This window comes from Somniosus microcephalus, chromosome 1 (assembly GCF_052327205.1).
Source record: "Somniosus microcephalus isolate GS21.2 chromosome 1, FLI_Smic_1.0, whole genome shotgun sequence".
NCBI classification, from domain to species: Eukaryota; Metazoa; Chordata; class Chondrichthyes; order Squaliformes; family Somniosidae; genus Somniosus; species Somniosus microcephalus.
In genome coordinates, this window is record NC_140987.1 from 151,701,608 (window position 1) to 151,989,965 (window position 288,358).

The 288,358-nt window shown below is 45.5% G+C and overlaps 2 protein-coding genes across 4 annotated transcripts in view; both read right to left on the bottom strand.

The window, feature by feature from the left end:
* LOC147124414 (uncharacterized) overlaps positions 1-12,878 on the bottom strand; it is a 347,949-nt gene extending 335,071 nt beyond the window's left edge. The window contains exons 1-3 of the mRNA XM_085969950.1: positions 12,720-12,878; positions 8,750-8,947; positions 4,197-4,277 (exon numbers count right to left, since the gene is read on the bottom strand). Coding sequence (XP_085826076.1) covers positions 4,197-4,277; positions 8,750-8,899 — 231 coding nt within the window. The 5' untranslated portion in view covers positions 8,900-8,947; positions 12,720-12,878. The remainder of the gene's footprint in view (positions 1-4,196; positions 4,278-8,749; positions 8,948-12,719) is intronic.
* A 17,076-nt stretch (positions 12,879-29,954) lies between these two features.
* sncaip (synuclein, alpha interacting protein) lies at positions 29,955-240,340 on the bottom strand. 3 transcript variants are annotated; one of them, XM_085986770.1, is made up of 12 exons: positions 239,452-240,340; positions 180,465-180,568; positions 136,930-137,002; positions 109,223-110,097; positions 85,625-85,804; positions 81,693-81,806; positions 75,864-75,989; positions 68,804-68,973; positions 67,222-67,311; positions 47,860-48,919; positions 41,449-41,507; positions 29,955-40,158 (listed from the first exon to the last, which is right to left on the bottom strand). In XM_085986770.1, exons 2-12 carry the CDS (start codon positions 180,519-180,521, stop codon positions 40,062-40,064), a joined length of 2,901 nt encoding a protein of 966 aa, XP_085842896.1. In that variant the 5' UTR covers positions 180,522-180,568; positions 239,452-240,340; the 3' UTR covers positions 29,955-40,061. The 3 variants fall into 3 exon arrangements, with proteins under 3 accessions (XP_085842896.1, XP_085842914.1, XP_085842906.1); XM_085986788.1 differs by having other exon boundaries at positions 40,052-40,158; positions 48,771-48,919; positions 239,452-240,333; XM_085986780.1 differs by lacking the exon at positions 41,449-41,507 and having other exon boundaries at positions 40,052-40,158; positions 239,452-240,339.
* Between the last annotated feature and the right edge of the window lie 48,018 nt (positions 240,341-288,358).

Here is a 288,358-nt window from a genome sequence, read left to right on the forward strand (position 1 = left end):
CCCACGCGGGGAGTACGTGGGATGAGAGCATGTAGGATGCTTTGAAGGTCTGGATCGAAGGTCTCGATCAGTCTGTTGAGTTGGCGGGTGTGTTCTTTGGTCGGATCTGAGGGTAACTGTCTGTAGTGTTCCTGGTTGTCCAGTTGTCGGTATACTTCTTTGCAATAGTCCGTTCTGTTCTGTATGACGATGGCGCCTCCTTTGTCTGCTGGTTTGATGACGATGTTGCGGTTGGTCTTGAGAGCGTGGGTGGCGTTGCGTTGTGCTCGGGTGACATTCTGGACTGTCTTGTGAGTGCGGCTGATGAATCTGGCATTGATGCATCTCCTGACAGCTTGAGCATACATGTCAAGCTTAGGGCAGCGACCCTCCGGAGGGGTCCAATTTGACTCTTTCTTCTTCGGTTGCTGCACTGCGGATCCCTCTGTCTGCTGTTCCGGATCATTGATTGTCTCATTGGGTTCGCTGCTGACATCTTGGGATTTGTGGAAGAATTCCCGGAGCCTCATTCTCCTGATGAATTCCTCTGTGTCTGCCGCGAGACCAATGGGGTCCATTTTGGTGGTGGGGCAGAAATTGAGCCCTCGGCTGAGAACTTCAATTTTGCCTGGTTGAAGGGTGTGGTCGGACAGGTTGACGATGGATTTCCCTGTGGTTTCAACCGTGGTACCGGGGGAGGCTTGGTTGCTGCTGCTGGTGATGCCGAGTTTCTCAAGCTTCCTGTTCTTGGTGTGCATGTAGGTAGCGTAGTTCCATTGCCTTGTTTGTTTGGCAGTGTCTCGTAGCTGGTCTGCTGTGTCCTGAGCACAGGCTAAGAACATGGACTCCATCTCGGTTTCGACGTCTGCTGTAGAGCTGGTGTACGAGATGGTTGAGGAGTGTGCGAGAGGTACGACAGCAGAGTCTCTCAGCGTAGTCTGTGTTGTAGGTCGACTTGAGTGGGTTCGTGACCTGTAGTCCTTTCGGGATCTTGTCTGCTTTCTTGCATCTCTGTAGAAACTTGATGTCTGTGTCGATATGCGTGATCTTCTTGGAGATCCTCTATACTTTGAGCCGGCAGTTTGTGGTGTCGATAGTAGCCATGGTGTGGAGATGCCAGAGTTGGACTGGGGTGGACAAATGTAAGAAGTCACGCAACACCAGGTTATAGTCCAACAGCTTTATTTGAAATCACAAGCTTTCGGAGCGCTGCTCCTTCGTCAGGTGAAGTGGAGAAATGCATAAAGACACAGCTTATATAGTCAGAGAATAATGTCAGATGTTTACAGGTAATGTTTCCAACTGCCATTTAGCCCACCTCGGCAGAGAGATAATCACAGCAATCAAAGGTGTGAATGGTGTCCAAACAGGTCAGTCAGGAAAATATTACATCAAAGAACAATGAGGTGGGGTCACAAGGGGTCAAATATTGCAGATGCTGGGGTCTGTATGAAAAACAAAAAAAGACAAAAAACATTTTTTTTTGCTGGAAATCACAGCAGGTCCGGCCGCATCTGTGTAGAGAGAACAAGCCAATGTCGACTTGAGTCTGGATGACCCTGCGTCAGGTGGGGTTACATGTAGCATGACATGAACCCAAGATCTCGGTTGAGGCCGTCCTCATGGATGCGGAACTTGGCTATCAGTTTCTGCTCGACAATTTTGCGTTGTCGTGTGTCTCGAAGGCAGCCTTGGAGAATGCTTACCCGAAGATAGGAGGCTGAATGTCCTTGACTGCTGAAGTGTTCCCCGACTGGAAGGGAACACTCCTGCTTGGTGATTGTTGCGCGGTGTCCGTTCATCCGTTGTCGCAGTGTCTGCATGGTCTCACCGATGTACCATGCTCTGGGGCTGTTTGAAAGCGAGTAGTGGAGGCATGGGGATAGCCTAAGCATCGTGAGGTTGTCCATGGGCCAACAACAGCCAATCTCCAGACGCCATCCTACAACTCATCCGCTTCATCCTTGACCACAATGTCTTCACCTTCGGCAACCAGTTCTTTACCCAAACACACGGAACAGCCATGGGGACCAAATTCACACCCCAATACGCAAACATCTTCATGCACAAGTTCGAGCAAGACTTCTTCGCTGCACAGGATCTCCAACCAATGCTATACGCCAGATACATCGACGACATTTTCTTCCTATGGACCCACGGCGAAGAATCACTGAAAAGACTACACGATAACATCAACAAGTTCCATCCCACCATCAGACTCACCATGGACTACTCCTCAGAATCGGTTTCATTCTTGGACACATGAATCTCCATCAAAGACGGACACCTCAGCACTTTACTTTACCGCAAGCCCACGGACAACCTCACGATGCTTCACTTCTCCAGCTTCCACCCTAACCACGTTAAAGAAGCCATCCCCTATGGACAAGCCCTGCAAATACACAGGATCTGCTCAGATGAGGAGGAACGCGATGGACACCTACAGACACTGAAAGACGCCCTTGTAAGAACGGGATATGACGCTCGACTCGTCAATCGACAGTTCCGACGGGCCACAGCGAAAAATCGCACCGACCTCCTCAGAAGACAAACACGGGACACAGCCAACAGAGTACCCTTCGTCGTCCAGTACTTCCCCAGAGCGGAGAAACTACGCCATGTTCTTCGCAGCCTTCAACATGTCATCGATGACGACGAACACCTCGCTAAGGCCATCCCCACGCCTCCACTACTCGCTTTCAAACAGCCGCCTAACCTCAAACAGACCAGCGTTCGTAGCAAATTACCCAGCTTTCAGGAGAACAGTGACCACGACACCACACAACCCTGCCACAGCAACCTCTGCAAGACATGCCAGATCATCAACACAGATACCATCACACGTGAGGACACCACCCACCAGATACATGGTACATACTCATGTGACTCGGCCAACATTGTCTACCTCATACATTGCAGGAAAGGATGCCTTGGAGCATGGTACATCGGCGAGACCATGCAGACACTGCGACAACGGATGAACGGGCACCGCGCAACAATCACCAGGCAGGAGTGTTCCCTCCCAATCGGGAAACACTTCAGCAGTCAAGGACATTCAGCCTCCGATCATTGGGTAAGCATTCTCCAAGGCGGCCTTCGAGACACATGACAACGCAAAATCGTCGAGCAGAAACTGATAGCCAAGTTCCGCACCCATGAGGACGGCCTCAACCGAGATCTTGGGTTCATGTCACGCTACATGTAACCCCACCTGACACAGAGTCATTCAGACTCGAGTCGACATTGGCTTGTTCTCTCTACACAGATGCGGCCGGACCTGCTGTGATTTCCAGCAAAAAAATGTTTTTTGTCTTTTTTTTTGTTTTTCATACAGACCCCAACATCTGCAATATTTGACCCCTTGTGACCCCACCTCATTGTTCTTTGATGTAATGTTTTCCTGACTGACCTGTTTGGACACCATTCACACCTTTGATTGCTGTGATTATCTCTCTGCCGAGGTGGGCTAAATGGCAGTTGGAAACATTACCTGTAAACATCTGACATTATTCTCTGACTATATAAGCTGTGTCTTTATGCATTTCTCCACTTCACCTGACGAAAGAGCAGCGCTCCGAAAGCTTGTGATTTCAAATAAAGCTGTTGGACTATAACCTGGTGTTGCCTGACTTCTTACATTTGTCCACCCCAGTCCAACTCCGGCATCTCCACACCAAAAGATTTGGTAGCAGAGAGAGAAGGTGGCGGTAATGTTGGAGCTGATTAGCCAGATCTTGAGGTGGACAGCTCTATTATACATCACATCCTCTCTAGTCTGCCGCCCATGGAAGTGTTGAGTTGAATCTATTTACTAGGGAAAACATTAGAGCTGGGAGACTGTCTGAGACCTGGTGAGGGGCAGGTGTTGAAAATGGAAGCACGAGAGTTGTGGAGAGGATCGATGGAAGCATGAATGTTGGTGTCGGTAGGTGGCCAAAGAAGAGAAAGTTGGATATACACAGAATTACAGAAATTACAAAATGGCAACAAGCCATTTGGCTCAACTGGTCCATATTGGTATTTATCCTAATCCCATGTGGGCGCCCTGTTCCTATATCCCTTTATTCCCCTTTCCTTCAACCACCTATTCAAAAATGTTGGCATGGTCTCTGCTTCAATCACTAATTCACTGAAGATAATCTAAAAAGGGGAGAATAGCACAGTTCATTTGATGTAAAAATAATACATGAAGATGTGCTTTCTAAATTTAAACTCACCAGATCATCCATGAACTCCATATTTGCCCTACAAAGTACAGCTTGTACTGGTTTGCTGTCTCTTTCATAATCACCCATGACCTACCAGTAAGAAGTAAAGGATTTTAGTTAATCATCAATACATTGCAAGACAATGACTAACTAATTTATTCATTGACTGTTTCTCAGGGTGCTTTTATAGGGCCACATTGACTGTTTCTCAGGGTGCTTTTATAGGGCCACATTGACTGTTTCTCAGGGTGCTTTTATAGGGCCACATTTGCAAGAATGCAAAGTGATTTCAGGTGCCCATCAAAAGTGACAGTATAACATAGGAAGCAGGTTCTAATCGGACCCAAATGCACTAAAGCTGGAATATCATCTCGGAGGAAGTTTCACAACAGTTTGAAATGCACCAGATGAAGTATAACTACAGCCCAATGAGAAGTCACATTTTAAATGGGCCCATTATTAACTTAATCAAGGGGCTGGACAACCCCAATCTCAACAGTGAAAATTAGCAGAACTCTGCACATGCATCCTAGCACACATGCACAGATCAACTTTGTGGCTGACTTCAGTGAGACCTACAATTGGCAATAATAACTCCAGACTGCTGATTAAGCTTTGCACGCCACAGACACTGGTATAACTGCAGCCTTACTACAATGTAACATATTTACAGAAACAAAATTAAATTACCAAGGATAGTTTTTTTTTAATTACACTCCTCAGGACCTATATTGGCTGCATTTGACGAACATGATTTGTCCGCTATATACAATAGCCGGTATAACAATGCAGTGTTAATAAAATTCTAAACCATTGCATGAATAGTATTGATGGTCGAAGACAGTAAAGACTAATACTGTAATTAACCTAAACATTTGGCAAAAAGTCTTTTAAACCATAGGTGGGCAGAAAATAAGTAAAATAACATTAACTGATCAGTGGCTTCTTCCACATAAAAATCCAGGAGCAGCGTTCAATGCCATTCGCAACTCCTCAGATAATGAAGCAGTCCATGCCCACATGCAGCAAGACCTGGACGACATTCAGGCTTGGGCTGATAAGTGACAGGTAACATTCGCGCCACACAAGTGCCGGGCAATGACTATCTCCAACAAGCATGAGTCTAACCACTGCCCTTGATATTTACCGGCACTACCATCACCAAATCCCTCACCATCAACATCCTGGGGGTCACCATTAGCCAGAAATTTAACTGGACCAGCCACATAAATACTGGGGCTACAAGAGCAGGTCAGAGGCTAGGTATTCTACGGCAAGTGTCTCACCTCCTGACTCCCCAAAGCCTTTCCACCATCTACAAGACACAAGTCAGGAGTGTGATGAAATACTCTCCACTTGACTGGATGAGTGCAGCTCCAACAACACTCAAGTACCATTCAGGACAAAGCAGCCCACTTGATTGGCACCCCATACACCACCTTAAACTTTCACTCCCTCCACCACTGGCGCACCATGGCTGCAGTGTGTACCATCTACAAGATGAACTGCAGCAACTTGCCAAGGCTTCTTCGGCAGCACTTCCCAAACCCGTGACCTCTACCACCTAGAAGGACAAGGGCAGCAGGCGCATGGGAACACCCATCACCTGCAAGTACCCCTCCAAGTCACACACCATCCTGACTTGGAAGTATATCGCCATTCCTTCATCGTCGCTGGGTCAAAATCTTGGAACACCCTCCCTAACAGCACTATGGGAGTACTTTCACCACACCATAGATGGGCAGAAAATAAGTAAAATAACATTACCTGATCAGTAGTTTCTTCCAGGCACAAAATCTAGGTGCAGTGTTCAGTGCCATTCCTCAGATAATGAAGCATACCATGCCCGCATGCAACAAGACCTGGACGGCATTCAGGCTTGGGCTGATAAGTGGCAAGTAACATTCGCACCACACAAGTGCCAGGACTGCAGCGGTTCAAGAAGGTGGCTCACCACCACCTTCTCAAGGGCAATTAGGGATGGGCAATAAATGCTGGCCTTGCCAGCGACACCCACATCCAATGAACAAATTTTAAAAAACAACAACTTGTATTTATATGGCGACTTTAACGTAGTAAAACATCCCAAGTCGCTTCACAGGCGTGTTATCAAACAGAATTTGACACAAAGCCACATAAGGAGATATTAGAGCTGATCAAAAGCTTCGTCAAAGAGGTAAGTTTTAAGGACCGTATTAATGGAGGAAAGAGAGGTAGAGAGGTGGAAAGGTTTAGGGAGGGAATTCCAGATCTTAGGGCCTTGTAAGCTGAAAGCAAGGCAACCAATGCAATTAAAATCAGGGATGCTCAAGAGGCCATTATTGGAGGAGCACAGATATCTGAGGGTTGTAGGGCTGGAGGAGGTTTCAGAGATGGGGAGGGGTGATGGCATGGAGGGATTTGAAAGAATTGAAAGAGCCAATGTAGGTCAACGAGCACAGGGGTGATGGGTAATGTTCCCTCTAATTTTTCTTTGGGCCATGCGGTCCCTTTAATGGGTTGCACGGCTCATTCAAAATTCAGCACATGCGCGGATTTTTCCATTTAAAAGCCGATGAGCTGGCTGCGCAAGACCTACAGAGCGTTGTGTAGCCATGCAGCTTAAAAGGAACATTGGTGGTGGGTGAACGGGACTTGGCGCGAGTTAGGACATGGGCAGCAGAGTTTTGGATGACCTCAAGTTTACGGAGGGTAGAATGTGGAAGGCCGGCCAGGAGTGCATTGGAATAGTCAAGTCTAGTCTAGAAGTAACAAAGGTATGGATTAGGGTTTCAGCAGAAGATGAGCTGAGGAAGGGGCAGAGTCGGGTGATATTAAAGAGGTGGAAATAGGTGGTCTTAATGATGGCGCTCATATGTGGTTGGAAGCTCATCTCGGTGTCAAATATGGCACCAAGGTGGCCAATAGTCTGGTTCAGCCTCAGACAGATGCCAGGGAGAGGGATGGAGTCAGTGACTCGGGAACACAGCTTGTGGCTTTGGTCTTTCCAATATTTAGGAAATTTCTGCTCATCCAGAACTGGATATTGGACAAGCAGTCTGACAATTTAGAGACAGTGGAGGGGTTGAGAGAGGTGGTGGTGATGTGGAGCTGGGTGTCATCAGCATAAATGTGGAAACTGATGCTGCATTTTTGGACGATGTCGCCGAAGGGCAGCATGTAGGTGCGAAATAGAAGGGGGCCAAGGATAAATCCTTGGGGGACACCAGAGGTAATGGTGCAGGAACAGGAAGAGAAGCCATTGCAGGTGATTCTCCGGTTACGACTGGATAGATGAGAATGAAACCAGGCGAGTGCAGTCCCACCCAGCTGGACGATGGTGGAAAGGCATTGGAAGAGGATAGTGTGGTCAACCGTGTCAAAGGCTGCAGACAGGTCGCGAAGGACAAGGAAAGTTAGTTTACTTTTGTCACAGTCACATAGGATGTCATTTGTGACTTTGATAAGAGCCGTTTGAGTACTGTGGCAGGGTCGGAAACCTGATTGAAGTTATTCAAACATGGAGTTGCGGGAAAGATGGGCATGGATTTGGGAGGCAACAGCATGTTCAAGGATTTGAGAGGAAAGGGAGGTTGGAGATGGGGGCGAACGTTTGCAAGGACGGAGGGTAAGGGTGAATTCTTTGAGGAGAGGGCGGTTTTTAAAAAATTCATTCGCGGGATGTGCCCCCATGATGTTGCCAGCGTGAGACACAGGCCATTTTAACTCCCCCCATTAATATTTGAAGGGTGGGCTGTGCTCTCAACCGCCGCAGAATCAGGCAGCTCATCCATATAACCCACGCAAGTTTTGGCACACTCCTGGACCATATTTTAAGTGGAGCTGCACCTTTTAAAGCAAGGTTGCATCCCCTGCTTGCATTTTCCAGTGAACAACTGCAGAAATGAATCGAAGGACATCCCAAAGCCACTATTCAGTAGGCCTGGACAGATGTGGCTGAGAGGGTCAGTGCAACTGCATCACTCCAGGACCAATGTAGAAAGAAGTTTAATGATCTCATAAGAGTAGCAAGTATGACTGCACCTCTTCATCTTTCTCCAGCATCTCACAACACTCCTCTCACCCCCTCCTCCACCACTTTCAACTATTACCTCCCCACCATCGCATCCTTCAACATACAATCACAAAGCCACACTAAAACTCCTGCTCATTCCAAACACACTCAGATCTTCCTTTCCTTAACAGCACACTGTAACACCAGTCGGAAGCTGACCTTGTGTCTGCAGATAATGTCATCAAGGGGCTGCATGTAGATGAGGAAGAGGAAAGGGCCAAGGATAGATCCTTGGGGGATTGCAAAGGTAACGGTGTGGTGGTGGGAACAGAAGCCATTCTTGGAGATGCTTCGGCTACGATTGGATAAGTAATTGTGGAACTGAAGCAGGGAAGCTCTACTGAGCCAGGCATTGGAGGAGGGTGATATGGTCGATGACTATGCAGTACATTTACAGAAAAAAAGGAAAATGTCTTCTTTGTATACTATTATCATTGTGCCAAAGAATATGACTGCTAAATAAATAGAACACTGGAGAATTTATTAGTAAGGAGTATCCAATACTTACAAGGCTAACTCTCCTCTTTATCCTCTCTAGTTCCTCCTTCAGTTCTTCCACACTCCTGCACCTCTGAACGTGTGCAGCTTTCCATAACACAGCTAATGCTGGCCCATCTGTTCTATGTAAGAGTTCAGCCTCTTTCATGTATTCCTCCATTGAGACCAGTGATATGGTGGAGGAAGTAGTATGCTTTGAGCAACTTACCTGTTAATAAAAATATTAAGTAAATTACCATTATTCAACAAACAAGCAAATACACATGTATTTTAATTGTGTTCATTTCACCAAAAGAGTGAACCCAATACATACACAAAATCACATCAAATATATCTCAATTTTAGAGGGTTCTCCTAGTGGCCAGGTTTAAGTATCTGACTTTGTTTTATTTTTTATAGAAGGCTGGTTAGTTTCTGACTTATAAGTCAGTATATATTGAATCTGACAGATAATTATATTTCCTTGATCTGCAAGCCATTTATGCACTTCATTTCTACTCATATGAATCTAAAAGCAGACTCAAAAAATTCACAATATAAAGTCACGAGATCTAGAATCCCAACTAACAAAAAGTGGAGGTCTAGCAATGAAATAATTCTTTATATATTCCAGATGAAATAATTCTTTATATATTCCAGCCCAATAACCAAACAAATCCGTTTAATCCAATGTATGTTGGGCTGTCACAATATGAAGAAGTGCATTAGAGCCACTGTTCATACCTACATACTGTGTGATTAAGTGTCAGCCTTGGCTCAATGGCAGCACTCTTGCCTCTGAGTCAAAAGGTCATGGGTACAAGCCCCACTCCAGAGACTTGAGCATATATTCTAGGAATGTACTTCAGCGCAGTACCAAGGGAGTGCTGCACTGTTGGTGGTGAAATTCTTCAAACATGACATTAAACCGAAGCAGGGGAGCTAGTTTTCTCTCATATTCTATATTTTCCCTTTTTATCAATTTTTTGATCATCCTTTGCTGGTTTCTGAAACTTTCCTAATCCTCAGGCTTACTACTGTTCTTCACAACATTATAAGCTTCTTCTTTCAATCTAATGCTATCCTTAACTTCTTTAGTTAGCCACGGATGGATCACTTTTCCCGTGAAGTTTTTGTTTCTCAATGAAATGTATTTTTGTTGAGAATTATGAAATATTTATTTGAATGCTAGCGGTGGGAAGGCAGGTAATGGCATCTGCCATTGGTTAGAATTGCCCTGGCACGTTTAGGATTTAAAAATTTTTGCATGCCAATTTGCTGAAAGTGCGAGCTGATAACGGAGCAGCAAGGGAACCTGGGACCTGAGTGAACAGGCAAAGCAACTGTTTATCTCCTTAACCAATCAGATTGGAGAATTGTCAAATTAATGGCTCAAGTACTGAGAAGGAAGTATAAGTTAGAGTGGGTGAATTCAACATTAAATCAGATACAGAAAGATTAATAAAGAGATGGAAAGAAAGATTGGATTAAGAGAGAGGGTGTAAAAAGAGACAGAAAGGAAAAGTAAAAAATGAAATTAATTAAAAATTTTACTTTAAAAAAAGTGTCCAACAACAATTAAAACCTGAAGGAATGAGACTCCACACTTTTAATAGTTAATTTTCAGTGGCACAGAGGTTGATTATCAGTAATTAACGCTTATCCTGCCGTTAAAAGGGTACTTAGACTGAAATGGACAAGATTTATCATTCTGTGACGAGTTTAGTTCGTATCTACCATGCAAATACAGCAACTTCACGCTGTTCAATGCATTTCAGTAGTGAGGCAGACAGCGAGATTACATTTTCGCAAAGCAACAGCAACTTTTTGAATTCCACATTTAACCACACATCTGCCTCTCATCTGAAGTTGTTGTAGAATTTGTACATAAATAACGGCTGGCGCTGTCAGCCTCACCATTATTTGACAGCTTTTATGGGCCAATATCATCAGACCCATCACTGCAGCTAACCTACAGACAGGGTGAGGAGACGCAGGGCCCACTGGATTAGGCAGTCAATATAACATTATTTGAATAGAAAACAAATAAAAACTATATTCTTAGGAAGACACATTTACTTTGGTTTGTTTTGCTGCTTATTAAATTAAAAACAGCAGACCCAAACATTTTTGGATAAAATAACAATTACCAGATAGCAATGTAATTTAGGAAATTCATGCTTAATTGTGAACAATGGAAAAATGAAACATAATTTATATAAGCACCTTATCACATTTTTTTAGGAATCTATTGAAAAACTTTGCAGACAATGAACTACAGTGTTTGTTATGTAGACAAACACAATAGCCATTTTGCACATGGCTAATCCCACAAAGAGCAACTCAAAGAATGATCAGTTAATCTGATTTTGCTGGTAATGGTTGAGCTAAGAAATTTTGGCCAGGATAGCAAAAGAACTCTGCTTTCTTCTAGGTATATTTAGCTTCTATGTTTCAGACAAGGTGAGCCCTAGCTCTTTATGTCCCAGGCAGAATCTTTTTACTTGGCCATATATCTCAGTAATTCACAGAGTGCCCAAGGAACAAACAGTTTTGTTTTTAGTTTATTTCAGCTACTGGTTTTATCACCTAATCCTCTTGGTATTGCAGGTAGAACAGATATTTGAGAAGAGGAATTCAAATCATCTTCAGACAGATCTAGTAAATCTATACAGCACTTTGAAACATAACCTTTTCTAGGCAACAGATGTAGCATGAAAAGACTATTGTGTTCATACTGTGTTTGGTGAGTTACATTGTAGCATGTGGAGGAATGGCACATGGCACTCTCGGTGATTTCATGCCACATTGGCACTCTCGGTGATTTCATGCCACATTGGCCATACAGCTAAGGGTAGAAGTGTAGTAGGGAGGTGAAAAGGGAGAGTAGAAGGGCTTAATATAAAGTCATTTTATATTATCTGCCAACCTTTTCATTTAACAGCTTTATCTGAAGATGATTTGAAATCTTCTTCTCAAATACATGTTCCACCTGCAATATGATGGTGATAGTTATTTATGTTAAATTAAGAAGATATGTCATGTAATAAGCACAGCATAACAATTAAGAGGACCACCATCTTTATGAAAAAGTGCTTGTAATGAAAAATACCAAACACACAACATTATGATATAAAGCACATCCAAATTATAATCATGGCACTTGTATATGATATTATGGCAAATGGTACACTGCTCCCTTCCTCCCTACCCTAAGAAAAGCTTGCTGTACACATTTTCATTAAGACTGCAGCTTCGATGCTAGCTCATGCATTTTATTCTAGATTAGAAAGTGTACTTTGGTTTGTATCCTTTGTTTTTATCCTCGCTCAGTCTAAGAGGGATGTTATTTACACGCAGTAAGTGCCAGCGTCTAGCTGTGGTTATACATGCACAAATAATACTATTCATATCGTATGAAAAACATTAACATGTAAAACATTTATAGTCATCGATATTATCATACTGTGGTTTATATGTTGCTTAAAATTGTTCAACATTTTAAAAAAACTATCAAGCTACAAATGGGTTACATTCATCGAGAGAATAAATGCTTTCTGAATCATTAAGACTTTCATGACCACCAGACGTCTCAAAGCGCTTTACAGTCAATTAAGTACTTTTGAAGTGGAGTTGCTGTTGTAATGTGGGAAACGCAGCAGCCAATTTGTGCACAGCAAGGTCCCACAAACAGCAGTGTGATAATGGCCAGATCATCTGTTTTTGTTATGTTGGTTGAGGGATAAATATTGGCCAGAACACCAGGGATAACTCCCCTGCTCTTCTTCGAATAGTGCCATGGGATCATTTACATCCACCTCCAACAGTGCAACACTCCCTCAGCACTGCACTGGAGTGTCAGCCTGGCTTTATGTGCTCCTGCTTGAACCCAGAACCTTCAGAGGCGAGTGTGCTACCAACTGAGCCAGGCTGACACAAAGCAAATTAATCTGCACTTCGCGAACAAACAAAACTCTGTACATTTTAAAAGTTTATTTTACTTTATGTAAGGTGCAGCAACAATTCTGCTCTTCAATCAAGTTAATAAACAATTCTCCGAATAATGGGTCGAGATTGAACCAATCGTTTACCGAGGACACCAGTATTTACTGTTAGTTGCAACCGATGTGAAATATTCCCCAAGGTTCACAGCCCGACTCACCCACCCCCACAGCCCGACTCACCCACCCTCACAGCCCGGCTCTCCCACCCCCACAGCCCGACTCACCCACCCCCACAGCCCGACTCACCCACCCTCACAGCCCGGCTCTCCCACCCCCACAGCCCGACTCACCCACCCTCACAGCCCGACTCACCCACCCTCACAGCCCGACTCTCCCACCCCCACAGCCCGACTCACCCACCCTCACAGCCCGGCTCTCCCACCCCCACAGCCCGACTCACCCAACCTCACAGCCCGACTCACCCACCCTCACAGCCCGACTCTCTCACCCTCACAGCCCGGCTCTCCCACCCTCACAGCCCGACTCACCCACCCTCACAGCCCGACTCTCCCACCCCCACAGCCCGACTCACCCACCCTCACAGCCCGACTCTCTCACCCTCACAGCCCGACTCTCTCACCCTCACAGCCCGACTCTCCCACCCCCACAGCCCGACTCTCCCACCCCCACAGCCCGACTCACCCACCCTCACAGCCCGACTCACCCACCCTCACAGCCCGACTCTCCCACCCTCACAGCCCGACTCCCTCACCCTCACAGCCCGACTCTCCCACCCCCACAGCCCGACTCTCCCACCCTCACAGCCCGACTCTCCCACCCTCACAGCCCGACTCTCCCACCCTCACAGCCCGACTCTCCCACCCTCACAGCCCGACTCTCCCACCCCCACAGCCCGGCTCACCCACCCTCACAGCCCGACTCACCCACCCTCACAGCCCGACTCTCCCACCCCCACAGCCCGACTCACCCACCCTCACAGCCCGACTCTCCCACCCTCACAGCCCGACTCACCCACCCCCACAGCCCGACTCTCCCACCCTCACAGCCCGACTCTCCCACCCTCACAGCCCGACTCTCCCACCCTCACAGCCCGACTCTCCCACCCTCACAGCCCGACTCACCCACCCTCACAGCCCGACTCTCCCACCCTCACAGCCCGACTCTCCCACCCTCACAGCCCGACTCTCCCACCCCCACAGCCCGGCTCTCCCACCCTCACAGCCCGACTCACCCACCCTCACAGCCCGGCTCACCCACCCTCACAGCCCGACTCTCCCACCCTCACAGCCCGACTCTCCCACCCTCACAGCCCGACTCTCCCACCCTCACAGCCCGACTCTCCCACCCTCACAGCCCGACTCACCCACCCTCACAGCCCGACTCTCCCACCCTCACAGCCCGACTCACCCACCCCCACAGCCCGACTCACCCACCCTCACAGCCCGACTCTCCCACCCCCACAGCCCGACTCTCCCACCCCCACAGCCCGACTCTCCCACCCCCACAGCCCGACTCACCCACCCTCACAGCCCGACTCACCCACCCCCACAGCCCGACTCACCCACCCTCACAGCCCGACTCTCCCACCCTCACAGCCCGACTCTCCCACCCTCACAGCCCGACTCACCCACCCCCACAGCCCGGCTCACCCACCCTCACAGCCCGACTCACCCACCCTCACAGCCCGACTCTCCCACCCTCACAGCCCGACTCTCCCACCCTCACAGCCCGACTCACCCACCCTCACAGCCCGACTCTCCCACCCCCACAGCCCGACTCTCTCACCCTCACAGCCCGACTCACCCACCCCCACAGCCCGACTCTCCCACCCTCACAGCCCGACTCTCCCACCCCCACAGCCCGACTCACCCACCCTCACAGCCCGACTCTCCCACCCGCACAGCCCGACTCTCCCACCCCCACAGCCCGACTCACCCACCCTCACAGCCCGACTCTCCCACCCCCACAGCCCGACTCTCCCACCCTCACAGCCCGACTCACCCACCCTCACAGCCCGACTCACCCACCCTCACAGCCCGACTCTCCCACCCCCACAGCCCGACTCTCCCACCCTCACAGCCCGACTCTCTCACCCTCACAGCCCGACTCACCCACCCTCACAGCCCGACTCTCCCACCCCCACAGCCCGGCTCACCCACCCTCACAGCCCGACTCTCCCACCCCCACAGCCCGACTCACCCACCCTCACAGCCCGACTCTCCCACCCTCACAGCCCGACTCACCCACCCTCACAGCCCGACTCACCCACCCTCACAGCCCGACTCTCCCACCCCCACAGCCCGGCTCACCCACCCTCACAGCCCGACTCTCCCACCCTCACAGCCCGACTCACCCACCCTCACAGCCCGACTCTCCCACCCTCACAGCCCGACTCACCCACCCTCACAGCCCGACTCTCCCACCCTCACAGCCCGACTCTCCCACCCTCACAGCCCGACTCACCCACCCTCACAGCCCGACTCTCCCACCCTCACAGCCCGACTCTCCCACCCTCACAGCCCGACTCACCCACCCTCACAGCCCGACTCACCCACCCTCACAGCCCGACTCTCCCACCCTCACAGCCCGACTCACCCACCCTCACAGCCCGACTCTCCCACCCCCACAGCCCGGCTCACCCACCCTCACAGCCCGACTCTCCCACCCTCACAGCCCGACTCTCCCACCCCCACAGCCCGGCTCACCCACCCTCACAGCCCGACTCTCCCACCCCCACAGCCCGACTCACCCACCCTCACAGCCCGACTCACCCACCCTCACAGCCCGACTCTCCCACCCTCACAGCCCGACTCTCCCACCCTCACAGCCCGACTCACCCACCCTCACAGCCCGACTCTCCCACCCTCACAGCCCGACTCCCTCACCCTCACAGCCCGACTCTCCCACCCTCACAGCCCGACTCACCCACCCTCACAGCCCGACTCTCCCACCCTCACAGCCCGACTCTCCCACCCTGACTCTCCCACCCTCACAGCCCGACTCATCCACCCTCACAGCCCGACTCACCCACCCTCACAGCCCGACTCTCCCACCCTCACAGCCCGACTCTCCCACCCTGACTCTCCCACCCTCACAGCCCGACTCACCCACCCTCACAGCCCGACTCATCCACCCTCACAGCCCGACTCATCCACCCTCACAGCCCGACTCATCCACCCTCACAGCCCGACTCTCCCACCCTCACAGCCCGACTCATCCACCCTCACAGCCCGACTCTCCCACCCTCACAGCCCGACTCACCCACCCTCACAGCCCGACTCTCCCACCCTCACAGCCCGGCTCACCCACCCTCACAGCCCGACTCTCCCACCCCCACAGCCCGGCTCACCCACCCTCACAGCCCGACTCACCCACCCTCACAGCCCGACTCTCCCACCCTCACAGCCCGACTCACCCACCCTCACAGCCTGACTCTCCCACCCTCACAGCCCGGCTCACCCACCCTCACAGCCCGACTCTCCCACCCCCACAGCCCGGCTCACCCACCCTCACAGCCCGACTCTCTCACCCTCACAGCCCGACTCTCCCACCCCCACAGCCCGGCTCACCCACCCTCACAGCCCGACTCTCTCACCCTCACAGCCCGACTCACCCACCCCCACAGCCCGACTCTCCCACCCTCACAGCCCGACTCCCTCACCCTCACAGCCCGACTCTCCCACCCTCACAGCCCGACTCACCCACCCTCACAGCCCGACTCTCCCACCCTCACAGCCCGACTCTCCCACCCTGACTCTCCCACCCTCACAGCCCGACTCATCCACCCTCACAGCCCGACTCACCCACCCTCACAGCCTGACTCTCCCACCCTCACAGCCCGGCTCACCCACCCTCACAGCCCGACTCTCCCACCCTCACAGCCCGACTCTCCCACCCCCACAGCCCGACTCTCCCACCCTCACAGCCCGACTCACCCACCCTCACAGCCCGACTCTCCCACCCTCACAGCCCGACTCTCCCACCCTCACAGCCCGGCTCACCCACCCTCACAGCCCGACTCTCCCACCCTCACAGCCCGACTCACCCACCCTCACAGCCCGACTCACCCACCCTCACAGCCCGACTCACCCACCCTCACAGCCCGGCTCACCCACCCTCACAGCCCGACTCTCCCACCCTCACAGCCCGACTCTCCCACCCTCACAGCCCGGCTCACCCACCCTCACAGCCCGGCTCACCCACCCCCACAGCCCGGCTCATCCACCCTCACAGCCCGACTCTCCCACCTCACAGCCCGACTCTCCCACCCTCACAGCCCGACTCACCAGTCCGCTCAGCCCGGCTCCAGTGAGTTGCTGGCCGCCCCGTGCCCCGCGTTGCTCGGTTACCAGATGCCGAATGCCGCGATTGCTCGGCCGAGTTCTCCCCTCCTCGCTGCTGTGGTTTCAATCACTGTGCGAGGAAAAATGTAGCTAACTTAAATCAGTGCGTGTATTTTCATCACTGTTTCTGGTAGGGCATTCCAAGTTTTAACATCTTTCTGCGTATTAAAACAAATCCCTAACCTTCGTTCTTTTGGTTTTGCCTTAAGTTTATGCCCTTTAGTTCCCAACACAACTACAAAATAGCATCTTTAACTTAGTAAAACGTCCCAAGGCGCTTCACAGGAGTGATTATCAAACAAAATTTGACACCGAGCACATAAGGGCAGATGACCGAAAGCTTGGTCAAATGGGTAGGTTTTAAGGAACGTCTTTACGGAGGAAAGAGGTAGAGAGGCGGAGGTGTTTAGGCAGGGAATTCCAGAGCTTAGGGCCTTGGCAGCGGCAGGCATAACCACCAATGGTGGGGCAATTAAAATCAGGGATGCTCAAGAAGAAATAATTGGAGGAGCACAGATATCTCAGAAGGTTGTCGGGCTAGAGGAGATTACAGAGATAGGGAGGGGCGAGGTCATGGGGGGATTTGAAAACAAGGATGAGAATTTTAAAGTCGAGGCGTTGCTTAACCGATAGCCAATGTAGGTCAGCGAGCACTGGGGAAATGGGTGCACGGGACTTGGTGCGAATTAGGACATGGGCAGCAGAGTTTTGGAAGACCGCAAGTTTACAGAGGGTAGAAAGTGGGAGGCCAGCCAGGAGTGCATTGGAATAGTCAAGTCTAGAGGTAACAAAGGCAAGGATGAGGGTTTCAGCAGCAGATGAGCTGAGGCAGGGGCAGAGTCAGGCGATGTTACGAATTTATGTTGAACGGATGTTCTCGATCATTTCAACAAAAAATGTCCATGAGCTCCTTGCATTTATTGTTGGAGGAGGAGGCGGAGAGGGTGGTTTGAGAAGATGGTTAATGGTGAAGAGAAGCCTGGTGTTATCTTTGCTTTCCTGGATGATCTTAGAATAGTGGGCAGTTTTAGCGATGTGTTAGGGGTGGTGTGTGTGTGGGTCAGCTTTGCCTCTGACTCCCTGAGCAGTTCGAATCGCTCCCACTCCCTTGGTTCTAGACCTGGACTTATTTGGGGGTTGTAATGAAATTGCAAGAAACTGAATTTGATACAAGAACTTTGGTTTTTATTTGAGACAAGAAAATATACACAACACAATAATCTTATCACTCTAAAAGGGGGAACACTTCGGAAAATGCGAGGGAGAATAACAATAGACAAAATACTTCACCCCTCCCAATCCCACTACACTAACTAGGTTGGATTCCAGAGGACCAGGGAAATGCTCACCAAATGCAGGAATAGTTTGTAGAGGGAAAAACTTGCAGATCTTCGGTTTCTTCTGAGTTGGTTTCTTGTTGGTCGCGGTGGCCCAGTATTACCTAGTTGTTATGCCAATACTCGAACTGTTTGTTTTACAGTGCCCCAGCCCAACTCCTTTGTTGCAGCCTTCCACAGGCCTGGACATGCCTTTTTAAAATAGCCAAAATCCTGGGGTTTTGACTTTAAGCCCCTTTTGGCCCAATATTCTTTTAAACAGTTCTAAATCTCTTCTCTTCTTAGTTTGGGGGAATCTGTAGAATTTTGTGAACTTTACACCCCCCCACCCCCCGTGATACTTTAAACACTATAGTATCATACTGTGTGAGCAAAATTTCTGATCCCCACAGCCAACCTTCCCCTGTATTATCTAAACTAAACCTCAAAAACAAAACACTCTCCCGTTCCCTTTAGGTGTAGTGTTAATTCGATTACATTCACATCCAAGCACGGAGGGGGTCCAACAGCCCTGCACCACTTGGCAAAATTACATACACATAGGAAAAATAATGACACACACACTCATCAAACTTTAATTTTAATAACGGTCAAGGTTGGTTTTATACCTGGTCATAGACTTTATTTTTATGTTTGTCCCTTGCTCCTTCATGTTGAGAGCGGAGAATCCTGTCCCTTCCCTTGCGCTTTGTGCACAAGAAGTAGAAAACTATACCGAGCTGGCAAACCACTAAAATGTGTGAAGCCATTCAAATCCAAGAAGGGACCTCTATATTTTCAAAAATATCCCACCAGGGTGGAACTACGATATCCAAGATCTTGGCCCCTATCTCGACTGTCTTCTGCTCTAATGTATAGACATGTTTCTGTGAGATGACCACTGCTTTTAATAGGGCGGTAAGATGTTCAGTTAGAGGGGGAATTTCATAGCCAAAATGTGTTACGTAATCTTGCAGGTTGGTAATGTTTTCCCTGACAGTGAGGTTAACAGTTGAGGGTTCAGGGATGGGTACAATCTGTTCCTGGGCCACTTGAACTTCTGCCTTGGGTTTAAAACAGAAACTTCTGTCACTCACTGGACACCAGATGTACTGTCCATGCCGGTAGTGGGGCGCACTTGTGGTGACACAATATATCCCACCCCCTATGAATGCTACCTGTGGGGAAACATGGCCTTGTGCCATTACCTCCATGATACAGTTCACAGGTTGTGCGCCAGCAGCTTTATACCCGCACTGTGGTCTCGAATAGGCATTCAAGTGCTGGGAACACAGTATTATGTGTGCTCCCCAGCTCCGGCACCTGGAGAGGTCTGTAACTGTCATAGCGTGCTCCCACTTTATGACATAAAGTGGGACCTCTGCGAAATGAACGTGTGCACCCCCTTGAATGATCCCAATGTTCTCCACCCTGTATACCGGTGCGGGTCGGGCTGTCCCACCCATGACCAGCATCCTCACTACTATCCCCATGATAGTGTGATTGGAACGTCCACAATCCACTGGGACAGGGTAGGCTTCAGAGGCTAGGCGGAGCTGACACGGGCTCAGCGAATTACTAAATGGGTGGAGGGCTGTGAAGTGCTTGTTGCTAATCCAGGAGGGGACTAAACCTTGTTTTAAATCCTCCAGGTTGCTGCGGCCCTCGCCCAGCAACCATGCCCCGTATAGCACGCACACCTCATTCTGTGCAGCTTGATCCGAAGCGTTCCTGTCCTTCCGTATGAGTGCATTTACTGCTTTAGTGTGTCTTTCCAGCTCAGCAATTATCTCTTTTAAATGGACCATCATAGCCTGGTTCTCATGTCGCTCTGAGCCTACCACTGTGTTCTCCTCTGTTAGGATTTTTCTTAACTGGGTCTTTAAACCATTTATCTGAGTTTGTAACTCTATATCATCTAGGCTGTTTATTACTGAGGATCCTGTACTATAAGCAGTGAAAATGTCATTCCAGGTTCCCCTTCTTTGTCTCCCCGTGCCCATATTATGCTCAGGGTGTAAACTGTACAGTTTCGCTTTGTCTACACTGGCAAAGTCGAATTGATAAAATTTCTTAAACATTTCCTTCAGCAGGGCATGGTACAACTGTTCTGTCTCCTTAGGGCACCACTCAGGTAAGTGTACCTTGGTCAGGTTCAGGATCACTGAGGCCACTGCATAGTGTACCCACTGGTACAGCAGCTTATCGGTTGGCACTAGGACTAACCCATTCCCTGGTCCCTTGGTGGTGGTAGGACACCTCTGTACTATAGTCCGTGATGTTGTGGTCATGGGCAGGGGCTTTCGGGGGCGGGTTACGAGTTTGGTGGCGTTGACTGGAATCGGGGAGTGGGACCGTGCACGCATGCAGGCTAGAATCCCACCCCAACCCCTTCCCGGCATCTTGCCATTGTCTGTGGAAGATGATAGATATGCCTGTGGGGCAGACTTTCTCTGACCTCCACATGCAAACATAAATCCCCTGATCCGGTTCCCACCACTTGTCCCAACACACACTCACTCCCCCTCGGGTCCTTGTGATCATACGGTGGGTGTTGTTCCCCAATCGTTCCCAGTCGACTGTACGGTCCCCTATATCCTTGCTCAGCTTTCTGAGCCACCACCACCTATCCAAGGGAATCCGTCCCTTACATGTCAAACACACACATTTCCCCTTGGTGACACTGACCCTTGTAGCAACGATCTGCACCCTGGGGCACGGGATGGAGGCCTCCCCGTAAGTGAACCGGGTCTGGCTGGAGTACTGAGTCGAGTTAGACCCCAGCCACCCTGGCCACCTTCCCTTGTGGAAGTAAATGGCGAGCTCCTCCACACCCCGTTCGCCACCCCCTGCGGTAACGATCGGTGCTCTCTCTCCTGAGCACCCAAAGATGTGGGAGTTCTCCACATCTCCTCGGTGACCGATGCTCACCCCTACCAGGGTGAGCAGGAGCAGAACCTTTCTCATGCTGATTTCCTTTCTGTAGGGACACACAAACAAATAGCCATGTCCCGAGAAGGTTCTCTGGCCTGACACAGTTACCAACATTTTCAAAACCTTAAACTTATTACAACTAAAATTAGACTACTAAAAATTCCAAAACTACCAAACTGTAAAAAAACCACTCTTAAACTAAAAGCTATATACATCTGCCGCCCGTCTCTGGATGGCCAGGTTAATTCCTGTTAGGCCTCTGCCTTTTATGGAATCTGGGCAGCTTGTACGCCTGGGCGTAAGGTGACCTGTGCCACCGGACCCAGAGAGTCCTCCTTAAAACTGTGAGTTTCCCTGAATCCCAGTTAATCGGGGGAGTGTGCCCTCCTGTGCTGTAGCACACTGCCCCCTTCGGTGTGGCTGCTGAGTCCCTATCCTGTCCTGTGGGTTCCCCGCAGCCTGATGCCGCAGGCTGGGGACCCTTCTCTCTCTCTCTGCCCAATGCTACCTCTCCTGTGAGTCCCTCACCTTTTGAGGCGGCAGGCTGGGGATCCGTGTCCTTAGACTGGTCCCTGACCTTGGTTTTTCCCTTTCTGTTAGGGGCTCTCCTGGGGCTGGACCGTTAAAATTGATACTCGGGTGGCCATGGTGGTTTAGGCTGTGGTATGCGAGGAGACCTTCTTAAGGCTCCGGCTACTGGGGGTGTACCTGAGTCCCACTTAATTGGTGGGAGAGTCTCTCCAGTCACACACCTCACTGCCCCCACCTTTGCGGTCTGTGAGTCTGCCACAGCTGCAGGCTGATGATATCTATCTTTAAAATGGTTCACCCTTGCTGGCCGTTCCCCTTTCTTGGTTTTAAATAGTTTACACTGGTTAATGTGGCTAGCAGCCTGCCAGTGAACCTGTTTTAAAGTCTTGTCCGCTGCCCCGAACGGGCCATCTATGGACTCCCCACTCTTTCTCCTCACCGGGACGGCCTTAAGGACGGAATCCTGGGCTTGGACCTGCTTTAAGTCCGGGGCCAAAGCTACCCCCTGTGTGCCTCCCTTGTCCCGGATTGCGGCTACCGGACCTGCTCTACAGGGATCCCAGAACTCTCCTTCCCTGGCCCCCTGTTTGGCCACCTCATTGGTCTTTTGGTTACCCTCCCATGTGGTATGGAGGGATCCTAAATCTATGGCCAAAGGTTTGGACATTTCCCCAGCCTGCTCGTTCCCTGTGAATCCCATTAGGCTAAATGGGACCTTGTTAGACCTGGGTGAATTGGTCGGGTCTTCCGAATGGACCACCGTGCTGGAAGCTCCAGTGTCCACCAAATATCTCCCCTGCACCGTCTCCACCCCCATCTTAACACAGGGCCTGCCCCCCTCATCATATTCCAGGGGACACAAGACGACAGGCTGCGCTGGTTCTAGTCATAGGTCTGGGTTGTATGGGGCAGATGGGGTTAAAGCACCCGTGGCTGTGGCTACCCTCCCTGGGCCAGCCAACAAAACTTGAAGTGCAGCTACTAATGAATCAACTGTGTGGGGAGATGTCGGTGTTTCTGCCTTTGGGGCAGGAGCTGGGGAGTTTTTCCCCCCACTATCCTTCCAAGGATTTCTACAGTCCCTTCTCCAATGCCCACTTTTCCCACACCCGAAGCAGTTACGCCTCGTATCGGAAGGGTTACCCCCTTCCTGGTGCCATTCCTTCTTACTTTGGCTTGGTTTTAACTCGTGAACCTTTTCTTTCATTTGTGGTTCTTCTACCCCTCTACCGTTGTGGTAAGCCAGGGTCAGTTGTCTGACCACTGTCTCCTCAGTGACTTGGGGGCCCTTTGGGTCAAACCACAGCTCGGCCTCGGCTCTAATCCGTGGCAAGCTGTTTGCCACCAGACTTCGGAGCCAGTGGGCCAGCTTGTCCAGGTTCAAATTAGTCCGGTCGAGATCCCCATTACAGGCACTCCTGTACACAGGCCACAGCCTGTCTGCGAAAGCCTGTGGGGTCTCCCCTGCTAACTGTGTAGTCTTCTCCACCCGGGAGAAAGGGCTACCATCGTTCATCCCCATCGCCTCCAGAACTTGCTCCCGAATGGCAGCGTACCCGCCCTGTCCCTTCTTGCTCTCAGCAGAGAGGGACTGTTACAGCTTGCCATCCAGGGAGAACAGAAGCATCTTGGCCATTTCTGAGTCGTCGCACTCATTAATGGCTGCTGCTTGTTTCACTTCCATGAAGTGGACTGAGGGGGTCTCCCTTGTGGGTGAGTTTGTTCAGGTGGCTTACCATAGCCCTAAGCTGTTGGGTCCCGTGGGGAATCACGAATTGGCTTTCAAGGGGCCCCTGGCCCCCACCACCGCCGGGCAGGCCAAACTTTTGCTGCCGAGCCGGGCACATCGGCCCCCGCTCCGACCTTTCCTGCATTGGCTTGCCCCCTGCTGCCTGCTGCCAAACCGAGTCAAAACCCGGTGCCACAGATGGTGGTGGTGTGCACTCCTCCCTGCCCTCCCTACAGATTGCCCTCCCTCCCTCCTGCTGCCCAACTGGGTTGTTCCCCGGTGCCACAGGTGACTTCTGAACAGTTTCTCCTTCTACTTCCAGGTCCACCCGGGCTCACTAGGCATACCATGCCTTTTGCCCTGGACAGAGCAAGTTTTAAACTGTCGATCTGCTTTTGACAGGGGCCGTGATCTCCCGCTTCAAAATCCCTAGTGCTTGCTGAACTTTTCCTCCTGTCTCTGAACTTTTCCTCCTGTTCTTTTAACTGTCTGGTTAGGCGAGCGTTCTCTTCTTTTAACATTAACTCATTGCTTTTAGCCTCAGTGACTTGACACCGAAAGTATTCCTGTTTGTTCCTATGTCTCTCTACTATCTGTAGTCTTGCCTGATTTTGGGTGTTTAGTTCCTGCAATAATCCTTCCCCTGCTTTAGCTCTTGCTTGAGACAGTTTGGCTGCCTCCTGCAGCTCTTCTGTTAACGCTTTAATGTGTTGGTCTAAAAGCTGGATCTGTCGTAGGGCGCAGACCAACCAGATGGCCTTATCCAGCGACTTCTTATGATCCTTGCTCTCAGTCCATTTGGCTGCAGCGTCCATGGGACGCTCAGCGCGCAACAGACTGGTCACCCATTTCTTTATTATATTTACTTTCTTGAACACGTAAGAGGAAATCCCCTCTTCCAACTTAGTTCTGTCCTCAAAAACAGTGTCTACTGCATCACATCCCTTTTGCCAAGCTCGTGCCACGGTCGCCATTCTGTTAGGGGGTGATGTGTGTGTGATCAGCTTTGCCTCTGACTCCTGAGCGGTTCGAATCGCTCCCACTCCCTTGGTTCTAGACCTGGACTTATTTGGGGGTTGTAATGAAATTGCAGCAAACAACTGAATTTGATACAAGAACTTTGGTTTTTATTTGAGACAAGAAAATATACACAACACAATAATCTTATCACTCTAAAAGGGGGAACACTTCAGAATATACAAGGGAGAATAACAATAGACAAAATACTTCACCCCTCCCAATCCCACACTAACTAGGTTGGATTCCAGAGGACCAGGGAAATGCTCACCAAACGCAGGAATAGTTTGTAGAGTGGGAAAAACTTGCAGATCTTTGGTTTCTTCTGAGTTGGTTTCTTGTTGGTCGCGGTGGCCCAGTAGTACCTAGTTGTTGGTAATATTGTTGGTTGTTTGTTTCTTGGGGTCCTTGGTTGCTGCGATTCCTTCCGTTCTCCTTCTGTTGTTCTTTCGTCGATTGATTGTCCCGAGGCTGATGTCTTTCAAATGAGCTGTGCCTCTGTCTGTATGAACTGTACCTTCAAGTTCACACATCGTCCAAATTACCTTCACTGACTGTCCGTATGACTCTCTGACTGTTTCTGTGTAAAAGCAGGCCTCAATTATACTGTTTTGAGGCCTTGCTTATCTGCCCGCCAAATCTTCTCAGGCTCATTGTTAATTTTGGTGGGCTCGTTAACTTTAATCATTTAAAATTCTTTAATGGGTTCCTGGCTGGTCCCATCTACATTTAATTGATTTTTAAACTAGTTTCGGGATTGCTTCGAAATCGGTTTAAGTGTGTGAAGTAGTTTTGGATGTTTCTCTGAGTGGTTAACTGTTGTTCGATTGTCTTCGACTGCTGGGGTCAGGGTCCCTTTTGTTGATCAGTGGCATGTACTGTATTATTCAGATTCTTGATGGCTCTGTAACTGTCCTTCCGGCCTATTGTCATTATGTATGAATGACTGAGACGGTCCAGAACATTCCCAGATAATCTGGCTTATGCCAATACGCAAACTGTTTGTTTTACAGTGCCCCATCCCAACTCCTTTGTTGCAGCCTTCCACAGGCCTGGACATGCCTTTTTAAAATAGCCAAAATCCTGGGGTTTTGACTTTAAGCCCTTTTGGCCCAATATTCTTTTAAACAGTCCAAAATCTCTTCTCTTCTTGGTTAGGGGGAATCTGTAGAATTTTGTGAACTTTACAGATGGAAAGCAGGACCCGATAATGCTTTATATGATCCAGCCATACCTGGTGATGGAAGGTTAGACCAGTTGTCTGCCAAAGATGTTCAAGTCTGTGTCTCTTGGACTTAAGGGAGTGGAGATGCGGGGTATACCGGGGGAATAACTAGGGTCAGATGTAATGGCTTTAGTGGGGCAAAGGCATCAAAGGTAGTGGAGAGGGTGTGATTTAGCAAATCAGTAGTTGCAGAAAAGTCATGAAGAATTGGAGATCATAGGTTAGATAGCTGGCTGCATTTATTTGCACCATAAGTGGGTTGGGACCAGATTTCTGATCTGGTCCCCTTGGAGAATAAGACACACCCAACAGTTTGTCTGGAATGTGTAATTTAATCCTGCCCGCTGGACAGTAATTCAAAGGGCAGGATTTTCATTGAGCCGTGGAGGCAGGATTGGAGCCGTGTGGGGGGGGGGGGGGGGTTAAAATCCCGAAATCAGGGGGCACAAACCCATCTTGCCCCCAACCCGCCTCCATGCCAGTTTCAAAGGAGGCGGGTACCCGACCCGCACTGGAACCTGCCTCCATGAGGCGGGAAGGAGATTAGTGCCAATTAACTGCCTGTTAACAGGTAGTTAACAGGCAGTTTTTAGCCTAATCCCTATTTTCATTCTTGAAGTGTGGGATTCCCGACAGCTCCAAACCACAGCAAGTTAGCGAGGCAGGCCGTCGGGCTGAAGGGCTTGGAGGGGTCGAGATGTCCAGTGTTCAGGTGAGTGATGGGTGCATGAGTGCAGAGATAAATGTGTTTGGTGTGTTTAAAGTAGTTTTACTTACCTTTACAGCCTTCCTTCCTTCAGGTCTCGGGAGTCCCTCATCTCACCGGCACAGAAAGCAGAATGGCCTCAATCTGTCAAAAATTGCAGCATTCAGCTTTCTGTTCCAGAGAGATCTCTAAATCATCCTGAGAGGAAGGAATTAACTTGGAGTACAAATTGTCAATGTTTGACAGCTTCAAACAGCTGTGAAACGCTGATATTTCATCAGTCAAAAGGTCTTGACAGATGAAATATCAATCTGTGACGTCACCTGTTGTCGGGTGGCCCTTAATTGGCCTGCTGAGCCCGCTGGGCGGGCTTAACAAGGTCAATCAAGTCAAAATCGTGTGGGTTGGCTACAACTCGATGGAGGCAGGACAACAACCCCAGAAGTTGTAGTCCCGCCTCCTCAATGAAAATCTAGCCCAACGTCTCTGCAATATGTAATTTGATTCATTCATTGCTCCAGTGCAGCCATGACAGTGGCATCTACCTGTTAACATGGAAGGTCACCAAGAAACTTAATTCTCACACTGCCATGTACAGCCCCGTCAACCTCCTCCCAATCATCAGTTGAGTGATATAACATAAAATGCTGCAATTGCTCAGCAAGTCAGGCAGCATCTGTGGAGACAGAAGCAAAGTTAATGCTTCAGCTCGATGACCTTTCATCAGAATGTGAAACGTTAACCGTTTCTTCCTGTAAATGCTGCCTAATTTGCTGAGTGAAATCCACATCAGTGATATTTTAGTGAGGCGCATTTCATTCAATGAGAACAGGTGAGGGTGATGTAATTGCAAGTGACATCAGTAGCAGAACTGTAGATTTTTAGCAGCACTGAGAATGACACAATCGAGTGGCCGAGCTCATGCGCAGGATGACATTATGGGTCAACCGAAAACCAGGAGAACCCAAACTGTCGCTAATCGCTCCATCAAACGAAACGCTGTGGATGAGAGTTGCGGTGAATGATGGGGCATTGTGTTGGGGTCACAGATTGTTAACACGTTTATTGGTTATGAAGTGCATACTGAGAGTGTTAAGACTACTGAATTTCATCCAGTCCAACGATATCGCTTGCCGCACATGCACCCGGCTTTCCGAGAAATCAACTCACTGCCATTCCTGGTCAAGAGCGTGATCCAGGTCGGCGGGGAGTGGAGGAGAGGGAGAACGTGGTGCGGGTGTAAACGGGATAAGGTGGGGTTGGAAGAATGTGATCCACATCTAACAGGGGGGGGGGGGAGAACGTGATCTGTCTTCCCATCTGGATCACGTACTCACTCTCACCCCCCCCCCTTTAGACCGAGATCACATTCTTCCCCATCCCCATTGTTGTCTGTGTTCTTCACCCTCTCCCCAAGTTCCTGACCTTCTCTTCTCCCTCCCCAAGTTCCTGATATTCTACCCCACTCCGCGGAGTTCCTGACCTTCTCTCCCCGCCCCGAGTTCCTGACCGCCTCTCCCTGCCCCCTGCCGAGTTCTCGACCTTCTCACCCCGTGCCCAAGTTCCTGACCTTTACTTCCCTCCAAGCTCCTGACCTTCTCCCCACCACCCACCCTTGACCTCTTTCTTCCAACCTTCCCCTCCAGAGCCCCTGACCTTCTTCCAACTCCTCCAGAGTTCCTGACCTTCTCTTCCCCACCCACCCCAAGCTCCATACCTTTTCTTCCTTCCCCCCAACCCGTTTTCTTTCCCTTCTCTCCCCCCACCCCTGAACTTCTCTCCTCTTCCCCCTCCAATCCCGTGACCTTCTCCATTGGGAAGAAATGTGGTGGAGGCCACAGCCCTATGTGGCTAGGCACATGTGCGGTTGGGTACCTCTGGTGCGCATGCGCAGTCACAATGTCGGGTGCACATGCACGGCTCCGGTGGAGGTGGGACGGCGTTTAGGCTCTGCGCACACATGTGCAGAACGACTCAAATTTGCGTGTAAAAATAATCACTCTATAGCTATTTGGGAATTAGAAAGAGCAATGGTAAGGGACTTCAGGGAGTTTTTTCCCCCCAGGGCTGGCCACAGAAAGAAGTGGGGTTGGGTTGGGGAATATGGGTAGAGAGTGATATCGGAAATACATTGTCAGAGATTGCCTCATCAGTGATTGTTATGGTAGGGGTAGTGAGGCCATGTGAGATGACAAGATTGAGGGGGTGGCTGTGTATATGGGTAGCAGAGTTTATATGGAGGGAGAGATTAAAAGGAGGAAAGGAGGACAGTGAAGTCAGAGGAGAGAGAACAGTAAGAGTTGAGGAGGAGGTTGAAATCACCGAGGATAAGAAGTTGCTCAGTGTAGAGGCAGAAGGAGGAAAGCACAGAAGATGCGAGAGAAAATTGGTGTGGTATTTGGGTGGGCGATACAGAACAAGGACCTTAAAAGAGTGGAACAAGGTGAGATGCTCAAAGGAAGAGAAATTGCCAGAGGAGTAGGGAGGCAGACCAAGGTGTGATTTAGAGATAAGGGTTACACCACCACCACCACTGTAGTTTGGGCATGGTAAATGGTGGCAAGCATAGCCAGGTGGAGAAGCTTCATTAAGTTCATTTCTACTTACCTACCATGCCAAACCTCCACCAAGGCTCTCTCTGCCCTAGCTCTGAACTTGAATCTCACTCCAGCTTCTTTCCCATCTCTCCCCAGACCTTCTCTGAGCTCATTTTGTCCAAGAGACTGATTTCCTGCTCCCTTGACCCCATTACCACTGAACTGCTGACCTCCCAACTTTATTCTGATGCCACGATAGCTAACACTGTAAATGGTTCCTTCTACTCAGCTACTGGTCTCCTCCATTTCAATGCCACCATCACCCCTCCCCTCAGTCCTTGAATATGTTGTCACATCCCAAATCAGTGTCCATTTTTCCTGCAATTCCCAGTTGAAACCTCTCTAATCAGGTTTCCATCCCCGCCACAGCTTTGATACAGCTGTATCCAAAATCACAAACTATATTCTCTGTGACTGTGACCATCATGCATTATCCCTCCTCATCCTCCACAACTTCTCAGCAGCCACTGACATGGTCGACCACAGTATCCTCCTCCAGCACCTTGCCTCCATTGTCCAGCTTGGTGACACTGACCTTGCTTGGTTTCACTCTTACATATCCAATATTAAAGAAAAGTATAGGAACTTCTTTTTAATGAAGGGAACGATTCTGTATTTTTAATAGCTTTGAGTCTGTGGCCAAGATTATCTATCGGTGTCATTTTTAACACTATTGTTAACACCAGCATTAAAATAACATTGATCAAAAAAAAACAGGCTTGTGTGTATACAAACATAAATAAGTGGAAAGCTTTTCAGAGCTTCTGTTTCTGCTGTAAAATTCTAACTTGTTTTAAGAAAATGTGCTAAAGTTCATAATTTTGGTACCATCAGTAGACTGATGAGATAAACAAGGCACAAATACACATTAGGAATAATAATAAAACAAATTCTGAACTGTTTCAAACAGTCATTTTTATTGAAGTGTACAATACAAACATTTGAATGCATAAGCTCTATTCTGTAGTTATTGTGGCTTCAAGTATATTTACATAACAAGATTATCTACTTCAGCAATTTTATAGATAAAATATCAAAGATATAAAAGATCATTTAATTAAAAAAACTTGACAATACTGATATGTATTATAGTTTTATGCATTATAGTTTTAGTTCATTTAAGAGAAAAACATTCAGGTTATATCCAGTGGGATTGGGGGCAAGGTATTGACTTGGATAGAGAACTGGTTGGCGGACAGAAAGCAAAGAGTTGGAATAAACAGGTCGTTTTCCGAGTGGCAGGCAGTGACTAGTGGGGTACCGCAAGGATCAGTCCTAGGACCCCAGCTGTTCACAATATATATTAATGATCTGGACGAGGGAATTGGTTGTAATATCTCCAAATTTGCAGACGACACAAAGCTGGGTGGGAGGGTATGCTGTGAGGAGGATGTTGTGGAACTCCAGTACGATTTGGACAGGTTGGGTGACTGGGCAGAAACATGGCAAATGCACTATAATGTGGATAAATGTGAGGTTATCCACTTTGGTGGCAAAAACAGGAAGGCAGATTATTATTTGAATGGCAATAGATTGGGAGAAGGGGAAGTGCAAAGAGACCTGGGTGTTCTTGTGCACCAGTCGCTGAAGGTAAGCATGCAGGTGCAGCAGGCGGTTAAGAAGGCAAATGGTATGTTGGCCTTCGTAGCAAGAGGGTTTGAGTACAGGAACAAGGATGTCTTGCTACAGTTGTACAGGGCCTTGGTGAGACCGCACCTTGAATATTGTGTGCAGTTTTGGTCGCCTTACCTGAGGAAGGACGTTCTTGCCATGGAAGGAGTGCAGCGAAGATTCACCAGGCTGATACCTGGGATGGCAGGAATGACGTATGAGGAGAGATTGCGTTGATTGGGCTTATACTCACTGGAGTTTAGAAGATTGAGAGGGAATCTCATCGAAACCTATAAAATTCTGTCAGACCTGGACAGACTAGATGCAGGAAGGATGTTCCTGATGGCCGGGGAGTCCAGAACCAGGGGTCATAGTCTAAGGATAAGGGGTAAGCCATTTAGGACTGAAATGAGGAGGAATTTCTTCACCCAGAGAGTGGTGAACCTGTGGAATTCTCTGCCATAGAGGGCAGTGGAGCCCAGTTCATTAAATATATTCAAGAAAGAGTTGGATATATTTCTTAAGGCTAAAGGGATCAAGGGATATGGGGAGAAGGCAGGGACAGGGTACTGAATTTGGATGATCAGCCATGATCTCATTGAATGGTGGAGCAGGCTCGAAGGGCCGAATGGCCTACTCCTGCTCCTATCTTCTATGTTTCTATTAGTTAGGGAAACAATTTTTTTTACATCATTATGGCCATTTTCTTTATATTGGTCTGATTGTAGATTAAGGAACAAGGTGATATACCCTGTGTGATACATTAAAAGTTACTTCTGCTGCAGTAGCCAGGATTTTATGATTCAGTAGTAGAGAAAATTTTAAAAATCAACTGTTTGTTGGTTACTAGTTAATGAATAATTTATAAAATAAACTACTACTAGGAAGTGTTTCATAAAAAAGGTATAAAAATTCATCTAAGACAAAAATTGTGAACATATGTTCTTATAACAAATCCTAAGTACAGCTGTACAACCAAGTACTAAAACACAGATTGCAAATTCCAGGAGTTAACTGAACTCCATCCAACCCAAATATCCATCAACAGTATAATTAAACAATCGCAGATAATGTGAGCCTAAATTAACCTTTAGTTTTCCAATGCATATGCAAGTAAATAATACAATATGTAGAGTGAATACTGTGATTTCCCCCACCCAAAAAATTGCATCAGTTACAGTGAAATTGTTATAATTTTGTATAGATAGTAAGAAATAGTCTGTGATTTAAAGCAAGGATGGTGGTTCAATATGAAGGGAGAAAAAAGTGTTGTAGTTCAGATTTACAACACTTACTTGCATCTATGTTCGAATCCAGCCCACACTAATGGGATGAAAGTCTCGTGTCATTGCTGTTCCTATATATAATGGATTTGGGCAGCCTCATTCTACATCCTACTATTTGATGATGATGGAAAGTGCAATGTTAAAACGGTTTAACAATCACAAAACCTCAACAGATCTGGCAACTTTGGTTGGTGTCTTGTTGGATGTATATATGGAATATTTAATTGTTTATGAAGGGCAGCATTGTTCAAGAAAATACTAGTCGTCATACAATTAGTTTTCTGTCAAAATGCTGCCTCCATAGATTATTAATGCTACAATTGTCCTCCTTGCTAAGTAGTGTATTACTTTTGTAGTCATCTACATCTGGTACAAAGGCTGCGTATCTCATTATTTATTGATGGATCAGCAGTACAATGGTATGAAATTATGGCTTTCCTCCCCACAAGAAGTGTGAAATTCACAAGTGCAGTATTAAGTACAGAGTTTCTTTTTATATTGTGGATGTAATCTCCAAAAGTCTTTCTTCTGGATATGCCTTGCTATTAAAAGTTGAGTAAATGACGCTTCTGAGTGGCGCTCACTGTCGCACCACTATCATCGATGTGGCATATGATAATGGCCCGGAATTTGCCGTCAGCAGCGAAGCGACGGCGCTTGCCGCTGACCTCAAAGAAAGCTGCCCACAAAGATCTAGCGATCTCTGTGGCATCGATTTCAGCTCTCCCGACCTTTGTTTGAATCTGGTGCCAAATCAAGTGAATCTCCAGCGTCCAGCAACAGTGATGTCATCAAGCTGGCTGAGCAGCCAATCATATTGTAGAATTCTCAGACAGCAAACTAGGAAGTAAAATGCACAGACTCTAATTTACTTTTTTAATAATTTTTAGAGCAAAATAAAGTTTTGGACATACAGGATTAAGGTAGAAACTGAAATATCACAAAAAAAATTAAATTGAAAACAATGCAATTTTTAATCATATTCATGGAATAAAATTACATTCCACAAATATAAAATTAGTTTCAGGGCCAGAATGGTTATTCAGCAGTCAATACGCCGTTAAAAACCCAGTTACACCACTTTCAACACGGCTTAACTTTTTTGTGGGGGGGTGGGTGGGGCTGTTTAACAATGATATTCTAGCGTAAGAGAGGAAGTTTTGGTCCTTGTATGTTATGCAATTTCAATTGCTTACATGCTCTGGGGAGTTCCACAGCGCAACTTGTGGCGGAGCAGTGAATGACTGACTGCAACTTCAGGATTTCTGCGTTTATCTGGGCATGCACTAAATCCAGAAGTTGCTGTCAGTTTCAGAGGGGTAATGACAGCAAACATTGACAGTTTCACTATCATTACCACTGCAAAATCCAGGCCATCAACTTTCCCAGCAAATTTTGTCTTTGGATCTACGTGGACAATGGTCTTACTTATGGTGATCATCACCAATAATGCCGTTGCAACAAATTCTTGACCAATATGTAATATGTTACATGTAAATGCATGTATGGTGTATAAACATATTCAATTCACGTATGGTCTATTTTAGCAGTTCAGTTGAGGTATAGGCTTGTCAATGTTATTTGTATGGTTAAGTTTGTTTCATCTTTTATTAAGGTGCTTTCCCATTCACAAAACATTTACTACAGTAAATCACTTCATTAAATCCACCTCCCCAAAACTCAGCAAAAGAAATTCCTCTTCCCATGTGATTCCCTACAGATCTCTTTCACCAAGTGTAATGAAACTCTCAGTAGCAAATTGGAACATACTTGCAGTAATGGCCAGAAAGTACCTGCAACTAATGAGCCACTTTATAATGGTATTTAACAGCAGATGTTTAACATTTGTGTGTAATGTAACTTAGTAGCCTTTTCTATTTCTCAACAGTGCCTTTCAAGTCCTTATGGCAGGAATAATGTTGCACCAACTAGATACCTTCAGGGTGCAGTGAAATAAGCACTGTAGTACAGATGGCAGGCCTAGATGTTGGCAGTGGAAACTGTTGATGCAGAATCCATGATCCATTGCATCTGGTTCGAAGTGAGAAGAGGGTTCTCCAATTTAAAGAAAACCACATTGGTAAGCTAAGATTATTCATAAAATGAAAGATTGTTGTTTTATATATGACAGAAATGGCTCTTTCAAAGAACAATGGCCAAGCTGACTAAAAGAATGCAGAAGAAATACTCAGGATCTTTCTGCTAATTAAGTATAAAAGTCAGGAGAACCAGCCATGATGGCACAGGGCTAGAGACATACATGCTCAGGATTTGGTGAAAAAACACAATGTTTATTCTTTCCCTCCTTTCAGGAAAAGCTGACATTCAAGAGAAGGGAGTGCCTACTCTGGAGATAACGGCCTAGAAATTCAGTAAGGCGCCGCCAGCTTTGCGGCCAGTTACCGCCTAAAGAGGGCTTCTGCGCCAATACAGGAGTTTGCGCTGATATTCAGCGTAGCGGTAATGGCGGCGGTAGCCGTTAGCGCTGCGCCGGCACCGATGACGTCATCGGTGTGCGCAGTGCCCCGGTTCCGCCCCGATACCCATATTTAGTTGCGGCCGCCTCTTCCGCAGCGGCCGCAAACAGCGATCAGAAAACGGGGCCGTACTGTAGCCTTAGTGGGGTGCTTTAAGGTGGAGGTGTGGCCGGCCGCTTTTTCGGCGGCCGCCTGCCCGCACCTCCTTCCCCGGCCTCCTCCACCCGCCCCCCCCCCCCGCGGCATTGCCGGCTGCTTTCCGCGAACCCGGCACTTCTCCGTGGTGCCGGGCTCATTTGCCGGCACTATCCAGCGGCGATCTCCCCGTTGCAGGCACCTCCCCCTTAAGAGAAGGAGGAGGCCTGCAGTACCACAGCCTGCCGCTCCGCAGCGGGTGTCGCAGCGGCGCCTAGAGCGCTGAAATTCAGTTTCAGCGCCCCAAGCGGGGGCGGGCACACCCTGGAATAGCGCCCGGTTCCGACTTGGGGCGCAAAAAACGAATATCTGACGGTCCCAAATGGCTCCGCGCCCAGCGCTAACTTTTGGGCGCTAGCCAGCTGGCGGGGCCATAGTGAATTTCTAGGCCAACATCCCTTAACTGCAAATCCTGACTCATGCCAAGACCATCATGGAAATAAATAGAAGGTAATGAGGTATAGTGAACATTGAGGTCAGAGTACTTGGTTTAGACCATTGAATAGATTGTGCATAACTTGTACGTGGAACTGTAACTTATAATGGGAATATGCATATGTTGAGCACCACTGGTGAAAATTTAAAGCACTGTTTCTGTCACAGACATGTATAATACTATTTATTTACTCATTACATACTGTAGTAACCCTTCCAGAGAGATGCTGAAACCGAGTGATTCACCAGCACAGGATGACCCACATTACAATATCCACAACACATTAAGCAAGCACTAGTCAAAGCCACATACCCCAGAGGCTGTAGATAGCAAGATACTGATGGGATCACGTGATGGTGCACAAAGCACAAGTCAGAAAGGTGCAGAAAAGTTGCATGCAGTAAGTAGCCAGTGTTGTAGTGGATATTTGTCTTCCATAAGCCAACTATATAACCTTTGTTCTCCCTCGAAGATCGTTGGCACACAAGTTTGCCTCAAAATACATGTTTTGTGAGAATTCTCCAGAAAGCAGGTATTTATGTGCATGATATTCATAAAAGAATTACATCTCATTGGCACACTGAAAAATATCCCTCATTCATGTATGCCACAACATTGTTTATAGATGTACATTTCCCCTCCCTTTGCCACACCACTGGCAGCCGCGCCTGTAGCCACAATTTCCCCACGCTCTGGAAATCCTTTCCTAAACTTCTCTGCCTCTTCACCTCCCTCTCCTTAAATCCCACCTCTTTGATCAAGTTTTTGGTCACCACCTCCTAATCTCTTTCCTTTGGCTTGACATCCTTTTATGCCTCTGAAGCACCATGGGACATTTTTTATGTCAAAAGGAGTGGTATAAATTAAAGTTGTTGCTGTACACAAAGCTACATACAACAACAAAAACTTTCATTTATATAGAGCCTTTAACATAATAAAATGTCCCAAGGCTTTCACTGGAGTGTCATCAGCAAAACTTGACCAAGACAAAGACGACGACATTAGGACTGGTGACAAAAAACTTGGTCAAAGGTAGGTTTTAAGCAGCGTCTTAAAGGCGGAGAGGGGTGGATAGGTTCTGGGAGGGAGTTCCAGAGCCTAGGACCTAGACAGCTGAAGGCACGGCTGCCAGTGGTGGGGCAAAGGAAGTGGGGGATGCACAAGAGCCCAGAATTGGAGGAACATAGAGTTCTTGGAGGGTTCTAGGGCTGGAGGAGGTGTATACAATCTGACACTTTGTAAGGCACAACTGTTGAAAAAATTCTTTACTGCCTCAAGGGCAACTATATGAACTTCATGTACTGGTGCACTGCAAAATTGCCAACTCCTAAGTGAGGTAAAGAAAATGGCAAAATAAATTTGAAGTCTTAAAAAAAAAAGTAGAGAAAATGCAATGAATTAAAGTGATGAATTCCCTAGGGTACTATTTATAAATTGTGCCTAATTTGTGCATTATCAGTGAGCAATTCATGATGGTGCCTGCAAAGACATCCTTGCATAATAATTTAAGGCAGTGGTAACTTTCATTACCAGAGGCAGGTCTAATGGTGGACTTTGTCTATAAATCCTGGCAAATGGCAAGGCTCAGGTAGTTCACCCTGCAGCAGTAAATCCAGAACCTGGGGTCGTGACAGGTCCAGTGCATCCTCTTACAATGTCCTCTGAACTCCTGGGTTATCAACTACTTCTCACCTCTGCTTTTGTGGCCAAATATAAAAGCTTTTGGCTGCAATTGACTTATTATGGTTTGTTTCTGAATTCTGACAACTGCCTCCGCTGTTCTTGTGCCAATTCTAAGTGGGAATGAAAAAAAGTAAAATCCCCTTAATTGTCATGTAACATCAACTTAACAAGGAAAAGAGTTGTGCTGCAAAAATTACTATTCCGTAACAGAGGAAAAATTCTTCCACAATTTGCAGGGGTGTGACAAAAATAGGCGACCTTTCCACTAGAATAATAGAAAACATAGAAAAATAGGAGTAGACATTCGGCCCTTCGAACCTGCTCCGCCATTCGATCATGGCTGATCCTCTATCTCAATACCATATTCCTGCTCTCTCCCCATATCTAATGAAATTGCTCACTGATGCATAATTTATAAATAGTACCCTAGGGAATTCATCACTTAATGCAATGAATTTCCTCATTTTTCCCCCCTGTCTAACTTGTGTTTTTTTTTTAAAGACTTCAATGCCATTATTTTACCTTTTTCTTTACCTTATTTCTTAATAGTTGTTTTGCAAGTTTTTTCTTAGTTGTATTTTTTTTGACTTTCCTTATCCATATTCTCTTTGTGAGTTGAACAGTTATCTCAACAGCAATAAGCACATTTGTAACTGAATCAAGGTTAAAAATAATTGTGGTTTTGATTTGTGTTCTGCAGAGTTTGTACAAGTGCAGCTGAAATTTGACAATTGCAGAACTATGCTTGGAGCTGTGTTTTCTGAAAGGAGGGTGGTAGCTGCATTCATAAGGAGTAAATTTGATGTAAGCTAAACGCCCCCTTTTATAACCTCCCAAAGCGAGCCATTAAAGCTTAGTAATTACTAAAAAAAAAACTTCGCCCTATTGTCATTAGGAGAAATTGCAGGCATCAAGGAAATTCAGGGGACTGCAAATCCTGAAAGCATGGATTCTAAGTGACATGGTCTCACTAGGATTTCACAATTTGGGTACTTAAGAGTGCTTAGGCATCTAGGAGGTTAAGATCATCCAATAAAATAGATTAAATAAACTTAGGAACTTGTGTATTGGAGGTACAGTATAGGGAATGCCTATTCTGCAATTAACAATTTACATGTCACTTACATTTAATTGGTATATTAGATATGATTAATATCTCATTAATAAGATTTTCAATTTAGTAGAACAAATATCTCCATGAAATTTAACAAAGATGTGACTTAGTGTTTGATTTATTCATGAAAATGCCAGCATTATGTTCCCCTTCTTTCTTACACTTTGTCCTGTGAAAGCAAATTAGTACAAAGGAAATAACGTAACTTTGGCAATTGGACGTGTAAGCTTACAATTCACATATTAAAATCATAATGCCCGATTTAAAAAGAGACTCAATATTGTGCTCAGAATGTACAATAATGCTTTTCGCTAACCTCTCAAATCCCACATCACTAATTGGCAAGTGCAGCAAGTATCTACAATGCTTGGCAAAGATTACCCAAGAATCTATTACTGCCATCCTAGTTACCCAGTACAAACAAGCTGTAGTCTCTCGTTGAACTACAATTGTTTTCCAAATGAAATAAACCCAATTTTTAAGCAAAACAACTAGAAGGACTACTTGAAGTATTCTTTAAAAATATTACGTTGCAATGTAAATAGCAAAATATAAACTTGCTGCATTCATCTCCCAGTGAAAATGGTAGCTCATCCTTTAAAATTGAGAAAACCTCCTTAAATACAAATATATATGGACTTCCTAGAGTTTATGATACTACCTTGTTTTATCTATTCTGGATATAGACCATCATGATGTATAATACACTATAAGTTGTTATTTTAGTTACATTTTATAAACACATCATAGTTTTGTAACATAACCTAAACCCTCCATGACCATTACAATCTTTAGCTTGTGTCTAATTCAAATTCTGTCCAATGCAGAATACTTCTACGATAATTAAAAAATATTGGTTATTAATTGGATCATTCAAAAGGTGTCCTTTTCATTGTGTATTGTCAGAAAATCTATATCTTTAAGTACAGTGTAACTTCAATGAAGCCCTAATTGAACCTCTGGTGCAGAAGCATTAAAAAAAAAATTATAGTTTCCTGAAAACATGTGCCAGAACAACGGCATATACTGCATAATGCGGATTTTCGACGCAAAAGATCTTGGAAATTTGGGTGCAAGTCAATTACACCGATTTTTAGCGCTATGCTCGAATTTCAATGATCTTTTATGTCGATTCTGCGAAACCTTTGCAGAAACCCCCTCTCACTCATTAACATAGCTCTGCCCCCCGCCCCCCCGGTAAAAGTGCAATTCACACGTATTTCCTGAATTTATGCCAGTTCTGAACGGGCTGTAAACTTATGCCTAAAGTTTTAGGTGCACCAGGATCCAAAGTCAAATTTGTGATGTTTTATGGTGATTTTTGTTCTGCTTTTTAAAAAAGTATTTAACTAAGTGAGACCTAAAATCTTTTAATGCAACTTTAAATTAAAAATTGAAAAACATTCACACTTGAATTTTCTTAAGCATTCTGTCCCTAAGTGCATAAATAATGGTTTGATGGCTTCAAATTTGAATTTTTATGCATAGAGGGACTTGAAGAAGGAATGTGGCGCAAATTCGGCACTTTCCACTGCCCACAATTGTTTACTCTGGTTTCCAATTGTTTTATGTCGGGTTTTTCTTTCCGGCGTATACTAATGAGATTCTCAGGAAATTTCAACGTAATTCACCAATGGGAAGGTGGGCGTAAAATTGGGGTAACTTGCCGGTTATATCATTCAGAAAATTCTGTGCCCTATGTTCAAAAACATTAACTGCATCAGGATAATAAAAACTAACATCTTTAGTCTGATGCAAATTGCTGACCACTGTTCCAAATACATTATGCTGCATTTGGCTTGACCAGTGTCTGCTACTTGGTGTTTCTGAGTCATAAGCCAGCTGTCCAGACTTGGCTGCATTTGTCAAGGTATGCACAGCAACACTCAGCATACCTCAACACTCTTCTTCAGGTCAATGGATTTATTAACCAGCTCTTGTATTTAGGAACACAGCACTAGCCTACTGTCTTCACTCTGATCCATTCTTTCCATTTTTCACCCCACTTCCCCAGGGTACAGTTTGAAGATATGGTTACTATTGTTCTAGATTTTGTTTAAAAACCATCTTTCATACGATTTGTTAAGTTCTAGGTTAGGATCACATGAGGCTGAATCATACACTTCAGAATACAGATGTCCCTCCACTGAATAGAATTTGCGTAATAGCTACCACAATTTACAGGAAGAATTCTCGTAACTCTGTCTCCTCCATGTTTTTATCAAAGATATTCTTCAGCATAGAGTTCTTGAGCTGGTCACTAAAGTGGCTGTGCCTACAACAACAAAATGATTAAAACATCGTTAGATATCTACATTTTTAATTATCACTAACAAATGACTGTCAAAAATCTTTGTAAGATGCAATATTATCACAACATTGCTAACAATAAAAAACATATTGTATCAAAATGAGTTTGGTTGTTTTACAGAATTGTCAGATTTTTCTTTCCTTTCTCCCACTTTACTCTCCTCACCCCCTTCTCCCTGAAAATTCTTGATCAACAGTAATCCAACACAAAGGCAGAGAAGGCAAGTTGGCCATATTTTGAGACAGGCTGAGCTAATGCTCTGAGGAAAAGAAGATCTGCCTATTGAATTACTTCGCCTTTCACCTTTTCTGAAAAATAAACAGACCATTTTATTGTGACTATGTCATTTGCTCTTGACTTATTAAAATTAAACTTTCACTAATTTTTCCACTGGGAATTTTCTTTGGGATTTAAAAAAAGACTGCAAATGAAGATGGACCATAACAATCAGAGTAGGTTTTTAAAAACTTTCATGCCAATACATATTTTTTTCCAAGCAGAAATAAATCATACCCTGTTGAAGGCAGCAGATTCAAATATACTGTTTGGAACAGTCACCTCATTAGTTTAAAAAAATCATTTAGAGAGACTCTTTTGTTACATTACAAATAATAAACTTGTTGATTAATAGAGAAAAGATCTCTTGTCAGAAATCTTAAAAAACATAATTAAGTTAAAACATTTGATAGGACAAACATGCCACAGAATGATAAGAATTAATACTTCTACGAGTAATATGCAACTTATGTGGAAAATTAGCAAACTTTTATCATTCCATTGCCAGGTTTCATTATAAATATCCAAATCAATGTAAATTTCAGAATGGGCTAAAAAGATAGTTAGTTAAAAATATAATTAGTTTCCTACATTTTTTCTTTAAAATTACTGAAAAAAAGACATTCAATCGAAACATTTTCTGAACGCAAGAGGGAGCATTTTATTTTAAGGTGGAAGTGGTCATTAACTAACTTCTGATTAAATACTCTATTAATTAGTAAAATAGATAACGCAGAAGAGAAGTTTTAGTAACTACAATATGCAAGTTAGAAAAAAATTAAGTTACGTCTAATTGAAGTTATGAATGGACATTATTTGGTTTAACTTGAGTTAACAATGAATAAACAGGAGTTAGTTCTATACTGGTTAGGTTTGTGACAGAAAAGATGAAGTTAATACATAATGTTCTACACACTTGTACCAACAGCTAATAATACATGAATCAAGTAAGTTCCCTTGGGTAGCATTCAAACGTACCATGCCCCAGTTCCCTTGATCAGCAAGCATGCAGAAGAAATATCGCTGTTGCAAAAGTCCTAAAAGAGGTGAATATTTATTCAGATATGCGTGCAAATACAGCGAGATCGAGCAAAACCCCCAGCCACCAAAAGGCGAATGCATGCAACTTAAGAATATGCTATGTTCATGCAAATTAATTAGAAAACCATTAAAAAAAAACCATTAAGCATGTCACATCATTCCTTTCTTAATCCAGAAACTGGACTAACAGATGGTTTCCTTCTTATACACCAAGTAGCAACAAGAACACCATGGCACTAACTTTCAGCTGCATGAATAAGAGCTCATGGTCCCTTGCCCAGCAGCTGTTGCCTGGACAGCTACTTTACAAAGTTTTTGTACTTGGAGCAATTAAAACTGTAGTATCCCATATAGCTTTCTTTTTAAATTCCAAAATATAATCACAACCAAAAGTTTGTGAAATAAATTACAATTTTGTTTCTCACCCCTGTTTATATTCAAAGTTTGCCCTCCTTCAATTTAACAAGGTAGAGTTAAGTTATACAATCATGAGCAGCTCTGTCTCCCAGTCACTCTGCCCTTAGTGCTATGATTGCTAAATTTACTAGACATGGTTATTCTTTAAACTCAGTCATAGCAACAACTTTGTTGAGAAGCCATTGTGGGGAAATAGGAGTAGACATTGTTGATGTTTTCAATTATTAATGGGCTAAAAAAAAGGAAGTGGGATCCTTTGAATAAAGGGTTAAGATGTGTTGAGGATCAAATAATAGCTGATTCTTTAGTACCAGAATCCCAGCTGGTATGTACGGTGATATAAACAAAACTTTCTAGCGTGCCCTATGAAGGATTTGATTTACAATGCTGCTAGTGCTTTTGTAAAGATAAAATCTTACAAATTTATCACTTATAGCATCATTTTTCAACAGGCAAAACCATGACAGGAGGATCTGCAGAAAACATCTTAATGGATTAATACTGTGAACACACATTTCCATGTGGATTTCTACAGCTTTACTTAACGGATCATGCATTCCTATCAACCACAGAGTGTATGAATCCTTTCATCATAAACACAGTAAAAGCTGAACAGGAATACCCTCATGAGTAAATGTTCCCTTTATCCCGTAGTTCCCATTAAGCAAACACTGTAGAATATATAGGTAAATAATACATAAGCAAATACTCCCTTTAAAGGGTTATAGTCATTTAAAACTAAAATCAATTATTTTAACAGTTCCTTTGTTTATTTTGGTTGATTTATTAGAGTACTTTTGTTTAAACAGACTACGCAAAGGACTTCATCCCTGGAGCTATTACTATCCCAACTGTTATAATGATGGCCATTAACTGAAGGCACTTCAATGATCTTGTATTTCAGTTTTATATCTTATGACTTAATTCTATGAGTGCGCTGAATACAAGGTCACTGAATATGGCTTCCTGGATTAATTTTTCTATCTTTGTGTTAAATCAACAACCTCATAAGGTTGAGAACAAGAACCCTTGCATTTCAACTGCCCCATCCCTGGATGACATCAGTAGTATGTACAAAAAAAATTAAAGAAATTAGGAGAAATTGAACAAAGATCATTTTTTAATTTCTAAATGTGTTCCAGATGACACAACCCCTCTCAAAAAAAAATCTAATTATCCAGGGTGTTAACTTCTACAGCATTTGCTTTAACAGGAGGTGTTTGCCCAATATTTAGGATTGCACTAGAATGCTATTTGTACAAATGATAGTGCCATGGGATTCTAAAGAAAAACAAAAACTAAACAAGTGCAAATCAAAGTTTTAACAAGATTAAAATTTAAGTTCCAATCAAACAATAAGCAAAATAAAACTTCAAACACGACTAATGTTGCCCAAATCACAAGACATTTCAGTAAAAAAGTGTTCTGATGAAATGGTTAACATTTGATTGCTGTTCTTGCATTAAATAATTAATCCAAACAAAACAAATTTTCAGATCATCGCAAATCTGCTTCAAAAACATTTTCATGACAAAAGTAAAATCAAACTTTAATAGTAGAGAAAACTTTATAGTATATATGAAGTTTTCATATCTCTCTTCAGTGATAAATGTAATCAAACAACTATCTTATGTAGTTGTTAAAGTTCAATAATTGTAATTTCATAAATTCGCAAATAAAGAAAATAAAACTTTTGTATACAACAACTTGCATTTATATAGCACCTTTAGCATAAAGAATGTCCCAAGGCACTTTACAGAGGCATAAGGAAAAAACTGATGTTGAGCCGAAGAGATATTTGTAGGGTTGACTAAAAGCCTGGTCAAAGAAGTCAGTTTTGAGAAGGTTTATAAATAACAGGAGGGAGGTTGAGAGGCAGAGGGGTTTAGAGACCGAATCCCAGAGAGTAGGACCCAGGCAGCTGAAGGCTCTGCATCAGTGGTGGGACGAAGGGAGTGGGAAATGCACAAAATGCCAGTTAGGACAAAGGAGAGTCCAGGGGGTGGGGAGGAGTGATATAAGGCTGGAAAAGATTACAAAGTTAGGATGGAGTGAGACCATGGAGAGATTTAAAAACAAGTATTTAAACTTTATTACTTTGGGAGCCAGAGAGCCAATGTAAGTCAGAAAGGACAGGAGTGAAAGGCACAAGGGACTCAACATAGGACAGGATGCATACAGCTGGGCTTTAGACAAGTTGGAGTTTATGGAGGGTGGTGCCCAGCAAGGAGAGTATTATTGTATTCAAGTTTGGGGGTTGTAAAGGCATGTATGAGGGTTTCAGCATCGAAGAAGCTGAGGTAAGAGCAGGGATGGGCAATGTTGCAGAGGTGGAAATAAATAGCTTGTGATCGAACATATATGGGGTTTGAAACTGAGCTCATGGTTGAACAGGATGCCAAGGTTACAAACAACCTGGTTCAGCTTGAAATATTGGTCAGTCAGGGAAGGGGCTGGAATCAATGGCAAGAGAATGGAGTTTGTGGTGGGACCAAAGATGATGGCTTTGATCATCCCAATGTTGAGCTGGAAGTTTTGACCCACCCAACAGAAAACAGGTGTCAGAAAAGTAGCTTGACAGCACTGAGGCAGTTGAGGGATCAAGGGAAGTAGTGGAGAAGTAAAGCTGAGTGCCCTCCGCATACATATGAAAGCTGCCCCAATGCTTGTGGATGATGTGATCGGGGGCAGCATGTAAATTACAAATGGTGGGGGGGAGCACGGAAAGATGCTTGGGGTACTCTGGAGGTGACTGTGTGAGAAGGGCAGGTAAGGGAAGAGAACCTATTGCTGGGGAATCAGTGCCTATGTTTGGATAAACAGGGAAGAAACCTTGAGTAAACAGTCTCATGAAGCAGAACGATAGGAAGGGGGATGGAGAAGGCCATTCAGAGAAGTCAAGGAGGGATAAAGGACTATGGTCACAGAAGATGTCATACATGACTTTGAATAGGGTAGCTTTGATGCTGGTATTAAAGGGTGCAAACCAGACTGGAGGGATTTGAACTGGGAGTTACAGGAAAGACAGGCAAGGTGCAGGATGACAACAAATTCAAGAACGTTATTGAGGAAAAGGAAGTTAGAGATGGGATGGTAATTGGTAAGGATGGAAGGATAGAAAGTGGAATTTTGAGGATGAGTTGATAATAACAACAGAATTGATAATAGTGGTTTGAAGCAGAGAGGAGCAATCTTGGTGACAAATAAATTCATGAGCTGCTCACACTTGGTGCTCGAGGTGGTGATGAGGGGGTCGAGGGGTTTGAGGAGGTAGTTAGTCATAAGGAAAAAAGAGCCTGCCATTATCCTTTCTCTTCATTATGGTCCTGGAACAGTGGATGGTTTTGGCTGAAGAGATTGTAGCATGGATGCACTTGACACATTAATCCATTTCTAGCAACTGATGTCTAGGTGAGTTGTGCATCAGGTACACTCAAGTCTACATCTATCAGACTTATGGTGAAGATGAGTGTTGTCCCAAAGGGAATGCCAGGACTCTCAGACAGTGATAGTTTTGCTGGGAACAAGGGCAAAGATAGAAGTGAGAGCACAGTTAAGCAAATTGATAGTGGCAGAGGTTTGTGGCAAGTAGCAGACCAAATTTGAGCACCAGGTTGTAAGGGTTCTGGGGAGTATTTTCTCTCCATGGTCAGATAGTGAGGGAATGTGGGTGGGTGGTAAGGGAGATGATGACGTAGTCAGGAGGTAGCAACGTCCTAGATTGCAACCATGGGTGAAGAGAGGTCACGCGATATGGGGAGGTCAAGACGAGAGGCATGCCAAAGATACGGGTCAAGGGGAGTTTATATGAAAAGTGAAATTGAAAGTGGACATTCAGATGAGAGGAGGCTATGGAGGTTGAGGTGAAGATTGCAGGCGCCGAGTTGTACTGCAATACAACCAAGCCCAATGAATGATTTTTTAAAAAGTAACAATTTTATGCTCTTATGAGGATGTCACTGTCGAGAAAATGGCATACCTTTCCAATTTTCCCACCTACTGACAGCATCACATACTCTCAGGTCAAGTTTAAAGCAAATCTCCTTATACATTACTTGAATATGCCTTAACCCCCTAGCTCAGAAGAACAACTGTTCTTTTGGCTTTTTTGAATACAAATTTGTACCAAAAATAGGCAGTTCTGTACTGATGATGCATAGCCAATGGAAGTTTATTTTAATTAAAATCCTTATACATGTCAGAGAATAAACTGTTCATATCAGTCGGGGGGGGGGGGGGGGGGGCAATTCAAATCCAGTCCCATAAATAAAGAGAACAGTGATCCCTGATCCACTGCCCTAAACTGTTCCTCAAAAGGCATCTTTCTGGAGCTCCTTGAATGGTTCAGCTGGTTAAGGCATTGAATAGCTGACCCTAGATTTGATCATTAGTCTGTGCTGAGTTAGTTGATATTAGCCAGGATGCAATTGTGACTCTATAACTGTCCTCAGAATCGCCATGTTAGGCTGGCGAGGGAACAAAATGACCTTGAGCAGCAGCAGCAGCATTTATATAGCGCCTTTAATGTAGTAAAACATCCCAAAGCGCTTCACGGGAGTATTATAAGACAAAAAATTTGACACCGAGCCACATAAGGAGAAATTAGGGCAGGCGACCAAAAGCTTGGTCAAAGAGGTAGGTTTTAAAGAGTGTCTTAAAGGAGGAAAGAGAGGTAGAGAGGTTTAGGCAGGGAATTCCACAGCTTAGGGCCAAGGCAACAGAAGGCACGGCCACCAATGGTTGAGTGATTATAATCAGGGATGCTCAAGAGGGCAGAATTAGAGGAGTGCAGATATCTCAGGGGGCTGTGGGGCTGAAGGAGATTCCAGAGATAGGGATGGGCAAAGCCATAAAGGGATTTGAAAACAAGGATGAGAATTTTGAATATTGAGGAGTTGCTTAACCAGGAGCCAAGGTAGGTCAGTGAGCACAGGGGTGATGGGTGAACGGGACTTGATGCAAGTTAGGACATGGACAGCCGAGTTTTGGATGACCTCAAGTAGGCAAGGTAGAATGTGGAAGGCCAGCCAGGAGTGCGTTGGAATAGTCAAGTCTAGAGGTAACAAAAAAGACTTGCATTTATATAGCGCCTTTCACGACCACCGGACGTCTCAAAGCGCTTTACAGCCAATGAAGTACTTTTGAAGTGGAGTCACTGTTGTAATGTGGGAAATGCGGCAGCCAATTTGCGTACAGCAAGGTCCCACAAACAGTAACGTGATAATGACCAGTTAATCTGTTTTTGTTATGTTGGTTGAGGGAGAAATTTTGGCCAGGACACCGGGGTGAGGGTTTCAGCAGCGGATGAGCTGAGGCAAGGGCGGAGATGAGCGATGTTACGGAGGTGGAAATAGGCGGTCTTAGTTATGCCGCGGATATATGGTCGGATATGGGTAAGGACAGGATCACAGTCAGCTGCAATGCCCCTTGTAGTTTGCAGAGAAGCACTCTCTAGGCTTACACAAAGAATGGTTACTTGGCCAAGGTATCAATGCCATCAGGAAAGGGACAAAAATTGGCATAAAGGAAGAAAATCAATATAGATTTTCTAATTTGTCTATTTTTAACAGTAGCAACTGATTTAGTGCAGAACAGCAATCTTATAACCATTCATCTCCCACTCCTCTACTCTATACCATTTTTATTATAAAATTGAACATTTATAATGTAGAAACCATCACAGGATATTTGCAAGATTTAAAAAAAAACTATTACCTATATCTTTAGTTTACATTAGGACCTTTTAAAAAAAAAACATGTAGAAAGAACAGTCAAAAATATTTTTTGATTTGTTCAGCTAAGTTTCTTCTATACAAATGTACACAAAATAAAATTTGGCACTACTTTGTATTTTTTAAAAGTTAGTTTAGATTTTTAGTACATGACAAAAGACTAAAAAACTGATTGTTTAGTAGATTTTATCACACTCACTGTCTTGGCATTAACTTTTGTGGGAGTTACAAGACTTGCTTTTGAACCTCCAGCTTTCCTTCCTGTGGAATTCAGTGGTAAATTGGGGGTGGATGTCATGGTTAAATGGATAGCTTGTGCGTTATTGTTGTTCTGGTTACTGTTTATAGATTCCACTGGTGATCGAAAATGTCCAACATATCTGTTCAATGGCTCACCCATTTCTATACTAGACATAGAGTTTGGCAAAGTTCCTTCACTTTCTGTGCCCTTCCTGCTATCTAATTCACAAACTGTTTGTTCAACTTCCACAACAGGTTCCTCAAAAGTCACTCTTAGTTTTAAATTCTGAGAAGTTCTACTTTTTGAAGATGGTGACTTAAGAGCACTTTTAGGACTGTTTGTAGTTTTTTGTGTGGTGGTATTGTCAGCACAAGGCAGAAATGGTTCCTCGGTAGACTGGATCCTGACTGGACTTCTTATCTGATGCTGACTGTCTGGAACTTTATCACAGCTTTCAGCAGCAGGAGAATGACTTGGTTCCTCTGATGTACCAGAGGCTTTAGGGGCAAAAGGGAACATTCTGCCTACTGCTGAGGTGTGCTTTTTAATCATGGAGTGTACTTTTGCAGTGTATTCCTCTTTTTCAACAATGGGCTGTGGTCGTGGCTTGTCAGCTCTTTTAATGGGAGAGTTCTTCTGATCTTCACTGATATGGGAGTCAGTGTCTGACTCACTAGAGGATCTCTGAGAATATCTCAGTCTGGTCAGTTTCAGTTCCCTTTTGTCTCTCAGGACTTTCCTTGCAGACCCTGTTACAACACTTGCCTCCTGCCCATCTTGAAATTCCAAAGAAAGTTTTTCTTGTGTGCACACATTTCCAGAAATCTCTTCTCCCAAGAGTTGGCGGAGAATTTTGTCTGCTTCTTCACCTTTCTGTTTCAGCATCCCTCTTGTGGTAGTCTTTGGTTTTGTTTCAGTGCTGTAAGTAGATACACCTCCATTTGCAGTTACACCGGTCATCTTTTGATCACATGACGTAAGAGTTTTCTTCTTACTGTTTTCGGATGGTATAGCGGAACTGCTCGTGATAGAAAAGAAAAAAAAACACAGGATATATAAGAATAAATTTTAAATGGGTTATTAGTACTGTACTAGACATTTCCAAAAGTTATCTTTTTTTAAACTACTTTATTGAGCTAAGGAGATTAGTCAGGTTTAACTATTTTCATTTCTTTAAATGCTAATGCTTTAAAAAAAAAAATTGCACCAGCAACAGAAAAAAGCTGGTTAGCTTGCTGGAGCATATTTCTCACAATCAGATAGCCACAACTTTGAGTCAGTTTTCCAACACTATTTCCCACCTGTTTCAGTTGGGTGAATTTTAAAGAGTTTCTGGGTGGCCTGCTAGATGGAGTGGTTGAGAAGTACAGGTAGACTATCCTTTATCCGAACTTCCGAAAACCGAAAACCTCTAAAAACCGAAAGTTTTTTCGTTCAACGTAAGTCGTGCACACGACATGACCAGAGTGGCGCACGACTTACGCTGAGCAGGGCAGTGGGTCACAGAGTTCCCTCCTGGGTAGGAGATTGCAGGCCGAGCCGGGCAGTGTGAAGGAGGTACCGGGAGAGTGAACCCAACAATACAGCGGCCGGTCCGATAGCTGCAGCGGCCCGTCCGATATTCTTTTCTCCCCCCAACCCGAACCGCGGCCCGTCCAATATTCTTTTCTCCCCCCCGGACCCCCCCGACCACCCCCCCCCCCCGGACCCCCCCAGACTCCCCCGACCGGACCCCCCCAACCACAACCTGAACCGCGGCCCGTCCAATATTCTTTTCTACCCCCCCCCACCCGACCTGATTTGCGGGCCAGCTTAGTAGGAGTCAGCCGATATCTGGCTTTCCAGAGAAGCAGGAAGGGGAATGAGACACGGAACAGTCGCAAAAGGTAGCCTGAACTTTTAAAATTTATATTAAATACAAATTTCCCAGTCTTATAATAATACCTTCTGAAATCCGAAAAATTCCCAAAACCGAAACTCAGCTGGTCCCAAGGCTTTCGGATAAGGGATAGTGTACCTGTACAACTAAAACAGTGTAACTTGCAGTTTCTGCTAGATAATTACAGAGCAGCACGGATGTCTATTACAGAAAATCCATTGCTCCAGATTGTCTCTGCCTCCCACCTCAACGATAACAGATGGTGTCGAGTGGTCCTCAAGAGTATTTTTTTTTTTTTAAATGGTTAACTTTTTTCAATTTATTCAGAGAATAAATGTTCCCTAACTCCCTTGATTATACAGTGCAATAGTCTCACCATTCAAAACTGCATGAAGTTATTTGTACAGATGTTGTAGCAAAAAAAACCAATACTTGGAAAGTTACAAGGAAGTCCAGGTCTCATTAATCTGGCTGAGCAAATAATTTTAGAACATAGCGCTTTGGCTCTTAAAGTACAGGCCAATTTTTTAAAGCTATCATCAGATTTGTATTTCCCAACAGTATTAGTGGTTTGGTACAAATCTTGCATACCAAGTAACAGCTAAAGATTGAAATTGCTTATTATAAAAGTAACCTATTTAAAAAAAAAACAGATTTAATCTATGCTATTGATATGCAACTGAGGATAGTAACTTCTATGTAGTTAGAAAATACAGGATTATAAAAATATGAAAGCTAATGGAAGAAAGCTGGAGGATGGTAAAGCATGCCTCTCAGCCAGATATTAATGTGGTTAAGTCCAAAGGTGGCTCTCTGTTTACTTGGCAATTAGTTTATTCAGTTTTCTGCCAGGATATAATGTAAATACATTATGGCTGGGGTGTACAACAGACCATTAATTTGTCCTGCTGAAAATGAATGAATTGTGGAGATGTCAAAGTTCTGGCTGCATTACCCTTATTGTTGAAGGAGCCAAGATGATAATTAATAGCTCCAAATAGAAATACTGGAGGTTTATAAAAAAGTGCCTTTCAAAATTTTTTTTACCAGGGTTTTGACTTAATGAATACACCAGGATAAATATCCATAATAGCTTTGTCTCAAAAACTGTTTCAACAGCGCTCTTATTTTTTGAAAAAACATTATTTATTTTGTACCATGAAATTGATTTTAAAACATACAAGAACATTCATCTGCCGTGGCCTCAATGACACCTGCCACTTTCACTTCATCCCAAGCTCATATGGAGGCTAGGGCATGGTACTGTGAGGCATGCAGATAGATTAGAATAACGACGGCAATTTTTTTTTCAGCCAGGTACCCGAGGCTACTTTAGTGCACCTACTGCTGCCCCAATGCGATCAGCAAATTCAGTGCAAAAGGCGATCAAACGTGGGATTTTCCTGGTTTATGTGGCTGAGCTACACACTACTGTAGTCAGCTGAGTAAGAGAGCCAATCTGTGCATGGAATTTAAATACATCATTTGCAACTCTAAAATTAAATCATTTGCTTGCACCAATTCCATAAATACTTACATGCAACTGGAAATCCTACTTACGCAAAGATTTTTGAAATTTAAATCTTAAAAAAAATACATCCATTTTGTTACATATGTTTTTACAGTTTTCTCATTCATCATTTAGGTGTCAGCCTTGGTTCAGCAGTAGCACTCTCATCTTGATCAGAAGATTGTGGGTTGAAGCCTCACTGTAGAGACTTGAGCACATAACCTAGGTTGACATTTCAGTGCAGTACTGAGGGAGTGCTTCAATGTCGCAGGTGCAGTCTTTCAAGATGAGGCATTAAATCGAAGTCCTATCCGCCCTCTCAAGACATAAAAGATCCCATAGTACTATTCGAAGAGGAGTAGGGGAGTTCTCCTGGTGTCCTGCCCCAACATTTATCCCTCAATCAACAAGACTAAAACAAAAAAGTCTGATAATTTAACTCATTGCTGTTTGTGAGAACCTGCTGTGTGCAAATTGGCTGCCACATTTCCCTTCAACAGTAACTACACTTCAAAAGTACTTAATTGATTTGTGAACTGCTTTAGGACGTCCTGGAGGTTGTGAAAAGCACTATATAAATTAAAATTCTTTCTTTTTCACTAGCATTGGGAATCACAGCTCGCGGTAATAGCACAGATGTGTGTCATGATTCTATCCCTAATGGAGGGGGCAAATGAACAAGCCATAAAAAGAGAGAGAAATGTAGAGCAATAATGGATACAGGGTAATACCAGAAGAAACAGAAGGCTGAGAGTGAAAAGGCAAGAGAAAACTATCCCAATCACTTAATTGGTAAAGGCAACATATAGGGGTGCACCCCTGGACTAATGAAAGGAAATTCAGCCAGTGTTATGTACCCTTATTGATATCCAGTGACATCTGCTGGAATGTGCTTGTATATGGACATCAGGCAAGGACATGATCAAGCTTAATTTTGATGTTCCTCCCGCATTCATATTTGGGGGTGTGGCAAACAGTGGGGATGATACTAATTGACTGCAACAGGACATAGAAAGGCTAGCAGAATGGGCAGACAAGTGGCAGATGGAATTTAATACAGAGAAGTGTGAGGTGATGCATTTTGGCAGAAGGAACAGGGAGAGGCAATATACACTTAATGGCACAGTTTTAAAGAGTGTACAGGGACAGAGGGACCTGGGAGTTAATGTACATAGGTCCCTGAAGGTGGCAGGACATAGTGAGAGAGTGGTTAACAAAGCATATAGGATCTTGGGTTCCATAAATAGAGGTATTGAGTACAAAAGTAGAAAAGTTATGCTGAATCTTTATAAAGTGCTGGTCCAGCCACAATTGGAGTATTGCGTCCAGTTCTGGTCACCACACTTTAGGAAGGATGTGAAGGCCCTCGAGAGGGTGCAGAGGAGATTTACCAGAATGGTTCTGGGGATGGGGGATCTTAGCTACAAGGACAGATTGGAGAAGTTGGATTTGTTTTTATTAGAGCAAAGGAGGTTGAGGGGTGATTTGATAGAGGTGTACAAGATTACGACGGGTTTGGATAGGCAAGACGGAGAAAGGCTGTTCCCACTAGTTGATGGTACAAGGACTAGGGGACACAGATTTAAGGTTTTGGGCAAGAGATACAGGGGGAATATGAGAAAAAATCTTTTTACGCAGCGAGTGGTGAGGACCTGGAATTCACTGAAACATAGAAAAGATAGGAGCAGGAGTAGGCCATTCGGCCCCTCGAGTCTGCTCTGCCATTCAATGAGATCATGGCTGATCATCCAAATTCAGTACCCTGTTGTTGCCTTCTCTCCATATCCTTGATCCCTTTAGCCTTAAGAAATATATCTAACTCCTTCTTGAAAATATTTAATGAATTGGCCTCTACTGCCTTCTGTGGTAGAGAATTCCACAGGTTCACCACTCTCTGGGTGAAGAAATTCCTCCTCATTTCAGTCCTAAATGGCTTACCCCTTATCCTTAGACTGTGACCCCTGGTTCTGGACTCCCCCGCCATCGGGAACATCCTTCTTGCATCTAGTCTGTCTAGTCCTGTTAGAATTTTATAAGTTTCAATGAGATCCCCTCTCATTCTTCTAAACTCCAGCGAGTATAAGCCTAATCGACCCAATCTCTCCTCATACGTCATTCCTGCCATCCCAGGTATCAGCCTGGTGAATCTTCGCTGCACTCCCTCCATGGCAAGAACATCCTTCCTCAGGTAAGGCGACCAAAACTGCACACAATACTCCAGATGTGGTCTCACCAAGGCCCTGTACAACTGCAGCAAGACATCCTTGTTCCTGTACTCAAACCCTCTCGCTACGAAGGCCAACATACCATTTGCCTTCTTAACCGCCTGCTGCACCTGCATGCTTACCTTCAGCGACTGGTGCACAAGGACACCCAGATCTCGTTGCACTTCCCCTTCTCCCAATCTATTGCCATTCAGATAATAATCTGCCTTCCTGTTTTTGCCACCAAAGTGGATAACCTCACATTTATCCACGTTATATTGCATCTGCCATGCTTCTGCCCAATCACCCAACCTGTCCAAATCATACTGGAGTTTCTCAGCATCCTCCTCACAGCACACACGCCCACCCAGCTTTGTGTCGCCTGCAAACTTGGAGATAGGCGTAAGTGGTGGAAGCGGAAACATTCAATGTTTTCAAGGGGAGACTGGATAGGCACTTGAGGGAAATAAACTTGCAGGGCTACGGGGATAGAGCAGGGGAATGGGACTGACTGGATTGCTATACAGAGAGCCGGCACGGACTCAAGGGGCCGAATGGCCTCCTTCTGTGCCATTATAACTCTATGACTCATGGTTGAATAGCCTACCAATACTTAGGTGTTGATAATGCAATGGCAGGAGCCCAAATGTGCTTTTGTGCATCAGGTACCTGATTACCATATTATTAAGCATGGACGCACGAAGCTCGCAACCTGCCTTATTGCAGCTGGTAAATATGGAGGTCTCAAAAGCCTGTGTACAAAATTAATTAAGGCCTAGAGAAAAAATTAAATTAGGATGTCTCCTCATAATAAAACGGGAGCATTTGAGAAGCGAGAGGGTATGCCAAAATATATATTTTCTAAATCCCTTGTCTGTCCTTTCAACTCCTGGGCTTCTTCCTTACTTGCCTGCAGCGTTATGCCAACAGTTTGGTTTCCTTTCCCTTAATTTCTACCTATCTCTTCAGACTTTGCAAATGCTGCTGAAGAGTTGAGATACCTTTTAAGTTTCTCCAAAAGCTTTGAAAATGTTTGCAACTTTGTGAGATTCCCCTTTAATTGCCTCTATCCTGTTAATACATAGAAGATAGGAGCAGGAGTAGGCCATTCGGCCCTTCGAGCCTGCTCCGCCATTCAATGAGATCATGGCTGATCATCCAAATTCAGTACCCTGTTCCTGCCTTCTCTCCATATCCTTGATCCCTTTAGCCTTAAGAAATATATCTAACTCCTTCTTGAAAATATTTAATGAATTGGCCTCTACTGCCTTCTGTGGTAGAGAATTCCACAGGTTCACCACTCTCTGGGTGAAGAAATTCCTCCTCATTTCAGTCCTAAATGGCTTACCCCTTATCCTTAGACTATGACCCCTGGTTCTGGGCTCCCCGGCCGTCAGAAACATCCTTCCTGCATCTAGTCTGTCCAGGCCTGACAGAATTTTATAGGTTTCGATGAGATCCCCTCTCAATCTTCTAAACTCCAGTGAGTATAAACCCAATTGACACAATCTCTCCTCATACGTCATTCCTGCCATCCCAGGTATCAGCCTGGTGAATCTTCGCTGCACTCCTTCCGTGGCAAGAACGTCCTTCCTCAGGTAAGGCGACCAAAACTGCACACAATACTCAAGGTGTGGTCTCACCAAGGCCCTGTACAACTGTAGCAAGACATCCTTGTTCTTGTACTCGAACCCTCTTGCTACGAAGGCCAACATACCATTTGCCTTCTTAACCGCCTGCTGCACCTGCATGCTTACCTTCAGCGACTGGTGTACAAGAACACCCAGGTCCCTTTGCACTTGCACAGAATGTTACCATCCTACCACTTTTGTCCTCTCTGGATCAGTCCAAATCTACACCTGAAATTATGCTTGTGAGCTGACCGAGGAAGATTGGGGGCAAACAGCACATTTCCATTTGCGTCTATCTAAAACCTTTCAATAGCTATTCATGCCTATAACTGTACCAAGAGAGGAAAATCTTGGTTTAAGTTACAAAAAAATGATAGGGGGACAATAGAAATTACTTTTGACGAAAATGTTTCCCTTCCTGTCCTGCTGGGCAGTTTCCAGGCACTTGCCTTCCAAAGCTTCATACAAGGAGCAATTCTCATGTGATTCCAGATAGTGAGTTTTAGTTGGGCAGCATTACTACTTAGCTGTATGCTGTTCCGACCTTACACACATGCACTTTCTAGCAGGCAATCAGGAGTGAGAAACTGAGCTGATTTTTCCCCTTCCTATTCCAAGGCTAAATATTTTTAATCATGTTTATTTTTCAGTATTTTTACAGATGCTGTATTTCAGAATTGTAGCGATGTACTTCCTTCAGTTTTTTGGGGCTGGGTGCTTGTGAAATTTTAAAGAAGGGCGACGACGACAGGGCGATGGCCAAGTTATGTGATCAAACTTGTGGCAATTGAAAGTGGTTAGATGAAAATGTGTCACATTGCTCCTGAGCCCACTGTAGAACTTGCAAAAAAAGGCTACAGTAATGGGTCGAGAGGACTTTAAGCCAAAGCAACTTTTGATGAAAGAATAATTTTCTTGGTCTGTCTTTAATATCTGGAGGAACAATACCCAATTTACACCCAAGTTATTATTATTTTTTTTAAATACACCTGAGGCGAATGCTGAACTTAGGATTTAACATCAACAAATTGGGGGGTTACCATGCTGTACTAGAGTCAGAGTCATAATGGCACAGAAGGAGGTCATGCGGCCCATCGAGTCTGTGCCGGCTCTCTGTAGAGTAACCCAGTCAGTCCCATTCCTCCGCTCTATCCCCGTAGCCCTGCAAGTTTATTTCCCTCAACTGCCTATCTTGTTTCCCCTTGAAATCATTGATCATCTCTGCTTCCGCCATTCTCGTCAGTAGCGAGTTCCAGGTCCTCACCACTCGCTGCGTAAAAAAGTTCGTCCTCACACCCCCCCGTATCTCTTGCCCAAAACCTTAAATCTGTGTCCCCTAGTCCTTGTACCATCAGCTAATGGGAACAGCCTTTCTCTGTCTACGTTATTCAAACCCGTCATAATCTTGTACACCTCTATCAAATCTCCCCTCAACCTCCTTTACTCCAAGGAGAACAACCCCAGCTTCTCCAACCTGACCTTGTAGCTAAAATCCCTCATCCCTGGAACAATTCTGGTAAATCTCCTCTGCACCCTCTCAAGGACCTTCACATCCTTCCTAAAGTGTGGTGACTAGAACTGGACGCAATACTCCAGTTGTGGCCCAACCAGCGCTTTATAAAGGTTCAGCATAACTTCCCTGCTTTTGTACTCAATATCTCTATTTATTCAGACTTGGGCTGACAAGTGGCAAGTAACATTCGCACCACACAAGTGCCAGGCAATGACCATCTCCAACAAGCGAGACTCTAACCATCTCCCCTTGACATTCAATGGCATTACCATCGCTGAATCCCCCACTATCAACATCCTGGGGGTTACCATTGATCAGAAACTGAACTGGACCAGCCATATAAATACTGTGGCTACAAGAGCAGGCCAGAGGCTGGGAATTCTGCGGCGAGTGTCTCACCTCCTGACTCCCCAAAGCCCTTGCCACCATCTACAAGGCACAAGTCAGGAGTGTGATGGAATACTCTCCACTTGCCTGGATGAGTGCAGCTCCAACAACACTCGAAGCTCGACACCATTCAGGATTAAGCAGCCTGCTTGATTGGCACTCCATCCACCACCTTCAACATTCACTCCCTCCACCACCGGCGCACTGTGGCTGCAGTGTGTACCATCTACAAGATGCACTGCAGCAACTCGCCAAAGCTCCTTCAACAGCACCTTCCAAACCCGCGACCTCTACCACTTAGAAGGACAAGGGCAGCAGACGCATGGGAACATCACCACCTACAAGTTCCCCTCCAAGCCACACACCATCCTGACTTGGACCTGTATCGCCGTTCCTTCACTGTCGCTGGGCCAAAATCCTGGAACTCCCTTCCTAACAGCATTGTGGGTGTACCTACACCATATGGACTGCAGCGGTTCAAGAAGGCGGCTCACCACCATCTTCTCAAGGGCAATTAAGGATGGGCACTAAATGCAGGCCTAGCCAGCGACGCCCACATCCCATCAATGAATTTAAAAAAAATGAAGCCCAAGATCCCATATGGTTTGCTAACTACTTTGTCAATATGTCCTGCCACCTTCAAAGATCTATGCACATGAACCCTCAGGTCCCTTTGTCTCTGCACACTCTTTAAAACTGTGCCATTAAGTCTATATTGCCTCTCCCTAACCCTTCTGCCAAAATGCATCACTTCACACTTCTCTGTATTAAATTCCATCTGCCACTTGTCTGCCCATTCTGCTAGCTTATCTATGTCCTGTTGCAATCGATTGGTATCCTCCTCATGGTTTACCAGACCTCCAAATTTGGTATCATCAGCAAATTTTGAAATTTTACTCTGTATTCCAATATCCAAGTCATTTGTATGCATCAAAAAAGCAGTGGTCCTAGCACTGACCCTTGGGGAACACCATTGTCTACCATCCTCCAGTCTGAAAAACAACCATTTACCACGACTCGCTGTTTTCTGTCCTTAAGCCAATTCCTTATCCAAGCTGACACTGACCCTCCTATTCCATGTGCCTCAATTTTGTTAACCAACCTTTTATGCGGTACTTTGTCAAACACTTTCTTGAAATCCATATAGACAACATCCAGTGCATTCCCTTCATCAACCTTCTCTGTTACTTCATCAAAAAATGCAATTAGATTACTCAAACACGATCTGCTTTTTACAAATCCATGCTGGCTCTTAATTAACTTAAACCTCTCCAAGTGCTTGTTAATTTTTTCCCCGATTATTGTTTCTAAAACCTTACCTACCACTGATGTTAAACTGACTGGCCTGTAGTTATTGGATTGTCCTTACACCCTTTCTTGAACAAGGGTGTCACATTTGCCACTTTCCAATCCTCTGGCACCTCCCCTGTATCTAGGGAAGATTGGAAGATTGTGGCAAGCCCTTCCGCTATCTCCACCCCCACTTCCTTTAGCAACCTGGGATGCAAGCCATCTGGACCAGGCGACTTATCCACTCTAAGCATATTCAGCCTTTCCAGTACATCGTGTCTATCAATTTTCACTCCATCCATTACCTCTACAATCTCCACTTCTACTGATATTTTGTCAGCATCCTCTTCCTTAGTAAACACCGATACAAAGTACTCATTAAGTATTCTAGCTTAGCCCTGCGCCTCTAAGCATATATCACCTTCTTTGTCCCCAATAGGCCCCACCCCATCTCTTACTACCTGCTTACTATTTACATGCCAGATGATGATTTTTGGGTTCCCTTTTATGTTAACTGCCATTCTATTCTCATATTCTCTCTTTGCCAGTCTTATTCTCCTCTTCACTTCCCCTCTCAACTTATTGTATTTGGCCTGGTTCTCACTTGAAGAATTCACCCAACATGCATCATACACCCTCTTTTTTTGTTTCATCATATTCTCTATCTCCCTCATCATCCAAGGAGCCCTTGCTTTGGTTACCCTACCTTTCCCTCTTGTTGGAATGTACCTAGCCTGTACCTAAACCATCTCCTCCTTAAAGATCACCCATTGTTCCGTTACAGTTTTTCCTGTCAATCTTTGGTTTTACCCTGGCTAGATCCCCTCTCATCCCATTGAAGTTAGCCTCTTCCAATTTAAAAGTTCTACTTTAGATTGTTCCTTGCTCTTCTCCATTACTAATCTAAACCTTATGATACGATGATCACTCTTACCCAAGTGTTCTCCCACAGACACTTGTTCCACCTCATTCCCCAGCACCAGATCCAGCAATGCCACCTTCCAAGTTGGGCTGAGAACATACTGGTCAAGGAAGTTCTCCTGAACATTTTTCAGAAATTCCTCCCCCTCCTTTCCCTTTACTCCAAACATTATCCCAATCGATATTTGGGTAATTAAAGTCCCCCAATATCACCACTCTATAGTTCTTCCATATCTCTGATTTCCCTGTAGATTTGCTCCTCTCTCACTATTTGGAGGCCTATAGAATACCCCCAATAGAGTGATCATACCCTTTTTGCTTCTCAACTCTAACCAAATGGATTCTGTCCTTGCCCGCTCTAGGACATCCTCTCTTTCCAACACTACAATGTCTTCCCTAATCAGTACTACCACCCCACTGTGATGAAATATTCCATTCATCACTGACTGTGACTGTGGTCGGTTTCAGTGTCATTTCCCTTCCCCCAGTCCTCATTGTATTGTTTATTGGAATGTGCTGGAATGTGCTGTGTGTAGGGCTCCGCCCATACCTGGCCCCTTTTGTAAGCTAGCTCAGCCTGGCCTCAGTCTCCAGAAGGAAGATACCTCTCTCTCTTACGTGTTACTTTCTAAGTTAATAAAAGCCTTGTTTTGTTTCGCTAACATCGAGTCTCGGAATTATTGAGGCACATCAATTTTATTAACTTATTTTTCAACACTATGGATCAACTCCTGAAACCCGAACGTTTGGATTTGGATCAACATGCTCCGGACGCATCAGCACGCTTTGGACACTGGTTTGAGTGTATGGAATTCTTCCTGGACAATTCCGCAGCCGTCAAAGACGCTACGGACGCTGCGAGGATGAGACTCGGAATTCTGCGGAATTGGGTAAGCCACCGGGTTTACCCCCTCATCCAAGACGCCGATACGTACCTGGCCGCCTGCGACATCTTAAAGGCGCATTACCAGCAGCCTACGAATGAGGTGTATGCTAGGCATCTGCTCGCTACTCGCGCACAGCGACCTGGGGAATCGGTGGAGGAGTTCCTAAGCACCCTGAAAATGCTTGGCAAAGACTGCAAGTGCCGAGATGTAAAAGCCGCAGTGTACACTGACGAGCTTGTTCGCGATGCCTTTATCACAGGCCTCAGCTCCACTTACATCCGGCAAAGACTGCTGGAAAAAACGGGGTTGGACCTGAAACAGGCTGCGGACACCGCGCGATCCCTGGATGTGGCCCAGAGAAACTCGGACGCCTACTCTTCAGCCCGCGCCATCCACGCCGCCACGTGTGCACCGAGGGCGCCGCCATCTTGGAAGGCATCTTCCCCGCCCGGCAGCCTGACACCGGCGGGGCCCCGCTCTCCCCCCAGAAGCCCTACGACAGCCGCGACGCGTCAGGGACCCAACTGCTACTTCTGCGGGCAGCCAAAACACACCAGAAACCTGTGCCCGGCGAAAGGCACCACCTGCTTTAAGTGCGGTAAGAAGGGGCACTTCGGGAAGGTGTGCAGAGGGAACCCCGCCGGAAAACCAACCGCCGGAAAACCCGCCACCGCCGCGTGTGCGCCGTGGGAGCGGCCATCTTGGACGCCATCTTGCCCGACCTCGTGGGGTCCGCCATCTTATGAGCAGACAGCGTGGACGCCATCTTGTATCGATCAGGGCCCTACAGTGGCATCGGTCACAGTGGACCAGACCAGGCCGCACCCGCTATCCAAATCAATGGTGGACATCGAGGTAAACGGGTGCCGGGTTAAATGTTTAATTGACAGTGGAAGCACGGAGAGTTTTATCCACCCTGAACTGGCACAACAACTCTCCCTAAAGGTGGTCCCTGCTCAGGGTACCATCTCTATGGCTGATAAAACCCAGACATCGACCATTCTGGGTTACTGCACGGTACAATTGGGCGTTAACGGAACTGTATACGATAATTTTAAAGTATTAATCATGAAGAACCTATGTGCGAGCGTGATCTTGGGCCTGGATTTCCAGTGCAACCACCAAAGCATCACGCTCAAGTACGGTGGGTCCCAGCCGCCCCTCACAGTGTGCGGTCTGGCTACCCTGAAGGTAAAGCCGCCTTCGCTATTCGCGAACCTTACCCCTAACTGCCGGCCAATAGCGACCAAAAGCAGGAGGTACAGCTGGGAGGACAGGCGGTTTATCACGACCGAGGTAGACAGGCTCCTGAAAGAGCGCATTATTGAACGCAGCAACAGCCCGTGGCGCGCCCAAGTGGTAGTGGTAAGGGGTAGCGAGAAGAAACGGATGGTGATCGACTATAGTCAAACGATCAACAGGTCCACCCAACTAGACGCCTACCCGCTACCCCGCATATCAGAAATGGTGAACCAAATCGCCCAATACCGGGTGTTCTCCACCATCGACCTCAAGTCAGCGTACCACCAGCTCCCTATCAGACCAGAGGACCGCCCGTACACCGCCTTCGAGGCGAACGGACGCCTCTACCAATTCCTCAGAGTCCCCTTTGGGGTGACGAATGGGGTCTCGGTCTTCCAGAGGGAGATGGGCCGCATGGTCGATGACCACCACTTGCAGGCAACCTTCCCCTACCTCGACAACGTCACCATCTGCGGCCACAATCAGCAGGATCACGACTCGAACCTCGAGAGATTCCTGGAAACCGCACAAAAACTCAACCTCACCTACAATGAGGACAAGTGCGTTTTCAACACCACGCGCCTCTGCATACTAGGCAGCGTGGTGGAGAATGGGGAAATCGGACCAGACCCCGACCGATTGCGCCCCCTACGGGAGCTGCCCCTGCCCAACACTCCCAAAGCCCTGAAAAGGTGCCTGGGGTTATTTTCTTATTATTCCCAATGGGTCCCCAACTACTCCGACAAAGCCCGCCCCCTCTTGAAAGCATCCTCTTTTCCGCTCTCTGCTGAGGCCCACGCCGCCTTCAAAAGCATTAAGCAGGATATTGAGCGGGCCACGCTACAGGCAGTGGACGAGAACACTCCATTTCAAGTGGAAAGTGATGCGTCTGACTTCGCCTTGGCGGCCACCCTCAACCAGGCGGGGCGGCCCGTCGCTTTCTTCTCGAGGACCCTCCAAGGGCCCGAGATCAGACACTCCTCCGTGGAAAAGGAGGCCCAAGCCATCGTGGAGGCAGTGCGCCACTGGCGCCACTACCTAGCCGGCAAACGCTTCACTCTACTTACCGACCAGCGGTCGGTAGCGTTTATGTTCAATAATAAACAGAGGGGGAAGATTAAAAATGATAAGATTCTTAGGTGGCGGATCGAGCTCTCCACCTTCGAGTACGACATCATTTACCGGCCAGGGGCCTTTAGCGAATCCCCTGACGCCCTCTCACGAGGGATGTGTGCCAGCGCCACCGGGGATCGGCTACAGACCCTCCACAACGACCTCTGCCACCCAGGGGTCACGCGGCTGTTCCACTTCATAAAGTCCCGTAGCTTACCCTACTCGATTGAGGAAGTTCGGTCTCTGACCAGGAACTGCCGCACTTGCGCTGAGTGCAAGCCTTGGTTCTACCGCCCAGATAGAGCCCACTTAATCAAAGCCACACGGCCCTTTGAGCGGCTCAGCTTAGATTTCAAGGGCCCCCTCCCGTCCGTTGACCGCAATGTTTACTTCCTGAACATTGTGGACGAATACTCCCGGTTCCCATTCGCCTTCCCCTGCCCAGACATGACCAGCGCCACGGTCAGTAAATGCCTCAACAGCCTGTTCTGCCTGTTTGGTATGCCGAGCTACATCCATACGGATAGGGGGGCGTCCTTCATGAGTGAAGAGCTACGCCAGTACATGCTGTCCAAGGGGATCGCCACGAGCCGTACCACCAGCTACAACCCCCGGGGTAACGGCCAAGTGGAGCGAGAGAACGGGACAGTATGGAAAGCAGTCACTCTAGCTCTAAGGACCAAGGGCCTCCCTATCTCCCGCTGGCAGGAAGTCCTCTCGGATGTGCTCCATTCGATACGGTCGCTATTGTGTACGGCCACTAATGCCACGCCTCATGAACGAATGTTTGTCTTTCCCCGGAAATCCACCTCAGGCGTATCCATGCAGTCATGGCTCTCCACCCCAGGTCCGGTACTCGTGCGAAGGCATGTGAGGGGCCACAAGACGGACCCTCTCGTGGAGCCAGTACACCTACTCCACGCCAACCCCCAATACGCATATGTCCGGCACGCCGACGGAAGGGAGGACACCGTGTCCATAAAAGACGTCGCCCCAGCCGGCATCGACAACAACCACGACAATAGCAGCAACAACGATCACAGCAACTCTTACCCACCCACTACTCTTTCATCACCCCCGGAAGAACATCGACCAACGGCACCCCCACCAACTACCCCTTCAACAACCCTGGCGGCACCCCCGGCAGAGACCCAGGAGGCTACCGGGGACACCCAGCCGACACCCGCGGCACCACAACAGCCACGTCGGTCGCAGAGGACTATCAAACCCCCGAACAGACTAAATCTATAGAAGGGGTGAATGTGATGAAATATTCCATTCATCACTGCCTGTGACTGTGGTCGGTTTCAGTGTCATTTCCCTTCCCCCAGTCCTCATTGTATTGTTTATTGGAATGTGCTGGAATGTGCTGTGTGTAGGGCTCCGCCCATACCTGGCCCCTTTTGTAAGCTAGCTCAGTCTGGCCTCAGTCTCCAGAAGGAAGATACCTCTCTCTCTTACGTGTTACTTTCTAAGTTAATAAAAGCCTTGTTTTGTTTCGCTAACATCGAGTCTCGGAATTATTGAGGCACATCACCCACCTCCCTTTTTTCCTTCTGTGGTAAACCACTGTTAACCTGTACATGCCTGTGTGGTAAACCACTGTTAACCCTGTACAAGTCCAGGCATGTCTCAGCCCCTGGCTCCACCCCTAAGCCCGGGTATAAAGGTGACTCACCACCCTTCCCCCAGGAGCTGTTAGGATGGATTCACTAGCAGAGGCATGCTCTCGTTCTTAGTCAATAAAAGCCTACTTCATATAAGTCCATCACGTAGTCTTTGGTATTGTTGATACTGCATCACCTTCCATATCTTTTCTGAACACCTTGTATCCGTGAATATTAAGCACCCAGTCCTCACCATTTTTAAGCCACGTTTCCGTTATTGCCACTATATCATATTGCCACACGGCTAATTGTGCTTGCAGCTCACCAACGTTATTCACCACACTGTGTGTATTTACATACAGGAAACTTTGGTTTAACCGGAGGTTGTATGTCCGGAAACCTCGCTCTACCGGCAGTATTTCACCCCCCAAAAACAGCACCTCAGTAACCGGCAATGTTGCCGGTTCCGAGTCCGAGTCTCCAACGGTTGCCGAGTTCATCAGTGGGGGTAGTTCTACAAACTGCCACTACTCGGCCTCTTGGCGCCAGCGGAACTTGGATCACCTCAGAAACCCTGCATCAGGAGTCTCACCCTCCCACGCTGCCGGTAGCCTCTTCTGATCTGCCATTTTTTGGGGTTCCAGTACAGTACTGTGTGTCTCCAACGCTGCTGCAACTCATTGGACTGCATTATGGAAATCCCAAAAGTTGATCCAACCAAAAGGAAGAGTGGCGTTAACTTTAAAACAGAAAATTGATATATGCAAACGACTAGAAATGGGAGCGAAGCTTATGCACATTATGAAAGAATTCAAAATCGGTTCATCAACAATGTACGACATCAAAGCGCAGAAGGATAAGCTGCTCAAGATTTATGCAAGCTCGGAGACATCTAAGAGTGTAGAGAAACGGCACACGCTTCGTAAGCCTAAGCTTAAAGAGCTGGATACCGTGCTTTATGAGTGGTTTGCTCTGAAGCGTTCAGAGGGTGTTCCGATTTCCAGACCCATGCTAATCGAAAAAGCGAAGGATTTTTACGCAAAGATGGAGCTCACTGACAAGTGTGCTTTCTCTGATGGATGGCTATCATGCTTCAAGGCACGGCATGGGATACGGCGACTCGATGTTTGCGGGGAGAAGAAATCAGCTGATCACGACGCCGCAGAAGAATACTGCGATTATTTCAATCGGATTGTGCAGCAACATGATTTGTCGCCAGCACAGCTATACAATGCCGATGAAACTGGCTTATTTTGGAGGTTTTTGCCAGAATCAACACTTGCTGGGGCTAGTGAGGCTAATGCTTCAGGTTACAAGAAAAATAAAGATCGTGTAACCGTGCTAACATGTGCGAACGCTGCTGGATCACACCGGGTTAAACTTCTCGTCATTGGGAAGTATAAAAATCCCCGTGCATTTAAAAATGTGAGGCACTTACCTGTTGAGTACAAAGCTCAAGCAAATGCTTGGATGGATAAGGAAATCTTTTCAAATTGGTTCCATTATACTTTTGCTCCATCTGTGAGGGAACATTTCCGTAGAATAAGGAAACCTGAAGATAGTAAATGCAGTTTATTGCTGGATAATTGTAGAGCCCATCCGCATGAATCCGAGTTGGTTTCTGGAAATATTTTCACCATTTATTTGCCACCAAATGTAACTTCTCTCATACAACCCATGGACCAGGGCGTTATCCAAAATCTCAAGTGTCATTGCAAGAAAGACTTCCTACGTAGACTGATAAGCCAAGATGACAATACAGGTATTCAGGCATTTCAGAAGGAATACAATCTTAAAGATGCCATCTTTAATGTTGCATGTTCCTGGAAATTGGTGAAAGGTCACACTTTGAGACAAGCCTGGTGCAAATTGTGACCTTCTGTAATGTTTGCTGAAGGTTCTTCAGAGGAGGAGGAATTTCGTGGGTTCAATCTTCGTCCGCGGAAGACTGCAGTAATGGAAATGGTTGACATGGTGAAAGATGTAGGCCCAGCAAACCCTCTACATCATCTCAGTGAAAGTGATATTGAGCAGTGGGTTGATGCAGATAGAGAAGTTGCTGTTGTGCATTTGCTAAGTGATGATGAAATAATGGAGACTGTTTTGAATCCAAAGAAAGAAAAGGAAAGTGTGATGGAAAATGAAGACAATGAGATTTCTGAAGTGAACAAGATTTCTTGGGCTAAAGCTGCAGCAGATCTTGCTTTATTCATGAAATTTGCTGAAAGCCGTTCTTGCTATTCTGCCCAAGAAGTTATGCAGCTCCGTATTCTGCAGTCTACCTTTCTACAAAGAAGGCAAGAGTCCACTAAGCAAGCAGACATCCGGGACATGTTTAAGAAAGCTTCCAAAAGAGTTGGAGCAGTGGAAGTGCCTGAACAATCTGTTGAAGTGCATGATCCTGATGAACCAGTTGGCTTGGAATAAGTGTACAGTCAACCACCGTACAGTACTTTATACTGTACTGTACAGTCGTTTAAGTTTTGGTGCACTGCAGTCGTTTATAAGTTTTGTTTTACTGTTAAGTTATTAAAGAGTTATGGATTACCATCAACTGGCAGTACTGTACTTAATCAAGCATCTTTCACTATCCATTTAACACAACATTCTGTAGGTGAGTACCCAATTACTGTATATTGCACATTTCTTGATTTTTAAATTCTTAGTTAAAAACAGCCTGGGTAGATAATCCGCTCACCACTCCAGAACTTTTGATAGATCGGTATCACGCCGGTCCCGTCGGTGCCGGATATCAGAACTTTTCCTGTACATGCATTCCAAACCGGTCTTTGTATTCCTCGTAGTCTGCTCCTATCTAATATGGTACTACTTCCTTCTCTAGTACTATCCAACACGCACCCTCCTTTATGCACATTATTCCTCTTTTCTACTTCTATATGCTGGTGCCCACCAACCCTGCCAGTTTAGTTTAAACCCTCCTCAAACCACTCGGGGATATTATTCTTACGGTTCATTGGGTGCCAAGGGGTTCAATTAAATATCAATGTCTAATTCTGTTATTAATCATGGAGTGTTGGCTATGTCCCAGTATTTAAATATACAGTAGCGTGTAAAATACAGAAACATTAGAATTTTTAAAAAATAGCAATTTCATATATAAACACATTTTAGGTACCTAGGAGATTGAGGTTCTGATCCTTCTATTGTCTGGTCTTGTAGGAAATGCTGAAGTTGGTTTTGCAAGCTGACCCGCTCTGCTGTTTGCCTGTGCGGAGAGACGCAGACACATAAACACACAATGCAAGTGTGTCTTTGCTGTCAAATTATACTTATTTGAATAAAGATTTTCTTTACAGCAGAATAAAGTACAAATAATGAATGGTTTCTGCATTATAATGAATACAGATGTGCATATGAAAAATCTCTATTTCCAGATGGTATCTGCCCCACATCCTGCTGTATCATTTTTTTTTTAATGTATATGAAAATTCAGTACACATCAGGCAAAAGCTGCAAACATGCTCACATCTGGCACTGTAAAACTTCAGGATTTCTGTACGTGTATGGTCTAAGTTGGCCCACCACACAAGATGAGCCTGCAATGAAGAGCAGTACACTCTGGGGTGAAACAGTTATTCCTCATTTGCCAAGCATTTCAGACAGGTGCAGCAACCATAAATGTAGTGACCATCTCCCACAGAAACTACACAGAACTTCTATACAGATTAATTACAACCCCTGAAGGACGTGTCAGCTTTACAATAGCTTGACAATATTAGTGGCAATATTCAAGACTAGCAAATAATGAATTCTTCCCCTTTCAAATTTTGATGCACCAAACATTGATTACACATTATTGTAGGCCTAAGGTGTTGCATATGTCAGCTAAATTTAAATTAAAAGAAACATATTACCTCAGACTACTGTTAGAATGACAAATAACTAACTCTAATTTTACCAGGTATTTATCACCGTGCTACCCAAGAAACAAAGTTGCTTTATATTTAGTGTTACAGATACCCATGTAATAGTGATGTCATGAATCTTATCATGACTCATGAAGTAACACTGGGCAGCTAGCTGCTGGCGCCATCCAAGGAGTATAAATATTCTCGCGTGGGCCCAGCTTGCTCAGGATGTTTTTGTTACCAGGAACTAGTGATGTAATTAGAAATCTCATGGTTTTGAAACAGTTGATTAAAGCCTTGCTTTATACTCAAACCAAGTGCTCAGTAGTCTTTTTGCATCAAGTACTACACCAACTTGCATGCAATTATGCAAGTACTAACCAAAATGTAAGCAATAGACAATGCTTTACCTACATTTCAGACAGGCATAACTTTATACTGATTTTATTGGCATTTTCTATATGTCAGTTTGCTGCAGCAAAGTAGAAACAAATAATTTACAAATTTAGAATCTATAACATACAGAATTAAAGGAAACCAAACTAAGACGACTATATAGCCCCAAGTCTACTTAAAATCTGTTATTTTGGTATTGAAGAAACTCTAAATTGAGTATAAAAGCTAAATACTGCGGATGCAGGATATCCAAAATAAAAACAAAATATGTTGGAAATACTCAGCAAGTCAGGCAACCTTCCAACATTTTGTTTTTATTCTACATTGAGGATACCATTTTTTACTGCTGAATATATATCCTACCATGTAGGTGATTCACTGAATATATGCTGTACTTTTAAAAAAAAATATATATATTTCTATATTTATCTTTTTTATAGCGCTGTGACTTACTCTTTCAATTGTTTTGTTAACTTCACCACTTGTGATGCTAGAGACATGCATGTTTCCACAACCACCAGGTAACGTGAACAAGTGGTGTGTCCATGCCGTTCTGCACTCTGGGAAGGTTTCTCTCCATCTTGATTCTGTATTGTCACATTTGCTCCATATTCGACTAAGGTCTAAGAAAGCAAATGTAAATAAAAATCAAAAGCAGAGTAAACAGTCCAAGTTTGAACACCAACTGTCATTTAAGCGTCTGTTTGTAATCAATATACTGAAGAAAGACGGATAAAAAACAGACAAGGAATAAAAAGATCCATTATCATTTATAGGTTTTAATCATTTCAACTTATCAAATACAACTTAGAAACACCTTTTTAAAAAAAAGTTGATACACAAAATAGATGTGATTTTCAGATTTCTGATTCTGTCCATTTGTGTCTTTTTTTGTTTGTAATACATAGAAACATTAATGATATGACTGGTAAACATAGAAACATAGAAGATAGGAGCAGGAGTAGGCCATTCGGCCCTTCGAGCCTGCTCCACCATTCAATGTGATCATGGCTGATCATCCAAATTCAGTACCCTGTACCTGCCTTTTCCCCATATCATAGAGTCATAGAGTAATACAGCGCGGATAGAGGCCCTTCGGCCCATCGTGTCCGCGCCGGCCATCAAGCCCTGTCTAATCTAATCCCATATTCCAGCATTTGGCCCGTAGCCTTGTATGCTATGGCATTTCAAGTGCACATCCAAATGCTTCTTAAATGTTGAGGGTTTCTGCCTCCACAACCCTTTCAGGCAGTGAGTTCCAGACTCCAACCACCCTCTGGGTGAAAAAGTTCTCTCTCAAATCCCCTCTAAACCTCCCGCCCTTTACCTTGAATCTATGCCCCCTAGTTATTGACCCCTCTACTAAGGGAAAAAGCTCCTCAGCATCCATCCTATCTATGCCCCTCATAATTTTGTACACCTCAATCATGTCCCCCCTCAGCCTCCTCTGCTCCAAGGAAAACAAACCCAATCTGCCCAGTCTCTCTTCATAGCTGAAGCGCTCCAGCCCTGGTAACATCGTGGTGAACCTCCTCTGCACCCTCTCTAACGCGATCACATCCTTCCTGTAGTGTGGCGACCAGAACTGCACACAGTATTCCAGCTGTGGCCTAACCAGTGTTTTATACAGCTCCATCATAACCTCCTTGCTCTTATATTCAATGCCTCGGCTAATGAAGGCAAGTATCCCATATGCCTTTTTTACCACCTTATCCACCTGTTCCGCCGCCTTCAGGGATCTGTGTACTTGCACACCCAGATCCCTCTGACCCTCCGTCTTGCCTAGGGTCTTTCCATTCATTGTGTATTCCTTTGCCTTGTTAGTCCCCCCAAAGTGCATCACCTCGCACTTTTCCGGGTTAAATTCCATTTGCCACTGTTCCGCCCATCTGACCAACCCATCTATATCGTCCTGCAGACTGAGGCTACCCTCCTCGCTATTTACCACCCTACCAATTTTTGTATCATCCGCGAACTTACTGATCATACCCTTTACATTCATATCCAAGTCATTAATGTAGACCACAAACAGCAAGGGACCCAGCACCGATCCCTGTGGTACCCCACTGGCCACAGGCTTCCAGTCACAAAAACAACCTTCGACCATCACCCTCTGCCTTCTGCCACTAAGCCAGTTTTGTATCCAATGTGCCAAGGCACCCTGGATTCCATGGGCTCTTACCTTCTTGACCGGTCTCCTGTGCGGGACTTTATCGAAGGCCTTACTGAAATCCATGTATACCACATCCACTGCGTTACCCTCATCCACACACCTAGTCACCCCCTCAAAAAATTCAATCAAATTAGTCAGACATGATCTTCCCTTGCCAAAGCCATGTTGACTATCCCTGATTAATCCTTGCCTCTCCAAGTGGAGACAAATTTTGTCCCTCAGGATTTTTTCCAATAATTTTCCTACCACTGATGTTAGGCTCGCTGGCCTGTAGTTCCCCGGTTTTTCCCTACTACCCTTCTTGAATAATGGTACTACATTAGCGGTTCTCCAGTCCTCTGGCACATCCCCTGTGGCCAGAGAGGTCCTGAATATATGTGTTAGAGCCCCCGCAATCTCCTCCTTTGCCTCACACAGCAGCCTGGGATACATTTCATCCGGGCCTGGGGATTTATCCATTTTTAGACCAGCTAAAACCGCCAATACCTCCTCCCTCTCGATGTTAATATGTTCGAGCATATCACAGTCCCCCCGCCCTATTTCTATGTCTACATCGTCCTTCTCCATAGTGAAAACAGATGCAAAAAATTCATTTAGAACCCCTCCTACATCTTCCGGCTCCACACACAGATTGCCACTTTTGTCCCTAATGGGCCCTATTTTTTCCCTAGTTATCCTCTTACCCTTAATATACTTATAAAACATCTTCGGATTTTCCTTTATTTTGCTCGCCAGTGTTATTTCATGGCCCCTCCTTGATCTCCTAATTTCTTTTTTAAGTATCCCCCTGCACTTTTTGTACTCCTCTAGGGCTTCCTCCGTCTTTAGCCTTTTGTATCTACCAAAAGCCCTCCTTTTTTTCCTAATCCATTCTCGTATATCCCCTGACATCCAAGGTTCCCTGTGGTTTTTGGAACCACCCTTGACCTTTACGGGAACATGTTGCCATTGTATGATCTCAATCTCCCTTCTGAAAGCCTCCCATTGCTCCGATGCGGATTTTCCTACAAGTAGCTGATCCCAGTCCATTTTGGCCAGATCCTGCCTTATCCTATTAAAATCGGCCTTCCCCCAATTTAGAACCTTTATTTCCGGCCCATCCCTGTCCTTTTCCATGACCACCTTAAATCTTACCATATTATGGTCACTATCACCAAAGTGCTCACCTACTAGCACTTTTTCCACTTGGCCGGCCACATTCCCTAGAATTAGGTCCACTACCGCCCCCTCTCTTGTAGGACTTTCTACATGCTGGCTCAAAAAGCTCTCCTGGATGCACATTAAGAATTCTACACCCTCTGAGCCTTTCACACTTTGACTATCCCAGTTAATATTGGGGAAGTTGAAATCCCCCATTATTATTACCCTATTATTTGCACATTTCTCTGAGATTTGCCTACATATCTGTTCCTCTATCTCCCCCTGACTGTTTGGAGGCCTATAGTACACTCCCAGCAAAGTGCTTGCCCCCTTTTTGTTTTTAAGCTCCACCCATATGGCCTCATTAGAGGACCCTGCTAATATATCATCCCTCCTTACTGCAGTAATTGACTCCTTAATTAATATTGCGACACCCCCTCCTCTTATACCTCCCCCTCTGTCTCGCCTAAAGATTCTGTACCCCGGAATATTGAGCTGCCAGTCTTGCCCCTCCCTCAACCATGTCTCCGTGATATCCCTTGATCCCTTTAGCCTCAAGAAATATATCCAACTCTTTCTTGAATATATTTAATGAACTGGCGTCCACTGCCCTCTGTGGCAGAGAATTCCACAGGTTCACCACTCTCTGGGTGAAGAAATTCCTCCTCATTTCAGTCCTAAATGGCTTACCCGTTATCCTTAGACTATGACCCCTGGTTCTGGACTCCCCGGCCATCAGAAACATCCTTCCTGCATCTAGTCTGTCCAGACCTGACAGAATTTTATAGGTTTCGATGAGATCCCCTCTCAATCTTCTAAACTCCAGTGAGTATAAGCCCAATCGACACAATCTCAACTCATACGTCATTCCTGCCATCCCAGGTATCAGCCTGGTGAATCTTCGCTGCACTCCCTCCATGGCAAGAATGTCCTTCCTCAGGTAAGGTGACCAAAACTGCACACAATACTCAAGGTGCGGTCTCACCAAGGCTCTGTACAACTGTAGCAAGACAACCTTGTTCCTGTACTCGAACCCTCTTGCTACGAAGGCCAACATACCATTTGCCTTCTTAACCGCCTGCTGCACCTGCATGCTTACCTTCAGCGACTGGTGCACAAGGACACCCAGGTCTCTTTGCACTTCCCCTTCTCCCAATCTATTGCCATTCAAATAATAATCTGCCTTCCTGTTTTTGCCACCAAAGTTGATAACCTCACATTTATCCACATTATAGTGCATTTGCCATGTTTCTGCCCAATCACCCAACCTGTCCAAATCGCACTGGAGTTTCCCGACATCCTCCTCGCAGCTTACCCTCCCACCCAGCTTTGTGTCGTCTGCAAATTTGGAGATATTACATCCAATTCCCTCGTCCAGATCATTAATATATAGTGAACAGCTGGGGTCCTAGGACCGATCCTTGCGGTACCCCACTAGTCACTGCCTGCCACTCGGAAAACGACCCGTTTATTCCAACTCTTTGCTTTCTGTCCGCCAACCAGTTCTCTATCCAAGTCAATACCTTGCCCCCAATCCCATGTGCATTAATTTTGCACACTAATCTCTTAAGTGGGACCTTATCGGAAGCCTTCTGAAAGTCCAAATACACCACATCCACTGGTTCTCCCTTATCTATTTTACCAGTTACATCCTCAAAAAAGTCCAGTAGATTAGTCAAGCATGATTTACCTTTTGTAAATCCATGTTGACTTTGTCCGATCCTGTCACTGCTTTCCAAGTGCTCTGCTATTTCATCTTTTATAATAGACTCTAGCATTTTCCCCACTACCGATGTCAGGCTTACCAGTCTATAATTCCCTGCTTTTTCTCTACCACCTTTTTTGAATAGTGGGGTAACATTAGCTACCCTCCAATCCATGGGTACCGTTCCAGAGTCTATCGAGTTCTGGAAGATGACCAGTAATGCATCTACTATCTCTAGGGCCACTTCCTTAAGTACCCTGGGATGTAGACCATCAGGCCCTGGGGATTTATCGGCCTTCAGTCCCATCAATTTTCCTAACACCATTTTCCTACAAATACTGATTTCTTTCAGTTCCTCTCTTTCATCAGGCCCTATGTTCCCCGGCATCTCTGGGAGGTTATTTGTGTCCTCCTTTGTGAAGACAGAACCAAAGTATGTATTTAGTTGGTCTGCCATTTCTTTGTTTCCCATTATAAATTCCCCTGATTCTGACTGTAAGGGACCTATGCTTGACTTCACCAATCTTTTTCTCTTCACATATCTATAAAAGCTTTTACAGTCAGTTTTTATGTTCCCTGATAGCTTACTCTCATATTCTATTTTCCCTTTCTTACTTAATCCCTTTGTCCTCCTTTGTTGACTCCTAAACTGCTCCCAATCCTCAGGATTATTGATTTTTCTAGCCAATTTATATGTCCTCTCCTTGGATCTTATGCTATCCCTAATTTCCCTTGGAGATGCTACACTGGACTATTTGTATTGTGAAAAATATATACCTCTGTTGATTTTTGTACTCAGCAAGATGAGGGGCATCAAAGCTGGGAAATGGAACATGTCAATTTGAACGCCAGTGTCTCGATTTTAACTTGAGGTGGATAACGGGTGGGCGATGGAAGGAGTATGTCCATTGCCCGCCCGTTATTGCGGTCGTGAGGCCCAAGCCATTTTGAAGCCCAGGCCTCATTTACATGCCACTGGTGAACTCGGGGCACTAATCAGGCACTCTGCTGCAGCTCGTCTATTGTGGGAGGGCAGGAAAACATACGGCTCCCGCACTGAGCCTGCTGACGGTGAGAGCCGGGGGTGGGGATCCACCTGGCCACACAAAAACAAAACATTTCCTGGGTCGTTTTCTGTGCAGCCTCCAGCGTTCCCTTTAAGGATCACTGGCTAGGCCACTCAATGCCTGATACAAATTGCCAGGGCGTGCATGACACACGCTTCACCCACTTGTACCAAAAAATTGCAATTGGGATCCTATATACATCATACGACCCTGATTTACATATTACAAGTGACCTCCCAACTGAAACAGGTAGGCACTTTGACCACCCAACTCCAGATCCTACCCAAGATGGCTAGTGCGCCAGTGTAAACTGAATAGTAAACAACCTGTCACCACTTTTCGGCTGCTAACACCCTGTTTACACCAGGCAGAGCAAGTTAAAATCAGCCTTCAAGTGTCAGGAACAAACACTTCCACATCGGGTACAGCAGGGCTAGATGCACAGTAATATGCCCTCCACTCTATCCCAAAAATGGGGGAAGATTTTCTCTGTGAAATATTCTAATGAAACGATTAAACAGAATGGGTTTACAGGCAGGTTTATGATTTTCTAAGACATAGTGCCAATCTTTCCCATGTACCTGAAGCCTAACCACAGAAAAGCAAGCTATACAGAACAACTTGCATTTACATAGCGCCATTAACATAACGAAACGTCCCAACGTGCTTCACAGGAGCATAATCAAACAAAAATTTACACTGAGCCAAAGGAGACTACATTATGACAGGTGACCAACAGCTTGGTCAAAGAGGTAGGTTTTAATGAGCGTCTTAAAGTCAGAGAGGTGAAGAGTCGGGAAGGTTTAGCAAGGTAATTCCAAAGGTTAGGGCCTGAACAGTTGAAGGCATGGCCGGGCAAAAGAAGGGTAGAGTCCACAAGAGGCCAGAATTGGAGCAATACGGAGTTCTCAGAGGGTTGCAGGAGGTTAGAGAATTAGGGAGGGGTGAGGCCATGGGTGAATTTGAATACGAGGATGAGAATTTAAAAATCAAGGTGTTGGTGGATCGGGAGGCAATGTAGGTCAGTGAGCATGGGGCTGATGGGTGAATGAGAGTTAGGATATGGGCAGCAGTGTAACAGCTTCATTTCCCACATCCTGTGAAATGGTCAATTTAATGCCAATTTGGGCTTGATTCTGAGCAATTTTATGCTGTAGGTCAGAAGCCACAGGGTATTGTGTTGAAACTACCCAAACTCATTTAATGTTGGGCACTTACAGCTGGCAGAAAGAGATTTTTATGTCATTAATCTGGAATGATTCAAACCCAAGGTCCTAAGGTGAAAGGGCTGCATTCTAATTCACTGTGACACCCACTCTTCAAATTCTTCACTGCAAGCTACAAGTAAACAAAATAATGCATGGAAAATGTGCGTATATTACTCAAACTCTGGCAAAACCGTGCTTATTATAAATCAGTGAACCATACCTGAAGGCAACTCAGATGGCCATGTTGGGTAGCAACATGAGCTGCAGTGTTTCCATATTGATCAACCTCATCTAAAGATATTCCTTGTTCCTGCATATATTGTAGAAGCCACAGAAGAACTTTTTCCTAGGAAAAAGACCATTTCAGCAATTTTGGAAGACAAGTTAGAAATGCCAGTAACCACAATACCACAGCCACCCCTGAAGAATACCAAATATTTCAGCAGTCAAAATAGCACATTTTCCATAGACATAAAATGTGAATCAATGTATACTGAATGGCTTAATCTTCAAAATGAAATTCTGACACAGTATTAGTATACTAAGTTGATGTAAAATACATGTTAAATTATACTGCAAAACCACTGGAACAGCACAAAAACCTAGTGTTTGGGCAGCTTAGGGGTGCCAATAATTAAGGACTTCAGTAATCATATTTGAAAAGTTTGCATCATATAATTTTTAAAGACTCAACTTGCGTCTGATGAGAAAGCTATTAATAAATGCAATTAAGTCTAGCTTTGGTTCATGACATGTGCAAATATAGTTTTCAGCTTGCTGAATATCAAAAAAGAACCAATAACCTTAAGTAGCAACGTTTATTTTCATAGATGAAAATGTAAGGCAACTTAGGGAATGGGAAGTCGATCGAAGTTGGAGGACTTGGTAAAGGTTCATTGGTAAACAGAGCTCGGTATGGGAGAAGATGCAAGAGGCGGAGGTTTGGGCAAGTGGAAGTTTTGCATAGTATGGAGCTCAAGAGTCTGGCAGGTAGAGCACTGGTGAAGTTCAGCAGCACTGGGTGTGCGGTAGTAACAGAAGCGATGGATGTTATGAAACTGGAAATAGGCAGTTTTGATTACTTTCATGCATTTCTAGATCTGTGACTTGCTAAAAGATAAAGGGCCGAGATTTTACTTACCTAGGTGGATCCGTGGCGGACGATGTCGGTGGCGGGTCCCGACCCTGCTGCTGGCTCCATCCCATTCTCTGAAATGACTTTCCGTTGATAGGGCTTGTTAAGTCTGCCCAGCGCGTTTCCTGGGCCAATTAGAGGAAGCGGGTCTGGGGACGTCATTTCATGATGCATCAGCAGCCAGTTTCCTTAAAGGGACCATGGCCAACTTTATTTTGACATTTGTGCTGTCAGTGTTCTACAGCACTGAAAACACTGACAATCACTGCACAGAGGTGCAGGGCTGCACTCAGGTTCTCCCATGACTCCTTCCCATATACTTATTCAGGGAGTCAGAGCAATGCAGTCCGATGGGTGGACGACCCCTTCCCAAGAAACCAACACAGCCTGATTGCACATTGCACAGGAGGACACAAGCAGGGATGTCGTCAGGAGGACCAGGCTGCAGTGGTGCAAACCTTTCAATTATCTCATTAGATCACGAAACGTTAGTACAAAGCCATAATCACCTTCATCCTGCTGTGGCTCTCCTCACATCCCCATCACTCTGCCTTCCCTACCCTACTCATGCACATCCTTACTCACACCAACTTACCCTGCACCTCCACCCATCCCTCTCTATCTACATTATCACATCCCTATCTTACGAGCCACCCTTCACACTCACCCTCATTCTAGTGCAATCATACCAACTGACAACACACAAGGGTAGCCACTTGGGTGTTTTATCCAATGTTCATGTGAAGTTTCTGCTAATGTGCTGTCAAACATTGAAACCTTTATTTTCAACACTTTGCGTTTATGGACAGATTTGTGTGTACCTTTGGAAGTGGCTTGGTGAGTTGCAGTGAATGGTGAGACATAATGGTACACCCCGCAATGGTGGCGAGTGTGAAAGGAATGGCTTGGACATTGTAGGGATGCTTTATCGTGTTGGTGTGAGGTGGTGCCAACCTGGCATATCATGTGGCAGCCAGGGTGTACAGCGTCAAGCGAAGTAAATCTGGCCATGATGAGGCCATCCCTGGCCTCCCAGGCAGCAATGTGCTCGGGTCCTGCTGCCCTCTGTCCTGTGCAGCATCAGGATATTGCGGAGAAGGTTGGTGTTGTTGTTGGTGCTGCTGGTGTTGGGGTTGGTCGTGGTCGGATTCGGAGGACCAAGGTGCGAGAGTATATGTTGATGGAATAGATGGCAGGTGAAGTACAGATGACAGAAGCATTCTGCCAATGGTGAGAGAGGTCTTCCAAAGAGGTGATACTGGATGGAGAGTGGAAAGCCTGAAGAATCTGTGCTGGAAATGGACTTAGAAACAGCTTGTGGCTGAGGAAAGTGATGATCTGTCAGGTGGGAGCTATTACTGTACATTTGAAGCGGTCAAGGAATCAGCTGCAGCAATGGCCACTGAACTCCTGCCTCAGGTTGACAGCCGTGATCCCCGAACAGCGTGGTTCTCGTGGCCATGAAGTTAAAGTGAAAAGGGAAGTTAAAAAAGCCGGTTAATGATCTGCTCAGCGCTGACAGACCTGACAATGGGAACGAAGCGTGGCGGCAGGTTCCCGACCCAATGTCAGAAAAATACTTTCCCACCCGACCCACCACCGATAACCTGGAAAAAACCTGGAAAATTCCTCCCAAGAAGTCTAGAATTAGTGTTAAACTAACCAGATAGGTTGAAATTTTACTTGATAATTGAAAACAAGACCCCATTTGAAAAGCAGTTGCTTGTGGGCTTCCACAGTGGTCTGTCCTGGATCCCTAGTTATTTGTAAAATTTTGAACAATTTGAAGAAGCTACCACTAGTAATACTGTCAAATTTTCTGAGGATTCTGAACTATTGGTCAATTGCAAGGAAGAACAAAAGCATTTACTGTAATATGAACTGAAAAAAAAAAAATAAGCAGGTAGAATTAATATGACATAAGATAATGCAAATTGAAACAGAAAACATGAGCCAGATACTTCATTACGAAATAAATAAAAAAGGTTTTGGGTGTGACTGCTGACCATTCGCTTCAAACATCCACGTGATGCAAAGCGGTTATCAATAAAACTAGTCAATTACTGAGCTGCATCTTGTGGACATTTAATTATAATTTGAAATGGTTTATTTTAACATTTTATAATTTGTCAGGCTACATTTTGAAAATTATGTGCAATTGTGGCAACAATAGCCATGAAAGAATATTGGAAAGGACTCAGAAGAGAACTTTCTGGGTCTTCAAACAGCATGAGCGGTGCTAACAGAATTTAAAATGCTTCCATTGGAGTAAAGATGAGAGAAGGGACACAATGCAGATCTTTAAAATACTCAAGGCATGGTTAATGTGGACATATGCAGATTATTTCATTTGAACTGTGTTGCATTTGCATATTCAGTTTTGTAATCAATAAGAAAGTGTGAGGTAATGCATTTGGGGAGGGCTAACAAGGAAAGGGAATACACATTAAATGGTAGGACACTGAGTAGTGCAGAGGAATAAAGGGACCTTGGTGTGCATGTAAACAGATACCTGAAGGTTGCAGGCCAAGTAGATAAGGTGGTTAAGAAGGCATATGGAATGCTTGCCTTTGTTAGCCGTGGCATAGAATACAAGAGATGAGGGCCTAGAAATTGGGTTGGGGCGCCAAAGTGGCGCAAAAGTCGCCTGAGTGCAGGATTTAGCGCAGCGATCGGAGTAATTCCGATCGCCAGAAATTCAGTTTCAGTGCCGCTCGAGGGACACGGGGCGGGGCTCGAGGCGCTCCGCGTCCCTCTTAGGGCGCTGAAACTGATTATCGCAGCGCAACGTGCCGCAGCGTGTGCACGCTGCGATACTGCAGGCCTTCCTCCCAATGTTAAGGGGAAGGTGCCTGCAACAGCGCGATCCCCGATCGCGAGTGCCGGCAAATGAGCCCGGCACCAAGGAGAAGTGCCGGGCTCTCGGGAAACAGCCAGCAATGCCGCGGGGGGGAGGTTAGGAGGCTGGGGACGGAGGTGCTGGCAAGCGGCCGCCGAAAAAGCGGCCGCCCCGCACCTCCGCCTTAACTTGCGCCGCTGCCGGCACAGTAAGGCCCCGTGAACCGGGCGTGGGTAGCGAGCGGCGCAACTGCGGCGTTCGCTACCAAATATCGCGAACGGGGCGCTGCGCACACCGATGACGTCATCGGTGGCGGCGCAGCGCAAAAGCCTAAAGCCATCATTAGCGCCCCTACTGAATATCGCGGGAGACGCAGCCAGTGGCGCTACAGCCACTGACTGCCTCTTTAGGCGCTAACAGGTGGCGCTACTCACCCAATTTCTCCCCCGAGGGGTTATGCTTCAACTGTATAAAACACTAGTTAGGCCTCAGCTAGAGTACTGCGTGCAGTTTTGGTCACCACATTACAGGAAAGATGTGATTGCACTAGAGAGGGTACAGAGGACATTTACAAGGATGTTGCCAGGAGTAGAGAATCTTAGCTATGAGGAAAGACGGGATAGGCTGGGTTTGTTTTCCTTGGAACAGAGGAGGCTGAGGGGAGACCTTATTGAGGTGTATAAAATTATGAGGGGCATAGATAAAGAAAGTGGATAGAAAGGACCTGTTTCCCTTTAGTGGAGGGGTCAAAAGCCAGGGGGCACAGATTTAAAGTAATTGGTGGAAGGTTTAGAGGGGATTTGAGGGGAAATGTCTTCACCCAGAGGGTTGTGGGGTTCTGGAACTCACTGCCTGAAAGGGTGGTAGAGGCAGGAACTCTAACCACATTTAAAAAGTACTTGGATGTGCACTTGGGATGCTGTAGCCTGCAGGGCTACGGACCAAGAGCTGGGACGTGGGATTAGGCTGGATAGCTCTTTGTTGGCCAGCGAGGACACGATGGGCTGAAATGGCCTCTTTCCATGCTGTAACTTTCTATGAATCTATGAAAACAATTTCTTTCCTTCTCATCAAAAAAGTTAACGGTTAATGCCACACTGATTAACTCTTGAAAGGACTTATGGTTATGATATTACTTGCACATTAAAGGATATATTTGATAACAATGTACATTATCAAATCCCATCACATATATGATGGTATTCAGCTGTAGTCCTTTAAGGGGTGCATGGTCCCGATTTGGTGTTGCTTCCAGCACAAAACTGAAGCTACGCAGAGTGCATTTTAAAATTATTTAGCTAACCCCACTGAATTTGGTACGTTCAGCAAGCCACTTCATTAGTGCAGGTACATGTAGGATGGCTATGATTGCAGATTAATTTTTCCCCAATTGGGAAAAAGCCATCAAGTTCCCTTATCTGTTGTGCAGGGGATGGGGATACAGGAGTCAATAGAAGTTTCAATTTTAGCTTGGAAACTTTGCCTGTGGCTATTCACCTCTATGGGGAGGTTACGTAAAGGGTTAGGCTCAAAAGGCCGAATTGTCTTGTGTTTCATATTTTTTGCCTTACAAGCCTACCAACAGCTTTATTCTGAATGCTTGCCTATGGCATAAACACATTAATAACTTTTGCTACTGCAGGGTATAAAAGTAGGAGTAAAGATAAAAGTTGGGATAGTTATCCATTCATGTTTAATATATGTATAACCCAACTGATGATAAAAAGATTGCTAATGGTATTAAATCCTAAACTTTTTTTTTTTATTCGTTCATGGGATATGGGGGTCGCTGGCAAGACCATTATTTATTGTCCATCTCTAATTGCCCTCAAGAAGGTGGTGGTGAGCCGCCCTCTTGAACCGCTGCAGTCTGTGTGGTGAAGGTACTCCCACAGTGCTGTTAGTGAGGGAGTTCCAGGATTTTGACCCAGCAACAATGAAGGATCGGCGATATATTTCCAAGTCAGGATGGTGTGCGACTTGGAGGTGATGGTGCTCCCATGCCCCTGCTGCCCTTGTCCTTCTAGGTGGTAGAGGTCGTGGGTTTGGGAGATCCTGGATAGCCTTCAGCTTACCTGTCCATAGCATGCTGCATAATGTATAAGGGCAGGGTAACCATCTGAAGGGCTCAGCTCAGCAATGGCTTCAGTCTCACTCATCAGCCAACGCAGGCATTCAAGCTGTCCTTCCTGTGGTCACACAACCAAAGCAAGAGATTAACTTTCATCACTTTTAAACATTCTGTAGATACACAATATTTTTCTCTGTTACTAAACACATGTGGCAGCTATAAAATTAATTTCCATATAAGTGCTGCTACAATAGCAAAAGTCCTTTAGCATAACTGATTTTAGGCTTTTGTTGATGCTCAGTATATTATATTTATGGCCTGAGAGGCTCAAATGTATTAGTGCACTAGAAAATGACAAAGGAATAGAGGGAGATACCTTCTTCACCCCACACTAATGGAAGAGAGAATTTTTGGAGGTTTTTTTTAAAACTAGGAACTACTGGATAAGCTTAGAATCTTCACCCTTGGAAAGATACATGTCATTAACAGAGATATTCAAGATACTTAAATGAGATACAGAAAGTTTATTTGAAACTAATACTTTGAGATATTTAAAGGCAACAGGATAAGAGAGCATAGGTTCAAAGCAAGTTTAGGACATGTGCCAGGTATCATTTCTTTACACTGAGGGTGAGCAACAGCTAGCAGGATGCCAGGAAGAGTGGTTAGGGCCAGAACACTGAACTCATTTAACAAACAACTAAATGCAGCAATGAGAACACTGCAGAATTTGTACTCTGGAGGACGAGATCAAATGGGCTCAAGGCCCTTCATCCAAAACTGTCTCGTTATACTCATTATGAAACTGGCTGCTGGAAGTATAGCTCAGAGATTCTTCCATGTTTTCCTCTCTCCCTGCCAGGAAACACCCAAGCCCAGAAACTGCAGGAGGTAGAAGAGCAAAATTCTGGGGATGTCCAGCAGGGGAGCTGTATTTTAGGGTAGAATCTGTATTTCTGGGTTTCTGCCCCATTTTTACATTAATGTTAAATTTCACTCTGAAGGGGGACACTTTTTCTGCCCACCCCACTTATGCAGCTCTAGCACTTTGGGGCATTAAGGGGGCATTCCTAGCCTTCCCCTAGAATTACACCCAAGTACCATTAATAGGCCCAGCAAGACCGCAATCTGCTGACTGGAGGCTTAGGTCCTGTTCTGGGCCTAGAGAAGGCCACATCATTAAAGAAGAAAATGGGAATCGATCCTAGAATTCTGCCTCCTCCGTAGGTTAGGCACTGCTGCAGGTGCAGGCACCCACCATGAACAATTAAATTAGCTCATCCACACTATTTAGGATGGGGTCAATAGCAGGACAAAGCAGACGATAGAAGATCTATCCATTGTGTTTATGTGCACGTAACAGGATTGCGAAATTTCTGCCCGCTAGCCTCTGCTTATCACTTCCCCAAGGTAGCACGACTGAGATTAGAAGATCTGTTTCAAAGAATAAAGGCATAAAGCTGTGTGCCACGGTCATTGGTGCTCCAACATGAAGAAACACTGCCACCAAAACCAGTATTTTAGAGTCAGCTCAAGTTACTATTGTACATCTTTTACTGGAAGATCACAACCAACTAACCTCTCTCAAGGCTACGTTAATACCATAGGTATTAAATGAAACAGGATATAATTAGAACATATTGATCAAAATAATTTTGGTTGAACTGGAACACTTCTTAAACTGGCTCAAAAAGGATTTTTTGTTTTATTTTTTATTATACAGTTCTACTACACAAACAGGAATTCATTCATACAGGACTCACATCTGTAAGTGAAAAATCAGGTCTTAGGTGGTTGTTGTCTTCCAGATTCTTTTATCATTGTTTTCTTCACAGAAAGCATTTTGGGATTAAGTTATACTTAAGGTGTGTTTTAAAAGGGAATTTGTACAGGTTTTAAAGGAAAAAGCAACAGGCTCCAGGCACTGAAGATGTGCATTAAAGCCCACCGAGCCAGTTTGTGAAACGTCACTGTGCACAGTCCATTTCAATCGGATACAATGAGGGTCCATTGCCTCACTTTCGGTTCATTAGCCAGAATAACCATGGATGTTATGCAATTTGTTATCCCTTATCTCAGCTGGCCAACAAATATGCACATTTATTGTGGCGAGGAGGATTCCATTCATATGGATACTGCCCCATATTTTCCTAGAGTCAGAATTAATTAAAAAAAGCATGTACAGGGCATTCAATTTTTAAACAAGAGACTGCGAGGTGTAGGTGTAGCTGGAAGCTAAAATGCAGGAGGTCAGTTTTTGTAATTAAAAGCTGTCTGGAAAGAAAGGCAATGCCAAAAACAAGCAACACAGCCCATGAAAGGGTTTAATTTTTTTTCTAGGAGAGAAGCAGCTAATTGAAGGAAGTGGAATTTTACAGCCAGGAAGTGGTTACTCTGTATTTTCACTTGCAGTCTGTAAAATAAATTAACTTAAATGATTTGTATCTGGCCTTGTCCCACCAAGTATTTCAGTCCGTCTTTGGGAAGATTGGAGAAGCGTACATGAAAGACAATATATCCAGTTCAGATCACAAAGAAGTTCTATTGTTATACCCCAAGTTATACTATTGCAAAATTAGATATTGGGAAGTACGGGCACATTCCTGAATGCAAGATACTTGAACAGCTTGCACGAGTGACCAGTGCCGCTGTACCAAGAGAATATCTAGGGCAGACTCTAAACTTGCAATATGTACCTCAGTATTTATGTTTGATAGCACTCATGACCATTTTGGGAAACTGTAGATTTAATTCTATACAAGCCACAAACTGATCGATTAGGCGTTATTTTCTAGGAAATACATTTCATTTAATGGCAACAGTGAGGTTCTCCACTATACATTCAATGTGATCCACGAAAGACTCATCCATTTAAATGCTGACTTCAAGCTGGAAGTGTATTATTAAATCTGCGTTGAATCAAGGAGTCACTGTAGTGCAACAGTATTGGGAACATCAATACAAAGCAATCAGAGTAATGAAATGTCAAACTTATATTCTCCAATATGTTGAGATCCTAATCTCAGCAATGTCAATGCAGGGAAGTACTGAGGGGAAAAAAAAAACAGGTAGCTCCTCACAGGGAAAATGAAAAACTCAGAGGGAAAATAATGCTATATTGGATAGCTCCAAATGGTGAAAGTCCGAACAACAGGTGGTAAATGTCCTGGCAAAATTAGAGGATATAAAAAGGAGAGAAAATTCAACCATAAGTACTCCAAGGGAGTGGGGGGAGGGAGAGAAACAACTTCACATTGGGTCTTCGGGATCACTACCCAACACTGTTTATAAATCCACCACACGTACCAGCAATGGTATGCTCGTCTGGTTCTGATAGTGATAGAATTTATTCTCCTACCCATTAGGAAGAGAAATATTTTTCTAGTACAGCATCGTCCCCGTCACCAAATTTAACATGCATTATTTACACACAGCACGCATTGGGTCAGCCGTGGCTCAGTTGGTAGCATCCATGCCTTGGAGTCAGAGGTTGTGGGTTCAAGTCCCACCCCAGAGACTTGAGCACAAAAATCTAGGCCGACACTCCAGTGCAGTACTGAGGGAGTGCTACACTGTCGGAGGGGTCATCTTTCGGATGAGACGTTAAACCAAGGCCCCGTCTGCACTCTCAGGTGGACGTAAAAGATTCCATGGCACTATTTCGAAGAGCAGGGGCGTTATCCCCAGTGTTCTGGCCAATATTTATCCCTCAATCAACATCACTAAAAAACAGATTATCTGGTCATTATCACATTGCTGTTTGTGGGAGCTTGCTGTGTGAAAATTGGCTGCTGCGTTTCCTGCATTACAGCAGTGAGTACACTTTAAAAAGTACTTAATTGGCTGTAAAGAGCTTTGGGACATCCAGTGGTTGTGAAAGACGCTATATAAATTCAATTCTGTCTTTCTTTATTGGTTAATTCTCATGCGACATACCTTTACTGCTAATGAAGACGGTGTAAGTTTCTCATTATTACGCTCCGTCAAGCATTCCTCTGCCATTAACGTAGTCAGATGCTGTAAACACTCAAGGTGTCCTTGTGAGGCTGCAATGTGCAGTAGATTATTTCCTTTTTCATCATGAATCTTCTCCAGATTGTCAACGGTTAAATGTGGCTAATTGTTATATGGGCAACAGAGAAGGGATACCAAGTTACACAGATGTAAAACTGCTGATTATTTTCTTACTTTTTCTACTCAAAACTTCTTCAGTTAAACTTCATATTTTTGTGCTATCCATCATTCCTTTTACTGGCTTTTAAATTCAGAAATTGATGACTTCACAGTCAGAAATTATTTAGCAACTGCTTAAAAGTTCTTTTACATTGGCCAGGATAGAATTAAACCTCAAATTATTTTGAAATTATATCAAACAGCACAAGTCAAAGATGACAGATTTTACTACCTAGTGTAGAGACAAGAAGTTGGAGGGATAATTGGTGTGTATGTGTATTATATATATTGAACAATGGATATGAATTGCCAGTTGACTGATGAACACAAAAATCTAATGGCTCGTAAAAGGATTGGAGCTAGTTTCTACTGTGAAATAAACGCAATGCATCAATAGTAGTGAGTTCTAGGGGCGCTTTTATTGGAACACCAACATAACTTAATCATGTGTGTAGCACTCGTGAGTTACGGTTTCTTTTACTCAAACCTAACTTTGGATGAAAGCTAAATAACTTTGATATGGCAAATGTAAAAATAAATATATTAAGCTGTGCATTTAAATTGAATATGACATTCAGATAAATTATAAAACTGCTGTTTTAAATTATTTGATGACTATCATCTAATACTTCACCTTTGACGCAATGTAAAGACAAGGGCTGGGAGAAAGACTTCTATTTCCAGTGCCCTCCTTTCTTAAAACTGCATTTGGCGGTTTTAAATACATGAATTTCTGGCCTCTCGGCTTTCCTTTGATATTAATAGACCCCCTATTAGACACTATTTTTGCATCACTTCTTCATTTATTGTTGTAAATTATGCCAGCATTAAACAAATCATTTACTGCCACAATTTGCCATGTCAAGCCTGCCTTTTGCTTTGCACACAATCCAGAGTATACTGTATTCATGTATTACATATCGTATATAAACACATATTTACGAGTCATGTTTTGTATTTTGAAAGTGCAGCATTTTCTACAAGGGAAGACTTAGTGATATACTGTAGTAGGAATCAGGCTAACTGTAATTGACACGAAGTGAATGACACCAAATAGCTTGAGGACTGGTTACAATAATCCAGGAATTCCTGTTGCCAGTGTCCTTTTAACATGCTACAGACTTTTCAAATATTAATCCATTTTCTCTGCTGTCCTGAATCTGTCTTACCAAACTTTGTACTGCCTTATATGACTATCAGATTGTAGCTAACATTTTCTCTGCAGTATCCAGCCCCGATGTTAGTCAGTGCCAGATCAGCAACATTTTATTATAATAATTCTATACACAATACATGATTTAGCAGGAGTAAATATAATACAAAACATCACCAAAACTGGGACTAAAATATTAAATGATGAAATTCGTTGGCAAAAGATCACACATACTTCAATTGCAACTCCAGATTGCCAGGACATTAAAGTACTATCTGATTTCATGCCATTTGTACTCTTATTTTCAATATAACTTAACTCTGATTACATGCAGATAACTTGATGATTAATATAGAAAAATGTAACAAACAAGTGGCCTGGGTATTTGTTGAATTATTTTAAGTACACTTTGCAGTTCTTTGTCAAGTTATGTTCTATGAATAAGAAGTGTTGAAATGTTCAGCTAATGGGGAAGATGCGTTACAGAGACCTACAGTTCACAGTGGGTTTTGATTAAAACATGCATCATGATACAGTATAATGTTCTAGCTGGTTGGCTCTGAATTAGCCAATTATTGAGAACGTCCATCAATTTACCAATTTCTTTTAAAATCAAAAAACATTTTGTTGGGAAATGTTCTACTCATTAGTATTCCATGAATTGAAAGGAAAAGTATGTTCAAACAACAGCCTTTTATCTTTGTAACTAGAACTTCAATCCAGTGCATACAAATATAAAAGCTCTCCTCTATTAAAGTTAGGACCTTAAGTGAAATGTGTTTGCCCATCCTACGGATTTCGTAAACAGCAAATTTGCAGATTACATATTTTAAAAAGCAATAGTTAATGAATTCAGAAGGGCATATGTCTAATTCGGTCACCCCCTCAGCCTTCTCTTTTCAAGAGAAAAAAGAGAACCAGCCTGTTCATCCTTTCCCAATAACCTCGCAGTTCTAGTATCATCCTTGTAAATCTTTTTCGCACCCTCTCCACTGCCTCTATAGCCTTTTTATAATATGGCGACCAGAACTGTACACAGTACTCAAAGTGTGGTCTAACCAAGGTTCGATACAAGTTTAACAGGACTTCTCTACTTTTCAATTCTATCCCTCTAGAAATAAACTCGCGGGCTTAGTTTGCCTTTTTTATGGTTGACAAAGGGTCATCAATATGAAATGTTCACTGTTTCTCTCTCCACAGATGCTGCCTAACCTGCTGATTATTTCCAGCATTTTCTGTTTTTATTTCAGATTTCCAGCATCCGCAGTATTTTGCTTTTTCCTTTTTTATGGCCTTATTAACCTGTGTCACTACTTTTAGCGATCGGTACATTTGTGCTCCCAGATCCATGTGCTCCTCTACCCCATTTAGGTTCTTATTTTCCAAGTAATATGGGACCTCCTTATTTTTACCTACCAAAATGTAACACCTCCTACTTATCTGTGTTGAAATTCAATTGCCAAATATATGTCCATTATGCATTTTATTAATGTCTTCCTCCTCAGTATTGACTATCCACCTCACCCCTAATTTGGTGTCATACGCAAAATTAGAAATTGTGTTTCTGATTCCAAAGTCTAAATTGTTAATATAAATTGTGAACAACAGTGGTCCCAGCACTGATCCGTGTGGGACCGCACTTCCCACCTTCTGCCACTCTGAATAGCTACCCTTTACACCTACTCTCTGCTTTCTGTCTTACAGCCAGCTAGCTATCCATTCTGCTACTTCTACCCTGACTCCACATGCTCTGACCTTATTCATTAATCTATTATGTGGTACCTTATTGAAAGCCTTTTGGAAATCTAGATATATTACATGTACTACATTACCCTTGTCTCCTCTGTCTGTTACGTCTTCAAAGATTCAATGAGGTTGATCAAGCAAGACATTCCCTTTTGAAATCTATGCTGACTATTCATTATTATATTTCTTGTTTCCAGATGTTTTTCTATTTTCTCCTTTAGTAGGGATTCCATGATCTTTCCTATCACTGACATTAAGCTGACAGATCTAGTGTTCCCTGGACATGTTCGTTCTCCCTTCTTAAATATAGGTATAATGTTAGCTATCCGCCAGTCCTCTGGCTATACACCTTTTCCGAACAAATTATTAAATATGTGTAATATTGCCTGTGCTAATTCTTCCCTGAAATCTGTTAAAATGCACGGACGCAATCCATGTGGACATGGGGTTTATCCTGAGTTTCATTAGTTTATTTAATATTTCTCCTCTATCTTAAATATTGTTATCATTTCTAATCTCATCTTCTGATGTCATGTGCACCTGATCTGTCTCCTTGGTAAATACTGAAGCAAAATAACTATTGAATATTTCTGCCACTTCTCTATCGCTGCCCTTGATTTTATCCTGGCCGTCCCTTAGTGGCCCGATTCCCATCCCGACTTTATTTTTTTTATGTGCCTGTAGAATATATAACGATTTTGTTTTATGTTTCCTGAAAATTTAATTTCAAAGTTCCTCTTGGCCTTCCTAAGTTGTTTTTTTTAAACTTCTGTCTTAATCGTTTCGTATTCTACCTGGTCATGCTCTCCCCTGCTGTCCATGTACTTAGTGTATGCCTCTTTCCTTACCCTCAATGTTCCCTCAGGTTTTTATTCATCCATGATGTCTCATTAGTGTTCAGTTTGTTCTTGTTTTTTAGTGTAATACATTTTCCTGGACTCTGTTGAAAACAGTTTTATATGTTTCCCATTGCTGCTCTACATCTTTGTTTGCCAATATTGTTTTCCAATTTATTTTCCCAAGTTCTACTCTCACTCCCGCAAAATCAGCTTTTCTCCAATCTATTACCCTGGTCTTGGTCATGCTTATGCCCTTCTCAATTATTATCTTAAACTGTATTATATTATGGTCACAACTACCTAGATGTTCCCCTACTTTTACTTCTCTTATCTGCTCTGGTTCATTCCCCATTACTAGATCTAGTAGTGAATCCTCCCTTATTGAGTTTCGTACATACTGGGTTAGAAAGGAGTCCCGCACACATTGTAGGATCTTCATTCCCTTATCCCCTTTACCTACATCTTCTGGCCAATTAATTTCAGGGTAGTTGTCTTTTGTCTTATAATACTCCTGTGAAGCACCTTGAGACAGTTTACTACATTATAGAAACATACAAGATAGGAGCAAGAGTAAGCCATTCGGCCCCTCGAGCCTGCTCCGCCATTCAATGCGATCATGGCTGATCATCCAAATTCAGTACCCTGTCCTTGCTTTCTCCCCATATCCCTTGATCCCCTTAGCCTTAAGAAATATATCTAACTCTTTCTTGAATATATTCAATGAATTGGCCTCAACTGTCTTCTGTGGTAGAGAATTCCACAGGTTCACCACTCTCTGGGTGAAGAAATTCCTCATTCTCAGTCCTAAATGGCTTACCCCTTATCCTTAGACTGTGACCCCTGGTTCTGGACTCCCCCGCCATCGGAAACAGCCTTCCTGCATCTAGTCTGTCTAGTCCTGTTAGAATTTTATAAGTTTCAATGAGATCCCCTCTCATTCTTCTAAACTCTAGCGAATACAAGCCTAATCGACCCAATCTCTCTTCATACATCATTCCTGCCATTCCAGGTATCAGTCTGGTGAATCTTCGCTGCACTCCCTCCATGGCAAGAACATCCTTCCTCAGATAAGGCGACCAAAATTGCACACAATACTCAAGGTGTGGTCTCACCAAGGCCCTGTACAATTGCAGCAAGACATCCTTGCTCCGGTACTCGAATCCTCTCGCTATGAAGGCCAGCATACCATTTGCCTTCTTAACCGCCTGCTGCACCTGCATGCTTACCTTCAGCGACCGGTGCACAAGGACACCCAGGTCTCGTTGCACTTCCCCTTTTCCCAATCTATTGCCATTCCCCTTTTCTCAATCTATTGCCAATCAGATAATAATCTGCCTTCCAGTTTTTGTCACCAAAGTGGATAACCTCGTATTTATCCACATTATACTGCATCTGCCCAATCGCCCAACCTGTCCAAATCGTACTGGAGTTTCTCTGCATCCTCCTCACAGCACACACGCCCACCCAGCTTTGTGTCATCTGCAAACTTGGAGATATTACATCTAGTTCCCTCGTCTAGATCATTAATATATATTGTGAATAACTGGGGTCCTAGCACCGATCCCTACGGTACCCCACTAGTCACTGCCTTCCACTCAGAAAAAGACCCGTTTATTCCAACTCTTTGCTTTCTGTCTGCCAACCAGTTTTCTATCCAAGTCAGTACCCTTACCCCCAATCCCATGTGCTTTAACTTTGCACGCTAGTCTCTTATGCGGGACCTTATCGAAAGCCTTCTGAAAGTCCAAATACACCACATCCACTGGTTCTCCCTTATCTATACTACCAGTTACATCCTCAAAAAATTCCAGTAGATTAGTCAAGCATGATTTACCTTTTGTAAATCCATTTTGACTTTGTCCGATCCTGTCACTGTTTTCAAGTGCTCTGCTAGTATATCTTTTATAATGGACTCTAGCATTTTCCCCACTACCGATGTCAGGCTTACCGGTCTATAATTCCCTGTTTTTTCTCTACCGCCTTTTTTAAATAGTGGGGTTACATTAGCTACCCTCCAATCCATGGGAACTGTTCCAGAGTCTATAGAATTTTGTAAGATGACCAGCAATGCAGCTACTATTTCTAGGGCCACTTCCTTAAGTGCCCTAGGATGTCGATTATCAGGCCCTAGGGATTTATCGGCCTTCAATCCCATCAATTTCCCTAACATCATTTCCCTACAAATACTGATTTCATTCAGTTCCTCCCTCTCATTAGACCCTATGTTCCCCGACATCTCTGGGAGTTTATTTGTGTCTTCCTTTTGGAAGAGAGAACCAATGTATGTATTTAATTGGTCTGCCATGTCTTTGTTCCCCATTATAAATTCCCCTGATTCTGACTGCAAGGGACCTATGCTTGGCTTCACCAATCTTTTTCTCTTCACATATCTATAGACGCTTTTACAGTCAGTTTTTATGTTCCCTGCAAGCTTACTCTCATATTCTATTTCCCCCCCCTTAATTAATCCCTTTGTCCTCCTTTGCTGAATCCTAAACTGCTCCCAATCCTCAAGTTTGCTGCCTTTTCTGGCCAATTTATATGTCCTCTCCTTGGATCTTATGCTATCCCTAATTTCCCTTGTTAGCCAATGTTGAGTCACCTTTTTTGTTTTATTTTTATGCCAAACGGGGATGAACAAATTCTGTAGTTCATCCATGCGATCTTTAAATGTTTGCCATTGCCTATTCACCGTCAACCCTTTAAGTAACATTTCGACATTTCGCAATCAATCCTAGCCAACTCGCGCCTCATGCCATCGTAGTTTCCTTAATTTAAATTCAGTGCCCAAGTCTCTGAATCAACTACTTCACTCTCCATCTTAATGAAGAATTCTATCATATTATGATCGCTCCTCCCCAAGGGGCCTCACTCAACAAGATTGCTAATTAATCCTCTCTCATTACATAATACCCAGTCTAAGATGGCCTGATCTCTAGTTGGTTCCTCGACATATTGGTCCAGGAAACCATCCCGTAGACACTCTAGGAATTCCTCCTCCACAGTATTGTTATTAATTTGGTTAGCCCAATCTATATGTAGATTAAAGTCACCCATGATAACTGCTGTGCCCTTACTACAAACATCTCTAATTTCCCGTTTAATGCCATCCCCAACATCAGCATTACCGTTTGGGGGTCTGTATACAACTCCCACTAGCGTTTTCTGCCCCTTGGTATTTCTCAGCTCTACCCATACAGATTCCACATTATCAGAGCCAATATCCTTCCTTACTATTGTGTTAATCTCCTCGTTAACCAGAAATGCTACCCCACCGCCTTTTCCTTTTTGCCTGTCCTTCCTGAATATTGAATACCCCTGGATGTTGAATTCCCAGCCTTGGTCACGCTGGAGCCATGTCTCCGTAATCCCAATTATATCATATCCATTTACATCTATTTGCGCAGCTATTTCATCCACCTTATTACGAATGCTCCTCGCATTAAGACACAAAGCCTTCAGGCTTGTTTTTTTTTAACACTCAAGAGCTTTTAGAATTATTGTTTACTGCGGCCATGTTTGATTTACACCCTTGATTTCTCTGACTTCCACTTTTGCTTTTCTCCTTCCTGTCTTTTGCTTCTATCCTTGCTTCCTTTTCCTCTGTCTCCCTGCACAGGTTCCCAACCCCCTGCCATTTTAGTTTAAACCCCCCCAACAGCACTAGCAAACACTCCCCCATGGACATTAAAGGCGCTATATAAATAGAAGTTGTTGTTTCGTTGAAATCCATGATTATTATTCTATGTTTTTTACTTATTTCCCTAATTTGTTTGCATATTTCTTCCTCCACCTTCCTTCCACTATTAGGTGGTCTGTAGACTACCTCTATTAGTGTGATTGATCCTTTATTATCTTTTATCTCTATCCACATGGATTCTATTTCTGACGAAGGGTCATCGACCTGAAACGTTAACTCTGTTTCTCTCTCTCTACAGGTGCTGCCTGACCTGCTGAGTATTTCCAGCATTTTCTGTTTTTATTTCAGATTTCCAGCCTCTGCAGTATTTTGCTTTTGGATTCTATTTCTGTCTTACTGATGGCTGTCACTTTTTTTCTACTGCCACTGTTATTTCTAATAAGTGCAGCTACTCCACCTGCACTTTTTCCCCTCTCTATCTTTTCTAAATATGTTATACCCTGCAATGTTTAATTCCCAGTCCTGATTTTTCTGTAGCCATGTCTCAGTAATCCCTACTATATCTGGTTCCTTGCAATGTATTATTGCCTCCAGTTCCCCTGTTTTATTATGGCACTGTGTGCATTGCTATAGAGAGAGTTTAACTCATTTTTAATAGCAGTTCCACTCACTTTATTTTTAACCATCCTTTTACACTCCTGTTCCATAACTCTATTTATTCCCTGGCCATTTATGCTGAACAGCCTGTTGATTGGAAAGAGATCTTAGGCTGTATTATGTCCGTGTATGATTGAGACACGGACAGCAGGAGTTGAACAAAACAAGTCTTTACTGAAAGGAGTCAATCGGGAAACTGAAACTAGAGGCTTACTAGCACCTTTTATACAAGGGTGGTTACTGCCGGTACTGCAGTCTGAGACCAGTTATTCTCTTAAAAAGGTACATACACAACAATTCCTCCCCTTTTAGATAAACAGTACATAACATTCATTTAACAACTAAATGATAACTAATTACAATCACAATTACGGTTGTTAGATACATTGGTTAAGTTTAAGCAATTATAAGTTCAGTCTTTGAGGAGGCTTCCTGATTCTGTCTGGATAACGCCTCTTTGGGGTATCAGGTTCCTCTGGCAAGGTTGAGTCGGGATCAATGTCGTTGTTTGGTTCATCTGCTTCCAATATCACCGATTCTGCGGTAGCTGCAATTGGTACGTCAATTTCATTACCAGGTGTATCAGATCGTGGTGTGGAGTTGTCATTTTCCAGTGACTCTAGAATCTGGTCAGCATGGCGTCTTACAATGCTCTCTCCAACGTCCACGGTATACATGAGAGGTCCTTGCCGTGTACAAATCGTTCCTGGCTGCCATTTCTCAGTGCGGTAGTCCCGGGCCAAAACTGGTTGACCTATCTTAAAACTCCTGGTCGGCCTTTCATTCATATTCTGAAACTGCCTGTTCTCCACATCTCTTCGGACGTTTGGCTTAACCAAATCCAAGCGGCATCGTAGTCTTTGATTGAAGAACATCATGGCTGGAGTTTGGTTGGTAACCGCATGTGTCGCATTCCGGTAGGCAAACAAGTTGTCCACCTTGTGTTGTAGGGGTATATCTTCATTACACATTGCCTTGATAGCCTTCTTGAATGTTTGAACAAACCTCTCGGCCAATCCATTAGTGGCTGGATGATATGGGGCGGATGTGTAATGCTTAACACCATTGTTCTTTAAGAACCTCTGGAACTCTTCAGACACAAACTGTGGTCCATTGTCAGAGCAAATCTGTTCAGGCAGCCCATTCCTGGCGAATATGGTTCGTAAAACTGTGATAGTTTTTTCTGTGGTGGTTGAGGACATTTTTATTACCTCTGGCCACTTTGAATGTGCATCCACCGCAATTAAAAACATCGAGACCATGAAGGGACCAGCAAAATCAATGTGCACCCTTTGCCATGGACATGAGGGCCACGCCCATGGATGTAGAGGAGCTTGTGGTGGGGTGTTTTGGACCTTCTGGCATCCTGTACAGCTCTTGGTCATCTCTTCGATTTCTCTATCGATTCCCGGCCACCACACAAACGCTCTGGCTAAGTTCTTCATTTTTACCCCTCCCAGATGACCCTCATGAAGCTCATTGAGCACTCTATCCATCAACTTAGGTGGAATTACTACTCTGGATCCACACATCAAGGTTCCTCTGCACACTGACAGCTGTTCTCTTCTCGGCGAGAATGCTGGCAGCAGTGGTTCGCCATGTGCTGGCCATCCCTTCACCGTTAAATCATAGACCCGTGATAGTGTCGGGTCATTCCGTGTTTCCTTTTCTATGTTTGCATTTGTCACAGGGAGACATTCGACTATGGTCGAGTGGAATAACTCCATTGGATCCACTGCAAGGTCTTCTTCTTCCACCGTCGGCAACGGTAGGCGTGACAATCCATCAGCATTCCCATGCTGTTTAGTTCCTTTGTACTCGGTCATATTGGTGTGCCCCTAGGAAAAGGGACCACCTCTGCAGCGTCATTATCGGTACGCCCTTCTGAGGGTTGAAAATGGAGACAAGAGGTTGATGATCGGTTAGTAGAGTAAATTTTTGACCGTGCAGGTAGTGATTGAACTTCTTCACCCCTCACACTAGGCTGAGAGCCTCTCTGTCAATCTGGGCGTAGTTACGCTCGGCAGAGGTTAACGAGCGTGACGCAAAAGCTATCGGCCTCTCTAAACCATCAAGGAATTTATGTGACAGTACCGCCCCAATGCCGTAGAGAGACGCATCACACGCCAGTCTGATCGGCAGTGCTGGGTTGTAGTGAGCCAATACTTCTCTTGAAGTGATTAAGTCCTTACTCTTCTGAAAGGCCCGCTTACAGTCATTGCTCCAATTCCATGCTACTCCCGTTCGTAGCAGGGCGTTCAGTGGGTGCAGGATTGTCGACAAATTCGGCAAAAACTTATGGTAGTAATTCACCAATCCGAGGAATGACCTCAGTTGCGACACATTTTCAGGCGCTGGTGCCTTAACAACCGCTTCAATTTTGTCAGGGGACTTATGTAACCCCTCTTCATCAATCACGTGGCCACAATACGATATCTGTTTCTTAAAAAACTCGCACTTGGGGCGGTTGGCTCGTAGCCCATGTTCCCGTAGTCTAGTGAGCACCTGTTCTAGGTTGTTAATGTGTTCACTGTCATCTTCACCTGTCACAAGGATGTCGTCCAAGTAACACCGAGTCCCCGGAATCCCTTGCAGGACTTGTTCCATCGCTCTTTGCCATATCGCCGGAGCTGATGCTACTCCGAATACCAGTCGATTATACTAGTAAAGAACTTTGTGAGTGTTTATCGTGAGATACTTCCTAGAGGATTCTTCAACCTCCATCTGCAAATATGCTTGTGCTAGGTCAATTTTTGTAAAACGCTTCCCTCCAGACAGTGAGGCGAAGATGTCTTCTATCCTTGGAAGAGGATACTGTACTGTGTGAAGGACTGGGTTCACCGTCACCTTGAAATCCCCACAGATGCGAACCTTCCTTAGCTCCTCAGACTTATTGCTTAACGTTTTCTTCATGACAGGAACGATGGGTGTCGCCCACTCACTCCAGTCGACCTTAGACAACACGCCTGCCTTCTCCAGCTCTGCCTCGACGGCTGGGCGAACTGCATATGGTACCGGTCTTGCTTTGAAAAACTTGGGAATTGCATTCTCTTCTATTTTTATCGAGGCGGTTACGCCTTTAAGAGTGCCCAGTTCTTGTTGAAATACCTCTTTGGCGTTAGCTAAGATTGTTGACAATCGTCCAGGAGTGACGTCTTCATCTTTTTTACCGTCCACCGTCATTGCATGAATGGAGTGCCAATCTAAGCTTATCGTCCTGATCCATTCATGTCCCAATAACGGTGGTCCACCATTTTGCAGTATGTAGAGATACAATTTCCGTATTTTCTTGCCGTTGTATTCGACAGGCACCCTTATTTTTCCTCTGGGGTATACTTTTTGCCCCGTATACGTCGTCAAGACGATGGATGTCTCTCTCAAGGGTATGTGTGAGAATAGCCGCTCGTAGTCTCGTCGATTCATGACGGTTAGCGCTGATCCTGTATCCAATTCCATTTTAACTTGGGACCCTGCTATCGTGAGGGTGACCCAAATGGTTCGGTGATCCTCTTTTGCGATTACATTGTGAAGCTTGAGACAGCTTCGTCTCCTGTTCCCGGATTGACTATCGCTCATCTGGTCTTCGGAACTACTGTCCGTCATCTTTTGTACTTTCTTGTACGGTTCCTAAGTAGCCTTTTTGTTGTCGCTGGTCTTCTTCCCAGACCTGCAAACTCGTGCAATGTGTCCCATCTTTCCGCATTGCCTGCATATTTTGTCCTTGGACCAGCAGTCCTTCTGGTCATGGTTAGTTCTGCCGCAGCGATAACATTTTTCAAATCCCCATGTCATTTCGTGGGTGCCGTATTCCTGTGGCTTTTGTTGAATTTCTGCAGCTCCCCTGGCTGCTGCTTCGTACGATACTGCCACACTGAAAGCCTTATCTAGCGTCAGCTCTTTCTCTGAGAGTAACCTCTTCTGGGTTCCTTCACTGAGGAGTCCACAGACAAATTTGTCCCGTAGTGTATCTGCCAGTCCTGCTCCGAACTGGCAGTGCTTTGATAGCTTGCGTAGTTCCGTAAGGTACTCAGCATTGCTCTCATCTTTGTGCGGAGTTCTCCTGTGGAATTTAAATCTTTCTGCGATCAACAGCGGTGCAGGGTTTAGGTGTTCCTGTAGGACAGCAACAATTTCGTTAAAACTCTTCGCCTTCGGTTTGGCTGGAGTAATCAGGTCCCGCAATAGGCCGTACGTTCGAACGCCCATTAAGTTTAGCAATACCGATGCCTTTTTCTCATCGGCTATTTCGTTTGCCTCGCAATATACCTCGACTCTTTCCACATACGTGGTCCAGTCCTCTATTGTATTATCAAAGGCAGTGATACAGCCAGTCTTCGGCATCTTGAAAATCTAAAATGGCACCTCCTTCCCAGATTTAACAAAATGGCGCCTCCCGCGCTTTTGCCTTCTTCCCCACTGTTGCTAGCGCTGCTTTCCGCGGTTTCCGTTGCAACCTGCAGCTCCTCGCGGTTTCCTGCACGTTTAATATTTCTTTTTTTAAATTATTTTCCCGTCGTGGAACAACCCTGTGGGACTCTTGCCTCCCTCTTCTCGGGTCTATACGCAGCCCGGCTTCGTAGCACCGGCCGCGCCCTGTGTGCTCCACCCTCTCTCTCTCCTCTTCCCGACAACGCTGCTTGGCCCCGTTGCAAGCCACCCGCTCGAGTTCGCGACCGACGCAGCCCAGGAAGGATCAGTGTACTACCTGCCACCAGCCCGATTAGCTGAAGCACCGTCGACAGGAACCAGGCCCCGCTTTCGACAGCTTCTCCAGCAATCTTCAACTCCGCTAACACAGGGGCGGATGCCCACGGTCGACGCCCATTTCTACTGCTTCTTTCTTCCTTCTGGCCTCGACCTCTGCTCACTTCGCTGCAGGAATGGATCCCAGGAGGTGGTGCAGACTGTCGGTAAGTTCGTATCTGCTCGTCGCCAGTATTATGTCCGTGTATGATTGAGACACGGACAGCAGGAGTTGAACAAAACAAGTCTTTACTGAAAGGAGTCAATCGGGAAACTGAAACTACAGAGGCTTACTAGCGCCTTTTATACAGGGGTGGTCACTGCCGGTACTGCAGTCCGAGACCAGTTATTCTCTTAAAGGTACATACACAACAGGCTGCAGCTAAATGTATGTAACCTTTAGGCTAATGGTTGCCTGGAGTGAAAAAAGGCAACATTAATGACCAGTTTAGCAGAATGATGGAAAACAATCAAGAGGTAATATTGTTTCCATAAAAGTTATTAGTCAGACCCCCTCATCTGGAATAGATTGTACAGATATGATTACCTAATTAAAAGTGTATTATTGCTTTCAAGAGGGTACAGAGGCGGGCAACCAGATTGTGGCAACAGAATCTAAGTTACGAGGAAGGTTAAGGACGTTGGACTTGTTTACTTTTGTAAAGAGATTTTGAGATGACTTGATTGAAGTATTCAAGATTATGGAAAGGATTAGCAAAGTGGATCCCAGCAAATTGTTCACTATTGCAAAGGCTTCAAATATTCGCGGCCACAAGTTAAAAATTAGGAAATTAGAAATAAGAAAGTCAGGCTGCCAATGCCGAGCTGTCATTTTGGGGCCAAGGTGAATCATGGGAAAAATGCAAGGTGCTTCTTGGCTCTGCCTGAGGTCTTTGTTTTAAATTAAGTTTCCTATGAATGTTCCTTCAACTCTTTCAATCTTTGGCCAATTTTATTTGATAAATGGATGGCAAATTCTTTGACACAAAGAGATCACAATCAGTACACTTCTAGAAGCATGAATCAGAGGTGGGTTACAACGCTGTTGGGTGTATGGGAAACCTCAATTTATTTAATCACATGCATCAGGATACATTTTTATTTTGTCTTATGACTGATTAAACAAAAAAGCCGATTCTGCATCTGAATCACAACAGCAACACTCCATGCAACAGATCAGTAAACACTACTGCTGTAAATATAGATTATGTAGGAAATAAAAATAATTACAGACCCAACTTACAAGCATTTAATGAACTAAGCTGTATTAATGATGTATTGAAAATTCATGCAAGTTCCCTCAGGCTGTCATTGTATTATGACATCTAAGTCAGTATTTCTCAAACTGGGGTCCGCAGAAACTTTCCAGGGGTCTGTGGCCAGAGGTAATTTCAAGCCTGCTCCTCTTCATAGAGCTGGCACTGATTCAGTTCTTGGGAATTATTCTTAATGGCTGGGCCCACCTCCTCAGAGACCCACAGCTCTCACTCACTTTTCAACGAGCGCTCCCGGCCAGTCGAACTGACTCCTCTCCCTGGTGCTGTGACCCTGTACCATCCTCCTGACCAGTGATCAGAGCGTCTGCAGGGCTCCTCAAACACGTGCCTGAATGTGTTCATGCAAACACGTACAATCCCACAGTGCAGCTGTTACAGAACATGCCAGTGGGACTGTATGGCGGTGAGTCATGCTTCCAGCAGCATCACATGTGCATGGGTGCTCGTGCCCTCACTCACCTTGGCCAGCCTGCAGATGGCTTTAAAAATTGTCCAGCACTAAGTGGCTAATAGTGGCCATCTGTTGCTGCAGAGTACCCAGAATTGGGGTGAGAAACAGGCACACCCATCTCACCGATAGCTATAAGTAAATACCTGTTTTCTTCAAAGCATTATTAAAACACTCTATACATGCAACACTTTTATATTATGAGTATTATACAGTATTATAATTTAGATGGGGGATCCATGGTTACTAATCGATTTGAAAAGCGGTCCTCCAACCAAAAATGTTTGAGAACAACTGATCTAAACGACTGAACAGGTTATTGCATTTTCGGTTTGCTACTAATGAATCTAACATAACATGTGGTACATGTGACAATGTAAGTTTCTGACATACACCAAGGCTTGAGGATACAATGCAACAGTATACTGTAGTGTATGTACTTTGCAGAAGGAACTATATTCTGCAGCCCCTGTATACTGCAGTACCAGTAGTGACCACCCCTGTATATAGCCTGTGTAGTAACTCTGCATAGTTAGTTCGTGTTTGTCTCCACTCAGTAAAGACCTGTTATGACCAACTCCTGCAGTCCGTGTCTCAATTACACGTGGACATAATACTGGCGACGAGCAGATCCGAACTTACCTACAGTCTGCACCACCTCATGGGGATCCATCCCTGAAGCGAAGTTGTCAGAGGTCGAGGCCAGAAGGAAGAAAGAAAAAAAAAAAAAAAACAATCAGAAGAAACGGGCGTCGACCGTGGGCCACCGCCTCTGATTCATCGGAGTGAAAGATTTGCAGGAGAGGCTGTCAAGAGCGGGGCTCGGTTATCCTGTCGATGGTGTTCCAGCTAATCGGGCTGGTGGCAGGTAGTACAATGATCCTTCCTGGGCTGCGGCGGGCTAGAGCTCGATCGGGTGGCTTTTCAATGGGGCCGAGCAGCGTTGTCGGGAAGAGGAGAGAGAGAGAGAGAGAGAGAGAGGAGCGCACACGGGGCGCGGCCGGTGCTACGAAGCCGGGCAGCGTACAGACCCGAGAAGAGGGAGGAAAGTGTCCCACAGGGTTGCTCCGACGACGGGGAAATAAAAGAAATTAGAAGCGCAGAAAGCCGCGAGGAGCTGCAGTTTGCCACGGGAACCGTGGAGAGCGGCGTTAGCAGCAGCGCGGGGGGGGAAGTGCGCGAAGGCCATAGGGCGTCGCCATCAAGGCATAAAACGCCAGCAACAGCACTAGCAGCAGCGGAGAAAACGGAAAGCGCGGGAGGCGCCATTTTGTTAAATCGGGGAAGAAGGCAAAGCGCGGGAGGCACCATCTTAGATTTCCAAGATGCCGAAGACTGGCAATATCACTGCCTTCGATAATGCAATGGAAGACTGGACCACGTATGTGGAAAGAGTCGAAGTATATTGCGAGGCAAACGAAGTAGCCGATGAGAAAAAGGCATCGGTACTACTAAACTTAATGGGCACAAGAACGTACGGCCTACTGCGGAACCTGATTACTCCAGCCAAACCGATGGCGAAGAGTTTTAACGAAATTGTTGATATCCTACAGGAACACCTAAATCCTACACCGCTGCTGATAGCAGAAAGATTTAAATTCCACAGGAGAAATCAGCATAAAGATGAGAGCAATGCTGATTACCTTACAGAACTACGCAAGCTATCAAAGCACTGCCAGTTCGGAGCAGGACTGACGGGTACTCTACGGGACAAATTTGTCTGTGGACTCCTGAGTGAAGGAACCCAGAAGAGGTTACTGTCAGAGAAAGAGCTGACGCTAGATAAGGCTTTCAGCGTGGCAGTATCGTACGAAGCAGAAGCAAGGGGAGCTGCGGAAATACAGCAAAAGCCACAGCAATACGGCACCCACGAAATGACACGGGGATTTGAAAAATGTTATCGCTGCGGCAGAACAACCCATGACCAGAAGGACTGCTGGTCCAAGGACTTAATATGCAGGCAATGCGGAAAGATGGGACACATTGCACAAGTTTGCAGGTCTGGGAAGAAGACTAACGACAACAAAAAGGCTACTAAGGAACAGTACAGGAAAGTACAAAAGATGACGGACAGTAGTTCCGAAGACCAGATGAGCGATAGTCAATCCGGGAACAAGAAACTAAGCTGTCTCAAACTTCACAACGTAATCGCAAAAGAGGATCACCGAACCATTTGGGTCACCCTCACGATAGCAGGGTCCCAAGTAAAAATGGAATTGGATACAGGATCAGCCCTGACCGTCATAAATCGATGAGACTACGAGCGGCTATTCTCACACATACCCTTGAAAGAGACATCCATTGTCTTGAAGACATATACGGGGCAAAAAGTATACCCCAGAGGGAAAATAAGGGTGCCTGTCGAATACAACGGCAAGGAAATACAGAAATTGTATCTGTACATACTGCAAGATGGTGGACCACCGTTATTGGGACGTGAATGGATCAGAAAGATAAGTTTAGACTGGCACTCCATTCAGGCACTGACGGTGGCTGGTAAAAAGGATGACGACGTCACACCTGGCCGATTGTCAAAAATCTTAGCTAACGCCAAAGAGGTATTTCAACAAGAACTGGGCACTCTTAAAGGCGTAACCGCCTCGATAAAAAAAGAGAATGCAATTCCCAAGTTTTTCAAAGCAAGACCGGTACCATATGCAATTCGCCCAGCCGTCGAGGCAGAGCTGGAGAATCTGGAGAATGCAGGCGTGTTATCTAAGGTAGACTGGAGCGAGTGGGCGACACCCATCGTTCCGGTCATGAAGAAAACGTTAAACAATAAGTCTGAGGAGCCAAGGAAGGTTCGCATCTGTGGGGACTTCAAGGTGACGTGAACCCAGTCCTTCACACAGTACAATATCCTCTTCCGAGGATAGAAGATATTTTCGCCTCACTATCTGGAGGGAAGCGTTTTACAAAAATTGACCTAGCACAAGCATATTTGCAGATGGAGGTTGAAGAATCCTCCAGGATTATCTCACGATAAACACACAAAGGTCTTTACTAGTATAATCGACTGGTATTCGGAGTAGCATCAGCTCCGGCGATATGGCAAAGAGCGATGGAACAAGTCCTGCAAGGGATTCCGGGGACTCGGTGTTACTTGGACGACATCCTTGTGACAGGTGAAGATGACAGTGAACACCTTGCCAACCTACAGCAGGTGCTCACTGGACTAAGAGAACATGGGCTACGGGCCAATCGCCCCAAGTGCGAGTTTTTTAAGCAACAGATATCGTATTGTGGCCACGTGATTGATGAAGAGGGGTTACATAAGTCCCCTGACAAAATTGAAGCGGTAGTTAAGGCTCCAGCGCCTGAAAATGTGTCGCAACTGAGGTCATTCCTCGGATTGGTGAATTACTACCATAAGTTTTTGCCGAATTTGTCCACAATTCTGCACCCACTGAACGCCCTACTACAAACTGGAGTAGCATGGAAATGGAGCGATGAATGTAAGCGGGCCTTTCAGAAGAGTAAAGACCTAATCACTTCAAGAGAAGTATTGGCTCACTACAACCCATCACTACCGATAAGACTGGCGTGTGATGCGTCTCCCTACGGCATTGGAGCGGTACGGTCACATAAATTCCTTGATGGTTCAGAGAGGCTGATAGCTTTTGCGTCACGCTCGTTAACTTCAGCCAAGCGTAACTACGCCCAGATTGACAGAGAGGCCCTCAGCCTGGTGTGGGGGATGAAGAAGTTGAATCACTACCTGCACGGTCAGAAATTTACTCTACTAACTGATCAACCACCTCGTCTCCATTTTCAACCCTCAGAAGGGCGTCCCGATAATGACAGCACAACGGCTACAAAGGTGGTCCCTTTTCCTAGGGGCACACCAATATGACATCGGGTACAAAGGAACTAAACAGCATGGGAATGCTGATGGATTGTCACGCCTACCGTTGCCGACGGTGGAAGAAGCACCTGCAGTGGATCCAGTGGAGATATACCACTCGACCATAGTCGAATGTCTACCTGTGACGAATGCAAACATAGAAAAGGAAACACAAAATGACCCGACACTCTCCTGGGTCTATGATTTAACAGTGAAGGCATGGCCAGCACATGGCAAACCACTGCTGCCAGCATTCTCGCCGAGAAGAGAACAGCTGTCAGTGTGCAGAGGAACCTTGATGTGTGGATCAAGAGTAGTAATTCCACCCAAATTGAAGGATAGAGTGCTCAATGAGCTTCATGAGGGTCATCTGGGAGGGGTAAAAATGAAGAACTTAGCCAGAGCGTTTGTGTGGTGGCCGGGAATCGATAGAGAAATCGAAGAGATGACAAGAGCTGTACAGGATGCCAGAAGGTCCAAAACGCCCCATCACAAGCCCCTCTACATCCATGGGAGTGGCCCTCATCTCCATGGCAAAGGGTGCACATTATTTTGCTGGTCCATTTATGGACTCGATGTTTTTAATTGCGGTGGATGCACACTCAAAGTGGCCAGAGGTAATAAAAATGTCCTCAACCACCACAGAAAAAACTATCACAGTCTTACGAACCATATTCGCCAGAAATGGGCTGCCTGAACAGATTTGCTCCGACAATGGACCACAGTTTGTGTCTGAAGAGTTCCGGAGGTTCTTAAAGAACAATGGTGTTAAGCATTACACATCCGCCCCATATCATCCAGCCACCAATGGATTGGCTGAGAGGTTCGTTCAAACATTCAAGAAGGCTATCAAGGCAATGTGTAATGAAGACATACCCCTACAACACAAGGTGGACAACTTCTTGTTTGCCTACCGGAATGCGACACAAGCGGTTACCAACCAAACTCCAGCCATGATGTTCTTCAATCGAAGACGACGATGCCACTTGGATTTGGTTAAACCAAACACAGAAGAGATGTGGAGAACAGGCAGTTTCAGAATATGAATGAAAGGCCGACCAGGAGTTTTAAGATAGGTCAACCAGTTTTGGCCCGGGACTACCGCACAGAGAAATGGCAGCCAGGAACGATCTGTACATGGCAAGGACCTCTAATGTATACCGTGGACGTTGGAGAGAGCATTGTAAGACGCCATGCTGACCAGATTCTAGAGTCACTGGAAAACGTCAATTCCACACCACGATCCGATACACCTGGTGATGAAACCGAAGTACCAATTGCATCTACCTCAGAATCGGGACTATTGGAAGCAGACGAACCCAACAACGACGTTGATTCCGAATCAACTCTGCCAGAAGAACCTGATACCCCAAAGAGGCGTTATCCAGACAGAATCAGGAAGCCTCCTCAAAGACTGAACTTATAATTGCTTAGCTTCAGCTAATGTATATGACAACTGTAATTGTAAATATGTTATTTAATTATTAATCGAATGTTATGTACTGTTTAGCTAAAAGGGGAGGAATTGTAGTGTATGTACTTTGCAGAAGGAACTATATTCTGCAGCCCCTGTATACTGCAGTACCAGTAGTGACCACCCCGTATATAAGCCTGTGTAGTAACTTTGCATAGTTAGTTCCAGTTTGTCTCCACTCAGTAAAGACCTATTATAACCAACTCCTGCAGTCCGTGTCTCAATTACACACGGACATAATATATACAAGACAAGATGATACATTTTTCTATACCAACTAAACTAGCACTCTTTGAAAACCCAGTAAGTAGCATGGGTCTGGAATTTCTTGCACATCTGCGCTCAGAGAGACATGCAATCATGGGCACTAATCAAAGATGTGGCCCAAAAGATCATGGGATTTTGGGCCCAAGCGAGTTGTGCATGCAAGTATAATACGCCCAAATCTCCTTGATCGTCTACTGATTCCGCCATCCGAACACATCTCCTCCCATAATAGCAGCCCCGCGCCCTCATTACATGGCCTTGTATGCGAGTTTCCTGCAATTGCGCTCCGAGGTTCTCTTCAAATTACCATCAGATTTTCAGGCATAGCAGGAAATAAAGTACTTTTTCTGGTGTCTTACTAACATTTTATAAGCATTTCTAAAAAATGTATTCTCACTGATGAGACCTGCACTGCATTTTTTATTTCTTTGTGGTTTATACTTGTGCCATAAAAATGCATTCAATGAAAATTGAAAGTTTCTCTGATTAAAGGTTCTTAAACATGCTGTACCTGATGTGCTTGAATGATGAGAAAATGAGTTGAAACTTTAATTTTCATATTTAAAGAATATATGGTGTGGATTCAGTGCTTTTCTTGCACCACGATTGTTTGTACTGATTTACGACCATTTTATATTTGACCATATTCTAATGATATTCCCAGGAAATTTGCGTGTAACTTAACATTGGCGGAATGAGTCTAGCTTTCAGGCTGCGCCCAAGGAGGGAATTCCAGGCCATGCTGAGTGACGTAATAAAACTCACTACGCACTTGGTCTGAGCATAAAGCAAGGCTTCAATCAACTTGTTTCAGAACATGGAGGTCTAGTTGTACTTCACTAGTTCCTTGTCTTACAGAATGTCCCTGGAGAGCTGGGGCCAACGCCCGAGTATTTATACTCTTTGGCTGGCGCCACCAGCTGGCCGTCCAGTGTTATTTCATAGGTAGTTTCTCGATGATGAGATTTATGACACTGAGCATATATTTTATTAGTAGACGTGGGGCTGGGGGTAAGAGAGGACTTTGTTCTTTACCTTCAATATTGTACAGTTGACTCACGACTATTTTACTACTGAATACTTATGGAACTCTCTCACTAGAGCAATCAGAAGTATTCATCCAAAGTCAAGAAAGATGCATTCCAATCACTGAAACTTTAAAAAATCAATTAGCAACCTAAATAGTTGACTAATGTTTATAATGCATATTTTAAAAATGATTGTGTAATTACAAGTTCTCAGAAAACAAAACTAATTTTTTTTACCATGAAACATAAAATGTTGCATGACAGGACTCAATATGCAATTACAGGCTGCCCCAGAATCTATAGTACAATTATTTTAATCTAAAACAAAGCAAAACACTACATCCAAGTTATTACCCCATTTCACATTCGTACTGTATTTTCATTCAAAACCAGTTTATTTGGAAACAGATCAGCATGATGCTTGATCACATAGCCGGAACTAACTCAAACCTTGGGTAAAGGTCAAGTAACTGTGGAACTCACACAAACTTCAAACTGCGATTCAGTTACAACATCACAAACTCGTGAATACTAATTAGAACATTACAGAGGCCCCAGTGTTCTCACCGGGAGTTCAATCAGATTCACAACTGCTAAATTAATCTGGGAATAACTGGCTAAATGAACCACAATGACACTTAAAGCTCTTATGCTTTCACATGGTCTGGTGTTACCTTCCAAAATATTACAGTACTCTGAAGAAATTTACTGCTTTCCCTAAAAGGCCAATGTGCATTTATAATTTAAAACATCTGCATCACCACATATCACAAATTTCAGTTAACATTTGTAACAATAGAAAAGCTTTACAGATGAACAAAAATGCTTCTTTCTCAACTAGAATTAGTGAATTGGACAATACTGCAGCATTTCCACATTTAATTGCTAGGCAGTTTTTCAGCTTTTTAAAAATGAAAGACTATATAGCTTTTAGCAATATAGTTTCGTTCTACAGCAATAGTACTGAAATTTCCTGGGAATCTCATTAGAATACGGCCAAACGTAAAATGGGCATAAATCAATGTAAATAAAATCAAAACAAAGTTAACAAAACCAAGGTATTGACTTGGATAGAGAACTGGTTGGCAGACAGAAAGCAAAGAGTTGGAATAAACGGCTCTTTTCTGAGTGGCAGGCAGTGACTAGTGGGGTACCGCAGGGATCGGTCCTTGGACCCCAGCTATTCACTATATATATATATATATATTAATGATCTGGACGAGGGAACTAGATGTAATATCTCCAAGGTTGCAGACGACAAAGCTGGGTGGGCGTGTGTGCTGTGAGGAGGATGCAGAGAAACTCCAGTATGATTTGGACAGGTTGGGTGATTGGGCAGAAGCATGGCAGATGCAATATAATGTAGATAAATGCGAGGTTATCCACTTTGGTGTCAAAAATAGGAAGGCAGAGTATTCCCTGAATGGCAATAGATTGGGAGAAGGGGAAGTGCAACGAGGCCGGGGCGTCTTTGTGCACCAGTCGCTGAAAGTAAGCATGCAGGTGCAGCAGGCGGTTAAGAAGGCAAATGGTATGTTGGCCTTCGTAGCGAGAGGGTTTGCGTACAGGAACAAGGATGTCTTGCTGCAGTTGTACAGGGCCTTGGTGAGACCACATCTGGAGTCTTGTGTGCAGTTTTGGTCGCCTTATCTGAGGAAGGATTTTCTTGCCATGGAAGGAGTGCAGCGAAGATTCACCAGGCTGATACCTGTGATAGCAGGAATGACGTACGAGGAGAGATTGGGTCGATTGGGCTTGTACTCGCTGGAGTTTAGAAGAATGAGAGTGGATTTCATCGAAACTTATAAAATTCTAACAGGACTAGACAGACTAGATGCTGGAAGGATGTTCCCGATGGTCGGGGAGTCCAGAACCAGGGGTCACAGCCTAAGGATAGGGGGTAAGCCATTTAGGACAGAGATGAGGAGGAATTTCTTCACCCAGAGAGTGGTGAACCTGTGGAATTCTCTACCAAAGAAGGCAGTGGAGGCCAATTCATTAAATATATTCAAGAAGGAGTTGGATATATTTCTTAAGGCTAAAGGGATCAAGGGATATGGAGAGAAGGCAGGGACAGGGTACTAAATTTGGATGATCAGCCGTGATCTCATTGAATGGCGGAGCAGGCTCGAGGGGCCGAATGGCCTACTCCTATCTTCTATGTTTCTATGTTCATGCTAAAATATTAGCGCTACTCTCCATTTTTAAAACATTTATAGGCAATAGCAATAGTTCAAACACTTACCAGCAATGAAATCTGTCCTTCTCTGACTATATTTAAAATGCTTTTAATATTTTTTGCTTCCTCACTCCTCTCTCCAGGTCCTCCCATGTTAATCCCGTTTTTATTACTATTTCCTTCTTCTAGTTTGCTCCCTGTTGAGGTTTGGAGAGACAATGTCCTTGCATGAAAGTTTGGCATTGTACTGCCAACCTTGTGTCCATGTGAATTAACAAACAAACTTGAAGTTCTGCTGGTCAATTCTTTATCCTGGGCTTCAGCTTCATGCACTGCATCACAGTTATCCGGTGATTGGGAAGTCTCTAAGCTTCCAGTTGCATGCCTGTGGTTGTTTGTGACGACTGTTTTTGCTTTCCTCAACTCCAAGCTATTTACTGGTGACAGAATACAAAACTGTGTCAAGTTGGTTGGCGAGTTCTCAGCCTTCACTGCTGAACAGATCCTACTGCCATCATCTCTCATGCCCATGTCTGAGCGGTTCTCTGAGGGAACCTTTGTGAAAGGACTACATCTCTGGGAAGGAATGTGGCTTAATTTGATATAAGGCACATCCAAAATTTCATCCATATCCAAATCATAGTGCTCAAGTTCATCAAGTAAAATGCTGGTGCCAGTGTCTTTGATCTTAAAGGACTGCCCATTGCTGTGGCACAAGGTATTACACTGATTTGGATTTTCAGCATCATCTTGCTTTTTGTAGTCACCCTTGAGTTCATGCTGTTCAGTATCTGTGTCATTTTCAGGGTTTTCTGGTTGATGCTTGAGAGGTGAAACTCTTTTTACAGGTCTGAATTTACTGTATACATCTGTGGTGCCTTTGGCTTTTATTCCACTGCTAACTGATGCTGTACCTCCAGAAGGCCAGTTTGAACTAGAAGCTTAACATTTGATCAAAATCATTAGTAAACAAAGCAATTCAGAAACTGTTAAGAGTAAATCCATTCCCACACAAAGAACATCAATCTCACCCCCACTTTCTGTACACAATAATTGACTTTAACAGCACTAAAAGAGATCATTCAGCCCACCGTGCCTCTGTCGATATCGACCAAAGTTTCAATTTAATGACTGAAATTCTTAATACATTAGATATCTGAAATATTTAAACACTTAGAAAACCACAGAAAGCATGTTCACTCATCCAGGCTGGTGGTATCACGAACAAAATAACTTCACCAGCAGTAACACTGCAAACTGCATCAAAAGTTGACTTTATGACATTTATGACATGACCATCTCATTCTTTAGACTTTTGGGTCTCAACTGTATGAAAAATTCAATTTTCAGAAATGATTTCCAATTGAAACCAACATAAAACCACACAAAGGAGAAAAAATAACGAAAATATCCGATTTATTTTTTAAATCATAGATTTACTATTAAGGATTTTTGGTGTCACTGTGTGGGCTGTAAAAGGAAAGCGCCAACCCAGTCTGTTGTGGGCTAATGGCATTTTTTTAAAACACTAACAGACCTTTGCTCTTACAACCCATTCTGTATGCTACAGTAATGGTGTACAATGTTCCCTCTAATTTGTTTTGTGCGCGGTCCCTTTAAATTTGCTGCGCGCCCGCACAGCGGCTGCGCATGCGTGGTATCTTTTCCAGTGGCAACAGCTTGTGAGCAGCCTGTGTGGTGCCTTCCGATCAATGCGCGCCTAAGGGGGAACGTTGATGGTTTAGTGGGGTTAATAACTAACACATCATACTAGTTCTGAACTTATGTGGAGTATGTTTACCATAAAATATTTTCCTGGACTTATGCTAAAATTATACAAGTTACATTGATATATTTAGCTTTTGAAAAATAGTTTGTGACTAAAATACAATTGTGTGAACTTTAATGGATGTAGCATGAACAAATTAGTAGTGGAGAGAATACGTCAACAGATTTCTCACATATGAACAAGGGAGCAATAACAATAATTCTAGGTCCTAATGGATCTTGCACATTTATCTACTTAATGATGCATAAAAAATACAGTATTGTATCTCAGTTTTACAGTAGATACAAAAACAAATGAATTGTCTTTTTAAACTTAGCCTCACATTTTTATCAGCAGTTTTCAATTTAAAGCCAAATCTAAATACTGTAATTAATGTACTACAGGTACTAGGCACGTGCCTATTGAAGAAAACTTGTTAATCAGGTTATGGACGATAAATATATACTTTCTTATACCCTCCAATGGCTTATAATTTCTTTAATAATAGAAAAATAACTTGCCAACACCTCAATGTTAAAGCTTAGTAACAGACTAGTAACTTAACACAAGGAATCCATTGTGCTTTTTAGATCTACAGTATACAAGAGCTAGGGTTCACAGGGCTGTGCTTTTATGTTGGTTTTATTTACATGTGAAATTCTTTCCAAGTGATATTGAAAAATGGATGCCAGATGTTTCCCAGCTGTTTTATACTGACAGGAACCATTAAAGACCTTGATGCAGACAAATCCTGTCCAGGGTTTATGAAAACAATCCCTTGCAAAGGAAGGTCTAGACCTTCACAAGTTGCCAACGTTTTGGACGTTCTATTATGCTAGCATTGTTCCTTACACTATCATATACCAAATGTTAAAAGAAAATCTTTAAAACATTCCTTCTGTGGTAGAATAGTTCATAGTTCAGTAAAGAAAAAATGATTTGCAATCATTAATAAGTGTGACACCTTTTATTACTTGAGTAAGATTTTATGGTAGGGGAAAAATGGTCGTCATGTTGTAAAACAGGACTGTCATGAAATGGGACCAGTATGACAAATTTAACTGGGTAAGTCTCCTTGCTCCCATATTCTTCTGTTCTTAAACTGAATAAATAATTGTAAACACAAAAGGCCTTTTTCCTCTCCACCTAAAGAAAATTTAACCTTAGCTTCTGCACAGTACTCGGTGTGTTGAAAAGACTCATTCTTATTTCTAGAGATCAGAGTGTAAAAAGGGATACTAATTGAAGGAGTTACCAAAGTATCAAATTGACACATACAGTACTTTAGAATAGCAACACTGTGCTTCTAGATGCATGCCATTACTTGCAATTCAGATTCTGAACAGGAGTAATGCCATAAATTCAAAATTCCTTCTACTGCTTATTCTCCAGTCAAGTTTTTGCAGCTGTTAGATTACCATCTTTAAACCTTCAACGTAGATGAAGTAGCTCGATAGTTATGTAGACAAGCACGTCAAAGCTCAACACCAAAAAAAACTTACAAGATCAAACTCCATTTAAGGTTAATTATTATTTAATTGTACTGATCTTTAACAATATTCAAAGAATTTTACATGAAACTAAGACCAGTGAAAAGTCAGGCTTTCAGTTATTCTTGTATTTTAACTGTAACTATATTTGCCCGTCAGCATATAAAATTATTGTAGAAAAGAACACTGGTCTCTAAATACCACGAGAACATTTCACATTGGACAGAAGGTGGTGTCATTGCACAAACTTTTTTTTTAAATTTCTCAATGTCCTTCCAAAATGCCATGTAGTGTGGCATTTTACTTTTTTGTTGCAAATAGATAATGTTAATTATTGAAAAATCTACAAGAAGGTGGCCCACCAGAAATTTCAGCAGCAGTGAGAAAGAACCACAACTTAGAAGCTCTACAAGTGAGTTATGATCATCTTTCTGGAAAAAGTAACTGGAAAACTGAAGTTCTTCATTAATTAACATTTTGCATTTTTTTCCTCCCCACTTTTTAGGTCTCGACACGTGATACACCACAGCCTAGCCAACAACTGGTCAGGAAAGTTACCGCGCACAGCTACTATTGAGTATAGTAACTGATTACAGTCGAGAGTGACTTTCCTGGTGATTTTAGTACCATCCAACTGGAAATGATGGAAAATATTTTAAAAGCACAATTAATTTAAAACTACAGGATAAGAGAGTGTATAAGAAAAGATAGCAGATAGCGTCTTTAATAAACATATAAAAAGAGTAAAAGGATAGTCAAAGGGTGGTGCCGATTAGAGACCAGAAAGAAAATCTTCTTGTGGAGACAGAGGGCATGGCTGAGGCACTAAATGAGTACTTTCCATCTGTTTCATAAGGGAAGAGGATGCTGCCAACATAACAGGAAAGGAGGTGGGGGGGGGGGGGGTGGGTGGTGTGGTGCTCGAGAAATTAGAAAGGATAAAAATAAAGGGGTACTTAAAAAGTTGGCAGCACTCAAAAGTAGAAAAGTCACCTAGTCCAGATGGGATGCAGCCTAGGTCGCTGAGGGAAGTAAGGTGAAAAATGCGGAGGCTCTGGCCACAATCGTACTTCCTTAAATATGGGAGTGGTGCCAGAGGACTGGAGGGTTGCAATGTTACACCCCTGTTCAAAAAAGGAGGGATGGATAAATCTGGCAACTAGAGGCCAGTCAGCCTAATGTCAATGGTTGCTGAAAAAATGGCGGTCACCTCGCTTCTGCCTGCTTTCAGCGGGTCCTGCAGCGGCTGCCATTTTGGGGAGGTCGGTAGCACTGCCGTTGCCTGTACTTGCTCCAGATATTTAGGTAAGGCAGATCGTGACGTCAATGAGTGTGCAATGCTGATTTGACGCACGATCTGCCATTTTTGACATTACTGCTCCATTTAATGTGCTCTCCTAATCATGACCAGCAGGAAGGAATCCCCAGCAGCGCTATTTAAAGGGATCATCAACAACTTGCAGCTGACATGCTTTTTGAGTTCTACCGGCTCTGTCTAAGTTTGTGTAACAGGTTGGAGCTTTCTAAAATTATTTAGTTGCTGAGGTGTTGCTGCAAGTGAAGAACGCCATGCTTCTGATTTAAAGGGTTCTGTTCACATCACTTGCTCCCAGTCATGGGAGCTTTACTTGCAGTCCCAGTCGTTGGCAGCGGTGGAAGGGAGGTGGCAGGCAGCACATCCCCATTCCGATAGGCTGTCTGTGAGCACCTCATCAGGCTCCTGCTCCAGTGAATGAAACCCCAGATTCCCATTGGTCACCACTTCCCCGTCTTACCATCCCTCTGTCACGGAATATCACAGCGTCCTCCTGGGCACAAAGCTGAAATGAGAGCCACCACAAAACACACATTGCAAACAGAATTTATAAATTTATCAAATTCAAATCAAAAAGAACAAAGTCAACTAATCACCCTTGTGTATTCCCTTAGTGCCTGTCTTTCGTGTGCCTTTTCATACTCTAGTTTTCCTATGAAGTACTCCTCAGTGGCTGCAGCATGGCTGGTGGAAGGCTGCTGACTTTCCATGGGGGAAGACTACAGATGGCCTTGCAGGATGACCTCAAGCAGCTCCGGCCCTAGAATGCCCAGATGAAGACTGCAGCCCAGATGAAGACTGCACCACCTCGGCATGGGCGGCAGCAGTCTGGGCTGGCTGGATGACAGGCAGCAGCAAGGGCACTGGCAGAGTGGCAGTACGATGCTGTCATCCTGAAAGAGGACAGCAGGTTTTTCTTCCATGGAGCCACTGCCCGGGGCGGCGCATCAGCATTCCTAGCCATCTGTTGGAGCACAGTTTGCTGGACAGCTGTGACAGTCTGCAAGTCCATTTCCACACTGGTAAACTCAGCCACGATGGCAGCAAGCGGAGAGTGCAGGAGAGCAGTTTGCACTTCCACTGCAGCACTGAGATGTTTGGTCACTTCTGCCTGTGCTGCAATGGAAGCTGCAAGATCGCTCATCACACCCAGTAGCATGACTGGGTCCGCAAGTTCTCTAATGGAGTTGCCCATCATTTCTATACTGGAAATCATGAGCTGCAAGCTCCACGCAAAACCCTGTGCAATGTTGGAGCCGGACTCCTCCATGCTACTTCACACTGAGAAGAGGTTCTCTGGCAGGGTTGCCATTGCACCAAGCATTTCCGTGTGCATGCCCATCACCCTTCTTCTGAAGTCCACCCCATCAAGGTCATCATTCGAGTCCTGTGCAGCAGAACTTGTGTGCAAACTCACCCTCAGGGGAGCTGGCACCTGAGCTACCCTTTTTCCCCTGGGCTGGCTGCAGCCCACTCATGCCCAATCACTCCCCACATGCAAATCCTGCCACTATACGCAGTCCCATTTTCTGAGCTGTTGTCTGCGAGTGTCAGATGCAGTGCCGCGGTGTCTTCTCCTCCTCCTCTACTCTCCTCCAGAACTTCAGGGACAGGTTGGGCTGCTGGTAGCTCTTGGGTATTTGAAAAGAGAAATGCACAAGGGTCTGGTTGTGGTGAGGGGAGGGGGGTGGGGAAGCAAGATATTCATGCATACACCGTCAGCAGCTTGTAAGTGAGAAGAGATTGTGGGATCTGAGAAAAAGGATTAGGTATGAGCATAACGTCATCATCTGTGACTGCCCCTCCACTTATTGCGAGCACTGCTTCATCCAGGTCCGTGAGGTTCTCAATTCTGGTTTGCGCACTACCCGTTTGCTGGTGCTCCTGGCGGTTGAGCGCCACCTTGGCCTGCAAGAGAAAGGGAAGTGTGACAATGAGTGTGGTGCAACGTGCCTGCCATGGTTGAATAGCTGGCAGTGTGTGCAAGGTGCAAGATGTGGGTGTGAGTCTTGCAGCAGTGATAAGTGTGTGAAGGTGAAGTGAAGCTATGATTGCGAGGTATGAATGGTGATAGGTAGAGATTGTTGGTAGGTGAGTGATGGGGTGTGGTACATTGAGCAGTGTGAGAGGCTTGTGGTGCAGATGGTGGGATATGGCATTTGATGATGCATTCACTCACCTTGACTGGTCGAGTGAGGTCATTAAACATTTTGCAGGACTGGATCCATGTTCGGGGACAACACTTGTCGCAGTGACGGGTTCAGCAATCACCTCCCAGATCCTTCTTGCGTTAAGCCTCGAAGGCCTCCTGAACCCTGCGGGTTGAGGACCTCATGGCATCTTTGGATCCCCAAGACCAAGGCCTCCAGTGCTGCAACAGAAAATCTTCTTGCCCTTTCCCTCGGCTGTTGGGCCATGGCTTTGTTCAGAGGCTGGTGTCGGGAGCAGTGAGACCGGAGACCCAGTGAGTATTTAAACTCACTTTCGCGGGCTTTCTTTACAGAGACTTACCAATCTCAGAGCAGCGGCGGCGTTCCAGAGCCACGTCACGATTCAAAACGTGACGCGGGCAGCTGATTGGGTGAGTACGGCCAGGGAGTATTTATACTACTCTATAGTTTGACAGTTAAGGTTCATAGTTTATAAAGTTTAGAAGGTCTTAATTTTTTTGTGGTTATAGTTTCTAGTGCTAGTAACCAAGGGCCCTTGAGTATATCATTTAATTGTAGTGTAATTGGTGGTATTGATTTGATTTATGTTAATTTAATTAAATGAATTCATGGCAGGACAGCTCAGTGCCATGGTATGCTCCTCCTGCACTACGTGGGAAATCAGGGACACTTCCTGTGTCTGATGACAACGTGTACGGGAAATGTGTCCAGCTGCAGCTACTGGCAGACCGCATTGCGGCGCTGGAGCTGCGAATGGATACATACTGGAGCATTCGCGATGCTCGGGACGTCATGGACAGCACGTTTAGGGGGTTGGTCACACCGCAGGTAAAGGCTGCACAGGCAGGAAGGGAGTGGGTGGCCGCCAGGCAGAGTAGTAGGCGCAGGCAGGTAGTGCAGGGGTCCCCTCTGGCCATCCCCCTCTGAAACAGATATACAGGAAACTTTGTTATATCCGGCACCGACGGGACCGAGCTGTTGCCGATCTATCAAAACTGCCGGACATACAAAGTTAATGTTGAAGCATATGGAGGTTTTCATCTCCGTATCTGACAACAAACACTGTTGCTTAGCAACAGCTTGTAAACAGTCGGCCCATACCTTGGACGCGTCTCTGTAGCTTAGCAACAGCTTCAGAGAGACTTTCCAGAGCCCGACTGTTGAAAACAAAGCCACGAGAAGAAAAAAAACCTAACAAAACGGCTCCTGATTTCTGCCGATAGATCAAGGTTTCCAGACATACAACCTCCAGATAAACCAAAGTTTGGGCCAACCAAATTAGTAACAATATTGTGGAGGAGGAATTCCTGGAGTGTTTACGGGATGGTTTCCTGGACCAATATGTCGAGGAACCAACGAGAGATCAGGCCATCTTAGACTGGGTATCATGTAACGAGAAAGGATTAATTAGCAATCTTGTTGTACGAGGCCCCTTGGGTCGGAGCGATCATAATATGATCGAATTCTTCATTAAGATGGAGAATGAAGTAGTTGATTCGGAGACTAGGGTCCTCAATTTAAATAAAGGAAACTATGATGGTCTGAGGAGCGAGTTGGGTAGGATTGATTGGGGAATGGCACTCAAAGGGTTGACGGCGGATAGGCAATGGCAAACATTCAAAGACCGAATGGATGAACTACAGAATTTGTTCATCCCAGTTTGGCATAAAAATAAAACAAAAAAGGTGACCCAACCGTGGCTAACAAGGGAAATTAGGGATAGCATAAGATCCAAGGAGAGGACATATAAATTGGCCAGAAAAAGCAATAATCCTAAGGATTGGGAGCAGTTTAGGATTCAACAAAGGAGGACAAAGGGATTAATTAAGAAAGGGAAAATAGAATATGAGAGTAAGCTTGCTGGGAACATAAAAACTGACTGTAAAAGCTTTTATAGATATGTGAAGAGAAAAAGATTGGTGAAGTCAAGCGTAGGTCCCTTGCAGTCAGAATCAGGGGAATTTATAATGGGAAACAGAGAAATGGCAGACCAACTAAATTCATACTTTGGTTCTGTCTTCACAAAGAAGGACACAAATAACCTCCCAGAGATGCCGCAGAACATAGGGTCTGATGAAAGGGTGGAACTGAAAGAAATCAGTATTTGTAGGGAAATGGTGTTAGGAAAATTGATGGGACTGAAGGCCGATAAATCCCCAGGGCCTGATAATCTACATCCTAGGGTACTTAAGGAAGTGGCCCTAGAAATAGTAGATGCATTGCTGGTCATCTTCCAGAACTCGATAGACTCTGGAACAGTACCCATGGATTGGAGGGTAGCTAATGTTACCCCACTATTCAAAAAAGGTGGTAGAAAAAAAGCGGGGAATTATAGACCGGTAAGCCTGACATCGGTAGTGGGGAAAATGCTAGAGTCTATTATAAAAGATGTAATAGCAGAGCACTTGGAAAGCAGTGTCAGGATCGGACAAAGTCAACATGGATTTACAAAAGGTAAATCATGCTTGACTAATCTACTGGAATTTTTTGAGGATGTAACTGGTAAAATAGATACGGGAGAACCAGTGGATGTGGTGTATTTGGACTTTCAGAAGGTTGTCGATAAGGTCCCACATAAGAGATTAGCGTGCAAAATTAAGGCACATGGGATTGGGGGCAAGGTATTGACTTGGATAGAGAACTGGTTGGCGGACAGAAAGCAAAGAGTTGGAATAAACGGGTCGTTTTCCGAATGGAAGGCAGTGACTAGTGGGGTACCACAAGGATCGGTCCTAGGACCCCAGCTGTTCACAATGGGCCAGAAATTAGGATCGGGTGCTTGCCGCGCGTGGAAGCCCCCGATGTGCACTCACCCGGCGCGCCGACATCTGAAGCCTGGGCCTGCTTGGAATTCCTGTCACTGGCCCGGTTCAGATGTCGGCGCGATGTGCTTGCCTGATCCAGCGACGTAGTTAGTGCGATGTGCCGGCTGGGATCAGGTGAGCACTCTGCAGCCAATCAGGGGAGGGGAAACTTCATTCATGAGTTTGATAGTAAGAACTGTCAAACTCATGAAAAGTACGGGCGCCCAAAAGACTAGTTTAACTTTAAATAAAATTTTAAAAAACATCCCAATAATTAAATAAACTATAAATAACTTAAAAAAAAACTATTTTAAACAATTAATAAAATTTTTGAAAAAAATAATTTTTTTAAGAAATCGGGTCTAAAAATAAACTTACCTTACTGTAAAGTCCTTAAAAACAATGAATCTGTGGAAAAAATGTAATAATTTTAAATAATAGACCACTTACCTTCAAGAATCCACTCCTTACGCCTCCTTTTTATATGTGTAAAAAGTTCAGGCCCTTGCACACGGGCAAACCTGTCAAAAAGAAGGAAGTTCAACGCGTGCACGCAGAGTCCTGCGCGCACGCGTTGGACCTCTGGAAACCCTTGGAGGAAATGCCAGTTTCCCGCGAATGCGCTGTGCATGCTGAAATCCGGCACTTCCAACGGGCCCACGCGCGAGTACCCCGTCCGTACTCACGCGTTGGGACCGGAATTACTGGCCCAATATATATTAATGATCTGGACGAGGGAATTGGATGTAATATCTCCAAATTTGCAGACGACACAAAGCTGGGTGGGAGGGTAAGCTGTGAGGAGGATGTCGTGAAACTCCAGTACGATTTGGACAGGTTGGGTGATTGGGCAGAAACATGGCAAATGCACTATAATGTGGATAAATGTGAGGTTATCCACTTTGGTGGCAAAAACAGGAAGGCAGATTATTATTTGAATGGCAATAGATTGGGAGAAGGGGAAGTGCAAAGAGACCTGGGTGTCCTTGTGCACCAGTCGCTGAAGGTAAGCATGCAGGTGCAGCAGGCGGTTAAGAAGGCAAATGGTATGTTGGCCTTCGTAGCAAGAGGGTTCGAGTACAGGAACAAGGTTGTCTTGCTACAGTTGTACAGAGCCTTGGTGAGACCGCACCTTGAGTATTGTGTGCAGTTTTGGTCACCTTACCTGAGGAAGGACATTCTTGCCATGGAGGGAGTGCAGCGAAGATTCACCAGGCTGATACCTGGGATGGCAGGAATGACGTATGAGTTGAGATTGTGTCGATTGGGCTTATACTCACTGGAGTTTAGAAGATTGAGAGGGGATCTCATCGAAACCTAGAAAATTCTGTCAGGCCTGGACAGACTAGATGCAGGAAGGATGTTCCTGATGGCCGGGGAGTCCAGAAGCAGGGGTCATAGTCTAAGGATAAGGGGTAAGCCATTTAGGACTGATATGAGGAGGAATTTCTTCACCCAGAGAGTGGTGAACCTGTGGAATTCTCTGCCACAGAGGGCGGTGGAGACCAGTTCATTAAATATATTCAAGAAAGAGTTGGATATATTTCTTAAGGCTAAAGGGATCAAGGGATATGGGGAGAAGGCAGGGACAGGGTACTGAATTTGGATGATCAGCCATGATCTCATTGAATGGCGGAGCAGGCTCGAAGGGCCGAATGGCCTACTCCTGTTCCTATCTTCTATGTTTCTATGTTTCCTGTACCGCTTTGGATATTGTTGGGGAGGATGGCTTATCGGGGGAAGACAGCAGCAGCCAGCTTCCTGGCACCGTGGGTGGTTCTGCTGCACAGGATAGGAGGAAAAAGAGTGGGAGAGCTATAGTAATGGGGGATTCTATTGTAAGGGGAATAGGTAGGCGTTTCCGTGGCCGCAAACGAGACTCCAGGATGGTATGTTGCCTCCTTGGTGCAAGGGTCAAGGATATCTCGGAGCGGCTGCAGAGCATTCTGGAGGGGGAGGGTGAGCAGCCAGTTGTCGTGGTGCATATAGGTACCAACAATATAGGTAAACACCGGGATGAGGTCCTAAAAGCTGAATATAGGGAGTTAGGAGGTAAATTAAAAAATAGGACCTCAAAGGTAGTAATCTCAGGATTGCTACCAGTGCCACGTGCTAGTCGGAGTAGAAATAGAAGGATATTTCAGATGAATACGGGGCTAGAGGAATGCTGCAAGGGGGAGGGATTCAAATTCCTGGGACATTGGAACCGGTTCTGGGGGAGGTGGGACCAGTACAAACTGGACGGTTTGCACCTGGGCAGGACCGGGACAGATGTCCTAGGGGGAGTGTTTGCTAGTGCTGTTGGGGAGGGTTTAAACTAAAATGGCAGTTGGGGGTTGGGAACCTGTGCAGGGAGACAGACGAATGGGAAACAAGGATAGAAGCAAAAGACAGGAAGGAGAAAAGCAAAAGTGGCAGGCAGAGAAGTCAAGGGTTTAAATCAAACATGGCCACAGTAAATAATAGTTCTAAAAGGTCAAAGAGTGTTAAAAAAACAAGCCTGAAGGCTTTGTGTCTTAATGCGAGGAGCATTCGTAATAAGGTGGATGAATTAACTGCGCAAATAGATGTAAATGGATATGATGATATGATTGGGATTATGGAAACATGGCTCCAGGGTGACCAAGGCTGGGAACTCAACATCCAGGGGTAGTTAATATTCAGGAAAGAGAGGCAAAACGGAAAAGGAGGTGGGGTAGCATTGCTGGTTAAAGAGGCGATTAACACAATAGTAAGGAAGGATATTAGCGCTGATGACGTGGAATCTGTATGGGTAGAGCTGAGAAATACCAAGGGGCAGAAAACATTAGTGGGAGTTGTATACAGACCCCCAAACAGTAATGCCGAGGTTGGGGATGGCATTAAATGGGAAATTAGAGACGTGTGCAATAAGGGCACAGCAGTTATCATGGGTGACTTTAATCTACATATAGGTTGGGCTAAACAAATTAGTAACAATATTGTGGAGGAGGAATTCCTGGAGTATATATGGGATGGTTTCCTGGACAAATATATCAATGAACCAACTAGAGATCAGGCCATCTTAGACTGGGTATTATGTAATGAGAAAGGATTAATTAATAATCTTGTTGTGCGAGGCCCCTTGGGGCGGAGCGATCATAATATGATCGAATTCTTCATTAAGATGGAGAGTGAAGTATCTGACTCAGAGACTAGGGTCCTGAATTTAAATAAAGGAAACTACGATGGTATGAGGCGCCAGTTGGGTAGGATGGATTGGGGAATGTTACTTAAAAGGGTTGATGTTGGATAGGCAATGGCAAACATTTAAAGATCGCATGGATAAACTACAGAATTTGTTCATCCCTGTTTGGCATAAAAATAAAAAAAGGTGACTCAGCCATGGCGAACAAGGGAAATTAGGGATAGCATAAGATCCAAGGAGAGGACATATAAATTGGCCAGAAAAAGCAGCAAACCTGAGGATTGGGAGCAGTTTAGGATTCAGCAAAGGAGGACAAAGGGATTAATTAAGAGGGGGAAAATAGAGTATGAGAGTAAGCTTGCAGGGAACATAAAAACTGACTGTAAAAGCTTCTATAGATATGTGAAGAGAAAAAGATTGGTGAAGTCAAGCATAGGTCCCTTGCGGTCAGAATCAGGGGAATTTATAATGGGGAACAAAGAAATGGCAGACCAATTAAATACATACTTTGGTTCTGTCTTCACAAAGGAGGACACAAATAACCTCCCAGAGATGTCGGGGGACATAGGGTCTAATGAGAGGGAGGAACTGAATGAAATCAGTATTTGTAGGGAAATGGTGTTAAGGAAATTGACGGGATTGAAGGCCGATAAATCCCCAGTGCCTGATAATCTACATCCTAGGGTACTTAAGGAAGTGGCCCTAGAAATAGTAGATGCATTGCTGGTCATCTTCCAAAATTCTAGAGACTCTGGAACAGTTCCCATGGATTGGAGGGTAGCTAATGTAACCCCACTATTCAAAAAAGGTGGTAGAGAGAAAATGGGGAATTATAGACCGGTAAGCCCGACATCGGTAGTGGGTAAAATGCTAGAGTCCATTATAAAAGATGTAATAGCAGAGCACTTGGAAAACAGCGACAGGATCGGACAAAATCAACATGGATTTACAAAAGGTAAATCGTGCTTGACTAATCTACTGGAATTTTTTTGAGGATGTAACTGGTAGAATAGAGAAGGGAGAACCAGTGGACGTGGTGTATTTGGACTTTCAGAAGGCTTTTGATAAGGTCCCGCATAAGAGATTAGCGTGTAAAGTTAAAGGGATTGGGGACAAGGTACTGACTTGGATAGAGAACTAGCTGGCAGACAGGAAGCAAAGAGTTGGAATAAACGGCTCTTTTTCCGAGTGGCAGGCAGTAACTAGTGGGGTACCACAGGGATTGGTGCTAGGACCCCAGCTATTCACAATATATATTAATGATCTAGACGAGGGAACTAGATGTAATATCTGCAAGTTTGCAGATGACACAAAGCTGGGTGGGCGTGTGTGCTGTGAGGATGATGCAGAGAAACTCCAGTATGATTTGGACAGGTTGGGTGATTGGGCAGATGTAGTATAATGTGGATAAATGCGAGGCTATCCACTTTGGTGGCAAAAACAGGAAGGCAGATTATCTGAACGCCAATAGATTGGGAGAAGGGGAAGTGCAACGAGACCTGGGTGTCCTTGTGCACCAGTCGCTGAAGGTAAGCATGCAGGTGCAGCAGGCGGTTAAGAAGGCAAATGGTATGTTGGCCTTCGTAGCGAGAGGATTCGAGTACAGGAGCAAGGATGTCTTGCTGCAGTTGTACAGGGCCTTGGTGAGACCACACCTTGAGTATTGTGTGCAGTTTTGGTCGCCTTATCTGAGGAAGGATGTTCTTGCCATGGAGGGAGTGCAGCGAAGATTCACCAGACTGATACCTGGGATGGCAGAAATGACGTATGAGGAGAGATTGGGTCGATTGGGCTTATACTCGCTGGAGTTTAGAAGAATGAGAGGGGATCTCATTGAAACTCATAAAATTCTAACAGGACAAGACAGACTAGATGCAGGATGTTCCCGATGGCCGGGGAGTCCAGAACCACGGGTCACAGTCTAAAGGTAAGGGGTAAGCCATTTAGGACAGAGAGGAGGAGGAATTTCTTCACCCAGAGAGTGGTGAACCTGTGGAATTCTTTACCACAGAAGGCAGTTGAGGCCAATTCATTAAATATATTCAAGAAGGAGTTGGATATATTTCTTAAGGGTAAAGGGATCAAGGGATATGGGGAGAAGGCAGGGACAGGGTACTGAGTTTGGATGATCAGCCATGATCTCATTGAATGGCGGGAGGCTCGAGGAGCTGAATGGCCTACTCCTGCTCCTATCTTCTATGTTTCTATGACAATGAGGTGCTTCTGCAACAAAGCACCTCCCGTTTAAGTAGTGTAGAGAGCCTAGGCCAAACTTTATTGGCCAGTAGACTGTACCCAATATTGGACCCCCCATTGAGTGCTAAGCCAATCAGCATCTCATTTAGTGCTGATATCAGTGCTGCAATCATGTAAATGAGCAGGCAGCAGGAATTTTGCGTGCTGCCTGCAGCACTCTGAACGGGCGCAGGAAAACAATTAAACAAACACTTCAACTACATTAGTTCATGCAGTCATTTGACTATTCATCTTAGTCTTGTGTGTTAATCTTTGATCTCACAGAACAGTCGGCATCTTGGAGGCTCTGTCTTTCATGCATATTATGAAAACTCACGTAGTATATTTTGCCTGTGTATGTAGCTCCTCCACTTTAATACTGATTGAAGGAGTGAATAAAATAAATCACTGAGCGGTGAACACTCCTATTCTCGCTTGATCTAATGTGATAACGGTGGCTAGTGCCAGTCGAGTGGGCTGATTATAGCCTGGTTGAGTGAACTAGTGAGTAAGCACAGCTGTTTCTGCCCAAAATACTTAATGGATAAAAGTTATCACTTTTTGGCCGATATAAGTGACTGTTGTTTTAAAACGTGGACGTTTTAAGTGAGGGGACTGTAAAAATGAAATTATACAATTTTAAAGGCGGTGCAGGAACAGAGAGACTTGAGACTTCACATACACAAATCTTTGAAGATGGCAGGACAAGTTGATCAGGTTGTTAAAAAGGCAAACAGGATCCTTGGCTTTGGCAATAAAGGCATAGAGTACAAAATTAAGGAAGTTATGCTAAACCTTTATAAATCATTGGTTAGGCCTCAGCTGGAGAATTGGGCACCAGACTTCAAGAAGGATGTCAAGGCCTTGGAGAGGGTGAAGAGGAGTTTTACTGGAAAGGTACCAGGGATGAGGGACTTCAGTTATGTGGAGTGACTGGAGAATCTGGGATTGTTCTTAGAGCAGAGAAGGACAAGGGGAGACTTAATAGAGGTGTTTAAAATTATGAACGTTTTTAAATAGAGCAGATAGAGAGAAACTGTTTCCACTGGCAGGAGGGTGGGTAACCAGAGGACACAGATTTAAGGTCATTGGCAAAAGAACCGGAATGGGGCGGCGGCGAAGATATGAATTTTTTTATGCAGCGAGTTGCTATGATCGAGAATGCACTGCCTAAAATGGTGGAGGATGCAGATTCAATGGTAACTTTCAAAAGGGAATTGGATAAATACTTAAAAAGGCTAGAGTGCAGCTTGTCACGGAGTGCAGCTCGGAACAGAGTGTTAAGCTGTGAGTTTGGTGAGTGAGGGAGTGAATTTTAAAGGCTAATCTCTTTTTAAAAAATAAATAAAATCTAGTCTTGTGTGCTTGCAGTTAGCATTTAACTTAAATTTAAATTTACTGTTTCAAGTTTTAAGTTTCTTCCAGGCTTGGACAGGGCTAAGCAAGCTCTGTGCTCGAGAGCAGGTGAGAGTAATTAATACATTAACTGGTCAAATCTGGTTCTGTAACTGCCAGAGAGCTCACTTATTTAAATCTCAGCAGTATAAATAAGGGAGGCTAGAGTGCAGTTTGTTACGTTGTGCAGCTCAGAACAGTGTTAAGCTGCGAGTTTGGTGAGTGAGGGAGTTCGGGGAGGGAAGTGTTCCTTTCTTTTTCTATCTTTGTCAGCTTCCAGGAGAGCAGGAGCTAAAAAGCGGGAGTTTGGCTCTGACACCCGCAACCGCATCTGGAGAAAAATAAAAGGTGACATCACAAGGAAAAGGGTAAGTGAGTGGTTGGTGAGTATTTTGCTCACTTCCCTTATCTTTTACAGCGCAGGAAATTTATTAGTAATTGTAAGGTTTCATTAGTCATAGTTTACTAGCAGTAATAAATCTTATTATTAATTAATAAAAATAATTAATTCTCAATAAAGATGGCAGGGCAGGTGATGTGTTGCGACTGCAGTATGTGGGAGATCCTGGACGCCAGTGTGATCCGAGACGAACACGTCTGCAGTAAGTGTCTGCGGCTTGAGGAGCTTGAGGAGCTTGGGCTCAGAGTTGATGAGCTGGAGGCCGAGCTGTGGATTCTGCGATGCATCAGGGAGGGGGAAAGTTACCTGGACACTTTATTCCAGGAGGCAGTCACACCCCTTAGGATAGGGTCTTCTAATTTGGTCAGTGGTCAGGGACAGGAGGATGTGACTGTGAGTGAGGCAGGTATGGGGACCCAGGAGGTGGAGGAGCCTCAGCCTTTGCAATTGTCCAACAGGTTTGAGGTTTTTGCGGCCTGTATGGATGAAAGCGGTGGCTGCAGGGTGGATGAGCAAACTGACCATGGCACCGAGGTACAGGAAACCATTCAAGCAGGCGGAGTTAATAGGAACCTGGGAGTGGAACAGCGAGCGCGGCGAATTTAAAAGGAGCAGCGAGGCGAGGCCCGACCAGAGCGGACCTGGGAGTGGAACAGCGAGCGCGGTGAATTTAAAAGGAGCAGCGAGGTGAGGCCCGACCAGAGCGGACCTGGGAGTGGAACAGCGAGCGCGTCGAATTTAAAAGGAGCAGCAAGGCGAGGCTTACCAATTCAGCAGCGGGGGAGAGGTAAAAAGTAATTGAAGTGTGACGTCACCAGGAAGCAGGTAAGTGATTGGTTGGTGAGTATTTCTCTCTCTTTTTTAAACTTTAACTCCGTGGTTTATAGTTACTAAGGTCTCTCTGGTGTAGCGGGGACTGTTGGTAAACCATTTAACTGTAGTGTAATTACTGGGATTGATTGATTTAATTTAAATTCAATTAATTAAAGGGTAAATCATGGCAGGACAGCCCGGCCACGTGGTATGCTCCTCCTGCGATACATGGGAACTCCGGGACACTTCCTGTGTGCCCGACAACTACATGTGCAGGAAGTGCATCCAGCTGCAGCTACCGACAGACAGCATTGCGGCACTGGAGCTGTGATTGGATGCATACTGGAACGTTAGTGATGCTCAGGACATCGTGAATAGCACGTTTACAGAGTTGGACACACCGCAGGTAGAGGTTGGACAGGAAGAGAATGGGTGACCAACAGGCGGAGTACTAGGCGCAGGCAGGTAGTGCAGGGGTCCCCTGTGGACATCCCCCTCTCAAACAGATGCACCACTTTGAGTGCTGTTGGGGGGGATGGCTCATCAGAGGAAAGCAGCAGCATCCAATTTCCTGGCACCAGGAGTGGGTCTGCTGCACAGCACGGGAGGAAAAAGAGGTAGAGCTATAGTAATAGGGGATTCTATTGTAAGGGGAATAGATAGGCGTTTCTGCGGCCGCAAACGAGACTCCAGGATGGTGTGTTGCCTCCCTGGTGCAAGGGTCAAGGATGTCTCAGAGCGGCTGCAGAACATCTTGGAAGGGGAGGGTGAACAGCCAGCTGTCGTGGTGCATATAGGCACCAACGATATAGGTAAAAAGCAGGATGAGGTCCTAAAAGCGGAATATAGGGAGTTAGGAGGTAAATTACAAAATTAGGACCACAAAGGTAGTAATCTCAGGATTGCTACCAGTGCCACGTGCTAGTCAGAGTAGAAATAGAAGGATATTTCAGATGAATACGTGGCTAGAGGGATGGTGCAAGGGGGAGGGATTCAAGTTCCTGGGACATTGGAACCGGTTCTGGGGGAGGTGGGACCAGTTCAAACCGTACGGTTTGCACCTGGGCAGGTCTGGAACCGATGTCCTAGGGGAAGTGTTTGCAAGTGCTCTGGGGGAGGGTTTAAACTAAAATGGCAGGGGGTTGGGAACCTGAGCAGGGAGACCAAGGAAAGGAAAACAGGGATAAAAGCAAAAGATAGGAAGGAGAAAAACAAAAGTGGCAGTCAGAGAAATCAACGGTTTAAATCAAACGTGGCCACAGTAAATAATAATTCTAATGTCTAAGAGCGTTAAAAAAACAAGCCTGAAGGCTTTGTGTCTTAATGCGAGGAGCATTGGTAATAAGGTGGATGAATAGAGGTAAACGAATATAATTTGGTTGGGATTACAAAAACGTGGCTCAAGGATGGCCAAGGCTGGGAAATCAACATCCAGGGGTATTCAATATTCAGGAAAGATAGGCAAAAAGGAAAGGGAGGTGGGGTAGCATTACTGGTTAAAGAAGGGATTAACACAATTGTAAGGAAGGGTATTAGCTCTGATGATGTGGAGTCTGTATGGGTAGAATTGAGAAATACTAAGGGGAAGAAAACGTTAGTGGGAGTGGTATATAGACCTCAAACAGTAAGGCGGAGGTTGGGGATGACATTAAAAGGGAAATTAAAGAAGCGTGCAATAAGGGCACAGCAGTCATGGGTGACTTTAATCTACATATAGATTGGGCTAACCAAATTAGTAACAATACTGTGGAGGAGGAATTCCTGGAGTGTTTACGGGATGGTTTCCTGGACCAATATGTCGAGGAACCAACCAGAGATCAGGCCATCTTAGACTGGATATTATGTAACGAGAAAGGATTAATTAGCAATCTTACTGTACAAGGCCCCTTGGGTCGGAGCGATCATAATATGATCGAATTCTTCATTAAGATGGAGAATGAAGTAGTTGACTCAAAGACTTGGGTCCTCAATCTAAATAAAGGAAACGACGATGGTCTGAGGAGCGAGTTGGGTAGGATTGATTGGGGAATGTCACTCAAAGGGTTGACGGTGGATAGGCAATGGCAAACATTCAAAGACCGAATGGATGAACTACAGAATTTGTTCATCCCAGTTTGGCATAAAAATAAAACAGAAAAGGTGACTCAACTGTGGCTAACAAGGGAAATTAGGGATAGCATAAGATCCAAGGAGATGACATATAAATTGGCCAGAAAAAGCAATAATCCTGAGGATTGGGAGCAGTTTAGGATTCAACAAAGGAGGACAAAGGGATTAATTAAGAAAGGGAAAATAGAATATGAGAGTAAGCTTGCTGGGAACATAAAAACTGACTGTAAAAGCTTTTATAGATATGTGAAGAGAAAAAGATTGGTGAAGTCAAGCGTAGGTCCCTTGCAGTCAGAATCAGGGGAATTTATAATGGGGAACAAAGAAATGGCAGACCAACTAAATACATATTTTGGTTCTGTCTTCACAAAGAAGGACACAAATAACCTCCCAGAGATGCCGGGGAACATAGGGTCTGATGAAAGGGTGGAACTGAAAGAAATCAGTATTTGTAGGGAAATGGTGTTAGGAAAATTGATGGGACTGAAGGCCGATAAATCCCCAGGGCCTGATAATCTACATCCTAGGGTACTTAAGGAAGTGGCCCTAGAAATAGTAGATGCATTGCTGGTCATCTTCCAGAACTCGATAGACTCTGGAACAGTACCCATGGATTGGAGGGTAGCTAATGTTACCCCACTATTCAAAAAAGGTGGTAGAGAAAAAGCGGGGAATTATAGATCGGTAAGCCTGACATCGGTAGTGGGGAAAATGCTAGAGTCCATTATAAAAGATGTAATAGCAGAGCACTTGGAAAGCAGAGACAGGATCGGACAAAGTCAAGATGGATTTACAAAAGGTAAATCATGCTCGACTAATCTACTAGAATTTTTTGAGGATGTAACTGGTAAAATAGATAAGGGAGAACCAGTGGATGTGGTGTATTTGGACTTTCAGAAGGCTTTCGATAAGGTCCCGCATAAGAGATTAGCGTGCAAAATTAAGGCACATGGGATTGGGGGCAAGGTATTGACTTGGATAGAGAACTGGTTGGCGGACAGAAAGCAAAGAGTTGGAATAAACGGGTCATTTTCCGAGTGGCAGGCAGTGACTAGTGGGGTCCCGCAAGGATCGGTGCTAGGACCCCAGCTGTTCACAATATATATTAATGATCTGGACGAGGGAATTGGATGTAATATCTCCAAATTTGCAGACGACACAAAGCTGGGTGGGAAGGTATGCTGTGAGGAGGATGTCGTGAAACTCCAGTACGATTTGGACAGGTTGGGTGATTGGGCAGAAACATGGCAGATGCACTATAATGTGGATAAATGTGAGGTTATCCACTTTGGTGGCAAAAGCAGGAAGGCAGATTATTATTTGAATGGCAATAGATTGGGAGAAGGGGAAGTGCAAAGAGACCTGGGTGTTCTTGTGCACCAGTCGCTGAAGGTAAGCATGCAGGTGCAGCAGTCGGTTAAGAAGGCAAATGGTATGTTGGCCTTCGTAGCAAGAGGGTTCGAGTACAGGAACAAGGATGTCTTGCTGCAGTTGTACAGGGCCTTGGTGAGGCCGCACCTTGAGTATTGTGTGCAGTTTTGGTCGACTTATCTGAGGAAGGACGTTCTGGCCATGGAAGGAGTGCAGCGAAGATTCACCAGGCTGATACCTGGGATGGCAGGAATGACGTATGAGGAGAGATTGTGTCGATTGAGCTTATACTCACTGGAGTTTAGAAGATTGAGAGGGGATCTCATCGAAACCTATAAAATTCTGTCAGGCCTGGACAGACTAGATGCAGGAAGGATGTTTCTGATGGTCGGGGAGTCCAGAACCAGGGGTCATAGTCTAAGGATAAGGGGTAAGCCATTTAGGACTGATATGAGGAGGAATTTCTTCACCCAGAGAGTGGTGAACCTGTGGAATTCTCTGCCACAGAGGGCGGTGGAGGCCAGTTCATTAAATATATTCAAGAAAGAGTTGGATATATTTCTTAAGGCTAAAGGGATCAAGGGATATGGGGAGAAGGCAGGGACAGGGTACTGAATTTGGATGATCAGCCATGATCTCATTGAATGGCGGAGCAGGCTCGAAGGGCCGAATGGCCTACTCCTGCTCCTATCTTCTATGTTTCTATGAATGTAGTGGTAATTGGGGACAGCATAGTCAGGGGGATAAATACAGTTCTTTGCGGCCAAGAGCGAGAGTCCAGGCGGCTGTGTTGCCTGCCCGGTGCCAGGGTTCAGGACATCTGCTCTGGGCTGGAGAGAAACTTGCTGTGGGAGGGGGAGGAGCCAGTGGTCGTGGTCCATGTAGGTACAATGACATAAGTAGAACTAGGAAAGAGGTTCTGCTGAGAGTATGAGCAGCTAGGGGCTAAATTAAAAAGCAGAACATCAAGGGTAATAATTATTACGTGAGCCACGAGCAAATTGGCATAGGGTAAATAAAATTAGAGATGAAAGCGTGGCTCAAAGACTGGTGTGGAAAAAATGGGTTTCAATTCCTGGGGCACTGGCACCAGTACTGGGGAAAGTGGAATCTGTATCGTTGGGACAGTCTTCACCTGAACCGTGCTGGGACCAATGTTCTGGCGAGTCGTATAGCTAGGGCGGTAGAGAGGGCTTTAAACTAAATATTGGTGGTATGGGATCAAATTTGGGAAGATGTGGTAATTCAAAGATTAGAGACAAGGCAATAGAGAAAGGTATTAATATGGGAAATGATAAACAGACCGTGACAGGAAGGGATAGAGAGTACAAATCTAAGAGTAAATCGGCAGATAAGGCTAGAGGTAACAAAAATAAGAAAGGACAAAAGTAAAGGCTCAGCATCTGAATGCACGTAGCATTCGAGACAAAATAGATGAACTGATAGCGCAAATAGAAATAAATAAATAAATATGATCCGATAGCCATTACAGAAACATGGCTGCAGGATGACCTAGATTGGGACCTGAATATTGAAGGGTACATCACATTTAGGAAGGACAGGAATGTGGGAAAAGGTGGAGGGGTGGCTCTGTTAATTAATGATGGTATTAGCACAATAGAGGGGGATGATCTAAGTTCAGGAAACCAGGATGTAGAATCGGTTTGGGTAGAGATGAGAAATAATAAAGGCAAGAAGTCACTTGTGGGAGTGGTGTACAGGCCCCCTAACAGTAACCATATGGTAGGATGGAGTATAAAGGAATAAATAATGGGAGCTTGTCAGAAGGGTACAGCAATAATCATGGGGGATTTCAATCTGCATATAGACTGGAAAAATCAGATGGGCAAAGGTAGCATAGATGAGGAGTTCATGGAATGTTTTCGGGATAGTTTCTTACAACAGCACGTTCTGGAGCCAACCAGAGAGCAGGCTATACCAGACCTGGTAATGTGCAACGAGATAGGATTGATTAATTAATTATCTCATAGTGAAGGCGCCCCTCGGTAGCAGCAATCATGATATGATTGAATTTTACATTCAGCTTGAGAGGGAGAAGAGTGGGTCCAAGACTAGTATCTTAAACTTAAATAAGGGCAATTATGAGGGCATGAAAGCAGAGCTAGCTAAAGTGAACTGGCAAATTAGTTTAAGGGATAGGTTAAGAGATAGGTCAATGGAGTTGCAGTGGCAGACATTTAAGGGGCTATTTCAGAATACACAGAATATATACATTCCAACGAGAAAGAAAAATTCCAAGGGAAGGACCCACCATCCGTAGATAACTAAAAAAGTTAAAGATAGTATTAAACTTAAAGAAAAAGCATATAATTGCACAAAGATGGGTGGCAGGTCCGAAGACTGGACAGAATATAAAAAACAGCAAAGAATGACTAAAAGATTAATATGGAGAGAAAAATTAGAGTACGAGAGAAAGCTAGCTAGGAATATAAAAACAGATAGTAAGAGTTTCTATAGATATTTTAAAAAGAAAAGTTAACAAAGTGAGCATTGGTCCTATAAAAAGTGAGTCTGGGGAATTAATAATGGAAAATAAGAAGCTTGCAGTTGAATTGAACAGGTGTTTTGCATCGGTCTTCACCTATTGAGGATACAAGTAACATCCCAGAAATAGCTGTAAATCAGGAAATGGAAGGGAAGAAAATTACAATCACCAGAGAAGTGGTACTGAGCAAATTGTTGGAGCTGCGGGCTGACAAGTCCCCGGGTCCTGATGGACTTCATCCTAGGGTCTTAGGAGAAGTAGCTAGTGAGATAGTTGATGCGTTGGTTTTAATTTTCCAAAATTCCCTAGATTCGGGGAAGGTTCCATTAGATTGGAAAATAGCAAATGTAACTTCTTTATTCAAAAAGGGAGGGAGACAGAAAGCAGGAAACTACAGGCCAGTTAGCTTAACATCGGTCATAGGGAAGATGTTAGAAGCTATTATTAAAGATGTTATAGCAGGGCATTTAGAAAAGTTCAAAGTAATCAGGCAGAGTCAACATGGTTTTGTGAAAGGGAAATCATGTTTAACCAATTTATTGGAGTTCTTTGAGGAAGTAACATGTGCTGTGGATAAAGGGGAACCAGTGGATGTACTGTACTTAGATTTCCAGAAGGCCTTTGATAAGGTGCCACATCAAAGGATATTGCGGAAAATAAAAGCTCATGGTGTAGGGGGGTAACATATTGGCATGGATAGAAGATTGGCTAGCTAACAGGAAACAGAGTAGGCATAAATGGGTAATTTTCTGATTGACAAGATGTAACGAGTGGTGTGCCACAGGGATCAGTGCTGGGGCCTCAACTTTTTACAATTTATATAAATGACTTGGATGAAGGGACCGAAGGTATGGTTGCTAAATTTGCTGATGACACAAAGATAGGTAGGAAAGTAAATTGCGAAGAGGACATAAGGAGGCTACAATGGGATATAGATAGGTTAAGTGAGTGGGCAAAGATCTGGCAAATGGAGTACAATGTGGGAACATGTGAAGTTGTCCATTTTGGCAGGAAGAATAAAAAAACATATTATCTAAATGGTGAGAGATTGCAGAGCTCCGAGATGCAGAGGGATCTGGGTGTCCTAGTGCATGAATCACAAAAGGTTACTATACAGGTACAGCAAGTAATTAGGAAAGCTAATAGAATGTTATCGTTTATTGCGAGGGGAATTGAATACAAAAGTAGGGAAGTTATGCTTCAGTTATACAGGGCATTGGTGAGACCACATCTGGAGTACTGTGTACAGTATTGGTCTCCTTATTTAAAGGAAGGATGTAAATGCGTTGGAAGCAGTTCAGAGAAGGTTTACTAGACTAATAACTGGAATGGCGGGTTGTCTTTGGACAGGCTAGGCTTGTATCCGCTGGAGTTAAGACGAATGAGGTGACTTGATTGAAACATAAGATCCTGAGGGGTCTGGACAGGGTGGATGTGGAGAGGATGTTTCCTCTTGTGGGAGAATCTAGAGCTAGGGGTCACTGTGTAAAAATAAGGGGTCGCCCATTTAAGACAGATGAGGAGAAATTTTTTCTCAAAGGGTCGTGAGTCTTTGGAACTCTGCTTCCACCGCCCTCTGAGGAAGAGAGTCTTTGAATATTTTTAAGGCAGAGGTAGATAGACTCTTGGTAAGCAAGGGGGTGAAAAGTTATCGGGGGTAGGTGGGAATGTGGAGTAATCAGATCAGCCATGATCTTATTGAATGGCGAAGCAGGCTCGAAGGGCCGAGTGGCCTACACCTGCTCCTAATTCGTATGCTTGTATGTAAAACTTTGTAGAACTATGGGAAAAGACCAGGGGAGTTGGACTAATTGGATAGCTCTTTCAAAGAGTCAGCACAGACATTGTGTGCAGTGTAATTTTATGAATCTATTCACATCAGCTATCAGCAATTCATGCTGATGGTCAGCATTTTGGCAGCACAATCCACGTCAGCATTTTGCTAACAAAATCAGTGCGGACTAGGCCCCTCTCCACTCAACACCACTATATTTCCAACCTCTTGATGCAGTATGTAGGATTTCATGTGAAAGCAGGAACTCCTACCTTCAGTATTCAGTAGCCACAATTTCAAGTAGCAGCAGCATTGATGAGAAGGTAGAGGTAAAAGGAGAAAAGGGCAGGTGTGAAGACCAGTGATTTGGGTTGGGGAGGGAGAGCACCAGTGTTTACTGTGGAAGGAGAAAGACTGATAGTATAAACTTTAGGAAGTGGGGGAAAAACAGTGCTTGAAAGGGGAGAGGGGAAAAAACAGTGCTTGAAAGGGGAGAGGGGAAATAGAGCAGAGTGCCAGCTTAAATGGAGTGGCAGCGAAGAGAAGAACACTGGCTTGATAGGGGAAAGTGTGGCAGTTGAACTGAGGGGGGAGAATAGTGCCAGTGTGAAGTGGAAGGTTTGAAGGAGGAGAGTGTGTCTCAGTGAAAGGGTGGGGAGTTGGATGGAGGCAATGGGCTGGATTTTGTCAATGGGGAGCTTTTGGAAGCAGGACTCCCACGTGTTGGGTTTTAGTCCCGCCTCCATTGACTTGTGGCCAACCCATGATATTTTCCCTTGACTGACCGCACGGCGGGCTTAGCAGGCCAATTAAGGGAAAGCCAGTTACAGGTGACGTCAGCGAGTGCCGTTTCATCTGTCAAGAGCTTTTGACAGATGAAATGTCATCGTTTGACAGCTCTGTGAAGCTGTCAAACACTGACACAAGTAGTCTTTACTCAAGACTCAATTAGAAAGCCGTCCCGAGCAGAAAGCAGAAGGCTGCAGCTTTTGACAGTTCAGCGGCCATTCTGCTTTCTGTGCCGGTGAGCTGAGGGACTCCAGAGACCTGAAGGGAGGAAGCCTGCAGGAAGAAGTAAAACACTTTACACACACCTCACACACTTACCTCTGCACACATGCACCCATTACTCACCTGCACACTAGACATCTCGAACCCTCCGACCCCCGCAGACTGATGGCCCGCCTCGCTGACCCTGGCGAGGTTCGGAGCCGTCGGGAAGCCCACACTTCAGGGCTCAAAATAGGGATTAGCCAAAAAACTTAACTACCTGTTAACAGGCAGTTAATTGGCATTAATCCCCTTCCCGCCTCGAGGAGGCAGGACCCGGCGCGGGTTGGCTACACGCCTCCTGGCAAGATGGCATGGAGGCAGGTTGGGGGCCAGTTGGGCACCCGCCCCCAAATTCTGCCATTTTCCCGGCAGTCCCGCCTCCCCAGGGCTGGCAAAATCCAGCCCAATGTCTGAGAACTCTGTCAAAGAAAGTAGAGTGGCTCTGTGTACTGGGTTACGAGAGCAGGGGTGGGGAGGGGTGCTAACCATGGGAAAGTGACTTTTGAGGCAGTTTGTTGAAAATACAAATCTTTTCTTAGAGATTAAAAACCTATTAATTTGTGGAGTGCCCTTGGTGGAAAACGGGCACGTAAGCATCCAATATGACAAACAGGTGTACGCAAGCACATCCCGCGATGAAAGTGTACCCCTGCCATATTGGTAATGGCTGGAGTATAGATATCCAGGGCCCAGGCCTGAAACCAGCATTAGGCCCTTTTCAAATGGGAGGGGGGGGGGGGGGGGTGGGGGGCTGAACGCCTGTTTCAAGACCCCTTCCCAATATTGCCTGTCCTGAACGCTGCCAGCGCTGGGACTGTTGCATTCAGGATAACCCAGTTTACCTGCGACCTTAAAAGGACTGTTGGAGACCGCCACCAAAAAGGAACTTTTTTTTAAAGAAAACATTTACCTCAATGTGGAGCCAGCAGGAGTAGCAGTGCTTCTCTAGGCTCCACAGCAGGCATGAAAACCGTTGCTGGCCCCTTCCCGATTAGCTCCTCCGCTTCCGGCAAAGAGTAAGCCCAAAATTTAAATCCCATTCCAGTGCAGCAGGCATCCTCAGCTCACTGGACTAATTTAAATGAGGCCCAAGATAGTGTGCCTCGGGCCTAAACTGTCTCGGAGCAGCGATTGTTCCCTGTGCCAGTTTGCGCCGGCAGGCCAGCACTATCCAATTGCACCCCCTTGTCTTTTTTTTCTGCTGTCTTCACAATCAGTCAGCAAGATAAATACAAATCCTGTTCAGAGTTGTGAATGCAATTAGTTCTTTACTTTTGGTGCAATGCATGGATTATTGACAACATACTTTACCTAATTAGCTAAGTTTTTAATTCCAATCGACTACATGCACACAATGCAAACTAGGCAAAGCTGAAAATATATACAACAAATATATGAAATACCTATTCGGTCTTCATGTTGCATATCAGATTTCTTGTACAGTTCAGGAAGGGCTTTTGCTGAAGAATTTCCAAACTAGAGACACAAAATAGAGAAAGATTATACAGAGGAACATACACCATATGCACCACTTTTCTCCCCCCACTGTTGTAAGAATAAATAATCTTGCACATTATAAGCTATGTGCGATGCCAGCTATCCCACAATATAGAATTTTGCTCTTTCAGGTTCCATTACAAGATAGGAGACAGAAACTTTCTGCACTAATTCACACTTATTCACCAAGAGTAGCTCAGTAGCACTCATACTGACCGAGCTGGCTTAGTTGTGAAAGACATAGCTGCCAGACTGGGCCTGCAGCAGGTGGTGAAAGAACCAACATGAGGGAACAACCTACTTGTTGATTTTTGTCCTTACCAATCTACCGGTCACAGATGCATCTGTCCATGACAGTATTGGCAGAAGTAACCACCACATAGTCCTTGTGGAGACTAAGTCCCATCTTCACACTGAGGAAACCCTCCATCATGCTGCGTGGCATGACCACAGTGCTAAATGGGATAGATTCAGAACAGATCTGGCAGCTCAAAACTGGGCATCCATGAGGTGCTGTGGGCCATCAGCAGCAGCAAAATTGTATTCACCACAATCTGTAACCTCATGGCCCAGCATATTCCTAACTCTACCATTACCATCAAGCCAGGGGACCAACCCTGGTTCAATGAGGAGTGTAGAAAAGCATGCCAGGAGCAGCACCAGACGTACCTAAAAATGAGGTGCCAACCTGGTGAAGCTACAACACATGACTACATGCATTCTAAACAGGGGAAGCAGCATGCGAGACAGAGCTAAGCAATCCCACCACCAACAGGTCAGATCAAAGCTCTGCAGTCCTGCCACATCCAGTTGGGAATGGTGGAGGATAATTAAACAACTAACAAGAGGAGGAGGCTCCATGAACATCTCCATTCTCATTGATGGTGCAGCCCAGCATGCGAGTACAAAAGACAAGGCTGAAACGTTTGCATCCATCTTCAGCCAGAGGTGCCGATTGGATGATACATCTCAGCCTCCTCCTGAGGTCCCCACCATCACAGAAGCCAGTCTTCAACCAATTCGATTCACTCCACGTGATATCAAGAAATAGCTGAGCGCACTAAATACAGTAAGGCTATGGGTCCAGACAACATCCTGGCTGTTGTGCTGAACATTTATGCTCCAGAACTAGCCCCGCCTCTAGCCAAGCTGTTCAAGTAGTTACAACACTGGCATCTAACTGACAAAGTGGAAAATTGCCCAGGTATGCCTTGTACACACAAAGCCTCATCCAATCCGGCCAATTACCACCCCATCAATCTATTCTCAATCATCAGCAAAGTGATGGAAGGGGTCGTCGACAATGCTATCGAGCGGTATTTACTTACCAGTAACCTGCTCACTGATGCTCAGTTTGGATTCCGCCAGGATCACTTGGCTCCAGACCTCATTACAGCCTTGTTCCAAACATGGACAAAAGAGCTGAATTCCAGAGGTGAGGCGAGAATGACTGCCCTTGACATCAAGGCAGCATCTGACCGAGTGTGCCATCAAGGAGCCCTAGTAAAACTGAAGTCAATGGGAATCAGGGGGGAAACTCTCCACTGGCTGGAGTCATACCTAACACAAAGGAAGATGGTTGTGGTGGTTGAAGGTCAATCATCACAGCCCCAGGACATCACTGCAGGAGTTCCTCAGGGCAGTGTCCTAGGCCCAACAGTCTTCAGCTGCTTCATACATAACCTTTCCTCCATGAGGTCAGAAGTGGGGATGTTCGCTGATGATTGCAGAGTGTTCAGTTCCATTCGCAACTTCTCAGATAATGAAACAGTCCATGCTCGCATACAGCAAGACCTGGACAACATTCAGGCTTGGGCTGATAAGTGGCAAGTAACATTCACGCCACACAAGTGCTGGACAATGACTCATCTCCAACAAGCGAGAGTCTAACCATCTCCCCTTGACATTCAATGGCATTACCATCATCGAATCCCCCACCATCAACATCCTGGGGGGGGGGGTGGGGGGCGGGGGGGTCACCATTGACCAGAAACTTAACTGGACCAGCCACATAAACATCGTGGCTGTAAAAGCAGGTCAGAGGCTGGGTATTCTGCAGCAAGTGACTCGCCTTCCGACTCCCCAAAGCCTTTCCACCATCTACAAGGCACAAGTAAGGAGTGTGATGGAATACTCTCCACTTGCCTGGATGAGTGCAGCTACAACAACACAAGAAGCTCGACACCATCCAGGACAAAGCAGCCCACTTGATTGACACCCCATCCACCACCTTAAACGTTCACTCCCTCCACCACTGGCGTACCGTGGCTGCAGTGTGTACCATCTGCAAGATGCACTGTAGCAACTCACCAAGGCTTCTTAGACAGCACCACCTAAGCCCACAGCCTCTATCACCTAGAAATACAAGGACAGCAGGCACATGGGAACGCCACCACCTCCAAGTTCCCCTCCAAGTCTCACACCATCTTGACTTTGAAATGTATTGCTGTTCCTTCATCATCGCTGGGTCAAAGTCCTGGAACTCCCAATCTATCAGCACTGTGGGAGTCTCTTTACCACACAGACTGCAGCGACTCATAAGGCAGCCCACATTCTCAATGTTACTAGGAATGGGCAATAAATGCTGGCCTTGCCAGTGATGCCCACATCCTATGAATGAATAAAAAAAGTCAACATCACTGAAAAGAAAATCAAACAAAACCTTTCAATCCTAACCCGCACCAAGTCCCGTTCGCCCATCTCCCCTGTGCTTGCTGACCTACATTGGCTCCTGGTTAAGCAGCGCCTCGATTTCAAAATTCTCATCCTTGTTTTCAAATCCCTCCATGGCCTCGCACCTTCCTATCTCTGTAATCTCTTTCAGCACCCCCCACCCCCGGAGATTGCTGCGCTTCTCTAATTCTGCCCTCTTGAGCATCCCTGATTCTAATCGCTCAACCTTTGGTGGTCGTGCCTTCTGTTGCCCAGGCCCTAAGCTCTGGAATTTCCTGCCTAAACCTGTCCGCCTCTCTTTCCTCCTTTAAGATGCTCCTCAAAATCTACCTCTTTGACCAAGCTTTTGGTCACCTGCCCTAATTTATCCTTGTGGATTGGTGACAAATTTGTCTTAAAATACTCCTGTGCAGCGCCTTGGGACATACTATGCTAATGGCACTATATAAATACAAGTTGTTGTTGTTTTACCTAATTTTTCAAGTACGAGATACTTGAGCAGCAGCACTAGTCGAGGTATCTGAACTGCAGTGAAAACATCACATTTCCAACTGAATAAGGTAAGTTGTTTACAACATGAAAGGACTTACTTCATCTGTCAGCAAAATGTTGCGAAGTCACCCGTATCCTTAATATACTTCACTAATAGGTAAGTTGCTGGCAACATACCAAGACAATGAAATTGCGACCAAGTCCCAATATTGTTTCCAGAAAGCCAGTAGACCTACAAGTATTTGTTACAATCGTGTTTTAACTCATAGACTACTGGCAGTTGCTTGTAAATTGCAATTACACTGACCAGCCTCAAGACAAGATTCAAGTTAGACATTGGGCCGGAATTTGTGGTAGGTAAGACGAAAAACTAACAGCATTCGCCGTTATTACCCCTTTGAAAATCACCGCAACTTCAGGATGTAGCGCACACACATCTCAACTTAGAAATCCTGAAGTTGGGGTCAGTCATTCAGTGCTCTGACACTGGCTGTGCTGCGCCCCCTCCCCCATAGCCGGCAATCAGTGAAACTGACGAAGACGTGGGCTTTTCCACGGTAATATCGCTGTTAAACACCCCATTAAATGTTAGTACAAAAGCAAAATACTGTGGATGCTGGAAATCTGAAATAAAAACAGAAAATGCTGGAAATACTCAGGTCAGGCAGCATCTGTAGAGAGAGAAACAGAGTTAATGGGGTCGATTTTCAGTGTGCTGTGGAGTCAGGATTGGAGGCGTGTGGGGGGTTAAGTTCCCGAATTCGGGGGTCCCGACACCATCCCGCCCAAAACCCGCCTCCATGTAAGTTTCAAAGGAGACGGGTACCCGCCCCGCACTGGGACCCGCCAACCCGAGGTGGTAAGGGATTAACAGGCAGTTTTTAGACTAATCCCTATTTTGAAGGTTGTCGTGTGTCAGTGTTCAGGTGAGTGATGGGTGCATGAGTGCAAAGATAAGTGTGTTTGGTGTGTCTAAAGAAGTTTAAATTACCTGTACTTACCTTTACAGCCTTCCTTCCTCTAGGTTTCGGAGTCAGCTGGCACAGAAAGCAGAATGGCTGCGATCTGTCAAAAGTGACAGCCTGCAGCTTTCAGTGCCGGTGAGATTTCTGAGTCTGCGCAGAAGGTTAGAAGTAAGACTCAGTGTTTGACAGCTTCAAACAGCTGTGAAACACTGATATTTCATCTGTCAACACATCTTGACAGATGAAATTTCAGTCTGTGACATCACCTGTTGCCACGTGGCCCTTAATTGGCCTGCTGAGCCCGCTGGGCGGGCTCAACAAGGTCAATCAAGGGAAAATTGCGTGGATTGGCTGCATCTCGCTGGAGGCGGAACTACAACCCCGAAAGTTGTAGTCCCGCCTCCTTCCCGACTTCTGAATGAAAATCACCCCCAATGTTTCAGGTCGATGACCCCTCTCTCTCTACAGATGCTGCCTGACCTACTGAGTATTTCCATTAAATGTTAGGCCTTGTTGGATTAGATGTAACTGGGGTTTTAACAGTGTATTGACTGCTAAGCAAATGTTACGGCCCTGAAAAATTAATTTTAACTTTGTGGAGTGTCAAATTTCTCCATTGTGATAAAAATTACAAGAAACTTTGTTTTGCTCTAACATTTTAAAAAAGTCGGGATAAAAGCAGGTTCTAATTTCCTGCTTCCCTGTCTGTTTAAATTCTGCAATGTGATTGGCTGCTTAGATAGCTTGTTGCTGTCACAACAGATCGCATTAGGGATTCCCCACTATACTGCACTGAAATCACTTGCGTGTCAAAAGGCAAACTTCTCGCCAGAGATCGTGAGATCTGTGGGCAGCTTTCTTCGGGGTCAGTGGTGAACGCCTTTGCTTCGCCAATGACCGCAAATTCCGGGCCAATGTAACACAAACACAAATTCAAAGGATTAAATGCCTTACTTCTAGCGCGTCCCAAACGCTTGGGAAACTGTCTATTTTAAGAGTGTGCTTGTAACACTTCCAAACTTATTGCAAAACTTAACAGATTTTTTGAGCCAAATCCAGTAAGTTAACTCTACCTCCCAAGTCTGTGGCCAGCATGCCCGTAACTCCATGTCTGAACCCCTCCAATCAGGGTTCCACCCCTGCCACAGCACTGAAACAGCCCTTAACAAAAATCACAAATTACATCCTATGTGACTGTGGTAAACTATGCCTCCTCACCCTGCCTGCAGCCTTTGAGACGATTGACCACAGCATCCTCCTCCTCCAACGCCTCTCCTCAGTCGTCCAGCTCTGTGGCCTGCCTCACATGGTTCTATTCTTATCTATCCAGTCATAACCAGAGACTCATCTGCAATGGCTTCTCTTCCCACCCCTGCAGCATTATCTCTGGAGTCCCCAAAGGATCTAACCTTGGCCCCTCCTATTTCTTATCTATATGCTGCCCCTCGGTGACTTCATAAGACAACACATCAGGTTCCACATGTTTGCTGACTACACCCAGCTCTACTTCACCACTACCTCTCTCGACCCCTTCGGTGCCTCGGATCTGGCTCGCTGCTTGTCAGACATCCAGTACTGGATGAGCAGAAATTTCCTCCAACTAAATATTAAGATCAAAGCAAATATCTTTGGTCCCTGCCAGAAACTCCATTCCCTAGTCACCAACTCCAACCATCTCCCTAACCAACGTTTGAGGCTGAACCAGGCCATTCACAACCGTGGCACCCTATTTGACCGAGCTGAGCTTCCGACCCTATATCCCCTCCATCGTCAAGACTGCCGACTTCCACCTCTGCTGCGGAAACCCTCATCCACACGTTTGTTACCTCTAGACTCAACCATTCCAATGCTCTCCTGGCCAGGCCCCCACCTTGCACTCTCTAGCTTAGAAATTTGATATGGCTCAAATGGGTGGTGCCATGGACCAGCTCTATTGGCTGTGCCCATTCAAAGTGGTGCAGGCAGCACGCAAAATTTGTGCTGCCTGCTCACTTACATGATGGAGTGCTGATCTCAGCGCTAAATGTGCTGCTGGATGGCTTACGGCCAATATCGGGTGCAGTCTAATGGCCAGTAATGTTTGGCCTAGTCTCTCTCCACTACTAAAGGAGGTGCTTTGATGCAGCAGCACCTCATGGTCATTGGAGTTGGAAGAAATGGCTCAGCAGCAGCAGCACAGAGAAGAAGAAAGAACAGGGAGAGGCAAGATACACTTAATGGCACCGTTTTAAAGAGTGTGCAAGGACAAAGGGACCTGGGAGTTAATGTGCATAGGTCCCTGAAGGTGGCAGCACATATTGAGAGAGTGGTTTGCAAAGCATATGGGATCTTGGGCTTCATAAATCAATGTATTGAGTACAAAAGTAGAGAAGTTATGCTGAACCTTTATAAAGCGCTGGTTAGGCCACAATTGGAGTATTGCGTCCAGTTCTGGTCACCACACTTTAGGAAGGATTTGAAGGCCCTTGAGAGGGTGCAGAGGAGATTTGCCAGAATGGTTTCAGGGATGGGGGATCTTAGCTACACGGAAAGGTTGGAGAAGCTGGATTTGTTTTCATTAGAGCAAAGTAGGTTGAGGGGTGAGTTGATAGAGGCATACAAGATTATGACTGGTTTGGATAGGCTAGACGGGGAAAGGCTGTTTCCACTAGTTGATGATACAAGGACTAGGACACAGATTTAAGGTTTTGTGCAAGAAATACAGGGGGATGTGAGGAAAAACTTTTTTACGCAGCGATTGGCGAGGACCTGGAACTTGCTGCCGATGGAAGTGAAAATACTCAGGCAGCAATTTCGATCCCTACGGGTGTGTACGCGCTGTGTACTCACCCATAGGGACATCGGAAATGCCAGTCTCAGGCATGCACTGGAAACCGGCATTTCTGATCTGTCAAGAAAGCTTTTGACAGATCGGACGCCTGCCCTGGAGCAGGGCCTCCGCGGGTGGAGAGTTCCATTGTTTGGAGACCCTCCGTCCGCAGAAAACACTTACAATTCATGCGCCTGCACCATGGGGAAGCCTGCTATCCTGGCAAAGCCACATGCTGCTCTTCCTGCTTCTCTCTGTTCAGAGAAGACTCTCTACAACAGGAGAAGGGACTAGAGAGTCTATGTGACCTCTCGGATGCAGTGATGGACAGTGAACTGGGAAAGGTTAGCTATGTCTCCTACTGCAGACTAGAAGGATCTGCTGCCGAAGGAATGGAGGGCCACGGTGTCCTTAACTGCCACTGGGAGAGCCGGGGTCACCCTGTTCTGAGGCTGTAGGTCTGGTTGTAGAGTTCTGTGACCACCTCCTTGGTGACGCAGAGCCTCCTAATAAAATGCTCCTCGCTTAAGTGGATATAAGAAAAGGGCTCTCGGAAGAACCTAGGTGGGTAAGGCCTCCTGTTGAGAGCCCTCCTGCTCTTCCTCGCTACCTTCGCTCCCTCTCCTGAAGATACTCGCGTGCGAGGGGGACTGCAAATAGCGCCCCCATGACTGTGAGCAAATGTTGAGAGCAAAAGCCTTTAAATGAGAATGAAGACGTTCTCCACTTGAACCAACACTCCCTGTCACCTTAGGAAATTGAAACAAGTTTAGAAACCTGCAAGAGTTGCAGAAACTTAGACAGAGCCAGTCAAACTGAAAAAGCATGTTAGCTGCAAGTTGTTGCTGATGGTCCCTTTAAATAATGCTGCTGGAGGCTTGGTCAGCTGGTCGTGATTAACACAGGCCGGTAAGTGAAGCGGTTAACTCTAAAATGGCAGATCTGGAGTCAGGTGAGCATTGCACTTACTGACGTCATGATTTGGATAATCTTCATATCCCCAGCGAGCATGGATATCGGCAGCACTGCCGCGCAGGTGGAAGTGAGGCAGCAGCCATTTTTTCCCCCAAAACAGGCTTTAACGGCCAGCACCAACACCTCCAATTTCTAGGTCTCTGTAACTCAGTGCGCGAGAAAGCCAGAGCATGCGACTGATAGCAAGGAGAGAGAGAGAAAGATAAAGAAAGAGCGTGCAAGAGAGAAAGGAACTACCATGTAAGCTGGTCACACTGTACTTACACCCTCTCCGCAGTGGAACTTATAATAGACTGCCTTTTTTCCTATTTAAAATAGAATTATTAAAATAAGGAAAGAATGTATGACTTTAAAATGGAGACTGAATTACATTTACATCCTGGTTGAATTATCTCCTGGCTTTTCATCCTGCCTCATCTGAAAACTACCACTGATCTTGATGCCCTGTGCAATGCCAGCAGAAATTAACTAGTACAGGTACACTATCCCTTATCCGAAAGCCTTGGGACCAGCTGAGTTTCGGTTTTCGGATTTCAGAAGGTATTATTATAAGACTGGGAAATTTCTATTTAATATAAATGTTAAAAGTTCAGGCTACCTCTTGCGACTGTTTCGTGTCTCATTCCCCTTCCTGCTTCTCTGGAAAGCTGGATATCGGCTGACTCCTACTAAGCTGGCCCACAAATCAGGTCGCGGGTCGGGTCCGGGGGGCGGGGGGGGAAGAATATCGGACGGGCCGCTGTATTGTTGGGTTCACTCTCCCGGTACCTCCTTCACACTGCCCGGCTCGGCCTGCAATCTCCTACCCAGGAGGGAACTCTCTGACCCTCTGCCCTGCTCAGCGTAAGTTGTGTGCCACTCTGGTCATGTCGTGCGCACGACTTACGCTGAACGAAAACACTTTCGGTTTTTAGAGGTTTTCGGAAGTTCGGATAAAGGATAGTCTACCTGTAGCTTATTTTTTTTCCAAAAAGGTACTTATTAGGAACTAGCAGCTGCCAAAAGCTAAAATAATTCAAAAAATAAATTCTACATTGCTTTGGGTGGTCATGCTATTTCTTCAGCTAGCCAAGTATATACACACACAAAAACCAGATCTGCCATTTTTGAGTTCGCCGCTCCACTCTCAATTTATAATACAGCTTAAGAATTTAAATAATTCAGGGGGAAAAATAGTCGATCTACTGTGGCACTGCACAGTGAGTTAAGACAAAGTGTAGTGATCAGATGAAATGGGGTTAGAGAGTTGGGAATAATTGGACCTGGGTGCACAAATGTATTTAGCCCCCAACTTGTCATATATACTGCCCTTATTTTGATATATTTGATTTTGTATTATTTACAGTTAAATAGTAAAAGTGATGGCAAGTTGGGAAAAGAGAAGTAGAGTTGGTTGGAACATACAACAATAGTCTGAGGAGCTGGGAGATGCAAAACTGAGGCACGACAGCAGCACCACTCGCAGGAGGGTTTAATTCCAGTGTGACAAGTTCACATAAGCAGTTTCCATTACAAATGTCAATTATACATCGGAATTTAGAATGCAAAAAGTTGGCACAAAAGTGTGTCAAAGTGACTACAGGAAGTAAAGTTTGTAGACAGGAAGTGCATGCAACATTTTTAATTTATTATATAGATGCTTAAAATTGCCCATAGAATTTCCCAAATCCTGATCGAAATTCATACACATTTTGAGCCAGAGGCCTGTCTACTAGGGAATGGATTTTTTTTTCCTTGAACTGGATCTTCTCTCCCAATATTGTTTCAGACCCCTCTTGTGTGATCTTGCAAACCTTTAGGCCTGTGCGACTTCACTGCTATCACACCCACTATCCATTCCAGCACCAAAAGATATTAGCTGTTGATGTTTTTGCTGTTAAAGTGGTAGGAGGAACCAGTTTACCAACTATTTGTTCAGTCTTGATGGGAGAGGAGGTAATTCGTTTCACTCGCACTGTCTTGAGTATTTGGAATAATATCTGGAGCAATAGCATACAAGTATGGCAAAGAGCCACAATCTCTGTTCCTTTCCTTCTTCTTCTTAGGCAGTCCCTCGGAACAGAGGATGACTTTCATTTTAAAGGGTGGAAGATGCCTGTGCGTGAATTCTTTTAACGTGGGGTGGCCGTTGCACACCAGCTACCACACGGGCTTGACAGAGCAAGGTCTTGGTCCAATGGCAAGGGGATTCAAGACGATTGGAGACCAGGCTCTGCTACATCGGCCTAGCACACACGAGGTGGAATCTGTATGGGTAGAATTGAGAAATACTAAGGGGAAAAAAACATTAGTGGGAGTGGTTTATAGACCTCAAACAGTAAAGGCGGAGGTTGGGGATGGCATTCAAAGAGAAATTAAAGAAGCGTGCAATAAGGGCACAGCAGTCATCATGGGTGACTTTAATCTACATATAGATTGGGCCAACCAAATGAGTAACAATACTGTGGAGGAGGAATTCCTGGAGTGTTTACGGGATGGTTTCCTGGACCAATATGTCGAGGAACCAACCAGAGATCAGGCCATCTTAGACCGGGTATTATGTAACGAGAAAGGATTAATTAGCAATCTTGTTGTAAGAGGCCCCTTGGGTCGGAGCGATCATAATATGATCGAATTCTTCATTAAGATGGAGAATGAAGTAGTTGACTTGGAGACTAGGGTCCTCAATTTAAATAAAAGGAAACTATGATGGTCTGAGGAGCGAGTTGGGTAGGATTGATTGGGGAATGTCACTCAAAGGGTTGACGGTGGATAGGCAATGGCAAACATTCAAAGACCGAATGGATGAACTACAGAATTTTTTCATCCCAGTTTGGCATAAAAATAAAACAAAAAGGTGACTCAACCGTGGCTAACAAGGGAAATTAGGGATAGCATAAGGTCCAAGGAGAGGGCTTATAAATTGGCCAGAAAAAGCAATAACCCTGATGAGTGGGAGCAGTTTAGGATTCAACAAAGGAGGACAAAGGGATTCAGTAAGAAAGGGAAAATAGAATATGAGAGTAAGCTTGCAGAGAACATAAAAACTGACTGTAAAAGCTTTTATAGATATGTGAAGAGAAAAAGATTGGTGAAGTCAAGCGTAGGTCCCTTGCAGTCAGAATCGGGGGAATTTATAATGCAGAACAAAGAAATGGCAGATCAACTAAATACATATTTTGGTTCTGTCTTCACAAAGGAGGACACAAATAACCTCTCAGAGATGCCGGGGAACATAGGGTCTGATGAAAGGGAGGAACTGAAAGAAATCAGTATTTGTAGGGAAATGGTGTTAGGAAAATTGATGGGACTGAAGGCCGATAAATCCCCAGGGCCTGATAATCTACATCCCAGGGTACTTAAGGAAGTGGCCCTGGAAATAGTAGATGTATTGCTGGTCATCTTCCAGAACTCGATAAGACTCTGGAACGGTACCCATGGATTGGCGGGTAGCTAATGTTACCCCACTATTCAAAAAAGGTGGTAGAGAAAAGGCGGGGAATTATAGACCGGTAAGCTTGACATCGGTAGTGGGAAAATGCTAGTGTAGTGGCGCTTCTTAGTTTCCAAACAGGCAGGCCACTGGGCTGTGGGGCTCTTAACATCGAGTAGACGCGTGTCGAAATAAAACGTTCCCAAACGTAGCTTTGTCTTTTAAATGGTTTACTATAACACTTAACAATCAGAATTACAAAGCAAACACGTATAAACGAACACAGTCAAAAACTGTACTGCTCCAAACCTCACAGCTTCTGCCTCTTTCACCACGTGTAGTTTAAAACTGTAACATGGCTGCACCCATGTGTGGCTTAGGGACTGTTCCATTGTGGCAAGAATGAAGGGGGTGTCGGACTATACTACTGGAGCAAGAAAATAGGGGGTTTCTTAATACAATAAGTCGTTCAGGTAAATTAACTGTATTATGCCATTTAGCCACTATTTTAAAGTATTTTCTTAAGCTTTTATGGCTCTTACAGCTAGAGTCCATTATAAAAGATGTAATAGCAGAGCACTTGGAAAGCAGTGACTGGATCGGAAAAAGTCAACATGGATTTACAAAAGGTAAATCATGCTTGACTAATCTACTGGAATTTTTTGAGGATGTAACTGGTAAAATAGATAAGGGAGAACCAGTGGATGTGGTGTATTTGGACTTTCAGAAGGCTTTCGATAAGGTCCCGCATAAGAGATTAGCGTGCAAAATTAAGGCACATGGGATTGGGGGCAAGGTATTGACTTGGATAGAGAACTGGTTGGCGGACAGAAAGCAAAGAGTTGGAATAAATGGGTCGTTTTCCGAGTGGCAGGCAGTGACTAGTGGGGTACCGCAAGGATCGGTCCTAGGACCCCAGCTGTTCACAATATATATTAATGATCTGGACGAGGGAATTGGATGTAATATCTCCAAATTTGCAGATGACACAAAGCTGGGGGGGGGGGGGGGAGGGTATGCTGTGAGGAGGATGTCGTGAAACTCCAGCACGATTTGGACAGGTTGGGTGATTGGGCAGAAACATGGCAAATGCACTATAATGTGGATAAATGTGAGGTTATCCACTTTGGTGGCAAAAACAGGAAGGCAGATTATTTGAATGGTAATAGTTTGGGAGAAGGGGAAGTGCAAAGAGACCTGGGTGTTCTTGTACACCAGTCGCTGAAGGTAAGCATGCAGGTGCAGCAGGCGGTTAAGGCGGCAAATGGTATGTTGGCCTTCGTAGCAAGAGGGTTTGAGTACAGGAACAAGGATGTCTTGCTACAGTTGTACAGGGCCTTGGTGAGACCACACCTTGAGTATTGTGTGCAGTTTTGGTCGCCTTACCTGAGGAAGGACGTTCTTGCCATGGAAGGAGTGCAGCGAAGATTCACCAGGCTGATACCTGGGATGGCAGGAATGACGTATGAGGAGAGATTGGGTCAATTGGGCTTATACTCACTGGAGTTTAGAAGATTGAGAGGGGATCTCATCAAAACCTATAAAATTCTGTCAGACCTGGACAGACTAGATGCAGGAAGGATGTTTCTGATGGCCGGGGAGTCCAGAACCAGGGGTCATAGTCTAAGGATAAGGGGTAAGCCATTTAGGACTGAAATGAGGAGGAATTTCTTCACCCAGAGAGTGGTGAACCTGTGGAATTCTCTGCCACAGAGGGCAGTGGAGGCCAGTTCATTAAATATATTCAAGAAAGAGTTGGATATATTTCTTAAGGCTAAAGGGATCAAGGGATATGGGGAGAAGGCAGGGACCGGGTACTGAATTTGGATGATCAGCCATGATCTCATTGAATGGCGGAGCAGGCTCGAAGGGCCGAATGGCCTACTCCTGCTCCTATCTTCTATGTATCTATGTATCTACACACAAACATACTGCTGCTGTTCTCCTCCCTCCTTCCCGCAGGTCCTCTCTGCTTGGGTTTCGTAGGATGCATTGTGGTCCTCCCGACCTCGCTGTTGGCCCGTGCCGCACCTTCCCTGGGCCCTGACCCCGCTGTTGGTCCACGCTGCGCCACTCCTGCGCCTTGATCTCGCTGCTGGGTTCGTTCTCGTTCCTGGGTCCTGGCCTCGGACATGAATGATGTTGTCTCTCACAGGATCAAATTAGCATTGATATTCTCGCTTTGGGAGCTAAGTTTAAGTGAAGAGCCAGTGCTCACTGAGAACAAAGAACAGGCATGGTCAGGGGATGGGCAGTTGGCTCAGGTAACTTTAGCCTTGCAGCTTGAACTTGCAGTTAGGGATAAAAATGCACCCACTATTAGAGCCAGGGGCGCTTAAACAGCAGAAGAGAGGAGACTGGGGGGAAAGAGAGCAAAGGATGACAATGGATTGTAAAGGATGGCAAAGGAGCTCCCTAGGGAGCTGCCAGCACAGGAGCCATCTTGCTTCCAACACTCAGCAATGCAACCTGTCCCAAGTCAATTCAAGCTTCTACTTATAGAATTTGATTTATTTTGCCGCTTTGTCAAGTGAGATGGTGCAGCGGCTAATCTCACTCAGGGATGTGTCATTTGTCACCAATGCCATGGGACATCTGCTAGTATTGCAGTCATAAATTTATTCAAATACTAAAAGTGGTTTATTCTTATATTCTATTAACCCTATAATACACAATGTTGTGTCTCCTTGTGTTCTTATACTATATATATTACAGACGCTAGTTCATTTTTAGTTGGTGCTTTTACTCAGCTGTATTTCTGCTTTGTTTCTGTGCTGCCGCATGGTGCGGAGTGATACAAGATGTCCGTCGCTGCACTGTGCACTGCCTGTGCACAGTGTGCCACATAGCAATATAACTACACCATACCAAAGTAGTTCCATTTAACGATGTGATACTATAACAATGTAACACACAATATAAACAATTTTTAATTAAAAAATTGAAGGAACACTTTGGCCACGATTTCCCCTACCTTGGCGGGTCCAATGCAGTCAGGGTAGGTGGCAAGTCTGATGAGCAGGTTTCCTTAAAGGGACCATGCGCAAATTGATTGACAGTTGTGCTGTCGGTGTTCTACAGCATTGAGGTGCTGCAAACACAACGATGTGTATTTATATAGCACCTTTAACATAGTAAAACGTTCCAAGGCGCTTCACAAGAGAGTTATCCAACAAAATTTGACACTGAGCCACATGAGATATTAGGGCAGATGAAGGTAGGTTTTAAGGAGCAACTTAAAAAGGAGGAAAGAGGGGTTTAGGGAGGGAATTCCAGTGCTTAGGGTACTGCACAAAGGTGCAGGGCTGCACCCAGGCGCTCCCATAACTCCCTCCATATGCTTATGGAGGGAGTCACAGCTGCAGGGAGGTTCTCTTCCCTTCCAATGGGCAGAAGAGACCTCCCCAGGAGGTCAACACCGCCTGGTTGCACATTGCACAGAAGGGCACAAGCAGGGATGTAGTCAGGAAGACCAGGCTGCAGTGCCGCAAACCTTTCAATGATCTCAGTAGATCACGAAACATTACTGCAAAGCCACACTCAACCTCATCCTGCTGTGCCACTCATCACATCCCCATCACTCTGCCTTCCCTAATCCTGCACATCCTTACTCACGCCAACTTACCTTGCACCTCCGCCCATCCCTCTTTATCTACATTATCTCTTCCCCATCTCATTCGCCACTCCTCACACTCATCCTAGTCCAATCATAACAAATAACACACCAAGGGTAGGTACTTGTGTGTTTTAGCCAATGTTCATGTGAAGTTTCTGTTAATGTGATGTCAAACATTGAAATCTTTATTTTCAACACTTTGCGTTCTTGGACAGGTTTGTGTGCACCTTTGGAAGTGGTAGTGAGTTGCAGTGAATGGTGAGACATAACAGTTACCACCCCCCCCCCCCCCCCGCAATGAGAGTGAAGGGAATGGCTTGGGCATTGTAAGGATGCTTTATGGTGTTGGTGTGGGGTGGTGCCAATCTGGCGCATCATGTGGCAGCCAGGGTGTACAGCGTCAAGTGAAGTAAATCTTGCTATGGCGAGGCCATCGCTGGCATCCCGGGCAGCAATGTGGTCGGGTGCTGATGCCCTGTGCAGCATCAGTTGACTGCGGAGAAGGTTGGTGGTGTTGTTGGTGCTGCTGGTTTTGTGGCTGATTGTGGTGGAATTCTGAGGATCAAGGTGAGATAGTTTCAAGGGCAGCAATGCTGATGTAATAGATGGCAGGTGAACTTGAGATGAGAGAAGCGATCTGTCAATGGTGAGAGAGGTTGTTCCAATGAGGTGACACTGGATACAGAGTTTACTCCAAACACTTGTAACCTGCATAAAGCTCAATCTGTCTTCCAAATGCAGTAAGCAACAGCTTGCACGGTCTTAACTTTTCAACTCTCATTATTTTTCTTTTATTTCTATTCATTTAACTGGAGAGAGCGAGCGAGCGAGCGACCGTGGGGGAAGAGAGCGAGCGAGCGAGCGACCGTGGGGGAAGAGAGCGAGCGAGCGAGCGACCGTGGGGGAAGAGAGCGAGCGAGCGAGCGACCGTGGGGGAAGAGAGCGAGCGAGCGAGCGACCGTGGGGGAAGAGAGCGAGCGAGCGAGCGACCGTGGGGAAGAGAGCGAGCGAGCGAGCGACCGTGGGGGAAGAGAGCGAGCGAGCGAGCGAGCGACCGTGGGGGAAGAGAGCGAGCGAGCGAGCGAGCGACCGTGGGGGAAGAGAGCGAGCGAGCGAGCGACCGTGGGGGAAGAGAGCGAGCGAGCGAGCGACCGTGGGGGAAGAGAGCGAGCGAGCGAGCGACCGTGGGGGAAGAGAGCGAGCGAGCGACCGTGGGGGAAGAGAGCGAGCGAGCGACCGTGGGGGAAGAGAGCGAGCGAGCGAGCGACCGTGGGGGAAGAGAGCGAGCGAGCGAGCGACCGTGGGGGAAGAGAGCGAGCGAGCGAGCGACCGTGGGGGAAGAGAGCGAGCGAGCGAGCGACCGTGGGGGAAGAGAGCGAGCGAGCGAGCGACCGTGGGGGAAGAGAGCGAGCGAGCGAGCGACCGTGGGGGAAGAGAGCGAGCGAGCGAGCGACCGTGGGGGAAGAGAGCGAGCGATGCGAGCGACCGTGGGGGAAGAGAGAGAGCGAGCGAGCGACCGTGGGGGAAGAGAGAGAGCGAGCGAGCGACCGTGGGGGAAGAGAGCGAGCGAGCGAGCGACCGTGGGGGGAAGAGAGCGAGCGAGCGAGCGACCGTGGGGGGAAGAGAGCGAGCGAGCGAGCGACCGTGGGGGAAAGAGAGCGAGCGAGCGAGCGAGCGACCGTGGGGGAAAGAGAGCGAGCGAGCGACCGTGGGGGAAGAGAGCGAGCGAGCGAGCGACCGTGGGGGAAGAGAGCGAGCGAGCGACCGTGGGGGAAGAGAGCGAGCGAGCGAGCGACCGTGGGGGAAGAGAGCGAGCGAGCGAGCGACCGTGGGGGAAGAGAGCGAGCGACCGTGGGGGAAGAGAGCGAGCGACCGTGGGGGAAGAGAGCGAGCGACCGTGGGGGAAGAGAGCGAGCGAGCGAGCGACCGTGGGGGAAGAGAGCGAGCGAGCGAGCGACCGTGGGGAAGAGAGCGAGCGAGCGAGCGACCGTGGGGGAAGAGAGCGAGCGAGCGAGCGACCGTGGGGGAAGAGAGCGAGCGACCGTGGGGGAAGAGAGTGAGCGAGCGAGCGACCGTGGGGGAAGAGAGCGAGCGAGCGAGCGACCGTGGGGGAAGAGAGCGAGCGAGCGAGCGACCGTGGGGAAGAGAGCGAGCGAGCGACTGTGGGGGAAGAGAGCGAGCGAGCGAGCGACCGTGGGGAAGAGAGCGAGCGAGCGACTGTGGGGGAAGAGAGCGAGCGACGGTGGGGGAAGAGAGCGAGTGAGCGAGCGACCGTGGGGGAAGAGAGCGACCGACTGGGGAGGAGAGAGAGAGAGAGAGAGAGAGAGAGAGAGAGAGAGACTGGGGGGGGGGGGGGAAGAGAGCGAGCAACTGGGGGGGGGAAGAGAGCGAGCAACTGGGGGGGGAAGAGAGCGAGCGACTGGGGAGAAGAGGGAGATAGAGAGCGAGTGAGCGATTGGGGGGGAAGGGGAAGGAAGGGGAGGGGGCGAGGGGAGGGAGTGGAGGGGAGGGGGTGGAGGATACCAAGGGGGGAGGAGTGGAAGGGGGGAAGGGGGGAGAGGAGGGGTGGAGGGGGTGGAGGGGGGAGGAGGAGGGGGGGAGGGAGGGGGGGGGGAGGGAGAGGAGAGGGGGGAGGGAGAAGAGGGGGGGAGGAGAGAGAGTGAGGGAAGGAGGAAGATGGCGCTGTTGTTTCCCCACATTGAAGTGCCGCCATGATCAAAGATGGCGCTGTTCGGGCCCACATTGAAGTGCTGCCATGATCAAAGATGGCGTCACGAGGAAATTGTCCTGCCGCCAGGATCAAATATGGCGCGGTTGTTTCCCCACATTGAAGTGATGCCATGATCAAAAATGGTGGCGAGCGATCTTGTTGGTGCTGAGAGAGCGAGAGAGAGAGAGCCGCTACGGACCGCCGCGGCCGGTCACCTGGTGGCTTTGGGTCAGGCTCTGGGGCGGGGCTGTTGACGCCGCGGGGAAGTTTTGTGCGCGGCAGCTCCCGGCACGGACCGCCGTGGCCGCTCACTTGGTGGCTTTGGGTCGGGCTCTCGGGCCGTGGCGGTGGGGGGGGGGGAGGGCGGGGGAGGAGAGAGAGAGCCGTCGCTCCTCCGGTCGATGTGTTGCGGGCCGACCCCTGATGAGCGCCCGATCAGCTGAGCCCGAGCCCCGCGGTGACCGCAACTCCCCTCCCGCTAGGCTCCCTCCCGCCCCGCCAGCCTTTACCAAAATGGTGGCGATGGCTACGCTCGGCCCAGTCCCGCGTCGCCAGCCTTTACCAAGATGGCGGCGATCGCGGGGCGAGCCCAGTGGGAGGGGCGGTGCCCAGCTCGGGCGTGGCTGGCGAGGAGAGGCTGAGGCTTCCAGGCCTGCAAAAACGGTGACAGGTCGGAAAATTAATGAGGTTAGAGAAAAGATTTACAAATTAACTAACTTTTTTTTTTTTTAAAACATGTGTTTTAAAAGCAACTTTTTTTTTTGCTGGAAATGTAGATTTGGAAAGAAACACGCAGAAAGCGGGAAAAAGAAATGAAGAGTTTGGAATCAAGATGGCGGCCACTCACCTCAGTTCAGAATGATTAGGTCCGCCCACACACGCACCGGTATTGGTCAACCGTCAGGTCACTGAAGTGTAGGATTGGTCAATCGTCCTGTCACTCGACTCTAGGACGGCCCGCCCGCATGCACGACATACCCGCCCCCGCGACGCAGCGATTGGTCGACCGTCGGGTCGCTCGACTGTACGATTGGTCGACCTTGACATCACTCGATGCTAATGAGCGGATAATGAGCGGAATTTTGAACGTTTTTTGGATACCGTCGGCACAATATTTGTCCGACCAAAAAGTAAATACGCTTATGACCATTCCGGAATCGTAAGCTTTCTTTTGATGTAACACACGTGTAGGTACGTACGCTCTATAACTTTTGAGTGTATAGACAGACAGACAGCTTTTTATATATCGATAGATATTAGCTCCTTTAAAAATGATTTAAGTTCAAAACACTCCCTTCACCTGATTTTCTTGGGCTCCTGGGTGGTAACTAGCATTTTGAAAGGGCGAGGGAAACAACTTTGAAAACACTAACTGCTAACTTACTGAAAACTGGATCCAAAGGCTATTCCAACACCAAAACACAATGATTGACCTAGTCATGTAATTTTTGATCAATTTTAAAGCATCAGAAAGCTGAATGCAGAAAGAGTTGTCTTGTGATACCTGTAGCATAACTGTCTCAGATGTGATAATTCATTTGCAACCCATGAACAGTTAATAAACTGAACCAGTTGACATGAATTAAGGTAGTATTGGCACAGAAAGAGTTTTCAACTTCTGTATAAATTTTAGTGCCCTTTTAAGTAATAGACATTTGGTTACACAGATATGTCTTTAAGCCTTTGCATTAGAATCCATTCACCATTCATTCAGCAATCCATATTAAATAAAAACATATTTTACAGTGTTTAGGTATCTATTACCATGTTCATACTGCTAAACTGGAGCTGAATGAACACATGACTTGGCTTCTGCTTAACACCATGAATATTGAAAATGCAAAAAAGCCGACTTAAACAAAATCATGTTTCCAAAACTTTAAGGCACCAGATGTGACCTTTTGATTTCATTTTCTCGCTACCATAAACTGCTGTCGCATTGAAAGTAAAGTTGGTGATACACAAACAGCATCATGCTCCTCCCCATACTGCAATTGAAGTGGTTTTAGGGCAATTTACTGGTGCCATAGCTTCTACATAAACTGTCTAATCTACAAAAAGTATTTCATATAAACTAAATGCATACATCAGCACTGCATGTGTGCACTGCTGTGTTTTATAAAGCTTTTTATTTCTCTATATTTTACCAGCTCAGTGAACTTAGGGTCACATCCAAAAAGGAGCTTTGCTCAATGAACAATATACATTTCTGGATGCCTGCAGTTGAAAGATTACAGTGGATTGATTTTATTTAGTATTAAAACTCTAATTATATAACATTTCAAGTTTGGGTACTGTGATAAAAATGCTAACTTCCGGGAAGTTATGTCATCACTTCCTGTGAACTATGAACTATGAACTGTGTACATACCTCACTTCCTGTAAATGTCACTTCCTGTTGGACTGGTATAAATACTGGTCTGTTCAGTATTGTAAGAGGCTTCTACCAGAGGCATGGTAAAGACCTCTCTTGTATATAGTGTGTTTATAAGTTACTTAAAGCTTACTTTAAAGTTACTTGATGGTCAGTCTCCTTTTCTTACATCAATTTAAGTAACTTAGTATTTACACTGACAAATACTAGACCTTCAGACAAACTCGGAAGTTAAGGATCCAGGGAACCACCCATCATGGATAAAATCCTTAGACCTATTCGTCTGGACTTGGACCCGAATACACCAGCAGCTGGCAGGGTATGGAAGCATTGGTATCGTACTTTTGAGAATTTTCTGGATGAATGTAAAGTGGATGCTCCTGCTAAATTGAAGATACTTGTCAATTATGTGACCCCAAAAGTGTTCGAATATGTTGATGAATGGGATAATTACGAAGAGGTGATTCGGGCACTTAAGAAACTGTATGCGAAGACCCCAAATGAGGTCTATGCTAGACATCTACTGGCCACAGCCCGACAAGGGCCAGGGGAATCAATTGACGAATTCCTGCAAGAACTTCGCAGGCTCAGCGTAGATTGTAACTTTCAGGCAGCCTCAGCTGAGCTGTACCGCCAAGAAATGATTCGTGATGCTTTCATCTGCGGGATTGCCTCTCCATTTATACGCCAGCGTCTACTAGAAAGTAAAACACTTGAGCTACAAAAAGCTTTTGACCTAGCTTGTTCACTGGATTTGGCAAAGAGAAATGCAGACCTCTATCAGCTGCCCAGATCTCGATCTGCTGCTGTAGCTGCAACCAGACAATTCAAGCGGTCTCAGGTGAACCCTATCATGGGGGAATCTAATTCTGATAATTCTGATGAAGAAGAGGAGGACGACCCCACTTTAGCAGCCTCTTGGCAATCTAGGAAGGAATGCTTCTTTTGTGGAGATGCTTTTCACCCTAGGAAAACCTGCCCTGCTCGCAATGCAATCTGCAGTTATTGCGGGAAAAAAGGACACTTTGCTAAAGTTTGCCTATCAAGGGCCTCTACGAGGGCCAATCCAGCTAAGGCCTACCGAGCTGCCCCAATTAGGGCCTATCAAGATGCTCCAGCTAGGACCTATCAAGCTTCCTCTCGAGCTCTCTCCCGAAGAAGCACACCGAGAGTTTTAGCCACTCTCTGTGCAACGACACCAATTACAGCTGCTTGCCCACAGAACCTGTCTCAGGCAGCCACAAAAATTTCAATTAAAGGGCATACCTTAGATGCCTTAATTGACTCAGGAAGTACTGATAGTTTCATTAAGGAACAGATTGTTGCGAAATTGAAACTACATGTCTTCCCATCGGACCAGGCAATTGCGATGGCCCAGTCATCACTTAATACCAGAATCTCCGGCTTTTGTGTTGTTGATATGACACTTCATGGTCGTATGTATCCCTCCACCCGACTTTCAGTGCTCAAAGACTTATGTAGTGATCTCCTCTTAGGGCTGGACTTCCAAAAACAGCATAAGAAACTCACCATTGAGTTTGGTGGATCCAAACCCGGACTTACTATTTCTAATATACCATCTAAATTACCATTTTGTGCATTATCAGCAGCTTCACTTGATGAACCCTCATTATTTGCCAGTATTCCGCCTCAATGCCAACCGATAATAACGAAATCGCGGCGCTTTAATCAGGGAGACCAATCTTTTATTGCGGCTGAAATCTCTCGACTTCTAGCAGAGGATATCATTGAACCATGTTCGTCGCCCTGGCGGGCTCAAGTCGTCATTGTCAAGAACCCTCTAAAACCTCACAAACAGCGACTATGCATCGATTATTCGCAAACCATCAATCAATATACCGACTTGGACGCCTACCCATTGCCACGCATTGATGATATGGTTAATAAACTGGCCGAATACAAGGTGTTCTCAACTTACGATTTAAAAAGTGCCTATCATCAGTTACCCTTGAAGGTCTCAGATAAGCAGTACACAGCCTTTGAGGCTAATGGACGGCTGTACCAATTTCGTCGCCTCCCATTCGGGGTTACTAATGGAGTGGCTGTCTTTCAACGGGCAATGGATGGCCTGGTTAAGCAGGAAAACCTAAGGGACACTTTTCCCTATCTTGATAACATTACCATTGCAGGTCACGATCAACAGGAGCACGACTCCAACCTCCAAAAATTTCGGGATGCCCTCCATCGCCGTAATTTGACCCTGAATGAATCCAAATCTGTTGAGTCGCAACCGACCATCAACATCCTTGGCTACTGCGTAGGCAATAGTATCATTAAGCCAGACCCAGAAAGACTTCGCCCGCTCCAAGAGCTCCCGTCACCTAAGAATCCGGCTTCTTTACGTCGGGCTCTCGGTCTGTTTGCATACTACGCTAAATGGATTCCTCATTTTTCGGACAAAATCCAACCCTTGCTGCATGCTAGATCATTTCCACTGGGAACAGCGGCTGTTGCAGCCTTTAACCTTCTCAAAAAACAGTTGGAGAAAGCGGCTCTTCACTCCATCGATGAGAATCTCCCTTTCGTGGTTGAATGTGATGCCTCGGAGGTGGCGATCTCGGCTACTCTGAATCAGGAAGGTCGTCCTGTAGCATTTATGTCCAGGACCTTACAAGGTGCCGAGCTACATTATCCTCCGGTTGAGAAAGAAGCCACAGCCATCATAGAGGCAGTACGGAAGTGGAACCATTTTCTAGCTCGCCAGCACTTTACATTGATCACGGACCAACGATCAGTCGCCTTCATGCTCGATAATCGAAAACGAACCAAAATTAAGAATAATAAAATACAACTTTGGAGGGTGGAACTGGCCTCTTTTGGTTATACCATTCTCTATCGGCCTGGCAAGGAGAATGTGGCCCCGGACACCCTCACACGGGCATTCTGCTCCACTATGTCATCCTCCACTCTCATGGATGTCCACAATGGTTTGTGTCATCCTGGCGTTACGCGCATGCTACATTTCGTACGATCACGGAATCTCCCTTTTTCCACTGGAGATGTAAAGAAAATATGCTCAGAATGCCGGCTTTGTGCGGAATTAAAACCTCAGTTCTTCCGCCCCTCAGATGGTATACTCATACATGCAACCCAACCGATGCAACGACTTAGCATCGATTTTAAGGGCCCAGTGCCCTCTTCAACTCGGAACACATATTTGCTCACCATGATCGACGAATATTCACGTTTTCCGTTTGCCTTCCCCTGCTCCAATATGCTGGCGTCCACAGTAATCTGCTGCCTTGAGCAGGTATTTTCTCTCTGTGGCATGCCGGCTTATATTCACTCAGACCGGGGTCCATCCTTTATGTCAAGGGAACTCAAGGACTACCTCTCAGAACGGGGAATTGCTGCAAGCAAAACAACACCATACCATCCCATCGGAAATGGGCAGGTAGAGAGGTATAACGGTATCATCTGGAATTCCGTACGTCTCGCTTTAAGATCTCGGGGCCTACCAGACCAGCAATGGGAAACAGTGCTTCCGGATGCATTGCACTCTATACGGTCCCTGCTTTCTACAGCCACAAATACTACACCTCATGAGCGGTTCTTTGGATTCCAGCGTCGCTCATCTCATGGAACATCACTCCCGTCATGGCTAACTACTCCTGGACCTGTATTACTCCGAAGATACGTTCGGACGTCTAAAAATGACCCTCTTGTAGACGAGGTCGAACTAACCGATGCCAACCCCACCTATGCAAACATACGATATTCCGACGGCCGAGAATCTACCGTATCATTACGGGATCTGGCTCCCTGCCCACCAGGACCTAGTGGGACATCGGGTGATGGCATTTCACCAGGAAACTCTTGGGACCTATCGGGTACCCCTCTCCAGGATCCTGATCGGACACCAACTAGCTTGGTGCCGGCAGAACCCCGTGCTCAAGGTTGCGACCCTCCCAGTACCGTGCATGAAAGTACTGATCCGCCACAGACCAGCTCTGCACCTCCCTCTGAACAGAGGCAGTCCGACTTTGAACCTATTGGGGCTCGCACTCGAAGCCATGATCTCCCCGACCCTTCACAGGGCAATCCAGGCCACACAGACTCTGACCAATGGCCAACCGCATGTAAGCGGACCAGCGACCCTCTACGACGGGAATCCAAACGGGTACGACTCTTCCTTGTTCGGTGGCTGCGGACCAAAAGGTAGACCACAGCCTCCTAATCCTGCAGGAGGGAAGAATGTGATAAAAATGCTAACTTCCGGGAAGTTATGTCATCACTTCCTGTGAACTATGAACTGTGTACATACCTCACTTCCTGTAAATGTCACTTCCTGTTGGACTGGTATAAATACTGGTCTGTTCAGTATTGTAAGAGGCTTCTACCAGAGGCATGGTAAAGACCTCTCTTGTATATAGTGTGTTTATAAGTTACTTAAAGCTTACTTTAAAGTTACTTGATGGTCAGTCTCCTTTTCTTACATCAGGTACTAATGCCCAAACAGTTTTGTATAAAATAAGATTGATTGCATTTGTTGGTTAAAGAAACCTAGACAATAGGAGTGAATCTGAAGTAAGTTTGAATTCTCTAGATAGTTGCATATCTAATTCAAGCAAAGCCAAGATGGTATGCAACTTTCAATAGGCTCATTTAGGGGATTTATAGTGGTGGCCAAAATTCTCCAGTAAAAAATCTCATGATTGCAGGAGCATTAAACTGCCCTCCACTGTTATAATAATCCCCAGTTAGGAATTTAAGTTGTGAGGAAAAGTTAGAGGCAACATCAAGGTGAGGCAATTGAAGATTTAAGATTATGAAGAAGATTAACAAAATATTATTCAGATAAGTATTTGCAAAAGAAAGTTAAAAGGATACTGGGAAAGTGCAGGGGAGTGAGACTAAGTGGATATCTCTTTCAAAGAGCTGGCACAGGCATGCTGGGCCAAATCCTATGATCCATGCAAATTAATTATTATGGTTTAGCATTCAAATGACATTGGACAATTTAAAAATTAGTAAGTTAGAAGTAAAAGGGAAGTCAGGAAAAACTTAAAGATAAAATAGGAGGATAATAATTTTAAGTTACCAGGGAAAGTCACTGACGCAATATAAATGGTTTGAAGGGCAAGTGGATGCGTTTCTGGAAAGAGAAGGAACTGACGGATAGGTCACAAAAGAGAGGCTGATATGGTAAAAAACCTGGTATGCAGATGCCCGCTCATCCTTTGTCTAATTAGCAACCCTTAACTAAGGTACAACCTTGTAACAGAAAAAGTAATAATTTGAAAATATAGGCCATGAGAACAAGATTTAAATTTACATGAATCTATAAAAAGTACACTAAATAAAGGGAGAGTGATAATTCTAACATATCATTATCAACTTACACGGTTCTTGTTATTCTAAATTGAAATGGAACAAAGAAAGGAACATTCCAAAAAATATCAAACTATGCAACCAATGCAATAATATGTGGCGCTGTATTCATTTTTTAACAACTTTGTAATTGTAATTTTTTTATAGCAAAAATGGAAATGATCCAAAAATAGAAGTAAAATCCAATACACCAAATAAACCAGGACATTAATGTATACAAAAAAAAAAATCAAGCCAATGTGTTGTGAAATCAATGTAAAGAATGAATTGCTGAAGATGAAAGTCAGGGTTTAGTCACCTAAAAATTATGACACAGAAAAGCCAGCAAGTTCCCAATACTCTAGTATCTGAAAATATATATACACTGAGCCACACTAAATCTCTACAGTGGCCCACCTATTAGTATCTTAAACAACAGCCCATCCCCAACCAATGTAGGAGAATAAAAGAACGGCAAAACTACTGGGAAAGGTTGCAATGTATTTATTTAAAAGATTACTATGTATTTTGCCTGTTTTAAACTGAAAGAAGTGACATTTGACAGGTTGATGTGTGTGACACAAGAATGGAGTGATCAGCAAGCTGAATTTAACGCAGGACAGGTGACTGCATGTTGGACAAGCTGAAGTTTCAAAAGGATAGACAATGGAAGAGGTGAGCGCTGGAATAATCAAATTATACAAGTGTGAATAAGGGCTTCACTGGCACAGGGAGGCTGAGGTGAGCAATTTTGCAGTGGTGGAGGTGAAAGGATGAGGAGTATGAAGCTCAGCGGAGGGGAAAACTTTACACCAAGGTTGCACAGTCTTCAATCTAAGCAGGGGGTCAGAGATAGGGATGGCAATAGTGGCATGGGAGCAGAGTTTATAGCGGGCACTGTAATGTATATACCTTTAAAAGGGGGGAACTATCTTTTACAGCTCATGTATACTGCAGTACCGGCAGTGACCACACCTGTATATAGCACTGAGTAGTAATCTGCACAGATCAGTTCCAATGTGAGCCACGTTGAGTAAACACCTGTTGTACCGTTCTCTTGCAGTCTGTGTCTTATTATACACGGACACAACATTGGCGACAAGGCAAGTTCGAACCTACCTGCAACTCTGCATCACCTCCTGGGGATTCGTTCCTGGAGATCAGTGGATTGGAGGTCAAGGCCAGAGACTCGGGCGTCGACCACGGGCAACTGCCCAGTCATCCAGCAGAGACTCGAGAATTGCGGGGGAGGCTGTCAAGAGCCAGGCTTGGCTTTCCAGTCGAGGAGGTCCAGCGAAACGGGCTGGCAACAGGTAGTGCGCAGACCCTTCCCGGACAGCGGCGGGCTAGAGCCCGACCGAGTGGCACAGCAAAGGGCCGAGCAGCGTCGACGGGGGAAGAGAGAGGGCAGAGCGCACAGGGCGCAGCCGGTGTTCAGGGGCCGAGCAGCGTCGAAGAGAGGGAGAGAGAGACGCGCAGAAACCCGCGAGGCGCCGCCATTGCTACGAGGACCGCCGAGAGTGGCGTTGGCAGCAGCGCAGGAGAAGCGCACGAAACCTACAGGGCGCCGCCATTGCCACGAGAACGGCCGGGAGCGGCGTTGGCAGCAGCGGGGGAGGAAGGAAAGCGCGGGAGACACCATTTTAAGCCATTGTGAGACGCCATTTTAAACCACACCCAAAACGCCGAAGAGTGGCAGTATCACCACATTTGACAATGAAGTCAAAGATTGGACTACATATGTCGAATGAATAGAGGTATACTGCAAGGCAAATGAGGTGTCAGATGACAAGAAAGCGTCGGTATTGTTAAATTTAATGGGTGCAAAGACGTATGGTTTATTACGAAATCTAGTAACCCCAAGGAAGCCAATGGAAAAGAGTTTTGAAGACATAGTAATGATACTACAGGAACATTTAAACCCCACACCGCTGCGGATAGCAGAATGTTTCAAGTTTCACAAACGGAACCAGCATAAGGATGAAAGTAATGCTGATTATTTAACAGAACTGTGCAAACTATCGAAACACTGCCAGTTTGGAGCGGGACTGGCAGATACTTTAAGGGACAAGTTTGTGTGTGGGCTTCAAAGTGAAGGAACCCAGAAACGGCTTTTATCTGAAAAGGACCTTATGCTGGAAAAGGCTTTCAGCATTGCGGTATCATATGAAGCAGCAGCACGGGACGCTGCAGAGATACAACAGAGACCGCAAGAATATGGCACAAACGAAATGTCATATGGAACAGAGAAGTGCTATCGCTGCGGCAGAACAACACACGACCAGAATGATTGCTGGTTCAAAGACAAAGTGTGCAGACAGTGTGGAAAAGTAGGACACATAGCACGAGTCTGCAGGTCGGGAAAGAAAACCAGCAATAAGAAACCTACCAAAGAAAAGTACAAGAAGGTACATAAGATGATGGAGAATAGTTCAGACGAACAAAAGAGTGATAACGACTCCAAAAGCAGGGAACCGAGTTGTCTGAAACTACATAACGTGATCACAACGGAGGATCACCGAACCATTTGGGTCACTCTCAAGATAGCAGGAGTCCAGGTAAAGATGGAATTGGACACAGGATCAGCCCCAACAGTCATAAACCGACGGGACTACGAGCGGCTATTCTCACACATACCCTTGAGAGACACAAAAATTATTTTGAAGACGTACACGGGGCAAAAAGTCCACCCCAAAGGAAAAATAAGGGTGACCGTTATATATAACGGTAAGGAAACACCAAAACTAGACCTGTATGTATTGCAAGATGGAGGACCACCATTACTGGGACGTGAATGGATCCGGAAAATACAACTGGATTGGCATTCCATACAGGCACTGACTGTGGCTGACAAAAAGGATGACGACGTCACACCTGGGCGACTGCCAAAGATCCTAACTGACGCGAAAGAAGTGTTCCAGCAAGGACTCGGAACACTAAAAGGCATGACAGCGACGATTAAAATTGAAGAAAACGCAAGCCCAAAATTGTTTAAGGCCAGACCGGTACCTTATGCGATCCGCCCAGCCGTCGAAGCAGAGCTGGAGAGTCTGGAACGTTCAAGTGTACTGTCCAAGGTAGACTGGAGCGAGTGGGCTACGCCCATCGTCCCTGTGATGAAAAAGTAATTGAGCAGCACGCCTGGGGAACCAAGGAAAGTTCGCATCTGTGGGGACTTTAAGGTAACAGTGAACCCGGTCCTTCACACCGTACAATATCCACTTCCGCGGATTGAAGATATTTTCGCCTCGCTATCTGGAGGGAAACGCTTCACTAAGATTGATCTGGCCCAGGCGTATCTGCAAATGGAGGTAGAAGAAGCATCAAAAAAATACCTCACAATCAATACCCATAAAGGTCTCTACCAATACAACCGGCTGGTATTCAGGGTAGCATCAGCTCCAGCTATTTGGCAGAGGCCAATGGAACAAGTCCTGCAAGGGATCCCAGGGACCCAGTGTTATTTGGACGACATCCTGGTCACGGGCGAAAATGACAGTGATCACCTTGCCAACCTGGAGTAGGTGCTCACTAGATTGCAGGAATATGGGCTCCGAGCTAACCGCCCCAAATGCGAGTTTTTTAGAAAACAGATCTTGTATTGTGGCCACGTTATCGATAAAGAGGGGTTACATAAGTCCCCAGAGAAGATTGAGGCAGTAGTCAAGGCTCCAGCACCGGAAAATGTGTCACAACTGAGGTCGTTCCTCGGGCTGGTAAACTACTACCATAAGTTCTTGCCAAATTTGTCTACAATACTACACCCACTGAACACCCTACTGCAAACTGGGGTGCCATGGAAGTGGAGTGACGAATGTAGACGAGCTTTCCAGAAGAGCAACACACTAATCACATCGAAAGAGGTATTGCCCATTACAACCCAGCATTACCAATTCGGTTGGCATGTGATGCGTCACCCTACGGCATTGGAGCGGTGCTGTCGCACAAATTCTCGGACGGCTCAGAGAGACCAATAGCCTTTGCGTCACGATCACTAACCTCAGCCGAGCGTAACTACACCCAGATTGACAGGGAGGCCCTCAGCCTAGTGTGGGGAGTGAAAAAGTTCAATCACTATCTGCACGGGCAGAAATTCACCTTGCTGACTGATCACCAGCCTCTTGTCTCCATTTTTAATCCGAAGAAGGGCGTTCCGGTGATGACTGCGCAACGACTACAAAGATGGTCACTTTTTCTAGGGGCGCACCACTATGAGATTTAATATAAGGGCACGAAACAGCATGGAAATGCTGATGGGCTATCACGCCTGCCACTGCCTACTGCGGAGGAAGCACCAGCAGTGGATCCTGTCGATATATTCCATTCGACTATAGTTGAATACCTACCGGTAACTAACGCTTGTATCGAAAAGGAAACCCGAAATGACCCGACACTGTCTTGGGTATATGATTTGACGGTGAAGGGATGGCCAGCACATGGCGACTCACTGTTGCCAGCATTCTCGACAAGGCGAGAACAGCTGTCAGTGTGCCGGGGGACCTTGATGTGTGGATCCCGAGTGGTAATTCCACCCAAGTTAAGGGATAGAGTGCTCAATGAGCTTCATGAGGGTCATCTGGGAGGGGTAAAAATGAAAAGCCTAGCCAGGGTTTATGTGTGGTGGCCGGGAATCGATAAACAAATCGAGGGCCTGACCAAGAGCTGCTCAGGATGCCAGAAAGTCCAAAATGCATCACCACAGGCCCCTCTACACCCATGGGGGTGGCCCTCATCTCCATGGTAACGGGTGCATATTGATTTTGCTGGTCCATTCATGGACTCAATGTTTTTAATAGCTGTGGATGCGCACTCGAAATGGCCTGAGGTCATCAAAATGTCCTCCACCACCACGGAGAAAACTATTGCAGTCCTATGGACCATTTTTGCCAGGAATGGCTTGCAAGAACAAATTTGCTCCGACAACGGGCCACAGTTTGTGTCCGAAGAGTTCCGGAGGTTCTTGAAAAAGAATGGGGTAAGGCATTACACATCCGCCCCGTATCATCCAGCCACAAATGGATTGGCTGAGAGGTTCGTACAAACCTTTAAGAAGGCAATAAAGGCTATGTACAATGACAACATTCCGCTGCAGCACAAGGTGGACAATTTCCTGTTCGCCTACCGGAATGCGACACATGCAGTCACCAACCAGGCCCCAGCCATGATGTTCTTTAACCGAAGGTTAAGATCTCGCCTGGATTTGCTCAGACCAAACGTACGAAGAGATGTTGAGAGTAAGCAATTCCAGCACATCCATGAGAAGCCAACAAGGAGCTTCAATGTAGGGCAACCAGTCTTGGCCCGCGACTACCGAACAGAAAAATGGCAGCCAGGAACGATATGCACACGGCAGGGCCCACTAATGTACACAGTGGACGTTGGGGAGAGCATCGTGAGACGCCATGCTGACCAGATCCTAGAGTCACAGGAACAAGTCAACCCCATGCCTCGCCCATACGTACCTGGTGATGAACCCGACGTACAGGTCGCATCTACCCCAGAAACAGTAGCATCGGAAGCTGATGAACCAACCGACGACAGTGGGCCAGAATCGCCTCCGCACCAAGAGCAAGACACTCGGGAAAGGCGCTATCCAGAAAGGATCAGGAAGCCTCCCCAAAGACTGAATATATATAAATAGACTATTTTCAGCTAATGTTGCATGTTAAAAGTGTTAATTGTAATTAGTTTGATATTTAATTGTTAAATGAGTGTTATGGTACTGTTAATCTAAAAGGGGAGGAATTGTAATGTATATACTTTTAAGGGGGGAACTATCTTTTACAGCTCATGTATACTGCAGTACCGGCAGTGACCACACCTGTATATAGCACGGAGTAGTAATCTGCACAGATCAGTTCCAGTGTGAGCCACGTTGAGTAAACACCTGTTGTACCGTTCTCCTGCAGTGTGTCTTATTATACACGGACACAACAGGCACTGTAAACAATGGCTCACCCTACCTGATATTCAAGTGAAGGAAGTTGCAACTTCTCCAAGATCAGGTGTCAGACAAGAGTCTGCGAGCATAGAAATGTTTTTGGGGTTGAGAGAAGTGGTAGAGAGATAGAACTGGATGTCATCAGCATGCAGATGGAAGCTGGCCTAGTGCCTGTGCTTGATGTTGCTAAGAAACAGCATAGGGATAAAGAAAAGGGGCAAAAGGTATATCTTTGGGGGACACTGAAGCTAACTGTACAGGGGAGGGAGGAAATCATTGGAAGAAGCCAACAATCTCCAGCAATCAGGTAGGAATGGAACCACACAAGGGCACATCCAGAGCTGGGCAATGAAGGAAAGAGTGGAAGAGGATGGCATGATCAACTGTGTCAAGCACAGCAGAAAGGTCAAGGAGGAATAATGCACTACAGAGTCATAGGGAATATCATTTGTGGGCTCAGCTAGGACCATTCCCTATTAAAAATATTCTCATTCAGAATTTCAACACAGGGATAATTCCCTGGGCCTTTTCTGCTCTTAAATTTCCGACTGTATTTAGCTGCTACTCCTGCTAAAAATGCAGTATTTTTCCCCTCTAATGCACAAAAAATTGTACTAGGTTGATTCCAGTTTCTTTATTGTGCAAAGGCCTAGCAACCAACAAAGCTTGCAGCTGCAAAAGTAACACTCTTAGCAAGTCTGACCATTCCACTGAGCTGCAAAATATAAATGCAACACTGCTGAATATATTGACTGACTGTATTAGAAGTTTTTTTTTGGTTAGGAAATAGCTGACCATTAAATCAGTAAGTTTTAGAAATTATAAACTTAGGCATACTGCACCTTAAAAATGACAAAATATGAAAATTTTAAATTCTTTATCCTCACCAGTTTACCAAATAAAAACAATGGAGCTTGAGCACAGAGGTTGGAGATAGAACTTGGAAAATTGCAATCGGAGTGGATCGCAAGCAGAGTGGAAGAATTTGGTGATAGTAGGAATTCGGTGGAGAGGAGGTAGGTGGTTTCACACATCTAACTCAAAAGAAGGACTCCAAGTTAAGTAGCTAAAAATCTTACAGCCCAGAAATTCGGGTCGGGAGCTTCCCGCGGGTGTAAGCCCCCGACCTGCACTTACCTTGCGCGCTGGCCGTCAAGCTGTGGGCCCCAGTGGAATTCCGATCCTGGGTCTGCTCCAACTGCCAGCGCGCAGTGCTTGCGTATCCCAGGGGCGCAGTTAGTTCAATGCGTCCCCTGGGATCACGTGGGCCATGGGGAGTCAATCGGAGCAGGGAATACTTTATTCATAAGTTTGACAGAAAGTGCTGTCAAACTTAGAAATACTACGAGCCACAAAACATCACTAAATCTTCAAATAATTTTTTTTTAATAAATAAACCATAAATTACATGAAATAACTATTTTACACAATAATTTAAATTTTTGAAAAAATAATTTTATTTTCTAACCGGGCTAAAAATAAACTTACCTTTCTTTAAAGTATTTAAAAATAATAAACCTGTGGAAAAAATGTTTTAATTTTAATTAATTCACCACTTACCTTGTAAAAAGCAGGCCTTACGACTGCTTTTTAAAATGTGTAAATTCTGGAGACTTACCCTCCCGGGAAAACCTGCAAAAAAAAAAACGCAAGTTCGATGCACACGCGCAGCCTCTCCTGTGCACGCGTTCGAACTCTGAACCCCTTCGTTCAGGGGAACGGAAGTGCCGGTTTCCCGCGCATGCAGGAAACCGGCACTTCCATTGGGCCTACGGGTGAGTACCCCGTGCATACTCACCCGTGGAGACCCGAAGTTCTGGCAATATATAGTTTCTTTGCGTTCAGTATCTGTGTGGTTCTTGTTAAATTTGAGTAAATGTCTTTTTTCTCTCTAAGTTAGGTTAGTGGGTTAAACTAAAGTTTAGTTAGTAGTCTATTAAATAGAGGCATGGCAGGGCACCTCAGTCCTGTGAAATGCATAACCTGTGCCATATGGGAAGTCCAAGATACTTCTCATGTCCTCGACAACCACACGTGCAGGAAGTTTGGTCAGCTGGAGGAGCTCGAGCTCCGGGTTTCGAAGCTTGAGCATCGGCTGGTGTCACTGCAGTGCATCCGCGAGGCTCAGAGCTTCGTGGATAGCACGTTACAGGAGGTGGTCATCCCGCAGCTTAAGAGTTTGCAGGTAGAGAGGGAATTGGTGATTGCCAAACAGACAAGGAGGACCAGGCAGGTAGTGCAGGAGTCCCAAGTGCATCGCGCTCTCCAACCGGTATTCTGTTCTGAATAATGGTGAGGGCGATGGTTCCTATGGTGAGTACAACCAGAGTCAAGTCCACAGCATCATGGGAGGGGAAGAGGAAGGACAGAAAAGCAATCGTGATAGGAGATTCAACAGGCAGGCGTTTCTGCGGCTGCAGACATGACTCCAGGATGGTATGTTGTCTCCTTGATGCCAGGGTCAAGGCTTTCACTGAGCAACTGGGGGGGGAGTAGAGAGAGAGAGAGAGAGAAAGAAGCCAGAGGTCGATTTTGGGGAGCTAGGAAAGAGATTAATAAGCAGGACCTCAAAAAGGTAGTAATCTACGGATTATTCCCCATGCCATGGACTAGTGACTAGCCATGCATTAATCTGCTCTATCCTCCTATTTATGTAGAGGGCTGGTTCAGGAGGGAGGGCTTTAGGTTCGTGAGGCATTGGGAGAGGTGGGACCTGTACAAGCCGGATGGGTTACACCTCAACAGGACCGGGACCAATATCCTCATGGGGAGGTTTGCTAGTGCTGTTGGGGACGGTTTAAACTAGCTTGGCAGGGGGGCGTGGGAACCTGAGCGTAGATTCAGCACGGAGAGAAGCAAAGCTGGAAATGGAAGGCAGTAAATTAGTAAGTGAGTTTGAAAGGCAGAGGAAACAAAGGCTATAAAATAGACAACGAAGGGGTTTGGCAGTGCTTAATGGTATATACTTGAATGCAAGGAGTCTAGTGAATAAGGCAGATGAGTTGAGGGCACAAATAGACACGTGGAAGTATGATATCATAGCTATTATTGAAACATGGCTTAAAGTAGGGCAGGAATGGTAACTCAATATTCCTGGTTACAGGGTTTTCAGATGAGATAGAGGGGGGAATAAAAGAGACGGAGGGATCGCAATATTAGTTAAAGAAACAATTACAGCTGTGAGGAGGGATGATATGTTGGAAGGATCATCAAATGAGGCCATATGGGTACAAAAAGAGGGGCAATTACACTGCTGGGAGTGTACTAGTGTAGGGTTCTCAAAATTCCCACATTCCCCAAAAGTTATGAATAAAGGGACCCTGTATGGATAAGTTATTAAAAAGGATACCCAAACTGGCTTCTGCAGCCTCGGGACCAAAAGTACAGGATTTTAAAAGCAAGGCCCTGCAAAAAGGCAGGCACTTTTCAAAACCTGAAACGAAACCTAAAATGCATGAATCTGTAAAAAGACTTTGTGAAGCCAGACAGCTATTTGTAGGGAAATGGTGTTGGGGAAATTGATGGGATTGAAGGCCGATAAATCCCCAGGGCCTGATAATCTACATCCTAGGGTACTTAAGGAAGTGGCCCTAGAAATAGTAGATGCATTGCTGATCATCTTCCAAAATTCGCTGGAATCTGGAACTGTACCCATGGATTGGAGGGTAGCTAATGTTACCTCACTATTCAAAAAGGGTGGTAGAGAGAAAGCGGGGAATTACAGACCGGTAAGCCTGACATCGGTAGTGGGGAAAATGCTAGAGTCCATTATAAGGGATGTAATAGCTGAGCACTTGGAAAACAGTGACAGGATCGGACAAAGTCAACATGGATTTACAAAAGGTAAATCATGCTTGACTAATCTACTGGAATTTTTTGAGGATGTAACTGGGAAAATAGATAAGGGAGAACCAGTAGATGTGGTGTATTTGGACTTTCAAAAGGCTTTCGATAAGGTCCCGCATAAGAGATTAGCGTGTAAAGTTAAGGCACATGGGATTGGGGGCAAGGTATTGACTTGGATAGAGAACTGGTTGGCGGACAGAAAGCAGAGAGTAGGAATTAACGGGTCTTTTTCCGAGTGGCAGGCAGTGACGAGTGGGATACCGCAGGGATCGGTCCTTGGACCCCAGCTATTCACAATATACATTAATGATCTAGATAAGGGAACTAGATGTAATATCTCCAAGTTTGCGATCGACACAAAGCTGGGTGGGCGTGTGTGCTGCGAGGAGGATACCGAGAAACTCCAGGATGATTTGGACAGGTTGGGTGATTGGGCAGAAGCGTGGCAGATGCAATATAACGTGGATAAATGCGAGGTTATCCACTTTGGTGTCAAAAACAGAAAGGCAGACTATTATCTGAATGGCAATAGATTGGGAGAAGGGGAAGTGCAACGAGACCTGGGTGTCCTTGTGCACCAGTCGCTGAAGGTAAGCATGCAGGTGCAGCAGGCGGTGAAGAAGGCAAATGGTATGTTGGCCTTCATAGCAAAAGGGTTTGAGTACAGGAGCAAGGATGTCCTGCTGCAGTTGTACAGGGCCTTGGTGAGACCACACCTTGAGTACTGTGTGCAGTTTTGATCACCTTATCTGAGGAAGGATGTTCTTGCCATGGAAGGAGTTCAGCGAAGATTCACAAGGCTGATCCCTGGGATGGCAGGAATGACGTATGAGGAGAGATTGGGTCGATTGGGCTTATACTCACTGGAGTTCAGAAGAATGAGAGGGGATCTCATCGAAACTTGTAAAATTCTGACAGGTCTGGACAAACTAGATGCAGGTAGAATGTTCCCGATGGTCGGAGAGTCCAGAACCAGGGGTCATAGTCTAAGGATAAGGGGTAAGCCATTTAGGACAGAGATGAGGAAGAATTTATTCACCCAGAGAGTGGTGAACCTGTGGAATTCTCTACCACAGAAGGCAGTTGAGGCCAAGTCTTTAAATATATTCAAGAAGGAGTTAGATATATTTCTTAGAGCTAAAGGTATCAAGGGATATGGGGAGAAGGCAGGTATGGGGTACTGAGTTTGGCTGATCAGCCATGATCTCATCGAATGGCGGAGCAGGCTCGAGGGGCCGAATGGCCTACTCCTGCTCCTATCTTCTATGTTTCTATGTAAACACAGAATATGCATTCATTCACCTTGGAACAGATCAAGTCAGAATGGGCCTAATCGAGGCCATTAAGTCTTCGCATAAATAATCGGTAGCAGCTCACAGTAGCTATCAAGCCAGGATAAGGACAATTAAATTTCATAAATAACAGCCAGCCAGGACAGCGAAGCCATTAAGCACGGAGACAACCACCCCAGAAGTCGTTAAAGTAAATGGCTGTAATCATTTTGGACGAGCCCGCCAAAAGTTAGACAAAGGACTGACTGATTTGGCACGCAGATAAGGGATGAAGAACCAGGTATAATTGTAGGCCCACCAGTAGCTCGCTCTCTCTCTTGCCCCTCCAGTTTGCTTCTCTACTCTCGTGCCCTGGCCTCGTGGCAGGCTCTCTTCTCGCTCCCCGCGCCGCTCAACACCAAGGACGCCCATTACTACACCGAGGGCCAAATGCGGGAGGAGAACGAGACCCGAATCGTAAACACACAGGACACACGGGGTCACGAACAGACGAGGCGAGACGAAGAAAATGGTAAACCAGTGAAGGCAGAGAAGGGCAGCGGAAAGACGCGTTGGGGGACAAACGCCTAGTTATAAGCTGCCGTTTGTTGCATGGACAGTGAAATCGAGACAAACGGCCTAGTTATAAGCTGGCGTTTGTTGAATAAACTGGCGTTTGAAGAATGGGTAGAAAAATCAGTCTGACAGTATAAACCGCCAACCGAGCCCCAACCGTTATAAAACCCGTCAGCGACCAAACCTCCCGAGGAAGAAGACGACGACCCATCGCGACTCGACGAAGACGTTAACTGAGGAAAAGGAGGGTGATTCGCATAAACAACTCCATCGCCGCGCCCTGTGACGACGAAGTACCCCAAAGGTCAGCAAGAGCGGACCCCAAACTCACAACCGTTAAAGTCAACAGGTTTCGAATTGGTGAGCATGAATCCCTGGCCCCTCATAGCTTAATCTAGTTAGGTATCGGGGGTGGGATAAGGATAAGGGGATTTTAATGTGTTTGTTCCCTCGATGTGCCGTGTGTTCCCCATTCCCAAATAAGTGCATTATTTTTACATGCCTGTAATCATCTTAGTAATTCTCAGTATTGTGATCTTGTTTTGCCTTTAATAAAAATTATGGTTTTCTTGCACCGAACCACTTGTCTACTCGTTTTTCTGTATCGCCGCCTGTACCCAAGTCCTGTGTCTAGAACCCAGGGGGTGTGGAGCGGTTTGAACTGCTCAGACAGTCAGGGGGCAGAGCTGACTGGGCACACACCAAAACCCCCTACACTATAGACCCCCAAATAGTCAGAGGGAAATAGAAGAGCAAATATGTAGGAAAATTTCTGAGAAGTACCAAAACAATAAGGCAGTAATAGGAGGGGATTTCAACTACCCTATATTAACTGGGATAGAATCAGTGTAAAAGCTATAGAGGGCGCAGAATTCTTAAAATGCACCGAGATCTTTTTTAGCCAGTTCATAGCAAGCCCAACAAGAGAGAGCGCGGTTCTAGACTTAGTTTTAGGAAATTAAGCTTGGCAGGTGGAAGGGGTATCAGTGGGAGAATATTTTTGTGGTAGTGATCCTAATTCAGTTAGATTTAGGGTAGTTATAGAAAAGGACAGAGAAAGATCAGGAGTAAAAGTTCTCGATTGGAGAAAGGCCAATTTTACTAAGTGGAGATGTGATTTAGCAAAAGTGGACTGGAAACAGCTACTTGAAGGTAAATCAGTGTCAGAGCAATAGGAGGCATTCAAGGAGGAGATAGAGAGAGTTCAGAGCAAATATGTTCCCACAAAAAAAAGGGTGGGACTCCCAAACCCTAGAGCCCCTGGATGTCAAGGGGCATACAGGGTAAGACAAGGCAGAAAAGGGAAGCTAGTCAGATACAGAGAGCTAAATACTGCAGAAAGCCAAGGAGGAGTATAGAAAGTGCAGGAATTAAATTAAAAAGGAAATTAGGAAAGCAAAGCGAGGGCATGAAAAAATATTGGCAAGTAAAATCAAGGAAAGCCTAAAGATGTTTTATAAATACATAGAGCAAGAGGATAACTAAAGAAAGAGTAGGGCCTATTAGAGACCAAAAAGAAGCTCGTGTGGAGGCGGAAGACATGGGTATGGTTCTTAATGAATACGTTGCGTCTGTCTTCACAAAAAAAAGAGGGACGATGCAGACATTGTAGTTAAGGAGGAGGAGTGTGAAATATTAGAGGAGATAAACAGTGAGAGAGGAAGTATTAAGGGGTTTACCATCTTTGAAAGTAGATAAATTGCCAGGCCCGGATGAAATGTATCCCAGGCTGTTAAGAGAAGCAAGGGAGGAAACAGCAGAGGCTCTGACCATTTTTCAATCCTCTCTGCCTACATGTGTGTGCCAGAGGACTGCTAACGTTGTTTAAAATGGGAGAAAGAGATAAACCGATATCATTTAGAAAGGCATGGATTGATCAAGGACAGTCAGCATGGATTTGTTAAGGGAAGGAGGGTTGATGAGGGTAGTGTGTTTGAGGTAGTTGACATGGATTATAGCAAGGCTTTTGACAAGGTCTCACATGGCAGACTGGTCAGAAAAGTAAAAGTCCATGGGATCCAAGGGAAAGTGGCAAGTGGGATCCAAAATTGGCTCAGTGGAAGGTTGCAAAGGGTAATGGTCGATGTATGCTTTTGTAAGTGGAAAGCCGTTTCCAGTGGGGTTCCGCAGGGCTCAGTACTACGTCCCTTGCTTTTTGTGATATACTTCAATGATTTAGACTTCAATGTAGGGGGCATAATTAAGAAGTTTGCAGATGATACAAAAATTGATCGTGTGGTTGATAGTGAGGAAGATATCATAATCAACTTTATTGTCATTGTTAGTGCACAAGTGCAGTACAACGAAATGTAGGCTTGCGGCTCCCGAGAGTGTACATTTAGATTAAGACATTTAAACATTCAACATTCATTTGGCTTGAAATACATTAACATAAACATAATAAAGTGCATTGGCAGATGTGCAGGCTTTAGAGTTTATTTGTGGAGTTCAGTAGGATGACAGCCCTGGGAAAGAAGCTGTTCCTAAATCTGGTCGTTCGGGTGCGAATGCATCTGTAGCGTCTCCCAGATGGCAGGGGGGCGAACAGACTGTGGCTGGGGTGGGTAGGGTCTTTGATGATGGTCAGTGACCTCCGTAAACAGCGTTTCTGGTATATGTGCTCTATGGTCGGTAGCCGGGTGCCGGTAATGCGTTGGGCAGTTTTGACTACCCGCTGCAGGGCTTTCCGGTCATAGGAGCTACAGCTGCCATACCATACTGTGATACAGTTCGTCAGGATGCTCTCTATTGTACAGCGGTAAAAGTTAGAGAGGATCAGGGGTGACAGGTTACATCCCTTCAGCCTCCTTGGGAAATATAGGCGCTGCTGGGCCGTCTTCACCAGAGAGGAGGTATTGAGGGACCAGGAGAGGTCTTCCGTGATGTGGACTCCGAGGAACTTAAAGCTGTCCACCCTTTCCACCACAGCCCCATGGATGTGGATGGGGGTGTGACTTCCGCCTTTAGACTTCCTGAAGTCCACAATGATTTCCTTGGTTTCCTTGATGTTAAGGGCCAGGTTGTTATCGGCGCACCACTTCACGAGATGCTGGACCGCCTCCCTGTAGGCTGACTCATCGTTGTTGGTGATCTGGCCTACCACCGTGGTATCCTCCGCAAACTTGATGATGGTGTTGGAACCATGAACAGCCACACAGTCGTGGGTGAAGAGGGAGTAGAGGAGGGGGCTCAGCACACATCCTTGTGGGGCCCCCCCGTGTTCAGGGTCGGGGGGGGGGGGATTGCATCCTCTGTTGATCTGTTTGCACGATAGGCAAACTGGTGTTGGTCAAGAGAGGCGGGAACACTGGCTTTGATGTGAGCCAGGACCAGTCTCTCGAAACACTTCATTATGATGGGTGTGAGTGCGACAGGTCGATAGCCGTTCAGACACGTCACAGCCGTTTGCTTTGGCACAGGAATAATGGTAGTGGTCTTGAAGCATGTAGGGACTACTGCCTGGGCCAATGACAGATTGAAGATGGCGGTGAAGACATCAGCCAGCTGATCAGCACATTCCTTGAGTACCCGTCCAGGGATGCTATCAGGTCCAGCGTAGAACACCCCTTACGTCGGAGGTCGACAGAGTGAGCACCTGGTCTTCCGGGGGTGGCAAGGCTTTGGTAGCCGGCTCCCTGTTGTCCCTGTCAAAGCGAGCGTAGAAGTTGTTAAGCTCCTCCGGAAGGGAGGCATCGCTAACCAGGGGGGCTGGTGTTTTAACTCTTGTAGTCAGTGATCGACTGGATGCCTTGCCACATGCGCCGGGGGTCCGAGTTGTTGTGGAAATGATCCTCAATCCGCAGTGTCTGTTTCCTTTTGGCAGTCCTGATACCCTTTTTTAGGTTGGTCCTAGCTGCACTGTAAGCCGCTGCATCGCCAGATTTAAATGCTACGTCGCGTGCTTTCAACAGCGAGCGGACCTCCCCGTTCATCCAGGGTTTCTGGTTGGGATATGTCCTGATAGTTTTATGGGTCGTGATGACCTCGACACAACTGTCAATGGACTGGTCAGGTGGGCAGAAAAGTGGCAAATGGAATTCAATCTGGAGAAGTATGCAAATAATGCATTTGGGGAGGGCTAACAAGGCAAGAGAATACACAATAAATGGTAGGATACCGAGAAGTGTAGAGGAACAGAGGGACCTTGGAGTGCATGTCCACAGATCCCCGAAGGTAGCAGGACAGGTAGATAAGGTGGTTAAGGCGGCATACGGGATACTTTCCTTTATTAGTTAAAAAGTGTAGAATATAAGAGCAGGGAGGTTATGCTTGAACTGTTAGGCCACAGCTAGAGTACTGTGTACAGTTCTGGTTACATTACAGGAAAGATGTGACTGCACTAGAGAGGGTACAGAGAAGATTTACAAGGATGTTGCCAAGACTGGAGAATTTTAGCTATGAGGAAAGATTGGATAGGCTGGGGTTGTTTTCTTTGGAAAAGGAGGCTGAGGGGAGACTTTATTTGAGGTGTATAAACTTATGGGGGATTGAGATAAGGTGGACAGGGAGGACCTATTTCCCCCAGCAGAGGGGTCAATAACCAGGGGGCATACATTTAAAGTAATTGGTTGAAGGATTAGAGGGGAGTGGAGGAGAACTTTTTTCACCCAGAAGGTGGTGGTGGTCTGAAACTCACTGCCCGAAAGGGTGGTAGAGGCAGAAACCCTCATCATATTTCAAAAGTACTTGGATTTGCACTTGGAAGTGCTGTAACCTAAAGGCTACGGACCAAGAGCTGGAAAGTGGGATTAGGCTGGACAGCTCTTTTTTGGCTGACACAGACACGATGGGTCGAATGGCCTCCTTCTGTGCCATAAAATTCTATGATAATGGGAAGAATCGGAGATGCAAAGTTCATGCAAAAAATAGATGAATAAAATGGTAGCTTAAAGAAAATTGGAGTACCTGAACATTCAAACAACAGGATCATATTGAATACTTAAAGGAAATTAGGGTACAAGTTGTTGCTGAAATTTCATGCAACTCACTAAAAACAAGAGTAATGGCAGAATATCAGAAATGAGCTAATGTTCCAATTGTTAAAAAAAAATCATAAGCAGAAACATGGAAGCCTAAGCTCAACATCCACAGTAGGTAAATAAAGGACTCTTATGAAGGAAGCCATTCAAGCACATTTTGGAGAAGTAAAGTCAATAAATTCAAGTCAAGACAGATTTATGAAGGGCAAGTAATTCCAAACAATTTACTAGAATTCTTTAGCTACAAGGGGCTTGTACTCATTCCCAGTGCCACATTTATTTAAAACATATTAATTGCCAATATTACTTATTCATCATCCGGAACGAATACACAGGTCCCTCTATGATATCAAATCAGACAATTTGTGGAACAGGCCAGACATGTACACATATAATTGTCACTAATGCATTACATCTTTGTGCACAGTAAGATGCTCTGCTTTTGGGGGGCTAGGGGGTAGGGCAAGGAGAGAGGGTCGGAGACCGCGGTGGGGGTGGAGAGTTGGAGACTTTGGGATGGGGAGACGGAGATCGCGGGTCTGCAAAGAGGTTAGCTTTACCTCAACACACACACCAAAGAGACCTTAGGTTAACAGAATGCTTGGAGTACAGTAATGCAAGAACAGCTGAGTACCGATTTTATTTTTTATTGTATTGGAGCAGTTATTAGCAGAATAATCTAAATACATATGTCTAGGCTTAATACTCTACACAGAAACTATCTTTTCTTCGCAGAAGTTGAGATAAGAAATCTTTTACAGCTGAGAAAAAAGGCAGTAATTTGTTCCTCATTAGCACCTTCAAGAGCTTAAAAAAAAATCTGAAGTTACTGATCAGAAAGGCCGAGGCAAATTCATCCTTTGATTACCAAATGACTATATTTGGAAATCTAAAATAACCTCACGAGAGGTAATTACAGTCCAATTGCTCTTCCAACTTTTATGGAAAGAACAGAACATACATTGAATATTTAGTAACAAATTGCACAAATATTCCATGAAAATTTGATATTTGACCAACATCTTAGTGTATATATGGATACAAATGAGAAATTCACATTTATAAGCTCATGGTCTGTAAAACAGTGAAGCTTTGGGGAATAACATTTTTAAACCACCTGGTTCGTGCTGGGTTTCCCAGTGGACATGCACTCCCAGATAAATAAATAAAACAAGGTTATTTTAAAAGTTGAAACCATCATTCATGCCTTTTGCGGATTCTGAAATATTATTACAACTTTAAGCCTTATTTTGTTAGTTTGGCAGTTTTACATCCAGCATTAAGGAGATATGAATTATAAATGGATTCTGCAGGTTTTAAATAAATTTGAGGAAGATAGCTGCATGCAAATAATGATGGATCATTTTCTCTGCCAAAATTAAAAAAGAACACCTATAACAAGTACTGACAGTTAAGTATTTTATTAAAACAGGATAAAAATTACAAATAATAATTTTAAAAAATTACTTACAGTTACATCATCACTAAAATCTATTGCATCCAAATCCAAGTACTCAGGAGTATCCATTGTTCATCAAGGCACATTTTGGGTAACTGCTTACCAAGTACGATATACTGGAAAGATAAAAATCACACTGTAAAAACACAATTACAGACACACAACTAATCTTTTTCCTCTTTCCAAGATTTCACGCAACCCAAAAATATAATTACACTTGAATGAAGTTACGAACGAGAAACTGCAGACAATCCTAAACCTTGTTTCAAACCATGAAAGAATTCCAGGTTATTTAAGGGACGAATCTTAAATGCTTGAAACCGGCATTCCGATGTCCCTATGAGTGTGTACACAGTGCGTACACACCCGTAGGCATCGGAAAATACAGGCCAATATATCTGTGCTCAGGATGTGGGTGAAGCCGGCATGGCCACATTTACTGCTCATCCCCAGGTACCTTAAGAAATTGGTGGTGAGCCTGCTCCTTGAACTGTGGTAGTCCTTATGGTGAACGTGCTCCACAATGGTATTAGGTAGGGAATTCTAGGATATTGTTCGAGAGATGATAAAGCAATGGTGATATACGTCCAAGTCAGCATGGTGCGCAACTTGGAGATGATGCTATTCACACATTGTTGCTCTCGTCATTCTCACTGGTAAAGGTCACAGGAGAGGGAGGTGCTGTTAAAGTAACTGCAGTTAAAGCGAGCTGCTGCAGTGTATTCTGTAGATTATATATATTGCAGCCATAGTGGAGGGAGTGGACTTTGGAGTCCAGTCACTGGGGGAACAGTCCTGTGTCCTGGATGCTGTCAAGTTTCTTGAATGTTGTTACAGCTGCACCCATCCAGGTGAGTGGTGAGTATTCCATCACAGTCTTCACTGGAGCCTTGTAGACGGCAGAGAGGCTTTTGAGGGGTCAGGTGGCAAGCCACCTGTCAGAGGAACCAGCCTCTGCCCTGCTCTTGTAGCAACAGTGCTGATCTGGCTGGTCTAGTCCAGCTTCTGAACAATGGCAACCTCCAAGATGTTGACAGTGGGGGCCTCAGCGGTGGTACCACTAACATCAGGGGAAGATAGCTGGGCTTCCTCTAGTTCAAGATGATAATTACCTGGCACTTCTGTGGCTTCCATATATGTATCATGGAGTTTTATTTTTAACTGACCAACTTTGATTGGTTAGGTTTCACAAGTTTACACAAGAAACAACAACAACAACAACGTGTAGTATTATATAGCACCTTTAACGTAGTAAAACATCCCAAGGCGCTTCACAGGAATGTTAAGACAAAAAATTTGACACGAAGCCACATAAGAAATTAGGGCAGATGAGAGAGAGGTTTTAAAGGAGCGCCCTAAAGGAGGAAAGAGAGGCAGAGGGGTTTAGGGAGGGAGTTCCGGAGCTTAGGGCTAGGCAGCTGAAGGCACGGCCACCAATGGTTGAGCGATTATAATCCAGAATGCTCAAGAGGGTAGAATTTGAGGTGCGCAGATATATCTTGGCGGGGGGGGGGGGGGGGGGGGGCGGCGCTGAAAGAAGTTAGAGATAGCGAGGAGCAAGGCCATGGAGTGATTTGAAAGCAAGGATGAGAATTCTGAAATCAAGGCATTGCTTAACCGGGAGCCAATGTAGGTCAGTGAGCACAGGGGTGATGGGTGAATGAGACTTGGTGCGAGTTAGGACACGGGCAGCCGAGTTTTGGATGACCTCAAGTTTACGTAGGGTAGAATGCGAGAGGCCAACCAGGAGTTCATTGGAAGAGTCAAGTCTAGAGGTAACCAAGGCATGGATGATGGTTTCAGCAGCAGATGAGCTGAGGCAAGGGCGGAGAAGGGCGATGTTACAGAGGTGGAAATAGGTGGTCTTAGTTATGCCACGGACATGTGGTCGGAAGCTAATTTCAGGGTCAAATATGACACCAAGGTTGCGAACAGTGTGGGTCAGCCTCAGACAGATGCTAAGGAGAGGGATGGATTCGGTGAGTAGGAAACAGAGTTTGTGGCGGGACCTGAAGACAGTGGCTTCGGTCTTCCGAATATTTAATTGGAGAAAATTTCTGCTCATCCAGTACTGGATGTCGGACAAGCAGTCTGACAATTTAGAGACCGTGGAGGGGTCGACGAAGTGGTGGTGAGGTAGAGCTGGGTGTCATCAGCATACATGTGGAAACTGACGCTGTGTTTTTGGATGATGTCGCCAAGGGGCAGCATATAGATGAGAAATACACTTCAACAGACTGCAAAATATTCAGTACAAAGCTTAGATTTCACATTTCAGTAATGCACTAAGCTAGACTGTTAGAGTAACTACAAATTCAACCAATAACTTTTTAAGCAACATCTCTCCTTGTATATCACACAACAGAAAGAAAGTATATTAGTTTCCTTGAGTCAATGGAGTGCTTTGGGCTGACAAGCAAATTGGACAAATTTACTTGGTAATGAAGGACAGTGAAACAAAGATTTTCAAAATTACTAAATACAAGAAAAGATTAAAAATGGAATGAGAAAACAGAAACTCATACATCATATGAAGAAAGGCGGCTTATAATTATAACTGAAACATACTTGCAGCATAAACTACAAATAGCTGCCTTGGATAAACTACAAAATCTCACAGTTCAAACAACTGTCTCCTGTGATTATGTCTTCTGAACCCCTCATTGGTGGTAATGCATCAGTATGCATTCTAATCTAACCTACCAATTCTACATTATGTGGTGTGGCACATAGACCAGCAATTTAAGCAAAATGCTTTTATGCTTCCGGTGTGTAATCACCAAAGAACCTGAAAGAACTTGCAATTATTATTTTTTTGAATGATTGAGACGTTATGGGACCCCCAAATGAATCACCTCAACGGAGGGGACGGAAGAGGCGGGGAACGGAAGAGGAAGAGCAGAGTGGGAAGGAGGATTCACCAATAACCTGCTCGTCGACACTCGGTTAGAATTACAGCCTTAATTGCAAAAGCTGAATGCCAGAAGAGCGGTTGACATCAAGGTAGCAATCAACTGAACACGGCACCAAGCAGCCCTTGCAATATTAATATTGAGGTCAACGGCCCTCCAGTGGCTTAGGACAAAGGGACATGGCTGTGTTGTTGCAGGTCAATCATTGCAGCCCCATGATATTGCTCCAAAAGCTCCTCAGGGCACCATCTTTAGCCCATCCATCTTCAGTGGTTTCATTAATGACCAATTCTGTTGTGTCGGTACCTTTCTACCTAGACACAATTTAGGACTCAGAACCCAGAGATTCAAACATGAAGTGCTTTATTGGAAGGAAAGGAAGTTCTGGATAGTTCCGAACAAAGAGAGCTAAACTTAACCAAGAGAACACCCAACCATTTATCTGCTGTGACAACGCCACCACAGGTGGGAGGACAACACACAATACATAACATATTCCTCCCCTCTTAAATGAAAGGTCCACATTATTCCTCAACAGGTAAGTTACTTTCAATGCACTCACTAACCAAGGGTAGAGGTAGACTGCCTCAAACCCTGACTTTACCCTGGGGTTTATTCTGCCCCAGTCTTGTGGGTAAGTCACTAAGCCTACAGATTCAAGCGTCTTGGAGGCCGCCGCTCCCTGACAGGATACCGGCGGTCATCGCTGGCTTCCACAGCAGTAGGCATTGACACAGGCCTGGATGGAGAAGGTGCCTGTGTCAGTCGAAAGTCAGGAGTTTGCACAGGTGGAACAGTCTCTATGACTTCTTGTGTTGGAGAAGAGCACTGTGGCAAAGGATGCTGGTTTGCGGTATCATCCGTAAACAGTTCAGGCCAAGCAGCCGTTGGAGCCTCTCTCTGCTCCTAGCAACTGTTGATCTGTGTGTCTTCTCCAGATGACGTCCTCAGCAGTCTCAACCATGTAAGACACAGGGTCTGTCTGCACGATGACCGTAGCAGGAACCCATTTCGGTCCAGTGTTGTAGTTGCGAGCTAGGATGTGCTCTCCAGGATGAAACCGTCTCTCCTTGGCTCTTTTCTCTCTCTTTTCAACTTGAGCTTGTTGTTGACAATGGGCAACCTGTTCTGCCCTTGGAGGTTTGAGTAAGTCAAAACTTGTCTGCAACTGCCTCTTCATCATGAGCGAAGCGGGGGAAGTTTTGGTTGTGGCATGCGGCTCGTTCCTGTAGGACAACAGGAAGCTGTTCAGACGTTGGTGGATTGAGCCCTGACCTTGCGATGCCTTCAAGGCACGCTTCAAAGTTTGCACGAACCTTTCTGCCTGGCTGTTAGTAGAGGGATGATAGGGCGCAGACCTGATGTGTTGGACACCATTCACATGCAGGAAGGTTGCAAACTCCTGTGATACAAATTGTGGACCGTTGTCACTTACGAGTTGTTCTGGTGAGCCATAACGGCTGAACATCTCACCAAGTTTCTCAATTGTTTTCTCTGCCATGGTAGACCTCATCACAGCGACCTCCGGCCACTTGCTACGAGTGTCCACAACCACCATAAACATCTTCTCTTCGAAAGGACTGGCGAAGTCCACATGTACTCGCTGCCACACTTCTGCAGGCCAATCCCAGGGGTGTAGGGTTGCCAGCTGTGGAACATTGGACATGGGGAACATGTTTTGGCTTTCTCCTCAATATTCCCATCGAGACCTGGCCACCAGAAGTAGCTTCTTGCCATTTCCTTCATCCGAATCATCCCACTATGGCCTGTATGAAGTTGTTGCAGTATAGGTTCCCTCAGAGGTGGCGGAATGATGACACGGCGTCCCCAAAGAAGACAACCTGCCTGGACGGAGAGCTCATTTCTTTTTGAAATGTAAGGTTTCAAACTAGGAGAATCTCCTATAGCTCTCCCTCGAATGACATTGTCCATTACCTCAGACAGGACTGGATCGTTGCGGGTGTACCTTTGCACCTGAACTGCCATGACAGGTGCTCCCTCCACTTGTCTAAAGTAGAAGATGTCTATCTGACGAGGCTCTGGGGGAGTAACAGGCAAGGGTAGCCTCGAGAGACCGTCTGCGTTGCCGTGCAAGTTTGATTTGCGATATTTGATGTCGTATGTGTGTCCTGACAACAGTAAAGCCCACCTTTGCATCCTGCTTGCAGCGAGAGACGGAATTCCGGTGTGGGGCCCGAAGATTGAAGTCAATGGACGGTGGTCCGTCAGGAGTGTGAACCTTCTCCCAAACAGGTACTGATGAAATTTTCGAATTCCAAAAACGATTCCCAAGGCCTCGCGCTCAATCTGTGCATAGTTACTCTCGGCCTTGTTCAAGGTGCGTGATGCGAAGGCGATAGGTTTCTCTTCACCAGAAGGCATGATGTGGGATATGACTGCTCCCACACCATATGGTGACGCATCACATGCTAGCTGCACGGGTAGCTTTGGGTCGAAGTGTGTCAGGACCTCCGATTTCAGCAATGCTTTCTTTGCTTCGGCGAAAGCTTCGTTGCACAGTTCAGTCCATTTCCATGTTTTGCCTTGACATAGCAACTGATGTAACGGCTTCAGCAATGTTGCCAAGTCTGGAATAAACTTCCCATAGTAGTTAAGTAGCCCCAGAAATGAACGTAACTGGCTCACATTCTGGGGTGCTGGGGCCTCCACAATCGCCTTGACCTTTGACGGCGCCTTATGCAGGCCAGTAGCGTCAATCACATGCCCCAGGTACTCAACTGCAGACTGAAAGAATTCACATTTGTCCTTACGAACTCTGAGTCCGTACTCCTTCAGTCGTTGTAGTGTCGCATCCAAGTTCAGAAGATGATCCTCCTCATTTGTCCCAGTGACAAGGATGTCGTCCAGGTAGCACTGAACTCCTGGCAGTCCACTGAAAATCTGATCCATTGCCCTTTGGAATAGAGCAGGGGCCGACGTAATTCCAAACGGAAGGCGGCAGTACCTGTATAGCCCCTCGTGTGTCACAATTGTCAGCAGCTCCTTTGATTTGTCATCGACATGCATTTGTAGATAAGCCTGGCATAAGTCTATTTTGCTGAACTTTTGCCCTCCGGCCAGGCCCGTAAAGAGATCATCAATGAGGGGAAGAGGATACTGTTCCGCAGACAGCACCGGGTTAATAGTCACTTTAAAATCCCCGCAGATTCGAACAGATCCATCCTTTTTCAGGACAGGAACAATGGGTGTGGCCCATTTGCTCACGCTCACAGGCTCCAGGACTCCATTCTCGACTAAGGCCTCCAAGTTAGCATCAACTTTTGGCCTAATTGCATAGGGTACAGGTCAGGCTTTGTGAAACTTCGGCTTGCTGTCAGGTTTAATGTCCAGTCTCACGCTGATCTTTTTCATGCTCCCAAGTTCCCCATTGAAGAGTTCTGCATGTTTGTTTAACACTGCAGTCAGACCTGACTCCCCTTCTGACATCAGGCGGACTGCAGGCCAGTCCAGCGTGATTTTCTCTAGCCACGCGCGTCCCAGTAGCGATGGGTAATTTCCCATTACCACATATAGTGGCAGTTTCGCAGTCTGTCCGTTCAATTTAACTGTCACCTCAATGGCACCTCTCATGGCCACAGGTTCGCCGGTATACGTCTTTAGCACAATGTTTGTTGGCTGAAGGGTAAGATGTTTTAACATTTTGTTGTAGACAGTGTCTGAAGCAAGGGACACAGCCGCGCCTGTGTCCACCTCCATCCGCACTGATTGTCCCTCCACCAGTGGTGATACCCAGTAGCCATTTGAACCACCTGCAACCGTCAGTATGTGCACCTCTTCCTCCTCAGAGGTGTCGCTCCCCTCTGTTTTGCTTGTTCCATCATACTGCACTGAATGAACACTCTTTTTCCTCTCTTGTCCAAATACAGACATTTTGCTTCCATGCTTCCCAGCTCTGTCTGTTCTTTTTTTAACCTCTACAGGTGCGTTCAATGTGACCCTTTTTGCCACAATTTCGGCATTCCAGCTCCGTACACCAGCAGTCATTAGCGTGATGGCCCGTTTTCCCACAACGGTAACATGTGCCGTTCCGCGCACCTTTAGGCTCAGACGACACCTTGTGAACTCTCCCTGTTGAACTCAACTGGTGAGCCTCCTTTTCTGCCATCTCCATGGAGACACTAACTTCAATGGCCTTTTCGAGAGTAAGGTTGTCCTCAGTAAGAAGGCGCTTCTGTGTGGCTGCACTTTGCAGACCACACACAAGTCTGTCTCTAATGGTGTCCTTCAGCACCTCCTTGAACTCGCAGTGTTCCGACAACCTTTTTAACGCAGCAATAAACATCGTCACTGATTCCCCCTCCTCTTGATTCCATTTGTGAAATCTAAATCTCTCAGCAATAACCAGAGGTTTTGGTGAAAAATGTGCTCCAAGAATTTCCACTAGTTGCTTATATGTTTTAGTTCCTGGCTTATCTGGCTGCGAAGTAAATTGAATGTCTTCGGCCCGATTACACTCAAAAAGGTAGGCACGACTGTTTCATTTGCCACCGCATTCGCCAAGACAAAATAGTCAAAACGTTCCGTATATGTGCTCCATTGCTCCACATTTTCATCAAAATCACCGATGTTTCCTAATATAGTAGCCATCTCACGTTTCAAATTAAAATTTCTGTTTACTCACTGCCGTAACGTTAATGTGATGCTGCAATCTCTGTTCCAAGTGTTTTGTAGTCGAAAACAAGAAAGTTCCCACAACGCAGATTCATCCGATCCTCGTCGCCACTTGTTGTGTCGGTACCTTTCTACCTAGACACAATTTAGGACTCAGAACCCAGAGATTCAAACATGAAGTGCTTTATTGGAAGGAAAGGCAGTTCTGGATAGTTCTGAACAAAGAGAGCTAAACTTAACCAAGAGAACACCCAACCATTTATCTGCTGTGACAGCGCCACCACAGGTGGGAGGAGAACACACAATACATAACAAATTCCTCCATCCTAACCCCGACAATTCCAGTGTTCAGCTCTATTCACAACTCCTCTTATAATGAAGCAGCACATGCCATGATACAGCAGGACCTGGACAATATCCAGCCTTGGGCTGACACGTGGCAAACAACATTTGGGCCAGATTAGTGCCATCCAATGGCCATTTCCAATTCGTAAAAGCCCAACCACCTCCCTGACAGCAACACCACCACTGAGTCCTCACCATCAACATATTGTGAGTCAACAATGACTAGAAGCTTAGCTGAAATAGGAACCAATGGAAAACTTAGATTTGATACAAATGGTTTTTGGTAAACAGATCTAAGCATTATATTTGTATGATGATCGCTACAATTGGTTGTGAATTTTATCTATTAAATTAATTTAATGGCCAATTCCCTCTTGTATTGAATAAAGTTGTATTTAGAATTATAATTTCAGTAGCTTATCTACAAATAATCTAGTGCTTGGCATTCTGAAATGTGTGCAACTGATTTACTGTGGGGAAAACAGCTTCTAACATTTCACTTTCACTACTTCCTACTTGCTGCTGGCTTAATTCTAGAAAAACATTTCAAGTAAAATTCCTCCAGCTGGAATCATTTTTGTTCTAACCAAGAAACCCAACCACAATTAAGCCAACCTGCAAGCAGCAAGACAACAAAATATTACAGCCCATGAAATTAAAACAATGTTGTTACAGTAATACTAGTTTTACTAGCAGGCTCGAGGGACCAAATGGCCTACTCCTGCTCCTATTTCTTACGTTCTTATTCCTAGCGTACTTGCATTAGCCAGTCATGATTAAATCACAAGCCATCCAAATTGAACAGATGGATAACATTAAGACCTGTTGTAGAGTTTTTGGGACACTATGGTTAATTTTGGCAGTTTGAAAGTTTTGGCAGTAAAAACAAACCTTATTTGTACCGCCTCACTTCGATTAGCCAAACCGTTGTTTCATTAATGTTTTTTCCATCTACAGGCGGCTCATTTCATAATAAATATTGTACTGTGCTCTGTAAGAGAATCATACTGTGCTCTGTCAGAGAATCGTTTTGAGCAGAGATTTGTTTCAAAAGGAGTTTGTATTATCAGAAAAGAAACTTAATTCAAACAACGAGTCAGCAAGTAAAGAAAACAGCTTAGGTCGAAATAACCTAGCCTAATATTTTCAAGCAGCGTTAATGCTGCTTTCAATCTTCTAAAAGTTCAGTTTATGCGGGATAGGAGTTTATAATTTGGAAGTGTTAACAAGGATTTATCCAGGAAATCTAAGATGAAGAAAATTGCATCACCATTCAAATTATAAGATACAATTTAAGAAATGAAGTGGAGATGCCGGTACCGGTTGGACTGGGATGGACAAATGTAAGAAGTCACACAACACCAGGTTATAGTCCAACAGCTTTATTTGAAATCACAAGCTTTCAGAGCACTGTTCCTTCGTCAGGTGAAGTGAAGTGAAACATATCGGCACAGCATATATAGTCAGGGAATACTGCCAGATGATTACAGGTAATCTTTCTAACTGCCCTTTATCACACCTCGGCAGAGAGATAATCACAGCAATCACAGGTGTGAATGGTGTCCAAACAGGTCAGTCAGGAAAACATTACATCAAAGAACAATGAGATGGGGTCACAAGGGGTCAAATGTTGCAGATGCTGGGGTCTGTATGAAAAACAAAAAACAAATTTTTTTTGCTGGAAATCGCAGCAGGTCCGGCCGCATCTGTGTAGAGAGAACAAGCCAATGACGACTCGAGTCTGGATGACTCTACGTCAGGTGGGGTTACATGTAGCGTGACATGAACCCAAGATCCCGGTTGAGGCCGTCCTCATGAGTGCGGAACTTGGCTATCAGTTTCTGCTCGACGATTTTGCGTTGTCGTGCATCTCAAGAGATGCAAGAAAGCAGAAAAGATCCCGAAAGGACTACAGATCACGAACCCACTCAAGTCGACCTACAACACAGACTATGCTAAGAGACTCTGCCATCGTACCTCTCGCACACTCAACCATCTCGTACACCAGCTCTACAGCAGACGCCGCAACCTCGCAACCAAGAGAGTCCATGTTCTCAGCCTGTGCTCAGGACACAGCAGACTAGCAACAAGACACCGCCAAACAGACGAGGCAACGGAACTACGCTGCCTACATGCACACCAAGAACAGGAAGCTTGAGAAGCTCGGCATCACCACCAGCAGTAACCAAGCCTCCCCCGGTACCACGATTGAAACCACAGGGAAGTCCATCGTCAATTTGTCCAACCACACCCTTCAACCAGACGAAATCGAAGTTCTCAGCCGAGGGCTCAATTTCTGCCCCACCACCAAAATGGACCCCATCGGTCTCACGGCAGACATAGAGGAATTCATCAGGAGAATGAGGCTCTGGGAATTCTTCCACAAATCCCAAGATGTCAGCAGCGAACCCAATGAGACAATCAATGATCCGGAACAGCAGACAGAGGGATCCGCAGTGCAGCAACCGAAGAAGAAAGAGTCACATTGGACCCCTCCGGAGGGTCGCTGCCCTAAGCTTGGCATGTATGCTCAAGCTGTCAGGAGATGCATCAACGCCAGATTCATCGGCCGCACTCACAAGACAGTCCAGAATGTCACCCGAGCACAACGCAATGCCATCCACGCTCTCAAGACCAACCGCAACATCATCATCAAACCAGCAGACAAAGGAGGAGCCATCGTCATACAGAACAGAACGGACTATTGCAAAGAAGCATACCGACAACTGGACAACCAGGAACACTACAGACAGTTACCCGCAGATCCGACCAAAGAACACACCCGCCAACTCAACAGACTGATCAAGACCTTCGATCCAGACCTTCAAAGCATCCTACGCGCTCTCATCCCACGTACTCCCCACGTGGGAGACTTCTACTGCCTCCCAAAGATACACAAAGCCAACACACCCGGACGTCCTATTGTATCAGGCAACAGAACCCTTTGTGAGAACCTCTCTGGATACGTCGAGGGCATCCTGAAAACCATCGTACAGGGAACCCCCAGCTTCTGTCACGACACTGCAGACTTCTTACAGAAACTCAGCACCCACGGACCAGTTGAACCAGGATCACTCCTCGCCACGATGGACGTCTCGGCACTCTACACCAGTATCCCCCACGATGACGGCATCGCTGCGACAGCCTCAGTACTCAACACCAACAACAGCCAATCTCCAGACACCATCCTACAACTCATCCGCTTCATCCTTGACCACAATGTCTTCACCTTCGACAACCAGTTCTTTACCCAAACACACGGAACAGCCATGGGGACCAAATTCACACCCCAATACACAAACATCTTCATGCACAAGTTCGAGCAAGTCTTCTTCGCTGCACAGGATCTCCAACCAACGCTATACACCAGATACATCGACGACATTTTCTTCCTATGGACCCACGGCGAAGAATCACTGAAAAGACTACACGATAACATCAACAAGTTCCATCCCACCATCAAACTCACCATGGACTACTCCTCAGAATCGGTTTCATTCTTGGACACACGAATCTCCATCAAAGACGGACACCTCAGCACTTCACTCTACCGCAACCTCACGATGCTCCACTTCTCCAGCTTCCACCCTAACCACGTTAAAGAAACCATCCCCTATGGACAAGCCCTGTGAATACACAGGATCTGCTCAGACAAGGAGGAACGCGATGGACACCTACAGACGCTGAAAGATGCCCCCGTAAGAACGGGATATGACGCTCGACTCGTCGATCGACAGTTCCGACGGGCCACAGCAAAAGTCGCTTCCTCAGAAGACAAACACGGGACACAACCAACAGAGTACCCTTCGTCGTCCAGTACTTCCCCGGAGCGGAGAAACTACGCCATGTTCTTCGCAGCCTTCAACATGTCATCGATGACGACGAACACCTCGCTAAGGGCCATCCCCACGCCTCCACTACTTGCCTTCAAACAGCCGCCTAACCTCAAACAGATCATCGTTCGCAGCAAATTACCCAGCTTTCAGGAGAACAGCGACCACGACACCACACAACCCTGCCACTGCAACCTCTGCAAGACATGCCAGATCATCAACACAGATACCATCATCACACGTGAGGACACCACCCACCAGGTACATGGTACATACTCATGTGACTCGGCCAACGTTGTCTACCTCATACTTTGCAGGAAAGGATGCCCCGGAGCATGCAGACACTGCGACAACGGATGAACGGACACCGCACAACAATCGCCAGGCAGGAGTGTTCCCTCCCAGTCGAGGAGCACTTCAGCAGTCAAGGACATTCAGCCTCCGATCTTCGGGTAAGCATTCTCCAAGGCGGCCTTCGAGACACACAACGCAAAATCGTCGAGCAGAAACTGATAGCCAAGTTCCGCACCCATGAGGATGGCCTCAACCGGGATCTTGGGTTCATGTCACGCTACATGTAACCCACCTGACGTAGAGTCATCCAGACTCGAGTTGTCATTGGCTTGTTCTCTCTACACAGATGCGGCCGGACCTGCTGTGATTTCCAGCAAAAAAAATTTGTTTTTTGTTTTTCATACAGACCCCAGCATCTGCAACATTTGACCCCTTGTGACCCCACCTCATTGTTCTTTGATGTAATGTTTTCCTGACTGACCTGTTTGGACTCCATTCACACCTGTGATTATCTCTCTGCTGAGGTGTGATAAAGGGCAGTTAGAAAGATTACCTGTAATCATCTGGCAGTATTCCCTGACAATATATGCTGTGCCTATACGCTTCTCTTCACTTCACCTGACGAAGGAGCAGCGCTCCGAAAGCTTGTGATTTCAAATAAAGCTATTGGACTATAACCTGGTGTTGTGCGACTTCTTACATTAAGAAATGAAGGCATTTGTGGCTCTTCCAATAACTTCGAAAGTCAATCTAGTGAATGGCTTAAAAAAAAATTGATCACAGGATGTGGAGGATAATGGCAAAGTCGCATTTATAGCCCATCCCTGTTTTGGCTGTGGTGGTGAGCCGTCTCCTTGAACCGCTGCTGTCCTTGTGGTGATTGGCCTCCACAATGGTTAGGTAGGAAATTCCAGGATTTTGACCAGTAATCATGAAAGACCGGCATTATATATCCAAGTCAGGATGGCGGAAGGAAACTTGGCTGAGTCATACAGACCAGGTCAGTCTCAAGTTTCATTCCTGGCCTCTGCTGAGTTAGTTGACAGTAGCAGGAATTGGCCGGGGTCCAGCTCTTAATTATTATTCATCGATCCCTGCTGAAAGTGCATGGGTGTGGAAATCAACTGAACAGATTTACACTTGGCTGCATGGGACATTGCAGCCAATAGCCTACTGAGGCTGTCCACGCTCACACATAACTAATAGCGATGTGAGTGTGGTACCAGAGAGAGATTGGTGCATATGAAGCTTTACCTCAGCAAGGTATCAATGCCTAGATACTGTGGTATTGCTCATTGAGTTGGAGGATATGCTATTTTATAACCAGAGGGGCGTTATGCCATGTAATGTTTTATTCGGGCCATTTACTCTCAGACTGCTGATGGTTTGTGTGTTACTCGCGATATCTCTCAACTACCATCTTTTCCTGAAACGACATCTCCCAATTCCTCTCCTCTTGAACAACTTATCAATGCACTGTATAAGACGCTCCTCCACTTCATGGCCCCTGAACAACTATGCTTATTTAGCAACTTAGCAAAATTGAAAAGATAAATCAGAGCTGCGCAAGGCTCAACAACAAGGTCCCCCAGCCAGCCCTGATCGAAATCTCTGAAGACGCTTTACATGACAGATTACTTTTTTGGCGTGCAGTGACTGTTAGGTAGGAAAACAATGTCACGTTGAGTCATTGGTAAGCTTATATCAAAATCAGTTGTATGGTCATATTAATTTACACACAGATGCAGATCTTAAAACTCAGTGCCAAACCTAAATGTCAGCTGGAATCATCACTAACCTAGTTTGTAATTGAAAGTCCAGATAACTAAAAAATTAGTTTACTGAATGTGCTTCTATGGGTCTATGGCTACCACTTCCTTTCCTTATAGGATCCCTGCCCTCCACATCTGGGATCCATCAGCCAAAATACATTAGCTGACTGTTCAGAATTCACCCAACATATTTTACAATATTAAAAAATGCTCTTATTTTAAACATAGACCTCAGTGCTACATTTACTTTAAAGGACCACAGCATTTGTTCAGAACATCAAAGTACTTGATGTAATGGAATATAATGGGATGTTCACTATTTTCAGCTTGATGCTTTTTCTTTTTAAGATGCAAAGTTCAGGCATCAGCATTAAGAACACTACATTACCTTACATCACATCCCCAAAGTAAAAGTTTTTATCTTAAAATATGGAAAATAGGGCAATGTACACCAATAGTTGAAGAAAATCTTACACATTCATTATGACTACACTTTATAAATGAAAGTGATTTAACCAAAGTAAAAAAAAATCCTTCCCAATTTGTTAACGTAATTGGCATAAAGCTGAGGTCAGTCAGTGCTGCAATCAATGCATATTGCTGTCTGATCCTCACAGGAATAAAGGTTTCAGATATAGATCCAAAGAAACAAGGGCATAAGAGAAAAAAAAATTCAAATTTTGGAATTACCCCATGGTAAATCGGTTAAAATGGGAAAAGAACAGAACCATGTCACATCTTCAGGAATTTCTCTCAATTTGAGGCACACCAAACGTGCAATTTGCTACAACCTCTGGATGATTCCCAGTTTGGGAAGGCTGTCTGGTGCCACAGGGTTAATGTACACTATCTGGCTAAACAAAAAAACTGATTAGTCTCCCTATGCATAATCTGGAAGCTGTGTACCAGTATTTCAAAAACATCTAAGTAAGCCCAGTATCTCTACAATTATAGACTTTATACTTTTCAGGATTACCTCACAACCATTGGACAGGTCTTAAACACAATAGTATACCTAAATGGAAATTTAAGTTTTCATGCTTCTCTTAGAATCCTTCCACAAAATTTCAGATGTGGCTGACTTCCAGCAATGGATTCTGTCATGGTGGCAAAATGATAGAATAGATGTATAGATGTAGAAACATAGGATCCACCACAGTCATCTCTCCACTTTTGCAAAGTGGTGCCAATCGGTGGATAAATCTGCATTGAAGGCCGCTCCAAGGGACTGAAAATAAATGGTACGGTGGACAAGAAAGATTCAGAACACTCCTGCTCCATATTCACCCAAGACAATCAGTATGAGTGCAAATCTATGAATTGAACTTTAAAAGACTAACCTAGCCCAACAACATGGAGTTAAAGGGGGAAGGTCTGGTTAGACCGTGGCCCGGATTTTACGGGGCTGACGACGACGACGACGTACGCTCGCAAGTCCTCAGAAAGGCCTTGCAAGTTCCGCATTTCCATATGCACTGTGCATGCATGAAAACCCGGGAACTTGCGAGTAAGCTACAAGCACAATTAGCCGTGTGGCAATATAATGTGGCAATAACGGAAATGTAGCTTAAAAACGGTTAGGACTGGGCACTTAATATTCCAGAGTACAAGGTGTTCAGAAAAGATAGGGAAGGAAAAAAGGGAGGTGGAGTGGCAGTGCTGATTAAGGAAGACATTGTAGTGTTGGAAAGGGAGGATGTTCTTGAGGGGACAAGGACAGAATCCATTTGGTTAGAGTGGAGGAGCAAAAAGGGTATGATCACGCTATTGGGGGTTTTCTATAGGCCTCCAAATAGTGAGAGGGAGGTAAAGGAGCAAATCTGCAGGGAAATCGCAGAGATATGCAAGAGCTATAGAGTGATGATATTGGGGGATTTTAATTACCCAGATATCAATTGGGATAATTCTAGGGTAAGGGAAAGGAGGGGGTGGAATTTCTGAAAAGTCTTCAGGAGAATTTCCTTGACCAATATGTTCTTGGCCCAACTAAGGAAGGCATTGCTGGATCTGGTGCTGGGGAATGAGGTCGACCAAGTGTCTGTAGGAGAACACTTTGGTACACGTGATCATCGTATCATAAGATTTAGATTAGCAATGGAGAGGAGCAAGGAACAGTCTAGAACTTCAATGGGATGTGAAAGGATCTAGCCAGGGTAAAATGGAACCAAAGACTGACAGGAAAAACTGTAATGGAACAATGGGTGATCTTTAAGGAGGAGATGTTCCAAGTACAGGCTAGGTACATTCCAACAAGAGGGAAAGCTAAGGGAACCAAAGCAAGGGCTCCTTGGATGACGAGGGAGATAGAGAAGATGATGAAATAAAAAAAAGAGGGTATATGATGCATGTCAGGTGAATTCTTCAAGGGAGAACCAGACCAAATACAATAAGTTGAGAGGAGATGTGAAGATGAAAATAAGATTGGCAAAGAGAAAATGAGAGTAGAATGGCGGTTAACATAAAAGGGAACCCAAAATTCTTCTACCGGCATGTAAACAGTAAGCAGGTAGTAAGAGGCGGGGTGGGGTCTATTAGAGACAAAGGTGGTGATATATGCTTAGAGGCGGAGGGCAAGGCTAGAATACTCAATGAGTACTTTGTATCAGTGTTTACTAAAGGAGGTGGATGCTGACAAAATATCGATAGAAGTGGGAAAGGTAGAAGCAATGGAAGGGGTGAAAATTGATAGACAGGATGTACTAGAAAGGCTGGGTATGCTTAGAGTGGACAAGTCGCCTGGTCCAAATGGCTTGTATCCCAGGTTGCTAAGGGAATTGGGGGAGGAGATAGCGGAAGGTCTTGCCATAATTTTCCAATCTTCCCTAGATGCGGGGGAGGTGCCCGAGGATTGGAAAGTGGCAAATGTGACACCATTGTTCAAGAAAGGGTGCAAGGACAATCCTAGTGGCTACAGGCCAGTCAGTTTAACATCAGTGGTGGGTAAAGTTTTAGAAACAATAATCAAGGAAAAAATTAATGGGCACTTGCAGAGGTTTAAGCTAATTAAGGAGAGCCAACACGGATTTGTAATTGGCAGATCGTGTTTGGCTAATCTAATTGAATTTTTTGATGAAGTAACAGAAAGGATTGATGGAGGGAATGCAATGAATGTTGTCAAACGCCTTCCGAAAGTCCATGTAGACAAAGTACCACATTGAAGGCTGGTTAACAAAACTGAGGCTCATGGAATAGGTGGGTCAGTGGCAGCTTCGATAAGGAATTGGCTTAAGGACAGAAAACAGCGAGTTGTGGTAAATGGCTGTTTTTCAGACTGGAGGGTGGTAGACAGTAGTGTTCCCCAAGGGTCAGTGCTTTTTTTGATATATACAAGTGACCTGGATATTGGAATACAGAGTAGAATTTCTAAATTTGCCGATGACATCAAACTTGGGGGGGTGGCAAACAGTGATGATGATACCAATCGACTGCAACAGGACATAGAAAGGTTAGCAGAATGGGTAGACAAGTGGCAGATGGAATTTAATACAGAGAAGCGTGAGATGATGCATTTTGACAGAAGGAACAGGGAGAGGCAATATACACTTAATGGCACCGTCTTAGAGTGTGCAGGGACAGAGGGACCTGGGAGTTAATGTGTATAGGTCCCTGAAGGTGGCAGGACATATTGAGAGAGTGGTTAACAAAGCATATGGGATCTTGGGCTTCATAAATATAGAAGTATTGAGTACAAAAGTAGAGAAGTTATGCTGGACCTTTAGAAAGCGTTGGTTAGGCCACAATTGGAGTATTGCGTCCAGTTCTGGTCACCACACTTTAGGAAGGATTTGAAGGCCCTTGAGAGGGTGCAGAGGAGATTTGCTAGAATGGTTCCAGGAATGGGGGATCTTAGCTACAAGGACAGGTTGGAGAAGCTGGATTTGTTTTCATTAGAGCAAAGTAGGTTGATAGAGGTGTACAAGATTATGACGGGTTTGGATAGGCTAGACGGGGAAAGGCTGTTCCCACTAGTTGATGGTACAAGGACACAGATTTAAAGGTTTTGGGCAAGAGATACAGAGGGGATGTGAGGAAAAACTTTTTTATGCAGCGAGTGGTGATGACATGGAATTTGCTGCTGACGGAAGTGGTGGAAGCGGAGACACTCAATGTTTTCAAGGGGAGATTGGATAGGCTCTTGAGGGAAATAAACTTGCAGGGCTACGGGGTTAGAGCAGGGGAATGGGACTGACTGGATTGCTCTACAGAGAGCTGGCATGGACTCGATGGGCCGAATAGCCTCCTTTTTGTGTCGTCATGACTATACGACTATGAGATCCATGAAATATAGCTAATAAAATCTGACTGAGTTTCTTTATTCATTCATGGGATGTGGGCATTCCTGGCATGGCCAGCATTTATAAGAAAAGGAAAGAAAGACTTGCATTCATATAGCACCTTTCACAACCACCGGACGTCCCAAAGTGCTTTACAGCCAAGTAAGTACTTTTCTGAAGTGTAGTCACTGTTGTAATGTAGGAAACGCAGAAGCCAATTTGCGCACAGCAAGCTCCCATAAACAGCAATGTGATAATGACCAGGTAATCTTTTTTTTTTTTTTTAAAGTGATGTTGATTGAGGGATAAATATTGGCTAGGACATCGGGGATAGCTCCCTTGCTCTTCTTCGAAATCATGCCATACGATCTTTTACGTCCACCTGAGGGGGCAGACGGGCCCTCGCTTTAACGTCTCATCCGAAAGACGGCACCTCCGACAGTGCAGCACTCCCTCAGTACTGCACTGGAGTGTCAGCCTAGATTTATGCGCTCAAGTCTCTGGAGTGGGACTTGAACCCACAATCTTCTGACTCAGAGGTGAGGGTGCTACCCACTGAGCCACTGGCTGACACATTTATTGCCCATCCCTAATTGCCTTCGAGAAGGTGGTGTTGAGCCATCTTCTTGAACCGCTGCAGTCTGTGTGGTGAAGGTACTCCCACAGTACTGTTAGATAGGGAGTTCCAGAATTTTGACCCAGCAATGAAGGAGGGTAGTAACAGACTTCAGGAGGACTTAGACAGATTGGAGAAATAGGCAGACACATGGCAGGTGAAATTTAATGCAGGGAAGTATGAAGTTATTCGTTTTGGTAGGAAGAATGCAATGTATGGTGTTTTACACGGTCATTACCAATTGAATAAACTTAACTCTGTCTGGAGGGTGGGAAAAGAGTGAACTTCTACCCCACCTTTCATAACTTTGCCCTAATGTTGGAGGAATGTAGCTGTAATTAATGAATATAATGGCTATGGACTGCCACAGCTCAAAAATGTGACTACAGCAGTATGAACTGGGTACTCAACTAAAAAGAAAAACTTGTTGAGCTAAGAACGTTCGATGATTGGACAGCAGTGTTAAATACTTTGGTTATGCCCAATTTAACTGTAATTCATTCCACATGCATCTATGGAAAAATTGTGCAACTGTTTAAACCCCGAGCTGCTTTCATTAGTTGTCTACTTGCATCCAAAACATCTAAAATAACACTACACTTATTATACAGAAAGATTACTGTTTGGCTTTTCATGGCAAGTAATTTCTGTTGTGATCCACAATATCTTGGAGAACACAAGATAATTATGAATAAGGAGGACTATTCGACCCATATTAGTTCACTCATTCTGAAGCACCCTACAGTCCTCCCAATGCAAAAATCTAGTTATTTCTTAAATGAATCAACAGCACCACTCTACTGGAAAGTCCATTCCAAGTGTTGATCACTCCATGAAGAACTTCCTGATACCAATCCTAAAGTTATCTGCTATTAGTTTAAACCCTTGTCCCATTAGACAACTCCAACAATTTAATTGAAAGATTCTCTTTTTTCCATACCATCTTACTATCTTACATACTACCTCTACAAGATCACCATTCAGATGCATCCTTTCCTGCTTGAAAAGCCCAAGTCTTCTGTCATTGTCAGACCACCAACACTAGGGATCAGCCTCATGACTCTTCTCTGCAGTGTCTGTAGCTCTTGAATGTCTCCCTTGCATCTCGGTTGATTGCTGCTCTGCATTGGTTGTACATATTTAACAATGAATTTACTAAAAGTCCCTTACCACTTCATCTTTAATAATTCCGGAGATGCTACCTCCAATTCCACTACCCCTTCCAGTCAGCAAATTTTACCACGTTGCATTGAATTTCTAAGTCTAGGTCATTTGCATAAATGAGAAACAGTAGTGATCCTAACACTGAGCCCGGGAAACCCCGCCTTTGCTCCTCTAATGAGTACTCGTTGCTTTCTACCTGTCAGTTTCTTTTGCCATTTCCAAGGTTTATCCCGATTCCCCACATCTTTGAGTTTAACCAACAGCCTTTCACGAGACACATTTATCAAATACCTGTTGGAAGCCTAAGTATGCTGTGTCATCTTTCCAGATTTGATTTAGAATGTACTCTCTCAAAGAAGTCAAAGAGGTTGGTCAGGCAGGATTTTCCTTTCCGGAATCCACATTGGCTATTGGTTACTGTTGCACAGATACTCAGTTTACTCCAGATTGATTCCATTCATTTACACAGAATATAGGCTTAACTGATACATCTGTGATGTGTTTTATCTCTCCTTTTAAACATGGGCACCACATTGTCCAGTTTCCAATCTACTGATACTGCCCCAGTGTCCAGTGACTCCCCCACTGCCTCACATATCTCCTCTCAAGTCTTTCGGCACTCTGGAATAAATACCAACTATCCCTTGTGATTTATTTTGATCCCTTTTAGCCTGTCTAGTACTTTCATACAGTGGCACTAGGACTTCCATTTTCTGTACATTCTCTGAATCCTCTGCAAATACTAGGTAGAGGTGGCCACTGCCTCTTGTTGGTTCCTTGACCCACAGGTCATAAAACAAGCATGCATTACATTTACAAACTTAGATTTGAGAACACTTAGATTTTCACAGTTTGTTTGCTTGATTGAAGTCTCCCATTAAAATAACTGTTCTCATATACCTTTGCCATCTCTTCATATTTGTCCTCCTCTTTATGCTGTCCTGGTGGTTTACAACACACCCTTAGTAATACTTTGTATTTTATTGCATTAGGGTAGAAGAAATGCAAAATATCACTCCTCCCACACCATTGTCTAGGTCCCCAAATACTCCTTTTGGGTGAGACAGCAATTTAATTGCATTTCCTCCAACCTAGTCTACTGTATTCACTGCTCACGGTGCAGTCTGTTCTACATCAAGGAGGATGACCGCTTTACCCGAGCACCTCCATTCTGTCCGCAAGTGCGACCCCAAGCTCCGTCTCTTACCATTTCAATTCCACATCCTCCTCTGACCTCTCAAGTCTTTTTGCATCCAACGCTGTGCAATGAAACTCGATGCAAACTCAAGGAACAGCATGTAATCTTTCCACTAGGCACTTTGTAGCCTTCTGGTCTGAATATTGACTTCATTAACTAGACATTAACTGTAGCACCACTTTCTCTTCAGCAGGAAATGTTGGCAATGTGGGATGAGTGTGCTGGTGTTTCTAGTAATGTAGGGGGTGGAAGGAGAATATTAGTGGTTGTGTTAGCAGACATGGATAGAAAAGGATTAGTATGTAAACTGCCGACTTCAGTAGTTTAAAGAACAGTAGAATCAGCAGAGCAGAGGTTCCATTCTCTGTTACATCACCATTTTAATGAAAATCAGATCCCACCTGGCATCTTAACATCTCTGAGCCTTGAACATGATAGATACCGCTTGGCATCAGCTCACTGAGACACAATTAAAGCATTATTTAGCAAACTTGAAAGAGAGACATTGAACCTGAGAAAGTGAAAAGCAAGATCTTTACATCTTCACTGATGTCGAGCAATAGAAGTATTGTAAAATTGCCCATTTGTCACTACTCTACAATTTAAAGATGTAAAACGATACACATGAACAAGATGCGATCAGGTCTGTGTAGCTTGCCATTTTTGGACATTTTGATAAGGAATTTGTAGCTCAGGATAGGTATCGCAGATTGGGATTCGGCGGGTTTGATTAACCGGAATATTGAGCTCAGAACTGTAAAAGTACTATATTAAATGTATGAATATGTACTGAAGCGTTAGTCTAGATTTTGTGCTCAAGTCTCTGGAGAGGGACTTAAGCCCACAAACTTCTGACTCAGAGGCAAGACTGAGCCACATTTGCTAAACTGCATATTTTGGAAATATACTTTATAACTTTGTGTAACGATGGCTCTATATATACAGTATATATACCAAAGAGATACACGATAATTGATTGCTGGTATCTGATCATTTTTGTACAAGTTTGAAGTATCGCCAGTTTTTTTTTTTTTTAATTACATAAGTAACTGTTATAACCATCTATTTCTTAACCATCAGCATAATTCGGGTATGAGGTATAGAGCGCAACAGTATAAATTAACTTTTCTTGCATCCCCTTATAATTTATATCTGTACACATGTTTTTGCTTATCTTGCAAACAGTATCTATCCTCAATGAATACAGCAAATCACAGAAGTATCTGGCCATTAATGTCAATTACTATGAATCAAATATAGCAAGAACAATATGCATGTATTTCGCTTTTATTTACTTACTGGTTAATCTTCCATTTGAATAGTCATCTATGCTTTGCCTTCATTAAACATAGGAATAGGAAAAGGCCATTCAGCAGCTCAAGCCTGTACTGCCATTCAATTACATCATAGTTGATCTGCATCTCAACTCCATTTATCCCTGGTTATTTTATCCCAACAAACAAATATCAACCTCAGTCTTGAAAATTTCAATTGACATTGAATTTAAAAGATTTCTAGAGGTTTCACACACTACAGACTGCAGTGTCTGTTTAAATGGACATAGATGTCGTTGTTTTTAGTTTACTTAAGATGATGGGACAATCCAAGACCCTCAGATTAAATTTCACGGACCTTCCTTTTATTTTTTTTGGTGGGGGTTGGGGGGGGGGGGGGGGGGAGAAAGAGAGCACTCTTCAGCCCATCTTCACAACCAGTTTTTAAATGTTCAAATTCCTTACCAGTTCTAAGATACTGACCAAACTATTAGCTCCCATCAAAATAAATTTTGCAAATGAAGCAAAGAAAGAAAAAACATCACTAAAATAACACTATCAATACTGAAATGAGATTTTGTGTCCATCTCTGCATAACACAGGCATAAGCACCAAAGACACATTTGGCAGCCACATAATTTTCCTTTTCTGTTACGGACATAGGTACCTGATCTGAGATGACATACAAGTTAGTTATATAGGAACAGAAAAGACTACAGTCCATCTGGCCAATCCAAAAACATATGGCCCGGAATTTGCGGTGGGTAATAAGAGCGAACGGACAGCGTTAACTGTGTGATGAAATATTCCATTCATCACTGCCTGTGACTGTGGTCGGTTTCAGTTTCATTTCCCTTCCCCCAGTTCCGTTTCCTCACCATTGTATTGTATATTGGAATGTGTTGTGTGTAGGGCTCCGCCCATACCTGGCCCCTATGTAAGCAAGCTCAGTCTGGCCTCATATCCAGTACTGCAGCCCTCCGGATGGAAGATACCTCTCTCCACTGCGTGTTACCTTCTAAGTTAATAAAAGCCTTGTTTTGTTTCGCTAACATCGAGTCTCGGAATTATTGAGGCACATCAATTTTATTAACTTATTTTTCAACACAATGGATCAACTCCTGAAACCCGAACGTTTGGATTTGGATCAGCATGCTCCGGACGCATCAGCACGCTTCGGACACTGGTTTATGTGTATGGAATTCTTCCTGGACAATTCCGCAGCCGTCAAAGGCGCTACGGACGCTGCGAGTATGAAACTCGGAATTCTGCGGAATTGGGTAAGCCACCGGGTTTACACCCTCATCCAAGACGCCGACACGTACCTGGCCGCCTGCGACATCTTAAAGGCGCATTACCAGCAGCCTACGAATGAGGTGTATGCTAGGCATCTGCTCGCTACTCGCGCACAGCGACCTGGGGAATCGGTGGAGGAGTTCCTAGGCACCCTGAAAATGCTTGGCAAAGACTGCAAGTGCCGAGATGTAAAAGCCGCAGTGTACACTGACGAGCTTGTTCGCGATGCCTTTATCACAGGCCTCAGCTCCACTTACATCCGGCAAAGACCGCTGGAAAAAATGGGATTGGGCCTGAAACAGGCTGTGGACACCGCGCGATCCCTGGATGTGGCCCAGAGAAACTCGGACACCTACTCTTCAGCCCGCGCCGTCCACGCCGCCACGTGTGCACCAAGGGCGCCGCCATCTTGGAAGGCATCTTCCCCGCCCGGCAGCCCGACACCGTCAGGGCCCCGCTCTCCCCCCAGAAGTCCTACGACAGCCGCGACGCGTCGGGGACCCAACTGCTACTTCTGCGGGCAGCCACAGCACACCAGAAACCTGTGCCCGGCGAAAGGCACCACCTGCTTTAAGTGCGGTAAGAAGGGGCACTTCGGGAAGGTGTGCAGAGGGAACCCCGCCGGAAAACCAACCGCCGGAAAACCCGCCACCGCCGCGTGCGCGCCGTGGGAGCGGCCATCTTGGACGCCATCTTGCCCGACCTCGTGGGGTCCGCCATCTTATGAGCAGACAGCGTGGACGCCATCTTGTCTCGATCAGGGCCCTACAGTGGCATCGGTCACAGTGGACCAGACCAGGCCGCACCCGCTATCCAAATCAATGGTGGACATCGAGGTAAACGGGTGCAGGGTTAAATGTTTAATTGACAGTGGAAGCACGGAGAGTTTTATCCACCCTGAACTGGCACAACAACTCTCCCTAAAGGTGGTCCCTACTCAGGGTACCATCTCTATGGCTGATAAAACCCAGACATCGACCATTCTGGGTTACTGCACGGTACAATTGTCCGTTAACGGAACTGTATATGATAATTTTAAAGTATTAATCATGAAGAATCTATGTGCGAGCGTGATCTTGGGCCTGGATTTCCAGTGCAACCACCAAGCATCACGCTCAAGTACGGTGGGTCCCAGCCGCCCCTCACAGTGTGCGGTCTGGCTACCCTGAAGGTAAAGCCGCCTTCGCTATTCGCGAACCTTACCCCTAACTGCCGGCCAATAGCGACCAAAAGCAGGAGGTACAGCTGGGAGGACAGGCAGTTTATCGCGACCGAGGTAGACAGGCTCCTGAAAGAGCGCATGATTGAACGCAGCAACAGCCCGTGGCGCGCCCAAGTGGTAGTGGTAAGGGGTAGCGAGAAGAAACGGATGGTGATCGACTATAGCCAAACGATCAACAGGTACACTCAACTAGACGCCTACCCGCTACCCCGCATATCAGAAATGGTGAACCAAATCGCCCAATACCGGGTGTTCTCCACCATCGACCTTAAGTCAGCGTACCACCAGCTCCCTATCAGACCAGAGGACCGCCCGTACACCGCCTTCGAGGCGAACGGACGCCTCTACCAATTCCTCAGAGTCCCCTTTGGGGTGACGAGTGGGGTCTCGGTCTTCCAGAGGGAGATGGACCGCATGGTCGATGACCACCACTTGCAGGCAACCTTCCCCTACCTCGACAACGTCACCATCTGCGGTCACAACCAGCAGGATCACGACTCGAACCTTGAGGGGTTCCTGGAAACCGCACAAAAACTCAACCTCACCTACAGCGAGGACAAGTGCGTTTTCAACACCACGCGCCTCTGCATACTAGGCAGCGTGGTGGAGAATGGGGAAATCGGACCAGACCCCGACCGATTGCGCCCCCTACGGGAGCTGCCCCTGCCCAACACTCCCAAAGCCCTGAAAAGGTGCCTGGGGTTATTTTCTTATTATTCCCAATGGGTCCCCAACTACTCCGACAAAGCCTGCCCCCTCTTGAAAGCATCCTCTTTTCCGCTCTCTGCTGAGGCCCACGCCGCCTTCAAAAGCATTAAGCAGGATATTGAGCGGGCCACGCTACAGGCAGTGGACGAGAACACTCCATTTCAAGTGGAAAGTGATGCGTCTGACTTCGCCTTGGCGGCCACCCTCAACCAGGCGGGGCGGCCCGTAGCTTCCTTCTCGAGGACCCTCCAAGGGCCCGAGATCAGACACTCCTCCGTGGAAAAGGAGACCCAAGCCATCGTGGAGGCAGTGCGCCACTGGTGCCACTACCTAGCCGGCAAACGCTTCACCCTACTTACCGACCAGCGGTCGGTAGCGTTTATGTTCAATAATAAACAGAGGGGGAAGATTAAAAATGATAAGATTCTTAGGTGGCGGATCGAGCTCTCCACCTTCGAGTATGACATCATTTGCCGGCCAGGGGCCCTTAACGAATCCCCTGACGCCCTCTCACGAGGGATGTGTGCCAGCGCCACCGGGGATCGGCTACAGACCCTCCACAACGACCTCTGCCACCCAGGGGTCACGCGGCTGTTCCACTTCATAAAGTCCCGTAACTTACCCTACTCGATTGAGGAAGTTCGGTCTCTGACCAGGAACTGCCGCACTTGCGCTGAGTGCAAGCCTCGGTTCTACCGCCCAGATAGAGCCCACTTAATCAAAGCCACACGGCCCTTTGAGCGGCTCAGCTTAGATTTCAAGGGCCCCCTCCCGTCCGTCGACCGCAATGTTTACTTCCTGAACATTGTGGACGAATACTCCCGGTTCCCATTCGCCTTCCCCTGCCCAGACATGACCAGCGCCACGGTCATTAAATGCCTCAACAGCCTGTTCTGCCTGTTCGGTATGCCGAGCTACATCCATACGGATAGGGGGGGCGTCCTTCATGAGTGAAGAGCTACGCCAGTACATGCTGTCCAAGGGGATCGCCTCATGAACGAATGTTTGTCTTTCCCCGGAAATCCACCTCAGGCGTATCCATGCCGTCATGGCTCTCCACCCCAGGTCCGGTATTCGTGCGAAGGCATGTGAGGGGCCACAAGACGGACCCTCTCGTGGAGCCAGTGTACCTACTCCACGCCAACCCCCAATACGCATATGTCCGGCACGCCGACGGAAGGGAGGACACCGTGTCCATAAAAGACGTCGCCCCAGCCAGTAACGACAACAACCACGGCGATAGCAGCGACAACGATCGCAGCGACTCTTACCCACCCACTACTCTTTCATCACCCCCGGAAGAACATCGACCAACGGCACCACCACCAACTACCCCTTCAACAACCCTGGCGGCACCCCCGGCAGAGACCCAGGAGGCTACCGGGGACACCCAGCCGACACCCGCAGCACCGCAACAGCCACGTCGGTCGCAGAGGACTATCAAACCCCCGAACAGACTAAATCTATAGAAGGGGTGAATGTGATGAAATATTCCATTCATCACTGCCTGTGACTGTGGTCGGTTTCAGTTTCATTTCCCTTCCCCCAGTTCCGTTTCCTCACCATTGTATTGTATATTGGAATGTGTTGTGTGTAGGGCTCCGCCCATACCTGGCCCCTATGTAAGCAAGCTCAGTCTGGCCTCATATCCAGTACTGCAGCCCTCCGGATGGAAGATACCTCTCTCCACTACGTGTTACCTTCTAAGTTAATAAAAGCCTTGTTTTGTTTCGCTAACATCGAGTCTCGGAATTATTGAGGCACATCAAACTGTTAACACCCCTTTGAAACTGACCACACCTTCAGGATGTTGCACATCCGAACGTGGAAATCCTGAAGTTGCGGTCAGTCATTCACTGCTCAGACATGGGCTGCACTGTGGCAACCCTCTCCCACCACAGCCGGCAATCAGTGTAATGTGAAATCACGGAAACTGACAAAAACTTCGGCTCAGTAATATCGCTGTTAAATGCCCCATTAAAAAAGTTAGACCCTATTGGATTAGGTGTAACTGAGATTTTAACAGCATATTGACTGCTAAACAAACGTTATGGCCCTGAAAAACAAATTCTAATTTTGTGGAGTGTCAAATTTATCCATTTTAATAAAAATTACAATTAAGAAACTTGGGGGAATTTTTTTTTTCTAAAAGGTTTGTTCATCTTTATTTCAGGTTTACCTTTCCCCCCATATGAGCGCCCCAATCTTTGTTTTGCTCTCTATAACATTTTTAAAACGTTAGAATCAAGGAGCTTACTCACTTCCTGGTTCTCGGTCAGTGAGAATTCTGCACTGTGATTGGCTGCTTGGACAGTTTGTTGACGTCACAGCAGCTAGGGATTCCACATTAACTTGTGCCGATTTCAACTGAACGTCAGAAAAGCCAAACTTCTCACCAGAGTTCACGAGATCTCTGTGGAAAGCTTACTTTGGGGTCAGTGGCGAACGCAAATTACGGGTCAATACATCTCGATAACCACTCCCTCAAATATTTCCACACTACTTGCTTCCATTACCCACATGATAGTCTATTCCCTACATTAACCACCTATGTAAACCAGTTAAATCTAAACTATCTGTGCAACTTCGCTCTTCTAAGTTTGTTCCCATGACCCTTGACTCGAGTTTGTAGTAATTTAGAACATATTAATCAGGATTCATTTATCTATTTCTTCAACAATCTTTAACACTAGCATAACAACTTCTGAGCCTTCTTTTCACCGCAGTAAACAATCCCTTGCTCTTGTAGCTCTCAAAGCTCAAATGCCTTCAGGTAGGGATCAGTTTAGTTGCTCTTTTCTGCACTACCTCCAATGACTGTGACAATCAGAATAGTACACAGTACTCCAGATGTGGCCATACCAGTGCCTTTTACAAATTCATCACCTCCTAGGATCTGTGCTCGGTCCCGCTCGCTATATAACCCGAGTTCCAGTTAGCTTTCCTTATTGCTGCTGTACACTGCACTGTTGATTTCAGTGAGCTATCAACCAATACCTCCAGATCCCGCTCTGCTGTTGTGTCCTGTAGACTAAAGCCATTTAAATTTATATTCTACATTTAATTCCCTGCCTTAGCCTTATTTATTATCTTGTATTTATCCAATTTAAATCCAATTTAAATACATTTTTCCCCCCTTCCTGGGCAGCAGGGGGTGCTCCTGCTGCCCAGGAAGGGGGGAAAAAGAGTGGGAGGGCAATAGTGGTAGGGGATTCTATAGTAAGGGGAACAGATAGGCGTTTCTGTGGCCGTAGACGTGAATCCAGGATGGTTTGGTGCCTCCCTGGTGCCAGGGTCAAGGATATCACTGAGCGGCTGCAGGGCATTCTGGAGGGGGAGGGTGAACAGCCAGAGGTCATAGAGTCATAGAGTTTTACAGCACAGAAAGAGGCCCTTCGGCCCATCGTGTCTGCGCCGCCCATCCATCCCTGTCCAGTCTAATCCCATTTTCCAGCATTTGGTCCATAGCCTTGTATGCAATGGCATTTCAAGTGCTCATCCAAATGCTTCTTGAATGTTGTGAGGGTTCCTGCCTCTACCACCCTTTCAGGCATTGAGTTCCACATTCCAACCACCCTCTGGGTGAAAAAGTTCCTCCTCAAATCCCCTCTAAATCTCCTGCCCCTTACCCTGAATCTATGCCCCCTTGTTATTGACCCCCCTACTAAGGGGAAAAGTTCCTCTTTGTCTACCCTATCTATGCCCCTCATCATTTTGTACACCTCAATCAGGTCCCCCCTCAGCCTTCTTTGCTCCAAGGAAAACAACCCCAGCCTGTCCAGCCTCTCTTCATAGCTGAGGCGCTCCATCAGGTCGTGGTCCACATTGGTACCAACGACATAGGTAAAAAGAGGGATGAGGTCCTGCAGCAAGAATTTAGGGAGCTAGGTGAAGGATTAAAGAGCAGGACCTCAAAGGTTGTAATCTCTGGATTACTCCCGGTGCCACGTGCTAGTGGGTATAGGAATAGGAAGATAGAACAGATGAATGCGTGGCTAAAGGGATGGTGCAGGGGGGAGGGCTTTAGTTTCCTGGATCACTGGGTCTGCTTCTGGGAAAGGTGGGACTTGTACAAGTCGGACGGTTTACACCTGAACCAGAGGGGAACCAATATCCTTGCGGGGAGGTTTGCTAGCACTGCTGGGGGGGGGGGGGGGGGGGGGGTTTAAACTAACTTGGCAGGGGGATGGGGTACAGAGTGGAGCTATAGTAGGGGGTGATTTACAGCCAAATACAGAGGAAAAAACAAGTCAGCTGGGAAGGCAGAGCAAATATGTGAAGGCAAAAGGGAATATGGCAGGGCTGGAAGGCATTTATTTTAATGCAAGGAGTCTTGCAAATAAGGTGGATGAACTGAAGTTGTTGTTGAGCACATGGGAGTACGATATTGTTGCTATCACGGAGACATGGTTGAGGGTCAGGACTGGCAGCTCAATATTCCGGGGTATAGAATCTTCAGGCGAGACAGAGGGGGGTGTAAAAGGGGAGGGGGTGTTGCAATATTAATTAAGGAGTCAATTACTGCTGTAAGGAGGGATGATATATTAGCGGGTTCCTCAAATGAGGCCATATGGGTAGAACTTAAAAACAAAAAGGGGGCAAGCACTTTGCTGGGAGTGTACTATAGGCCCCCAAACAGTCAGGGGGAGATAGAGGAACAGATATGTAGGCAAATCTCAGAGAAGTGTGAAAATAATAGGGTAATAATAGTGGGGGATTTCAACTTCCCCAATATAAATTGGGATAGTCAGAGTGTGAAAGGCGTAGAGGGTGCAGAATTCTTAAAGTGCATCCAGGAGAGCTTTTTGAGCCAAAATGTAGAAAGTCCTACAAGAGAGGGGGCGGTACTGGACCTAATTCTGGGTAATGTAGCCGGGCAAGTGGTGGAAGTATCAGTAGGAGAGCATTTTGGCGACAGTGACCATAATTCGGTGAGATTTAAGGTGGTCATGGAAAAAGACAAAGACGGCCCGGAAATAAGGGTTCTAAATTGGGGGAAGGCCGATTTTAATATGATAAGGCAGGATCTGGCCAAAGTGGACTGGGAGCAGCTACTTATAGGAAAATCCACATCAAAACAGTGGGAGACTTTCAGAAGGGAAATAGAGAGAGTACAACGCCAACATGTTCCTGTAAAGGTCAAGGGTGGGACCAACAAGCAAAGGGAACCTTGGATGACAAGGGATATACAAAAATGCATTAGAAATAAAAGGGGGGCTTTTGGCAGTTACAAAAGACTAAAGACGGAAGAAGCCCTAGAGGAGTATAAAAAGTGCAGGGGCATACTTAAAAAAGAAATTAGGAGGGCGAGGAGGGGCCATGAAATAACACTGGCGAGCAAAATAAAGGAAAATCCTAAGATGTTTTATAAGTATATTAAGGGCAAGAGGATAACCAGGGAAAGGGTAGGGCCCATTAGGGACCAAAGTGGCAATCTGTGTGTAGAGCCAGATGATGTAGGCGGGGTTTTAAATGAATTTTTTGCATCTGTGTTCACTATGGAGAAAGACGATGCGGACATAGAAATCGGGCAAGGGGACTGTGACATACTTGAACATATTAGCATCGAGAGGGAGGAGGTGCTAGCGGTTTTAGCAGGCCAAAAAGTGGATAAATCCCCAGGCCCGGACGAGATGTATCCCAGGCTGCTGTGGGAGGCAAAGGAGGAGATTGCAGGGGCTCTGACACAAATTTTCAGAACCTCTCTGGCCACAGGGGATGTACCAGAGGACTGGAGAACAGCTAATGTAGTACCATTATACAAGAAGGGTAGCAGGGATAAACCAGGGAATTACAGGCCAGTGAGCCTAACATCTGTGGTAGGGAAATTATTGGAAAAAATTCTGAGGGACAAAATTAGTCTCCAATTGGAGAGGCAAGGATTAATCGGGGATAGTCAGCATGGCTTTGTCAAGGGTAAATCATGTCTGACAAATCTGATTGAATTTTTCGAGGGGGTGACTAGGGGGGTGGATGAGGGAAATGCTGTGGATGTGGTTTACATGGACTTCAGTGAAGCTTTTGACAAAGTCCCGCATAGGAGACTGGTCAAGAAGGTAAGAGCCCATGGGATCCAGGGTGCCTTGGCGCGTTGGATCCTAAACTGGCTGAGTGGCAGGAGGCAGAGGGTGATGGTCGAAGGTTGCTTTTGTGACTGGAAGCCTGTGTCCAGTGGGGTACCTCAGGGATCGGTGCTGGGTCCCTTGTTGTTTGTGATCTACATAAATGATTTGGATGAGAATGTAAAAGGTATGATCAGTAAGTTCGCAGATGACACGAAAATTGGTGGGGTGGTAAATTGCGAGGAGGAAAGCCTCAGGCTACAAGACGATATAAACGGGTTGGTCAGATGGGCAGAAAAGTGGCAAATGGAACTTAACCCTGAAAAGTGCGAGGTGATGCATTTTGGATGGACAAATAAGGCAAGGGAATACACAATGAGTGGTAGGACCCTAGGAAGTACAGAGGGTCAGAGGGACCTTGGTGTACATGTACATAGATCCCTGAAGGCAGCAGAACAGGTAGGTAAGGTGGTTAAAAAGGCATATGGGATACTTGCCTTCATTAGCTGAGGCATAGAATAGAAGAGCAGGGAGGTTATGATGGAGCTGTACAAAACGCTGGTGAGGCCACAGCTGGAGTACTGTGTGCAGTTCTGGTCACCTCACTATAGGAAGGATGTGATTGCTTTGGAGAGGGTGCAGAGAAGATTCACCAGGATGTTACCTGGGATGGAGCGCCTCAGCTATGAAGAAAGACTAAGCAGGCTGGGGTTGTTTTCCTTGGAGCAAAGAAGGCTGAAGGGGGACCTGATTGAGGTGTACAAAATGATGAGGGGCATAGATAGGGTAGACAAAGAGGAACTTTTCCCCTTAGTAGGGGGGTCAATAACAAGGGGGCATAGATTCAGGGTAAGGGGCAGGAGATTTAGAGGGGATTTGAGGAGGACCTTTTTCCACCCAGAGGGTGGTTGGAATATGGAACTCAATGCCTAAAAGGGTGGTAGAGGCAGGAACCCTCACAACATTCAAGAAGCATTTGGATGAGCACTTGAAATGCCATTGCATACAAGGCTATGGACCAAATGCTGGAAAATGGGATTAGACTGGACAGGGATGGATGGGCGGCGCAGACACGATGGGCCGAAGGGCCTCTTTCTGTGCTGTAAAACTCTATGACTCTATTTGTCACTCATCGGCCCACCTTCCCAACATAAATCATTATTTCTCCATTCCGATTGCTTAAACCACCTCGCCACCCAATTTGGGTTTTTACCTGAAAACTTAGCTTTGTTCAGTCCCCAGCTCTAAATCATTTATATGCTAGTGTGATTGGCTGTTCTCGGATTGGTAGGTTTTGCCCTAGTAGTTAGGCTGTTAGGAAAGTATAAATTTAAGTTCACGAAAATTTAAGTTCACGAATGAGGTAAAGAGGTGATGTGGAAGGTCCTGGATGGTGTGTGTGTCCAGGGTGACCACACATGCAGGAAGTGACTCCAAGTGCTGGTGCTCAAACTCAACATTTGTGAGCTTGTGGATCAGCTGAGACACACACGGTCACATACAGGAGACTGAAGGGTTCCTGAAATGTATATTTAAGAGGTCACCTGCAGGCAGAATATGTTGATGATGATGGGAAGTGGATGATCATCCATCATGGTAGAAAGAGGAGGCAGAGCAGGGATCCCTGAAGAGTCCTGAATTGACAAACAACTATTCAGTACTGAATACCTGTTATAATGTCAACAACTGACAGGGGCAACCACAAGCGATATCACAGCACCGTGGATCAAGTGGTTTACAAAGAGAGGGCGAGGGGTGGGGGCAAGAGGATTAATGTATAGAAACACGGTAGTAATACGGGATTCTATAATCAAGAAAACAGACTGCCACTTTTGTAGCCACGGGCAAGAACGCCAAATGGTGCATTTCCTCACAGGAGCCAGGGTAAGGGATACAAGGGATGGGTTTGAAAGATTTCGAAGGGGAAATGGGAGTGGCCAGAAGTCATGCTTCGCGCTGTAACCAATGTCATAGGAAGGAACAGATTTGGAGGTCCTGTAAAGGGGGCTTGGTAATTAGAGATGGATTAAAAGAGCGGCAACTCAAGAATAGTAATCTCAGGATTAGTCCCAATACCATATGCTAATCAATATAGGAATAGCTAGATAAGGAAGATAATTACACAAAAGAACTTGCATTTATTTAGCACCTTTCATGACTTCAGGACGTCCCAAACCACTTTAGAGCCAATGAAGTACTTCTGAAGTGTAGTCACTGTTGTAATATAGGAAAATGGCATAGTAAGGAATGGTTCAGATTCCTGGGATATTGAGACCAGTTCTGGGACAGATGTTGCTTGTAAAGGACAGATGTGCTTCACCTGAACAGGGCTGAGACCAATGTCCTCACTGCTGCAGTAGGGCGAGTTTAAATTAAATGAATAGAAGGATATGTTGAGCTGAAGTAAGGTAGGAGGAGGCACGTGTGGATAGAAACACTGGCATAGACCTGTTGGGCGGAATGGCCTATTTCTGTGCTGTAATAATGTTTCTAATTGAAGCTTATTGATAAATTTCTGTTTGAAAAACAGAACTTTTATAGTAGTTGCATTTGGTCCGACAAGCTCCTATTCAAACCCCCTCTCCCACTACACCACCACCACAAAAATCCTCCTTATACCATTACTAACAAATGCTTGCATAGTATTTTTTATTTGTTCTCTCGACCCAAGCCAAGACTGCCTCAATCTTGTCCTAATCCAATGTCTGGGTCCGATAGATCCTTCCAACATTACTCTTATTGTTCGGTTTTATAGCAGTTGTTTCACAATTGACTGGACTGCTAGGCCATTTCAGGGGCATTAAGTCAATCCTGTATTGTGAGACAGGAGTCACATGTAGACCAGACTGGGTAGGGGTGGCAGGTTCCCTTCCCTAAAGAACATGAGTGAACAATCCAGCAGCTTTCATGTTAATTTTCCTGGTGCACATTTATTGAAATCAGTTTCACAATTTGCCATGGTGGGATTTGCACCAAGCACCTTAGTTGCTGATCCATCACCAAAGCCACTATTGTGTCACAACAGCTGCGGATTTGACCACTGCAAGAGGCTGAGAACCACCCAAAACAAGAAAGAATTGCTATAAGCACTGCATGTTTTAAAACAAAAACATTACCTCAGACAATTATTAGAAACTGTATTACAGAGTAGTTTATAGAGGCAAGTAGTTCCTTCACAGCTAAATAATATGCAGCTGACAGGAAGGTACATACATCTAAAATTAACTGTGATCTTGCCATCACATATTTATTAGCGGATGTTTCCTCTCGCCAAGAAAATAAAACCATGGAGGATTCGATAGTGATGATGCAGATGTAGCATATGTAAATTTCACAATTATTTGACCTTGTATTCTAGTGTGACAAAGTGAATGTACTTACCAATGACTGTATGGAGCAGGCCAGCCACCTACAAGGTGATCACTAGGGCACAATCATAATGACAGCCTTTAGCTTCACGCACAACACACTCCTGTGTTTTTTAAACAAACAGTCTAGAGGGGATTTTACACTCAAAAACAGAACAGTTGTAATTGTGCTATGCAATCATGTTGGCTATTGAATTTACTTCTGCGACTACAGCTGCAGACTGAAAAGGGTATTCAAGTGGGCGAAATACATTTACTATAGTAGAGAGATGGGGGACATATCTGATGTATTTCTGATCAAGCAAACGGATAGGCAAACCCCAAAGCGGAGTTATAGTGCGCTCTGTATCACATCGTATTTCAGCATGCTCATCAGAGACCTACTTTACCCAGCTTACTCTAAAATGGACATAAAAGATATCCTACCAATGTAACCAAAGGAAAAGAAGGATGTGCTATCACTTAATAACTACTGATGGAAAAAGCTGAATAAGATTCAGGAAAATATCAAGCTAACATGAGGCAATATCTCAGACAAAGCTAAGAACATTGCTGGCATAATTTCCTGAGCCAATTTCAGTACAATGTTTGTGCTGATGCAAAACTTCAGTTCAAAGCAAACTCCATAAATGAAATGCAAACACCACCATCATCTTGCATTTCGAACTACTCATGTACACCTCAAAACATTTTACAGCAAAGAGGAAAACAGTGAACTTAATGTTCAGTTTCCCTCCTAAGCAAGAAGAAAAACAAAAAGAAATTAGGACAGGGAACTAAGCCCATATTGAAGAGACCGGTTTTGAAAGCAAATGGAGAGATGGCAAGACAGTGAATAAGGGAAGGCAAGGAGATAGTGGCTGAAAAAGCAGAGGGGGAGGGAGCAAGAAATAGTGCGTTACACTTCCACTTGCCCATAGACTTTCTACGGGCTTCTGTCCTGGAAGTTCCTGTAAGCCAACTATCCAAAAAGTGCAGCAACCTCTAGACCATCTGGGACCTGCGTGAACAGGGAAAGCAACTGCGTATCTCCTTAACCAAAAGATTGAAGAATCGTTAATGAGCAGCGCAGAATCTGACCAAGGAAGTGTCAGTTAGAATACCGAATTCAATGTCAAATCAGATACAGAAAGTGAAACAAAGATAGGGAAAGAAAGATGGGATTAATGAAGATAAAAGTGGAAAAAAAAATTTAAATTTTAAAATCTCCAACATAATTTTACGCTGAAGGAATGAGACTCCACAACTGTTAGGTAATTTTCAGTGCCAGAGAGGTTGTTTGGCGGTAGTTAAAACTTATCACGCCGTTAAAAGGGTACTTTACACTTGAATGGACAAGCCCGAACATTTTTCTGGTGAGTTTAGTGCATACATAGCAGGCAAGTACAGCAACTTCACGCCATTCCAAGTATTTGAATGGTGAGTCTCACGGCGAGATGCCATTATCAGGCAGCTTCTGGAGGAGCAGGGCAGCTCGGACAGCAACCTCTGGATTTCCCTTGATACCCTTACCTAACAAAAATCTATCAATCTCAGTCCTGAAAATTCGGGTTCGACCCGAAACGTCAACTCAAATTTCTCTCCATGGATGTTGCCTGACCTGCTGAGTTTTTCCAGCATTTTCTGTTGTTATTTCCTGAAAATTTAAATTGGCCCAGCATCCACAATCATTTGGGAAAGCAAGTTCCAGATTTCCACTACTCTGTGAAAAAAGTGCTTCCAAATTTAATTCTTCAATGGCTTGGCTTTAATTTTAGTATTGTGTCTTCTTGTTCTGGATTACCCGCCCCCACCACCCCCCCCACCCCCAACCAGAAAAAAAATTGTTTCTCTGTATCTACTCTATCAAATCCCTTTATCATTATATAAACACCTTGATCAGATCACCCATCAACCTTCTAAACTCAAGGGAAGACAAGCCAAGTTTATTCAACCTGTCCTCCTAATTTAACCTTCTAAGCCCCAGTATCATTCTAGTAAATCTAGGCTGCACCCACTCCAAGGCCAATATATCCTTCCTGTGGTGCGGTGCCCAAAACGGAACACAGTACTCCAGATGGGATCTGACCATGGCCCTATAAAACTGAGCATAGCTTTCGCCCTTTTGTATTCCAAACCCCTTGTGATAAAGACTAGCATTCCATTAGTTTTTTTTTTGATTGCTTTTTGTACCAGTCTGCTAGATTTTAATGTTTTGTGAACTTGAGACTCTGAAATCTCTGCTCCTCTACAGCTTCTAGTTTCTCACCATTTAGAAAATACTCGATTTATCTTTCTTCAATCCAAAGTGGCTAGCCTCACACTTGCCTACATTGAACTCCATTTGCCATAGTTTTGCCTACTAAATTCGATGTTCCTTTGCAATTTTCTGCTCTCATCTGCACTACTTATTGTTTCTCCTAAGTTAGTGCCATGCACAGAGCTCCCAGTTTCCCTAACAAAGAGCAACACTGACTCAGAACAATAACTCAGGTCTGCGAGCTCCCCGGTTACTCTAAATGGGTACTGGTCTCAATGGTAGTTGCAGCATACAAGACCCCCAAACAATGGTAAATTCTCATATTTGAAGTGTCTTTTTTTAAAAAGGTTGAGCAAATAAAACGGCTCTCAAAGTGAACCAATACAAAAATTGTATGTTACACAACAATGAATGCTAGTCTGTACTTATGGCAAACGAAACTTCATATTCAAATTGTTTAGAACATGACTTGCATGCAGCACTAGAAATTAAATGGAGAGATAAAGTATGAAAGCACAGTAGTGTATTCTGGCATAATGGAGCACCAACTTACAGCATACAACATATTGGCCTAGAATTTGCGGTCGGGATGACGGCGCACTGGCAGCGTTAGTCGTCATTCCGCCTTTGAAGCTGACCATATGCGCAGGCTTATGCAGAAATCCTGATGTTGCGGTCTGTCGATGACAGTTTTGAAACTCACCCCCGCCACAGAGTCAGCAATCAGTGAAATCTCGTAGATCATTGAAACTAACAAAAATTTTGGCTCGTCCACAGCAAGTACGCGGTTAAATTCCCCACTAAAAGTTAGATCCAAAGGGATTGGTGTAACTGGGGTTTTAACAACATATTGACTGCTAAATAAATGTTAAGGGCCTGGAAAACTAAGTTTAATTTTGTGCAGTGTGAAATTTGTCCATTTTAATAAAAATTTAAATTAAGAAACTTAAAAAAAAAAAATTAGAAAATTTTGAAAGTTTGTCCATCTTTATTTCAGGTTTACCTTTTCCCCCATGCGAGAGCCCCAATCTTTCTTCTGCTCTCTAATTATTTTAAAAAGTTAGAATTTTAAGTGTTTACTCACTTCCTTGTTCGCGGTCTGTGAGAATTCGGCCTTTTGATTGGCTGCTTAGACAGCCTGTTGACATCACAGCAGTTTGAACAAGGGAATCCCCATTATGGTCTGTTGAATTGAATTGAAGGTCGAAAACTCGAACTTCGACACAGGGATTGCAAGATCGTTGTGTGGAGCGTATTTCGGGGCCAGTAGCGAATGCCTTCGCTTTGTTGCTGACCGCAAATTCCGGGCCATTGAGTAGAATAAGCCTATATTCTCTGGAGTTCAGAAGAATGAGAGGTGAACTCATTGATATGTATAAAATTCTTACTTTGATAGGGTAGCTGCTTTTTCCCCTAGTCTAGAACTAGAGGTCACAGTCTCAGGATAATGGGTTGGCCATTTAGGACTGAGGTAAGGAGTAATTTCTTCACTCAGAGGGTTGTGAATCTTTGGAATTCTGTACCTCAGAGGGCTTTAGATGCTCAGTTGTTGAGTATATTCAAGACTGAGATCAGCAGATTCTTGGGCAGAAAGGAAATCAAGAGATATGGGGATAGGGCAGGTAAGTGGAGTTGATGTAGAAGATTAGCCATGAACTCATTGAATGGTGAGCAGGCTCGAGGGGATGTATGGCCTACACCTGCTCCTATTTCTTATGTTCCTGTACTATGAGTCATTATAAACACCTACAGTGTATTTTATTTAGGTTGTGGGCATCGCTGGAAAGACCAGCATTTATTGACCATCCCTAGTTGCCCCGAGGTTTGTGGTGGGCCGGTGTCTTCATGAAACACTGATAGCAGTTTGATACAACTGAGGGGCTTGCTAGAGGGCAGTTGAGGATCAACCATATTGAACTGAAGTCACGTATAGGCCAGACTGGGTGGAGAGGGGAAATTTCCTTTCCGAAAGCAGCAGTTCTCAAACTGGGATCCACGGACCCCTGGAGGGAGGTCAGTAGAGACTTTCCAGTGGGTCTGCAAACTAAACCCCAATTGGTGATGAGGAGCGAGCCGGTGCCAAGTGGCCAGGCGCTGTTGAATGGGGCGGTGAATGGTTACCATGGTAGTGGCTGGCCAGTGCACAGCGGGATAGGCAGTGGGTCGACGGTATAAAAAGTACACACGAGAGAAAGATCTTAGGTCAACGCGCACAAAGTACAGAAACAGCACAGAAAAAAACACCAGCTCCTCACACAGCAACACAAACAGCAAGAGGAGAAAATTAAGAGGCAAAAAGCTTGCAAGGAAATCCATCATGTCCTGGGTCAGAAGGAGAAGCTCAAAATGAAATCCAGCCTAAAGGGACCTGAAGAAGCCTGAAATGCTAGGCCTCGCCAGTTCGCCTAGAGAGCTGAAGCTGCAAAATGTTCTCTAATAACACATGGGGCCATTGGTCACAATTGTGAAACTTTCAAATTGCATTTTTCTGAGACTAGCTTATTTTACGAGGTAACTGTAAACAACTTGGTTTTCGAGAAGATTTGGGTTCAGAAGCTAATGTGGCATGTGACAAACAACACAATGCAGAATTAAATACTCCGTGCTCTGATGTACAGTGTATTTATGAAAACAGTCAAATTCTTTAATATTAAAAAAAGAGGGAAAAAGGCCACAATGCCACCGCCAGCAATAGGAGTCAGGAGGCGGAAAAGCGTAGGGTCAGCTGTACGGATAGGAACCTACCGTCTATAAACAAAGATCCCATCCCAATTACCAGCTGCTGCAGCAGCATCAGGATACAGCCAAAAAGAACAGACCCTGTAAGTGGACATACATTACATTAGATCAGTCTGTCCACAGTCAAGGGCTGGCCAAGGAGCAAATCTGACATAATAATCTGGGCAGCACTTGAATACACTGAATAACCAATGCATTTGTAATTTTTTTTTAAATCAGTGCTTCAAAATCATCACTTTATAAATAAATGTTTGAGGGATTTCTGTTTTTAAAATGTCACCATAGCTATATTGCAATTCATTATCAGAAGATCCTGGTACAGTATCAATAAAAGGGGGCAACAATAATTTAGATGGGGTGTCAGTGATTACTAATCCATTTGAAAAGTGGTCCTTCAACCAAAAAAGTTTGAGAACCACTGTCCTAAAGGATATTAGTGAACCAGTTGGGTTTTTACGACTATCCGATTGGCTCAGTCACTTTTTTTTTTAAACAGATACCAGCTTTTTATTTCCAGATTTCAATTTCTGCTTAATTTTTTTTTTTTTTTTTTTTTTTTAAAAAGAATTCAAAGTCTCAAACTGTCATGGTGGGATTTGAAGTAGTCCAGGCCTCTGGAACACTAGCCCAATAACATAACCACTACATTACCATACCCAGTTGAATTACTGATCTTAGCTGCAATGTTGTGGGAAGTGCCAAGTGAAGGAGAAGCTTTTCTGTCCTAGCGAAGGGAAGGGAGGGGTCCGAGCAGATACTGGAGGGAAATTGATCCCCAAGTGGTTTCTTCCAATTCCTAATAATCATAAATGCTTGTAGTTATATAATGCCATGTGTCAAAATGTTTCATGCAATGACTTACTTTTGAACTGTAGTAATTGTAATGTAAACAAATGAGCAAGATTCCATAAACTGCAAGGAAATAAATAACCAGCTAATCTGCTTTTTAATGGTGTTATTTGGGAGAGGAATGTTAGCTAGGATACCAGGAGAACTTCCTGCTCTTGGTCAAGAAGAAGCCACAAGAACAAAGAGATGGTACATCTGATCTGTTCAACAATTCCTCTGCAGCCTAGAGACTAGTCCAGAGCAGTAGGTAATAGGTTGTATACCCATCCTCTTGACTATAATTGGTACATAATGTAGGGGGGAAAAAAGAGAGGGTCTTAAATGTCTGGACTAGGGATGATTAGCAAATGTAACCCAGCTATTCAAGAAATGAGGGAAGAGAGAAAACAGGGAACTGCAGGCCAGTTAGCCTGACATCAGTCATCAGGAAATTGCTAGAATCTAATATTAAGGAAGTGGTATCAGGGCACTTAGAAAATAAGAAGATTGGGCAGAGTCAACATGGTTTTATGAAAGGGAAATCAGTTCGACAAATTTATGAGAGTTTTTTTGAGGCTGTAACTAGCATGGTAGATAAAGGGGAACCAGTGGATGGAGTATATTTGGATTTCCAGAAGGCATTCAATAAAGGTGCCACATAAAAGGTTATTACACAAGATAAGGGCTCATGAGGTTAGGGTAATTTATTAGCATGGATAGAGGATTGGTTAACTGACAGATAACCGAGAATAGGAATAAACGGATCATTTTCCGGTTGGCAGGCTGTAATAGTGTGGTGCCGCAAAGATCAGTGCTTGGGCCTCAGCTATTTACAATCGTCGCCATAAAAAATGAGCTAGTTGAACGTGTCAGAGACTCCCCTTGTGGAATAAATGAACACCTCATGACTCTACGGCTCACCCTAGCACAGAACCAGTGTGCTACGGTCAGCAGTGCGTACGCCCCAACACTGGAAGCCACAGACGAGACCAAAGAGGAATTCTACTCCAGCCTCGAACATCCCTGTCCTGAATCCCAATGGGTGACAAGCTGATCCTCCTTGGCGACTTCAACACCAGAGTTGGAAAGGAGACAGACCTCTGGGGAGAAGTGATCGGCAGAGGGGGGGGGGGTAGGGAAAGCCAACTCCAACAGTACTCTCCTCCTGACGAAATGCTTAGAACATGGCCTTGTCATAACCAACACCTTGTTCTGTCAGAGAGACGAGTACAAGGCTTCATGGCAACACCCTCGCTCCAAGCACTGGCATCTGCTGGACTACGTCATCATCCGAGCGAGGGATCGCAAGGACATCCGCATCACCCGCACCAGGACAGGAGCCGACGACTGCTGGACAGACCACTGCCTAATCCGCTCTGTCATCTCCATCAACGTAGCCCCAAAATAGCGGCGGCAACAGAAACAATGCCGCAGGAAAATCAACGCTGGAGCACTCAAAGTCCCCGCTAAGAAAGCCCTATTCAGCCTGCGCCTCACAACCAACCTGACGACTCCCAGTGATTCAGAGACACAAGAGTGCCCACAGCGCCTGGTCTGCACTCAAGGCATCCATAATCAGCACCTGTGGAGACACGCTCGGTCACTCGACCAGGAAACACCAAGACTGGTTTGACGAGAACGACCAGGAGATCCAGGAGCTAATAAGCCACAAGCGCAAGGCATTCCTGATCTAGAAACAGCAACAGAACTCGAGAGCAAGAAAGCAGCTCTACAGACGCCGGAAGGCCGAGGTCTAACAAAAAACTTGTGACCTAAAGAACAGATGGTGGGTGGAGAAAGTGAAGATCCAGCAGCTAGCCGACAATCATGATGTGCGTGGATTCTTTAGCGCAGTCAAGACCACCTACGGCACAAGCACCCAAGGTCCTACACCACTGCGGGCCAAGAACGGAGAGGTACTCATCAAAGACAGAGAGGCAGTCAGTGCCCGCTGGAAGGAGCACTTCGAAGATCTCCTTAACTGAGACGGTCTTCGACACGCGTGTCCTCAACTCCATCCCGCAGCATGCTACTCACCACCACCTCAGCACAACCCCAGCCCGGCACAAGGTTGAAAAGGCCATCCGACAACTGAAGAACAACAAGGCCTCAGGAGCAGATGGAATCTCCGCCGAGGCACAAAAACATGGCAGAGAAGCACTATTGGCGCGAATGCATTAACTCATTTCACTTATTTGGAAGGAAGAGGGCATGCCAGGGGATCTCGGAGATGCCGTAATCATGACCATCTTCAAGAAAAGGTGACAAGTCCGATTGCGGTAATTACAGAGGAGTCTCCCTGCTGTCTGCCACAGGGAAAGTCATCGCAAGAATCCTCCTCAATCGTCTTCTCCCAGTGGCTGAAGAGCTCCTCCTAGATTCACAATGCGGATTCCACCCACTAAGGGGCACAATGGACATGATCGTCACCGCACGTCAACTACAAGAGAAAGGCAGGGAACAGCACCAACTGCTGTACATGGCCTTCTTTGACCTCACAAAGGCCTTCGACACCGTCAAACATGAGGGATTATGGAGTGTCCTCCTCAAATTCGGCTCCCCTCAAATGTTTGTCACCATCCTCCGCCTGCTTCACGACGACATGCAAGCTGTGATCCTAACCAACGGATCCACCACAGACCCAATTCACGTATGGACCGGGGTCAAGCAAAGCTGCGTTATCGCACCAACACTCTTCTCGATCTTCCTTGTTGCAATGCTCCATCTCACCTTCAGTAAGTTCCCCGCTGGAGTGGAGCTAATCTACAGAACAAACGGGAAACTGTTCAACCTCCGTTACCTCCAGTCCAGATCCAAGGTCGTCCCATCCTCTGTCATTGAATTACAGTATGCAGACGCCGCTTGTGTCTGCGGACACTCTGAGGCCGAACTCCAAACCATCGTCAACACCTTTACCGAAGCGTACGAGAGCATGGACCTTATACTAAACATCCGCAAGACAACGGTCTTCTACCAACCTGACCCCGCCACACAGTACTGCTCCCCGATGATCAAAATCCATGACAAGGCCTTGGACAATATGGACCACTTTCCATACCTCAGGAGCCTACTGTCAACAAGAGCAGACGTCGATGAAGTCCAACACCGCCTTCAGTGTGGCCAGTGCAGCCTTCGGTCGCCTGAGGAAGAGTGTTTGAAGACCAGGACCTCAAACCCAGCACCAAGCTCATGGTCTACAGAGCAGTAGTCATACCCGCCCTCATGTACGCTTCAGAGACATGGACCATGTACAGCAGGCACCTCAAAGCACTGGAGAGGTACCACCAATGCTGCGCCTCCGCAAGATCCTGCAAATCCATTGGCAGGATAGGCGCACCAACGTCAGTGTTCTCGCTCAGGCCAACATCCCCAGCATCGAAGCTTTGACCACGCTCAATCAGCTCCGATGGATGGGCCACATTGTCCAAATGCCCGATACGAGACTCCCAAAACAAGCGTTCTACTCGGAGCTCAGACACGGCATGAGTGCCCCAGGTGGGCAGAGGAAACGCTTCAAGGACACCCTCAAAGCCTCCTTGAAAAAGTGCAACATCCCCTCCGACACCTGGGAATCCCTGGCCCAAGACCGCACAAAGTGGAGGAGAAGCATCTGGGAAGGCGCCGAACACAGAGTCTCTTCACTGGGAGCAAGCGGAAGCCAAGCGCAAATAGCGGAAGGAGCGCACGCTAACCCAAGCATCCCACCCACCCACCCCTTCAACCACCGTCTGCCCCACCTGTGACAGAGACTGTAGGTCCCGCATTGGACTCATCAGTCACCTGAGAACTCATTTTTAGTGTGGAAGCAAGTCATCCTCGGTTCCGAGGGACTGCCCAAGAGAAGATTTACAATCTAAATTAATGACTTGGATGAAGGGACTGAGTATAATGTATCCAAGTTTGCTGACGATACAAAGCTAGGTCTTAAAGTAAGTTGTGAGGAGGACACAAAGAGCATGCAAAGGGATATAGACAAGTTAAGTGAGTGGGCAATAAGGTGGCAGATGGATGTATAATGTGGGGAAATGTGAGGTTATTCACTTTGGTAGGAAGAATAGAAAAACAGAATATTTTGTAAATGGTGAGAAACTATTAAATGTTGGTGTTCACAGAGATTTAGGTGTCCGCGTACAGGAAACATAAGTTAGCATGCAGGTACAGCAAGCAATTCGGAAGGCAAATGACATGTTGGCCTTTATTGTAAAGGAGTTGGAGTACAAGAATAAGGAAGTCTTACTACAATTGTACAGGGCTTTGGTGAGACCACACCTGGAGTACTGTGCACAGTTTTGGTCTCTTCTGAGGAAGGACATACTTGCCTTGGAGGTGGTGCAACGAAGGTTTATTAGATTGATCCCTGGGATGAGCGGGTTGTCCTATGAAGAGAGATTGAGTTTAGAAGAATGAGAGGTGATCTTATTGAAACATACAAGATTCTGAGCGGGATTGACAGGGTAGATGCGGAGAGGTTGTTTCCCCTGGTTGGAGAGTCTAGGACTAAGAGGCAGAGTCTCAGGATAAGGGGTTGGTCAATTAAGACTGAGATAAGGAGGAATTTCTTCACTCAGAGGGTTGTGAATCTTTGGAATTCTCTTCCCCAGAAGGCTGTGGATGCTGAATCATTGAATATAGTCAAGGCTGACAGAAACTGATTTTTGGACTCCAGGGGAATCAAGGGCTATGGAGATAAGTGGGGGAAAGTGGAGTGGAGGCCGAAGATCAGCCATGATCTTATTGAATGGCAAAGCAGGCTCGAGGGGCCGTATGGCCTACTCCTGCTCCTAATTCTTACATTCTTATGAACATTAAACAAAAAAAATGTTGCTTGTTTGCAAAAGTGGACGGTAAACTTTGATATGGACTGTGACATAGAAAGTAAGATGAAGCAGAAAAAGGGGGCATATGACAGAGAATACAAGTGAGAACCAGGTTCAATATAGGAAATTCAGAGGGGAAGTGAAAAAGGAAATAAGAGGGGCAAAGAGAGAGTAGGAGAATAGATTGGCAGCTAACATAAAAGGGAATGCAAAAGTCTTCTACTGGCATATAAATAGCAAACTGGTAGTACGAGGAGGGGTGGGGCCAGTTAGGGACCAAAAAGACTATGTATGGAGGCAGAGGACATGGCTGAGGTACTAAATGAGTACTTTGCATTGGTCTTTGCCAAGGAAGAGAATCCTGCCAAAGTCAGTGAAAGAGGAGGTAGTTGAGTTACTGGATGGGATAAAAATTGATAAGGAGGAGGAGGTACTAGAAAGGCTGGCTGTGCGTAAGGCACAAAGAGCGCCGAGAGCGGGAGCAGCACCGGAAGGAGCAGACCTGGTGGGAGCACAGGGAGAGCGAGCAGTTAAACGGAGCAGTCCTGAGCGGCAGCAACTCAACAGAAGCAGTTTTTGAAAGTTTATTTCTGCTAAGTTAGTCAATAGCCTATTAAATAGAGGGAAAGAGCTGATTGGCGAGTAGCTGGGGAGTGCTTTTTTGTTAAGTTTTAAGTTGATTTCTGCTGGGTTAGTTCTTAGTCTATTAAACAGATGCATGGCAGGGCAGCTCAATCCCATGGAGTGCACATCCTGTGCCATCTGGGAAGTCCTGGATGACCACATGTGCAGAAAGTGTCGCCAGCTACAGCAACTCGAGCTTCGAGTTTCGGAGCTTGAGTGGCGGCTGGAGTCACTGTGATGCATCCGCGAGGCTGAGAGTTACGTGGATATAACTTTTCTAGAGGTGGTCACCCCGAAGCTCAAGAGTATGCAGGCAGAGAAGGAATGGGTGACTGTCAGACAGAAGAGGAGGACCAGGCAGGTAGTGTAGGAGTCCCCGGAGTGCATTGCGCTCTCCAACCAGTATTCTGTTCGGAGTACTGGTAAGGGCAAGTGTTCCTCTGGGGAGTGCAGCCAGAGTCAAGTCCACGGCACCACGAGCGGCTCAGTTGTGGGGGAGGGAGGAAAAAAAGAGTGGAAGAACAATAGTGGTAGGGGGAATTCCATAGTTAGGGGAGCAGACAGGTGTTTCGTATAATAAGATTTAGATTAGCAATGGAGAGGAGCAAGGAACACTCTAGAACTTCAATGGGATGTGAATGGTTCCAATTTACCCTGGCTAGATCCCAAGACTGACAGGAAAAACTGTAATGGAACAATGGGTGATCTTTAAGGAGGAGATGTTCCAAGTACAGGCTAGGTACATTCCAACAAGATGGAAGGCTAAGGGAACCAAAGCAAGGGCTCCTTGGATGACAAGGGAGATAGAAAAGATGAAACAAAAATAGGGTATATGACGCATGTCAGGTGAATTCTTCAAGGGAGAACCAGACCAAATACAGTAAGTTGAGAGGAGATGTGAAGATGAAAATAAGATTGGCAAAGAGAGAATGAGAGTAAAACGGCGGTTAACATAAAATAGAAACCAAAAATCTTCTACCGGCATGTAAACAGTAAGCAGGTAGTAAGAGGCGGGGTGGGGTCTATTAGAGACAAAGAAGGTGATATATGCTTAGAGGCGGAGGGCAAGACTAGAATACTCAATGAGTACTTTGTATGGTGTTTACTAAGGAGGTGGATGCTGACAAAATATCAGTAGAAGTGGAAAAGGTAGAAGCAATGGAAGGGGTGAAAATTGATAGACAGGGTGTACTAGAAAGGCTGGGTATGCTTAGAGTGGATAAGTCGCCTGGTCCAGATGGCTTGCATCCCAAGTTGCTAAGGGAATTGGGGGAGGAGATAGCGGAAGGGCTTGCCATAATTTTCCAATCTTCCCTAGATGCGGGGGAGGTGCTGGAGGATTGGAAAGTGGCAAATGTGACACCATTGTTCAAAAAAGGGTGCAAGGACAATCCTAGTAACTACAGGCTGGTCAGTTTAACATCAGTGGTGGGTAAAGTTTTAGAAACAATAGTCAAGGAAAAAAATTAACGGGCACTTGGAGAGGTTTAAGCTAATTAAGGAGAGCCAACACGGATTTGTAATTGGCAAATCGTGTTTGCCTAATCTAATTGAATTTTTTGATGAAGTAACAGAGAGGATTGATGAAGGGAATGCAATGGATGTTGTCTACATGGATTTTCAGAAGGCGTTTGACAAAGTACCACATAGAAGGCTGGTTAACAAAACTGAGGCTTATGGAATAGGTGGGTCAGTGGCAGCTTGGATAAGGAATTGGCTTAAGGACAGAAAACAGCGAGTTGTGGTACATGGCTGTTTTTCCAGACTGGAGGGTGGTAGACAGTGGTGCTCCCCAAGGGTCAGTGCTGGGGCGACACCAAACTTGGGGGTGTGGCATACAGTGATGATGATACCAATCGACTGCAACAGGACATAGAAAGGCTAGCAGAATGGGCAGACAAGTGGCAGATGGAATTTAATACAGAGAAGTGTGAGGTGATGCATTTTGGCAGAAGGAACAGGGAGAGGCAATATACACTTAATGGCACAGTTTTAAAGAGTGTGCAGGGACAGAGGGACCTGGGAGTTAACGTGCATAGGTCCCTGAAGGTGGCAGGACATATTGGGAGAGTGGTTTGCAAAGCATATGGGATCTTGGGCTTCATAAATAGAGGTATTGTGTACAAAAGTAGAGAAGTTATGCTGAACTTTTAGAAAGCGCTGGTTAGGCCACAATTGGAGTATTGTGTCCCGTTCTGGTCACCCCACTTTAGGAAGGGTGTGAAGGCCCTTGACAGGGTGCAGAGGAGATTTACCAGAATGGTTCCAGGGATGGGGGATCTTAGCTACAAGGACAGGTTGGAGAAGCTGGATTTGTTTTCATTAGAGCAAAGGAGGTTGAGGGGTGATTTGATAGAGGTGTACAAGATTATGACGGGTTTGGATAGACTAGACGGGGAAAGGCTGTTCCCACTAGTTGATGGTAAAAGGACTAGGGGACACAGATTTAAGGTTTTGGGCAAGAGATACAGGGAGGGGGGCTGATGTGAGAAAAAAAATTTACGCAGCGAGTGGTATTGACATGGAATTCGCTGCTGACAGATGTGGTGGAAGCGGAAACACTCAATGTTTTCAAGGGGAGACTGGATAGGCACTTGAAGGAAATAAACTTGCAGGGCTACGGGGATAGAGTGGGGGAATGGGACTGACTGGACTGCTCTAGAGAGCCGGCATGGACTCGATGGGCCAAATGGTATCCTTCTGTGCCATTATGACTCCATGACTAAGTCACCAGGACCGGATGGGATGCTTCCTAGGATGCCAAAGAAAATAAAAAGGTGGAAATTGCGGAGGTACTGGCCATACTCTTCCAATCCTCCTTGGATACGGGGCTTGTGCCAGAGGACTGGATAATTACAAATGTTATACCCTTGTTCAAAAAAGGGTGTAAGGATAAACCCAGCAACTATAGGCCAGTCAGTTTAACCTCGGTAGTGGGGAAGCTTTTGGAAATGATAATCCGGGACATTAACAGTCACTTGAACAAATATGGATTAATTAAAGGAACGCCAGCACGGATGTGTTAAAGGCAAATCGTGTTTAACTAACTTGATTTGAGTTTTCTGAGGAGGTAACAGAAAGGGTTGATGAGGGCAATGTGGTTGGCGTGGTGTACATGGACTTCCAAAAGGCGTTTGATAAAGTGCCACATAATAGGCTTGCCAGCAAAGTTGAAGTTCATGGAATAAAAGGGACAGTGGCAGCATGGATACGGAATTGGCTCAGTGACAGGAAACAGTAGTGCTGAACGGTTATTTTTCAAACTGGAGGAAGGTATACAGTGGTGTTCCCCAGGGGTCGGTACTAGGACCACTGCTTTTCTTGATATATATTAATGACTTAGACTTGGGTGTACAGGGCACAATTTCAAAATTCGCAGATGACACAAAACTATAAATGAACAGTCAGGAGGAGAGTGATAGACTTCAAGAAGACAGACAGTCTGGTGGAATGGGCAGGCACGTGGCAGATGAAATTTAACGCAGAAAAACGCGGAGTAATACATTTTGGTAGGAAGAATGAGGAGAGGCAATATATATATAAACAAATATATAAACTAAAAAGGGTACTATTCTAAAAGGGGGTGCATGAAGAGAGAGACCTGGGCATATATGTGCACAAATCATTGAAGGTGGCAGGGCAGGTTGAAAAAGCGGTTAAAAAAAAAAGCATATGGGATACTGGGCTTCATAAAGAGAGTACAAAAGCAAGGAAGTTATGAAGAACCTTTATAAAACCATGGTTCGGCCTCAACTGGAGTATTGTGTCCAATTCTGGGCACCGCACTTTAGGAAGGATGTGAAGGCCTTCGAGAGGGTGCAGAAAAGATTTACAAGAATGGCTCCAGGGATGAAGGACTTCAGTTACATGGCTAGACTGGAGAAGCTGGAGTTGTTCTCCTTAGAGCAGAGAAGGTTGAGAGGCAATTTGATAGAGGTATTCAAAATCATGAGGGATCTAGACACAGTAGCGAGAAAGAGAAACTGTTCCTGTTGGCGGACGGGGTCGAGACCCAGAGGACACAGATTTAAGGCGATTGGCAGAAGAACCAAAGGCGACATGAAGAAAAACTTTTTTTTTTTTTTTAAATGCAGCGAGTGGTTAGGCTCTGGAATGTACAGCCTGAAAGGGTGGTGGAGGCAGATTCAATTGTGGCTTTCAAAAGGGAATTGGGTAAGTACCTGAAGGAAAAACATTTGCAGGGCTACGGGGAAAGTGCTCTTGCAGAGAGCCGGCAGGGGCTCGACAGACCGAATGGCTTCCTTCTGTGCTGTAACCATTCTATGATTCTGTTTGGGTCGAATGGCTTATTTCCATGTTGTAACTTCCTATATATTTCTACATACGGTTCTGGGTTATTTAGACTAATTGGGTGCAATCCTATCTCTGCAATGTTTTATTGTGGTAAAGGTGCTATAAAAAGTGCAATTGTTGTGTAGAGGGGGTTCTAGGGTGTCACTACTGGGCCCCGCATCCCCCAGCTATGGAAAACAGGAAATATCAGCTAGGATTCTTACTCAACCCAATGGCCCTTGCTGGAAATTAAGCATGTGGATAGCCAATAATGACATGAATTGGGCTCGGCTGTGACACTTGCCCAATTGAAGGCATGAATTGTGCTAAACAAATGCTAAGTATTTTTTTTTGATGGTTGAATGATCATTGACCCTCGCTGTCTATGCTCATGCAGAAAGAATAGCCATTTCACAGAGGTACTGTAGAATGGCTGGATCCGTATCCTGGCACAAGTTAATGCCTTTTGGAGAGGTGGGAAGTAAAAAAATTGGGAGAAGGAATGTTGGTCTCTTTCCTCAAGCCAAAAATATAGCTATAAACTGCATATTCTAAAAGATTTTATTTTCTGAGCATGTTTCCATTTTATAAATAACAATCTTTCAGCAGAAAATATACATGTACAATGAAAAGGAAATGTCATCACATTTGGAATCAAAGATTTTTTTGTATACATTTATGGGAGGTGGCTAGTCAGTTGCAGTTTACTCCAAACTCATTGTTGAATGATTATAATCCACATCCTCTATGCATAACAGCAAATGGCATTCCATAGTCAATGGTCAAGAAATTGGTTTGGCCCCAAAAATTGGCACGGAGATCACAATGCACTAGCAATCCACGCCCGTTGGGAGGACTGCAGGCTGCACACAATTTTTGTTGCCTACTCATTTGCATGATTGTAGCGTTCAGCCCAGCACTGAATGCGCTGCTCAGTGGCTGAACGCTTAGCAGGGCCGCCCCCCCCCCACCCCCAGTTCATGTGAGGCTAGCACCAATTAAAACTAGCCTGCATTACTTAAAGACAGTCTGCACCTCTTAAATGGGAGGTGCATTTTGCCTGCAGATCATCATTCAACTAGCTGAGGATGACTGCAAAAACAAATCACAACATAATGGTACAAATACAGGGGAGAGCATGCACCAAGGTTCTCCGATGCAGCACTAGAGACCTTGGCGCAGGAGATCAATGGGGGAAAAGAAAGGTATTCTTTCCACAGGGAGCTAGATGACCCTCCAGGCAACAGACCAAAGTGCAGTGGGTGCAGATAGCCACTGTGGTGAATGCCAGCGGCGTAGCAGAGGACCTGGACTCGGTACAGGAAGAAGTTCAATGACCTAGCACGATTGATCAAGGTCGGGGAATTCATCTTCAAATGCCATATCCCACAAACTGCAGCACGAGCCTCTCACACTGCTCTGCCAAACAGAAGGAATACCTCACATTCATAGCTTCATCTCACCCTCACAACTACTGCAAACATCACACACACATCTCAAAGCTTGCAGTCAGCTATTCAACCATGAAGGGCACATCACCAAAACACATTGCACCACACTTCCCTTTCTCTTGCAGGAAAAGGTGGCGCATAACTGGCGCCAGCAGAACTTAACCTGCATTAGCTCACCCCCTTGGAGGAGATGGTGCTGGCCATTCTTGAGGGGGGCATGGCTGAGCTCGTGGTCAGCAGCGGGGCTGAAAGAGTACAAGATGCCAGTATCCTTATACGTTATCCTCCTTCTCACATCCCACTTCCCCGCACATCCCGCAATCTCTTCTGATTTACAATCTGAACACTGTGCAAGCATGCACCTCTTGCTTTCCTCCCTCCTTCCCTCACTACAACCGTACCCTTGTGCCCTTCTCATTTCAGATAATGAAGAAATCTAACCTGCCTGGCCAGTGATTGTAGGAGAGTGATGAAGAATAAACACAATCACAGCCACCAGCCCAGATACTGGCACAGCGCAGAGTTTAGAGGGCAGCTTTGAAGCAGGATCTGCACGTGGCGAGTTACCAGGCAAAAGTGGGCTACAGCCAGGGCAGGGGGAAAAGGATAATGCAGGTGCTAGCTTCCCAGAGGGCGAGGTCACACACTTGTTCTGCTGCAGTGGACTCAGTTGGGCAGCCGACAGAAGAAGGCTGATGGGTCTGCACAAAGAAATGCTTGGTGCATGGGCAGGCCTGCCAGAAAGACCAAGTGCAATGTCAAGGAGCATGGAGGAGTCCGGCACCAACCTTGCACCGGGGTTTGCGCAAAGCTTGGAGCCCATTCTTTCCATTATGGAAGGGGTGGGCAGATCCATTAGCACACGTGGACCCAACCATCATGCAGTGTCTGATGGCTGATGTGCTGCGATGGAAGCGGAGACAAGCACAAGCCACCCTATGTCCGAGTACTGCAGTGGAAGCTCAGCTTGTTGCCACTGTGGCTGGGTTTACCAGTGTGGAAAGGGGCTTGCAGGGTGTCACAGCATTCCAGCAATCTGTCCTGCAACATATGGCTAGGAATGCTGAGGCACCACCCCAGGGGAGTGGCAGTGGCTCCGTGGAGGACAGACCTGCTGTCCTCTCTCAGGATGACAGCATTCGTCCTCCCATCAGTGCCCTTGCTGTTGCCTGGGGTAGCACTTTGTAGGAGCAATAAGACAGGCAAAGGGACACTGAAGACAGGCACTAAGGGAGTGCACAAGGGTGATTAGTTGACTCTGTTAGGTTATATTGGATGGATTGATGGATAAAGTTGGATTGGAATCTTTCTTTTGTGGTGGCTTTTATTTCAGCATAGTGACCAAGAGGACGCTATGATGGTCAGTAACAAGAGGGAAAGCAAGGTGTGGGACTACTGATTGGAGAATTGGGGTTGCGTTTACTCGTACCACAGTCGGATGAGTCAATCATGGAAAGCCTGGGCAGAAAGGGGCTGTCTAAGTTGCCTCCTCTTCCTCAGCTGGTCGCCGTATGCCTGGTGGCAAGGGCTATGCCCTCATGACAGCGATGTTGTGGACACAGCAGACCACAACAAATCTTGTGCACTCTGGTAAGTACTGCAGGGCTGCTCCAGAGGGGTCCAGGCAGCGGAAGTGTTGTTTAAGGACGCCAATGGTTTGCTCTATCAGATTCCCTGTGGCAGCATGGCTCTCATTGTACACATGCTTCCCATGTGTGGTTGGGTTGCGGAGTGGAGTCATGAGCCAGGTGGTCAGCAGATAGCCCTCGTCGCCCAGCAGCCACCCTCTGGTTTGACGTGGTGGCTCAAAGACTGAGGGAACAGCAGACTGACTCACAATAAAAGTATCATGACTGCTGCCAAGATACCGGGCATTCACCATCATGATATGCTGAGCATGGTCACAGACCAACTGCACATTCAGCAAGTGGTAATGTTTGCAGTTGTGGTACATCTCAGCATTTAGATCCAGTGCCCGCAAAGTAACATGCGTGCAGTTGATGGCGCCCTGCACCTTGGTGAAGCCCACTAACCTGGCAAAGCCACGTGCATGCTCCACCTGCTTCTCTGGTTACAGAGAAGATAATGAAGTCTCCTCTCCTGGGATAAAGAGTGTCGGTCACCTCTCTTATGCAGCAGCGGATGGCGAACTGGGAGAAGTTACAGATGCCCAAACAGGCACTACGCAATCAAATTTTTAGCCCCTTATGTCTTGGTGTACGCAAGGAGTCCCAATGACCTTAATGTGTTAACATATTTTAATTGCAAAAACATTAGCATTGGCCTCAACAGAAGCATTTCATGAGGCCTGCATATTTATCATACCATTGACGCTGGAAAATTGATAGTTTGTCACCTTGTTTGGCTGAATTCAAGGGTCTGAGAGTCTGGCCTTATGCCTTTGAGTGACAGCTGTATTGTTTGCATAAATACCACTTTGATTCCCTTTATCCTGACATTAGATGGAAGACTTGAACTAAAGAAGGTGGCCTCATGGAGCACAGTGGGCCATACAAATCCACATGTATGAGAGTTATAGCATGGATGCTAGTCCACTTTAGTGTTCAGTAGAGTTAACAAAGTGTCATGTATTTTATTTTTGTATCCGAGGAAAAAAACTCAACTTAAAAATTCTGTAAAAATACTGCAAGTTGCTTTATTTACTCTTGTTACTACTTATCCTCCATGGTGTAATAAGTGTGTTTATTTGTTAACTATCTGAAGTCTAGGAAATCACAATCAGGGTCAGGTCATAGCCACTATACTTTTAAAGTAACAGTTTTCTGTTCAACGTCTAGGTAATGCTACATTCTTAGATATTATGCGTATCAAGTCATACCAATTAATAGGGTTGCGAAGGGGTGGAAAGTTTCCGGTATATTTCTGGAAATTTTCCACGGGAAGTTTAGCTTGGAAATTTTGCCCAAAAAAGTACATGCTAGCAAAATTTTTTTTTTTGTGCTTTTTTCATTTTTCTTTCCCCACAGGTACTCTCTTAAAATTGTCAAAACTGCCCAACACATTACCGGCACCCAGCTACCGACCATAGAGCACATATACCAGAAACGCTGTTTACGGAGGTCACGGTCCATCATCAAAGACCCTACCCACCCCAGCCACAGTCTGTTCGCCCTCCTGCCATCTGGGAGACGCTACAGATGCATTCGCACCTGTACGACCAGATTTAGGAACAGCTTCTTTCCCAGGGCTGTCATCCTACTGAACTCCACAAATAAACTCTAAAGCCTGCACATCTGCCAATGCACTTTATTATGGTTATGTTTATGTTAATATACTACAAGCCAAATGTATGTTGAATGTTTAAATGTCTTAATCTAAATGTACACTCTCGGGAGCCGCAAGCCTACATTTCGTTGTACTGCACTTGTGCACTAACAATGACAATAAAAGTTGATTTGATTTGATTTGATTTGAAAATTACTAACAGAGATGAAATCTTAATTATTAAGGAATTTCTTAAATCAATATATGTTTATCTTCTTACTTGGCTTGTTTTAATAATTACAAGTTTTGTGTGTGACTGTGAACAAATGTGTCCTGATTGGTTGGATGAGTGGATGAGTGATTAGCTCCCTCTATTGGTGATGGAAGCATGACCTGTGCACGCACAGCACTCTATCACATGGAGCATCAGGAAAAATGTATTCACCCTGTTGCAATCGTGATCAAGCACAGTTTGACACAGACGAATGCCCTTTATTTCTCTGCATAGAACAATGCCACGTTTACCATTGGATGTGTGGAAGCATTTTACCCCAGGCATTAAAGATGGAAAGACCGTGTACATGTGCAAACACTGTACAATGCCATATGTAAAAAATGCCACAAAGATGCAGCAGTATTTATCCAAATGCAACAACTTCACTCAAAGCTCACAGCAGTCAGCCCAGAGTTCCTCTGCTTCCATTCAAGAAGATGATGGTTCACATTCAGCATCAGGCTCCTTATCAGCAGCAACTCCTGGGCCACTTGGAAGGTTCTTTGATACAATGGATAACCATAGCCAGAAGAATGCAGAGGAGTGCCTTGCTCGAGCTGTATATGCGACAGGCTCACCGCCAATGTGTACTGGAAGAGATTTTTCAATGTTATTCGCCCTGCATACTGTCCTCCCACCAGACATGCTTTGTCTACTTATTTGCTGGAGGCCGAGTATAACAGAGTCCAAGGAAAGCTCAAAGATACGATAGAGATGGCAGACTGTGTTGCAGTTTTCTCAGATGGGTGGTCAAATGTATGAGGGGAGGGCATCATAAACTATATCGTCTCCACTCCTCTCCCAGTGTTCTTCAAGAGCACAGACACGAAGGACAGACACACAGGCACATACATTGCTGATGAGCTGAAAGCGGTCATCAACGATCTTGGATCACAAAAGGTCTTTGCAGTAGTTACTGACAATGCTGCGAATATGAAGGCTGCTTGGGCTCAAGTGGAGGAGGCCTACCCTCATATTACGTCTATTGGGTGCGCAGCTCATGGGCTCAACCTGCTCCTCAAGGATATCATGGGTTTGAGAACCATGGAAACACTGTACAAGAGAGCCAAGCAAGTTGTTAAGTATGTCAGGGGAAAACAGGTAGTTGCAACAACCTACAATGCCAAGCAAACGAAAAAAACAAGAACACCACACTGAAGCGGCCCAGCAACACTAGGTGGGGTGGCGTTGTCATAATGTACAACAGCCTTCTGGAGGGTAAGGAGTCGCTGCAAAAAATGGCAATATCCCAGTCTGGGGATATGGAAACTACAAGAAAATACTGCTGGATGATGTGTTTTGGGAGAGAGTGGTTAGCAGCCTTAAACTGCTCTCACCAGTTGCATCTGCAATTGCTCAGATTGAAGGAGATGACGCTGTCTTGTCAGATGTTCTCAGGCTTTTTTCTGATTTAAAAGAACAAATCAGCATTGCCCTACCCACATTCCTGCTGCTCAAAGCAGAGGAGAAGGCAATTGTTCAATTCATACAGATGCAGCAAGAATTTTGTGTCAAGCCGATTCATGCTGCAGCATACATGCTGGACCCAAAGCATATTGGGAGACCAATACTTTCTGGAGAACAGATCAACAGCGCTTAGTGTGATTTCTACCCTCTTACATAGAAACATAGAAGATAGGAGCAGGAGTAAGCCATTCGGCCCCTCGAGCATGCTCCGCCATTCAATGCGATCATGGTTGATCATCCAAATTCAGTACCCTGTCCCTGCTTTCTCCCCATATCCCTCGATCCCCTTAGCCTTAAGACATATATCTAACTCCTTCTTGAATATATTTAATGAATTGGCCTCAACTGTCTTCTCTGGTAGATAATTCCACAGGTTCACCACTCTGGGTGAAAAAATTCCTCCTCAGCTCAGTCCTAAATGGCTTACCCCTTATCTTTAGACTGTGACCCCTGATTCTGGACTCCCTGACCATCAGGAACAGACTTCCTGCATCTAGTCTGTCTAGTCCTGTTAGAATTTTATAAGTTTCAATGAGATCCCCTCTCATTCTTCGAAACTCTAGCAAATATAAGCCTAATCGACCCAATCTCTCCTCATACGTCATTCCTGCCATCCCAGATATCAGTCTGGTGAATCTTCGCTGCACTCCCTCCATGGCAAGAACATCCTTCCTCAGATAAGGCGACCAAAACTGCACACAATACTCAAGGTGTAGTCTCACCAAGGCCCTGTACAACTGCAGCAAGACATCCTTGCTCCTGTACTCGAATGCTCTCGCTATGAAGGCCAGCATACCATTTGCCTTCTTAACCGTCTGCTGCACCTGCATGCTTACCTTCAGCGACTGGTGCACAAGGACACCCAGGTCTCGTTGCACTTCCCCTTTTCCCAATCTATTGCCATTCAGATAATAATCTGCCTTCCTGTTTTTGCCACCAAAGTGGATAACCTCGCATTTATCCACATTATCATGCCACCTCAATCTGGACGTGGGCAAAGTTCTGGGAAGTCTGGCAAAGTTCTCTACCAAGCAAGGTCTTTGGAATGGGGATGGGATATGGGAATCATGCAAGCATATCAGTGCACATACCTGGTGGAAGGGACTTTGTGCATCTGAGGCCCTGTCACCCATTGCATTGGTGATACTCCAAACCCCACCTTTATCAGTGGCCTCTGAACGAAACTGGTCACTTTTTGGGAATATGCATACAAAGGTGTGCAACAGGCTGACTAACCAGAGAGTGGAGAAACTGGTGGCTATCCGGGCGAACCTACAACTTATTGAGCCAGATACAGAAGTGTCCACCACACAGCTAGACAGAGTCAGAGGAGGAAATGGACACGTCAGAGCCAGAGTCAGAGAATCAGGAGGAGCAATGCTGAGTAGAAGACTCAGAAGACTCATGAGTAGAAGACTCAAAAGTGGTTAGCACTGTTGCCTCACAGCGCCAGAGACCCGGGTTCGAATCCGACCTCGGGCGACTGTCTGTGGAGTTTGCACATTCTCCCCGTGTTTGCGTGGGTTTTCTCCGGGTGCTCCGGTTTCCTCCCACAGTCCAAAGATGTGCGGGTTAGGTTGATTGGCTATGATAAATTGACCCTTAGTGTTAGGGGGATTAAATACATGGGGTTACATGGATAGGGTGGGATATGTGTTGGTGTGGGGGTTACGGGGATCGGGTGGGATATGTGTCGGTGCAGGCTCGATGGGCCGAAATGGCCTCTATCTGCACTGTGGGGTTTCTGTGATTCTGTGAAAAGAAGGACAAATTACAGGATAAATAAGCTGACGCTCTTTTTATTTTATTTTAGATGGGTCTTTTTTGTGGGGGTTCAATAAAGTTCAAAATTATAACCTAAATAAAGTTTTGAAAGCCTGTTTTTTATTTGTATGGAACAGTATGTCTATTTTGATGACAAAGATAATAAGGGTCAGAGACAAAAACCATCAGTGTGCAAAAAACCCTCAAAATTCCCATAAATTCCCAAAATTTCCCATGGAAAGTTTCCTCTTAAAAATTCCTGGAATATTGCAACCCTACCAATTAATATGGAATGAGGGCTCACTTACAGAAGCAGCGGTCTTTGGCACAAAATGCAAGAAATACTGGGAAAAGCCTAAAAAACAAAGGGGAGAACGTTTTGCAAATTAACAGCATTCACTATTAATCATTTATTGTTAATGTGTATTACTCACAAAAAACATTTTACCATACAGGAAATCAGTTTTGATTTCAGTAGACCTTGATACGTTGTCCCAGAGAACAATACTTTAAGAACAGCTGGCATAGGAAACAATGTAAAAATACTTCCTTGCTTCTAAGTTTGTTTTTATAATTTTGCTGCAGTACAAGTTCGCTAACAAAAATAAAAGGTATTTTTAAGCTTCAGAATGAAAATGTAATAGATCTAGACAAAACCTTTCCTAATTTTAAAACTGTTTATTCAGTAAAAAGAATTATAGTAAAAGAAAGATATTCTGGAACAAGGCATGCAGGGAGGGTAACAAGAGAGATCCAATATCCTCAAGTGCAACCTGAAGCTATATAATATTAAAGTAGGTACTGGGAAGATTTTCTGGTTGATCATACAAGCAGCGATACTCAATAGTGTCAATGGCTATAAGCAGCAGTACCTTCATTTCCTGAAGAAACAGCTGAAATATGAATGGCAGTAGCCTGTCTAATCCAGGCAAGCTACTTCAGTTTGTGAAACATCCAGGAGAGCTTACCTCTCTCTAATTTAGCCTTAATGGCTGTCCACACCATCAAGACTGATTCTCTTTCTAACAAGAATCATTAACTTCAAGTATGAAGGATTATAGTGCCTAAATGGCCAATTTTATTACTTTTCATTTGCTGTTTTTATCAATTTAGAATTAAATTGAAAGACTACGTCAGCAATATTTCAAATCATTTTGTTTCAAAAATCACCAAAAGAAAAGAACTTACTTTACAGCTGATTTCATAAAAATGAGGTTTTAAAATAGTACTCCAAAAATATAAAATGAGTTACTCCAAGCAGTAAAAGGGTTTGGTTTCTCTTATGTAGTGTTCCACTATCTGTAACTGCATTTTGCTTAATCTTTATGTTTCTGCCAAGAGACTTATTTATCATGCTTAACTATATTAAACAACTGCCTAGCGTGCAACATTTTCCATAGAGTATATTTGTTGCAGATGCATGCAATACCTTCAAGTATGGTACAGTTAGGAATGTACTGTAAGCATTTCCTGTGGAAATTGTGCATTTGCCAACATTGTGCTACAGCCTTAAGAGCATGGCATTTTATGAGGTACAAAATAACAGCCTGCCATCAGCAAACATAAATCACAGAGTTTTGGAAATATCTAAATGTAGTTGTACACATTTGATTGCAAATTCTAAAAGCCAGTTTAAAATTAAGCGAAGAGCAGAAGGAAGGTAACAATTAAACTAAGAATAAACTACACAAAATACTGGTTTTACTTTAATTACCAGTAACCTCTGCAATTCATTATTCAACCAAAGCAAAGCAAAGTTTAATCATACAGAAAGGCATCTAATAAATATGGAGTATAAGCAATGGTTGCAGATTTAAAATACCACTCACAAATGTGAAGACATTTCTACAAAGGCAATATTTTAAATTTTCCACTTTATTCAAGATAGTTATGATAAGGTATTGGGAAGTTGAGACACCAAAGGGTTGAGCATGAAGATGTAAGGTTAGATCAGGACCGAGTAAAGAGCCTGGATTACGTGGATAATGTTGCCAGTCTAGGTTGCTGCCATACTAATGAATGGAGTGATAAACGAAATGGGTGCTCAACATCGGTTTACCAAAGACCAAGATTATATCCAGAGAATTAAAAGCCTGAAGAATGTGGGCACTTATGGTGAGGAGCACAGAAGAGTGGACAAGTTTATATACCTGGAAGGTTGTATGTATGGCAAAGTTAATGCAAGAAAGCAGCAAAAACAATTGTTGCTCCAGCTGGAAGAGTTTTTGACACATGGACTATTCTGGCAGAGAAGACACAAATCCAGTAATGCCAATCCAACCTTCTCATATGAGACAAACTCTTAAAAATCATGAAATTTGGTAAGAAATCATGAGTTGCTATTCTTTGGTTTATGGCCTCATTAGTGGGCCACAGCTCTTTGCAAAAACTATGGCCATAATTTTAATCAGGAGGTGGGTTGGGAGCGGGGGGCGAGGAAGGAGTCGAGAAACCCGGGAGAACGGGTTTCCCGCAGGCCACGCGGAATTTAACGGCAGGGCTTGATGAGCATTTCAAAGGTCTGCTTCCAACTCACAAGCCAGAAGGAGAGACTGGCTGGCTGCGGGCGGGTAGGCTTGAGGCACTGGGCCGCAGAAAGGAGAAAGGGAGCGACCGGGTGGGGGCTGGGGGGGCGGTCAGAGGCATCAGGTTGGGGGGGGGGGGGGGGGAAGAACATCGGAGCATATTGGTGTGTGGGGGGGGGGGGGGGGGGGAGAAAAAGAGGAGGAGGGAGGAGAAAAGAGAGCAACGGGGCCAGCTCGAGGATCATGTGGGGGGCGCGCGGGATCAGAGGCCTCGTGGGGTGGGGGGTCTTCAATCGCGGGAGGTCTTCAATCGCGGGAGGTGGGTTAGGCAGGGATGCTAGATCCAGGAGGCAAGTGTAAAGGCAATATAACTCTAATGTGGTGTTAAATCTGGTTAAAGGATGCACAGGGGGAATCCCTTGGACCTACTGAGCATTTTTTTTTAAAACCATCCTTTAAACCAGATATAACACCACAGTACTGTAGTTATATTGCGCAGTTGAGTGAACAAACCCGTTAGTGGCAAAGCTAAAGTTGCAATACAAGTGCAACTATAAATCCTGATCTGTAATACTTTAGCTATTGTGTAACACTTTTTTAGGCTCTCAAGACTCTTGTAGAGGGTTTCGTTTGTCTGGAAACGTAACCTTTTACTGACCAACTCTTAAATAACTGTTTTATAGCTGCCTTTTGGAAATTGGCTGATATCTGCTAATGCAGCACAGACTGGGTGTTGGAACTTGAGTTCATCAGGGGAAGCTTGGTCCTTGTGTTTCAATCAGACATGATACTGGACCATAAATGGCCCAAAACCTTACCATTGTGCTCTTTCTCTGCCAGTTCTTAAAGCTCCCTACCAGTTAAACATAGAAGATATGAGCAGGAGTAGGCCATTCGGCCCCTCGAGCCTGCTCCGTCGTTCAATGAGATCATGGCTGATCATCCAAATTCAGTGCCCTGTCCCCGCTTTCTCCCCGTATCCCTTGATCCCTTTAGCCTTAAGAAATATATCCAACTCCTTCTTGAATATATTTAATGAATTGGCCTCTACTGCCTTCTGTGGTAGAGAATTCCACAGGTTCACCACTCTCGGTGAAGAAATTCCTCCTCATCTCTGTCCTAAATGGCTTACCCCTTATCCTTAGACTGTGACCCTTGGTTCTGGACTCCCCGACCATCGGGAACATCCTTCCTGCATCTAGTCTGTCTAGTCCTGTTAGATTTTTAATAGTTGCCACTATTGCCTTCAAACTTCACGTACACTGTACTGCCATCTCAACTTTGGCCTGCCAGGCAGTCTTTTACCAGTTGGGCACCCATTCCATCACCTTTGACAGTTACCAGTCTTCAGCCCATTGCAACTTCCTTGCTGTAATACAGTACATTACTGCACACAGGCCTTCTTCGGTGATTCTAGCTGATGCCCAACATTCTCCTTGCACATTTTCTGTAGCGCCCAACCTCTCAGGAATGTGTCAGGGTATGTATCTATGCATTGACTGGATTTTCTTTCATGATTGTTGATTTGTAGTAGTGCCAACTTTCGCGAATTAATCGTGAGACACGGATTCTTTGATAATTTATGCCAACTCGCGATCTCACAAGTTGACTGTGAAAAGTCATGATTTTCCTTTGAGCAAAGGAAGGATTTTGAACCACACCGCGCTGCTGCTGCACTGGAAACATCTTCAGCTTTGAATCCAACCAACCCTCCGCGAGCATTGAAACCATTAGAGCCAATAGGAGGAAGGGGTGAAAAATAGAGCCAACAGGAGAAAGGGGTGAAAAAAGATAGCCAATCAAAAATATACTACTGAGCGCGGACCAGGTCTCTGCAGTCACGTGACAGAGCCGTGCATTGATTGATGGTTTTGGGAAAGATTTTTTGGTTGGCGGAGAATGCTACTTCAGTAAAAGACAGTTATAATCAGTGTGAAAACTGCTTTAAATACTTTTAAACTGCTGACGAGGACGAACAGCTAAATGAACAAGTGAAGGACAAGTTCGGCAATTTTATTATCAGCATCGAGAACTGTCCCGGGGGTGGAAAGAGAGATTCATAACTTACCACGGACGCATTGAGACAATCTCACAGGTACCCGCCGTCCCGTTGGAACGGAACGCGACTCTTGTAACTGTACCAATGAAGCCTCCTCTTTAACAGACCGACCACAGACCTGAAAGTGGCGCCACATGGTGCTGACCTGGCTCGCCGTCTATCCCTCTCTCTCTGCACAAGCAGCCCATTCCACACCAACCTTCTCCCCGCTTGGCTACACCGTGATTTAATAATTTTGAGTTATTTCTGGTCAAAATAAGACGCGCTGTAAAACGAGACCACAACAGCAAAAGAGAGAGACATGATGACAACCAAAATAATTATTTATTTTTCCGACATGAACTCGCTATTAAAGCCCACTAATAATTTGGCTGGTTCTTCACATACGTCACTAATATGTATGCTGGCTCTCCCTCCCTCTCTCCTCACCCCCCAAGAGTCACACAATAGCAAATTCATTTTAAAATGTTTACAGTGCATGCACTCCCAGTCGCACTCTGTGCGCATGCATTTACTTGCAGGAGCATTTTAGTTCAAATTAGACAATTGGCCATAATTTGCTGTAGCAGGTCATCCAACGACATCTGCCATTGGTTAGACTTTGCCCTTTTAGGTTTTTACATTTTCTATGTGGCAAGTTGCTGAAAGTGCAAGCTGCTAACGTTGCAGGGAGGGAAACCGGTCATCTGGGGCCTGAGCAAACAGGGCAACCAACTGTGTATCTCCTTAACAAATCAGACTGAAGATTGTGAAATTAACGACACAAGGACTGGGCAGGAAGTGTAAATTAGAGTGGGTGAATTTAATGTCAAATCAGGTACAGAAAGAGCAATAAAGGAGAGAGGGGGAAAGAAAGACTGGATTGAGAGAGAGAAAAAACAGAATGGAAAAGTTTTAAAAAATTAAAATTTGAAACAATTAAAAGCTGAAGGAATGAGATTCCACACTTGTAATAGTTAATGTTCAGTGCCAGAGAAATTGACTGGCAATAATTATCACGTTGTTAAAATGGTACTTAGACTGACATGGACAAGACTTAACTTTCTGTGGTGAGTATAGTTGGTATCTATCGTGCAAATACAGCAACTTCACACCATTCAATAGTGAGGCAGACAGCGAGATGCCGTTTTCGCAAAACTAACGGTGGTGCGTTGCAACTCCGACAGCAACTTTTGGATTTTTGAGTTTAACCGCACATCTGCCCCTCACCTGAAGTTGTTGCCGTGATTTATGCAGAAATGGTGCGAGTGCCATTAGCCTTGCTGTTATTTAAACTCAGTACTGCCTGGCTCAATCCAATGCATGCACCATAATATTAATCTTTTAGTGGGACCAACATTAAAAGCAAATTACAGTATATCAGAGACTATATGGAAGTAGTGATAAGAATGCCCTGTATTTCCTAGCTGAGGCACTCCAACTGATAAAACACTTTTACTGTACTTGACTCAATTTGCAAAACTAAATTAGGGGCAGCAATTAAAAGTTACTACAAAAAAAAATGGAAGTAATGCTGTGGAACAACTAATCCATAAAATTCCTTTATCTTGGACCATATGTAACCATTTGAATTTCCTATGAAAAGAATTTCCTATGAAAAAGAAAACTAATCAGTAACCAACCACAATTTCTTAAATCATCTAATAAATGAAAACAGCATTACTGGCAATCAGGAGCACCGTCTACCAGTGTACATGCAGGTCCTAATGGCAGCGGCTGTTGCTGGAATCAACAGTAGCTGCAAAAGAAAAGCACAGCCTCTATGGTGGAAGTGTGTATTGTGTTGCTTTGTTATTCACATTTTCTATCTCCGTATCATCAGACTCAAAAAGACTGAGGAAGGGGAAAAGAAACAGGCTTGCTGTCATTAATCTTTACAGCTGGGAAAAGTAAAAAAAAATAAACATGCATTATCTGATTTATTAGGCTTATAAACTAAGTGCAGAGTTCTCTCAGGGCTTCAGTGTACAGTCCCTCAACTCTCATATGCAACAGAACTGAGGCATTATTTAACAGAGGCTCAAGACTAATCTCAAATGACAAAGAATCCCCAACTGACATTATAAACTTATATTAAAATCTTTTACCATACTTGACCCTTTTTGCAACTCAACAGGAACACGGAATAGCCTGAGCATCAACGGTAAAGTGCTGTTAAGAGGGCAATAAAGTGTACAAGACATCTACTTACACATTTGACCATACAATACAATACAAATCGCTTTATTGGCATGATAAGGTACATCTTATGTTGCCAAAGCATCAAAATACATTTATGGTTGAACACATAAACGCGGTTCCATTCATACAGTGTATAAACAGGTATATCCCTGACTTTATAAATATACATTCGCCTTGTTTATATATACTCTTGTCTTAGTTTACTGGTTGTCCCTCTGTTCATGGCAAGCTGTAACATAGTGTGCCGCCAGTGTTACACAGCTTCTCTCCTGCCCCAGTAGGAATGGGAGTTTTTGGTTGTCAGTCAGATTTCTGAATTCAGAGCATATTTGTGAGAATTTTTGGTAGAAATTCTCTCTGATGCCCTGATATTTTCCACAGGCTGTGAGGAAGTGCATCTCTGTCTCAACTACTCCCTGACTGCAGTGAGAGCATATCCTGTCTTCTCTTGGCAGCCTGGTCTGCCTGTGTCTGCGACCATCTGTCTTTCATGAATAGTAAGCAGAAAAAAGACAGAGCATCACACTCATCTGAAGTGACCACAAGACTTCCCTAAACTTCTGAAGCAAAGTTTGGAGATGCTTCAGGTAATGTCCCATCTGTGATAGGGAAAGACATTCAACAGATATTTGTATTATTCATGTTTTCAACAAAAGTTAAGTACATACATTAGGATCCTGGAGGTCAATTGTGACAAGATACTGACTCTATGGCTCGAGGCAGTGTTACCATCTAAATTTTCCTCTTGAGGAATCTGTTCAATGTTCGGAGATGCAAGTTGGGATGTGGATGACAGGAGCCCATCTCAGATGGGCTGAATGGACCAGGTCGTAAAATCACTGCAGTTGAGCCTGAAAATACAGAGTACCCCTTGGTCTTTGCTGTTGATCTCTCATCCAAGCATCACTGCTGATCACTCCCACGTTAGTTGGAATTTTTTTATTTATTCATTTATTCTTGAGATGTGGGCGACATTGGCAAGGCATTATGTAGTGCCCACCATTAGTTGGGGCAATGGAGGGTATGAAGAGTCAACCACGTAATGTGGGACTGGAGTGACAAGTAAGCCAGAACTGGTAAGGGTGGCAGGTCCCATTCCCTGAAGGACATTAGTGAGCTAGTTAGGTATGTAGGACAATCTAGCACCTTTCATGGTAATTTTCTGGTGCCAACTCAGTGAATTCAATTTCACAACATTCCAACAGTGGGATTTGAACTCACGACCCGAGAGGAGAGTCTAGTACTATAACCACTAGGCTACTATACCAAATTTTGGCCTTCCATACAGGGCCATTTGACTGTAGGGAGCAGAGTTGATTTGGTTGGTGAGGCTAGATGTCCTGGCAGTTCAGCAGCAAGAACCTCAGGTGCTTGGACATGACCTGGAATGGAAGTCGGATAGTATAAGCCACAAAATGGTTGACCTTGTCTGGACCTGTATACCAGGTTGTCAGAACCCCTTGGCCAAAACCAGAATCACTTTAAAGCCTTGCTAATGTTAACTGACGAGTTTTGAAAGTTCCTCCCCAAATATCCCAATGCTGTCAAGGGCAGTTCCACAGAGAATCATAGTAGTGATGCTAACCCACAAATTACCAGATTTAGTGAATTCAATTTCACAACTTGCCATTTGAACATGCGACGTCTGGATTGCTAGTGCAGTGCCATAACCACTAGGCTATCATACCTTCACGCCAACAAGAAATTGATCATTGAATAAGTGGCCAGGAGGCATGAAACAGGTCTGCAGAGACACAATTGACCTGTTAAGTCCTCCTTATTCTACCTATAACTGCATTGTTGATGCATGTCAACTCAGATTCTTAAGACAATGTGCAAACCCCACAAAAGGCCAAAGAATATGACCTTTGCAAAATCTTCCAACAGGAGCTCTGCCCCAAGACTCAGTGCCTGGCCACTGTGGCACGGAGTGTCAAAGAACTTAACATTCTAATCAAACATATATTCAAGGTCCATAACAGGCTGCCCTCAGGTTCAGAATCCAGTCCCCATTCACATTCTGGTAATTGAATAGTCTCTGGGGCAGTTTCCTTAGGTTGTACTAACAAAACAGCAAGTACGGCCATACTAACTACGAGTTCACAAATAGGGAAATTTTAGTGTCCTTAAAGTAGTGGGTCATCAGGTGGTATCAAAAGGGTGTCTATGATAGAATTAGTCAAACATAGACTCTCGGTAGAACAAGCTTGATGGGCCAAATGGCCTTTTGTTCCTCTGGAGCTTACATTCTTGACTGATTTGAGGCAAATCTGAGTCATAATTTCCTGCCAATATGATGGGATTGCCCTAGAGGAATCCTGGCCTCTTTTGTAATCAGAACAAATTCCCTCTTCCAAAAGTCTGTGGATGCTGGGACAATTGAAGCTTTAAAGAGCGAGATCGATACATGGTGAGGAAGTGAAGGGTGGCAGAGAAAGGGAGATCCAGAACTATAATAGTGGTCAAAATCTAGGACTCTCTATGTCCACATCAATTATTCCCAACTCGGATTTCCAAAAGGCAGTATCCCATACTGGTATGGTACAAAGGAGGACCAGTATCTGGAGTCAGAGCAATCAATCAAGCTGGCAAAGGACAGATCAGTACCAGGCAGATCGGAGATGGGGCTGTAACAAATTTTCTTTTGACAGTACTGCTAACACTGATTAGTATTTCACCTGAAGGTTTGAACCAAAAAAGGAGATGGGCTGGCAAAACATGGTATCATGCTTGAAGGATTAACACTTTACCAGTGATCATAAATTCATGGCAAATTTCTTAAGAGTGTACTAGTGTTTCATCCTTTTGCCAAAACTCTAAAGTAGCCATTGTATTGGTGTTCAGTGCCAGCCAAGGTAAAATATTGCTCAGTGTAAAGCATTAAGCAGTGATGGCTAAAACAAAGTCAATGTAACAGTGTGAAAGTAATTAATAGTACGTGACTGAAAAAACATTAATTGCTGAAATAGATCAACCTGGATTAAGTTGACCAAACAACATTCAAAACTAATCCGATAGCAAAATACAAAACTAGCTATGCAACCCACTACACGAAATGCATCAACACAGAAGGCAGCCATTTGGATCATTGGGCCTTTTAGGTTTTTCTTTTACAAATAATTATCCACTTTACTTTTAAAACCTATTGTGGATTCTGCTTCAAACACTGTTTTTGGTAGGGCATCCACAACCTAACAAACCTCTGCCTAAAAAAAAACTCCTAATTTCTTCCTTCATTCTTTTGGTGATGACCTTAAAATTTATTCCCTCTAGTTATCAATCCATTTTCCTATTTACCTCATCAAAAACCTTCATAATTTTGATCATTGCCAGATGACAACAACAATTTCTATTTACATAGGTAGTAAAACGTCAAGGCGCTTCACAGGAGTGTTAAAACAACATTTGACACTGAGCCGCACAAGGAGAAATTAGGGCACAAAGAGATAGGTTTTAAGGAGCATCTTAACAGAGGAAAGAGAGGTAGCGAGGCGAAGAGATTTAGGGAGAGAATTCCAGAGCTTAGGGCCTTGGCAGCTGAAGGCACGGCTACCATGTGGAAACTGACGCTGTGTTTTCAGATGATGTCGCCGAGGGGCAGCATATAAATGAGAAATAGGAGGGGGCCAAGGATAGATCACTGGAGGACACCAGGGGTAACGGTGCAGGAGCAGGAAGAGAAGCCATTGCAAGTGATTCTCTGGCTCCAATTAGACAGATAAGAATGGAACCAGGCGAATGCAGTCCCACCCAGCTGGACGACGTTGGAGATGGATAAAGTGGTCAACCGTGTCAAAGGCTGCAGACAGGTCGAGAAGGACAAGGAGGGATAGTTTACCTTTGTCACAGTCATATAGGATGCCATTTGTGACTTTGATAAGAGCCATTTCAGTACTGTGACAGGGTGAAAACCTGATTGGAGGGATTCAAACATGGAGTTCCAAGAAAGATGGGCACGTATTTGAGATGTAACAACACGTTCAAGGACTTTGGGGAGGTTGGCGATTGGGGGGGGGGGGGGGGGGGGGGAAGGTTGGAAATGGGGGCAGTAGTTTGCAAGGGCAGAGGGGTCAAGGGTTGGGGGTTTTTGAGGAGAGGGATGATGTTCTCCTCTTAACCTTCTCTGTTCTAGTAAAAAGAGCCCCAGGTTCTCCTCATAACAAAGCCTCATCCCTGGCATCATCTTAGTAAATCTCTTCAGCGCCCTCTCCATCTTTCCTAAAGTAGGACATCCAAAACTGGACACAATGCATAGAATTTCCTTCACTATGCCTCCCAAGTTTAACAGTAGGGAGACAGGGCTAGAAACCCTATCTGCCACCACCGATCCCAGAGACCGCAAGGGAAAGGTTGGCAGTACAGCCTGGAGAAGTTGCAAAAGGCCTGCTAGTTCATTGATTGGAAGGAGAGAGTCTAGTAGTGGCCATCTCTCCCTCCATAAAAGATCCCAGTCATTCACTTTTGTCCAGTCTGAGGACTCTGTTTAAAACCTTTCCAAATACTTGAGTGATTCTTCCACCTTTACATGAGTTCCCTGTAGTGCTAGCACATCTTCCTCTTTAGCAGTGGTAGTCTCCCTTTTAGTGGCAGAGATCCCATCCTGCACAGATATTAACCCCAACCCAGGAAAATGCATCAGAATCGTGGCAGAGTCTATGGCTGGCAGAGGTCCCACCCCAACCTTCCTCTGGCAGGGTGAATAAAATTCAGCCTAATATTCTAAATGCAGCTTAACCTATGATTAGCAATACCGCTTTGCTTTTGTACTCTATGCTTCTATGTACAAGACTCAGGGTACCCTTTTTTTAAATAAATAAACAACTTTATCAACTTGTCCTCCCACTTTAAAGATTTATGGATCTGAATCCAGAAATTTCTCTGCTCTTATTTCCATTTAGTGTACATGTCACCCAACATCTACCTGCCCAATTTACTAACTTGTCTAATGTCACTTTAAAAGTTAATCACACTCCATATTTTTGTGTTATCTGTAGTCACTCACCAGAACGAAGTTTAAGCGCCGAGGAACAAAAAGATCAAGATAAAAACAGTGTGTCTGCGCTCCTTACAAATGAAGCACACATTGCAAAATGGCACCCCCCTCCCCCAACAGTGATTTTCAATCCATTAATTTTACGGTTTCAGTGCAGTATTGAAGGAGTACCACAGTCAGACGTGCTGTCTTTTGGATGGTACATTAAACCGCGTCTGCCTGAATGTAAAAGATCCCATGATGTTTTCCAACATTACAACAGTGACAACATTTTTAAAAGTACTTCATTGACTGTAAAACACTTTGGAACATCCCGAGATCATGAAAGGCACTATATAAATGCAAGTCATTCATTCATTCTATTTCAAGAGTGTGCCTTGTCCAGCATTTTTGCTCAACTGCCATCATTGCCAAAATGGATGAACTGGTCTTTTATCTCTGCTGTTTGTAGAATCATGCAATGCACAAATTTAATGTTGCATTTATCTAGAAAACAACAATGACTATGTTTTTTGTGGAATTACAATAAAATTATCACAAACAGGCCCATTTGACCCAACCAGGCCATGTTGGCATTTATTCTCCACACAAGTAGTCTTCATAGCGTGTGCCTGTCCAGTTCCCATATCCCCTTCTTTCAATCACCTTTTTGGCCTATTCTTAAATGCTGACATGGTTGCTGCTTCGACCATTAAGTGCATTTCACAGCCTCACAACCCTCTGTAAAAAAGTTTTTCCTGCTCTCTCTATATTTAATCTTATATCTATCACTGGAAACAGTCAGTTTCTATCTCCTCTGTCCCATCCTTTCATAATTTTAAACACTATCAAATCACCTCTTAAATCACTTCTGTTCAAATTAAAACTGCCCAATTTTTAAATGTATTTTTTGTATTTGTATATCCTGACACCAGGCAGAATCCTAGTGAATCTGTGCTGTGCCCGCTCTATCACCTCAACATCATTCCGATGTGTGGAACCCAAAACTGCACACAGTACTCCACTCCAACTGTGGTCTTACTAAAGTTTTATATAGGCTCACCACTACATCTTGATTTTTATATTGTACATCACTTGCCATAAAACCCAGTATTCCATCATCTTTTTATGGCCTTATTCACTTCAGGTCCTGCTTTCAATGTCTTGAGAGTGTGAACCCCCAAATCTCTTGGCTCTTCCACATCACCTAGCTATTCCCAAAATATAGCTGCTTTTATTTTAAACCACCTCAAATTTACTGATACTGAATTCCATACTCCACTTTTTTGCCCATGTTATGCTTGTATCAATATCCCTTGCAGCTTCCTTTAGCCCTCAGAATTACTTGCTATGCCTCCTATTTTTTAGTCTTGTCTGCAAATGTGGACTCCTCTAGCCCCTTATCCAAATCATTAATTCGTTGGCTGTAAAGCTTCGGGGTGTCCTGAGGACATTTACAAGTACTGCGTAAATGTAAATGCAAGTCTTTCTTGCATTGTTACTAGGTCAGACGCAGCGTATGTTGCACACGAGTTGGGCGAGCAACGAAGTCAAAAACGTCCCAATGTGATTCGGTCCATCCCACCGTTTTCTGCGGAGCGCTGATCCCAGCGCCAGCTGAAGCCAAAGGGCAAACTGGGGGAGCGGGATTTGCAGCCCTCGCAGACCCGACCCGAGTCCAGTTTGCCCGGAGAGATCAGGCGCAGTTTCAGCCTCTGCTTCTCCTCTCGGTGCGGCCGTGCTCGGGGATAACCGAGGAGGCGCTGGGCACGGCGGCACCCGACCTCGCCCAGTCTCTCTCCGGAGTCCTGACCTGCCAACACAGTGCCGACACCCTACAGACACATCGCTGGGGGCGGGTTACTGGGACCGGGAGATGCGCGGCGCGGCTCGGCCCGGCCCGATTCCTCTTTAAGCTCCGCTCCCCACCTCCCCCGATCCGGACCGTGCGCTCAGACTTGCCTCCCGCAGCAGCAGCCGCTCCTCTCTTCCCGTCCTCTCCTCCGCTCCGGGGAGTCGCTGACCGTTTCGATCCTTGACACCGCCTTCGGGCCCCCAACTGAATGACAAGTAGAAACGGACGCACAGCGCTTCACCTTCCCGACATAGCCCTCTTCGCCTCAACCTAATCTCAGAGGAAAGGTCGGTTTTTCTGAGCCGCGGATGATTGACAGGCCGCCTAGCCAACCGCTGGCCAAGCTGCTCGCTCGCTAGCCAATCGCCACACAAGGAGCGAGACGAGCTGGGTGACAGGGCCCGCCCCGCTCCTTTGTTTCAGGTTAGGTTGAGTGGCAGCGATCACCTCTCCGGTTCCTAACGGTAAAGAGTTCCAACCATAAACGAAAAGAACCAGAATCTGCATTCGAATTTTTTTTAAAGGGTTGTTTGTGACCGGGATAACGGCATTAGGTTGAATCCTTACCGCCTCAGGTGAGGCTCACACGAGAAGCCACCGCCAAGAAGCTTTCTCTCCCCCGCTGGAGCCGAGCTCCCGGCTCCCGTCGCTGCCCCTCCCCGGCTCACACCCAGAGACAAGACAGGGTTCCTGCAGCAAAGCGGAGGGAGGGAGAGCGAGCTTACGGCTGTCGAACCTCAGTCTACAAACTTTAACAACGTGATTATTTTATGCCTAGCACCGTGAATATTCAAATAACGCATGTTTTTTTTTCCTCTTTTCATATTTCTAATGGGCTCAGTTATGGTTTCCACAAATAAAAATGAAGAAAATTTCAGTCTGAAATGAATTTAAAAAATTTTATTTCTCATTTAGGATTAACATTTTCTATTCTGACGGCACATATTTGAAACTTTAAACCATGTACATCAAAATAAAGTAAGGCGTTAATCCCACAAAATGTTGAACTTACACAACAGGTCCACAAGCTTATTTTTTTTAAAAACACGCCAAAATACAGAAAAGCAATTCAACCTTGAAGTTGACCTGCAAAATTAGCATATCCCCAGTCTCAGCCCCAGCATTCCAAACGGACCATTCCCTCCGCGACTCCCTGGTCCACTATTCTAACTCCCTTGCCCCAGGCACCTTCCCATGCAAGTGCAGGAGATGCAACATCTGCCCTTTCACCGCCTCCCTTCACGGTGTCCATGGCGGTGAAATAGCGATTTACTTGTACTTGTGTCAATTTAGTATACTGCATTCGCTGGTCATGATGTGGTCTCCTCTACATTGGGGAGGCTAAACACAGATCAGGTGATCATTTTGCTGAGCACCTCCATTCAGTCGGCAACAACAACATACATTTAGAAAGCATCTTTAACATAGTAAAATGTCCCAAGATGCTTGCTTCACAGGAGCGTTATCGGACAAAATTTGACACTGAGCCACATGAGATATTAGGATAGGTAACCAGAAACTTGGTTGAAGAGGTAGGTTTTAAGGAAAGTCTTAAAGGAGGAGAGTGGTAGAGAGATATTTAGGGAGGGAATTCCAGAGCCTAGGGCTCAGACAGCTGAAGGCACGGCCACCAATGGTGCAGTGATAAAAATCGAGGATGCGTAAGAGATCAGAATTAGAGGAGTGCAGAGATCTCGGGGGGTTGTAGGGTTGAAGGAGTTTACAGAGATAAGATGGGTGAGGCCATGGAGGGATTTGAAAACAAGACATTGCTGGACCGTGAGCCAATGTAGATCAGCGAGCAAAGGGGTGATGGGTGAACAGGACTTGGTGCGAGTTAGAATACAGGCAGCAGAGTTTTGGCCGAGTTCAGATTTATGGAGGGTGAAAGATGGGAGGCCGGCCAGGAGAGCATTGGAATAGGCAAGTGTGATCCTGAGCTTCCGGTCACTTATCACTTTAATTCTCCATCCCACTCCCACTCTGAGCTCTCTGTACTTGGCCTCCTACACTCTTCCAATTATGCTCAATGCAAGCTCGAGAAACAGCACCTCATTTTTTGATGAAGGCATCAAGGGGTATGGGGAGAGAGTGGGAATATGGTATTGAGATAGAGGATCAGCCATGATCATGTTGAATGGCGGAGCAGGCTCGAAGGGCTGAATGGCCTACTCCTGCTCATATTTTTCTATGTTTCTATTCGGCACTTTACAGCCTTCCGGCCTTAACATTAAGTTTAACAACTTCAGATCTTAACCAGTGCTCCCATTTTCTTGGATAGCAGGTGCTGGTAATGGAGAATGGCTGCACCAGAGCCACTGGGAGTGGAGGAGGTGTGGGTTGGTACTTAGGGTAAGGATCCCCTATCAATACACGGCCGGCGAGGTGGCCACACTCCTGGGGTCTACCCATCTTTTTCTGCCACATTCCTGGGCCACGGGAGCCTTCCCCTCTTTGCTAGATTTTCAATGCTTCTCTCCCCCTCTCCTATTCTGCTGTAACCATTTATTACACCTCCTCGGGATCCATCTTTTGTTTCTTTACTTGTTCCATTACCACCCCCCTTTTGCTTTGCACCATCACCCCTTTTGTCATGTAATCATTCCTGCCCTCCGCCTGACCACAGACCTTCCCCATGGTTCTTTCCTTTTCCCTCCCCTTTTCCCTGGCTCTGTACTTGCTTAAAAACAGTTAATCTTCCAGTTCTGATAAAAGGTCATCGACCTGAAATGTTAACTCTGTTTTTCTCTCCATAGATGCTGCCTGACCTGCTGAGTATTTCCAGCATTTTCTGTTTTTATTTCAGATTTCCAGCATCCACAGTATTTTGCTTTTGTTTTATGTCCAAGCCATATATTACCTGTATTATTAGTTATACAATTATTAAAAATATATTAAATAAAATGTATTAAAATACAATTGCAGTGTATTTTTCAGATGAAGACTTGAGAGCAAAGTCATTTTTGAACCGTATCCTGGAGTATTCCTTTTAGCTTTTGTGAGTTAAACGTTGCAAACAAAACATTTAGGCACGTACTGTATCATAGTACAGCACAGAAGGAGGCCATTCGGCCCATCGTGCCTGTGCCAGCTCTTTGCTAGAGTTATCCAATTAGTCCCACTCTGCTGCTGTTTCCCCATAGCCCTGTATTTTTTTCCCCTTCAATTTATCCAATTCTCTTTTGAATGTTACTATTGAATCTGCTTCCGCCACCCTTTCAGGCAGTGCATTCTGTATCACAACAACTCGCTGTGTAAAAAAATGTTGCCTCATGTAGCCGCTGATTCTTTTGCCAATCACCTTAAATATGTGTCCTCTGGTTACTGACCCTTCTGCCATTGGAAACAGTTTCTCCTTATTTACTCATCAAAACCCTTCATGATTTTGAACACCTCGATCAAATCTGTATATGTGTATTTACAATATATTTCTAAATACACATTTCCTCCCACAGATAACTTTGTAATGCTATATTTTAAATCTGTTGATCAAAAACAAGAATTAAAGAGAAACACAATCATTTTTGGAAAATTGACTAACAAAAAGCATGTTTTCTCTCTGACTTTGAACATTAAAAAGAATTACAGTACCTAAGATATTGTCAGAGTATGATGAATAATAATATATAGTTAGGTTGTGAATGCTGAGGTAATAATAAAAGAATGGCATTGTCTTCTTTTTAGCTGTGTATGCACTTCAGTGTTTTCTCTCTGGAACTGCAAATCCTGACCAGGGCTGCTGATTTATGGTAACTGAATAGATCAAATTCTATTTTTATTACATGGGTTTCTAGGACTTTTAGTTGTGTTTAGGAGATTGCATTCTGTTTACAATTAGAGACATTGGTTTATAATGACCAAATAAGTCCAAAAAATTTTTATTACATGGGGTTCTGGGATTTTTACTTGTGTTTTCTCATTAAAATTCCATTGTTTTTTCCATGAAAACCATAAATCAATGGTCTTGGTCATGACATCAAACTAAATGGAATTTATTTATTTCCCTAATATTAACAAAATTAAAAATATATAGCCTAATGTTTAACAATGACGATAATGATGATGACAACAACATGCATTTATATACAGTAGCGCCTTTAACATTGAACAATTTCTCAAAACACTTCACAGAGGTGTAATCAAAAAAATGGATGCCAAACGAAAGGAGGTATTCAGAAGAGCTTGGTTAAACAGATGGGGCTGAAAATTCAGTAGGCTTAGCGCGCCATTTGGGGCGCTGGAGGGCCTAGCGCCGCAGTTATGGCCAGTTTGAAAATTCAGTGGGGCCCTTCCGTCGGCGTTACACCGGTTGCGCTGCGCCGGCACCGATGACGTCATCGGTGTGCGCAGCGTCCCGGTTGCCGTGGTGACGGGCCCCAGCGCCGAAATTGAGTTGCGGCCGCCTCGCCCGTGGCAGCCGCAACTAAGATTTTTTCAACCGAGTCTTCCCCGAGTTAGCGCCGGCGCATTAAGGTCGCGCGGCGGCCGGCCGCTTTCCCGCCGGCCGCCTGCCCGCACCTCCCTCCCCGGACTCCTCCACCACCCCCCCCCCCCCGCGGAACAGATGCGTCTGGCCTGCAAGCCCGGCACTTGTCCGAGGTGCCGGGCTCATTTTTTTCAATATTTCAACGGACAGCGGGCGGGTGCAGGCAGCTCCTCCTTAACTGAAGGAGGAGGCCTGCACTTCCCCAGCCTGCCGCACCGCATCGGGTCCCGCGGCGCCGGATTAGCGCCGCAATGCGGCAGTCAGCGCCCATTGGGAGGCGCTCACGCCCGCCAGTAGTGCCGGCAGCCGTCTGGGCGCGGCGCTACTGAATTTTTGGCGCGCGCAGGGGGACTTAGCGCCGGCGCTAAATTTCCGGCGCTAAAGCCCTGGCGCGGCGCCAACTCAATTTCTAGGCCATGGGCTTTGAAGAATTGAGTCGGCAAATTAACTTCAGTACAGATAAGTGTGAGATGGTACATTTTGACAGGAAGTATAAGGAGGCTACATACTCCTTGGAAAATAAATGTCTAAATGGTGTAGAGGAGCAGAGGGATCTAGAGGTACAGATATATAAATCACGCAAGTTAATAAGGCCATAAAAGCAAACAAAGCATTGAGGTTCCGTTCTAAAGGGATAGAATTGAAAACCAGAGAAGTTATGTTAAACTTGTATCGAACTTTGGTTAGACCACACTTGGAGTACTGTGCACAGTTCTGGTCTGCATATTATAAAAAGGATACAGAGGCACTGAAGAAGGAGCAAAAAAGATTTACTCAAATTATATCAGAACTGTGAGATTATACCTAGCAGGAAAGATTGAACAGGCTGGGGCTCTTTTCTCTAGTAAAGAGAAGATTGAGGGGTGACCTGTTAGAGGTCTTTAAGATTATCAAAGGGCTTAATAGGATAGACGTAGAGAAGATGTTTCCACTTGTGGGGGAGACCAGAACTAGGGGCCATAAATATAAATATAGTCACTAATAAATCCAATAAGGAATTCAGGAGAAACTTCTTTACCCAGAGAGTGGTTAGAATGTAGAACTCGCTACCAAAAGGAGGAGTTGAGGGGACTAGCATAAATGCATTTAAGGAGAAGCTAGATAAGCACACAAGGGAGAAAGGAATGGAAGGATATGTTATTGGTGTAATGTATATACCTTTAAGGGGGGAACTACTTTTTACAGCTCATGTATACTGTAGTACCGGCAGTGACCACACCTGTATATAGCACTGAGTAGTAATCTGTACAGGCAGTTGCAGTGTGAGCCACGTTGAGTAAACACCTGTTGTACCGTTCTCTGCAGTCTGTGTTTTATTATACCCGGACACAACATTGGCGACAAGGCAAGTTCGAACCTACCTGCAACTCTGCATCACCTCCCGGGGATTCGTTCCTGGAGATCACTGGATTGGAGGTCAAGGCCAGAGACTCGGGCATCGACCACGGGCAACCGCCCAGTCATCCAGCAGCGACTCGAGAACTGCGGGGGAGGCTGTCGAGAGCCAGGCTTGGCTTTCCAGTCGAGGTGGTCCAGCGAAATGGGCTGGCAACAGGTAGTACGCAGACCCTTCCCGGACAGCGGCGGGCTAGAGCCCGACCGAGCGGCACAGCAAAGGGCCGAGCAGCGTTGACGGGGGAAAGAGAGAGAGGGCAGAGCGCACAGGGCGCAGCCGGTGTTCAGGGGCCGAGCAGCGTCGGAGAGAGGGAGAGACACGCAGAAACCCGCGAGGCGCCGCCATTGCCACGAGGACCGCCGAGAGCGGCATTGGCAGCAGCGCAGGAGAAGCGCACAAAACCTACAGGGCACCACCATTGCCACGAGAACCGCCGGGAGCGGCGTTGGCAGCAGCGGGGGAGGAAGGAAAGCGCGGGAGACGCCATTTTAAGCCATTGGGAGATGCCATTTAAACCACACCCAAAATGCCGAAGAGTGGCAGTATCACCGCATTTGACAATGAAGTCGAAGATTGGACTACATATGTCGAATGAATAGAGGTGTACTGCAAGGCAAATGAGGTGTCAGATGACAAGAAAGCGTCGGTATTGTTAAATTTAATGGGTGCAAAGACGTATGGTTTATTACGAAATCTAGTAACCCCAACGAAGCCAATGGAAAAGAGTTTTGAAGACATAGTAATGATACTAAAGGAACATTTAAACCCCACACCGCTGCTGATAGCAGAATGATTCAAGTTTCACAAATGGAACCAGCATAAGGATGAAAGCAATGCTGATTATTTAACAGAACTGCGCAAACTATTGAAACACTGCCAGTTTGGAGCGGGACTGGCAGATACCTTAAGGGACAAGTTTGTGTGTGGGCTTCAAAGTGAAGGAACCCAGAAACGGCTTTTATCTGCAAAGGACCTTATGCTGGAAAAGGCTTTCAGCATTGCGGTATTATATGAAGCAGCAGCATGGGGCGCTGCAGAGATACAACAGAGACCGCAAGAATATGGCACAAACGAAATGTCATATGGAACAGAGAAGTGCTATCGCTGCGGCAGAACAACACACGACCAGAATGATTGCTGGTTCAAAGACAAAGTGTGCAGACAGTGTGGAAAAGTAGGACACATAGCACGAGTCTGCAGGTCAGGAAAGAAAACCAGCAATAAGAAACCTACCAAAGGAAAGTACAAGAAGGTACATAAGATGACGGAGAATAGTTCAGATGAACAAAAGAGTGATAATGACTCCGAAAGCAGGGAACTGAGTTGTCTGAAACTACATAATGTGATCACAATGGAGGATCACCGAACCATTTGGGTCACTCTCAAGTTAGCAGGAGTCCAGGTAAAGATGGAATTGGACACAGGATCAGCCCTAACAGTCATAAACCGACGGGACTACGAGCGGCTATTCTCACACATACCCTTGAGAAACACAAAAATTATTTTGAAGACGTACAGGTCGCATCTACCCCAGAAACAGTAGCATTGGAAGCTGATGAACCAACCGACGACGGGGCCAGAATCGCCTCCGCTCCAAGAGCAAGACACTCGGGAAAGGCGCTATCCAGAAAGGATCAGGAGGCCTCCCCAAAGACTGAATATATAAATAGACTATTTTCAGTTAATGTTGCATGTTAAAAGTGTTAATTGTAATTTGATATTTAATTGTTAAATGAGTGTTATGGTACTGTTAATCTAAAAGGGGAGGAATTGTAATGTATATACCTTTAAGGGGGGAACTACTTTTTACAGCTCATGTATACTGTAGTACCGGCAGTGACCACACCTGTATATTGCACTGAGTGGTAATCTGTACAGGTAGTTGCAGTGTGAGCCACGTTGAGTAAACACCTGTTGTACCGTTCTCCGCAGTCTGTGTTTTATTATACCTGGACACAACAATTGGGATTAGCTGAAGAAGTGTGGAAGGAGGCTCATGTGGAGCATAATCACCATCATGGAACTGTTGGACCGAATGGCCTGTTTCTGTGCTGCAAATACTATGTAATACTATGTAAGAGGGAGGTGAAGGAAGGGTTTAGGTAGGGGATTCCAGTACATGTGACCAAAACGGCTGACGGCATGGCAACTAATGGTGAGGTGAAGGGAAATGGGAATGCACAAAAGACTGGAATCAGAGAAATGAAGAGTGGAGGGGGAATTGTAGCACTGGAGGAGGTTGCAGAGATAGCGAGGGGTGAGGCCATGGAGGGATTTAAATACAAGGAAGACTATTTTAAATTTGAGATGTTGGAGCCTGGGAGTCAATATAGATCATCAAGTGCAGGAGTGATGGTTGAGCAGGACTTGGTGCAGGAAAGGATATGGGTGGAAGAGTTTCAGATGAGCTGAAATTTATGGATGGTGGAGAATGAAAGGCCGACCAGGAGAGCATTGGAATAATTGAGTCTGGAGGTGACAAAGCCATGTATGAGTATTTCAGCAGTGGATGGACTGAGGTAGGAGCAGAGGCATTCAATGTTACGGAGGTGGAAATAGCTGGTCTTTATGATAGAAAGGATATGGGGTAAGAAAACTTTTTTTTATATAGGCCTAGAAATTGGAGGTGTTAGCGCAGGCCATTAAGGCCCATTTTGGGGAAAAAAATGGCAGCCGCCTCACTTCCATCGCTGCTGGCGGGTCCCATGGCGGACCCCATTTTCATCACGCCCATGTACGGAGAGGCGGGTGAAAGTGGCAGTGAGCTAGAACCCATACTGTAAACAGCTGCTGGAATAACAACTATGGAGAGCTATTGGAGTGAAAACTACTTCCACTGAGATGCATCAAATCTCCCCCCTGGTCAGTCAAACAGTATAGGAGGTACTTTTAAAATAAGTTGTACTGTACTACAGTTGTAATAATCTCAGGAAATAAAATCACAGATGCATTTCCTTAAATTTTATACATTGGGGTTTTCTACAGTAGTTTAAGAACTGACAAAATGATATGCAAAGTTTGGAAGTCTGCTTTTAAAAGGCTCGACAGCATATTCTCACCAAGACTTCTTCAAAAGTCTGCTGTTGTTAAAAAATTAATTGAACTCTCTTCTGCACCATTTACACTAGTAAACTCCTGACCAATAGTTCATGTTCCCCTTTGTTAAAATGTAATTCCACTGATGTCTCGTGCAACGGTTTAATGGCATAAGTGCCACAGCCTTTATGTGGTATTTCCAGGAGTCCATCCAGATCTCAGCTTGTGCTTTAAGAGCCACTCACCAGGGAGTGAATGCCCTATGCGATCTGCAGGCTAGTCACTGCTAGCTGCAAGACGGTGCATCCTCATTCCCCTCCCCCTCCAGCACCATGGTGGAGTACAAACCTCCACACAGCAACCATCTGGGTCAAAGATCTGTGGAGCTATGGCAGCCAGCAAAGGTGGGAGTACCAGACAGTCTGGCACCCATTTGTGGACCCCACACAACACCCAGAGAAATGTCCGCACAAGTAAGAGGGGAGCCGTGGACAAACAAATGCCTCATCATCTTCCACAATGCACAATGCTCCAAGCCTACAAGGGCCATTAGCGGACTTGATATCAAAATCCAGGAGCCGTCAGCAAATGCTCCAACACAGCACATTGTCCGAGAATGCCACACCGAGCCTTCTGACGCGATCTTCGGCCTCCTGCTGAGGTTAGCGCCGGAACGAGTGCGTTGCTCCACTGATGTAAATTAGCAGGTAGTATCAAAATACCGGTGCTGCCTGCATTCTTTCTGAGGGCAGCCGTTAGCCAGGTTTCCGGACTACTCCAATTTCTAGGCCATTGTGCTTTATCATATCTCTCAGGATGTCCCAAAACATTTCACATCCAATAAATTATTTTGTGAAATGTAGTCACTATTGTTATGTTGGTAAACATGGCAGACTATTTTCACGCATGAAAGTCCTACAAATAGCAAATGAGATATAGGACCAATTGATCTGTTTTTCATACTGGTGGATGCAACAAAATAAACTAAATTTTGTGAGATATTTTCATGAAAACATCAGAAAATCAGATTTTATTTTTAAAATACAGTTTGGCAGACCAGATGACTGAAATATGCAGACTTAATGCAATGTAGTTCAAAATAAATAATTCAACTAAAAGTAATAATCTTATTAATTACTAAATAAATAAAGGACAAGCACGATTGCAATGAAAATTATAATCAATTTGATTTAAAAATTGTATCATAGTGGTTATAGGCAAATTATAATTGCAAGTAATTCATGAACAAGTTAAAATCAATTAATTGCAATTATGGGCATGATATGAGAGAAGATAATTGGATATCAATAGTACGAATAAATAAATACTGAGCAAAATGAAAAGAAATTTTCAGCACTGAACTAAAGGAGTTTAAAATTTAAAAATTTGAGACTCTTAAAATTAAAAACATTACAATTCTAAATTTTCTAATGAGTTTAATGAACTGGGCAAAATGATGTTCTCAGTGTATTACTTGACCCCAAACTCAGTTCTTCTTCCCAATCTGTTCCATTACTAAGACCATTTTCTTCACCTCCACAAGATTGCCCACCTTTGTCATAGCTGTTCCCTCTACCTCCACCCCACTGTAGCTCCAGTCCACACCTTAAACTTGTGGCTTGAAATCTCTATTGCTCTCATAGCCAATCTCCCTGCCTGAACCTTTAATAACCATCAATTAATTCAAAACGCTATGCCTGCATCCTCACCTGCACAAAATCCCATACTGTCAAGACCCCAGGCTCCTCGTGTCACAGCAAGTTCAAAATTCATGTCCTCCATGGTCTCACCTACCTGCCTTACATCCCCACATGCATCCTTTACTCCTCTAACATTGCACTTCTCCCTATCTTCTGCTACTCCACTTTGCTGTTGGTGGCTGCTCATTCAGCCAATAGGCTCCTGTCCTATGGAACTTCCTGTCACTTTCCTGTTTTCCACCTGCCTCCTTGATTTTAAAAAACCTCCTCAAAACTTTTCTCTTTGACTATGTGTTTGGTTCCCCCACCTTAACTTTCTCTATTTATCCTCTTCCTGTTTGGCATCCACTGTTCTGTCCTCCTAAAGTTAAACAATTTGAGACATTGTTCTGCATGTGTAGAGAGCACCATAGAAATACAAGTTGTTGTTATTTCAGGGCATGAATAGTTAAATTAGACTGATACTTCAGTGCAGGACTGAGGGAATGCTGCATTGTCAGATGTGCCGTCTTTCGGGTGAGTCACCAAGACCCCATCTGCCAGTTCAGGTGAATGTAAAAGATCCCACGGTACTATTCAAAGATCTCATGTCACCTCTACAGTCTGGCCTACATGTGACTCCAGTCTCACACTACGTAGTTGTTTCTTAATACCCAATTAGAACTGGGCAATAAATACTATAATGTGAGAACAAATAAAAATGAATACAAGTTCATTCTTTCCTATTTCTTGGAATAGAATATGATCTCACGTCATATTCTATTCACAGAACAGTCACACAGCTGGGCTACAAAACCACATTCAGTTCAACGCAATTGCAAATTTTATTAAAGACACCTAAAACATCTGCCACATTTTATTTACAGTCAGAAAAAATTGACTGAGAATTCCTCTGATATTAAGCAGTTCATGTAAGGAAAAATATCAGCAGCAAAAATTTGCCATATTCTAAGAATTTTAAAAAGGGTACAATTAATCATGTAAGTACTAAAGATCTTTCAGTAACTGTATTTTTGGAGTAAGATTCATTCCACCACTCAAGTTTCCCCCCACCAAATCCATCCAAAAAAAACATTGCAAGCAGAATCTCATGTCTGAGCTAGCAGTGGACCAGCACTCAACTACGGGGAAATTCCTTGGAGCTGCGCCCGCTCCGCTAGCATTACTTCGTCAGAAGTGTAGTGTGTAAATGGGGTTTCTGTTGCACTTCCAGTGAAGTGACATTGGCAAATTGGGAGCAGCTCCAAGAAGCAGCAGTCCCAGTATCCTAGCTGTAGTCATGATGCCTTCATACTGCGCCAGACCTCAATCGCTGACCCAGACCAGCGGGTGTCCTTGGAGACTGGGAGTATCCCCTCTACATCTGGCTTATGACTCCTGTCAGGAACCCGGACACAGTCACGGAGCGCCGATACAATAAGAGCCACACTCAAACCAGAGCTCCCATTGAGCAATCTATAGGCATCTTCAAAGGTTCCTGTGCCTGGACCAATCCGGTGGAGTCCTGGGCAGCACGGTGGCATAGTGGTTAGCACTGTTGCCTCACAGTGCCAGGGACCCGGGTTCGAATCTGGCCTCGGGTGACTGTGTGGAGTTTGCACATTCTCCCTGTTTTTGTGTGGGTTTCCTCCGGGTGCTCCGGTTTCCTCCCACAGTCCAAAGATGTGCGGGTTAGGTTGATTGGCTATGATAAATTGACCCTTAGTGTTAGGGGGATTAAATACGTGGGGTTACGGGGATAGAGTGGGATATGTGTTCGTGTAGGGGTTACGGGGATCGGGTGGGATATGTGTCGGTGCAGGCTCGATGGGCCGAAATGACCTCTATCTGCACTGTGTGATTTCTGATAGCCCCAAGAGAGCTTCCAGATTTTGTAGTGGTTTGTTGCATGCTACACAACTATGCCATTTGGAAGGGCCAAGCCTTGCAGCTGCCACTGAATGAAGAAATGCAGGAGCAAGGTGAAGAAGGAGACAGGGAAGAAGATGATGAGGAAGATCAAGGCCGAGCAGTGCTGCCAGAGCTGTAAGGCAACAAATTATCGAGGAGAGATTCTCCTAAGCAAACCCTCCTCCAGCACAGCAACAGTCCTACCATTTTCCTCACTCCACCCACCTTCTGAATGTTCTTCAACACAACTATCTCATTGGTCTTCCTGCTACATAATTACAAATGTGAAGATCAACAGCAAAGTCAAGCAAATAAAAACTGTTTACTTCACATTGTGTATTTTACAAGCTTTTCCTCCTCTTCATATTGAAATTAAATCACCCTTGTGCAATTCTTCTGCGCCTAGCCTCTATGCTCGTTTAACTATTTTAGTACTCCTACAAAGTGTTTAGCCAGTGACTACAGCTTGGGAGGTGAGGGGGCTGCTGATCATCCACTGAGGGCACTTGAGATGGCCGTGGTGGATGACCTCAAGCAGCTCTGTGTCTTGAGGCCCTGGCTGTTGGCTGCTGTGTCTCCCCATCATAGAATCATAGTCAGCCGGCGCAGTTTGGGCCAGCTAGCTGTATGGAACCAACAAGGGCATTGGGTCAGAGGCTGGCAGGGGAGTATGTGTGCTTTCTTCCTCAGAAAGGACAGCATGAACCTTTCCCATGGAGCCAATGCCATTGTCATGGAGAGGTGTCTCTACACTTCCTCTGCTCTGCATGAGAATGTGGTGAAGGAGCATAGTGATGCACTGGGGGGTCCTATCCATGCTCTCCACAGTCTTATCTTTGCTCACCTTCATGGATTGAAAGTCTGAGATGCGAGACCCAAGAGACATGATGGCAGCAGTCTGAGCTCACAGCAAATCTGTCAGAGCTGTCTCCAGCATTGCGGGCCCCACTGCAGTGTTCATAGAGCTGACCACTCACACCATGGTTGACTGAATGTTTTGAATGCCTTGTTGGACGATGCCACACAAGCAAGAGCTGTATTCCTCCATTCTCTGTGCCATTGTACGCAAGTTCTCTGACAAGCTGCCCAGCTCACTGGTGTATAGGGATCACTCTTTGAATGCAGACTGTGCCCTTGAGATTGTGAGCTCTTCAGATGCAAATTCTTCCTCAGGATAGCTGTTTCCTGGATTATCCCATCACCCTGCCCATGCTCCTGCACACTAGTGCTCAGTGAGTCTCCCACTGCAGACCCCTCTAGCCTATCCTCTAACATACGCTTAGTGCCAGCCTCAGAGCTGATGTTTATTAAAGTAAGGTCAAGTGATGCAGTGCCATATTCTGTGATGCTTTCTGTCAACTCCAGGCACTCTATATTTTGGTAGCCTGAAAGGGACAATGATTAGGTTTTAGTGTGAAGAATAAGCAGAGACAAATGAGCAGCTGCTGTAAGTAACTGATATTTGTCATGCTTAGTGTCTGAGGGTGTGATATCAGTGAGAAGGAACTGAGTGTACGATAAGCTAAGAACCCTGCAGCATATGTCCTCCAGCCTGGCCACTCACGACGTCCATGACAAAACCCATTCCCACGATCGCAATCAATGCTCTGCCTCCTCCTCTCTATTAGAGAGTAAGTATAAAGAGGTTTAGCATTTTTGAAAGTAGATAAATTGCCAGTCCCGGATGAAATGTATCCCAGGCTGTTAAGGAAAGCAAGGGAGGAAATAGCAGAGGCTCTGACCATCATTTTCTAATCCTCTCTGGCTGCAGGTGTGGTGCCAGAGGATTGGAGGACTGCTAACATTATACTGTTGTTTAAAAAGGGAGAAAGGGATAGACCGAGTAATTACAGGCCAGTCAGCCTAACCTCGGTGGTGGGAAAATTATTGGAAAAAATTCTGAAGGACAGTATTAATCGTCATTTAGAACGGCATGGATTAATCAAGGACAGCCAGCATGGATTTGTTAAGGGAAGATCATGTCTAACTAACTTGATTGAATTTTTTGAGGAGGTAACAAGGAGGGTCAATGAGGGTAGCGCATTTGATGTAGTCAACATGGACTTTCGCAAGGCTTTTGACAAGGTCCCACATGGCAGACTGGTCAGAAAAGTAAAAGCCCATGGGATCCAAGGGAAAGTGGCAAGTTGGATTCAAAATTGGCTCAGCGGCAGGAAGCAAAGGGTAATGGTTGACGGATGTTTTTGTGACTGGAAGGCTGTTTCCAATGAGGTTTTACAGGGCTCAGTACTGGGTCCCTTGCTTTTTCTGGTATACATCAATGATTTAGACTTAAATGTAGGGGGCATGATTAAGAAGTTTACAGATTATATAAAAATTGGCCATGTGGTTGATAGTGAGGAACAAAGCTGTAGATTGCAGAAAGATATCAATGGACTGGTCAGGTGAGCAGAAAAGTGGCAAATGGAATTCAATCCAGAGAAGTGTGAGGTAATGCACTTGGGGAGAGCTAACAAGGCAAGGGAATACACAATAAATAGTAGGATACTGAGAAGTGTAGAGGAACAGAGGGACCTTGGAGTGCATGTCCACAGATCCCTGAAAGTAGCAGGACAGGTCGATAAGGTGGTTAAGAAGGCATATGGGATACTTTCCTTTATTAGTCAAGGTGTAGAATATAAGAGCAGGGTGGTTATGCTTGAACTGTATAAAACACCAGTTAGGCCACAGCTAGAGTACTGCATACAGTTCTGGTTATCAAATTACAGGAAAGATGTGATTGCACTACAGAGGGTGCAGAGGAGATTTACGAGGATGTTAAACAAAGAAACATAGAAGATAGGAGCAGGAGTAGGCCATTCGGCCCCTCGAGCCTGTTCCGCCATTTAATGAGATCATGGTTGATCATCCAAACTCAGTACCCTGTCCCTGCTTTCTCCCCATATCCCTTGATCCCTTTAGCCTTAAGAAATATATCTAACTCCTTCTTGAATATATTTAATAAGTTGGCCTCAACTGCCTTCTGTGGTAGAGAATTCCACAGGTTCACCACTCGCTGGGTGAAGAAATTCCTCCTCATCTCAGTCCTAAATGGCTTACCCCTATCCTTAGACTGTGACCCCTGGTTCTGGACTCCCCGGCTATCGGGAACATCCTTCCTGTACCTAGTCTGTCTAGTCCTGTTAGAATTTTATAAGTTTCAATAAGATCCCCCCTCATTCTTCTAAACTCTAGCGAATATAAGCCTAATCGACCCAATCTCTCTTCATACGTCATTCCTGCCATCCCAGGTATCAGTCTGGTGAATCTTCGCTACACTCCCTCCATGGCAAGAACATCCTTCCTCAGATAAGGCGACCAAAACTGCACACAATACTCAAGGTGTGGTCTCACCAAGGCCCTGTACAACTGCAGCAAGACATCCTTGCTCCTGTACTCGAATCCTCTCGCTATGAAGGCCAACATACAATTTGCCTTCTTAACCGCCTGCTGCACCTGCATGCTTATCTTCAGCGACTGGTGCACAAGGACACCCAGGTCTCGTTGCACTTCCCCTTTTCCCAATCTATTGCCGTTCAGATAATAATCTGTCTGTGGTAAACCACTGTAGTTCACTGTGTTCACTGTTGTTGTTGTTGTTGTTGTCGTTCACTCTTGTTTCACTGTTGTGCCTGACTATGCCTCAGCTGACTCCGCCCCTGGGCTACCGAGTATAAGAGCGGCCGCATGGCAGCTCCTGGCATTCGGTCGTCCACTAGAGGCATAGTCCTGATCTGTCTGAAGTGCAATTCAGTAGTTAATAAAAGCTTGTCGTTCTGAACTCTGCCCAGCCTTTTATTAGAATTGATAGCGCATCACTGTCTTCCTGTTTTTGCCACCAAAGTGGATAACCTCGCATTTATCCACATTATACTGCATCTGCCATGCATCTGCCCAATCTCCCAACCTGTCCAAATCATACTGGAGTTTCTCTGCATCCTCCTCACAGCACACACGCCCACCCAGTTTTGTGTCATCTGCAAAATTGGAGTTCCCTCATCTAGATCATTAATATATATTGTGAATAGCTGGGGTCCTAGCACTGATCCCTGCAGTACTCCACTAGTCACTGCATGCCACTTGGAAAAAGACCCGTTTATTCCAACTCTTTGCTTCCTGTCTGCCAACCAGTTCTCTATCCAAGTCAGTACCTTACCTCCAATCCCATGTGCTTTAACTTTGCACGCCAATCTCTTATGCGGGACCTTATCGAAAGCCTTCTGAAAGTCCAAATACACCACATCCACTGGTTCTCCCTTATCTATTCTACCAGTTAACATAGAAGATAGAAACATAGAAGATAGGAGCAGGAGTAGGCCATTCAGCCCCTTGAGCCTGCTCCGCCATTCAGTGAGATCATGGCTGATCATCCAAATGCAGTACCCTGTCCCTGCCTTCTCTCCATATCCCTTGATCCCTTTAGCCTTAAGAAATATATCCATCTCCTTCTTGAATATATTTAATGAATTGGCCTCCACTGCCTTCTGTGGTAGAGAATTCCACAGGTTCACCACTCTCTGGGTGAAGACATTCCTCCTCATCTCTGTCCTAAAATGAGTTATATCCTCACAAAATTCCAGTAGATTAGTCAAGCATGCTTTACCTTTTGTAAATCCATGTTGACTTTGTCCGATCCTGTCACTGTTTTCCAAGTGCTCTGCTATTACATCTTTAACTAGCTGGGGGTGCCCGGCGGTGCCGTGGCTTTTTTGAGGGCATGTTGTTGTTGGAAGAGGGAGAGAGAGCGACTGGGGGGGAAGAGAGAGAGCGACGGGGGGGAAGAGAGTGACTGAGGGGAAGAGAGAGAGCGACTGGGGGGAAGAGAGAGAGCGACGGGGGGGAAGAGAGAGAGCGACGGGGGGGGAAGAGAGAGAGCGACGGGGGGGAAGAGAGAGAGCGACGGGGGGGGAAGAGAGAGAGCGACGGGGGGGAAGAGAGAGAGCGACGGGGGGAAGAGAGAGAGCGACGGGGGGGAAGAGAGAGAGCGACGGGGGGGAAGAGAGAGAGCGACGGGGGGGAAGAGAGAGAGCGACGGGGGGGAAGAGAGAGAGCGACTGGGGGGGAAGAGAGAGAGCGACTGGGGGGGAAGAGAGAGAGCGACTGGGGGGGAAGAGAGAGAGCGACTGGAGGGGAAGAGAGAGAGCGACTGGGGGGGAAGAGAGAGAGCGACTGGGGGGGAAGAGAGAGAGCGACTGGGGGGGAAGAGGGAGAGCGACTGGGGGGAAGAGAAAGAGCGACTGGGGGGAAGAGAGAGAGCGACTGGGGGGAAGAGAGAGAGCGACTGGGGGGGAAGAGAGAGAGCGACTGGGGGGAAGAGAGAGAGCGACTGGGGGGAAGAGAGAGAGCGACTGGGGGGAAGAGAGAGAGCGACTGGGGGGAAGAGAGAGAGCGACTGGGGGGAAGAGAGAGAGCGACTGGGGGGAAGAGAGAGAGCGACTGGGGGGAAGAGAGAGAGCGACTGGGGGGAAGAGAGAGAGCGACTGGGGGGAAGAGAGAGAGCGACTGGGGGGAAGAGAGAGAGCGACTGGGGGGAAGAGAGAGAGCGACTGGGGGGAAGAGAGAGAGCGACTGGGGGGGAAGAGAGAGCGCGACTGGGGGGGAAGAGAGAGCGCGACTGGGGGGAAGAGAGAGAGCGACTGGGGGGGAAGAGAGAGAGCGACTGGGGGGGAAGAGAGAGAGCGACTGGGGGGGAAGAGAGAGAGCGACTGGGGGGGAAGAGAGAGAGCGACTGGGGGGGAAGAGAGAGAGCGACTGGGGGGGAAGAGAGAGAGCGACTGGGGGGGAAGAGAGAGAGCGACTGGGGGGGAAGAGAGAGAGCGACTGGGGGGAAGAGAGAGAGCGACTGGGGGGAAGAGAGAGAGCGACTGGGGGGAAGAGAGAGAGCGACTGGGGGGAAGAGAGAGAGCGACTGGGGGGAAGAGAGAGAGCGACTGGGGGGAAGAGAGAGAGCGACTGGGGGGAAGAGAGAGAGCGACTGGGGGGAAGAGAGAGAGCGACTGGGGGGAAGAGAGAGAGCGACTGGGGGGAAGAGAGAGAGCGACTGGGGGGAAGAGAGAGAGCGACTGGGGGGAAGAGAGAGAGCGACTGGGGGGAAGAGAGAGAGCGACTGGGGGGGAAGAGAGAGAGCGACTGGGGGGAAGAGAGAGAGCGACTGGGGGGAAGAGAGAGAGCGACTGGGGGGAAGAGAGAGAGCGACTGGGGGGAAGAGAGAGAGCGACTGGGGGGAAGAGAGAGAGCGACTGGGGGGAAGAGGGAGAGCGACTGGGGGGAAGAGGGAGAGCGACTGGGGGGAAAGAAGGGGGGGAGGGAAAGGGGAGGGGGAAAGGGGAGGGGGAAGGGGAGGGGGAAAGGGGAGGGAGGGGAGGGGGAGGAAGGGGGGAGGGGGAGGAAGGGGGGAGGGGGAGGAAGGGGGGAGGGGGAGGAAGGGGGGAGGGGGAGGAAGGGGGAGGGGGAGGAAGGGGGAGGGGGAGGAAGGGGAGGGGAGGAGGGGAGGGAGGGGGAGAGGGGGGAGAGGTGGGGGAGGTGGGGGAAGGAGGGGGGGAGAAAGGGAGGGGGGAGCCAGCAGACCCTCTCCCCTCTGCCGGCGATGGCTCCGCTGAGCTCCATGCCGCCCCATGCACTGACATGCCGAGCGCAGCGCCCCGGTCATCCCGAGCCCCACCCTCCCGAGGCTGGGCCTGAGGCGGCCTGAGACGGACGATTGCGGCTGGCTGGGCCCGGTTGCCTTGGTAACCTGCCTCCCGATCTCCGGGCCTGGGCCTGAGCGGCTTGAGACGGCCGATTGCGGCTGGCGAGCCCGGTTGCCGGGGTAACCCTCTCCGCTCCCCCTCCCCACTAACCTGCTTGCTTCCCTCTGGCTGCGCTCTGTGTGGAGGTGCGCGTGCGCCGTGCAGCGCGAGCGCGAATGAAGCGCGAGGAGCTTGCAGTGAGCCCAGCCAGCCTTTACCAAGATGGCTGGCCGCTGGTTCAGAATCGGGCCCAGCGGGGGGGTGGGGGGTGAGGGGTGGGAGGAGCTTGCCACAAAACAATTGCCTAGGGTCCAGCATGGCTGGCAACAGACGCCCAGGCTGCGAGGCCTACCTGCAAAAACGGGGAAAGGTAGGAAAATTAATGAGATTAGATAAAAGATTTAGTAAGTAATTAACTTTTTTTTAAAACAATGTGTGTTTTAAAGGCAACTTTTTTTTTAAAGACGCAGAAAGCGGGAAAAAGAAATGAAAAGTTTGGAATCAAGATGGCGGCGACTCACCTCGGTTCAGAACGATAAGGCCCACCCACAAACGCACCGATTGATCGACCGTCAGGTCACCGAAGCGTAGGATTGGTCAATCGTCCCGTCACTCGACTCTAGGAGGGCCCGCCCGCACGCGCCAGGAACCCGCCCCCGCCACGCAGCGATTGGTCGACCGTCGGGTCGCTTGACCGTACGATTGGTTGACCTCGACGTCACTCAATGCTAATGAGCAGATAATGAGCGGAATTTTGAACGTTTTTTGGATACTGCGGGCACAATTTTTGTCTCACCAAAACGTAAATACGCTTACGACCGTTCTGGAATCGTAAGCTTTCTTTTGATGTAACACACGTGTAGGTAAGCTCTATAACTTTTGATTGTATAGCCGGACAGAGAGACAGACAGAGAGACATACCTTTTTTATATATATAGATAATGGACTCTAGCATTTTCCCCACTACCGCTGTCAGGCTTACCGGTCTATAATTCCCCGTTTTCTCTCTACCACCTTTTTAAAATAGTGAGGTTACATTAGCTACCCTCCAATCCATGGGAACTATTCCAGAGTCTATAGAATTTTGGAAGATAACCAGCAATGCATCTACTATTTCTAGGGCCACTTCCTTAAGTACCCTAGGATGTAGATTATCAGGTCCTGGGGATTTATCGGCCTTCAATCCCATCAATTTCCCTAACACCATTTCCCTACAAATACTGATTTCATTCAATTCCTCCCTCTCATTAGACCCTATGTTCCCGAAATCTCTGGAAGGTTATTTGTGTCCTCCTTTGTGAAGACAGAACCAAAGTATGTATTTAATTGGTCTGCCATTTCTTTGTTCCCCATTGTAAATTCCTCTGATTCTGACTGCAAGGGACCTACACTTGACTTCAGGACCGGAGAATTTTAGCTATGAGGAAAGATTGCATAGACTGGGGTTGCTTTCTTTGGAGAAGAGGAGGCTGAGGGGAGACTTAGGCCGCGATTCTGCCGGCGCTCAGAGGGCGTGTTTGGAGGCGGGTTAGGGGTTAAAACCAAAATGATTGACAGCGTGTTCTGAACCCACCGCGATCCCGCCTCCACACCACTTTCCCAAGTGTCGGGTCTGCAATTTAAAAACAGACTCGACACCAAGCGATGGGTGAGGGATTAAAGGCACTTAACTGCTTGTTGAGTGATTGTTTAGAGCTATTTTGAGACCATTTTTCAATTTTCCTTCTTTTGGGTCAGGTTTCACGATGTTTTCAGAAAACGGCAGGTAATTGTGTCAGGAACACCAAGGAGCTGGAAACTTCACAGCTGCAACTGCAGTCTAAAATTTGCACTCTCAAACCTGGTCAGTTTCAAATGTCAGAGGGTGGTGATTGAACAATTTGGGAGACACATTCTGTGTTTAGGTTTTCTTCACTCTATATTCACTGTCACCTGCATTGCTGGATTTTAAAGACGCACTTACCCTTCACTTTGCCACCTCAAATTCTCAGGACACATATGGCAACGATGTCAAATCTTCATTCAACATAAATTTATTCCAACATAAGAAAAGAACAGAAACTTCACAATTAAATCTATCAGAACACCCAAGTGAGAACCCTTGTGCTTAATAACGTGTTGTGGCGGTACCACTGGTTGTTCCTTACATTGAGATACATAATTCCCTTTAACTTACCTTTAAATGTATCTTATTGCACTCAGGCTTCATTCCTGTACTCTGCGTGATGACGTCATGACGTCAGAGCTTGGAACCTTCTGGCAGTAGAGCTCGGAACCTGCTAGCAGTTGAGTTCGGAAACTTCTAGTTAGTCCTTGTGGCGTCCCCGCTGGGGAAAGACCTACACCACGGTGCTCCTACAGTCAGCCATCTTACCTGCTACCTTACCTGTTGTATTTAACCTGTTCCTGTAAATAAACAACTTATTTATAGTTCATCGAAGTCGAACTCGATTATTTAGTGGCGATGCACACGAATCGCTACAGTGTCATCTTTCTCTTACATGGGCTTCGACATTGTGCTACCCCTGTGCCTTCAGCAGATGTAGAGACAGCCTGCTCACTTCCCTGCTGCACCTGCTTAGATGCCTTTGGAGGTCGTCCTCTGCGCTTTGGAGCCTGTGAAGGCCCCGCCAAAGTCTATTCCTCCTGCGGCTGCACAGGGGCAGACTCAACCATCACTGCTTGGGTGCTCATCTGGGGCTCTAACCAAGGGGTTGGCATGAGGATGGAAATTTGAGCGCTTGGTGAGGAGCCCTCACTTGCATGTCCCCTCCCTCCATCATCCCTCTCATGGGCCACCCGCACGTCTCTGCTAGCAAGTAGCTTTTAGCACCTTGCTGCACATCAGTGGGGACATGTGGACCTATCTCTGTACTGACAGTCCTCATAATGGGGACGTCCATGTACTTCTGGTTCCTCTCCACGATAGATGCCCTTCTATCCTCCATAGCTGACCATCTATCTAGAAGAGTCACCATGATGTTCTCCATGGAGATTGCCATCCTTTCCATTGCGGAACCCACATTCACCATGGCGTGCACCATGGCATTGCTTATGGTTGAGATGGACTCCTCCATTCTCTGCACACTCACAGTCACCGTGCTTGCAAAGCCACTCAGAGCCTCCTGCGCGTGTTCCTGAAGCTCCAGCACTGCTCTCTTTCTGGATGGCCCCAGAAGCTCAGCGTCTACATGCAGCTGAGCAGAGCTAGGATCGCCCTGCAGCCTCCAACAAGGAGTCTCCACTGCTGTCCCTGTCTCCACCATCTGCTCTTGCTCACTTGTGAGTTGTGAAATGCCAGGTTACAACGCTACTCTATGTCACAAACTACCCACCGAGGTGTGCATCTTTGCACTGGTGCTGGGTGCACTCATCTCTGTTGACGCTGCTCCCTCAGAGGATGGAAGTTCCTCCCCCTTGTACATAGGGGGAGAGGATGGAGGTTTCTCGGAGGAGTCCTCCTGATCTTCTTCCTGGACAGTAGGGAGGGGGGCTCTTGATGATCCTGTGGGAGAGTAAAGACATGAGCCACACATGTGATATATAGATTGCAGACACATACCATTGTGCACATGATGATGACCACATTTATACAAACATCAGATCCCATAATCGTCACTCATGAATGCCAAATCAGATGTCTGGAAAATAATTCTGTCACCACGTTACTCTACTGAGCCCATCTCTCCGTCCCCCACTTCAAGCTCCTCAGGACCTCCAGCAATGACTAGAGCTGTCTCCTCAGCGTTGGTCAGCGGCGCCACGGATGGTGGTCCTCCTCCTGTTCTCCCCCTCTCCCTCTTATTGTGGGCTCTCTTTTCCTGCGGGAGAGGATTGGATTTTCAGTGAGAGTGATGGAATGAGTGTCTAGAATGGATAGAATAGATGTTTGGAGGGAGACAACAATGGAGTGGGTTCCCATTACCAAGTTCCCTCCTTTTGAGTTGCTAGTTGTTGTCATTGCATAACCATGAGGGTGGGTGTGAGGGGTGCAGAGTTAGATGGGGTAGTGATTCTGTACATAGGGGGAGAAGGAAGGTTGATGGTGCAAGTGATGCTGGGTTGAGTGAGGATGTGCAGGGGTAGGGTTGACAATGCAGAGTGATGGGGATGTGAAGACAGGCACAGCAGAATTAAGGGCATTGTGCTTTTATACTCACTTTCCCCTGTGCACAGCAGATCATTGAACCTCTTCCTGCATTGAATCCATGTGCGTCTTACCATTGACCTGGCATTGACCTCCCCAGCTATTCGCAGCCAGGCCGCCTTCGTCTGCTGAGGAGGTTTCTTTCTTCCATCCCCCGGGAACAGGACCTCACAACGAGCTCTGACTCCCTCAACAAGTACATGCAGGGATTCCTCATTGAACTGGGGAGCAGCCTTCTGTCTCTCTGCAGACATATTGAACACCAACAGCAGTCAGGAGCAGCAGAAACAACTTCAGATGTAACTGTGGAATGGCCCCCTTAAGTACTCTGGCTGCACACATTTCAGCAGAGCAGCTGAACAGACCTGCACCTTGTGATGAGGGCGGGTAACCCACACGTCGGGCTCAATTAGCCCAATTAAACCAGGATTGTGTTGGAAGGCTGGCTAGTGCTGGCAGCGGGATTGGAACCCGCCGAGCTCCGTTCCCGATGCCAACCCACCTCCATGAACAGAATCGTGGCCTTAATTGAGGTGCATAAAATTATGAGGGGCCTAGATAGAGTGAACAGGAAGGACCTATTTCCCCTAGTAGAGAGGTCAATAACCAGGGGGCATAGATTTAAAGTAATTGGTAGAAGGATTAGAGGGGAGTTGAGGAGAACTTTTTTCACCCAGAGGGTGGTGGGGGTCTGGAACTCACTGCCTGAAAGGGTGGTAGAGGCAGAAACCCACATCACATTTAAAAAGTACTTTGATATGCACTTGAAGTGCCGTAACCTACAAGGCTACAGACCAAGAGCTGGATAGCTCTTTTTTGGCCAGCTCAAACACAATGGGCCAAATGGCCTCCTTCTGTGCCATAAATTTCTATGATTCTATGATTGATCGCCCTAGCTTTACGTGAAAAATAGAAAGGAGTGTTAGTGGTTACTAAGTAACATGGTTTAAGGATGTGCACGTCAAGGTTGACTAGTGGTGCTGGTGTGTGAAGGGTAGCAGGAGTGTGAGGAGGTGAAGGCAGTACTAATGAGGAGCGTAGGAGGTGCAGAGTGTGGCATTATTAGAAGAAAGAGTTGGAGTGAAGTGTGCTATAGTGAATGGAGAAGAATGCTGGTACTCGGTGGGGGATGGTGGTGGGGATGGTTGTGGGAGGGTTGGGGGAAGGGTGATGAGTGCTGGGACTTCAGAAAATGCAGGATTATGCAGATAGTGATGAGTTAGGAGATCGGAGTTAGAAGTCTTACCTTAGCTAGATGTGACCATTTTTTCTAAACCAAATCCGGAAACACACAGGGTAGGCAGGACGGAAAATGTAGGTTGCAGAGCATAGCGAGGCAAAATATTTTAGCAGCCCATATTTTAACAGTTGCACATAAAAACTACAAATGCAAAATAAATGTGCATATAATTACCGCGGATGTGATGTCACACTATTGAAGCTCATTCAGACACCTGCGCCCCCCCCCCCCACGTCGTAACTGAGGTCATACCTGATCCCCTCCTCCCGTGACTGAGGTCACACCTGATCCTGGCCCACTCCCACCCGACCCTGGCCCACTCCCACCCGACTGAGATCACACCTGACACCCTCCCACAGTGTCTAGGATTAGCCCTCGCCCCCTTCCCTCGGTGACTGTGACCGAGCCTTCCCCCACGGCCTCTCCCTCACCCGCTCCAGTTGCCGTGCTCCCAGGCACTTCCGACGCCGGCAACCCAGCAGCACGAGTCTGGCCGGAAACTCAGAAACAATGCGCAGGAAGACCGCCCAGTCGCGCATGCACAGTGAGTCACTCTGGCCATTGAACAAGTTGTTGTTTAATTTAACTTAGCGCTGCAAACTGACAGCTTAGGGAGGTACACTCATTGTCCAGGGGTACGCTTCACGGACAAGTTTTGTGAACCAGGGACTTTTCCAGGGACATTGTTTGCCTGGGGACACAGAACCTTATCCGGGGACTGTCCCCAGAAAACGGGGATGAATGGTCACCCTAACCTTAGCAAACAGGTCATGTCATTAAATATCTTCCTATATTGGAGCCAGGTCTGCAGGGCAATGCTCCTGGTGTTGACACCCACCACTACCTGTGCCAAGCAACTTGGCGGGATATCTTCCTGCTGCGTGGTGGGAAGAAAAAGTCCCTCCTCCTGCCGACCTCCTGTACCAAGACCACCACTGCAGTATTGTAAAAGCAAGAGGCCCTTGAAGTATCCACTTCTCTTGCCATCTGAGCTCCCTTCAGGTTGCCTGCAGCCAAAGTACACCTCCCCCTTAAGAGATGCAGGCTGCCTTTAAATAGCTGCAGTAACACCGGAAATTGAAGGCGAGCTACCAATCAACAGTGGGACTAACTCCGGCAGCCCACTTACTTAATTATGATGAGGTTCGCCTACCAATTTAACAGTCTTGACCATTCCATGTGATTAGGCCTGTGTTGTCGGTGTCATGCCAATTCTCAGCCCAAAAATGGGCCTACACGAATTGCTACCCCAGTGTATGACATCTCAAAATCATCTCCTCACCAAACCAGTATTAATCAAATGTGTAAATGCTCCCATTCTAATTAATCATTGACTAACTTTAGCATTCATAATCACCACCTGGCAAATAGGAATCTTTCATTATTTTTCTCCTCTGCCTGAGCATGTAGATAAACATATAGGCCATTCTCACACATCTTCTCGTGGCCAATATTAGGATGACATTGAGAGATGCATGGAAGTAGGTTTCTCACAGACTCACTCAGGTATATGGTATAGGGAGTCCCAAAAAGAGAGAAAATACACTTGCTCAGACATAAAATATATTTTATAGCTTTTAGATTTCTCTAGTTCTAGTCTTTATGATTTTAATGTTTAGAACTTGACAGAAAATTTATTTTTGCAAGCATTGCATGAAAAGCTGCACAGTTGGAAAGTTGAACATGTTATTCAGTACTCAAGCGATTAGTTATGCATTAACCTGTACAATCCTTGAACATAGTCATTGAGAGTCAAGAGAAGCAAGGGCTCTGATATTTCCAGGGAGGCAGGGAGGGAGTGGGGGTTGGGGGGGGGGGGGGTGGCGCTAGGTATAGCGGCCAGGAAACCCGGAAATGTGAGTTTCCCGGAGGTCTCACCGAATTTAACGGCAGGACCTCATTAAAAATTTTTACACCGTTTCCCGGCTGGTAGCCAGCCAGATTGAAAGGCTGGCTAGCTGTCAGGCAGGAAGGCCTGTGGCACCAAGCCACAGCCAGGGAATGGAGAGGAGGGAGGGAGAGAGAAATTGTGGGTCGGGCGGGGCATCGTGGAGCTCCTGGAAAAACACTGGGGGGTCAGAGAGGACATTGGGGTTGGGGTGGGGGGGGGGAAAAAGGAGACTACAGTCAGTGAGTAGATCGGGGGTCCGAACGTGGGAGTCCGGTGTGGGGAGTGGGAAACAGGTTTGTTTGAGGGGCTGCAGTGAAGCACCCCTGCTCCTCTTGGCCCAAAAGCAGTGCTGTGAAGGCCTGCCGGAGGGATCTGGCCCTTCTCACTGCCCTTCAACTACCAGGTTTCCTGAGACCTGGGAAACCTGGCCCGCAGACATTAAAAGTAAAACTCTGGTTAAATTTGAGGCATGCAGCCTCATTAAAATATTTAAATGACGGACCCACCTTTGGGGAGCAGATTAGTCGCCTGCCCACCCCCCAACCCACCTCCGTTAAAACTGGAAGTGGGCGCGTTGGAGGCAGGTTGGGGTTGGATTTCAGATTTTTGAATTTTTAACCCCCCAAACCCCTGCCTGTCATGGGGGGTTAAAATCCCCCCCTCCCCAGGATTCTCAAGTATATCTATATTTGTAAAAAACTGGTTTAGCACACAATGCATTGGAACACGATACTTTTACTGTGGTAGCATAGATCCAACTAGCTATGGGAAAATTACAAATATTGTTTGAAAGTAAAATTAGATTGTTTGAGATATGTTTACAAAGTATAAGTGAATATTATTAAGACAAGTAAGAAAGTGGGAGAGAGAAATTACGAGTACAGTGGGTTTTAACAATGGTTTTCACAACAGAAAATGATTTCCTTTCCAATAATTAAGGAAATAGGAGATCTAGCCAAGTTCATGGAATAAATAAAAATGATTAATCAAATATTCATTAAAAATGTGTTTAAATAATCTAAGATGACAGGGCTAAGGTGGAATACATTCAGGAAGCAAATGCATATTGACACAGTGGATGCCATGACCATATTTTTTTTTTTTTTTTAAAAACAGGGTCATTCTAGATAATTAGAAAAAAAATAATGTTGTTTCATTTCTTTTTTTTGATAAAGCTCAGAAACATTACTCTGTAAAATGAAGGCCTGTTACTTTGACATGTATAGTATTAAAATGTTGGAGTCTGTTCTAAAAGCAGCAATTCAAGAGTTTTTAACAATAGTAAAGAAAATCATTCCACACTAACATGGGCCAGAAATTTCTTCAGAGCTGCTGCTACTCCGCTGCCGTAACTTTGCCGGAGGTGCGGTGGAAACCCTGATACGGCGGCAGAGCAGAAGTAGCTCTGAGGACATTACTGGCTGCTTTATGAAAGGCAGATCATAGCTAACAAAATGATTGGAATTTTCTGAAGATTAAACAATTCTAATGAATATTAATACAAGTAGATTTTCAAAAAGCAATTAATATTTGATAATGTATCTCACGGGAGAGCTTTAGCCAAAGTGAAAGCTTTTGGGATTAGGGAGTCAGCTGCAAATTGGATAATAAATTGACCAAATAAAAATAGGAAACAAAGGATAATAATAGGATCAATGGCTCTATAACTGGACAGCTGTGACCAGCAGACTATTGTTGGATTGCATTCCTCTGCTGCTCATGATGTTTACAAATGAACGCAATGAAGTTATTCAAAATAGAATCTCCCATGATGATAAGAACATAGGAAATAGGAGCAGGAGTAGGCCATTTGGCCCTTCAAGCCTGCTCCGCCATTCAATAAGATCATGGCATATCTTCTACCTCATCTCCACTTTCCTGCACTATCCCCATATCCTTTGATTCCCTTAATATTTAAAAATGTATCAATCTCTGTCTTGGACATACTCAATAACTGAGTCTCCACAGCCCTCAGGGGTAGAGAATTCCAAAGATTCACCACCCTCTGAGTGAAGAAATTTCTCCACATCTCAGTCCTAAATGGTCAATGCCTTATTCTGAGACTGTGACCCCTGGTTCTAGACTCCCCAGCCAGGGGAACCATCCTCCTTGCATCTACCCTGTCAAGCCCTGTAAGATATTTGTATGTTTCAATGAGATCACCTCTCATTCTTCTCGAGAATATAGGCCTAGTCTACTCAATCTCTCCTCATAGGACAATCCTCCCATCCCAGGAACCAGTCTGGTGAACCTTCGTTGCACTCCCTCTATGACAAGTATATCCTTCCTTAGGTAAGGAGACCAAAACCGTATACAATAGTCCAGGTGTGGTTTCACCAGGGTCCTATATAATTGCAGTAAGACGTCTTTACTCTTATACTCAAATCCTCTTGTAATAAAGGCCAACATACCATTTGATTTCCTGCATCTTAACTTTCAGTGATTCGTGTACAAGGAAACCCAGATCCCTCTGAACACCAACATTCCCCAGTCTCTCACCATTCAAAAAATACTCTGATTTTCTATTTTTCCTACCAAAGTGGATAACTTCACATTTCTCCACACTATATTCCATTTGCCATGTTCTTACCCACTCACTTAGTCTGTCTATATCCCCTTGAAGCCTCTTTGCATCCTCTTCACAACTTACATTCCCACCCAGCTTTGTATCATCAGCAAACTTGGATATATTACATTTGGTCCCCTCATCCAAATCATTGATGTAGATTGTGAATAGCTGAGGCCCAAACACTGATCCTTGCGATACCCCACTAGTTACAGCATGCCAACCTGAAAATGACCCATTTATTCCATTTTCTGTCCGTTAACCAATCCTCAATCCATGCTAGTATATTAACCCCAATCCCATGAGCTCTAATTTTGTTTAATAATCTCTTGTGTGGCACCTAATTGAATGCCTTCTGAAAATCCAAATGCACCACATCCATTGGTTCCCCTTTATCTATTTTGCTAGTTACAACCTCAAAAAACTCAAACAGATTTATCAAACACGATTTCCCTTTCATAAATCCGTGTTTGACTCTGCCCAATCCTATTATTATTTTCTAAATGCCCTGTTACCACGTCCTTAATAATAGATTCTAGCATTTTCCCTACTACTGATGTCAGGCTAACTGGTCTGTAGTTCCCCGTTTTCTCTCCCTCCTTTCTTAAATAGTGGGGGTACATTTGCTACCTTCCAATCCGCGGGAACTGTACTAGAATCTGTAGAATTTTGGAAAATGTCAACCAATACATCCACTATCTCTAGAGCCACCTCTTTCAAAACCCTAGGATGTAGGCCATCAGGTCATGGGGATTTATCGGCTTTCAGTCCCATTATTTTTTCCAGTACTATTTTTTTCCTAATACTAATTTCTTTCAATTCCTCAATTTTGCTAGACCCTTGGTTCGCCACTATTTCCGGGAAATTTTTTGCGTCTTCTTCCATGAAGACAGACACAAAGGCCATGATTTTGCCAGTGCTCAGAGGGCGGGTTTGGAGGTGGGCCCAGAGTTAAAATCAAAATGATTGACGGCGGGTTGCGAACCCGCCACCATCCACGCAACTTTACAAAGTGTCGGGTCTGCGACTTCTGATCAGACCCGACTCCAAATGGCAAGAGAGGCACTTAAAGCAGTTAACAGCTTGTTAAGTACCTGGATAATCCTATTTTTACAGGCTTTTTCCATTTTGCCACATTTTCAGCGTGTTCCACGTCGTTCGACAAACACGCCAGCTGATTGTGTCGGGTATCCAACAAGCTGATTAGCTGACAGCTGCAACTGCAGCATAAAAGCTGACCTGCAACATCAGTTCATTTCCAGTTGCCAGAACTTTCTGTTTTGAGTATTTGGAACACATTTTTCAAGCGTATTGAGGTTGTGTTTCTTCTGAGATCCATATGCACTGTGACCTCCTTGGAATATCCTCTCCCCACATTGACTGAGCACTTATAACATCTTTTCCTCAACTGACATATACCAGCAGAATGGGAATCATTTATACCCTTTCATCCTGGTCCTCAGAATCGGAGGAAGAGCAGCCGTGGCAGCAGCAGAACCAGGCACAACAGCAGCACCAACAACAGGAGTGCCAACCTTCTCCTCACCCACCTGATGCTGCACAGGGCATCAGCGCACTGCTGCACCACGCCACAGGAGATACCCCCAACACAGGGTTTACAGGCAGAGGATGAGCTTCCTCAACATGACTGAGCAACAGTGCCAAAGGAGGCTGAGACTTTCGCGAGATGTAGTCGCTGACATCTGCACAATGCTGCACCAACACCTGCAGCCCAGAGAAGTGGGTGGACATTCCTTACCAGTGGCTGTCAAAGTCACCACCGCCCTCAACTTCTTTGCTTCAGGGTTCTTCCAGCGATCAGCAGCAGACATCAGCGGCATCTCCCAGTCAGCCGCACACAGTTGCATCATGCAGGTTACCGATGCCCTGTTTGCCAAGACACACAATTACATCCACTTCTCAACGGATGATGCAAGTGTTACCTCGCATGCAGTTGGCTTTGCAAATATGGCAGGCTTCCCAAGGGTGCAGGGCGTCATCGACTGCACACATGTGGCCATTAGGGCACCCCCTCACAACCCAGATGTATTTGTCAACCGCAAGGGCTTCCACTCCCTTAACGTCCAGCTGGTATGTAACCACAGGAAGAACATTATGCATGTTTGCGCCCAGTTCCCTGGCAGTTGCCATGACTCATTCATCCTGCAGTAGTTCATTGTGCCTCAGCTGTTCCATCCGCCAACCCAACTTTCCAGATGGCTCCTTGGAGACGAGGGCTATCCCCTGAAGACGTGGCTAATGACACTAATGAGGAGGCCATCAAACAAAGCTGAGGAGCGCTACAATGAGAGCCACATTTCCAACAGAAGCATCATAGAGCAAACCATCGGCTTGCTCAAAATGTGCTTCAGCTGCCTGGACAGCTCTGATAGAGCCCTACAGTACGCACCAGTCAGGGTGTCCAGAATCATCGTGGTCTGCTGTGCCCTGCACAACATTGCACTGCAGCGTGGCTTACCGCTGCCTGAGGAACAAGTGGCACAGCGCATAGCTTCCTTAGAGGAGGAGGAGGAGAAGGAGGAGAAAGAGCCGAATGAGACTGCAGATGAGGAAGTCATTGCGGAGACAGCTGTCGCAGTGCCACCAACACGCGAGCACAATGCTAGCCGTGAGGCAAGGGATACACTAATCCATGCCAGATTTGCGTAACTTTACGCAGCAAACACATGTGGCTGGCACATGGATATAAGTGTTTGCACGACCTTCATTAAACACCATAAAGCATCTGTACAATAAACTGTGCATTCTTATCACTCTCCTCACCATCACTGCAGATGAAAGGTGCCCTGATCCCTCATTGTGCCACTTCCATTTCAGAGTACACACAACTCTTTGATTCTTTAACATCGCATTTGTTTAATACAATTGAAATAACGATGACAAAACGTAACTTTTTATTATATCAAAACACCCAAGTGACTACCCTTGTGACTATTTGTGTGTTAACTTTCTCTTGCGCATGCTTCTACGTGGTGCTTCCCCTGTGGGTTTAGCAGATGTAGAGGCACCTTGATCACTTCTCTGCTGCGCCTGCTTAGACGCCTTTGGCAGGCGTCCTCTGGATTTGGGAGCCTGGGAGGGCTCTGTAAAAATCTGCCCCTTCTGCGGCTATGCAGGGGCAGAGACAGTCATCTCAGTTGGGTGAGGAATCTGGGGCTCTGACCGAGGGCTCCGCAGTGGCATGGGAGTGTGAGCGCTTGGAGAGGAGGTAACACACTTCCTTGTTGTGAACTACCAACATCCCTCTCATGGGTCACCTGCACTTCACTGCTAACAAGTAGCTGGAGAGCACCTTGCTGAACATCAGTGGGGCCATGAGGACCCATTTCTGTGCTGACATTCCTCATAACAAGGACGTCCATGAACCTTTGGTTTCTCTCCACAATAGATGCTCATCTATCCTCCAGCAGACCATCGATTTAGAAGTGTTACCATGTTCTGCTGTGTCTGGCGATTTATGTCCTCCATGGAGGTTGCCATCCTTTCCATGGGGGCACCTACATTCACCATTGTGTGCACCACGGCAGTGCTCATGTTTGACATGGGCTCCTTCATTCTCTGCACACTCGCAGTTACCGTGGTTGTAAACCCTGTCAGAGCCTCCTGCACTTGTTCCTGAAGCTCCAGCATCGCTCTCTTTCTGGATGGCCCCAGAGGCACAGCGTCTACATGCAGCTGAGTAGAGCTAGGAGCGTTCAGCACCCTCCGACGAGGATTCTCCACTGCTGTCCCTGTCTCCACCATCTGCTGATGCTCACTTGTGAGCTGTGTCAACACTACTCTATCTCGCAAAGGACCCATTGAGGTGTGTCTCTACGCTGGTGCTGGCTGCGCTCATTTCTGCTGACACTGCGCCCTCAGACGTTGCAGGTTCCTCTGAGGAGTCGTCCAGCTCTTCCTCCTGGACAGTGGGGAGGGGGCTCTCGATGGTCCTGTGGAGGAGTAAAGGCATGAGATTGACATGTGATATTTAGGTAGCAGACACATCCCATTGTGCCGATGATCAGAACTCAATCTCTATGAACATCAGATGCCATGTCAGTCACTCATGACAAAATCGACCCCAAGGTGTTCGGCGCCTTCCCGGATGCTTCTCCTCCACTTTGTGCGGTCTTGGGCCAGGGATTTCCAGGTGTCGGTGGGGATGTTGCACTTTTTCAAGGAGGCTTTGAGGGTGACCTTGAAGCATTTCCTCTGCCCATCTGGGGCTCTCTTGCCATGTCGGAGCTCCGGGTAGAGCGCTTGTTTTGGGAGTCTCATATCGGGCATGTGGACAACGTGGCCCATCCATCGGAGCTGATCGAGCGTGGTCAAAGCTTCGATGCTGGGGATGTTGGCTTGAGCGAGAACACTGACGTTGGTGCACCTATCCTGCCAATGGATTTGCAGAATCTTGCGGAGGCAGCGTTGGTGGTACCTCTCCAGTGCTTTGAGGTGCCTGCTGTACATGGTCCAGGTCTCTGAAGCATACAGGAGGGCGCGTATCACTACTGCTCTGTAGACCATGAGCTCAGTGCTGGGTTTGAGGTCAAACACTCTTGTCCTCAGGCGACTGAAGGCTGCACTGGCACACTGAACGCTGTGTTGGACTTCGTCATCGACATCTGCCCTTGTTGACAGTAGGCTCCCGAGGCATGTAAAGTGGTCCACGTTTTCCAAGGCCTCGTCATGGATTTTGATCGGGGAGCAGTACTGTGTGGCGGGGGCAGGTTGGTAGAGGACCTTTGTCTTACAGATGTTTAGTGTAAGGCCCATGCTCTCATATGCTTCGGTGAAGGTGTTGACGATGGTTTGGAGTTCGGCCTCAGAGTGTGCGCAGACGCAAGCGTCATCTGCATACTGTAATTCAATGACAGAGGATGGGATGACCTTGGATCTGGACTGGAGGCGACGGAGGTTGAACAGTTTCCCGTTTGCTCTGTAGATTAGCTCCACTCCAGTGGGGAGCTTACTGAGGGTGAGATTGCAACCAGGAAGATAGAGAAGAGCGTTGGTGCGATGACACAGCCTTGCTTGACCCCGGTCCGTACGTGAATTGGGTCTGTGGTGGATCCGTTGGTCAGGATCACAGCTTGCATGTCGTCGTGAAGGTGGCGGAGGATGGTGACAAACTTTTGAGAGCATCTGAATTTGAGGAGGACACTCCATAATCCCTCACGGTTGATGGTGTCGAAGGCCATTGTGAGGTCAAAGAAGGCCATGTACAGCGGTATTCATGGCAATAGTGCTTCTCCGCCATGTTTTAGTGCCTCGGTGGGGATTCCATCTGCTCCTGAGGCCTTGTTGTTCTTCAGTTGTCAGATGGCCTTTTCAAACTCATGCCAGGCTGCGGTTGTGCTGAGGTGGTGGCGGGTAGCATGCTGCGGGATGGAGTTGAGGACACTCGCGTCGAAGACAGAGTCTCGGTTTAGGAGATCTTCGAAGTGTTCCTTCCAGTGGGCACTGACTGTCTCTCTGTCCTTGATGAGTACCTCTCCGTTCTTGGCCTGCAGTGGGGTAGGACCTTGGGTGCTTGGGCCGTAAGTGGTCTTGACTGCGCTAAAGAATCCACGCACGTCGTGATTGTCGGCTAGCTGCTGGATCTCCTGCGCTTTCTCCACCTACCATCTGTTCTTTAGGTTGAGTTTTTTGTTGGACCTCGGCCTTCAGGCGTCTGTAGAGCTGCTTTCTTGCTCTCGAGTTCTGTTGCTGTTTCCAGATCAGGAATGACTTGCACTTGTGGCTTATTAGCTCCTGGATCTCCTGGTCGTTCTCGTCGAACCAGTCTTGGTGTTTCCTGGTCGAGCGACCGAGCGTCTCTTCACAGGTGCTGATTATGGAGGCATTGAGTGCAGACCAGGCGCTGTGGACACTCTGGGTAGGATTTTAACTCAGGTGTGGGATGGTATCGTGTTATCTGCATTTCGTGTTATCCACCCAATCTAAATGGATGTGGGAGATTGATGCAATTTTAACTTAAATGTCCAATTGATTTCCAACGTGTGGGAACCCTTGGCAAATGGGTTTTTCATGACTGAAAGTCGCCTTCGATGACGTCATTACTGCTGCATTTAAGGTCTACAGCAAGCCTTGCTTCTTCTGCAGGCTTCCAAGCTTTCTCCATTTGGTGTGAGAGGGACCTGCAGGAAACATGACAAGCGGGAGGCCCAGATCAGCGCCTCATTTCGGCGAGGTGGCCCTGCAGGCATTGGTGGATGGGGCTAGGGCCAACAGGGAGGTAACTCTTCCCTTCCTCTGGGCAGCAGGTCTTGCTGTAGCATTGCGCAGATGTCATAGAAACATAGAAGATAGGAGCAGGAGTAGGCCATTTGGCCCCTCGAGCCTGCTCCGCCATTCAATGCAATCATGGCGGATCATCCAAATTCAGTACCCTGTCCCTGCTTTCTCCCCATACCCCTTGATCCCTTTAGCCTTAAGAAATATATCCAACTCCTTCTTGAATATATTTAATGAATTGGCCTCTACTGCCTTCTGTGGTAGAAAATTCCACAGGTTCACCACTCTCTGGGTGAAGAAATTCCA

Bases quoted from the DNA above. Each gene is read 5' to 3' on its own strand.
- sncaip (XM_085986770.1), bottom strand. From the start codon at position 180,521: ATGGATACTCCTGAGTACTTGGATTTGGATGCAATAGATTTTAGTGAT. The intron at 67,312-68,803 runs GTAAGTCACAGC...CTCTCCGCACAG, and splicing joins TTAACAAAACAATTGAAAGA to GCAAACAGCAGAGCGGGTCA. The intron at 41,508-47,859 runs GTGAGTGTGATA...CACCTCTTTTAG, and splicing joins CAAAAGTTAATGCCAAGACA to GACTTTTGCAACAGCGATAT.